The 287736-nt window shown below is 46.6% G+C and overlaps 4 protein-coding genes, 2 long non-coding RNA genes and 2 pseudogenes across 21 annotated transcripts; 5 read left to right on the top strand and 3 right to left on the bottom strand.

The window, feature by feature from the left end:
• Nucleotides 1–25784: 25784 nt before the first annotated feature.
• Nucleotides 25785–26863, bottom strand: LOC111176919 (large ribosomal subunit protein eL30 pseudogene; annotated as a pseudogene).
• A 36847-nt stretch (nucleotides 26864–63710) lies between these two features.
• Nucleotides 63711–142963, top strand: GGTA1 (glycoprotein alpha-galactosyltransferase 1 (inactive)). Of its 6 annotated transcripts, XR_016393633.1 has the most exons (12): nucleotides 63970–64101; nucleotides 97834–97949; nucleotides 106820–106908; nucleotides 113495–113530; nucleotides 115272–115337; nucleotides 116220–116321; nucleotides 122311–122448; nucleotides 126758–129094; nucleotides 129816–129901; nucleotides 131159–131191; nucleotides 141091–141149; nucleotides 142515–142963. XR_016393633.1 is itself a non-coding variant. In XM_022578843.3 (8 exons), exons 1-8 carry the CDS (start codon nucleotides 63726–63728, stop codon nucleotides 127449–127451), a joined length of 1617 nt encoding a protein of 538 aa, XP_022434551.2. In that variant the 5' UTR covers nucleotides 63711–63725; the 3' UTR covers nucleotides 127452–128648. The 6 variants fall into 6 exon arrangements, 4 of the variants coding, with proteins under 4 accessions (XP_022434551.2, XP_022434553.2, XP_089769816.1 ...); XR_016393632.1 differs by having other exon boundaries at nucleotides 129816–131191; XM_022578843.3 differs by lacking the exons at nucleotides 129816–129901; nucleotides 131159–131191; nucleotides 141091–141149; nucleotides 142515–142963 and having other exon boundaries at nucleotides 63711–64101; nucleotides 126758–128648.
• Nucleotides 141123–172833, top strand: LOC115802721 (N-acetyllactosaminide alpha-1,3-galactosyltransferase-like 1). The gene is given in 7 exon segments (XM_089913692.1): nucleotides 141123–141149; nucleotides 142515–142593; nucleotides 143615–143650; nucleotides 147198–147245; nucleotides 154517–154657; nucleotides 155102–155497; nucleotides 155499–172833. Coding segments are annotated over 6 exon segments (972 nt in total). The 5' UTR covers nucleotides 141123–141149; nucleotides 142515–142531; the 3' UTR covers nucleotides 155788–172833.
• LOC149749045 (kunitz-type protease inhibitor 2 pseudogene) lies at nucleotides 142516–181992 on the top strand (annotated as a pseudogene). Its single transcript, XR_016393634.1, has 3 exons — nucleotides 142516–142593; nucleotides 143615–143650; nucleotides 181160–181992. The product of XR_016393634.1 is annotated as a kunitz-type protease inhibitor 2 pseudogene (transcript).
• Nucleotides 163263–193253, bottom strand: LOC149749044 (uncharacterized). 7 transcript variants are annotated; one of them, XR_016393640.1, is made up of 5 exons: nucleotides 188938–191271; nucleotides 187180–188602; nucleotides 181068–182429; nucleotides 176497–176536; nucleotides 163263–174862 (listed from the first exon to the last, which is right to left on the bottom strand). It is a non-coding gene; the product is annotated as an uncharacterized LOC149749044 (long non-coding RNA). The 7 variants fall into 7 exon arrangements; XR_016393637.1 differs by adding an exon at nucleotides 191288–193253 and having other exon boundaries at nucleotides 163263–182429; nucleotides 188938–189047; XR_016393639.1 differs by adding an exon at nucleotides 192693–193253 and having other exon boundaries at nucleotides 163263–182429; nucleotides 188938–189047.
• On the top strand, nucleotides 191947–220075 carry STOM (stomatin). The gene is made up of 7 exons (XM_022578850.2): nucleotides 191947–192089; nucleotides 205050–205153; nucleotides 206082–206154; nucleotides 207181–207263; nucleotides 210461–210664; nucleotides 211641–211775; nucleotides 218030–220075. Exons 1-7 carry the CDS (start codon nucleotides 192029–192031, stop codon nucleotides 218222–218224), a joined length of 855 nt encoding a protein of 284 aa, XP_022434558.1. The 5' UTR covers nucleotides 191947–192028; the 3' UTR covers nucleotides 218225–220075.
• Nucleotides 192096–204708, top strand: LOC149749043 (uncharacterized). The gene is made up of 2 exons (XR_016393642.1): nucleotides 192096–194505; nucleotides 196850–204708. It is a non-coding gene; the product is annotated as an uncharacterized LOC149749043 (long non-coding RNA).
• A 6419-nt stretch (nucleotides 220076–226494) lies between the features above and the next one.
• On the bottom strand, nucleotides 226495–283065 carry GSN (gelsolin). 4 transcript variants are annotated; one of them, XM_022578854.2, is made up of 18 exons: nucleotides 282966–283065; nucleotides 271066–271154; nucleotides 252398–252602; nucleotides 251306–251460; nucleotides 245737–245898; nucleotides 243770–243919; nucleotides 242507–242596; nucleotides 239634–239766; nucleotides 239056–239144; nucleotides 238671–238886; nucleotides 236706–236839; nucleotides 233388–233478; nucleotides 231334–231504; nucleotides 230550–230724; nucleotides 229345–229469; nucleotides 229024–229101; nucleotides 227493–227553; nucleotides 226495–226902 (listed from the first exon to the last, which is right to left on the bottom strand). In XM_022578854.2, exons 3-18 carry the CDS (start codon nucleotides 252591–252593, stop codon nucleotides 226733–226735), a joined length of 2196 nt encoding a protein of 731 aa, XP_022434562.1. In that variant the 5' UTR covers nucleotides 252594–252602; nucleotides 271066–271154; nucleotides 282966–283065; the 3' UTR covers nucleotides 226495–226732. The 4 variants fall into 4 exon arrangements, with proteins under 4 accessions (XP_022434562.1, XP_022434559.1, XP_022434560.1 ...); XM_022578851.2 differs by lacking the exons at nucleotides 271066–271154; nucleotides 282966–283065 and adding an exon at nucleotides 254100–254254; XM_022578852.2 differs by lacking the exons at nucleotides 271066–271154; nucleotides 282966–283065 and adding an exon at nucleotides 253977–254015.
• Between the last annotated feature and the right edge of the window lie 4671 nt (nucleotides 283066–287736).

The raw sequence follows: 287736 nt of genomic DNA, 5'->3' as shown, positions 1-287736 counted from the left end.
TGCTTTCACGCAAGCTCAGTGCTGTACCCCCAGCACTCGTCGGAACGGTCCCCAACTGGTCCAACTGAAGCGGACCCCCAATAAACGCATGTGGAATGAAACCCCCAATAAACGCACGTGGAATGAAATATCTGTGGAAGGAGTAAGTGTTAGCCGTAGTTGTTACTTCCCCCTACTGCCTCTGCCTTGATACGTTGGCACAGCATCCAGGAGCTCTCACTGAGTTCCAGGGCCTCTCACGTCCAGACAGTCCTGCGTCTTCATGCTTATCCGCTTGGACTGGGTTCTCCTTTCTCATTAAGGACTGGACCCCCAGGGCCAGCTGGCAGGAGGGAAACCAGAGGGTCTTCAACTTGGGAGTGGGGTTGGGCTGTACTGTGAGCCTGGTACCCTGTCTGCTTCTCGCACCAACTTTCCCCAAAAGTTTTCTGAGTCCATTTCACAGACGGGAAAACTGAGAGGCTACACTGAACCCGTGAGAAATGGCAGAGCTGGGGTTTGAGACCTTGTCTGCCTGATGGGAAGGCCCTACTGGTGCCACCGTAGCACGCAGCAGGGCTTCCCAGCCAAAGAGGAAAGGAGCATGGCTGGGTAGAGGTGACAGGGAGGCTCGGAGGTGGGAGAGAACTGACAGACCAGCCTTGGGTCTGCTCCCCGGTGGTCCCACCTTACATCCTGGGCCCTTCCAAGCATCTGTCCTTCACCATCTCCTATGTTTAAGGAGAGGGTCGCTTGGCTTTTTTGGCTCAAAGGCCGCGAAACTGAGGGCTGATACCTTTCTATAAGTTCTGAGCTAGCCGGCAGGGGGCAAGGGCACATTACAGGCCGGCCCTGTCACTGGATCCACGGGGGAAGGAGGGTCTCCTTCTGATGACAGCAGCCCCCTCCCCACGCCCCACCTCCACGTGCGTTCCCGTGCCCTACCTCCCAGGGGATCCTAACTGCATCGTCCTGGGGGAAGCAGGACTCAGAGAAAGCAAACGCTCATAACCTCCCAGCCAGGAAGCGGCAGGAGCAAGGCCTAGACTGTGTGGCCCTGGCACCGCACTGCTGGGCCGGATTCGAAATTTGAGTCCTTCGTGGCGCTGCTGGGAAGGTTAAGTCACTTGCCCCCAGTGGTCACACAGTGGATTCCAAGGCCCGGACTCTCAACCACAATGCGCTGTGGGCTTCTCATCCTGCAAATGTGAAGCCGAATTATCATTAAAGAACCTCAGACCTTTCCAGGAAGAGAAGCAAGCTCTAAATAAATGCTGGCAGTTAGGGGATTTCCAGGGCCAAGGGGATGGCAGAGATGGTGGCCTGGGGTCCTCAAAGTTCCTGACATCATCGATTTTGTAATGAGCTATGGGGCTCCACGTGGGACATCCTGGCTGCTGGGTCCCAGGGCCCTGCCTTGGGTTCTGGGAGACCCTGGAGACACGGGCATGCCCTGCCTTCCAGCAGCAGGGATGAGGCAGGCTGGCATGATGTGAGGGGGCTCTTCAGCAGCTGGCAGGGATAATGCTCTCCATCTGCCTCCTCCCCTAGCCCCCAGAACTTGGCCTTGGCCTTGGTGGTGCCCAAGTGCCTGGTCATCGCCCCAAGAGAATCCCAGGCTTCCCAGAGCTCCAGGTTGGAGGCTCATCCAGCTCATCGCCCCCCAACCCCGCCCGCCCCAAACAGGGCAGGAATCTTCTCCATGACATCCTTGCTCCAAACTCTGCTTGCTTACCTCTCAGAACGGGGAACTCCCTCCTTCCCAGGAAGTCAGTTGCCTCTGATTCCAAGTAAGGTCCTTCCTCAGTGGAGGCATGCTGTGTCTTCCTGTGCTGCTCCTGGCTTTTTTCTCTGTGGCCACAGAGTGACTCTGCCTTGGGGGAAGCCCCTGGGACCATCAGAACCCCTCACATGAGCTCAGCCCTCTGCACTACACCTGATCTGCACCCCTCCTCATGCTTCCTGGCTAGTTTTCAGGTTTTGTTGTGAGTCAGGAAAAAACCCCAAAAGCCTGGAAGTGTTTTACCAACACAGCATGATGGTAGTCATGCAATTCAGCAAACTTTAGCCAGAGACTCTGCCAAACGCTGGAGACACAGAAATGAATCAGAGTCCCTGCCCGGGAGGGTCCACTAGGATGGGGGGAGGGAGGGCAGGGAGGGACGCCCAAGGCACCAGCCAGGAGGGGATGGGTCAGCCCCACTGGTCACATGGGGGGTTGGAAACCATCTTTTAGGATGGCTACTTTTCCAGCAGGTAGACAAGAGGAGGGACAGAGAGAGAGCATGTAGGGTAGAGGGACCTGAGAAAGCAAAGGCCAAGCAGTGGGACCCCATAACTGACTGATTTGCTTGGGATAGAAGGTACTATGTATCAGGAGTTAGCAAACTTTTTCTGTGAAGGACCAGATGGTCAATATTTTTGGCTTTGCAGGCCACATAGCCTCCGTTGTAACTACTCAGCCCTGCCACCATTGCAGCTCCGAAGCAGCCCTGGACAATACATCAATGAACGAGCGCGGCCATGTTCCAACCACAACTTTATTTGTTGACCCTGAAATTTGAATTTCATATGATTTTCTTGTGTCATGAAATAGTACCCTGCTTTTGATTATTTCCCAGCCATTTAAAAATGTAAAAAGCTTTCTTAGCCTGCAGGCTGTTCAAAAACAGATGATGGGCTGGATTTGGCCCACGGGCTGTAGTGTGTCAACCCCTGCTGTATGGGTTTGGGAAAGCTGGGAGACTGGGCTTGAAAGTTGGGTAGAGGGCCTTGAATGCCAGGGTGAGGCTCTTTTTTTTTGATTAGAGCCTGATTATAGATCCCACACCCACCACCCTGGCTGTTGAACTCACCACTAACCCGTCAACACCCCCTCCACCCAACCCAGCTGCCATCAGACCATCGCCTGCCATCAAGAAGCCAGAAAAACGCGTGTTTAGATCAAGTGCTAAAACATTCATAGGGTCAACTGTCCAGTTACACAGGAATACAAACTTATTGTTAAAAGTCGATACAGAAGTATATAGACTAATAAGGAAATTTCCCCTCCAATCCCACTCTGTACCCCACGGATGACCGTGGTGAGGAGATGGGTGAGTGTGAATCCAATCCCTTCCTATGCACGTGGACACACACACACACACAGAGTATATGCTTATTCACACCACGCATGGCTCATCCGATGATTGTTCTGTGACGTGCTCTTGTCACTTAGCAATTCAGTCCTGAATCGTCCCATCTCACCACATGGGTCCATCCTCTTTGATTTTTGTATTGGCCACGAATTCCTGTGTGATGTGCTGTGCTACCATCACCCAGCGGGCCTCTGCTGAGGGACGTCCAGGCTGGCCCCTGTCTTACATGATTACAAGCACACACATCTACTTCTGTGCACCAATGCTAGTACTTTTGTTGGAGACATTTTCAGAAGCAGAATTGCTGTGTCAAAAGCCATGAGAACAGACAGAGAAAGACAAATATCATATGATATCGCTTATATGTGGAACCTAAAAACAATGATACAAATGAACTTAAATACAAAATGGACCCACAGGCATGGAAAACAAACTTATGGTTACCAAAGCGGGAAGGGAGGGGGGATAACTTAGGAGTCTTGGATTAACATATACACACTGCTATACATAAAATAGATAAACAACAAGGACCTACTGTATAGCACATGGAACTACACTCAATATTTTTTAATAACCTATAATGGAAAAGAATCTGAAAAAGAAAAAAATATATATACATATATATATGTATAACTGAATCACTATGCCATACACCTGAAACTAACATAACATGGTAAATCAACTATACTTCAATAAAAAAAAATAATAAAATTTTATTTTATTTTATGAGCATGAGAACTTAAAATTTGGATGAGTGTGGCATACTGGAGCAGTTTCTCCTCACTGCTGGTAGTAAGCACTGCACATTCTCTGGGGCTTGGGGAAGTCCTACAGATGCCTGTCAAGATCTGGGACCTCGGCATCTCAGGTGCTCCAGAATGACTCTAGAGCTCAGATGTCTCCAGGTGGACAGACCTGCCTTCTGCAGAGTCAGACCCAGGACAATACTACATCAACATCTTGGTCCATCCCTCTATCCACCTATCCACATAGCCATCTACCCATTCATGCATCCATCCACCCATCCATCCATCCATCCATCCATCCCTCACCCATTCAGCCACCCATCCACCCATCTATCATTCACCCATCCATCCACCCACCTACCCATCCTCCATCCATCCATCCACCCATCCACCCATCCACCCATCCATCCATCCATCCATCCATCCCTTAATCACCCATCCATCCATCCATCCATCCATCCATCACTCACCCATCCATCCACCCACCTACCCATCCTCCATCCATCCACCCACCCACCCACCTATGCATCCACCCACCCATCCATCCATGCTTTCAGTATTTGTTGAACACTGATGATGGCTTGAGTGCTCTGGCATTGGTGGTGAATACAATCATATTCCTGCCTTCTTAGTCTTCACTGTCTGGTGAAAGAGGGTCTACCCATGCCAGATACTGAGAATACAGCAGGGAACACAAGAGGAAAAAAATCCCTGCTTTCCAGGATTTACGTTCTAGTGGAGGAGACAGATAATAAACACAGAAGCAGACAGGATAGGTGGGTGATGATAAGGGCTACTGAGGAAGATAAGGCAGAGTGAGGGGCTCTAGAGCAATGAGGGAGGGAGCTGTGCAGATATGGGGGGTAGGAGTGTCAAAGGCAGAGGGAGCCACCAGTGCAAAGGCTCCGAGGTGGGAATAGCCAGAGAGGCCAGCATTGGGGTCGTGGGAGAGCAGGTCAGCTCTGGGAGGTCTTGTAGGCAGGGGAAGGCGTGGCTGTTACTCTGAGTGAGGAGGGGCCTGTGGAAGGTCTGGGGCAGTGGGGCTGGCTGCTGGGTTGGGAATAGACTGAAAAGGCCCAGGGCTAAAGCATGGACCAGGGTCAGGAGGCCACCGAACTTGACCCCACAAGAGGTCTTGGACAAGGCAGTTGAGTGGAGGTGATGGCAGGGCTGGGGAGGGGTGTACTTGAAGGTAGCCGCGGGCTTGCCCCATGGATGGGATGTGGAATGATAAAAAGGAATGAAGGACGACACCGAGATTTTTGGCCTCATGAACCAGAAGAATGCGGACGATGGAAGAGGAGCAGGTGGAGGAAGGAGTCTGAACCAAGAACTTGATCTGAACGAGGTGAGTTGGAGGCGTGCCTTAGCCATCAGTGGAGAGGTGAGGGGCCGCTTACGGGGCGGAGCCTGGAGTCGGGGGCGGGTCCAGGCTGGAGACGGAAACACGGGGCTGGCAGTGTGCAGTGGGATTGAAAGCCTGATGCCAGCCCCAAGGAAGAGAGGATATGGATTAGAAAAGAGGTCTGGGGGCCCACTCCCAACATTAGAGGGCAGGGAGATGCGGAAGAACCTGTCAGGAGAACTGAGAAGCAGCGGCCAGCGATCAGAGAGGGGAGGAGGGCGGGGACCCGGGAGCCAAGGGGAGGAGGGCTTTGGGCCACAAGGGCCTGAGGTGATGCTGAACAGCGAGTGAGCTGGGGACACAGCACTACCGGCTTTGGCAACACGGTGCGACCTGGGCAGAAATGGGTTAGGGAGGGTGGGAGGGAGGGAGACGCAAGAGGCAGGAGATATGGGAACATATGTATATGTATAACTGATTCACTTTGTTATAAAGCAGAAACTAACACACCATTGTAAAGCAATTATACCCCAATAAAGATGTTAAAATAAATAAATAAATAAATAATAATAAAAAAAAGAAATGGGGGAAGCCCAGGTTACCGTGGGAGCCCCAAGGAAGGGCACTGGACCAGGGAGGGCTTCCTGGAGGAAGGAGTGTCTAAGCGGGAGCCTGAGGGACACATGACTCGTTCATCAGGTAGCAAGGCCAGGAGGAGAGAACAGTCACAGCTTGTTTGGGGAACTGAAAATAAGTCTGGCTGTAATATGGGGTGCGGGAGGGGTGGGGGCAGATGGTGAGGGGGTGTTATCCTCACAGGACCCTAGAGAGGTCGACAAGGCAGATGGTGGGGTCTTGATTACAGACCAGGCTTTGGTGATTAGAGAGTGGGTGGGAGAGGGAGGACGGTGGGTGGTAGCCTGGGGAATGGGGAAATAGGAGGAGAAGCAATTTGGGGAAGGATGATGAATTCAGAGAAGTTGAGGGTGCTGAGGACATTCAGCGAGATGTCCAACATCAGCGGGGCATGTGGGCTGGACACCGGGGTCTGGGAGGTGACCGCATGTGGAGGAAGGATGCTGCGCAGAGCTGGGTGGAACTGAGCCACACACCCACCTCTTTCCTGGTGCTACTTGAGGTCAGCGTGTGTCCCGGCGCCCTCTGTGTGCTGGGGAGGGGCCCCGGCAGCCTCCAGCTATCGCGGCTTATTTCCCCGGGCAGCAGGAGTCCAAGGGGAGCCCAGTGGTTCCTCTGGACGGACTGTTGTAACTGCCTTGTCCCTCCCACCTCCATCCCATCCACAGCCCACAAAGCACCTTTGCCATGCCCCCTTGGGACCTCAAAAAGAAGGGGCCCCCATCATTTGATGCACGCTCACACTGTTTCACGAAACCATAATTTATGGAGCAGGTGCCATCCTGGCCCTGGGAAAGCAACGATGACCCAGGCAGACAGGCCACAAGGGACCCACCATCCAGCGGGAGAGGCAAGCAATCAATATGTGATTAGAGTCAAGTGTGGTATTAGGAGAGGGCGGCCTGGTGGCCCGTAGGGGTCGGAGCGGCTTCTAGGAGGAGGCAACATTTAAACTATAGGTGTGAAGGATGCGACAGAGTTAGCCAAGAAAAAAGGGGTTGGAAAAGTGTTTGAGCGAATGGGAACAGCATGCAGAAGGCTCAGAGGTGAGAGAGTACATGGCGGGTGGGAGAGAAAGAAAGGATTCAGTGTGATGGAGCACGGAGGTAGTGGAGGTGGTGAGGAACCTCAGGAGGCAGGCTCAGGAGCGTGGACCTTCTCCTGAGGGCAACGGGGAGCCACGGCGTGTCTTAAGCAGGTGGTGACTTGCTCAGATTTACATGTGGGAGAATTTGGGGACAGAGACCAGAAACACCCAACCTCAGCCCAGAGAGACCCAGGGTCAATCGTCCAAGGCAAGACCCTCCTCCACCCTCTTGCAGCTCCCTTGATAGATGAGGTGCGTTAACATCGCTTGCACCCCTCCATGGACCTAGAACTCACTACCTCTGGAGACAAGTCCCAACGATGATTTACCGAGCCCTCTGAGAGCTCCACAGGCCCTGGGAATCCGGTCTGGTCACTGGGATACCCGAGGGCATTGAACTCAGCGCGGCCAGGTTGGCTGGGCGGCACCACAGCTTGGATAATGGCCCGGCGGCTGGCGCTGAGAGGCTCCAGAGCCACCTACGGGGCGATTGGTTCGTGGCGTGCGAGCGCTCCCGACGCCAGGTGGTAAGCCTGTCTCAGGATGCTGAAGAAATAAATCTGTTCACGAAGATGCGCCACTCCTTCCCCACCGCGACGGCAGCCCACTCCCTCCCACCATTACTCACGCCCCTTCCGGGAGCAGCTGAACCTGCCCCGCAGCGCCATCGTGTGGGCGACGCGGGTCAGGACATCGGGAGATCGGTCACTCAGCTCCAGGTGCGGAGCGCTGGGCAGAGGAAAGGAGCCCACATCTTAAACGGCCTTTCCAGGCTGTAAGGCATACCAGGTCCCATTCTCACTACGTTTAAAAAATTTATTTCTTCAGAATGGAAATATATTTGCGGCCTTTTTGTGATTGTAATTATTTGAATAATACATGCTTACTGAAAAAAAATGTGCAAACTCCATAGACTGCATACAAGGCAGAAATTGACAGTTCCTCCCCGCATTCATGCACCTCCTTGCTTGCAGACACCCACTGATTGCATTTTGGCAAATAAGCTTCTAGATTTTTTTCCTACAGAAAAAATATATGTATATATTTCTGTTTGTCTCACCTATTTTCTGTTTCTTTTTTTTTTTTTTTTTTTTTTTTTTTTTGCGGTACGCGGGCCTCTCACTGTTGTGGCGTCTCCCATTGCAGAGCACAGGCTCCGGACGCCCAGGCTCAGCGGCCATGGCTCACGGACCCAGCCGCTCCGCGGCATGTGGGATCTTCCCGGACCGGGGCATGAACCCGTGTCCCCCGCATCGGCAGGCGGACTCTCAACCACTGCGCCACCAGGGAAGCCCTCACCTTCATTTTTAAAGGGTATTTTTTCCCCGTGTATGTAACTTCAGGTTGGCAAGAGAGGGCAAGAAAGGAGAGAAAAGTAACGGAAAAAGTGGGACAAATAGAAAACAAAGAGTAAGATGGAAGACCTACAGCTGAATAGATCAGCAATTATATTAAATGTAAGCAGATTAAATACTCCCATTAAAAGTCAAACATTAACACATTGGATTAAAAAAACAAACAAAAAACCCAGTCATATGCTGCTTACAAGAGAAAGATGTCCAATATAAAGATACAGAAACGAGAAGAGTAAAAGGATGGATAGTTACGCCATGCAAATAGTAAACCTGTGTAGCTACGTTAATATCAGCAAAAGTAGAGTTCAAGGGGCAAAAAATGCTAAAGATAAAGAGAGTTGTTCACAGCAGAAAAAAAATGTTCAATATAGCAGGCAGATACAACGATTCTAAATTTGCATGTCACCCCAAAAGGTATAAAGCAAAACCCAAAAGAACTAAAAGGAGAAACAGACAAATTCACAATCCCTCTTTCATTAATTGATGGTACAAGCAGATAAAAAATTAGTTAAAACTTCAAATGTCTACGGGAACATCGCAGAAGTGACGAACGGATGCTTTGGCCTCGGGGCAGAGGCCAGGCAAAGGTACTCAAGGTAGTCAACCTGGGGCTGAGTACCTTGACCTTTTGTAGACAGTGCCTCCCTCCCCATCCCTGCCCCAGGTGGAAAGATTCAAACCTGGTAAAAGTCTGCTCCTCTCTGAGCTTCAGTCACCTCCAAAGAAGGCAACCAGAACTGCCTCCCAAAGTTGCTGGGGTAGCACTGGGCCAAGGGGGAATAGCACGCAGGCACTGGAGTGGACAAGGGTGGGGGTAGGTGGGGGTCCTGTGTGCGACAGGACACTCCCTGGGGTTGCGTTCTCCCAGACCTGGGGGCTCAGAGCCAGGAGTGGGGGAAGGGATGCAGAGTGGACACTGGAGACTGGCAGCTGGGGGAGCCTTGGTCATGGATGTGAAGGAGACTTGGAAGCAATCCTTGCTGCGTCTTTGGGGGATGAAAGCAAAGAGTTACCATGGAAACCATCTCACAACAACCCACTCCAGTTGGAACTCATGGAGGTTCCCTGAATAAGGATTCTCATCTCTTTAGAATGCAGTTTCTTAGCCACATCTACACCTCCAAAGGGTGTGTGTGTGTGTGTGAATAAGCCTGCCTCTCTCTTCTCCAGGCTTTTGCACATTGCCAGTTCCTCTGCCTGAACACCCTTTCCCTTCCCCACCTTCACTTTTGCCTGGCGCTCTCTTGCTGATTCACTAAGAGTAGGTAAAGGAGTCTTCTCCCCTGGGAAGCCTTCCCTGAACAGCCCCCCATGTCTGCTCAGGGACCCCTCTGGTCCCACAATGCCCCACGCTGGCTTCCCTCTGCCCCTGCACTGGTCCTGCTGGGCTGTAATCTCTGGGTCTTGCGTCCATGAGTTCCTCAAATGCAGGACTGGGTCTTGTCCATCTCCGCATCCCCAGCACAGGCAGGGACCTGGCACACAGAGAGACCCAGAAAATGCTTGTTGAATGAAAAGAATGAGGGACAGAACAGCCACTTCTGCGGAAGGGTTTGGAACCCTGCCAAGTCTTCCTTGCTCATCTCGCAAAACCAAACTGCTGTCAGAGTTGGCAGGTCTCTCAGAGGTACATCCAAGAACCGGCAGCGTGGGCACCACCGACCGGGGGAGTTTGTTAGACATGCAGCTTCCCAGGCCCCACGCCAGACCCACTGAGTCAGAATCTGCCTTGTAAAAAGATGCCCACGGGCTTCCCTGGTGGCGCAGTGGTTAAGAACCCGCCTGCCAATGCAAGAGACACGGGTTCACGCCCTGGCCCGGGAAGATCCCACATGCCACAGAGCAACTAAGCCCGTGCGCCACAACTACTGAGCCTGCGCTCTAGAGCCCGCGAGGCACAACTACTGAGCCCATGTGCCACAACTATTGAAGCCTGGGCGCCTAGAGCCCGTGCTCCACAACAAGAGAAGCCACCACAATGAGAAGCCCACGCACCGCAACAAAGAGTAGCCCCCGCTTGCCGCAACTAGAGAAAGCCTGTGCACAGCAACGAAGATCCAACGCAGCCAAAAATAAATAAATAAATAAATTTATATATATTAAAAAAAAAGATGCCCAGGTGATTCACACGCACATCACAGGGTGAGAAGCATGCTCTGTGGACTCCACCTCCCATTTTATAGACAGGGAAACAGCTGGCAGAGGGGAGGGCCTTGCAAGGCAGTGGCAGGGTTGGGACTTCAAGCCCAGTGACCTTCTCCCAAGTGCCATGCTCCTAGCCCCCGCCCCACCTTCATCCCACCCCTCCTGGCATGCACCACCTTTCTGGTTGACTTGGCCTCAGATGTTAGACCCTTCCTTTTTCACCTCGAGGTCTTTGCAAGGAGCTCATACTCCCCCTGGTGGAAGGAGAAAGGGATGGGCTGGCCTGAGTGACCTGGACATTTGTCTCTGGGTTTAACATTAAGGATTAGAGTTGGGGGGTTGGAGGGAGGGGGACACAGAGAGGGGGCAGCGTGAGGCAGAGGCTAAGAGTGTGAGGGCAGGGCTGGGCTAAGACATTTGCTTTGGAGAAGGCTGAGTTCACGCTGGCTTCGGCACGTCCTAGGTGTGCAGTCTGGGGCCATCTGATCATATTCTCTGAGCCTCCGTTTTCTCATCTGCAAAATGGGGAGAGTAAATAATGGTGCCCACCTCATGGGCCGTTGTGAGGATTCCAAGGGATGATGTTGGGAAAGCTCTTAGAACAGAGTTAGGGGACCAAGGTGGCAGGAGAGCCTGCCTGATGTAGACTCTTGTGAGCCCCTCCCTTTCTCCCTGCCCAGGGCCCAGCTAAGCCCTGCACCTCGCCCCTCTCACCCTCCCACCCCTGCAAGGAGGCTCTTAGAGACCACCCAGGCTACCCCTCCCTTCCCAGGGGGAGATGGAGGCCCAGTAAAAGGAGGCTATAGAAATATCCACTCCCAGATGGACCTGGAGATTATCATACTAAGTGAAGTAAGTCAGACAGAGAAAGACAATAACATATGATTTCACTTATGCGGAATCTTTAAAAAATGATACAAATGAACTCATTTACAAAACAGAAACAGGCTCACAGACTTGGAAAACAAACTTATGGTTACCAAAGGGGAAAGGGAGGGGGAAGGGATAAACTGGGAGTTTGGGATTGACATATACATACTATATTTAAAATAGATAACCAGCAAGGACCCACTGTATAGCACAGGGAACTCTGCTCAGTATTGTGTAAGAACATAAATGGGAAAAGAATTTGAAAAAGAAGACATACATGGATATGTATAACTGAATCACATTGCTGTATACCTGAAACTAACACAACTATACTCCAATATAAAATAATTTTTTTAAAAGTAAAATAAAAATAAAAACAAAAAACAAAGAAGAAATATCCATTCCCACTGGTCGGGGCCGGGGCTGTGGTGGAGAGGTGGTCCAGGCCCTGTCCCTGATGCCTGGAATCTGAAAGGTTGAATTCTGGAGGGGGAGTGACTTTGGGGGGACAGGAAGCCAGGAAAAACACATGCTTTGCAGTCAGACAGATCAGGTTCAAATCTGGCTCAGCCACAGACCAGCTGGATGAACCTGAGCAAGTGACTTTGCAGCTCTGGGCTTCAGTTTCCTCACCTGGGAACATCCTTCCAGGACCGTTGTGAGGTTTACAGGAGATGGTGTTAGGCACTCAACACCCACCCAGAAGGCCCCAGGGTCGCTGTTGAAACTGACGCGGAGCAGCTGGGAGGCCAAGGGAAGGAACCCAGTCATACCACAGCAGCTACCACCCCTGAGCACAGGGCGGTAGGGTCTCTGGGTCCTTCCTGGGCAAGGCTGTGGTATCAGGATGAGGGAGCGTGGTGGGCAAAGACCAGTAACCAGGTTGAAACATGGTCTTGGGTTAAGAAAGGGTACCCTGGGCTGGGGTCTGCTTTCAACAGTGCCAGCTTCCAAGACTGGTTGTCTGATGGTCAGGTTGGCACAGGTCAGGGGCTGTCAACCTCCCCAGGTGGGTCTTAACTGGGAACCATTCTGACGTCTGCCTCACCTACAGTCCCGTCAAAGGGAGGTCCCCCCAGGTGATCAAGGGTGAGCCCCGGCTCCAAGGAAATCCTCTGCGGGTTTGTTAGTGACCTGGCTTGAAAAGATGAGCTGGACCAAACCGACTGTCCCCCTGAGTTCTGGAACTGACCAACAAAGGGAAGAGGGAGTTAGCAGGTAAGGTGACCAACCCTTCTGACTTGCCAAGAACTTTCCTGATTTGGGCACCGAAAGTTCTGCATCCCAGGAAACAGACACTGCAGTGGGAGCAAATGCTAAAGAAACGTGAGCAATGCTATGAATATTGATCACAGCTACTGCTTCTTGAGCGTCTACTGTGTACCAGGTTCTGTGCTAAGAAGTTTTTCTTTTTAAGATTTTTAAAAAACTTTTCTAAACATCTATTTTTAATTTGCCATTTGAACCATTTTTAAGTGTAAATTCAGGGCCTTTAAGTACATTCACAGGGTTATGCAACTATAACCACTAACCACTTCCAGAATTTGTTATCATTCCAAGCAGCAACTCTATTCCCATTCAACAGTAACTCCTCATTTCTTCCGCCCCCTGACCCCTGATGACCTCTATTCTACTTTCTGTCTCTATTGCCTATTCTAGGTACCTCACTTAAGTGGAATCATACGATATTTGTCCTTTTGTGTCTGGCCTATTTCACTTAGCATAGTTTTTCCAAGGTTCATCCATGTTGTCATATGTCAGAATTCCAGCCCTTTTTAATTGAGGCCGAATAATATTCCATTGTATGGATATACCATGTTTTGTCTATCCATTTTTTGTTGGACTTGGGTTGTTTTCGCCTTTTTTTTTTTTTTTTTTTTGCTGTACGTGGGCCTCTCACCGCTGTGGCCTCTCCCGCTGTGGAGCACAGGCCCCGGACGCGCAGGCCCAGCGGCCACGGCCCACGGGCCCAGCTGCTCTGCGGCACGTGGGATCCTCCCGGACCAGGGCACGAACCCACGTCCCCTGCATCGGCAGGCGGACTCCCAACCACTGCGCCACCAGGGAAGCCCCTGTTTTCGCCTTTTGATTATTGTGAATGATGCTGCTATGAACGTTGGTGTACAAATATCTCTCCCTGATTTCAATTGTTTGGGGTATATCCCTAGGACTGTAACTGCTGGGTCATATGGTGATTCGATATTTGCCTTTTTAAGGGGCCACCAGCTGGTTTTCCACAGCAGCTTGTGCTAAGCATTCTTAGTGCCTTAGCTCTGGCAGCGCCACCCAAAAGGCTGGCCCTGCTATCGGCCCAGGTTCCTAGGGCAGGACATTGAGATTCAGACAGATGAAGTAAAGTGTCCCATGTCCCTCAGCTAAGAAGCAGAAAGCCAGGGTTCAAACTCACCCTGAATGACTCCCTGAGCCCATGTGGCCCAGCTCTGGGTTGGCCTGGGTCTCCAGATCATCAGCGGAGGGGCTGCCACAGAAAGGGGAGGGAAGATGCCCGCAGCTCTGCAGGGCCTGCCTCAGCCCTCACCAGCCCCCTGGCTCTAGCTCCTGGAAGGCCACTGATACGGCGCTTTCTGTATGGAACATGTCTGTCTTCGCCCAGCATTCTCTTTTTTGGCCATTAGACAACCCCATCTCCCCCATTTTCCTTAAGGAGCTCCTAAAATTTCAGTCGAAGTGATTGGATTGGTTAGAAGTAGGCAGGAGGCCCAGACCTAGCCAATCAGTATAATCCTTTCCTACTGGCCATGGTGATTGGTTCAGAGATGGTCATGTGACTTAACACTGGCCCAGTGAGACCTGAAGCTGTTCAGAACTATGGTTAGAGCTGATGGGAAGAGAGAAACTTTCTGTTCCCTGGGATGCCAGAGGGTGGCTTTGAGCCAGGCATGCTGCAGCCATCTTATTCCCTCAGGGGCCACCTTCCTGAGACCGGAGCCAGCCGGGAGGGAAGCAGATGGGGGTACAAGACTGAGTTTTAGTGCCAGTGTTTGAGTCTCTGGGTCCAGATGTACCTGATGTCAGTTCTGAACCAATTATCTCCTCCTCTTCCTTTTTTTTTTTTTTTTTGCTTGGGGTTTTTGTCATTTGCATCTCAAAGAGCCCTGATTTGGTTGATCTTGGGGTGTCAAGAGATTCTCAGCTCCCTGGCCACACCACCTGTGTTTGCGTCATAAACCTCCCTTTCTGTGAGCTGGTCTGGGGAGATATCTGTTTGTTTCAACCAATTCAGCCAGAGGGAAACAGAGGGGCCCTCCGCACAGCCTGGAAGGGACCCGGGACCCAAGAACCTGACTCAGTGGTTATAGGGCTGGGACCCTCGGTGGAGCCTGGCCCAGCATCCAGGGGGCAAGGCTACCTAGTCAGGGTCCCCAGAGGCATCCACTCCAGGGAGGAGCCCTGGAGCCAGGGATGCTGAAAGGCAGGGGAGCGGGACTCGGTTTCTCTCACAAGCTGAAGGGCTTAGGAGGGAGATTTAATCTCCTGGAGGAGAGACCAGGAACAAGGCTTCCACAGGGACCCCAAGCTCAAAGTACTCACAGCCTGCCTGTAATCAAACCCTACTGAGGGGAACTAACTTGCCTGACAGTTGAAACCTCTCCAGGGGCCAGGGCAGGTCAGTGTGGTCTTGGCGCCAGCGGAAGATCTGTCCTGTCTTCAGATCAGGCGTGATGCCCGGTGAAGTGGCTCATGGGGGAAGCCAGCACCAAGGACATCACTCATCTTCGCTCTGTCTTCTTCCCGTGGTACCCCTCACCCAGCCTGGGAGCAACTTATTCCTATCACAGTACCAAAGTCATTCTCCTCCTGAGAGACTGGTTCGTCTTCATTCCCAGACCGGGGATTGTGCAAGTGGCCACAGTTCCCTTTTTGTGACCTCCATAGCAAGTCTATAGTGATGAGGGAACCCAGCCCCTCACATCAACAGAACCCCGTGCCTCAGATCCCAAAAGTTAAAGCTCACCTAACAGAAATACCCTTAATGTTTACACCTTCTCAGTTACACTCCCTTTGTTTTTTTTGAAAGAAGACTGCCTTTTCAAAATGTATATCTGGATCTTTTTTCTTGTGAATAAATTACTCTGTTTACAGTGACTCTCCTTGTTTTCAAAATATATACCTTGAATACTTCTCAAATCCACATTATAAGGGTCTCCCCCTGCCCTGTGCATTCCAACATGATTTCTGGAAAGATGCAACGAGTGTGTGTGTGTGTGTTCCGTGCATGAAATCGTGGACTGTACCCATGTATAAAGAACCTGTAAAGCTGATGGGGTGAGAACTAAATGATTGATCACTCAGCCGTGGCTACAAGATGCTCCCCTCATTTCTTTGTGCCTTGAGTAGATGATAAAAGCCATCTACAAAATTTCCTGAGTCTCTGGTGTTATTCCGCAACAGTGAATCTTTATGGTCAGTATTTTAGCTTCATTTCTGCCTCCTTTGTGTTCCCATCTTTGTGTTTCTTTCTTCTTTTTCCACACTCTAATTTTCTGCTCTGGTTGTATATTATGCACCCTTGGAAGCTCCCCGAAATCCTTTCTGCAGCAAGGCAGGGAGCAAATCAACCAGCCAGCCCACCTACAACCAGACAGCTGGACTCCTGAACCTGTCCCTTTGTTCTTCCAGCATCAGCCAGCAGGTGGCAGTAAGGTGCTCCCAAACGTCATACCAGGGCTGGGGAGGGCATCCTCAGGTATTAAGTGGGCAGTGGCCGCAGATGGAGACCTTGGGGACTGTAGAGAGAAGGCGCTGAGGTAGAAGGCAGCTGAGAAACAACAGCATCTACTGCATTATCTCTTTTTTGTTTGTTTGTCTGTGCCGCACGGCTTTCAGGATCTTAGTTCCCCAAGCGGGGATCGAAGCCGTGCCCCCTGCAGTGGAAGCACGACGTCCTAACCACTGGACCGCCAGGGAATTTCCACATCTAATGCATTAATTAGCTCCAGGCTAGGATGATCCTCAGGCCTCCTGGGCTAATTAATGTCAGGTCAGTATTCTAGGTCAATGTCAGGAGTAGGGGAGAGACTAGATCGAATGTGCTCAGTGCTTGGTACGTAGTAGGTGCTCAGGAAATGTTGGGACCTTCCTTCCCCCTATTGTCCTAGAGGAGTGGGTGGCTTTGCTCCTTCATGGACCAGGGTCTGGGGCCCAACCTAGGACTATGCTCTCTCCACTGCATTTCTCCCACCATGTCATGAGCCCCTCTCTCTGCAGGACAGACCTCTGTCGGACAGGGCCAACCCTTCTGTTGTAGCTGCTCTCTCCGTGATGGGATTCCAGGGGTGGAAAGAGATGGTAGGAATGGATGCAGCTTGTCCCACTTCCCCTTGTCCTCTGGCTCTTCTTCTCCCAGACGGGGAAGCCAGTGGGAAGGGCACTTTGTCAGGAGCCTGCGCCACCCCAGCAGCGATGTTCAGTGGAAAGAACAACAGACAGAGCCTGAAAATCTGTGTTGGCAGCTCCTGCTCTGGTTAAGAGCCTGGACTTTGATGTCAGGCAGACCTCAGACCTGGCATCTAAACACTGCTGCTTACAGACTTTCTAACCTTGAGCAAATCACCTATCCTCTCCAAGCCTCAGTTTCCTCATCTGTAAAACGGGCAGGGTAATACCTACCTCATAGAATAGTTATGAGAATCCAATGAATTAATGCATGTAAGGTGCTCAGCCTGACATCTGGTTCTAGCCAATGCTGCCCATCACTATCGCTACCTTTTGTGAAGTCACCTGGGGCAAGCAACTTGGTCCCACCGAGCCTTGGTTTCCTTATTCACAAAATAGGGCTATGGATAACCTCCTCCCTGGGTTGTTGGGAGGATTAAGGGAGTCAGCAAGGGTATAGTCCCTTAGACAGTGACCAGCAGCCAGATGATGCCCTCTCGTTGTGTGCTGAATTGGAATTCTAAGACTCTGGGGCTGGAAGGAGCACTTATTTAATCCCTTTACAACATCCCCTCTACCTAGGTGCCTTATGTCTGCTTGAATGCTTCCAGTGATGGGGGACTCATCACCTCTGAGGAGCGTGCCCCTTCTTGCTCTGTTCAGCTCTGGCTATGACAATACCCTTCTTTATGTAGGGCTAAGATTCATCTCCCATTAGTTTTCCAGCCGAGAGTTGAACGTATTCCAAACCTTAATTTCCCATCACTAACCCTGGGGGCAGTCACTAACTCTTCACTTCCCTTCCCCATGACTTCTGCTAAATGGATTAGTCCTCTGGCCTCTGCAAAATTAGATTCTGCATCTGGCCAGCAGGGGAGGGCAGGAATGCAGGGGAGGGGGAGGGGTGCAGCTGAAGTTTTCCTGCCTTTTAGGAGGGCAGTTAACTGCTTCCATGCCAGGGCTAGGATTGTCATGCAAAGCTGGTGATCAGCATGAGAGGCTGCTTCTGCGGGGATGGGTGATGTCCACATTCGTGTTCTGTTCATCGAGCCACTGTACATGATGTGGCTGCCTGGCGTGGCTACTCTGTCATGGTCAGAGCAGCACCCACTGGCCGCAGATGGGGAAACTGAGGCTCAGAGGATAAGTGGCCAAATGGGGAGCTCTGCCTGTAGTTCATTCATTCATTCATTCAAATGTTCTTTGAGCCCTTACTGGGTACCAGGGCCTGTGCTGGGTGCTAGGGATACTGCAATGAATGAAACAAAGATAGGATTTTGCGCGAGGCTAGTGGTAAAGGTAAATAAAGAGGGAGACACAGAGGAGGAAATAATTTATTCTCCCAGCAAGCTGGAAGGATGGCTTGTTCATCCATCCATCTCTCCAACCATCCAGCCAGCCAGCCAGCCCACCAACATGTATTGAGGGTCTAAAATCAGGGGTCCCCAGAATCCAGAGGTGCCCAGCATCAGGACCCAGTGACAGATCTAGACATCAGTTACTTTTGCTGTGCAGCATCCTCTCTTTGCTTGGGGCAATAGTATCCTGATTTGGCTTTGGGGGACCTTGTGCCCCTACCCACGTGTTTCACAGTAGCAAACTCCATCTCCCGTCTTGGGGGTGAAACCCATCACCTACTCTAAGCCCAACAGTGCTTTCCATGATTCCTGCCATGTCGATCAGTTCAGGGATTGACCGTATGTCAGGCTCATCGGGACCACCAGATCTCAATCCCAGGGCTTTGATTTGAGATATAGAGGAAGAGCACTGTGCCTTCCATTGGACTTGGTGTTGAGGTAATGGGAGCTGCTGGGGGTCACGCCCAGGGAGCTGGAGAACGGAGCCAACCCAGGTGAGGCAGGCAGGGGCCAGCGACATAGTTTGAGTCCTGAATCCATTTATGCCTGAAGCCAGATCTATCCATGATGGAAGCCATTTTTTTCTTTAAGGTTGTCTGGGTTTTGTGTCATTTTCAACAGAAGAGGCCACCTGATTCCAGCACAGTCCCCGTCCTCCCAGCTGACCCTGGGCGGGCATCAGTCTTTGGTTTCTGTTGCCCACTGCCACACCCACAGTGCTGACTCTGACTCCCCACTCTCCAAGATGAAGGATGCCTCTCTCAGCCAGCCTCAGGGAGTCAGGCTTCTCAACCAAGTTCAGTTCATGGCAGCTTAGCTTCCTCCTCTGTTCTCCTCTCTGCCCCAGAACTTGCAACACACCCCCTGTCGCGGAAGTTCCCTTCCTTGGACTGTCCCCTGAGGATCCTGCTTACTGAAGATGCTCCCTGTGTTGGGAAATGGCCCCTCCATTCCCACAAGTCCCTCTCACGAGAAGTCAGCCCACCACCTCCTCCCCTCCCAAAGTTTGCCTCCTAAATACCTCCAGAATCCATCCCGCCTCTTCCCGCTGAGGATACCCTGGCCCAGGTCCCATCCCTTGTTGCCTGGACTGTTGCATCAACCTTCTCCTACTGCTGTCCTGGCCTCCAAGTCATCATCATAAGTGGAGGTCCATCATTCAGGACTTCATAGCTCCAGAGAAAATTCCTTCAGGTGCTTCTTGGGGGTAGGGCATGAAGGAATACTTCTGGCTATTGGCATTCTAGGAGCAGGACAGGGGAAGAGGGCTAGAAGTCCCATCACTCAGGATGCATATCCCTTAATCCCTGTCTCAGTCTTATTCTCTGCTGTGCCTGATATTTGCAAGCCTTTGCAGTTCCTCCACGAAGAAACTAATATTCTTATGCCTGTGGGTGAAGTCATCTTTACCTATAAGACCTGAGGGACACCTGTTCTGTGTCCAAGCTTCCCACCAGACCTGGTCCCTCCATGACCCGGGGCTCTGGGATGTTCAGGACCAACTGTCTGGTTCCCCCTCCTCTCCTCTGCGGGCACGTCAGGTTGTAGCCACGAATTTACATGCTACTTCTCTGTTAGCATCCCATCTTCCAAAGTTTTGTTGAAATCTTCTTTTCTGCTCATGCCTCCTCTCCCAGCTTCTTTGTCATCATGGGCTGGTATATACCTGCTTTTCCCCTTCACTGTCAGTTTGGTGGGGCCTGAGGAGGGACAGGACAGATGCTTGGGTCAATACCATGTCCAAGTGGCTCTCAGTCAAAGTCCTACCGCCCACTCTCTCCTCATCCCTTCCCACCTGGCTTCTGCCCCCAGCCCTCCCCTGAAACACCCCTCATCAGGTCTCTAGGACCAGATCCATAGGACCACTTTCTGTTCTCACATGACTTGATGTCTTGGTAATGTTTGGTACTTTCACATTTGTTCTCTTTCATCTCTGTCCTGCCTTAGCTTCCGGGGCGGGGGGACACGGTGTCACGAAGACACTTCCTGTGTTTCTCCAAACCTCTGTGCAGCCTCTGGATCTACTTTGCTGGCTTCTCTTCCTTCTGCTTCCTCTAAACAATTATTATGTCTCAGGGTTCCCTTCTCAGCCTCCTTTCCTTCTCACCCCATAGGCTTTCCCCGAGCACCTCTTCCATTCCCATGGTCCCAGTGGTTTTGCTCCAAAAGCCGCTCTCTTCCAAGTGCTGACTTCCAGCCCTGGCCTCTCACCTGGACTCCATCACCAGCCGTCTCCTGGACCTCTCTTCTTGGATGTCCTCATGTCGAAAGCTGGCCTTGGCTTCTCCCTCCTCCCAAACATGCCTCACTTCCTAGGAAAGGCCACCATCATCTGTTTAGTTGCCCAGAACTAAAGGTGTCGTCCTTGACTCTCCCGTTTTCTCAATTTGCACACTCGATTGCTCACCAAGGCCCACTGACTCTACCTCTTTAATAAATCCCTCTCTGCCCACCCACTCTTCATCCCTAAAGCTTCTCTTAACTGATCTCCCTGCCCCCTGCATTCCACCATCTCCTGTTAAAATGCAAATTTCACCACATCATCCCCCTTCTGAAAAGTTTCTAATGGCTCCCCACAACTTAGGTATTAAGTCCAAATAGCCCCCAAGGCTGGAGTTGCCAGATTCAGCATATAAAAATACAGGATGTCCAGTTAAATTTGAATTTCAGATAAACAATCTTTTTTTTTTTTTTTTCAAGTGTACGTATATCCCATATAACACCTGGCATCTGTACCCTTTCCACACCCCAACCTCAACCTCATTTCTCGCTATGCTGTATTTCACACCTGACATTCAGGACAGACTGAACTGTTTGACCTTGAACTGCCCAGCTGGGTCAGACATTTCCTCATCAAGAGGCTCTTCTTACCTGCTGCTCCCCCAACCAGAAAGGCCATGCTCATCACTGGGGTCCCCTCCCCCAAGAAGCCTCTCTTCTCCCTCCTAATGGATTGGGTTCCTTCCCTGGGTGACCAGAGGCCCCTGTTTCCCTGGATGTCAGCTGGTTTGTCCCATCAGTTTGCTCTTTTTCTCTCTCCCCTGCAGACAAAGAGCCACCGGCAACTCTGCCAATTTCCCCGCCCACATCTGGCCCAGCCCGCATGGCTCCACCCAGCTGGAGGCTCCCGTGGGCCTGGAGTGCTGGCCAAGACCCCAGCTTTCTTTCTGGTCTCTTGGCCTGGGTCCCAGTCTGATGGTTCACACTCTCTCCTTGCTTGAGTTCCCATGAAAAGTGGCCTCCACCCGTAGCCCCCTGCCCAGGGCCAGATTACAAGCTGCTGAGACAATGGAGGCTCCAAGCCAAGTTTCCGACGAGCCTGCCATGATATCCCCACAGCATCTGCCTGTGCATCTGGGGGCAGATGCCGGCAGCTGAGGCCACAGAGAGCAGGGCTCCTCTCACACTGGGCATGCCCAGCCCTGATGGGGGTGAAGGGGAGGGAGCTCAGACTTAAAGTTAGGACATTGGGTTTGAACCCCAGCCCTGTATCTTTCTGGCTGCCTGGAGATGGGCCAAATGAGCACACACACACACCCCCTCCCCGCACCTCATTTTCTTGTCTGTAAAGTGGGGATAAAAATGCTTATCTCACAAGATATGCTATCAAAGAAGAGTGCTTAACACACGCAAGAACACGCAGCAGCAAACAGGGTGCTGCTCTGACCTTCACCTGCCTTGCTCAAGGCTGGTGGTGGCAGAACCCCGGGGACCAGAGCTCTCCTGGCAGCTTTCTACTCCCAGCATCACTGACTGGGCATCACTAATTGGTCTCGAGAGGCTTTATTCAGAGAAGAGAGGAAGAGGGTAGTTAGACCCCACTCTCCACCCCCGCACTGGCTCCGCACGGAGGAGACAGCATCTCCACTGTGAATCAACAGCCCAGGTGAGCGCAGGACAGCTGAGGAAGCAAGCTGAAGGTGAGGATGACTAAATAAGGAGGTAGTAGGGCTTCCCTGGTGGCGCAGTGGTTAAGAATCCGCCTGCCGATGCAGGGGACACGGGTTCGAGCCCTGGTCCGGGAAGATCCCACATGCCGCGGAGCAACTAAGCCCGTGCACCACAACTACTGAGCCTGCGTGCTGCAACTACTGAAGCCCGCGTGCCTAGAGCCTGTGCTCCACAAGAGAAGACACCACAATGAGAAGCCCGCGCACTGCAACAAAGAGTAACCCCTGCTCGCCGCAACTAGAGAAAGCCCGCGTGCAGCAACGAAGACCCAGTGCAGCCAAAAATAAATAAATAAATTTATTAAAATAATAATAATAAGGAGGTAGTAAAGGACAGAGGACAAGGCACTGGGGAGGGAGAGCTGGAAAAGCCGGGGCCTCCTCCCTCCTCAAGTTTGTCCCCCTCTGTCCTTCCTCTCTGTCCCTCTTCTCTTCCCGAGCACGCTTCAGACCCCAGCTGCTTCCTCTAAACAATTATTGGGTCAATACCATAATGGGCTGCAGTGCTGGCTATGCTGACCTGGCTTCCGCCTCAATGGGGCAGGTTCCCCTGTAAACATTCTTGGGGCACTTCTCAGTGCTCCGCACTATTTATATCATTTATTTACTGATGTCATTATTTATGTCCCAAATTGAAAAAGCAAAGAGAGAAAAGAATGGGAAAAAGAAGGGAACAGAATATCCAAAAACTGTGGGACAATTACAAAAGGTGTAACACATGTGTAATGGAAATCCCTGAAGGAGGAGAAGAGATTTTGGAAGTAAGAATGGCTGAGAATTTTCCAAAATTAATGACAGACTCTCTCTGCCACCCCCTTCCAAACTGTGAGTGCCTCAAGGGCAGAAGTCTGTCAGTTTGCAAATAACAATAACCAAAACTGTTTAGGATGACATGTATGAAGTGTTTTGTAAAAATTACATATATACACACAGACGTTCAGTTCCAACTCCAATGTGTGGAGACCTCAGGAGAGGACTTCCCTGGTGGTCCAGTGCGGCTAAGACTCCGCGCTCCCAATGCAGGGGGCCCAGGTTCAATCCCTGTAGTCAGGGAACTAGATTCCGCGTGCCACAACTAAGAGTCTGCATGCCACAACTAAGAAGACCGCATGGAGCTTCCCTGGTGGCGCAGTGGTTGGAAATCCGCCTGCCAATGCAGGGGACACAGGTTCAAGCCCTGGTCTGGGAGGATCCCATATGCAGCGGAGCAACTAAGCCCGTGTGCCACAACTACTGAGCCTGTGCTCTAGAGCCCGCAAGCCACAGCTACTGGGCCTGCGTGCCACAACTGCTGAAGCCTGCGCGCCCTAGAGTCCATGCTCTGCAGCAGGAGAGGCCATCACAATGAGAGGCCTGTGCACCACAATCGCATCACTGCAACTAGAGAAAGCCTGCGCACAGCAACGAAGACCCAACGCAGCCAAAAATAAATAAAATTAATTAATTAACAAAAAATAGAAGAAGACCGCATGCCGCAACGAAGACTAGCGCAGCCAAATAAATAAATATTTTTAAAAGAAAAGAAAAAAAAAAAGACCTTAGGAGGCATCATTTCCATCCTTACAGGAAGACCAAGCTGGAGAAACTGCAAATCTTAGATCCATCAGAGAATTGAGTTCACAGGGCAAATCCCACCCCCAAAAACTGGAGAAAAAGGAGAAAAAACCAGAATCACAACATGATTAGCCTCCTGGGGGAGCCTCTGGAGCCATAATGGGCAGAAACTCTTCTGATAGTAATTGATGGATTGCTGGAGGCTCAGTGTGGACTGGGTTGAGAGTTTAAAACTCCTAGATAAAATGTGTGTGGGTTTTATCTCCAGGAGCCTACCGGGTCTCACCCTGAAGACGGGACAGAAATCTCCTCTTGCTTCCGGAGGGGGCAGAGGAAGGGTAACCATTTCCAAACACACCCAGATCTTTGTCTGTAACAAAGTTATGCCCCCAAGGAAAACTGCTTAACCATAGTATTATCTGATCTGGGTAGAGGGCAGATTTCTGTATCCCGTGGGGGTGGGGAGTTAAGAAGGTCACAGCGCAGGCACTCAGAACCACTACAAAAATGAAACAGTTGGGATTTAATCTTAAGACTATAGCATGCTTCCCCTCCCCAACTCCATAACACACGTCAACAGGTATAATAACTAGAGTTTATAGAGCTGCAAGACAAAGAAGTTATTTAAGAAAGAATTCTTAGGAAAACCCAAAGACAATAGGAGAAAAAACAGCCTGGAACTAGAAGAAACTGAAGCCTGTGGCACCTACAAGCTGCAGCAAACATTAACAGCCCAGCTCTTAGCCAGGTTAACATAAAACCTCACCCTAAGCCCGATTACCTCAGTTCCTAGTACCAGACACCTCATGGCCAGCTTTCAACAAAACATTACAAGCCCTGCTAAAAGACAAGAAAAAACATAGTATGATGAAACAAAGCAAGCATCTGAATAAGACTCAGATATGATACAGAGCTTGGGATTGTCAGATAAAGAATTTAAAACAACTCTGATTAATATGTTAAGGGGACTAATGGAAAAAGTAGACAACATGCCAGAACAGACAGATCATGTAAGCAGAGGTAGAGACTCTAAGAATCACAAGGAAATGCTAGAAATCAAAACCACTAACAAAAAAGAAGAATGTTTTTGATAGGTTCATTAGTAGACTAGACATAGCCAAAGAAAGAGGCAGTGAGCTTGAAAATATGTCAATAGAAACATCCCAAATTGAAATGCAAAGGGAAAAAACTCTTTGCCACTTTTATTCAACGTAGTGTTGGAAGTCCTAGCCACCACAATCAGACAAGAAAGAGAAATAAAAGGAATTCAAATTGGAAAGAAAGAAATAAAACTGTCACTATTTGCAGATGACATGATACTATACAAAGAAAATCCTAAAGATGCCACCAAAAGACCACTAGAACCACCAATGAATTCAATGAAGTTGCAGGATACAAAATTAATATACAGAAATCTGTTACATTTCTATGTACTAATAACAAACTATCAGAAATAGAAATTAAGAACACAATCCCATTTATAATTGCATCAGAAAGAGTAAAATACCTAGGAATAAATCTAACTAAGGAGATAAAGGACTTGTACTTGGAAAACTATAAGATGACACAAATACAGTAGACGGAAAGATAGATTGTGCTCGTGGATTGAAAGAATTAATATTGTTTAAATGACCAAACTACCGAAGGCAATCTACAGATTCAATGCAATCCCTATCAAAATGCCAAAGGCATTCTTCCACAGAACAAGAACAAATACTACATCAAACTAAAAAGCTTTTGTACATTGAAAGAAACTATCAACAAAACAAAAACAAAGCCTACTGAATGGGAGAAGATATTTGCAAATGATATATCTTATAAGGGTTTAATATCTAAAATATACAAAGAACTCATACAACTCAACATCAAAAAAAACAAACAACCTGGGACTTCCCTGGGGGTCCAGTGGTTAAGAATCTGCATCCCAATGCAGGGGATGTGGGTTCGATCCCTGGTCCGGGAACTAAGATCCCACGTGCCACGGGGCAACGAAGCCCGCGCGTCACAACTACTGAGCTCACGCGCTTCAACTAGAGCCCGTGTACCGCAACCTACAGAGCCCACGCGCCCTGGAGCCCACGTGCCACAACTAGAGAGAAGCCCGCGCATAGCAACGAAAGATCCCACGTGCTGCAACTAAGACCCAATGCAGCCAAATAAATACTAAAAAAAAAAAAAAAAAAAAAAAAATGGGTAGAGGATCTGAAAAGACATTTTTCCAAAAAAAGACATACAGATAGGCAACAGGCACATGAGAAGATGCTCGAGATCACTAATCATCAGGGAAATGAAAATCAAAACCACAATGAGATGTCACCTCACATCTGTCAGAATGGCTATTATCAAAAAAACAACAAAATAGAAGTGTTGGTGAGGGTGTAGAGAAAAGGGAACCCTTGTGCACTGTTGGTGGGAATGTAAATGTCTAGAGCCAGTCAAAACAATTGTTTCCTAAAGTTGCTTCAGGTTGCTGTTTTCTTCCCTATTGCTTTCAGTGTGGTGACGTTATTCATTTGTCATACTGTTGGGTTCATCTGTTACCGTTTGAATAACTTTGGGTGTTCCCCCTGCATCCTGGTTGCATCTATTTATTTAGTCACCTTTGGGGTATGTGAAATACTGTCATAGCTCTATGAGTCAGAGCTACACAAAAAGAGAAATTCCAATGGTCTTTCTCTTCTCCACCCTGTCTTCGTTTCCCTTTCTTTCTGCCTTGTTCACACCTACCCCCTGTAGATAACCAAGCCCGTTAGCTTCTGGTTTATTCTTACTGTATTCCTTCTGCTCAAATGAGTAGACACATGCGTATTTTATTATGTCCCTTTGAAAAACATCTTTATCTATCTTTTTTTAAAACAAGCTTCGGCCAGTTTTATTAAAGAAAAATTGTGCATGAGTTACTTTACACCAGCCTGTTCCGGCATGCTTCTAATGATATCAGAATCACCTGGATCAATGATAGCAAATGTCCATACTCTGTAGTACTTTCCACATGCTGTGCCCAATTCAATATTATTGCCACTGTAGTGATGGACACCAGTTTTGCCCAACATGGCATAATACTCTATTTCAGATTTCCTCAAGGCTGGGCAGTTGTTGGCAAGGATGACCAGTTTCGCTTTGCCGTGCCGGATTATTTTCAGAGTCCGCTTGTACCCCAGCACGTACTTTCCACTCTTCACAACCAGTTGGAGCCTAGAGTTGATCGACTCCAGTGACATTTTCATCTTCTTTGCGGCCACCATCTTCCTGCCTTAGGTGCGGGACACCCCCAGCCCACTGCAGCCACCAAGATGGCCGGAGAGCAAGAAAAGGCCATATTTATCTTGATAGACATTTCTCCCAAGAAGATACACAGATTGCCAACAAACACATGAAAGGATGCTCAACATCACTAATCATTAGAGAAATGCAAATCAAAACTACAATGAGGTATCACCTCACACCAGTCAGAATGGCCATCATCAAAAAATCTACAAACAATAAATGCTGGAGAGGGTGTGGAGAAAAGGGAACCCTCTTGCACTGCTGGTGGGAATGTAAATTGATACAGTCACTATGGAGAACAGTATGGAGGTTCCTCAAAATACTGAAAATAGAACTACCATATGACCCAGCAATCCCACTACTGGGCATATACCCTGAGAAAACCATAATTCAAAAAGAGTCATGTACCAAAATGTTCATTGCAGCTCTATTTACAATAGCCTGGAGATGGAAACAACCTAAGTGTCCATCATCGGATGAATGGATAAAGAAGATGTGGCACATATATACAATGGAATATTACTCAGCCATAAAAAGAAACGAAATTGAGTTATTTGTTGTGAGATGGATGGACCTAGAGACTGTCATACAGATTGAAGTAAGTCAGAAAGAGAAAAATAAATACTATATGCTAACACATATATATGGAATCAAAAAAAAAAAAAAGGTTCTGAAGAACCTAGGGGCGGGACAGGAATAAAGACACAGACATAGAGAATGGACTTGAGGACATGGGGAGGGGGAAGGGTAAGCTGGGATGAAATGAGAGAGTGGCATGGACTTACATATACTACCAAATGTAAAATAGATAGCTAGTGGGAAGCAGCCACATAGCACAGGGAGATCAGCTCGGTGCTTTGTGACCACCTAGAGGGGTGGGATAGGGAGGGTGGGAGGGAGACGCAAGAGGTCGGGGATATATGTATACATACAGCTGATTCACTTTGTTATACAGCAGCAACTAACTCACTATTGTAAAGCAATTATACTCCAATAAAGATGTTAAAAAAAGAAAAAAAACATATTTATCTTGAAAACATTTTGCAAATATTTCTATAAGGTAAATTGCAAGCCTGAGATTTCTGGTGTGTGTTGCATATGTTTCTTGAATTATGCAAATTGCCTCCGCATAGTGGAGTAGGTGCTCAGTGAATATTTGGGGAATGAATGATTTCTTGGCTTGACACTAACACACTGTATGATTTGGGGAAAGTCTCTTCGTGCTTCTGGACTTCAGTTATTACAACTTTGTAGGCAAGGGAAGGCTCTTCCAGCTCTGATGTTATAGCACACCGTGATGAAGGTAGCAAGATGTACAAGCACACCTCGTTTTATTGCGCTTTGCAGACTTTTCTTTTTTTAAAATTTTTTTTAACAAATTGAAGGTTTGTGGCAACCCTGCATCAAGTGTGTCTATCGGTGCCATTTTTCTAACAGCACTTGCTCATTTCGTGTCTTTGTGTCACATTTTGGTGATTCTCCCAAAGTTTCAAACTTCTTCATGATTTTTTTTTTAACATCTTTATTGGAGCATAATTGCTTTACAATGGTGTGTTAGTTTCTGCTTTATAACAAAGTGACTCAGTTATACATATACATATGTTCCCATATCCCCTCCCTCTTGCGTCTCCCTCCCTCCCACCCTCCCTATCCCACCCCTCCAGGCGGTCACCAAGCACCGAGTTGTGATCAGTGATCTCTGATGTTACTACCATGACTCTCTGAAGGCTCAGATGATGGTTAGCATTTTTAAGCAATAAGTTATTTTTTAACTAACGTACACATTTTTAAAGACATAATGCTATTGCACATGTAATAGACTATGGTATAGTGTAAACATAACTTTTATATGCGCTGGCAAAGCAAAAAATGTGTGTGACTCACTTTATTGCAACGTTGGCTTTATTTCGCGATACAGGCTTTGCTCCAATGTTCTGGAACCCAACCTGAAATATCTCCGAGGTCTGCCTGTGTCTTTGGCCTTTTCCCTCCCCGCCTTTCATGATTCCCCCCACTTCTTGCTACCCCTCTGTTCCATCTCCATAAACAATAACACAAAAACAATAACAACCACAGTAACGATGGCTACAGCTGTTCACTGAGCACTTGCCTCGTGCACTAATCTTCAATCCTCACAAAAACCACCTGTGAGAGGAGCTGTTATGATTCCTATTTTAGGGGTGAGGAATTTGAAGCCAGGGAGGTTTCAGTAACTTGCCTAAGGCTGCATCATTCTAAATTGGGGAGGAAGACTTGAACTCTTAGCTGTCTGACGTCTGAGTGCACGCGGTCGTGCACTTGGCACACGTTTCTCCCTGTCCCCGTGGTGCATTCCTGTAAGCCTGGTTCTTAACAGATCGTTGACCAAATCTCCCATGCGGGGCATTTCCTATTCCTGGTGAATATAAGTGGCTGCTCTACTCGCAGGCCAGTCAAAGCCTTTCTCCTTCATGGCTACTCAGGTCTGTACTGGGCTCTGTGATTTTCCACAGGGGATGTCGACTTGCCTGAACTTATGTTAGCACCCAACTGGTTTTGTTCTTGCAACATTCGTCACATCCCGTGTATTAATTCTTTGGGCCACAGCTTAAGTAGCATCACCCTTGGGTTTTCAGAGGCAATGTGCCCCAAGAGCGTCTTTCTTCTTAGGAACAAAGAGGCTCGCAGCCTGGAAAGCATCCGTGGACCAAAAGGTGGCTCTGACAATGAGGACTTCCAGCCCTGGAAGAGCTGTCAGGAGAGTAGGTCAGGGGAGCAGGACCTGCCTGGCCCCCTGTATGTAACACTCAGTCAATGTTGCTTCTGTGGCTGGTTCGAGAGGCAGACGATCCCCTTTCTGCATGGGGTGAGGGAGCTTGGTCTCAGCTGCATTTCCTGTGGCTCAAGAGGCCAAGTGCTAAATGGGGTTTCACTTGTACCTACTATTAGACAATGTCCCCTGGCAAGGCAGTACAGGAAATGCACAAAAGTCCCAGAGATAAGGGGGCTCTCTCAGGACACCTCTTTTTTTTTTTATTTAACATCCTTATTGGGGTATAATTGCTTTACAATGGTGTGTTAGTTTCTGCTTTGTAACAAAGTGAATCAGTTATACATATACATATGTTCCCATATCTCTTCCCTCTTGCGTCTCCCTCCCTCCCACCCTCCCTATCCCACCCCTCCAGGCGGTCACAAAGCACTGAGCTGATCTCCCTGTGCTATGCGGCTGCTTCCCACACCTCTTTTTGATGATAAATGCTGCCCAGGGCCGCTGCCTCACATAACTCCTGAGGCTCTGTTCATACAGAAGGAAGCAATTCGACTCCAATAAAGATTTGTTAAAAAAAAAAAAAGAAAAAAGATTGTACATGAAGTACTAAGAATGCTGCTCCGCTGGCCTCCATGCTGGTAGAGGCCCCGGAAATCCTGCTTCCATTTCCTGAGCCAAAACTGAAGGCTTAGTTTTGCTGAAAATGAGGAAAAGGGAGAATTTTAAGAAACGCTGTGGCCTCCAAATTCTTGCAATTCCTGCATTTTTCAAAAGGTCTTAATGAAAATTAGTACCAAAAAAATTATTTGGAAAAGAAACGAGAGAGAAATGCCCCGATCAGGTCTTTTCAGGAAATTCCAGATTAAATAAAATAGAACAGAGTCCTCTGCTACAGGACTTATCAGAGCCTTTCATATACTGAAGACTCTAAATCCAAGAGGAAGAGAGGGGCTATGTGCGCATCTGGAGCCTGTGCTCCTCAACGGAAGAGGCCGTGACAGTGAGAGGCCCGCGCACCGCGATGAAGAGTGGCCCCCGCTCGCCGCAACTGGAGAAAGCCCTCGCACAGAAACGAAGACCCAACACAGCCAAAATTAAAATAAATAAATAAATAAATTTATTTAAAAAAAAAAAAGAGAGAGGGGCTATGACATTTCTCAAACTTGTTTCACTATAGAATTTCCTTTTCCCTGTTTTTTGAAACTAACGTTTCAGGAAACACATTGGGAAACTCTGGTGTAGGAATGTGTTTTCCCCCCCAAAAGTCAACTTTCCTCAAGGATGTGCAGAAAGCATCATTGTCCCCCTCGCGTCCCTCTCAGCTTGAAGCACCATTCCGTCCCTGAGACGGCCCAGCCCACCAGACCACGGGTCCTGGAATAAACTGTAGTATTTGTTGAATTCCAGTATGAGTGGTTGCTCAGCTTGTCCAGTCTGTGTGGCTGAGATGCCTCAGTTCCCTGCTTAGTGCTGTAGCTCCCAGCCTGAATGGGGCTATCAGGAAACTGCTATAAAGGGTATGACTCCATACACTTCTGTTCTAAGTGGGGCTCTGCCCCTCCCCCCCATACCCTATGATCTACTGTACCTTTTTGCTCAAGCTTTGGCGTTAAACAGAAATGGGTTGTCATTTTGACTCTGCCACTCCCCAGCCATGCGAACTCGGGTGTTGTAAGACCCCTTCTGGGGTCTTAATTATGCCCACATTACCAGACTAGTACTAGATAAAGTATGTGATGAGCTTAGGCCAGTGCTAGGCACACAGTAGGTCTCATAAGTCCTCTTTGGTTGAGTGATCCCAGCTACGCTAATGACTGGCTGTGTGTCCTTGTGCAATGGACTTTTTTTTTTGACATTGAAAATAGAAATCTCACTTTTATTGACAAGATGGGGCCACGATGGGCAGCTCCATAGAACACAAATAAGCAGTCCCAAGACAAGAGTGTAAAATTACAGCAGACAGGTTAATATTCTTCACCCTCATCTTCTCCCTCAGCGCTATCGGCTCCAACCCCCTCATAATCCTTCTCAAGGGCAGCCATATCCCCACGGGCCTCAGAACACTCTCCTTCCTCCATGCCCTCACCCACGTACCAGTGAACAAAGGCACGCTTGGCATACATCAGGTCAAACTTGTGGTCCAGGCGAGCCCAGACCTCAGCGATGGCTGTGGTGTTGCTCGGCATGCACACGGCTCGCTGTACTTTGGCCAGGTCTCCACCAGGTACCACAGTGAGAGGCTAGTAATTAATGCCAACTTTGAAGCCAGTGGGGCACCAGTCCACAAACTGCATGGTATGCTTGGTCTTGATGGTGGTAACGGCAGCATTGACATCTTTGGGAAACATATCACCACTGTACAACAGGCAGCAAGCCAGTGCAATGGATTTCCTGACCCTGAACTTCAGTTTTCTAATTCCTAAGGTAAGAATGATCATGCATATTTCAGCAAGTCATTGGGAAGTTGAACAAGATAACGCGTGCAAATGCTCTTTGGAAGCTATGCAGTCCTGTATAGTTACAGTAACCATGGTAACAACAATGCACGAGTGAAATGGAAAGTTGCTGCACCACCAGGAACCCATTCTAAATCCCTGAGGAGTTCTGTGTGCTTGGCACTAATTCCTACGGATTGACAACTATTCCTCCCACAGATGCTGTGAGCTGCCAACTCTAGGCCAGATTTCAAGCTTAGGCTGGGGATGCCTATCAAGAACTGGGAAAAGTATGAGATTTTGCCCTACTTGTGAGCTAACTAGGGTGCCCGCAGAAAACACGAGAGCCTTGGGCCAGAGACAAAGATCTTCATTACTCACGGCATCGCAAATGGCATAAACATCAGCATATTTGCCCCAGTTCCTCTGGCCCCCGGGTCCCACGGCGGAAGGGCTGCCTGATTTAAAAAATAAACAGAGGGCACCTGGTTAAATTTGAATTTTAGATAAATGATAAATACCTTTTTTTAGTATGTCTCAAATATTGCATGGGACATACCTATACTAAAAAAGTAGTCATTGGGAATTCCCTGGTGGTCCAGTGGTTAGGACTACATGCTTTCACTGCCGAGGGCCTGAGTTTGATCCCTGGTCAGGGAACTAAGATCCCACAAGCCTCACAGCATGGCCAAGAAAAAAAAATTTTTTTTTTAATTAAAAAAAAAAAATGTAGTCATTGTTTATTTGAAACTCAAACTTACAAGGGTGTCCTATATTTTAATAGGCAAGTCTAGACAAGGATGACAGAGATGGGTCCAGCTGGATGCCTCACATGCAGTGGGCTGCAATACAAGAGATGAACAGCAAGCTTTTATAGTGGGCAGTAAGCATGCCTGCCCTTTGATTCAGAGAGAAATACTCTCCATCTTCCAAGGCTGTTTGCTATACAAACATTCTTGAAAAGATAGTCTAAGGCTTCCCTTGTGGCGCAGTGGTTAAGAATCTGCCTGCCAATGCAGGGGACATGGGTTTGAACCCTGGTCCAGGAAGATCCCACATGCTGTGGAGTGACTAAGCCCGAGCGCTGCAACTACTGAGCCTGCGCTCTAGAGCCCGCAAGCCACAACTAATGAAGCCCGTGCGCCTAGGGCCCGTGCTCTGCAACAAGAGAAGCCTCTGCAGTAAGCCTGCGCACCGCAATGAAGAGTAGCCCCTGCTCACTGCAACTAGAGAAAGCCCGTGTGCAGCAACAAAGACCCAACAGAGCCAAAAATAATAAATAAATTAAAAAAAAAAAAAAGATAGTCTAGAACAGTTGTCACTGTCTCTGCTTGCAAGATTTGAGAAACCCATGGAGATTCATCTCCTAAAATATCCCGGGTGAACAGGTGTGGGGAAGAGGGCATGGCTGTGGTTTCTGTTTCCTGGAGTCAGTATCCTGAGATAAATACTTGTCAGGGGGGCTTGGTTCCACCCATTTCTCTCCCTAACCTCCCTCCCCCACTCCCTGTTACAGTATGCCTCCTTTGCAGGAGCAAAGGGGGTTATACGGTAATTCAGGTGCAGTTCTAACAAAGTAAGAGATGGATGCAGGAATTCCCTGGCGGTCCAGCGGTTAGGACTCAACGCTTTCACTGCCGTGGCCCGGGTTCAATCCCTGGTTAGGGAACTAAGATCTCCACAAGCCACCTGGCACTGCTGGAAAAAGAAAAAAAAGAGAGAGAGAGAGAGAGATGGATGAGAATACACACCCTCCCCCTCTCCATTCATCCAGCAACTGTTTGTCCAGTGCCTACGGTGCATGGTTCAGGTGCCAGTCTGGGCACTGGGGCTGCAGCAGGGCAGGAGACTCACCTGGTCCTCGCCCTCACGGAGCTCACAGTCTGATGTGTTTGTGAAGGGGACCGAGAGAAAAAATGACTGCTTTCTGTAATGAAACAGCTCCACTGGTGAAGCCCCTGCTCAGCTCTCTGCCTGGGGCCCTCAGCTGCAGCCACATGGGTTTGTTCTCCGATCCCCCTCGTGTGTCTCCACTTCCCTGACTTTGCTTCCACTGCAGCCGCTACCTGGCAATGCCTCCCCTTCACCCCTTCCCTCCTGCTGATATCCCGCTTTGTTTGGGAAAATTTCCCCTCAAATCCCTCTGCCTCCAAGAGCCTTCCTCAGAATGATGCTTCCTTGCTCCACGCTCCCACTTATGTCTCAGCCTCCCTTTGAACACCGTTGATACATAGCCTGCTCTGAATCACAAGTACAGGGAGGGGCCCAGAGCCTGGACTCTGAGGTCAGACCACCTGGGTTCCAGGCCAGGCTCAGCCATCTTAAAGCTGAGCAACCCTGGGAAAATCACTCTGCCTCTCTGGGCTCTGCCTCTCTCATCTGTCGAGAGGGGTCATAGTGAGGACTGAATACGAAAAGTCAGGAAAAGGACCCAGCATCGAGCAAATGCTAACTCATTAAGTCACAGTGAGGATGATTGTGACAAATTGCTTTACATTTTATGTCTGTTGATTCCTCACCACAGCCCTAGCTAGCAAGTTTTATAATCCCCATTTCACAGATGGGGAAACTGAGGCTCAGAGACTTGAAGTGATTTGCTCAAGCAGTGCTAGCAAGTGCTAGAGCTGGGACTCAAACCCTGGCTGGCCTGACTCCAGCGTCTGTGTTCTTCCAGCGACAGAAAACCTATGGGGCCTGGGAGCGAAGGGCACTGAGAATACTGTCTGTGGTCTCTGGAAGGCAAGGAACTATGGCACCCAAAAGATGACGATTTTCCATTCTAAGCTTCTCCGTACAGAACTCTGGTTGTCTCCTCTAATATCTTTTCTTGCTGTTCTGAATCTCCAGCGTGGGAGAGATGGGCCACATCTGCAGGATGGATAGACTTGGCGGACAGTTGAACCTCTGGTTGTCTTGGCGATGCTGTTCCCAACCTCCCCGGCTCCACCTCCGCCAAGATATTCCCATAATAAGTCACTCTGAGCCTTCACAGAACGCAGGCAGCTCATTTCCTTCCACTCTTGCTCTGCCTCGCCATCCCGCTCCCTCTGTGTCTGAGCCCCAGGACACTGGTGTCGGAGCTGAGCCCTGCTCCAAGGCCTCCTGCTTGCCTGGAGCTGGTTTGCTCACTGGAGAGTCAGGGCTCTGAGTTTCCTGATGCCCCTGGATGCTGAGAGCCACACTTGGAGCAGAACTGGACAAAGGAAAGTGCTTGGCTTGGGCCGGTGGAGACAGCCTGCCCCGATCCCCCCAGGCACCCCCAGGGACCAGTACCCTCTCTCCTTCTAAGTTCTGGCAACAAACATGGACTCTTCCACTCTATCTGGCAGCAAATCCTATCCCATCTCCCTTCTTCAAATTTAGTGAAACCCAGCTGCACCCCCTCTTACCCTCCATTGACAGGAAGTCCTGTATCACACTCTGGAATTGCTGGGGAAGTCTGGGGATGCTTTGGATGGCTTGTCACTGCTGCCAACGCACTGCTGCGTGGCGCTGCTAGGGTGCTGGTCTCATGTCTGTCCACTCGGGCTGCCCCATGTTCCCCGGGCTTCTGGTTCAGGCCACCGTGAGCCTCCCAAAGTGGTGAGCTCAGCCACTGGCCCAAAGGCCTCTGGGCAGCCAGAGGGAGGCCCAAGCTTCCACACCTCTTGGTGCCCTGCCCCCCAGCCTCCTCCCCAGCCCCAGGAGCCCACCCGGAGGGAGGGTACCTTCCTTCTCACCCTCTAGAAAGATTAAGGGCATGTTCTGTCCCTTTCTCTGTTACAGGGCTTCAGGAGACTTATCAGGATGGCCAGGGACTTAAAAATGCACCAAACTTATGTACTCTCCCTACAGGGGAAGGTGTTCAGGCCTTGCTGAGGGTGTGGCCTCCTCTCACCCCTTCCTGAGCCAAATAATCTCTCCTCCCATCACACACAGCAGCTCGTCTCAGCTCTGCGAAGGAGACTTCTCTCCCCAGCCTGGCAAAAACAATGCTCAAGTTAAGGTCTTCCTATGGTCTTCATGCCAATGATGGCATCCACAGCCCGTGGCCAGTCCCCCCGCCCCCCCCGAGAGGTGGGCTTGATGAATCCACTTTAGAGATAGACCAGCTCTTCCATAACGGACTTCATCATGATCAGAAAGGCTGTCACTTGCCAAGTGCCCAAGAAACACCTCTCACGTGTGACCCACATCTCAGATGGCACTGCCCATCCTGGAGGTCTGTGAAAATGTGTCCAGCGCCCTCTACCCCAACTCTCCACCCCGATTCCGTAGTGCTTGGAGGTCTAAACCTCCTGCAAGCTTACTGTTTTGAGTAGGCTAAACTTCTTTAGCCATTAGACCCAGAACGTAGTGACCTAACACAATGGAAGTTTATTTTTTTCTCTCATGATAAGATCTAGGAGGTTTGTTTCCAGGTTGGTGGGATGGACATGGGGCCCAGGGTGATGATGGATCAGCCATTGTCAACACAGGGCCCCCAAGGTCATCCCACACACAGGAAGGGGATGAGCAGGGAGGGGCTGGGATGGGAGGTTTTCGGGGCCAGGCCTGGAAGTGGCACTCATCACATCCTACCGGCTCCAACGCCATCATTTGGCCAAACCTAACCTCGAGGAGGCTGGGGAATGTAGCGAGCTGTGAGCCCAGGAAAGGAGAGAGTGGATGTCCATGGACCCAGTGGCCTCTGCCAAGCCAAGCTTTCTCAGATCCTTAGCTTTTTCTTCCTTGCATATGATCTCCGTTTTGTACTGCCTTGCCTCAAACAGGAAACTTAGCTGTGTCTGAGTTACACACACACACACACACACACACACACACACACACTCTTTGTATCAAGCACTCCTCGGACTGGTAGATGTTACTGATTTGTAGGTAGAGAGGGGACGGTGTTACAAACCACTTCTGGGGAAGAGCGGAGAAGCATCATCAATTCTAAAGCTCTCCTTCGGCCACTCCTGTTTGCCTGGAAGTCTGGCTGGTCCCCCCTCCTTGCGGCTGGCTTTCTCCATCTTGCTGGGTCTTCTGTTTGCCCCTTCCTTTCCCTTCCCCCACCCCATCTCTTATTTTCCCTTTCAGGAACTCCCACCCCAAACAAAGCCTTTCTGTTGTGTCTTATCACACCCAGCCTCCTGAGTCTCTCCAAGATGGTTTTCAAGGTATTTTTCCCAAAGACAGTTCCCAGCTCTTAAGATAAGAGCTTTGTTCTCATTTCCAGTAACCCCTCATGAACTTGACGTCTGACACCAAGAGAAGGAAAGAACTTGCTTAATTAGAGAGCTGGTAAGTAATAGACTCCCCACTTGGCCAATAGACTTGACTCTAGGACTGCAGGCTGTGGGCTAGGTGTGGCTAAAGAAGGGCCCTGACATTTCTTAGGTGCTCTGCACAGTTCTAGGCCTTGATGTTTCTTATTTGACCTGGAAGTTCTCCCCATTTCACAGATAAAGAAAGTGAGCATCAGACACAGAGAAGCCACTTGCCTGAAGTCAGCGGTGGGCTGGGCCGCTCTCTCCTGCCCAGGTCCCCACCTGGGGGCAGAAGCCTAGAAACCTGGGTCTCAGCTCCAGCTCTTCTGTTTGCTCTGTGGCCTTGGCCGCATCCCTTCCCAGCGTTGAACCAGTCCGGTTGGACTGAGCAGTTCCTCCCAGCACTGGTGTTTCGGAGGCCAGGATTCTACCTCTATCGACTCTGCTGAGGCTTCTTTAGCCCAGAGACTCCCCCGCCTTTTGCAGGCTCTGTGGCTCCCAGTTTCGATCCCAGGTTGCAGGCTTGTGATGGACTTTGTAGGAAAGAAAACGGTATTCCCTGCCACCCCTGACCTCACACTTCCTCCTACCACCGTTCTATGTGCAACCAGCAACGCCTGAGCTCTGCTGGCCCCAAATTGCTTTCCAAATAACCCCGAGGGCTGAGTTTCTGAGGAAGGAAGAAATTAGACAAATAAAGCCAATCCAAAAACTTTCTTCTTATTCTGGTCTTGGGGAGTAGCATAAGTTCAGTGCTTCAGAATGTCCCCTCCCTGGCTTCCCAGGGCCTCTCCCACCTTTAAACAGACAGATCACTTTGCCAAAGGTAACCAAGGCATCCCAGTTTGCCTGGGACTTACCCCGGTTTTCAAACTGAAAAGCTAGCATCCCAAGAACCCCCGCTCAGTCCTAGGCAAACCGGGAGGTCGGTCACCCCACGGTCACCTTTAATATTTTCTACCTTAAGAATTGCTTAGTGATTAAGACTTCAGTCTCTGGAGTCAGATGGACCAGGATTGAGTCCTGCCTCTGCCCCTTATGAGCTGTGCATCACTGGGCAAGAGACAGCTCTTCCTGGAGTCTTAGTTTCCTCCATTATTGTAAAATAGAGACAATAAAAGCATTTTGCTTCAAAGGGTTGGTGTGAAGGTTGACCGAAGTGATGTTTAGTAGCATCTAGTCCCTTGGGTCACAGAGATGATACAGATCCAGCCTCACACGTGAGCATCGAATAGATGTGAGGTGTCTGATGGAGGCTGGTACTCAGCGTCGCTGGGGCACGAGGAGGGGTTGATGAAGTCGGCCCATGGGTGACAGGAGACACTTGAGGGATGGAGAGCCATTTGGGTGGGGCCTTGATAGATAAGTAGGAGTTACTCAGAAGGAGAATGCAGACGAACATTCTCAGCAGAGGAAACAGGCTGGGGAAGTGTGTGTCTGGTCAAATTCAGCTGAGATGGAACTACGTTTCTGGAATTACCTCTGGGTTGGGGTTGGCCATAAGAAAACTCCGCATGAGGCTTGGAAAGCGGAAGTGAGCGTTGGAAGTGGCCGTGGTGTTTATGGTCAGATGAGGACAGACACTGTTGCAGCTCATGCATGCTGGCATACCTCTACAGGGTCTCCTTCTCTCTCTTTTTTTTTTTGGTGTGATGTAGCAGCCAGGCCCGCACCTGCTTCAGCTCCCATTGGATTTTCTCCTTCAGTTTCTTCTTCTTGTTGTTTTTTGTTTTTGTTTTTTGGTTTGGTTTTTGGAGGGTTCTTATTTATTTTCTTAGGAGGTAATTGAAAGCAGGTTATCTCAGAGTCACTTTTGTGATTTAGCTAAGAAACTACTACCAGGACATAGAGTGAAAATTTTCTTCTTTTTTTTTTTTTTAAATTGAGGTATAGTTGATTTACAGTGTTGTGTTAATTACTGCTATACAGCAAAGTGATTCAGTTATACACATATATATACATCCTTTTTTAATATATTCTTTGCCATCATGGTTTATCATTGGATACAGTTGTCTGTGCTCTACAGTAGGACCTTGTTGTTTCCCTTCCATTTCTTCTTCATCTCTTGGATCAATTTCTTCAATGAAGGCTCCACTTCTGCCGGTCAGCCCTTTGATGGAAGCTACAGGTTTGGACACAAGTAGAGACAGCGTGGGTTCCAGTTCCTTCCCGTAAGCACCAGCTTGCCCTTGCTCTCCCCAACTCCTGGCGATTTTCCTTCTCTAGTGCCTGCTCTGCTGGCCTCTGATGCTGCGCTAGGTGCAGTAACCACAGCTATGCGTAAACAACTGATGCGCTGTTACACTCCCATAATCGCATCAACCGCTCCCTGTAAGATACCCCAACTCTCTCCCACGCCTAGTGGTTCTTCACCCAATGGACCCAGACTGATTCACTGAGTCCCGTGTGACTGGAAGCTGGAGAACCGGCAACACGGGGGCAGCAGGAGTGGTGGGAAATGAGGATAGAGAGGCGGGCTGGAGCCCCGGGAGCTGAAAGGCGTGAATGTCTGGGCAAGGGGCTTGCAATTTTTCCTGCCATTAATGAGGAGCCATGGGGGGGGGGGGGTTTGAGCAGGGAAGTGATGTGGCTGGATTCCAGGTGTTATTCCCCTCCCTCACATTCTTGATTCCTATGATTATATGTTTATGATGAGCCAAGCCCCAGGCTGGGTCCTGGGAGAGAAACAGAGAGGGTCAGACATGGGTCTTGCCCCCCAGGGGCTCATAGGCACATACGAGTTATTTCTCTCACTTGAAGAAGGACTTCAAGGCAAAGAGTGGTCAGAACAACAGGAGGAGATCTGGCAAGATAGTGCATTTCCTCCGCTAGAGTATGACTTTCTTAGACCGTGTTTCTTCTGTACTTCCCCTTCCAGGGTTGACTAAAGAGCAGTTGCTTCTTGGATTAACTTGAAAACTGCTGGTTCTTTCTTTATCAGAAGGAGACCAAAAAAAAAATCTTAGGGGTTTATACTTAACAAACAGAGGTTTCAAAAATTGTCTTTCTTTTCCTTGTCTTCATTTACCTAAAAGGGTGTGTGAATCTGGTTATTAACAGGGGATGGGACAGGGAGACCATCAACCCTATGTCCTGGGGGTCCTGACTGATCAGAGCTGGGATTCAGACACCTTAGTACGTGTGCCCACTTAGGCAACATCTTCCACCCAGCCCCATGCTGTTGTACCCACTGATTTACACGGGGTAGAGGGACAACCTGGGAGGGATATCTGTGTTCACAATCAAGGTTCAGACGTGTACGGGTATGTGTGGCAGAGCGGGGCGGAGGAGGGAGGGACCGGCTGGCAAGGCACTCAAGGGCAAGGGATCTGGTGTGGTGTAGCAGACTCAGCCCCAAGGCCAGGGAGGGGGACACAGGGGATTAGTGGCTGCTGTTGGAAACTGCCCTCATCCTAGTGGTCCTGGGGGGAATGTAGGAGCTGCCTCTCTAAACTCTGTAACACGTGAGGGCCCAAGCAGCCTTGCTGTGGGTCTCTGAGACAGTGCGCAGCCCAGAGAGGAAAGAGCCTTCTCCTTTACAGCCACGTGACAAGCTGTGGTGGCACTCTGAGGTCTGTGAGTGTGGGCGGCAGTGCTACAGGCTGAATCGTGGTGGCGGAGCCCTGGAGAGGACAGGGGTGGCTGTGTCAGATGATGTCTTCTGCTCAGTTAGTGGCATTAGTCACTTTCTACTTCCGAAAGCCTTGGCCATGGCGGTGACGTGGAGTGGCAGCCAGGACTAACTCTTTTTTTTAAAAAAAATTATTTATTTATTTATAGCTGCATTGGGTCTTCATTGCTGCACGTGGGCTTTCTCTAGCTGCGGTGACTGGGGGCTACTCCTAGTTGCAGTGCGCGGGCTTCTCATTGCGGTGGCTTCTCTTGTTGCAGAGTGCGGGCTCTAGGCGCGCAGGCTTCAGTAGTTGCAGCACGTGGGCTCAGTAGTTGTGGCACGTGGGCTCTAGAGCGCAGGCTCAGTAGTTGTGGCGCACGGGCTTAGTTGCTGCACGGCATGTGGGATCTTCCCGGACCAGGGCTAGAACCCGTGTTCCCTGCATTGGCAGGCACATTCTTAACCACTGCACCACCAGGGAAGCCCTACCAGGACTAACTCTTAAGTGACTGTATCACACTCCTTGGGACTGGAGTTCCTGTGTGAGCAGGTAGAAGGTTTCCAACTTGCAGAATTGAAGGTTAACTGTTAGTGGGACATTGCTCATATCCAGAGTTGGCCAGATCTGGGAACATTGGGTTACACTAAAATAAGGACAGAGGTGGTGAAAGGATAGCAATCAGATGGGGAGAGAACTGGAACTGACGTCTTGGATGCGGGAGGAAGAGGCAGGGTTTGGTGGAGCCTGGGGAGTGGGAGCAGATACATAGGTTGGGGTAGGGGTGGGGGAGAACCATCGCTCTCTTGGTATAGAAGGTGCAGACATTCAACAGCACCCAGGGGGTGGGGAGGAGTTGGAACCAATGAGAGAAAGCCAAGGGGAGGCAGATTCTCCTTCAACTCAAGGAAGAACTTTCGAGAGCCCAGATGCCTTCAGGTTACAGTGGGTACCTGGCCCCACAGGATTCTAGCAGAGGTGGGACGACTGAATGATGAGAATGCTGAGGACCCGCAGACCCAAGCTCCAGGTCTCATAAAATTTTAAATATTATTCTTGGTATCAACATAAGTTTAACACCAAACAAGGGAGGAAGAACATACACATAGGTTTTCCCAAGAGAAGATTTATCAATCATATACCAAGGAGGGAAAAAAACAATACGGAAGAAAACATAATTTATGTATCCAGTTTCTGTTCCCACAATGGACTATTATAAAGCAGTGAATATGAAGGAATTACAACTGGAAACAGCAGCATGGATGAGCCTTAGAAACATAATATCAAAGGGGAAAGAAGAATCACAGAAGACATACAACATGATACCATGTGTATAAAAGTTTCAATATGAAGCAAAACCAAAGAATATATTGTTTAGGGATGGACACATCTATGGGAAAGCTATTTTTGAAAAGCAAAGGTATCAGAAACACAACTTTAGGTAGTGGTTACAGGGGGGTGGGGAGGAAGCGGGGGCTGGGATGGGGGAGCACACAGGTGGCACCGACAGTATCAGCAGCTTCTAGGGTCTAATGCACGTGGTTGAAGGACAGACGTTTGCTTCGTTGCAATGCTTCATGACTTCATAATGTGACTTATGTTTTCGTCTGTGTAACATTTGCAATACAAATTAGAAAAAAAACAAAAACAAAGGATATATGCAGAATTACACAAAAATTAGTAAATGTATTATTAAACTTTTTTTTGGTACTTTCATGTTTGGTGGTTTTTTTGGTAGTAACGGTTTTAAAGAATTGTTTCAGACACAGAATTCTTTCCACTTGGGCATTGACATTGACAGTGGCATAGAAACAAAGCTTGAATGTCCAACTTGTTCTAGAACTTCTACTTTTGCCAGTCCTTTTCATCAATTCAGTGTCATGTGGGTATGCGGATGCCCTTTTGCTTACTTGTGCAAACGCAGGAAATTGAGGAACCATAGCTCTGGCTGGCAGAGCTGGCAGGAAGCGGGCCACAGGGCTGGCTGGGGACACTGTGCAAGGTGAGAATGTGAACCCAGCTTGAAACTTGGAAACCATGGTGGTGGAAAGGAAGAGAGCGGTGAGGAAGGGCCAAGGGGAGGGGATTGCTAAATGACCTTCAGGGAGGTGCTCTTAGACCTGGGGCAGAGTCCATACTGTGTGCTGGTCGTCCTCCAGCTGTGCCCTCTCTGTGGGGTGAGGAGTCTCTGAGGCCAAGAGGACTCACCCTCTCAGAGCTTGCATCGTCCTTTTCTTGGAACCATATCCTGGGTACCTGGAACCCTGGAATTCTCTGCCCAGTGGTCCCCCTGAGAGCAGAAGACACTAGCCCACGTGCCAGCGTGCACAGGCCTCGGCCCGTGGTGGCTGTGCAGGCAGCAGGTGTGGACACGGCTGAGACCAACTGAGGTTGCCCGTGCAGGTAGGCAAGGCCCCTGTCGTGGTAGGGATGGGGTCATAGGTAGGGAGAGGGGCAGGGGCGAGGGCTGGGGACCTTCACTGATATTCCTGGTCCAGCTCCACAACTCTTAGGAGTGGGCTTGTCCAAAACTGTCTCAATTTCTAATATTGTCCCCATGTCTGGGAGCCAGTCCCAATAGCTGAAGGCAGGAGGTTGGATTGAGAGATCGCTCAGGCCAACATGCCCATGTCAGAAGCTTCAGGGGGCACAGGTGGGGATGTTCCAGGTGCCTGTGTTAGCTCCCGTCCACAGGACAGGACAACTTAGGTATGAGCTGTTCTGTAGGTCCCAGCCAGACGTGGGTCAAGGGCCCTGAGCTCTGGGTTCTCCCTGACCCTGTCACCAACAAGCTTGGACATGTCAGTTGCCTTCTCTATACAATGAAGGTGTAAGATGGCAGGAGCCCCGGCGGGTGCCAGGGAAGCGTTTCAGTGGGGGAACTGCTGTCCACCCAAGCGTCACCCCTCTGCAGCCACCCGTCTCTCACTCGGGTCTGCCCTGTCCCCTTCCAAGATGGCTGCCCCCAGCAAGCTGAGCCCATTGCCCTCTTTACACCCCGTCTCAGCACCATCCCGAAGAACTATTTCAGCAGCAATTAGATGGCTGTAGCAGACAGCCTCTAAGATGACCCCCAAGAATTCCCACCTCTAGTATCCATTTCCTCATGTAATCCTCCCTCTGAGCGTGAACTGCACCTAGGAGCTCGCTTCTAGTGACCAGAATATGGAAAAAGTGATATATGTTCATCTGAGATTAGATTTCAAAACACCCGTGGCTTCCATCACTCTCCCAGTAGGGATGGCAGCCCCAGCCAACACCTCGATTCCAGCCTCCAGAGAGATCTGAGCCAGAGGCACCAGTTAAGCTGCTCCTGGCTTTCTGAGTCTAGAAACTGTGAGATAATTAATGTTTGTCATTTTAAGCCACTAAATGTTGGGATAATTTTTAAGCAACAATAGATAACCAATCCAATGGCTTTTTCTGTCCCTTTCCAGCACTGATGGCCCCTGGTCTTCTACTTTGCTTACCGTCATCAGATCAGTTCTCCGGCCATCTGTCCCTCTATTTTCTGGGCTCTTCTGGGTCAGGGTCAGAACCTGTCTATCCAACATGGTCTGTCTGTGCCAGCCTCTGACTCTGGGACATCCTACTTTGATGGAGGGTGGCAGCCCAGCCCAGAGTTGGGTGGTGGGATGGTGCTAATTCTGAAAACCTCTGCAGGTTTGCTGTGTAATGCTGGGCGCCCTCCGTCCAGACCCCTCCCTCTGGGTGGCGGGATCGCCTGACTGCTCTCTCGTCACCATTGTAGCAGAGAGCACAGGAGTGCCCACAGCTTCTCCCTGGTTCACTGGTCCCCCGGGCCACCTGCTTCCACTGTCGGCACGGAAAGCAAGGATTATCAAGGGAAGCTCAGGGAAGTAGCCAAGTTGTGGGGCGTGGGGATGATACGGCCAGAGGCCAGCCTCCTCTTTTTGACCTGCAAAGGTAAATGCCTTTTCCTCATTTCCTCAGAAATGCTCCTCTGAGACCACCTCCGCCTCATTTCTCTACCACCCTCTTCACTGTTCCTAGTGCAGGGTCTACCTCAGAGTAGAAGGACCTTTGGAAAGAACAGAGGGAAGATATTAGGAGGAAAGGACCCTGGATTTAGAGTCAGACCTGGGTTCAAATCCCAACTCTGCAATTCTCTAGCTGTGTGATACTGGGCAAGTCAATCAATCTCTTTGAGCCTCAGTTTCCTCATCTGTAAAATGGGGTGAATCGTCTCTGCTTTGGGTATTTAAATTTTTGTATTGTGGTAAAATATATGTAACACTAATTTACCATTTTAGCCTTTTTTTTTTCATTTTAGCCATTTTTAAGTGTACAATTCATTGACATTAGTACATTCACACTGTTGTACAACCATCTCCATCCTCTGTCTCTGGAACTTTTTCATCATCCCAAACTCTGTACCCATTAAATAATAATTCTCATTCCCCCTTCCTGTCACTGCCTGGTAACCACCATTCTACTTTCTCCCTCTGTGAATTTGACTCCTCTGGGTACTTTATATAAGTAGAATCATACAATATTTGTCCTCTGCATCTAGCTTATTTCACTTAACTCCTTTAGGGTGTTTTGAGGGATCATTGAAAACTATGTGTGTGGGACTTCACTGGTGGCACAGTGGTTAAGGCTCCACACTCCCAACGCAGGGGGCCTGGGTTCGATCCTTGGTCAGGGAACTAGATCCCACAGGCATGCCGCAACTAAGAGGTCGCATGCCGCAACTAAGAGCTTGCATGCCACAACTAAGACCCGGGGCAACCAGATAAATAAATAAATAAATAGATATTTAGGGGGAAAAAAAAGAATAAAACTGGCTAATTAGCTTTACAAGAAAAAAGAAAATGTGTATGTGACAACTCCGACTGGAGGTCAGCACATTATAAGTGCTTAGAGACATTTGTGGATGAATAACTGTTGGGACTGTCACATCTGTCTCCTGTGTCTCCAGGCAGAAGGAAGAGGACTGGAAGAGGGAGGAGCCTACCCTACATGTGGGGAATCCAAACCCCGAGAAGGGAAGTCCAGCTGCCCAGGGATGGTCCTGTCCCAAGGAGGCCACGTGGTTGATGACGAAACCAGGGAGGTCTCTCATGCATTCAGCTCCACTGCCTGATATTCTGCCGTTAGGACTTCATTGTTCTGGGTCTTAATGGGGTTTGATTCCCGGCTTGTTCACATCTCTTTCTCCTCCTGCCTAGAAGCTCTTCAAAAGCTGGGGCCCTCGCTTCTTCACCACCGTGTCTCTGAAATCTTCAGGGCAATGCCGTGAACAGTACCTACCAGGATTAACCGGTGTGGACATTGCCCTTATAGGATGCAAGTACTCCTGGGACAGGCCTATGTCCATTCGGGGCCCCTAGAGCAGTGACTCTTCAAAACCAGAGGCTTCTTTCACCAATCCTTCCCCTGCCTGGGCTGGAGAGGTGCATTCCTACAGCCAAGCTGGGCTGGGCACTGCACCAGTGTTATCAGGGCTCTTGTGGGTTTGTTTTCTACTGCTGCTGAAACAATTACCAAACACTGGCTTAAAACACACACATCTATTAGCCTATGGTCCTGATGTCCAATGTGTGATGCAGGTCTCACTGGGTTAAGATTAAGGCGTCGGCAAGACTGTGCTGCTTTCCAGAAGCTCTAGGGGACAATCTGTTTCCTTGTCTTTTCCAGTTCCAGAGGCTGCCGGCATCCCTTGACTTGTGGCCTCTTTCCACCCTCAGATCAGAGATGAGGGTTTGAATCCTTGCATCTCATCACCCCAATCTCTGCTTCCTCCTCAGCTGCTCTTCTGACGTTGTCTTCCACTTTTAAATATTCTTGTCTTGGGCTCACCCAGACAGTCCAGAATTTTTACATTTTATTTTTAAGGTCAGCCGATTAGCAACTCTAATTCCATTCACTACCTCCGTTCCCCCTTTTCTTTTCTTTTTTTTTTTGGTACGATAGAATTTTATCAAAATTTTGCTTGAGACAAATGGAATTACTCTGCTAGGAACCTAATTAGAAATAAACTTTGAGAAAGTCAAAGATTATAGATAGATTTATACTTTAAAAAATGCCCATCTCCCCAATTAAAATTATTACATTGTCTTACTAAGAAAATATAATCTTTATGTAAACCCTTATGTGACATTTCCCAGAAATCAGAAGGAAAAAAGTTGTTAAGCCACAAGAAGTGAGTTGAGAATTTGCTGTGAAAGTTGAAAATGAGACTGTAAAAATAAATGAAAATTTTCTATAAATCTAAAACTAGGTTGTAAAAGATCTTAAATGATAAAACCATGCAGATTGGCTTTCCTTTACCTTTACTCTTAGAGTTTTTGTTTGTTCTTTCTTTCTTTGTCAGGTATATTGCATGCATTTGGGGGGGGTCTGTTTCCATTTTATAGTGAGTTTATGATTTTCAAATTATTTTTGCCAAGTCTTTTTTTTTTTTTTTTTGCGGTACGCAGGCCTCTCACTCTTGTGGCCTCTCCGGTTGCGGAGCACAGGCTCCGGACGCGCAGGCTCAGCGGCCATGGCTCACGGGCCCAGCCGCTCCGCGGCGTGTGGGATCTTCCCGGACCGGGGCACGAACCCGCGTCCCCTGCATCGGCAGGCGGACTCTCAACCACTGCACCACCAGGGAAGCCCAGGAGTCTGTGTTTTACACCCAGGCAGTGGGAGAAAGCCGACCAGGTGGAGCTGATGTGGGGGGCTTCCTGGTTCCATTCGCCTCCAGTGGGCCTCCTTCCCCCGTCGCCTCGGCAGCCGTGTCCTCCTCCCCCCAGAGACGGCCAGGGCAGGCCACGTGGTGGGTCAGTGAAAACCCAGGCCTTCTGTGTGTCTATGTTTTCACATGGGAGGTGGGTCATGGAGAGACAGACAGGGCGCCCAAGAGGAGAACCCTCGGCTTCTCAGGCGGGTTCTTCTGACTCCCGGAAACTTGCTTTTGTGTTCCCAGGCCCCGCATCACCCTGGTCTCCTTCAGGCTGTTGAAGAGACCTTGGCTTTTGATGCAGCGTATGGCGGCAACAGTCATTTCTAGGTGTATCTCTCCGAGATCTCGAGATGCCTGTGCTCTGAGTCACGCAGCGGCAGTGAGGAGAGCCTGCAACGGGCCTGCCGGAGCAGGTGGAGGAATCCCGGTGGTAGAGGGGATGTCTCAACCAGGTGGAAAGGAGTCATTTTGTCATGAGAAGAACTGGAAGATGAGACTGATGATCTGAATGAGGAGGGCCCTGCCTAAAACCCTCAGGCCTCCTCTGCTCTCAGGGCCACACCCCACCCCCACCTTCCGACCCACCTCACTGTCTCCCTTCCAGGCCACTTGTGTGCCATTCTACTTTCCTGCCCACCACTGGCCTTTGCCTATGCTGCTCCCTCCTTCTTTAACACTGTTCCTTCTCTCATCCCCTTGTTACTTTCTACTCATCCTTCAGAAACCAGCTGGGTCATAACATCCTCAGGAAAGCATTCTCTGTCCTCCCAACGCACATCTGGATTTTCCCACTGTGAAGCCCTCAAGGGCACCCCGGACTCTCTCTCACACCCTGTACCTCTGTTCCCACACCTTGTAGGGTTGCAGTGTTTATCCCTGCAGTTGTTTCTCCTTGGTTTTCTCTCCCGCCAGTCCATAAGCTCCATGAGGACAGGAACGGAGCTGGCTTTAGCTCATCACTGCATCCTCGGTGCTTTGCATAGTGCCCGGCACACAGTAGGTGCTTAAAGAATATTTGCTGAGAGACTTCCTTGGTGTAGCAGTGGTTAAGACTCCATGCTCCCAATGCAGGGGGCCCGGGTTTGGCCCCTGGTCAGGGAACTAGATCTCACATGCATGCCACAACTAAGGAGCCAGTGAGCTGCAACTAAGGAGCCTGCCTGCCGCAACTAAGGAGTCCATGTGCCACAACTAGCCTGCTGCAACTAAGACCCGGCGCAACCAAATAAATGCTTTTTTTTAAACGAGTGTTTGCTGAATGAAGGAAAGGAGATGAATAGTTGCACCCTCTAAAAGCAGAAGATGCTTCTTTGGAGGGAGTGAGCTCCCCAACATCAGGAGCATTCAAATACAACTGGACGTTTGCCTGGAGAGAACATTTGTATAGAGAGGAGTCAAGCATGATATGCATGTCCCAGATGAGCTTTCAGGTCCCCTTTGATCCCAAGAAACTTGAGGGCTGGGGAACCTGCGATGGAGCAGCACACTGGCTGTTGTCTGAGAGGCCCGCGTTGACAACCGGCTCAAGAGACATTTGTGGATGTCACTCTAAGCGCTTTTCCCCTCCATTATTTCATTTTTTCTTCCATCAACGTTCATTTTCTCATCTTAAAAATAGGATGATACTAAGCATGCCCCAAACATTGGGGTGACTGTGTGTAAAAACGCTTTCATACTGTCCTCAGCTAGGTTTCCTAGAAGCAGAGCCTGGGAAGGGCTTCTGGTGAAAGTGATTTATTAGGGGCATGTTCTCAGGAAAAGGGGGTTGAAGGACACAGGTCGGGCAGAGAAAGAAAGTGATGGAAGAGTATGGTCTTGACTGGTGATTATCTTAACCTGTTCCTTTTGGGGACCTCTAGAGAGTGAATTGTATCATGGAGCTGGCTGCATCTTGAGACAAGAAGACTAACTTTCTGTAGCTCATAGGAGTCAGGAGTCATTGGGTGCTGGGTGCTCTGAGGGGCATGTGACCTCCCAGGCAAGCAGCTTGCATTTGGCTGAGGACAAGAAAAGGGCAGCTGAGACTTTAGAAGCCAGTACTCACAGAGGCTGGGGACAGGTGCACCAGAGGGTGTGATGGAGATCTGGGTGGGCTCCGGAAGCCTCCACTCTACATATTCATGGTCACTGGGACCAGAAGGGGTCAACCTTGATGTCAGGTGTCCCATTGTGCCACCAAGGAAGTGGAAGCTTGGAGACTTTCAGCGACTTGTCCAAAGCCTCCCAGTTCAGCCAAGGGTGGAAGCTGAACTTGAACTCAGGTTGTCTGCCTCCAAATCTCTTGCCCTGTTCAATCCTGCTCCGGATGCTGAGGCTCCCCTGGCGGGGGGAGGGACTGGTCAGCAGGGGGATCTGGGAGCACCACGGGATGGGGCACAACAGGGGCTCCCTCCTTGGGGCAAGAGCCATGGTGTTTCCTCCAGACCCTCAGCATCAGGGTGTCAACCAGCCTCAGTGGAGCTCTTGCAAGCTCAGCCCTTCTGGTTCCCACAAAGAAAGTCCAAATAGGCAGGTGAATGAGAGCTGCTAAGAGGCTACCCTGAGCCCCCATTGAAATGAAAAGGGAACAGACCGATGGTACAAACCACAGGCATTTCCTGACTGAGGGGGAGGGAAATCAAGCCCAGGGCTACCAGGGTCCCTGTACATGTGGGTGCCTAGGTGCACACCCCCTCAGAGCACACACGCATGCACATGCACGCACAGCCATACACCAAGACGCTTGCTTGGGCACCACCCTTGCAGGCAAGCTCACGACTGCACACAAGCACACACTCCCTGTCACTCAGCCCTGCAGCCGCACACACTGAAACACACACTCACCCTTCAAAGGCACCCACACACTTATGCGTGCAGACACACAGCTGCAACACACATCCAGACACCAATATGCATCCCTGCCTCACCTCCATCACAGGCACGAACAGGCACATTCAGAAGGACATACAGGAACGTACACGCAGCCACACATGCGCCTGACTATCAGAGCCACTCAAGGAGTCACACATGTACTCTCATGCATATTTGTTCAATGATCAGAACCAGAGAGCAGTTAACGTGTGCCCGGCGCTGTCTAGGCATGTGGAGACATGGACTCACAGACACACATTCAAATGTGTCCATGCACATACACATGCATACTCAAGCATACACACGGTCTCAAAGGCAGACACATATATGCACACTCACACACACGTAGACAACAAATACACACAACTGCTCTCCAGGCACACAGCCAGGTTTTTTTTTTTTTCTCCAGCTTTATTGAGATATAATTGGCCACACACAGTTTGATTTTTCAGTGAGTGAAAATAACAAGGGGTGTTGTTTCTTGAGATGTCTTGCCTTGGTGGCCTCTTCCTGCCGCCCCCTCCCTCATCCTTTCTCCCTTTCCTGCTCTCCCTTCCCCTTTCATCCCTCCTCTCCTTCTTTCTTCTCCCAAAGTCTGTCCTGTTTTACTCAGGAGATGGGTGGCTACAACCCTGTTACAGTTATAAGAAATTCAACCTGAAAGTCTGTGGACTTGGATTTCTTTCTTCTCTGGCGTTGCTCCAACACTTTTTCTTTCTTTTTTTTACTGAAGTATAGTTGATTTACAATATTGTGTTAGTTTCAGGTGTACAGCAAAGTGATTCAGTTATACATACATTTTTTTCAGATTCTTTTGCATTTTAGGTTATTACAAGATATTGAATATAGTTCCCTGTGCTATACAGTAGGTCCTAGTTGATTATCTATTTTATATATAGTAGTGTTTATATGTTAATCCTAAACTCCTAATCTATCTCTCCTTCTCCTCTCCCCTTTGGTAACTGTAAGTTTGTTTTCTATGTCTGTGAGTCTGTTTCTGTTCTGTAAATGAATTCATTTGTATCATTATTTAGAGCTCACGTATAAGTGATACCATATGATACTTGTCTTTCTCTGTCTGACCCACTTCACTCAGTATGACAATCTCTAGGTCCATCTATGCTGCTACAAATAACAATATTTCGTTCTTTTTTATGGCTGAGTAATATTCCATCACACACACACACACACACACACACACACACACACACACACACACACACTACATCTTCTTTATCCATTAGTCTGTTGGTAGACACTTCACCAAACCTTTTTTTGTTCAGATCAACCTGACTGTTTTAGCTGAGGGTAGGGCCAGATGCTGATGACATCCTGGAAAAAAAAAAAAAAGTAAAATCTGTCCTGGAAGCCAAAGTTTGAAGAATTTGGTTGTAAAACTAGAAGGACGAGAAAAGGATCTAATCTTTGGCCACAGGGTACACCTTTTGCCCCAACTGTCAGACCCAATCCCCTCACCTTAGGAAGAAAAGATTGAGGCTGTGGAAGATGCAGAAACTTTGCTTAAGCAAGGGCTTGTACCCAGGTGTCTCTGTATCCTGTTCTGAGCAATTTTCCTCACACCAGGCATACCAACCAACAGTCTAATGAGGCTGGATGATGAGGATGATGGTGGTGATGAGGATGGTGGTGATGGTGATGATGGTGATGTTGATGATGGTGATGATGGTGATGTTGATGATGGTGATGGTGATGATGATGGTGATGGTGATGTTGATGATGGTGATGATGATGTTGATGATGGTGATGGTGATGTTGATGATGGTGATGATGATGGTGATGGTGATGATGGTGGTGATGGTGATGATGGTGATGATGATGTTGATGATGGTGATGATGGTGGTGTTGATGATGGTGATGTTGATGATGGTGATGATGTTGATGATGGTGGTGATGGTGATGATGGTGATGTTGATGATGGTGATGATGGTGATGGTGATGATGGCGATGGCAGTGATGCTGGTGATAATGATGATGATGGTATTAGTGGTGGTGATGAGGGTACCAACTCACATATAGTATCTACTTCATGCCAGGCTCTCTTCTACACTCTTTAGTAAATTATTACCCACGTTTTCAGATGAGGCAGCTAAGGCACAGAGGTGACATCACTTGCTCAGGATCACATAACTAGTAATAATGGCTGGCAAATTCAGAGAAGGTATTGCCTTGACTCATAAATGCTCCGTAGGCAGGACGCTAGAGCGGAGAGGGCCTGGGGAGACCGCCCCACCCCATGGGGTCACTGTACAGATGGGGCGTCTGGAGTCCAGGGGAAGGGACTTCCTCAGGTCACCCAGTAAGGCAGCAGCAGAGTCTCTTTCAGGGAGAGTTCCAGTGCTGACACTCAACAAAGCCAGGACTCTTCAAGACGGAGAGTCCCACTTTACAGAAAGAAGAAAGCCATAGTTACAGTCAACTCCAGTCTGGACGAAAGCATTGACATCCTCTAAAAATGATCCATGGTCAAGGCAGCCGTTCAGTTTTGTCCAGGACCCCAGCAAGTGCAGTGTACAGCATGGGGAGAGACCAGTTGCCATAGTGAGCATTCAAAATGAGGGACTTCCCTGGCGGTCCAGGGGTTAAGACTCCACGCTTCACTGCAGGGGGCGCCGGTAGGATCCCATGTGCTGCAAAGCGCGGCCAGAAAAACAAATGGAGGTCATGCCCCCACCTTCTGTGCAAAAAGAGACACAGGACTGGATTCTTGGGTACCTTGGTTTTGCCTACGGTTATGGTTTGAGATGACCCAAGAATGCTCATCCACCCCCTGTATCTTCCCCTTCTAATTCCTGACATTCCACCATTTAAGGTTCATTCTTCTGTGTCCTGATAACCATCACCGCCATCATACACTGCCAGGTGCCTCACATACCTCATCTCATTGGATCCTGGGAGGGAGGATTCCTCATTACACAAATACAGAGACTGAGGCCCTGAAAAGGGCTGCATCTTGATCAAAGACCCCAGCTAGTAATGGTCAAGCCAAGATGGGTGCCCAGGTTTGTTAGAATTCAGGAGTTTCTCTCTTTACTGGGGCAGCCACTGGTAACTTGGGGTCCTCCTGGGTATGACTTCTGCCTCTAGAAGTAGGGTGGCATGGAACATTCATCTGGGATGCTTCCAGGTGTGTGTGAGTCTGGGGGCATGAAGAATGGTAAGATAGAAGGTGAAGCACTGGAGGAACTAGGAAGCTGCCTAATGGGGACACACAGAATCCCACACAGAGCCTCAGGGCAGGGACCTCCTGACAGGGTTACAAATCAGAAAAACAAACCAGGTTCCCAGTGCATCTTTCTTTGACAGCCATAGATCAAAAGCCAAGACCAATGGACACAGATTTTAATCAACTTTTTTAGCTAAAGATGGGTTTGTGTTTGGTTTTTAATTAAGAAAAATCTAAGGGCTTCCCTGGTGGCGCAGTGGTTGAGGGTCCGCCTGCCGATGCAGGGGACGCTGGTTCGTGCCCCGGTCCGGGAGGATCCCACATGCCGCGGAGTGGCTGGGCCCATGGGCCGTGGCCGCTGAGCCTGCGCGTCCGGAGCCTGTGCTCCGCTGTGGGAGAGGCCGCAACAGTGAGAGGCCCGTGTACCGCAAAAAAAAAAAAAATCTAAGAAATACATGCTTATAATAAGTAGTGAAGTGACTATGGGTCGGGGGAGCATCCCAGGCAGAGGGAACAGCAGGTGCAAAGGCCCAGGTTTGGATTGTACTTGACCTGTTTGAGGGACAGCACAGGGGAGAGTGTGGCTGGAGCCTAGGGGGCCCAAGAAGTGTGGTGGGAGGTGAGGGACCAGGTAGCCAGGTTGTGCCTGAGCTGAGATCTACAGGGTGAGGAGGGGTTAACAAGGTGCAGAGGGAATAGCATGACCGGGGGGTGGGGGGACCTCATTCCCACTGGGTTTAGTGATCCAAGAATTCAAAGAAGAACTTTATATAATTGATGATAGGAGCTCACATTTCTTTGGTGCCTTATTATATTTCAAACCTCTTTTGCAAGAGCACACTTTATCTCATTTTTTATCTTAACATACCCCTGGGAGGTAGAGATAATTACCCCATTTTATACATAAGATAACTGAGGCTCAGGAAGTTTAAGTGTTTTTTTTTTTTTCCCCTCAAGGTCACCTGGCTTGTGGAATTGCAGGAACAAAGCTTGAACCTGAGCTGATCCCAGGCTTGTTCTACTACAAATTTTATTTTTTAATTTATTTTGGCTGCCCTGGGTCTTAGTTGCAGCATGCGGGATCTAGTTCCCCGACCAGGGATCGAACCCAGGCCCCCTGCATTGAGAATATGGAGTCTTAGCCACTGGACCATCAGGGAAGTCCCTACAAATTTTATTTCTAATGCCCAGAAGATAACATTCAAACCCTTGAGAAGACCCAGGACATTAGCTTCTTTAAGTTGTGTTTTTATTATTTTTTTTATTTTATTTTATTTATTTTTTTTTAAGTTGTGTTTTTATTTTGTTTATGTGCTTAATTTTTAAAAATAGAGGAGAATTCCCTGGTAGTCCAGCGGTTAGGAATCTGTGCTCCCACTGCAGGGGGCAAGGGTTCTATCTTTGGTTGGGGAGCTAAGATCCTGCATGCCATGGTGTGCCAGAAAAATAAAAAAATTTAAAAAAATTTTTTTCTTAATAAAAAAAACTATTAAAAAATAAAAAAATAGATAAGACGTTCTCAGGGAATAACAATCCAGATGTATAAAAGGGTTTACAGTAAAAGTGTCCTCCCACCCCCTGCCCTTCGCTTAAGTGGATTATTTCTTTGATCTTTTTCGAAGGTTGAGAGGAACACACTTTTAACACTGGTGGAATGTAGCTTTATAAGTTTTGGTTGCAAAGGTAAAATTTTATTTCAACTGGTAGAATTCTTTGGCCCTGGAAGCACTAACTGTTTTCCAAAATGAACCCAAGAGCCTTAAAATATTTGGCTTTCTCCCTGTTTCTGCCTTTTGAAATTAGATGTATGTAAATGCCAGAGGTGGAATTTAATATCATTAGAAAACAAATGACTTCCAAGTACAAAACGAAGTAAAAAGGATATTTCCTCTCCTGGAGATGGTTTTTAATAGCATTTCCTTGGATCAATAAAGGATGGAGAAGCTGATGGGCCTGAAAGGAGCCAAGTCAGTCCCTGCTCTCCTGGGCTTGTCAATTCCTCCCATCTTATTTATTGTCAAACTGGAAGGAAAGCAATTATCTGTTGCCAGTCCCAAGTCAGAAAGCCTTTCTTTCCTTCCCTCGCTCCCTCCCTCCTTCCTCCTCCACCCCCTTCCTTCCCTCAGTAGGGGAGGAAAACACTTTTCCTTTACCCTCTTATGTGCTGCTTCTGCAGCCTGCAAATTAAACTGACAAAGACAGATTAACAGGAGAAAAACGCATATGTTCCTTCATTGATGCTAACATTTTTACATGTGTGGGGGCTTCACAGGAAAAAAAGTGAAAACCCAGAGAAGTGGTTAGACTTGGGGGGCTTATCCACCATTTTAACACAGGACAATAAATGGTGGTGAAGTGACTAGACAAAAGGGAAAGGAGTTGGGGCTACTAAGAGCGGTAAACTGCAGGAAGGTAAATATATCCAGGGTGGGGAAGCTAACGGAAGATAAGGGTAATTTCAATCAGGTTTGTTTATGCAGTCTCACCTTGATCTCTGCTGATAAAGGTTGTTCTCCTCTTCCTGGTATGAGTCGGAGGTGGGGAGGTGGGGTACCTCACAAGGAGAATTCATGTCACCTTTACGAAGGGAAATTTATGCCCTGCTTTTAGACAGAAAGATAAGGGGGGAGGTGGTGGCAGAGAGTTTTTCCTGTGTCTGCTGCTTCTCACTTGCCTTCAGCTCAAAATAATCTTTATGCCAAAGTGGCATTTTTTTTTTCTTTCTTTCTTTTTTTTTTTTTTTTTTGGCGGTACGTGGACCTCTCACTGTTGTGGCCTCTCCCTTGCGGAGCACAGGCTGCGGACGCGCAGGCTCAGCGGCCATGGCTCACGGGCCCAGCCGCTCCGCAGCATGTGGGATCTTCCCAGACCGGGGCATGAACCCGTGTCCCCTGCATCGGCAGGCGGACTCTCAACCACTGCGCCACCAGGGAAGCCCCAAAGTGGCATATTTTTGAGGGTGGCATATTCTGATTACCTTAACTAACTTCCTTCCTCCCTTCTTTCCTTCCTCCCTTCCTTCCTTCCTCCCTCCCTCCCTCCTTCCTTCCTTCCTTCCTTCCTTCCTTCCTTCCTTCCTTCCCTCTTTCCTTTCTGGCTCCTGCTTTCTCCTTCCTTCCCTTGTGACCTATTTTTCAGTGACTGTGACAGCACTGGTGGGACTATCCCTTCAGAGACAACCTCCATCATGCCACCCTCCCTTCCCAGGGATACTCCAGAGGCTCCCTTCTCAGGAAAGGGTAAAAGGCGAATCCCTGGTCTTCCCCTTCCAAGCTCCTCTGCTTCAGCCCCTCAGCCCCAGGCTGGTGGCCCCATGTCCCCCAGGGTGGACCTCGCCTGTCCCGTCCTCTGACCTTTGCACAAGCCGCTCTCCTCCCAGCTGCCGTCCCGCATCCCCGCTTCCTCCTCTGTGCTCAATCACCTACTTCTCCTGACTAGCTCAACCACTTCTGGAAACTGCTTTAAAACGTTTTCCCACTCTAGCCCTGGGAGTTTCCCCTCCTGTCTGGGGCTGGGCAGCATGTGAGAGAATTAGGAATGAAACCCAGCTCTGAAAAGTTCTACTTAGTGATTTTGAGGCAGCTGCTCCCGCATCTGAATCTCATTTCCTCATCTGTAAGCTGAGCGCTGTGACTGGCCATCTCCTGGGGCGCCAGGGCCCTGGGTGTCTCTGGATCTGAGGAAGCTTCGCATTTCCTGGAGCCGGGATTCCTGTGGGAAGGGCTCACCAGACTCTGCGGACCCTGGTCCTCCCCACCAGACCACCCTCGCTGATAGGCTCTTCCCCACAAAAACCTCAACGAGGCAATTTTCCTTCCACGGAGAAATTTCTGGATTCACATTCCAAACCCTGCCTGCCAGAGGTCACCTCACCTCAGTGTTTCTGACACGGAGAATCTGAGGGAGAAAGGGACCTTGGTGAGAGGGGAGGCCAGGATGACAGCGGGGAGGTTTGCTGACCGTGTGGATGAGGCAGCGTATGAAGACTCTAGCTAAGTGTTCTTCGTCTATCTGGGTACCCGTCTCTCCATTCAGTCAGCACGTGCCCATCACACATGTCTTGTGTGCCAGGTATGTGCTGGGGGTACAATGTCACAGGATAGATGTGGCCAGGGATGGATGCAGCCAAATGGAAAGTTCTGTCCATACAGTGATGTTAAGTGACACGAAGGGGACACCTGGGAACCCTGACCCAGTGGCATTTCACTCAGGACCTTAACCAGGTGTGAAAATTGAAGAAAAAGATGTGTCTTTTCCTGTTTATTTGCAGGGGTTCCTTGTAGACTCTGGATACCAATCCTTTTCTGTTTTCTACGTTGCAAACATCTTCTCCCAGTCTCTGGTTTGCCCATTAATTCATTGTGGCTTCTTTCCTGTATGTTTTATATTTTAATATAGTCATGTATCCATATTATTCTTTAAGGTCAGCACACTGTGTGTGTGTGTGTGTGTGTGTGTGTGTGTTAGGAATCTGATTTTATTTTACTTTTTGTATGGATAGACAGTTGCTCAGAAACACTTTTTAAAATTGTGATAAAATTTATATAACATAAAATTCACGTTTAAATGGGTAAGCCATGTTTACGTGCACAGGTCAGCGGTATTTAATGCATTCGCCGTGTTGTGCCAGCCTCACTACTATCTAGTTCCGGAGTCCGGGAGGAGACCATGTATCCATTCAGCAGTCATTCCCACTCTCCCTCCCCAGCTCCTGGCAACCGCTTATTTGCTTTCTGTCTCTGTGAGTTTGCCTCTTTTGGGTATTTCCTATAAACTGAGTCATACAATACATGGCCTTTTGTGTCTGACTTCTTTCACTCAGCATAATGTTTTCAAGGTTCATCCATGTGGTAGTGTGAATCAGTATTTCATTCCTTTTTATGCCGAATAATACTCCATTGCATGGATGTACCACGTTTTATTTATCCAGCCATTGCTTGAAGGACACTTGGGCTGCTTCCACTTTTCTGCTACTGTAAATAGCAATGCTATGAACATTCCTGTACAAATTTTTGTTTGCACACCTGTTTCCAATTCTTTTGGGTCCAGCAACACTTTCTGAAGTCTGTTCTTCCCCTGCTGATCTGCAGTCCCACTTCTGGTCGACACTGAGTTTCCACATGTGTGTGGGTCTCTTTCTATGCTCCTTATTCTGTCCCCGTGGTTCAATAATCCATCCTGGCACCAACCCTACACTGTTAGAGTGATGCTGAAGCTTTCCAGCACATACTTATGGCTCTTTATCCTCCCACCTAGAGACTTTTGCACATGGCTCTGCTTGGGTCACTCTCCCTCAAGTCTTCATCTAGCCAACTCCTCCTTCTCCTGGTCTCAGGGTCCTCTGCACCCTGTATTTATCCCTCAGAGTCCTGATCACAATGGTCCTGAAATCATTGATTGGGTGGGTCTTGGTTTAATGTCTTGGCTGCAGACTCCTCCAGGGCTATAATGCTGTCTCGCTTGTTTGCCTGGATGTCCTCAGCTTGAAGAACAGGGGCTGACAGATAGTAGGGTCCCAATAAGTATTTGTTAAAAGAATGAAGGAGGTAAGGGAGGAAGGTCTTCTGGCCCCAGAGCACTTTGGTCATACCTAGAGAGAAGGTTGAACAAAATTACTTAAATTGCCTGTGCCTCGGCTTTCTTCCCTGGAAAATGGGGATGTGATTAGGGTGTGCAGAGGATGAAGTGAGCTCAGGTGTGTTCGAGGCGCTTGGAGCAAAGCCTAGCAAGTGATCAGAGCTACCTGTGTTTACCTGCCCCGCACTTCCCCTCCGTGAACTCCTCGAACTCCTGTGCTGATCCTGTAGGCTCCAAAGCCTTTTCTCTAACAGTTATCCCATTTTGATTTTGCCCCTCCCATGAACTAGTCATCTTATTCCTTTCAGTATATGATGCAAAGGAGTCTCAGACGGGAAGAATGACTGATCTAAGGCCTTAAACCTAGAAGCCCTGATCCCAAAGCTAACGTATGTAATCTTGAAGCTGTATTTCCAGCTCAGCGACCCAGTCACTGGAATTGCCAGTTAGATTTTGAGAACTATATATAGCTCCTCCCAAAAACAAAACAAGACCAAACAACAACAACAGCAACAACAAAAAACCCTTCCAGATCCATAGTATTGACTTAAATTATTTTTATTTTATTGTTACTGAAATAGGTATAAACCTGAAATTAAGCAGGAAGTCCTCATGCTCAGAGCTCTATAAACAAACCATAAAACCAAAACAAAATTTCTACGTAGATACAAACACAACCTCAAAACCAATAAAATCCAAACTAACAGCATTAAATTAATGTGACTGATGATGTGTTGCTGAAATCAAATCTCCTGCATCAAGTTTAATGGTAGCAGAGTGATGTTTTTACATGTCTCATCTCCTGTGTCATCATCTTTTTTTTTTAACGTCTTCATTGGAGTATAAATGCTTTACAGTGTTGTGTTAGTTGCTGCTGTATAACAAAGTGAATCAGCTTTACGTATACATATATCCCCATATCCCCGCCCTCTTGCATCTCCCTCCCACCCTCCCTATCCCACACCTCTAGGTGGTCACAAAGCACCGAGCTGATCTCCCTGTGCTATGCGGCTGCTTCCCACTAGCTACCTATTTTACATTTGGTAGTGTATATATGTCCATGCCACTCTCTCACTTCGTCCCAGCTTACCCTTCCCCCTCCCCATGTCCTCAAGTCCATTCTCTATGTCCGCGTCTTTATTCCTGTCCTGCCCCTAGGTTCTTCAGAACAATTTTTTCTTTTTTTTTTAAGCAACAAGGATGTATTGTATAGCATGGGGAATTACAGCCTTTTTTTTTTTTTAACATCTTTATTGGAGTATAATTGCTTTACAATGGTGTGTTAGCTTCTGCTCTATAACAAAGTGAATCAGCTATACATATACATATATCCCCATATCCCCTCCCTCTTGCATCTCCCTCCCACCGTCCCTATCCCATCCCTCTAGGTGGTCACAAATCACCGAGCTGATCTCCCTGTGCTACACGGCTGCTTCCCACTAGCTATCTATTTTACATTTGGTAGTGTATGTATGTCCATGCCACTCTCTCACTTCGTCCCAGCTTACCCTTCCCCCTCCCCGTGTCCTCAAGTCCATTCTCTACATCTGCATCTTTATTCCTGTCCTAGGTTCTTCAGAACCTTTTTTTTTTTGATTCCATATATATGTGTTAGCATATGGTATTTGTTTTTCTCTTTCTGACTTACTTCACTCTGTATGACAGTCTCTAGGTCCATCCACCTCACTACAAATATCTCAATTTCATTTCTTTTTATGGCTGAGTAATATTCCATTGTATATATGTGCCACATCTTCTTTATTCATTCATCTGTCGATGGACACTTAGGTTGCTTCCATGTCCTGGCTATTGTAAATAGAGCTGCAATGAACATTGAGGTACATGATTCTTTTTGAATTATGGTTTTCTCAGGGTATATGCCCAATAGTGGGATTGCTGGGTCATATGGTAGTTCTATTGTTAGTTTTCTAAGGAACCTCAAACTGTTCTCCATAGTGGCTGTATCAATATACATTTCCACCAATAGTGCAAGAAGGTTCCCTTTTCTCCACACCATCTCCAGCATTTATAGTTTGCAGATTTTTTGATGATGGCCATTCAGACCAGTGTGAGGTGATACCTCATTGTAGTTTTGATTTGCGTTTCTCTAATGATCAGTGATGTTGAGCATCCTTTCATGTGTTTGTTGGCAACCTGTATATCGTCTTCGGAGAAATGTCTATTTACGTCTTCTGCCCATTTTTGGATTGGGTTGTTTGTTTTTTTGATACTGAGCTGCATGAGCTGCTTGTAAATTTTGGAGATTAAACCTTCGTCAGTTGCTTCGTTGGCAAATATTTTCTCCCAATCTGAGGGTTGTCTTTTTGTCTTGTTTATGGTGTCCTCTGCTGTGCAAAAGATTTTAAGTTTCATTAGGTCCCATTTGTTTATTTTTGTTTTTATTTCCATTCCTCTAGGAGGTGGGTCAAAAAGGATCTTGCTGTGATTTATGTCATAGAGTGTTCTGCCTAAGTTTTCCTCTAAGAGTCTTATAGTGTCTGGCCTTACATTTAGGTCTTTAATCCATTTTGAGTTTATTTTTGTGCATGGTGTTAGGGAGTGTTCTAATTTCATTCTTTTACATGTAGCTGTCCAGTTTTCCCAGCACTGCTTATTGAAGAGGCTGTCTTTTCTCCACTGTATATTCTTGCCTCCTTTATCAAAGATAAGTTGACCATATGTGCATAGTTTTATCTCTGGGCTTTCTATCCTGCTCCATTGATCTATATTTCTGTTTTTGTGTCAGTACCGTACTCTTTTGATTACTGTAGCTTTGTAGTATAGTGTGAAGTCAGGGAGCCTGATTCCTCCAGCTCCGTTTTTCTTTTTCAAGATTGCTTTGGCTATTCAGGGTCTTTTATGTTTCCATACAAATTGTGAAATTTTTTGTTCTAGTTCTGTGAAAAATGCCAGTGGTAGTTTGATAGGGATTGCATTGAATCTGTAGATTGCTTTGGGTAGTATAGTCATTTTCACAATGTTGATTCTTCCAATCCAAGAACATGGTATATCTCTCCATCTGTTTGTATCATCTTTAATTTCTTTCATCAGTGTCTTACAGTTTTCTGCATACAGGTCTTTTGTCTCCTTAGGTAGGTTTATTCCTAGGTATTTTATGCTTTTTGTTGCAGTGGTAAATGGGAGTGTTTCCTTAATTTCTCTTTCTGATCTTTCATCATTAGTGTATAGGAATGCAAGAGATGTCTGTGCATTAATTTTGTATCCTGCTACTTTACCAAATTCATTGATTAGCTCTAGTAGTTTTCTGGTAGCATCTTTAGGATTAGAATTACTGTCATAGTTTCCTTTAAAAAAAGAAACAAACAAACTCATTTATTATCCAGTTTGATGGGCTGAGCAATTTAAACAATGCATTCTCAAATGCAATAATGAAAATTGGGAAATAATACACTTGGTATGACATCACTCATTGTATATTTACAGTGATACTCACCACTAATGAACTCTTACAAGTGACTTCTCCAAAGACAATCATGGAGCATTTTATGCTTTTGCAAAGTATTTATTGTACTGATTGCCATGGAACTCCTCCTTCCTGAGCCACTGTGTGGGGTTGATGATTCAATTCTCCCACTGTTTACTCCACTGCCTCCATCAGGAAACTTTGTTCTCCCAAGCTCCAAGACCTCACCTGGCCCCCTGCAGCCTCTGTGTATCCTTCAAGTATTCAATCAGGCCTCTGTTCTTTTCTCATTAGCACAAAACAATTAAAATTATACACCACACCCAGGCTCTGTGCCATTTTCATGGTGTCAAATTATAGTTCCAATGCATTAAAATACTTGAGAAGCTAATTTCTTAGTCTCTGAAATTGAAGTTCAATGGCAGATGATCCTGGCAAAAGAAAATGTTGAGTTTTGCACCAGCAAAATAGATGGTCTGGGAGCCCAAGAAGTGAGGTGACCGTCGTGGTAGGACTAAATGAGCCGGATGTACCTGCATCAACTCACCAAAGTGAATGGTTGTCATACTGGCCCCAGAAGCACAAACTCTGAAATAGATTTTTTTTTTTCTTTAGTTCCCTTCTAAAATAATTCTAGTAGAGAACCCCAGGGCATGTATAGAGTTCTGTTTGAGAAACTCTGGGCCCAAAGACCAGTAAGTCTGCGAACAAACCCGGGCAGGGGCCGCGCTAGGTGCCCAGTGACCAGCCTCTCCAGTCGGGAGCTCAGGACTTGGAGGACTTGGGTCGGGGGGAGCTCAGAACTTGGCGGGGGGTTGGGGGGCTCCAGCGAGAGCAGCTCCAGCCCGCAGGCCTGTCGCTGTCTACCTCTGCGCCCTTCCTTCCCCAGGAAACAAATGGTGGATCAGACCTCCCAGGCTCTCCGCTCCCCCCGTGTTTGGCGGGGCGCCAGGGCACCGGGGCCCCTTCCTGCGGTAAGGGGAGACAGACCCCACCCCACCCTCCGATGCTCCGGGTCCCCGCCACCCGTCCCCCACCCCTCCCCCACCCCGTGCAGGCCCGGGAAGGCAAAGAGGCCCAGCCACCATCACCAGGGATTTTTTCTTTTTTTGCTGGTTTCAGGCTTTTTTCTGCCTGAGTGAAAATGAAACAAACACCCCCTGCGCCTCCCCGCCACCAGACACACACGCACACCGGCAGTCGTGCACTCGCGCGCCCGGCCTCCCAGCCGCCGTGTCCGGGGCGGGACCCTCTCTGCACAAACAGCCGCGGGCCGGGCCGAGCGGGGAGCGCGCCGCCCGCTGCCCAGCGCCCGCCCGCTTCTTCGCGCCCCTGCCTGCCGCGCGCTGCCCGCCGCCCCGGAAGAGCGCCCGGCGGCCGGCCGGCCCGAGCGCAGGCGGCACACCCCGCCCCGGCACGTCCCGCCGGGCTCGGGCAGAGGCAGCGCGCCCGAGGACGACGCCGGGGCCGGGAGCCGAGGCGCAGGTCAGCCCCGAGCGCGCCCAGCTTCTGCGGATCAGGTGGGTCACGCGGGGCGCCGCCCGAGCCCCCAGAGGCCGCGAGCCGAGCCCGGCCCGGCCCTGGGCGGCGGGCGCCGAGTGAGGGCGGCGCGGGGAGAGGACGGGCCACCGCGCTGGCCCTGCCCTGTTGCTGCCCTGCCTGTGTCCCCGCTTTTGTTCTTGTCGCTACCACTGCGCCCTACTCCGACCCCGTCTCTGTCCCCATCCTGTCCCTGCCTCTGCCCAGACTCGGGCCGGAAGGGCCGCGGGGTGGGCTTCCCACGGGGTTCGCGAGGTGCAGGCGGGAGAGGGCAGGCTCAGGGCGCGCGGAGCTGGACCACCGAGGAAGTCTCGAAAGGAGAGAGGGTTCTGCCCCCGTGTATGGAGCAGGGTGGGGGAAGGGCTCCATCGCCCAGGACCAGATGGGAAGAGGATGCCTCCGGGAAGGGGGAGCCTGGGAGGGTGAAGTGAGGGGCGCAGGAACCCCCGAGAGCCGGGGCACGGAGCGGGAGAGGTCGGGGAGCTCAGAGAGCCGAGGAGCAACCCAACACCCAGCACCGGGAAAGTTTCAAACGTTGTAACTTTGGCAGCTACCAGGCCTGCTGCATCGGGGTGATGGGAGGCGAAGCCCTTCAGGTCTTCAAACCACCACGTTCCCACTCAAAGGGACACCACTCCGCGTTTGAAAATGGCAGAAAAACAGCTAAACAGAATGATTGCACAAACTCTTGAAAGGCGTCCAAGAAACAGTAAAGTGGAAAAAAATGTCAGCGCGCGAAGAGAGAAAGCAGAGCGGCTTGAGATTCCCCAATCTTCCCGCGGGCCAGGGAGGGAGGGAGGGAGGCGCGGAGGCTGTCGGCGAGCTCGCTCCTCCCCCAGGAGAGACCCGAGACCCCGGCGGCTGCGTTTGTAGCTCTGCTTGTCGTTTGTGCTCCTTCTGGCCGCTGAGCAGGCCTTGCTGCCTCCTTCATTTACTTAGAAATAGGTGGGTCTCAGGGGGCAGGAAGTACGGGGTGAGGGTGGGGGGAGCCCTGGCCTCGCTGCCTTCTAGCTGGGAAACCCTTTCCCAGGGAGAGCCTCAGTTTCCATAACTACGAAATAGAGATACTGCAGTGAGTAAAGAAATGCCAGGTGCCAAGGGGCTGTGTATGTGCGTGTGTGTGGGCGCGCGTGTGTACGTAGAGGAAGGATGTGGATGGTCTGTTGTACTTCTGCGCTTCTTTGGCTACACTCAGCACTTTTTACCTTGCTCGGAGTTAATTCTGGGTGTACCTTGCCTCCCCTACCAGGCTGGGGGGCAGGTGCAGATTCCCAGTTCTTGTTACATGTAACAGGTACGCAATGACTGAATAAGACAGAGCTGAAAAAGTCCCTAGGGTTTACCTGGTCAGGGAGATTTCAAACTTTGCCCCTGAGAAGCCTAGGGTCCTCGCTCAAGGGGCACCATGGTGGGGGAGGGGAGCCTAGGCGGCAGGGCTCTGGTCCTTACCTTCTCTCTTTCAGGCAGAACCGGTTCAGTTCTGCCTTTGCCTCTTCTATATATTAGGAAACCCCAGAGGCTGTTTTTGGTATCAGATTCTTCAGATCCAGTCTGATCTGGCCATCTTTGGTGGAGAAACTAAATCTAGAGGTGTGCACAGTGATTTGGGCAAGATCCGCCAGTGGCCAAGCCTAGCCAGGAAACCTGTCTCCTTAGTCCTAGGTCAGCAATGCCTTTTCCTGGCCCTGGTGGCTCTGAGCCACCGGCTCACCTCTTAGCACCAACCAGCCTAGACCCTAACTCCAGGGCCCCGGGGCCCCCTCCCTACCCTTGAGGGAGAAGAAGCCCAGGAGTCTCATCCTCTGAGCTTTTCCAGGCCTTCAGTGGGCCTTTCACATGCAAGTTGGTTTCACAGGCTGAGGTCAAAAGAATTAGGTTCCCCAGAATCTAATCAGCACACTGCCCCTTTCTTAGCCCAGCCCAACAGGTATCATCGACCTCCTTTATAGTTGGGGAAATGAAGGTGCAGAGAGGTCAAGTAACTTGCTCGTGGGCGCTCAACTCCTAAATTGCAGCCGGGATTTGAAAGCAGCTCTGGCTCTAAGGCTTCTGCTCTTTGCATTACATCATCTCTCACGATGGCTAGAGAACAGCTAATGGACAGATGTCATTGAGATGGGGGCAAGGGTGAGGGGAGAATGGCCGAAAGGGGGGCTGGGTTAAGGGGGAGGCTGGACATTAATATAGGTGCATTCACAGCGTAAATATAATTATTGATATATTTGAACTGAATGTGTTTTCTGCCCTGTACATTGTCTTTATTTTAGCTTTTATTTTCTAGACACTTTAGAATTATTTTCTTTTCCTAATTTTTAACTGAAGTATAATTTCCATATGATAAAATCCACAGATGGTAAGTATTGGGTTCAACAAGTTTTGAAAGCTGTTTGCACCTATGTAACCACCACCCAAAATGAGATATGAAATATTTGCATCATCTTAGAAAGTTCCCATTTCCAGTGATTTTTCCTTCTGCCCTTCCAAGCAACCATTTTCTGATTTTCCTCACCATTGATTAATTTTGCCTGCTCCTGGACGTCACATAAATGGAATCATACTGTGTGTCTCTTTCACGTCTGGCTTATTTCACTCAACGTGATGTTTGTTAAATTCACCTGTGTTATTGTGTATATGAGTAGTTTGTTCCTTTTCAGTGCTGAGTCGTATTCCATTTTATGGATATATACCATCATTTGCATATTTATTCTCCTGTTGATGAATATTTGGGTTATCTCCAATCTGGGCTAGTCTTTCTTTCTTTCTTTTTTATTTTTGGCTGCATTGGGTCTTTGTTGCTGCGTGCAGGCTTTCTCTAGTTTTGCTGAGCAGGGACTACTCTTCATTAAGGTACACAGGCTTCTCACTGCAGTGTCTTCTCTTGTTGCGGAGCATGGGCTCTAGACACGCGGGCTCAGTAGTTGTAGCCCACAGGCTTAGTTGCTCCGCAGCATGTGGGATCTTCCTGGACCAGGGATCAAACCCGTGTCCCCTGCATTGGCAGGTGGATTCTTAACCACTGCGCCACCAGGGAAGTCCCTGGACTATTATTTCTGGTAGAAATCTTTTGTGGTCATTTGTTATCACTTAGAAGTGAAATTGTTGGGTCATAGAGTATACCATTTTACATCCCCACAGCGATGTATACGACATAATTATTCCACATCCTTGACAATATTTGGTATTGTCTGTCTTTTAAATTTTTTTTAACTTTTTTTTTTTTTTTTTTTTTTGCAGTACACGGGCCTCTCCCGTTGCGGAGCACAGGCTCCGGACGCACAGGCTCAGCGGCCATGGCTCACAGGCCCAGCCGCTCCGCGGCATGTGGGATCTTCCCAGACCGGGGCACGAACCCATGTTCCCTGCATCGGCAGGCAGACTCTCAACCACTGCGCCACCAGGGAAGCCCTGTCTTTTTTATTTTAGCCATTTTAGTGCCTGGATAATGGTGTCTTATACCTTCTGTTTTTTGGGTGTTTTTTTTTGCGGTACACTGGCCTCTCACTGTTGTGGTCTCTCCCGTTGTGGAGCACAGGCTCCGGACGCGCAGGCCCAGCGGCCATGGCTCACGGGCCCAGCCGCTCCGCGGCATGTGGGATCCTCCCAGACCGGGGCACGAATCCGTGTCCCCTGCATCGGCAGACGGACTCTCAACCACTGCACGACCAGGGAAGCCCCTATACCTTCTGTTTTTATGATGGAATTATAAGAGTTCTTGAGGAACACAACATGATCGGGGCAAAGAATATGAAACAAGATGGTGTTGTGGAGGCCACTGTGAGCCATGACTCCAGAGGGAAGGAACCAAATGGTGGCTGGAATTGTGACCTTAGGAATAGGAATTTACGAGCTTGGGAGAGCTCTCTATATATCAACTGAGATTTAAAGATCTGGTCCTTGTGCTCTATAAATACACAAGCTGGCTCATGCTCATGGCTTTAAATGCTACCTGTATAGCAATCATCTTTACCTCCAGTTCAGATCTCTGTTGTAGGCTCCCAAGTCACATGTTTTTCTTGTTTTTTGTGTTTTTTTTTTTTTTTGCGGTATGCGGGCCTCTCACTGTTGTGGTCTCTCCCGTTGCGGAGCACAGGCTCCGGACGCGCAGGCCCAGCGGCCATGGCTCACGGGCCCAGCCGCTCCACGGCATGTGGGATCTTCCCGGACCGGGGCACGAACCCGTGTCCCCTGCATCGGCAGGTGGACTTTCAACCACTGCGCCACCAGGGAAGCCCCCCAAGTCACGTGTTTAACTGCCCTTTGGGTATCTCTTCTTGGATGTCTCAAAGGCACTGCAGACTGGACAAATCCAGAACAGAATTCATTATCTCCTGTTGGCTTTTTGTCGTGGGTCATTGGATGGTGCCACTAGCTGAAAGAATGTGAAAAGAGGAATGCCTGAGGTTGGGCAGGGAGATACTGAATTTAGTTCCAAGCTAAATGGTGTGGAGCAATCAAGGAAGATAAAGGCTGGGTTGCACTGGGCAGTTAGGAGATTACTGAAATATACTGCGAGTGGTTTTGGTGGAGTGGAGGGCAGGCAAGCTAGATTGCTGGTAGGTGAGAGAGAAAGAACTGGAGATGGTGAGTAGAGTCAACTCTCTGAAGAAGTTTGTTTGAGAAAGTCAGAGGAGGGATTGAGCTATAGTTGGAGGAAGACAGGGTGAAGAAAAGGACTTTAGGATGGAAAAGATAAGTGAGATATAGGCTCAGGGGAAGGATTTAAGTCCGGGAGAGGGAAGGGATGGCCAATACAGCAAGGTGCTGGGAGGAGTAGGAGGGAGTGGGGAGGGTTGGCTTTGAAAAAAGATGGAGAAGCTTCATCAACTACAAAATTCTCTGTTGACTCTCCATGTGGACAACTCCTAATCATGACGTGTGAGGTTCTTCACCACCTGCTTCCGTCTCATCTCATATATATAGTGTATATCAGTTAGCTTTTGCTGCATAACAGACATCCCCCCCCAACGCGTAGTTTATGACCACAAAGGTTTATTTATTACTCACACTACACGTCAGCTGGAGGGCAGTTGCAACTGCATGGTTTTGTAGATCTGCTCTGGGTGCCAGCCAGACAGAATATCTGCTCCCTGTATCTTCTCCTCCCAGGACCCAGGCTGAAGCTGCTGCTTCTACCTGTTGTATGTTATTTTATGGTGAGAGCTGGAGGAAGAAAGAGATGATGTGATGCTTCTTAAAGTCTCTGAACTGGCTCATGATCACTTCTACCCATATTCCTTTGGTCAAAGCCAGTCATATGACCAAGTCCAAAGTCAATGGGACAGAGATATATGTCCTCTACCTATTGGCCTGGAATAGATACTTGGGAACAGCAATCCACATATATTTGTTAGAAACTCCTTCACACAGGTCCCCACCTATCTTTATCTCTCCAAACTAATCCCCATCACACTGCTCTTTGGTACCATTGTTCCCCTTTCCTGAAGCATGGCAATGGCCTTTCAAGTCTCTATATCCCTCTATCTAGGCATCATCCCCCCCCCACCCGCCCCTGACCCAGCTGCCCCTGCTGAGTTGGTGTGCAGCTCTTTCAACCTGGACCCTGCTGCTGTGTGCTCCCTGTTCTCTGCTCCAGACTCGCACCCTCCCGCACACCCTCTCCCTGCAGCCCAAGTCCTCTTTCTAGACACCAAATTGATTGGCATTTTCCATCTTTCCAAGGCTCCCCTCTGCTCTCAGGATAAAGCACATATCCCTTTAGGTGACATCCAAGGTCTTTGAAATTCTCATCCCTCACCACCCCACCCCTTGGAACTTCTGCTCCAGCCTGAGGGAATGACTGCAATTCCTGAAACCCGCTCTGGGCTTTTCCCCATGCTGCTCCCTCTGCTTAGAACACCCTCCCCGCCTCCCCTGCAAGCCCACTCACAGACTCCTACTCATCCTTCAAGAGCCCCACAAACCTACTCACAGAATCCCACTCATCCTTCAAGACGCAGCTTAACCATCACCCTCTCTGAGATGGCAGTCTCTTCATCCTGCCCCCCATGAATTAGGCATTCCCCTTCCTCCCGCCAGGTCTCTGGGCATCCTGCAGTACACACCCCAGATACATTCTGTCGCATGTCATCATTCCTCCCCTCCTCGACTGTAAGCTGCTGGAGCACACTGTGCACATGACCACAGTGCTCTTTACCTGACCCACGCTGCTGGCTAAGAGTGGCCTCTGGAGGCGCACTGCCTGAGTTTGCACCCTAATGCCTGTCAGACCTGGGGCAAAATACCTCCCCTGTCAGCCTGGGCTGAAAGGTCTGCTGATAAAAGCTTCACCCTCAGTCCTGCGAGAGGGAGGCCATGTAGGCCAGTCTGGGAAATCAAAAAGTAATGTACAGGGTTTCCCTGGTGGCGCAGTGGTTGAGAGTCCGCCTGCCGATGCAGGGGACATGGGTTCGTGCCCCAGTCCGGGAATATCCCACATGCCGCGGAGCGGCTGGGCCCGTGAGCCATGGCTGCTGAGCCTGCGCTTCTGGAGCCTGTGCTCGGCAACGGGAGAGGCCACAACAGTGAGAGGCCCGCATACCACAAAAAAAAAAAAAAAGTACATTTGGACTGTGGACTGAAGGCAAAGAGGTCATCATTTAGTATACTTAACTCAATTATTTATAAAAGTCCTTGCAGGAACTTCCCTGGCAGTCCAGTAGTTAAGACTTTGCCTTCCAATGCAGGGGGTGCAGGTTCAATCCCTGGCCGGGGAGCTAAGATTCCACATGCCTCACGGCCAAAAAACCAAAACATAAAACAGAAGCAATGAGAAGAAAAAAAAAAAGCAGCAATATTGTAACAGATTCAATAAAGACTTTGAAAATGGTCCACATCAAAAAAATCTAAATAAATAAAGTCCTTGCAGTTCTAAAAAGGGGAAGTAAAAATATGTCATCGAAATCTCCAGCCAAGGAACTAATCTGCTCACCTTGTCTCAACGCTGGCGTGGAGGCCACAGACCTCAGCTGCCTACGGTCAGGCTGTGGCTCTTGCCAGGACTTGGGCTCTGGCCTTATTGCCAAACAGAGTCTCTAAAGGAGAGGTGGCGAGGGCAGCAGGGTGGAGACCCGAGGCAGTGTGCTTACGTTTTGTGTCCCAGGGGAAACCGCACCCAGGCGTTCTCCAGGGAGCTGGTGTAGGGCCTGTCCTTCCTGCAGTGCCTGTCTCAGGCCGTGTGTGGTGGGCAGATGTGAAGGGCAGGAGAAAGCATGGAGCTGCTGCTTGGGCCAGGTCCTAACTGGAGAGTGAGTGATCTGAGACAGAAGGAGCACATCTGGGAAGGCAGAGGGAGAAAGGATTTCTAGAAGGATGTGGTCAAGAGGGTTGCATGGCTGAGAGGATGGATAGAGGATTGGGCCCTGGAAGAGGTCGGCTGGCTATGGGTTGATCGCAAGAGCCTGGAGGGAACGGAAAAATACTGTAGAGTTGCTCTTACTAGAGGTCCCTACACTAGTGGACACTTAGACAAGTGAGATCGTATATCCACCTTGCTTGAGGCTCACAGAAGCCCTGTGAAGTCGGCAAAGCAGGAATTATTCCCCCCATTTACATGTGGGGAAACTGAGGCTTAGAGTTTTGATCTTTTGGCCAAAGTCTCTCAAGAACGAAGTGGCAGAACTGAGGCATGAAAGCCCAGTCTTGACTCCACACCTAATTTGGCTTGGAGACTCTGGTGGGCTGCGGGCAAGGGGAATGAAGGTGATTCTGAAGGGGGGCCAGGGTGCTGGGGCACAGATCCATGCCCAGCCCAGCTGAGGGCTCCTGCCTGGCTCAGCCCAAAATTAGCCAGAGAGAGTGAAAAGTAGCAGCTGGAAGAGGTTGGAGAGAGAGAGGTAAGGCCTTGTAATTAGTTTTATTTATTTATTTATCTGGCTGTGCCGGGTTTTAGTTGTGGCATGCAGACTCTTAGTTGCGGCATGCGAACTCTTAGCTGCGTCATGTGTGTGGGATCTAGTTCCCCGACCAGGGATCGAACCCGGGCCCCCTCCATTGGGAGCGCGGAGTCTGGACCACCAGGGAAGTCCCTTATGATTAAGGGACTTATATTAAGTTCTTAATAAAAGTTTCAAACTCCTTCCCAGTCTGGGTGTTCTTATCTTCTGTAGACTTGCTTCACGTGCCCTGGACTTGGCCCCATATGGGGGGTGGGAGGGACACTAAAAAGAGCTTTGGGCTGAAGGTGAGCTTGTCTCGCCCCACTGAAGCTGGTGCTGCCAGCAGCAGGAGCTGTCGGAGCCTCAGTTTCTCTGTCAACAAAATGATACAAGGCTATGATCTGGCAGACTTCTCTCTGAGCAATATATCTGCTGTTCAACAAAACGCAGACAAGTGCAAACCAACAGGAAATGAACATTCAAACTAAAAATGTGCAAGGGAGAAACAGCTGCTTTGGGCAGAGGGATCAAGTTTTGAGCCCCCATTTGTGAGTTTGGGTACCAGGAACTGGTTCTAAAAGTTACACCTCTTGCCAAGACTCATGCTTTGAATCACATATTCATTCAACATTCATTGAGCTGTCAGAACTTCACTCACTCATTGTTAAAGCATCCAGAGTTTATTGAGCGTCTGCTACGTGCCCTGCTAGACACCTGAGATTAGCAGTGAAGAGAGAGGTACAATCCCTGCCCGTGCAGAGGTAGAATTTAGCTTGGGAGACAGCCATTCAACAGCCAAGTGCACAGAGAGAGCCAAGAAGGAGAAGTACAGGGTGGAGGGTCACAGGGGCCTGTAGCTGTCGGGGCAAGTAGTCAGGAAGGGCTTCCCTGAGGAAGTGACCTTCAAACTGCAGCCTGCAGGAGTTAGAGGCAGAAGAGGGAAGAGTATTCCAGGCACAGGGAGGAGGCTCTGAGAAGCAATCATCCTGATCTTCCCCATGGCCGTTCCAGAATCCAGATGGCCCTGGTGTCTGGAGCAACACCGAGGAGGGAGCAAGCCTGGGGCAATGGGTCAGCTGCCCAGCGGGGTGAGGTTGTGTTTGGTAGCATCTGCAGGCAGAAGCGCAGCTGTCCTTTCTCCTCCGTCAGGGAAACCATGAGTCCTCAAGCGGCCGGCCAGCTGTCTCCGAGAGGAACTTGCCTGGCATCTGTGGGGAACGACAAGACATTTTGCAAAATCAAGGGCGGGGTTTTCTCTAAGGGGAATATGGCTCCCGGAGAGCAGGGACTGGGTCTGGATTTGCTCTCGGTTGATCGATGGTTGTTTGTAGATTGGTATTTTTATTGCAAACTCTTATTTTCATATGTTAACCAGAGCTGTGCAGAGGAAGGGGGAATTAATATTCTCACGTGCAAATTGAGTGCTTAGGAATTCATTCCCTGGCATGAAAAGGCTTAGTAAATATTTGCGGCTGTTATATTAAGAAGCACCTGAGAAGAGGTACCGGCCAGGAGTCATGGCTGCAAGCAGCCGAGGGAGCTTATGGCTCACTGGGGCAGAGGAGGCACGCATTGGAAGAATTTTTTGTTGTTGCTCACAGTATCCCTGGGGAAGCTGGAAAAGCAAGTTGCGCAGAACCAGTAGAGGTTGGACAACAGACCACACAGTTAGGGTCTCCCAACAGGAGCTAATTGTAGCTTTTGCTGGCACTGGAGCTGCTGTAACATTTCGCTGGCATCTGAACCTTAGCGCTACTTCTTTATGACGCAAAGCTGACCAGGCCTGGGTCACTCTCCTGCATTCCAGGTGCAGATGAATGACCAGGGGGAGTGTTCGGTTCGTTCTGCTCTGGTGGTGGAAGAGGGTTCCTGACGCTAAGCTGAGAAGTCACAAAATCCTCCCAAGTCACCAGAGATAGGGGGTCCAGTAGTGTCACAGAATCCTACAGGTCTAAGGAGAGTCACAGGACCACAGCTATGGGAGGGAAAAGTGTTCTGGGGAACTTCCAGAGGGGCAGCCTGGCCTTAGTCAAGTTATTGAACCCCTGAACCTCAACATTCTCATGTGTAAATGGGTTGGTGTGGATTTAAGAGATAGCCTGTGTGTCTAGTGCCTGACATGGTGCTAGTAGATGGCAGCTACTGTTATCATTATTATTGGTAGAAGTAATAGTAACGTCACTCCGCCGTTATCAGAACAGTTATGTTCTCGAAGGAAGAAACCCAACGTACGAAAACCTAGAGGAATTCAGAAGTGACCGCACACTTTTACACAAACAGATTCTCTGCAGGGTGTTCCTTTAAATTTTTACCTCCCCAGTATACTTAGGATAGGATTTAACTTATCAAAAATAAACCAGAGGAATGAATGAATCACCATCTTACAGACCCTTGTTAAATACTGTTGAAGAGAGCAGTTCTTTTGCAGGAATTGACAGATCTGTTTAGACATCCCAGACTCGCTTCCTCGCTGTGGAAGCCTTAAAAAAGGAAGAGGGAAGTTCATGGTCACAGGACTGTAGCCACCACCCTCACACACAGCCCCAGGAGGGTTGGGCTGCACCACCATACACTCTCCCCAGAAAAACAGACTCCCACAAACACAGAAGGCCTGGATTAGAGCTGGAGGCCGTGGTATGCTGGTAAATGTTTCATGACCAGTTGAAAAATGAAAGCCCAGGGACTTCCCTGGTGGTGGAGTGGTTAGGACTCTACGCTTCCACTGCAGGGAGCACAGGTTTGATCCCTGATCAGGGAACTAAGATCCCTGCAAGCCGCACGGCCAGGCCAAAAAAAAAAAAAGAAAGCCCTGATACCTGGTATTTGCCAGTTCCCATAGTATAGATATTTCCACTGTGACCAGTTTCAAGCTACTACTGGAGGAGCCGGGAGCATGCTGCTGTAGAGCATTTTCCACTGTGTCTAGATACAGCAGACATAAATAACCTCAAGGGTATATATAGCATGTAGTAAAACAATTAGGAAGTGATGAGGTTTTTTATTGTTGTTTTTTTTACATCTTTATTGGAGTAGAATTGCTTTACAATGGTGTGTTAGTTTCTGCTTTACAACAAAATGAATCAGTTATACATATACATATGTTCCCATATCTCTTCCCTCTTGCGTCTCCCTCCCTCCCACCTTCCCTATCCCACCCCTCTAGGTGGTCACAAAGCACCGAGCTGATCTCCCTGTGCTATGCGGCTGCTTCCCACCAGCTATCTATTTTACGCTTGGTAGTGTATATATGTCCAGGCCACTCTCTCGCTTTGTCACAGCTTACCCTTCCCCCTCCCCATATCCTCAAGTCCATTCTCTAGTAGGTCTGTGTCTTTGTTCCTGTCTTACCCCTAGGTTCTTCATGACATTTTTTTTTCCCTTAGATTCCATATATGTGTTAGCATACGGTATTTGTCTTTCTCTTTCTGATTTAGGAAGTGATGAATTTTGATGATTACCTTTTTTTTTTTTTTTTTTTTGCGGTACGCGGGCCTCTCACTGTCGTGGCCTCTCCCATTGTGGAGGCTCCGGATGCGCAGGCTCAGCGGCCATGGCTCATGGGCCCAGCCGCTCCACGGCATGTGGGATCCTCCCGGACCAGGGCACGAGCCTGTGTCCCCTGCATCGGCAGGCGGACTCTCAACCACTGCGCCACCAGGGAAGCCCCTGCTGATTACCTTTGATCTTACTGTAATTCACTTAGTTGTGAGTTTATAGAATTTAATGTTTAATAATGGCTGTGTTTAACAACTTGCTCGCCAAGTTCCTGAAAATTTAACAGCTGGCTCTTGCAAGCCAGCATGAGCCAGCTCCAGGATGCTACTGGCTTGGGAGGTCCTTGGGGACTCCAGAGGACCCAGTGAAAATAGGCCATCCCCCCAAACAGCAGCTTCCCCTACCCTCAGGCAGTCTCTAACATGCCAGCCTTTTTATTGGCTTTATTACCCTTTTCCCCACCTGAAATTATGTCTTTAATGACTTGTTAATTATAATTATTGATTTTGTATATTTGTTTACCAACTAGAATGTGAGCTCTGTGAGAACAGAAGACTTTCCTGGGTGGTTCGTTGCCAAATCCCCAGTGCTTAGAACGCTGCGCGCATGTAGTTGACCCTCAATAACCATGGATCAACTGCACGAGCAGAGACAGGGCTAGGACCCTTCGAGGGTTCAAATCCTGCCTCTGCTATGAAGTGCATCTTTCTTTTTTTTTTAATTGAAGTATAGTTGATTTACAATTGTGTTAGTTTCAGGTGTACAGCAAAGTGATTCAGATATATATATATATATATATATATGTGTGTGTGTGTGTGTTCTTTTTCCTTATAAGTTGCTGAAAGATATCGCATATAGTTCCCTGTGCTATCCTGCAGGTCCTTGTCAGTTATCTGTTTTACATACAGCAGTGTGTATATGTTAATCCCAAAAGGGTGCATGTTTCCTTGAGCCTCTTCATCTGTAAAAGAAAAGAGTTTGAGCAGAGACCCCTAGGGTTCCCTTCAGGTATAAAAAGTCTCTGTACCTGACAAAGGCGTCCCTTCCCCACAGTGCAGCCAAACAGGGATTCTCAACTGAGCATCCTCAGGGATAAAAGCCAGTGCACTGGTTGTTAGGACCGTCGGTTTTATTCTTTTCCTCCGAGGACAGCTTTCAACACTGAGTGCAGCATGGCTTCCCTTGGGCTGCCATGACTGGCCCCGTCCAGCTGTGCGGAGGGAGCGCCAGGCCCGGCCTGACCAGGGGCAGTAGATATTTTGAGGCCTGTGGCATTTGCAGCTGGGTGAAATGCTCTAGGGTGAAGGAGAGAAGTCTGCCTGGGTGAGTCGTTCCAGCAGGATGGGCGCCCACAGCTCCACCTGGAACACAGAGCCCACTGGAGCCAAGTGGGGGCAGCCCTAGGAGGGAGGCAGAACAGGGACCCTACGTGTCTCCTGCATCATGCTTTACATCTTAGGACAGTGAGGTGAAAGACCGGTCCTTTCTTTCTTCCCTTATTTCTGGTCTCCCGTGAACCGGTCCTTTGGTAAAATACCGTAAACGTGAATTACTCTCAATTTCTGTCCCTCCTCGTGGAGGAACAAACAGCATCTGTCTGCAGCCCCACTTTGAGACTCACAGCAGCTGGTGGAAACAGGTGTTGGAGTCTCCTCCCTTTGCAGGTGAGGACACTGAGCCAGGCGGGGTTCAGGACCCTCCCTGGGTCCCTGAGGAGTGGAGGGAGATGGTGAGGCCCACACCTCCATGTCCCCAGGGGAGAGGCCACCAGCGCTGTCCGAGGGAGTCATCCTCATCCCTTCTCTGTTCCCTGTTCCCCTTGAGGCTGAGATGACTGAGTCCAGCCTCCTCTTCCCTGGGAGGTTCCGGGCAGAAGTAGGAACAGATAAACGCAATCCGCATCTTCTTCTGCGTCTCATTGCCCTCCTCCACAAGGTGGAGATGGTCCGGGACCCTCCCTCTACTACTGACTCAGTGCAGCTGGAGGCCTTCTCTGGTGCCCAGCAGCCCCAGGGAGCAGCCGATGCCCCCAGTCCATCTGCTTTGGGGCAGCATCATAGGTTTTTCTGCCTTTCCCTGCATAGTTCCCTTTTCCTACGGTGCATGGCCCACACTGAGATTCAGATTTGCTTTCCCTGAGGGATGGGGCTTGGACGTGGACTGCCACTGCCGGGCAAGTAGGGCTGTCTGGGTTCTGCCTGCCCTTTCTACAGTCAGCAAACTGGGAAGGGGAGCGATTCAGAAACCAGAGATATCATCATACAGGAACAACTCACGCTTACTGGGCACTTACTCCAGATGCTGTTCTAGTAGCTTTACAGGAGCCCTGCCTTTTCATCACCCAGAAACCTGTTTTTTATAAATGAGGCAAGGAAGCACAGAAAGGTTTAGCAATTTCCCAGGGCCACACGGTAGGGGAGAGATCTGGGGCTCAGATACGGGTGAGATGGTGGGACCCTTCATCAGGGCCGCATACTGCCTTCATAAAGATGATGTCAGAGCAAGCAGGGAGCTGGCGTAGCCCTCAATCCAACCCTCTCACTCCAATGGATGGGGAAACCCAGGCCCAGAGAGGGGTGGGGGCTTCCCTAAGGTCACACAGGGCCTGCGCTGGAGCCCAGGAGTCCTACACTCCACCTTCGGCTCTGTCCTGAGGTTTTACCACCTTGGGTCAAGCATCAGAGTAACAGTTACAAGGTAACATCGCCAAGAGGGCTCATCTGCTGGTTCTGTGCTGCGGGGGCCCCTGTGGTTACGTGGGGGTGGGAAGGGCATGGGAGGCCCAGCCAGACCCCAGCAGCGCCCTCTGCCTGCACTGCTTGAGAAAGGTCTTGGGCATGGAGTCCCGGCATTCGTTGGAAAAGTTCAGACTCTTTGCTCCCCTGCCAGCCCCCCATGCTGTAGAGAAACAAGCGGCCCATCCGCTCCTAGATGTCACATTTCCTGTTTGTGAGCCTGGATTGAGGTAGAGTCCATGGTGAAGGGCAAGGGGAGGGCGGGACCTTCCTTTCGGGAATTAGAATAGTTGGAGGTGGGAAGAGCTGGAAGATTTTGCCTAAATGCTTCATTTTGTAGATAGGGACACTGAGACCCCCCAGATGTAAGAACCTGGCCTAGGTCATAGAGGATGCTGGAATCACCCTGCCTTTTGCTTTTTGGTTTTTTGGGTTTGTTTTGTTTTTTCTTTTTGAGACAACGCAATCATAGAATGTGTGAGCTGAGCTGGCAGAGATCTGTTTAGTCGGTGCCCCAGTTCACCTCTCCAGGTTGCATAGGTGAGAACCTGCCTGAGACTGGGGTGGAGGTGGGCGGGGATGGAAGAGTACTTTCTTTTTTTTTTTTTTTTAGCTGTGTAATGCTTTATTGTACAAATGTTTTCATGATATATTTAATAATTACTTTATTGTTGAAAATTTGGGCCACTTAAGAAACTATTGGGTTGGCCAAAAGGTTCGTTTGGGTTTTTCCATAACATCTTACAGAAAAACACGAATGAACCTTTTGGGCAATCAAATATAATTTTTTAAATTAATTTTTATTGGATTATAGTTGATTTACAATGTTGTGTTTCTGCTGTACAGCAAAGTGGCTCAGTTATACATATATAATACATATGTCCCCTCTTTTTAGAGCACTTTCTTAAGATCCTAGAGCTGGCTGCTGGCAGAGCCCTGAGAACTCGTTTCTTGAATCAACATACAACAAATACCATTGAATGCCGCCTCTCAGCCTGATGCTGAGTAGCAAGGAACTTTCCATCTGGTGGAGAGGTGGATATTAATCAAATAATCATGCATATATGTCCAAAGACTGATCACTGCCCTCAAGGAAAAGAACAGGAAGCTACAAGGAGAATAAGACTCTTCCCTTAGGAAGTGATGTTGGAGCTGAGACCTAAAGGACACGGAGGGAGGGGGTAGACGGGTGTGAGGGGGGTGGGTGGGAAAAGGTGTCCCAGGCAGAGGGAAGAGCACGTGCAAAGGTCCCGAGGCAGGAAGTGCCTCATTTTATAAATGAAAACACCGAAGCCCAGAGATTGGAGACCCATCTAGCTTAGTGCCCCAGAGAATCTTTCTCTTCCCCCACCCCCAAGTTCTTTAAAACTTTTTTAAAGGAAAGAGACAGAAGATAAACAACTAACTAAACAAGTGAGTCAGTGGCAGAGCTGAAAGTACTGGGACCCACCCCCCTCTGCCTTCACGCCAAGGGAATTTTAGAAAACCCTCAGACTGGCTGTTTACGAACTGTGGGACCTTGACTAAGACAGTTAGCCTCTTTGAGCCCCTGTTTCTCCATTTGTAATATGGAGCCCACCTACCTGCTCTGTGGATCCCACACAGACTTCTTGTGAAAGGGCTCCGTGCTGGCCAGTCAGTGTGGGAGGGAGACCCAGGACAGCCGGACTGCTGGTTCCCCTCCCGTGTCTCCTCCAGGGCTGGCCCTGGGCCCCAGGTCTGAAGGAGCCTCTCTCCACCCCATCATTTGACTGTAATCCTATAATCCACCAGTCAGCATTAATCGCATATGGTATCAATGCCCCACCAAGACACATATGTGTGTTGGACAGTGAACTTATAGGAAATAAAGGAGGAAGCTTGGGAGCACCTGTTATGCATCCAGCATCTCAGTAGACACTCCACACAAGCAGCACTGTTTAACCCTCCCAGCAGCCCTGCAAGGTGGGTGCCCTTCTGCCCACTGGCTAGGGAAGGACACTGAATCTCTAAAGGACACTGCCTAAGGTCACATAGCCAGGGAAGGGCCACTCCAGGGGTAGCCCCAGCCTGCTCATCTTGGAGGCTACCTTCTGGTCTGTCTGCCCTTGAGCCAGCCCGGAGCAGAGGGCCCAGGCACCAGGAAGGTGGACCCGCACGACCTAGGGCAGAGGGCACCCTGGCCGGCAGACACGTTGGCTGCCCTTCAAACCAATAGTCTTTATATCTTTGTTCGACATTTATCTGGGGTGAGAGGTGCTGGAGGAAGTGGATTTGCAGTGAATGCAGGTGGTGAGCCTCTCCTGGATTCTGAATTCTTTCTACACCAGAACGTTTTCCAGAAGCAGAAGGGATAGAAATTCACTGACACAGTCACTTTCCCAGCTGCGGTGAGTTAATGTCCTAAAAAAACACCAGCTGTTCCCCATTTTTCTTTCTCTCTTCAGTTTGCCTTTGAGCTTTTCCAAGCCAGACAGCTTCTTGGGAGGCTCGTTAGAGGATTTGTTTTGGTTCCTTTTTTATTTGAAATTTATTTAAATATAGACAAGAACAACTAGCCTTAGAAAGGGGGACTGCTCTGCCTGTAGTTTATTTTGACTGAGCAGCTTGGTGTATTCTTTAGATGGCATCCTTGAACTTGGCTGCTTTTATTAAGTACAGAAAGTATTGCTTACATTTACATAAAAGACAACAATGCATCTTGGGAAAGTACCAGAGAACCACTAGTTTTATGTAATTAAATCGCTCTTCATCTGGCTTTGCTTTTTTTGTTTTTGGTTTTTTATGGGGGCCACACCGCTCGGCATGCAGGGTCTTAGTTCCCCGGGCAGGGTTCCGCCAGGGATCGAACCCGTCCCCCCTGCAGTGGAAGCGTGGAGTCTTAACCACTGGACTGTCAGGGAAGCTCCCGCTTTTTGTCTGGTTTTAAAAGTAACGTATTCTCATTGTAGAACATTTGAAAAATGCAGAAGTGGAAAGAATGAAGTGATCACTTTGCCACAATCTCATTGCGCAGAATTCACCGCTTTTACCACGTGAAGCTAGGATTTGTTTTCGTGGTAAAATAGAACATAAACCATTTTAACACTTTTTGAGTGTACAATTCAGTAGCACTAAGTACATTTACAAGTTGGACAACCATCACCAGTGTCCATCTCCAGAACTTTTCCATCATCTCAAACCAATTAAGCAAAAAATTTCCCAATTCCCACTCCGTGCAGCCCCTGGTAACCGCTATTCTACTTTCTGTCTCTATGAATTCAGCTACTCTAGGTACCTCATCTAAGTAAAATCATACAATATTTGTCCTTTTGTGTCTGGCTTATTTCACTTAGCATAATGTTTTCAAGTTTTGTCCATGTTGAAGCATGTGTCAGAATTTCATCCCTTTTTAAGGCCAAATAACATTCCACTGTGTGTCTAGACCACATTTGTTTATCCATTCACTCATGGATGAACATTTGAGTCGTTTCCATCCTTGTGGCTATTGTGAATAATGCTGCTTGAAATCGGTGTACAGGTATCTCTTTGAGTCCCTGCTTTCAGTTCTTTTGGGTATGTAACCAGAAGTAGGACTGCTGAGTCATATGGTAACTCTGTGTTTAATTTTTTGAGGAACTGCCCTACATGTCCAGTAATTCTGATGTATAAGATCCATAGTGTAAATCATAGTCTCTGTGCAATTTTGTATCTGACTTTCTTACTTCATTTTCCATTGTATCAACTATTCCTCAACAACGTTTTTTAAAGGTTGCATAATATTCCACTGTGTTGTCATACTACATTTCCTTTTTCTCCACTCATTGATTTCTGGGCAATACAATGATAAAATAGATAACTTGTTTCTGATAAACAGCCTTATGTTCTGTTCGTACTTGTTCAAGAAATACTCACCAAAGATAAGCTGCTGCCCTCAAGAAATTTTTTAATTTCTCCTTGGGGATTCTTGGGGATCATCCAATTCAGTGGTTTTAAAAGTTCTTTGAAGCCAAGGAACCTTTACTACAAACAAAACAGCAAAGAGATAAAAGGAGAGATGGTCTAGAGAAGGGTGGATGGGGCTCAGAGTCCTGTTCTCTCAGCCTCTCCAGCTCCTCTCTGTGTCTCTGAGGGACTTGGGGAGATTCTGGGGTTTTTTTGGAACACAGTTTGAAAACCACCAGGCTGATCCAGCAGCTTTATTTTAACAAAGGGTAGGCATCTTGAGAGAGGAAGGGACTTGGCTGAGGTCAAGTTCATTTTTTCATTCATTCATTCATTCATTCATTTCATTCATTCATATTTTCTCTCAACCCTTAACACCTGCTGCATGCATGTCAGTATCACTTAGGGAGCTTGTTAAAAATACAGGTTCTGGGGGCTTCCCTGGTGGCACAGTGGTTGAGAGTCCGCCTGCCGATGCAGGGGACGCGGGTTCGTGCCCCGGTCCGGGAAGATCCCACATGCCGCGGAGTGGCTGGGCCCGTGAGCCATGGCCGCTGAGCCTGCGCGTCTGGAGCCTGTGCTCCGCAACGGGAGAGGCCACAGCAGTGAGAGGCCCGCGTACCGCAAAAAACAAAACAAAACAAAACAAACAGGTTCCCAGGACTGTTCCTTCCAGACTCCAAAGCAGTAGATGTATGGAGAGACCAGGACTGGAAACCCAGCTCTACAGTCCACGCTGGGCTCCACTGGGGGTCTTCCCCTTCCAGCCCCTGCTTTTGCAGATGCTGGCTCTTCGACCCAAGTGCCCTTCCCCACCCACCAGACTCCTACTCACCCTCTGAGGCCCAGTTCAAATGTAGCCTCTTCTTCTTTGAAGCCTTGCTACACAGCCCGTACACCATGGCTTAGTCCTTCCTCTGTGGCCCCAGAACACAACACGGAGCCTCCATCCCCACTCAGCCACTCACACTTAAATCTTCCTGTCGTGCATAATAGTTAATTGCTTCCAGGCCTGACTCCCTGACTAGACTGTCAGCTCCTTAGGGAGTTTGTATAATCTCTGCATTCCCCACAGTACCAGGTATAGAGTGGGTGCTTTGTTATTGTTTATTGGCTGGACTTGGATCTAGTACAGCCCCATATTTGGAGGATAAGAAAACCGAGGCCCAGATACAGCCCGCAATTTATGGAAGGTCATACAGCCCATGGGGGCAGTGCCAGACTGCCACCCGGGTGTCCTGAGGCCCAGCACTCAGCCCTGGCCAGCTGGCCAGGAGGGCAACTAGCCGTCTGCTCTGGGCAGAGAGCACTGGCCCCACTACCTTATCCCTGACTCCTATAATAGCCCTGGTTTTCGGAAATCCAGAGAGCTCTGCCTTGCTTCTGAGTCAAGTGTACATGTTTGGATGCCTGGAATTAAGTAAATTCTACTTTCAAAAAGTTTTATAAAGTATAAAACTTCAACATATACTGTATGGGATATTATGTGAGTGCTGCTTGGACCAAGCCAGCGCTCAGAAGCTATGAAAGCAGATCTAATAGGGACTGTCTGGGGGTAGGGCCAGCCAGCGTTCTGTCCAGAGGTGGCTGCTACAAAGCCCTCCTGTTGTCCTAATTTGTGATCCACAACTGATGCTTTTCTAATTAGCACGTGGGATGCTAAAAATAGTTGTTTTTTTTTTTATTGGGGCAACAGGTGCCTTGTTTATTATGATGAATGTTGTACGCGGGCTCACACTGCTGAAATCAAAGTAGTTATGTTATTTATGTATTTCTGCCGTGGGGATGGGATAAAGCAACATTTATTCACTCCCCACTGTTGCCTGAAGATGGTATAGGGTTCCTTACCGCATCCCAGCCAGGAACTCTGGGTTCTATGGGACAATGCGGGACAGAACCCAGCCTCTGGAATCCTGGCATCTGCCCCTGCAGGGGTCCTTAACCTTTATTGTGCTCCTTTATGGACTCCTTTGGCATCTGGGGGAGCCTATAGACTCCTTCTGGGAATGTTTTAAATGTGAAAAATAAAATGAATAGGATTATAGAGAGAATGACTCAAATTGAACTATAGTTACTAAAATATTGGGTTGGCCAAAAAGTTTTTCCATACCATCTTACGGAAAACCCATACGAACTTTTTGGCCAACCCAATATTAATATTAGGGATTGAATTTCAGCTCAACCGAACTGAGATGCTCCCTCATCTGTAAAATGGGGATGATTCCGGTGCCTACCTCTCAGAGAGCTCAGTGAGAATTGAATAATGAGTGTAAAGTGCTTAGAACCCAGCTGAGCATTCAAGAAGTAGTAGCATATGCTGCTGTTCCTGCTTTGTTGCTGTTGTTATTATTATTATTATATAAGGTACCGATTCCTGCTCTTCAGGAACTCACAGTCTGGACTGGGATATATGTAATTATATGTAAGTAATTAAAGGTAGAAGTAAAGGTGCAGAAAAGAAGCCTGATAAGGGGCTAAGGGGAGCTCAGAGGGAGTGAAATGTCTTCCGGCTGAAAGAGCACTGGGTGGTGGCTAAGCTTTTGTGTCAGCCAGACTTGGATTAGTTCTGGCTCTGATCCTTAGCTTGAGCAAGAGATATCATCTTTCTGAGCCTTGGTTACCCTCCCTGTAAAATGGGAATACCAGTAGACTCTACAGGGATGCTGTGAGCGCCACCTCCTTCCCTCCCGTGATCAGCCAGTTAAAGCACACATCCTTCATTGCCTTGAACCACATCCCCTCCTTGTCTTTCTAGCCACCCTCACTGCCGCCTACCCCGGCCAGACAGTCCCTAACTGGGGAGGAATCCAGCCAGCTGCCATCCCTACCACTGTCCTTGGGCTGGCGTGGCTGGCTCGGTTACAGCCCCAGCAGGGTTGCAGAGCTGCTTGGCACCCTGTGTCCTCATTCCTGGTCAGTGTCCTCTCCCAGTGCCCAAGGCATCTGCTCCTAACCTGGGTGGCTGTCACGTTGCAAGCCTGCAAGACGTTCTCATGAGTGACCTAGCTTCCTATCTCATAGGAAAGGGAAGCCGCAGAAGATAACACGCTGAACTTCCTTCTCATTCCTTTCAAACGTAGCTGAATCTTCAGCCATCTTTGAAACCTAAGGAGGAAAAAATTTCTACAGGACACTGGAGAGATGCTCTTGCCTCCACTTCATTTTCCTTTGTTTATGCAAGGCTCTCATTGAAGAGGAGGGTAAAGATTTTTATAGGGAGGAGGGCAGATTAATATCTAGAGAATATTGTATTCTGTGTGAGGTGGGCAGTGTATTAGTCAGGATGGAGGATGGTATGCTGCAGTAACAAACAACCCTTGAATCTTAGGGGCCAAACCCATAAAGGTGGTTTGTCCTTTTTCTTTTGGCTGTGCCTCCCAGCTTGTGGGATCTTAGTTCCCCAACCAGAGATTGAACCTGGGCCCTCAGCAGTGAGAGCACAGAGTTCTAACCACAGGACCGCCAGGGAATTCCCTAAAGGTTTATTATTTCTTACTCTAGTTAATATGGGCATCTTGGGTCAGCCTGGGGCTGTGTTCCTCATTCAAGGAATCAGGCTGATGGAGCAGTTACCTCCTTGAATGTACTTCATGGCACTGAGAAAGAGAGCCCTAGAGGGTCTTCCCCCGGCAATTAAATGCTTGGGCCATCTCACATCTTATTGATCGGACTAGTCACGTGGCCCTACTCAACCACAAGGGGACCAGGAAATGAAAGCCTCCCATGAAGGTGGAGAGCAGGGACTATGTAGTAGAACAGCACTAACGAATACCCCAGGTGGGCCACTCCTTTTTTGTGTGCTAGGTCAACTCTGCAAGCTGAGATAACCAGGCACTAGCACAGACGGAGTGGGCTGTAGGCCCTCCTTTGTGAGTGCTAGGAAACAACACCCAGAGAGAAAAAACCCTAAAGGCACTTCTCAGCCCCAAGTGCTAAGCAGAACAGAAAGGCGCATGCAGCTGCCAGCCTCTCTGGGGGAATGAAAAGCAGAAGCTCGGTGAAGAAGGCAGCAGCCCTGACGAGGGCGGGTGATACCTGCTGGGAGCTCCAGGTGCTAAACGCACAGGGAAGGCAGAGGCAATGGTATTGAACTGGGGTTCGCAAGCCACATTCTTCGTCACAGACCCATATGACGTTTTGTAAGCGTGGCACATATTTAGGCGTTCTCCCTCCATTTCTGAGCTATTTGATGTTTATGAGAGGGATGTTCTTTCTGAATCGGATGCCTCACTCGTCTCCAGCCCACACACGATGCTCACCTTTTCCCAGTTGCATTTCTGTGTCCCATCGTGGCATCCAAAATCATTCAAGGGCAGTGAGGGTAGAAGGGGGAGGGAAGGACAGAGACATGGCCCTCCCTGGCAGAGGCTTTTGGGGTTTTCTTGGGCATAAATAAGGAAACTCTGGGAGAAGACCACCGACTGCAGCCCTCAGCCCCTTCCCTGAGTTCTTGATTTCTTATGCTGTAGTTAAGAGGCTCCTCGTCCTCGTCCTGGAGAGATGCCAGACACCTGGGTACTAGCCCCAGCCTCCTCACTTCATTGCTGAGTGGCCCTGGATAAGTTATTTCCCTGCCTTGGTGCCTCAGTTTTCTCATCTATAAAATGAAGCTGCTCAGAAGACTGAGGCCAGGCCTGAAAGGAGAGTGACCCTGGGTGGCGGGGGTGTTCCTGTAGCCACATGGGCGAAGAGGCAGGTGAGATTGCTCTCTGAGTCCGCCAGAAGTCCGTGGAGCCTGGAGTAAGGGGGTGACTCATTGCTGTCACAGGACACTCACCTCGGTTGCAGGATGTATGTGGTGGCATGAGAGTTGGATTCTGGGCTCCACTTCCCACTACACTGAGCTCCGTGAGAGGGAGGCCATATTGGCTAATCCTTGTCGACCTAGCAGCCTGGACAGTGCCTAGCACTTGGTAGGTGCCAATGTTGACATTAAATAAATATTTGCTTAATGAATGAATGAACAAACGAACACATCATTCCCTTCAACTCTGAATCAGTGATTTGCAGACTTCCTTTGGGACAGGAGGAGGTTGAAGAAATTCTGGTCTCTCCCAAACCCAGCTTCCCACCTTGGGCAAGTCACCAGACTCCCTCTGTATGCAGGGACCCATCCTGCCTCATGGGCTGTGTCAGAGGCTCCAGCAAGCAGGAGGCCTCCTGAACGCCCCGTGCAAAGGAAGAGCTGGTTGTTTTTAGGACGTGAGGACAAGTCGTTGTTTGACACAGAGCAGGTGGTGCTGGAGCCTGTGAGGCGCAGAGTTCTGGAATAATCATCATTAGGAATTGCGTAGCTACCGTCTATTGGGCACTTGCTCCAACATCAGGCCTTATGCCAAGCACTTGATGTGCACTATCTCATTTAAGATGGTCTAAGAGAGACATTGTTATTCTCATTTTACAGAGGAGAGAAATCAAGTCCCAGGAGGTCAAGTGACTCACCCAAGGCCACACACTTAGTCAATGCCCAGGCCGGGCTCACTCAAGTGCAGGCTCTAACCTCTATGCTGTACGGCCTCCTGCTGCTATGATGAGGTAGGGACAGTGCTTGTCTCTTAGGAACCAGTGATAATAATACAAGTTGCCTTTTCCTAAGTGCCTGTGAGGTACCAGGAACTTTACAGATGTTATTGTTCATCCTTTCAACAACTCAAGGAGTAAGGAATTATTATCCCTGTTTTACAGATGAGTAAACCAAGGCTCAGAATGTGAAATGACATTTCCAGGGCCACACAGCAAGAAAGTAGGGAGCGGGGCTGGAATTTGAACTCAGGACTGGCTCATCCCAAGAACGGGCAGAGAAAAAGTCATCGCCATTAAGAGGTTGTTTTTTGGTTTTGTAGCTGTTGTTGTTGTTTTTTAGCTTCCCACTTTAGGTTCCTAGAACGTCATCATTAGAGATTATTTCTTGGAAGGCCTTTTACGCTCAACTTATTACAAGAAAAAAATCTAGTGGAGGGGAAAAAAAAGAAGCCCGAGACAGAAACAACCTCAGGATTTTTCAGTAAATTCTTAGACTCTTAATACCTCCTAGCCTACACAGGGGAAGCAGGGTGAGCTGAGATGATCTCAGCCGCAGGCGCTAAGGGGGACAAGTTGGGGGTGGGGGCGGAGATGCGTCTGGAGGGACTGGGCTTGTACCACCTCTTGTACCACAAGTGGCCACAGAAAAGAGTCTGGCGGCTGAAGCCGGTATCCTGAGGCACCGGTTGGTAGTAAACACAAGCTCTGCATCCTAGAGGGTCCAAGGGGACTTCGTTGAACCCTCTTTATTTTATTGAACAGTTTTTACATAGAGTGACCCTATGATTTATCCCCCAGACCTACACACCTTTGAGAGTGAAAGGGGGCACTAAAACATTGACCTGAAAACTGATCCATGACAAGCATAAATCAGAAGTGTCCTAGGGAAAGCACCTTGATTTTACAGGCTCTGAGAAACTACCCACACCAGGAAGGGTTGCTGTGAAAAGGCAAAGCCCAGATGTCAAAAACAGGAGGATGGTAAAACAGAACAGAAGAACAAGACGAGGGGTAGAGAGGAGCAGTGACTTCCACCAGGGGACACCTATGCAGCCCTGGCTCTGTGCCAGCACCAGCCTGGTTAACACAATGGCAGTAGCTGAGGTCCGCAGAGAGCACTTGGCATTTGTGGGCACACGTGTCCCTCTCACCAGACTTGGGCTTGACAAGTGCAGGCAGTGGATGTGATTCATTCTGTGCGCACCCCAGTCCCAGCAGTCCCAGGACTGAGTAAATGTCCTCCAAGTGTTTACTGATGGAATAAATGCTTGTGGGCACGGCTTTCCTGAAGTGTGCCAGGGAAGGTGATGTTTTGCTTGGAGAGGAAAGAGTCAGGGGTCCTATCTCTGAGGAGCTGTTGGTTCTGCTATCTGCTGGTCTGTGTTACTCAACCTCTGAGCCTCAGATTCCCTGTCTGGTGAATGGAGGGCTCATTAGTGATTGTAGAAAGGATTAAATGAGATGGTGTATGTAAATGAAAGGCAGTCCTTATTATTAATAATAATATTCTGGGAAGCAGAGCTCAGTTCCACACTGAAAAGATGTGTCTTACAATCAGAAAAGTCCAGAGATGAACCAGACTACTCGGGTGGGTGGTGAGTTCCCCCTCACTGGAAGGCTTCAGGCAGAGGCTGTCCGGCATGGATGCTGTAAATGGTGTGGCCACCTTTAGGAGGGAGGCTGGGCTAGCAGGACACCGGGAGAGGAGAGCTGACAGATTGCCACTGGCGTAAAAGCCTGAGGGACTTGAACTCCTCTGGATGAGAGTGACTTGTTTATGTCACTGTTCATGTCACCTGGAAACTGTGCTGTCGGCCAGCCAGGGGAGCAAACGGGGTCAACAGGCTGCGACTGGGAGCTGGCCCCTTGAGAGGGGGGGATCTCCTTCTAGGAGGGAGAACAGGAAACAGGCAGAGGTCTCTGAAAACTTTCACTTCTTCCCACATGAAACGGCCCCTTGCTGGTTCCAGGGCCTCCCATCTTGGCTGAGGGGGAAGGAGTCTTCTTTAGACCGTGACTGCTCAGCTGTTCCGATGGGAACCAGGTAGAGCTTTGGATTCAGCATGGCTGTTGGCTCGGGCCACCGGCTCCCTCCCCAGAGTGCCCTCCCTCCACCCAAAGGCTGTGATCTCCCCTCTGACTCTGGTTTCTGGAGCCTCATCACATGCTCTGAACGCACCAACTGCTCCTCTGGGGGGGTTATTTGCTGAGAGCGTGTGGCTGGGCATGAGGGGTGCCGTGAGCCCCCAGAGCTGGCATGCGATGCAGAGTCCGAGACACCAGCCCCACCTTTTCATCTGATTGGGGAGGGGGTTGGGAAACAGCGAGGCACACGCAGGGAGTTGCTCAGAGTTGGAGGCACAGCGGGGGACAGGACCTCTGTCTGTTGCCACCCCTCGTTTGCCTGGCAATCCCACTCCTCGGGATTCTCAGGCAGCAGCACCCTTGCCCCCGGAACACGACCCTCCCTCCACAGCCTTCCCTCTTCCGGGGGCAAGTGAGGCCAGAGGCAGCCGGAGGAGGAGCGTCATCGGGCGGAGTTGAGCTGAGAATTCAGATGGGGCTAATCCCAGCATTCTTTTTTTTTTTTTTTTTTTTTTGCGGTACGCGGGCCTCTCACTGTCGTGGCCTCTCCCGTTGCGGAGCACAGGCTCCGGACGCGCAGGCTCAGCGGCCATGGCTCACGGGCCCAGCCGCTCCGCGGCATGTGGGATCTTCCCGGACCGGGGCACGAACCCGTGTCCCCTGCATCGGCAGGCGGACTCTCAACCACTGCGCCACCAGGGAAGTCCCCTGTCTCCTCACTTTTTGCACAAGGGGAAGCACCTTCTGCCTGTCTTGGTGGCATCCCCACCTCCATCCTCCCTGAAGGGATGCTCTTCAGCACCTGTCCTTTCCCTCCTCTGAACCTTCAGACCCTCCTCTCCATGGCTCTGTCTCATCAGGGGTTTCCCATCGTCAGCAGTGTACTCAGGAGTATTTCCCTTTTTCTCCATGGCTTCTCTAACTGGACCCTCTCTCCAACCCTTCCCAAGGCAAGTTGCTGGCAAGAGGTCCTTGCACTCACTGACGTCACTTCCTCGCCTGAGGTTCTTTCCTAGACACACTGCAATCTGGTACCCGGCTCCAAGCTTCCATGGGTTTTTGATGCCAGCTGCCCCCGGGGGCCCCCTCTTCTTTGACATCTTTCCCCTCCTAGGGTGATCTTATCCACTCACTTCTCTATGTTGCCCAGAGCTGAATATTGGCTGACCTGCAGCATCTCTACTGGGCATCCCACACAGCCTGTCTCAGGGAGGCATTTCTCTTCTTCCTATAATCCTGATCAGAGATGCTCTAAGGATTCCATCCACTTTCCTCTCTCTCAAGACCACCTCCACATCCCCACCTGCCTCCAGCCTTTTGCTTTCAGCTCTGTAATTGTATGCAGGTGGTTCTGCGAGTGTTTACAGGCTCCCAACCAATAGCTATTTGGATAACTGTCTCTAGTGGGTAGAATTGTGTCTACCAAAAAGATGTGTTCAAGTCCTAACTCCCAGTGCCTATGAATATGAGTTTTTTTGGAAATAGATTCTTTGCAGATGACTCAAGCTAAGATGAGGTCACACTGGATTTGGGTGGGCTCCAATCCAATGACTGGTGTCCTTATAAGAAGAGGGAAACTTCGACACAGACACACACACGGAGAACACTGTGTGGCGCTGTAGAGCGTTGGGTTATGCTGTCACAAGGAACACGCCAAGGGTTGCTGGCAACCACCAGAAGCTAGGAGAGAGGCATGTTGGGTTCTCTCTCATGACCTTCAGAGGGAACCAGCTCTGCCAACACCTTGACTTTGGACTTCTGGCCTCCAGAATTGTGAGAGAATAAACTTCTGTTGTGTTAAGCCACCCAGTTTGTGGTACTTTCTTACGGAAGCCCTAGCAAGCCAATATACCATCCATCTGTCCGTCCATCCACTGATCCTCAGGACCGCCTCTGTACTGGACCCTGTATGAGGACCACCAGGGACCTTGAGTTAAAGCAGAGCTCCCTGCTGCCCTTGAGAGCTTGCACGTGGAGGGCGAGATGGACACTTGCACAGCAACCTGTGCTCCAAGTAGGCTGCACAAGGGCAGTGGGAATTTGGGAGAGAGAATCAGCTCCAGCCGGGAAGCAGATCTCAGAGGAGGTGACGTTGAGCTCTGAAGGCTGCACATTCAGCCAGGTTTGCAGAGCAAGTGAGAACAGGCTCTTCACAGCCACCGAGCCCACGTGGGTCCCCTCCAAGGAGCCATAGGGATCCTGGGAAAGTGCTGCTTCAGCTTTGGTTAGCGCCCACATGGGGTGTAAGGCCCAGATGGGGAAAAGGATGTGCCTGGAGCCACATGGCCTGTGGAAGCAGGTCATTGGATTTAGAAAGCACTTTCTTGGGCTTTCTTTTATCTGGTTGTATTATTGGTCTTGACTTCAATTTTTAAAACGTTTTCTTCACTGCAATCCATCCCCTTCCACAGGCTCTTTGGAAAGAAATGCTTCTGGGCCTGTGCTGGGCTGGGCTGGGCTGAGTGGGGCAGGCCTGCCTATCCTCCTTATCTTCACGGTTGTGTGAGTCCTCACCCCGGCCTTGCAGTGAGCCAGGTTGGGAGAAAGTTCTCTGTGGCTCTGCCAGACTCGGAGTCCCCTTTCTCAAAAAGCTGGTTTCCCCTCTCTTTGCTTGGCTGAGTTTCTCTGTTTTGGGGCCAGAATTGTGCCCCATTTCCTCTTTTCTTTCACTGGTGTGTTTAGGGCCTCCTTTGGGAGGGTTCAGAAGGGCTCCTGAGTGGCCTGGAGGTTCTGTGGCATCCTGGCCCCTGCCTCCAAAAGCCAAAGCTGGTTCGTTCATAAGATGACCCCACAGGACCTCCTGGGGGGACCGGGCCTGAGCAGAAGAGGATTTACAAATCCTGAAGGGGGGGGCTGCCTGCCAGCCTGTCTTTAGTGAGAAGGAAGAGAGGGGTGAAGGCCTGTGCAGACAGACATGCCAGGTCGCTGGGAGGCAGGAGAAGCCCACCTGAAAAGGTCCAGTCACATCACCTCCTCCATGAAGGCTTCTGAGATTCCCCCGGTCAGATTTCTATAAGAGCCCGATTCACAGCTGTACCCCCAGATTCAGGCTCAGGCAGGGCAGAGTGGAATTGGGAGGGACCGTCCACTCCACAGATGAGAAAACAGAGGCACAGAGAAGGAAACTGGACATGGCTGCATCACACAGGCTGGTGATAACGGAGCAGGGGTTCAAATAGTACTTTTAGTTTCTGGTACAAAATGATTTCCCTTAAAAAAGGAGTCATCTGTGGCCAATATATCACATTCCGTAATCAGAGAAGTGCTGTTTAGGTGCAGTTATTTTTCTCTTATTATTATTATTTTTTTATTTTTGGCCGCACTGGGCAGCTTGCGGGATCTTAGTTCCCCGACCAGGGATCGAACGTGGGCCCCCTGTAGTGGAAGCACAGAGTTCTAACCACTGGACCACCGGGAATTCCCACTTTTTTTTTCTCTCTTTTGATTTCGATCTGATTTGGGCAGAAGTTCCCCAGTTTACCACAGACCCCATCACTCCCTATTGCATTATACCTGGTCAAATTCACACAATTCTGCTGCCCACCTGGCTCCTGGCTTTCACTCAGCATTCATTCAACATATATCTATTGAGCATCTAACAGGTGCCAGGTACTGTTCCAGGTACTGGGAAAACCCGGAAGTGACCAAGACGGAAGACAAGCACCCCCCGCCCCCCAATAGCTCTTGGGTTCCAGTGGCATCTGGTTCACAGCCCCTGCCTTCTTCTACATCCGTTAGCATCCCCAGTTTGGTCTGGCTTCACCACCATCGGGGGTATAAGAGGTTAAGGTGGGATAGAATCATGGAAAAACCCTAAACTTGTCTTCCATTCCAGGGTTAATGACTCAGACCATACACTTCTGTAAGGTTCTTACTTTATCCTCAGTTCCCTTCCTTATAACTTGGGACTGTACTCTTCACCTTACTTACCCTCCTAGGGTTGTGTAAAAGTATATGGGTCATTGTAGACAGCAGTGGGCTCTAAACAGGGCATGATTGTGACCTTGAGGGACGCTGAGCTTCTCACCTATTCAGGAAGTAGTTCTCCTCTGAGGCAGGGCACTGGCCTACTGGCTTCAAGCCTCTCTCCATTCAGGGAATGGTGAGAACTTCTAGGGGAGTCGAGGGCACCCCCTGGCACCCACCGCCCGATTGTGATAAGAACAACCAGGTGCCTCTTTTTCACCTCCATCTGGGGCCACCAGCCTGAGGAAGCGGTGAGAGGAACCAAGGGAGGGTAGAGGGGGAGGGGAGACTCCTCGGTTGGGGAAATCCAGCCACCTGGATTGGGGGCTCAAGCCCAGGCTGTCCTCAGAACCCAGTCCTTGCCCCTCGGTGGGAGCTCCTCGTACCTTCCAAGCTGTCAACAAAGCCAGCATCTTCCTTCTTCTCTCCTTCCTTCCTTCTCTAGAAAGAGTCTGACCTACAGCATGAAGAACCAAGGTTAGCCCCAGGGAGGGACCTCCTGGTACAAGGGGTGTGGCTGAGGCTCAGGATGGAAGCTTATGGAAGCAGGGGGAGCGCTCCAGCATGGCTTTGGTGGAGTCTGTCCTGGAGTTAGGTGGGATGGAGGCACATCTCAAGAAGGTTTGCTATGTGTTGCTTGGAAAGAGTCATCATGATTTCGTGTTTCCAGCTCTTCTCAAGGAAATAGACTTAGAGGTGCAAACTCTCCTGAGTGCAGTTATTTACTACATGGGCTTTCACCAAGATCATTTCAGCTCTGATGCTCACAGGTGTGTGGCAGTACTTAATGGTAATGGAAACATTGGCCGGAACCTCTCCTTCCCCACGTTTCCCCAACCTGGAGGAAAACATGATCAAAATTTTTATTTCATACACCAATGTAAAATCAAGGGAACGGCAACCTTGGATGAATTGAACATTAGAGACTATCAGTGATTGAGAACCTCAAGCACTTTTCAAGGAGTATCTCCTTAATTCTTGCAATAATGGGTAATATGTATCTCTATGTGCCAGCTACCATACAAGTACTATTATCCCCATTTTACAGCTGTAGAAACAGAGACACAGAGAAGTTAAGTAAGTTGCCCAGGATTGCACAGCATACGGGGCAGAGCCAGGACTCAAATCCAGGCAGCCTGGGCCCAGAGTCCAAATTCAGAACCACCATGCTCTAAGCTCCTGGCCTACCCTGAGAGGTGGGGATTATGATTATCCCCAACACAGAGAAGGGGAAACCAACCAAATTGCTCCAGCACTCACGAGCATCAGCAAGAATGTCTTTTATAGGGCTTCCCTGGTGGCGCAGTGGTTGAGAGTCCGCCTGCCGATGCAGGGGACGCGGGTTCGTGCCCCGGTCCGGGAAGATCCCATATGCCGCGGAGCGGCTGGGCCCGTGAGCCATGGCCGCCGAGCCTGCGCGTCCGGAGCCTGTGCTCCGCAACGGGAGAGGCCACGACAGTGAGAGGCCCGCGTACCGCACACACACACACACACACACACACAAAAGAATATCTTTTATAACTGCCCTGAACACATTCAGGATTCAACAAACAGTGACAGCCTGAAGCTTCTGTGTCTGTAGCATTCTTTGCCGAGAACACTTAATCCTCACACTTGCACAGAGGTAAGCAGGGTGGGGGTCTGATCCTTCGTGATTCCCAGCCGGAAGGGGTCTGGGATGTGAAGCCAGGGCATCTCCACACCTGGGCTGTAGCTCCCTTGGCTGCAGCTCTGAGGCTGTGTGATCCTCTAAGCCGGCGTGTGGCAGACAGACAGGCCCGTGGACTGTTGGGGCTGGAAGGGACCTTGGTGACCTTTCAGTGATGAGATTAGTCAGCCTGGCCGGGATGCCAGGCTCTTAACCTGGACAGCCTCTGGCCTCCTTTGATCAGCAGAGCAACATGGCCTGAGGCTCCCTTGCTCCAGTTCCCGCCTCTCAATTAAAAACCGACCACAAATATGTGCTCCCTTGTTTTGAGAGTCTGCTTCAGGGAAGGAGGAATTTCACGTTGGATCCTCTGGAAGTTGAATTTTCTGCCTTCCGGGTTTGCATGCTCTGTCGAGCTGTGGTTAACCAACCCGGAGCTTCTGATTCCACTGACCTGTAGAGTGTCCCCCGGGGGCAGCTCAGGAGGAAGGGCGGCATGAGACCCACCAGCTGGCGACCTCGAGCAAGTCGCAGAGGCTCTCAGAGCCTCCCTCCCTTCCCTGACCCCTGGGTGGGTGAGCCTGAGGACTCACTGAGATAAAGGCGAGAGGCTGCTTTGTAAACTATAAAACGGAAGACCCCTGTGATCACTGCTTGCTTGTAGAAAGGACCAGTTTATCTTAGCGCAGCTCCTTAGCCTCCAAATGCTGTCATCTTTCCCTTCCCTGTTGACCACAGTACAGATGCCTGGATCATTTAATGCAACAGATCTTCCCTGAGCCCGTAGTGAGGTGCTCCATGGTGCTCGGTATTGGGAGGTCCACCCCAAGAGAAGGAAAAAAGCAAGGTCTATCCGTGACCCTGTGTCCTGAGAACCAGAGTCAGGGAAAGACAGAATGCCCCAGAGAATGCAGTTTCCAGCAGGAGGGTTTCTGTTCACTTTTGCTCTTAACATACACACAGAGAAGGGACATTTGTGATGAATTTTCACAAAGTAGACACACCTGTGTAACCACTACCTGGCTCAAGAAACAACATGGAACTCCCCGGGGCCCCTTCCCAGTCTCTACCACCCCCCTCTCTGACTTCTAGCACCACAGGTTGGTTTTGCCTATTTCTGAACGCTCAATGAATGGAGTCACCCAGGCCTTCTTTCGCTCAGTGAGAAAGAAGTGTGTGTGAGATGCATCCTGCTGATGTCAGTGGCTGTAGCTGGTTACTTCTCGCTGATGTACGTGGACTCCCACGCTCGATCACACCCGATCTGTCTGACGGTGCGCCTTGGGGTCGTTGCCAGTTTTTGGTGCACTGTGAATGTTCCAGTCCGTGTCTCTGGGTGAGCTTATGTGTACTTTCTTTGAGGTATAGACCTGGGTGGAATAACTGGGTTGTAAGGTGTGGCTGGGTTAGCTGTAGTAGATGCCGGCAGGAAGGATTTAAGTCAGTAGTTAAGCAGTACTTCCAGACCCTGAAGACTGTGGTCGACGAGCTCATGCCCCCAGAGGAGGGGGCCGTGAAAGCTCTGGAGACCAAGAGGAAGAGGCTGGATTAGGCATCCCTTGGAGGCTGGGGGGCAGTCCTTGGCCCCTTTCCATCTGGTTTTGGTCCCGTCTCCTTGGTCTGTCTGGGGTTTCCAGTCTGTACTCCCAAGGAGGTGTCCAGGGCCACTTGGGAGAGATGGGTAGGGGGGCTTTAAGCTTCATTTCCCTGCATCAACCACAGCTCCCTGTGTCCTCTGTTTCACATAGGGGTTCTGAGGATGACTTCATGTGCTTTTTTTTTTTTAAAGCTTTCGCTGTTTCAACATTTGAAAATCCACCGCTGTGAGGTCCCTTCCAGCTGGGAAGTTCTATTTTGGGAGCTGGAGGTGGGTGTGGGAAGGGTTAAGCATTATTCAGCCAAAGAGCAGGATTGGGCCTCAGTGACCTTTTAAAGTTCTTATAGCTCGGCTTGCAATGCGGGCGATCTCAGAACATTCTATAAAAATAGCGCTCAAACAAAACAACTTCTGAAGCCTAAAGGATGTGGAAGAGAGGCTCGATGTGGAGGAACGTTTAGGTGGCAGTTCAACAGGAGTCTTGAGGACTCTCTCCTTCAAGCACCCCTCTCCATTTTTTTTCCCTTCCTTTTTAACTCTCTGTCAGCTGTTCCTGGTAGCTGTCACTTGGGGTTGTTTGGGTTCAGAACGGTTCTCATTTTCGCCCAGGAGCGGGTGACGCAGGTGGCCTGTACGTCTCTCCCAAGGGTGGTGGCCTTCCCTCCTCCAACACCAGCCCTAGTTTGGACCTGTAGTTTTGCTTGGTGAGGGAGGCCGGGCCGTTCCCGGGCCCAGAGAGGAACATCTCTGCCTTGGCATGCAGCTCTGAGTCAACAGGCCTGATAAACGGCCCACTTCCCAGGGCCAGCAAGGAACAAAGCCCTGACTGCTGCTGCGGGATCCGTCTGCCCCCCTCTTCCTGAAACAGCTGTTTATTCTTTTGACAGGAGTTGGAACGGAGCACCTTCCTTTCCTCCCAGCCCGACCTCCTTCTGCAGAACGGAGCTCAATAGAACTTTGTTGTTTTGCCTTTTACTCTGGGGGGAGAGAAGCAGACGATGAGGTACGTGACATGTTGAAGTGATTTACCTCTGCCTTGTCGGGGTCACTGGGGGTTTTGTGAGCCGGCTGCGGCGTGCATGCCCCTGGGGGAGGAACCCCGCTCTCCCCCTAACTGCTTGCTGGTCCCCTCGGTAGTTCTAGAAGAAGACAGAGTCCTCCTCTCCCTGGCGTCGGATCAAGAAGTGGGTGCTGGTGGGATGCTGGTCCAGTCCCTGTTAGTTTGCTGCCCCTGGCAGGACCTCACAGGGCGTGGCTGCAGCCTGGGGTTTTCTGTGCAGGACTCAAAAGTGCCATTGCAGGGGCAGGAGGGCGAGTCTTGGGGCCCAGGACCTGCGTTGCGGGTGGATGCAGAGCCCTCTCAGGGCAGTGCCGACCCTTCATTTTCCTCCCCTTCTTTCTCTTGGAAGAACTCTTGCACACTGATTTCTGGGCCAGGCAGCAAGGAAAAGCTGGCTGGATCCAGGCTTCAGATTTCCTGAAGGGGATTCAAGAAAGGGCACAACAAGACGTCCCTCCGAGAACAGGTTGTTCCATCTGTGATGGCTGGAGCGACAGCCAGTTGTATATTTAGTCTGAAACTTGTCTCTTGTTTTCCTCCGTCTGTGTTTACTTTGACCCTTGTAATGAAAAACATAACTGGAAACAGCCCTCCATGCACTTTTTTTCCCCACGAATTATAACATGTTTCTCCCAACAGGGAGCATTTCCCCGTAATGCCCACCAATTTAGAGAGGTTTTAGGATAAAGCAGCATTCTCCCTCCTCACCCTCAGCACCAACCCCCTGCCAAGAGCTGGGCCTGGGAGGCAGAGGGTCTGCTTTTCAAACACACCACCCACCTTGTGGGTGAGCCCAGTGATGTCAGCCTTTGCTAAAGCTCAGTTTCCTCAGCTAAAAGCCGCTGCGCTGACCAGGATGAGGGATGAACAGGATGGAGTGAGTGCGGAAGGCTCCCACACCAGGCACACAAGAGGCACCTGGAAATGGCAGAGGAGTTGAGCCAATGCTCACCAGCTGGTCCAAGGAGAAGCTAGCCCCTCAGTGAATCTAGCCTGTGATTAGCTGGCTTTGGGTCAATTGCTAAGTGGTAATCATGAAAGGCAAAATGAGAGGATGTTGCAAAGACACATGGGTGGTTAGTCCATGGATAAGCCTGCATGTTTACTGAGAACAAAAGAGTTAAAAGGGTGGGCACTAGAGGCCAACTCTCTGGACCTGAATCCTGGCTCCACCACTTTATGCTGTGTGGCATTGGGCAAGTCACTTAACCTTTCCGAGCCTCCATTTTCATATCTGTAAAATGAGCATGATACTAGAATGCTTTCACACGGTCGTTGTGAGGCTTACCTGAGAGATTACTGGTAAAGCATTTAGCCTGGGGCCTGGCCTGGTTCAGTTGGGGGGCATCCAAGTGTTGCAGGGCCAGAAGCTTATTCAATTTTCAGGGTCCGCTTTAAGAAAAAGAATGCAGAGTTGCAAGTATAATATTAGTGTGGAAGTGAATGCAGTCGTCCCTCGGTATCCACAGGGGATTGGTTCCAGGATCTCACAGATACCAAAATCTGAAGATGCTCAAGTCCCTTACATAAATGGCATAGTATTTGCATATAACCTACACACATCCTCCTGTTCACTTTAAGTCACCTGGAGATCACTTACAATACCGAGTATGATGTAAATGCTATGTAAATTGTTGCATGTACGCAGCAAATTCAAGTTTTGCTTTTTGGAACTTTCTGGAATTTTTTTTTTTTTAACATTTTTGATCCGTGGTTAGTTGAATCCGTGGATGTGAAACCCATGGTTATGGAAAACTATTTAGAATGTGAGGAGACATCCCAACAAATAACAAAAATTGACAAATACTCTACATAGGACAAAATCCAGAAAACATCCTAATAAAATGTGAAAGTAATATAAAAATGATCAGTATTACTCAGCTGTCTGATGCACCTGTCATATTTTGGCTGCATACTCCTGGATTGCCTCTTTGCTGATTTTGTAGTATCATTTTTAATAGAGACAAAGACAAATCAGTTTTGCCTCTAGCATGGTCAGTCAGTGGTTGCTTTTTATAACTGCGAGTTTAGAAGTTTCTTTCAGCTTTACAACTTGTTATCGGTGATGCCACGGCTGTGAATCTTTCGACACTTCCCTGCTCAGGTGGCTCCAGCCAGATCTCTGAAGAACTCAGCTCTTCAATCCTGGATGGCGGGAGGGGGGTGTGGGTACCAGGTGGCTGTGAGGTCTGGATCACTGGGACCCCTGAGCAGGGAGCAGAGTAGCAGCTAGTTCAGCTCCTTCTCTTGTGGATCAAAGTGGGGGGCTCCTGGGAGCTCAGCAAGGCCTAGCTGGGGCAGGTTGTTACTGGGACCCAGGTAGGTCTGCAGGGAGTGGGGTCAGTATTCAGGCCTCACCTGCAGCCCTGGGACAGGCACCCAGGCTGGAGTGATTCCCCCAGGCAGGAGCAGTGCCTCGCCTCGGGCCAGCGTTTGGGCTTTTCCCACTCTCCACCCCAGTGGGAGAGCAGGCCCAGTCTTGCCGGGGGTCCTGACTCAGAGGTTTCATAAGCTTCTGGATCAGTTGGCCTGTGGGCTCAACATGAGTTGGTTGGCCGTCCTCTCTCTTGATCATCACTTCCAGGAATCTGTGGGCCATTGCAGCAAGACGAGCTCCATGTGGCTGAGTGAACTTGTCCTCATAAAATGAGACTTCCAGCCCTGTGGCTGATTTCTCATCCAGGTCCTAGGTCAATCAGGAAAGCCTGTCATGGAAAGTTAAGTCCACAGGACTTGTTTCAAGGCTGGGGAGACTGAGGCCAGAGGAACCCGTGACCCTGGTTCCCAAAGCCGCTCTGTGTGGGAGCTGGCGTGACGTTTGAGCCGCCGCTTCCTTCCCTGCCCATGGTGAGCCACGGGGGCAAAGGCCATGCGCAGCGGGACCCCGAGCTGGGGGCGGTGGGGAGCCGAGCTGACTGTCACAGCAGTCACAGCGTGGCGTGGAGGGCTCTCCCTTGACTCTTCTGTGTGGTGCTGCCCTGGAGGGCCAAGTCTCCGCTCAGAGGGAACCACAGCTCTGCCCTCAGAGCCACGCATTTCTGAATCTCTCCCCTGAGAAAGCATCATCCTTGTTTCCACTGCCATCGGTGGAGCATTTACTGACCACCGGTCACAATGTGCTGTGCAAACATGTCTCCTTTTGTCCCTTCAAGAACCCTAGAGGAGGATGTTTGAAGCTCCATTTTGTCTATGTAAATAGAGGCTCAGAGCCAGAGAACTTGCCCCGGGTTGTGCATACAGGGCTGCACGTGCTTAGCGGGGTTTTGTGCAGGGTGACTCATACCCAGTCAGCTCCTGAGCCCTCTCCCCACCCCCTCAGCTGCTTTGTTTCGTTTGCAGCACTTGTGGGTTCCAGGGGCAGGGGGAAGAATCCCGGGGAGAGAGGAAGATTCTTCAGCCTGCAGGAAGGTTTGGTTTCCTCTGCCGCTGCTGTTCCCATTCTCTCCCAAGATAATGGCTTTTCCAGGGCTTCTGAGTGCTGTGATTCAGCTGAGATGCTCACCTTTTCCCGACATGGGATGGAGAAAACAAGGGCCACGAGAATTCCTTTCAGAGAGGAATTCTATCTGGAAGGAATACCTTGACTTAGATCAGTTGGGGTGAAACTAGGAGATTCTCTGAAGTCGTGGGTGTGTGTATCATTCTGTGTGGAAGAATTAATTTATGGGCCACATGGAAACGTCTGACACTCCAGGCAAACAGGAGTGGGAGAGGAGGCGGGGGGAGGGGGCGAGGACGGCGGAGGAACGACGGGCTTACAGTGTGGCCCTGCCTTGCGAAATGCACCCAGGCTTTTAGCACAGTGTGCACCTGTTCCAGGAGTGGGGACGGTTTCCTGTGGAAACCGTTGCAGGGACTGAGTTCTGGGAGTGGCCCAGGAGCAGCCCGTGCCGGTGGTGGGATGGATTCAGAGGGAAATCGCAAGCACCATGACAAGAGGGCCTGGGAGATGCTGGGAGGGCTCAGGTGGAACTGCGCCTGGCTGGGCTCACATGATCCTCTGAGGGGTGGGGTCCAGGTGACTCAGCTAGTTATACTCTCCCATATAAGGCAGGGTGCTAGTACTCTGTAGGTCCTAATTCTGTGCTCAACCCCTTAAATGGGACATTTGGAAGCAACCCCAACTTTCCTACTTGGTGGGTAAGAGAGTCAACCACGAATCTTCAGAATGACACAGTTTTGAAAATTCTGAGAGACAAACACATCAGCGAAGGGCTTTTAGGCCGCATTGGCTGCCAAATGCCTCATTTTATCCAGAGAGAAAAATTAAAATGTTTTAAAAGACCCGCTGGCCACCCTGCCAACCCTTCTGTCCCCAGACACTGGGGTTCCAGATTCCAGTAAGCGTGTATACACCCATTTCCAGTGCTTTGCTAAAGGATGTGAGATCGGCTCATTTGCACAGCTTTCAACTGTAAGTTTCCAACAAGAGTGATGCCTGGCCACAGCAAAAAGTAAGCAGATTCAAGTCATTTATAGAGTCCGGAAAGAAATGGGCTTCAAGAGTTGCCTCTGAGGCTAATTTCTGAAATTAAAAAATCAAACAGCTGCATTTGGAGAGGGGATTAGAGGGTGTGTCTGATTTTATATCAGGCTCTCCCTGATGTAAGCGTCAGTGTTCTCTACCATGAGAGCTTGTGCGTTTCTCTATTTAATGTTTCTTACACCGGGAGAAAATTTGCGTTTGATCCTCAGCAGGTGGGGTTGATAAAGCTTCGGATGGCCTGGGCTTGATCAAAGAAAATCAGAGTTGCCTGGCATCGCCAAGGGGCTCTTAATCAGGCTGCAGTACAGAGCAGCTGGATAAACCTTTAGAGTCCCGAATTTGCATCAGTTTGCACTTTATTGTTTAACATGTTCTTATTCCAAAACCCTTATTCTTTTCTCTCAAATATGCTTTGAGCTCTTGCTAACTACCGGGCACTGTGCTGTCTTCATTGGATCCTCCCAACAGCCTGTTTTATGGATACCACTAGAAGAACTAGCTTTTTTTTTTTTTTGTGGTACGCGGGCCTCTCACTGTTGTGGCCTCTTCCGTTGCGGAGAACAGGCTCCGGACACGCAGGCTCAGCGGCCATGGCTCACGGGCCCAGCCGCTCCACGGCATGTGGGATCCTCCCGGACCGGGGCACGAACCCGTGTCCCCTGCATCGGGAGGCGGACTCTCAACCACTGCGCCACCAGGGAAGCCCGAACTAGCATTTTTTGAGCATTTATGTGGTGCCAGGCACAATGCTAAATATTTTATGGATGCCAACTCTTACAGTCATCACCATTTTTAACCCCATTTTAGAGACGAGGAAACCCACCTAAACGTGATCCATTACAGGTCCACCATCCCTTTTCTGAATCCCTAGGGCCAGATATGTCGGAACTCAGAATTTTTTAGATGCCGAGTGTTTATCATATTATGTAACGCACCCAGTGCAGCAGCAGCAAGCACGTAACAAAATACATCAATATTTATGCAAAGAAACATTTAAACAGTCTCACTAAGTGGGATAAAGTTTATAAATAGCCTCATGTCAGTTGGGGCCTGGATGCCAATTGAATTATAAACAGGCTTTTGGTTTTCAGAGCTTGGAGTTGGGTGAGGGTCTGAAAAGATGCTTACATGTTCGGAGTTACCCATTTTCATGTGTCTCAAATCCCCGCCTCATTCCCAAGCTCCTGTGTTCTATCACCATCCACACTTCTCTGGGGGTGAAGACAGTGGCAGAGAGAGATGGCCACAGTCTCAATCCAGATCTGTTTGCTTCCACACCAGGCCTTTCCTTGCACTCAGTGCTAATGCTGTTGACATAGAAATCAAGTGGCTTCTTCCAGCAGCGGGGCCGAGTTGCATGCAGCCCTCTGCATTTTGTAACTTTGCTGTGGGCCCCAGGCTGTCTGTGCCAGCTCACGAGGTATTCACAGGGAAGAAGCTTGAGACCGAGGTTTCCCTGTGGCCCAGAAGGCTCATCTTCTCACGGTCTCTGGAACACCACCGATCACAGTTGTATCTGAAAGCTGGAGGTTGAGTTATGACCTTGAGTTCAGCCCTGGCTTTTCCATTTCCAAACAGAACGCACCTTCTAAGCAAGAAGGAATAGAGGGCTTCCCTGGTGGCACAGTGGTTGAGAGTCCGCCTGCCGATGCAGGGGACGTGGGTTCGTGCCCCGGTCCTGGACGATCCCACATGCCGCAGAGCGGCTGGGCCTGTGAGCCATGGCCACTGAGCTTGTGCGTCTGGAGCCTGTGCTCCGCAGTGGGAGGGGCCATGGTGAGAGGCCCGCGTACCGCCAAAAAAAAAAAAAGGAATAGAGTGTCATGGCTGATCCCATACCTTTTCTTCTTTAACTGGATTTAATAATAAAGGTGATGGAGCATGTGAGATCCAAGCCGGGAATCATCTCAGAACGCTCTTTGAAAAGAATTGGAGAATAACCTGTCCCCTGAAAGGACACATCTCAGTGCCATTCTCATTTTATCTCATGCGCTCACCAGACATTTATTGACAGCCCCGTCTGCTGTCTGTGGGGCACTGGGGATTCAGGGTTGAATAAGAAGACATCCTCCCTGGGACTTGCCTGGTAGTCCAGTGTTTAAGATTCCATGCTTCCAGTGCAGGGGACATGGGTTCCATCCCCGGTCAGGGAACTAAGATCCCACATGCCACGTGGTGTGGCCAAAAAAAAAAGAAGAAGAAGAAGAAGACATCCTTTCGGCCCTCAGGAAGCTCAAACGAATGATTAGGAGAGACAGAGCCAAAATGTGGACGTTACCACATGAGCCGCCTCCCAAGGTGATGTGCACAGCAACGTAAATAAAGTGATGAGGGAGCTGGAGGAGAGAAAGGGGGCTTCGCTGGTGGTCAGGGGTGGAGGTGGGAAGTGGCTTCACCAAGGCGATGACATTGGCTCCCACTCTTGTGTTTTCTCCACCTCTGGTCCTCTCCTTCTCGCCCCCTCCTCTATCCTACCTCTAAGTGTCGGCATCTTCAAGCTTCAGCCCAGGGCCCTCCTTCCTTTTTTTCTCTCTACATTCTCTCCTTGGTAATCGAATTCATTCCCTTCACGTTAAATACTGTCCTGGGTCCGTGGACAGCTCCTCCAACTGCACAGCCCGCCCACATCTCTCCCATGAACTTCAGGCTCGGAAGTCCACTTGCCTACTCGTCTCCATTCAGGTGTTCACACACTCCTTGAAATATACACATCCAAAAGGCAATTCATGGTCATTATCCTTCAAGCCTGCTCCTCCTCCAACCCATTTGAGGAATGGGTTGTAGGAATGCTACAGCCCACCTGCTTAAGCAGAAACCTTGTTTCTTCCCTCATCCCTGATGACTAAATTACCAGCCAAATCCTATCAGTTCTGTCTCCAAAGTATATTTTGAATGAAGCCACCCTTTGAGGCAGGCCGCCTCCTCTTTGTGACCATTAAAATAGTCTGCCCTTGTCCTTTTATCCGTTCTGCATACCCAGCGCCCAGATGGGTCTCTCTGAACGAAGTTGGATGAAGTGATTCTTCAGCTTCAGATGTTTTGGTGGGTCCCCACCCACTTTCCATGCCTTTCCAGGCTCTGACTGCCCCTGCCCACCCTCTGACTGCCTCCTACCACCACCCCGCCCTCGTTCCAGCCGCTCAGGTGGGACAACTTCGCTATTTTCTTCTTGTCCAGGTTTTTTGCTTTTGTTTTATTCCAAACACAAGAAGCTTTTTCTCGGTCAGCCTGGTATAGATGCTGTTGCCGAAATATTCTCACCCTTTCTCATGGCACTTTTCATCCTTTTCCATCCTATCTTCATCCCGTGGGAAGCTTTAAAATCACCTCCCCAGTGAGGGCTTCCCCGACTACCCAAATTGAGGTACTTCCCAAACCATTATTCCATACCCATCACCCCTTCCCCCTTCAATCACAATTTCATGCGGCAATCAAGAAATAGTTATATACCTACTGTGTGTCGATTGTGTGAGTGTGGAGAAGAAAAGCTGGCTGGGAAGTAGTTGAGTCTAGATTGTAAAGGACCAGGGAGTTTTCCCCTCTGAGGACGGGCATATAGGCAGTATATCAAGGGCAGCAGAGCTCAGGAATGGATGGTTCCCCAAAATCACATGCCAAGAGGTGGGGCGATCTGAGTCAGAGGCAGCTGGTGTCCATGGGAAACATTAGCTAGACCCTCACTCTAGAAAAATGGTACAGATGAACTTATTTGCAAAGCAGAAATAGAGTCACAGATGTAGGGAATAAATTTATGGTTACCAAGGGGGGAAGGGGGGATGGGATGAAGTGGGAGATTGGGATTGACATATATACACTACTATGTATAAAATAGATAACTAATGAGAACCTACTATATAGCACAGGGAACTCTACTCAATGCTCTGTGGTGACCTAAATGGGAAGGAAATCCAAAAAAGAGAGGATATATGTACACATATAACTGATTCCCTTTGCTGTACAGCAGAAACTAACACATCATTGTAAAGCAACTATACTCCAATAAAAATAAGTAAGTAAATAAATAAACAAACAACCCCCCACTCTCCCATGTCCATGGTGAACCTTGTGATCAATCAGGGTACTTTCCCTCTGAGCCTCAAAGTGGCCTTAGCGTCCTTCCCAACCCAAGCAGCCCCGTCAATTCATTGAACTGGCTAATTTGCCATCACGGGCCTATGCAGTTTAAGGCAGAACATGCTCCTTAGCTCTCGTTAAATATTCATCAACTTTTCCTTTTAGAAAGGATATGGGTAGAAGCATTTCTTAAAAACCATATCCCATTCTCAACATTTAATCTATTTTTCCCCCTCTTCTTTTCTTTTCCCAGGAGAAAATAATGAATGTCAAAGGAAAAGTGATTCTGTCAATGCTGGTTGTCTCAACTGTAATTGTTGTGTTTTGGGAATATATCAACAGGTAATTATGAAACATGATAAAGCGATGTTAATGAAAGTCTCCTCTAATCTCCAGGTATCAGCCAAGTCAGCAGGTTGAATTAAAATTAGGATTAACTGACACCATAAAGAAGGGATTTCATCCTTCCTGTATCCCTGAGCCCTAGACTGTCTTTAAAATCATTAGATCTTTTTTTTTCTTTTTTAAAAGATTTATTTATTTTATTTTTGGCTGCGTTGGGTCTTCGTTGCTGTGCACAGGCTTTCTCTAGTTGCGGCCAGCAGGGGCTACTCTTCGTTGTGGTGCGTGGGCTTCTCATTGCGGTGGCTTCCCTTGTTGAGGAGCATGGGCTCTAGGCGCGCGGGCTTCAGCAGTTGTGGCACGTGAGCTTAGTTGCTATGCAGTATGTGGGATCTTCCCCGACCAGGGCTTGAACCCATGTCCCCTGCATTGGCAGGCGGATTCCTAACCACTGCGCCACCAGGGAAGCCCAAAATCATTAGATCTTCATGCACCTTCTAAGTAATTAATTATCTTCCTTCTGCCATGTTCCTAATGTCTTGATTTTTATACCTTTGCGGTTCTGGGTAGGCTAGAGCCAGAAACAGTAAGGTCATATTAAGACCAAAATGTCATATTAAATTATTTATATGACCAGATATGGAAATTACCTTAAGAAATTTCAGACAGGAATTCCATGAGAAATCCACCCTGATTTTTGCAGTCCTAAAATACTTGCAAAGTTTAAAGGAACAATTCAAGGTTGTTGACTTTGGTGCAAAAATACACTCTGAATTGCTGGTGATTCATTTGTGCCTGGCAAAACTTTGGGGTATTTTGTCTTTCTTTTAACCCTGGAAAGCAAGATGAATTAAATATTTCTGAGTTTTCAAGTTCATCAGTGGATTCACCCCAAATATTTGAGCTGCTTCTGTGTTTTTGGAAACTACCAATGCCTCGGAGATTCCAGCTGCAGAGCCTCTGACAGAAAGGAGTCTCCGCAAGTGGCTACAAAAATGCATGATGATTTTGACTTAAGAGGCATTGGTACAGCTCAGCCTTTCTTTCAAAAAGGTCACCTTAGGGCTTCCCTGGTGGCACAGTGGTGGAGAATCTGCCTGCCAGTGCAGGGACACGGGTTCGGGCCCTGGTCTAGGAATATCCCACATGCCGCGGAACAACTAAGCGCGTGAGCCACAACTCCTGAGCCTGTGCGTCTGGAGCTTGTGCTCTGAGACAAGAGAGGCCGTGACAGTGAGAGGCCCATGCACCGCGATGAAGAGTGGCCCTCGCTCGCCACAACTAGAGAAAGCCCTCGCACAGAAACGAAGACCCAACACAGCCAAAAATAAAATAAATTAAAAAAAAAAAAAAAAAGGCCACCTTCCAATTCTGGGCCAGGAGAGCTGTCTCGTCACCATTGTTTTTTTTTGTTTTTTTGTTTTTTTGTTTTTTTGCGGTACGCAGGCCTCTCACTGTTGTGGCCTCTCCCGTTGCGGAGCACAGGCTCCGGACGCGCAGGCTCAGCGGCCATGGCCCAGGGGCCCAGCCGCTCCGCAGCATGTGGGATCTTCCCAGACCGGGGCATGAACCCGTGTTCCCTGCATCGGCAGGCGGACTCTCAACCACTGCGCCACCAGGGAAGCACCACTGATATTTTCATGGTGAAGTGTCTTAGAAGCCTCCCAAGTTCAAGATGATGGCCTGGATGAACATTAGAATGTCTCTTTCAATTATTAAATTCTAAGATTTGATGAGCCAGCAGGACAATCTTGGCCACTTATAAAGGAACTGCACTTTCAGGTACGTCAGTAGAAGGAGGATTCTCTAGACTCCAGAGCTGTTATTCCCTGGGGTGCTGCATAGATCTCACCACTTCTGGAGTGTTATCCTGTTTCATTCTGAACAACTCATTTTAAGAAAAACAAGACAAGCTAGAGAGTGACCCTGTTGAAGTGGTCTATAAACCAGGTCTTTTGAATTGAAACTGTGGGTACTTAGTCCAAAGAAAAGATGACTCAGTGTTGGATGCAGGGAGTTCCTGGGGCTTCCTTAGATACTTGAGGGCTGAGGAATTATCCTCGCTGAAGTCTGGAGCTAGGCTGCCTGGGGCTGGTCCTGTGCTACCACTTACCTCCTCTGTGACTTTGGGCAAGTTATTCAGCCACACTGTTCCTCAGTTTCCCTATCTTTAAAAATGGGAGAACAAACTTATGGTTACCGGCGGGGGGGGGGAAGCGGGGGGAGGGATAGTTAGGGAGTTTGGGATTGACGTGTACACACTGCTGTATTTAAAATGGATAACCAGGGCTTCCCTGGTGGCGCGGTGGTTGAGAGTCCGCCTGCCGATGCAGGGGAAACGGGTTCGTGCCCCGGTCTGGGAAGATCCCACATGCCGCGGAGCGGCTGGGCCCGTGAGCCATGGCCGCTGAGCCTGCGCGTCCAGAGCCTGTGCTCCGCAGCGGGAGGGGCCACAGCGGTGAGAGGCCCGCGTACCGCAAAAAAAAAAAAAAAAAAAAAAAGGATAACCAACAAGGACCTACTGTATAGCACAGGGAACTCCGCTCAATATTATGTAACAACCTAAATGGAAAACGAATTTGTAAAAGAATAGATACACGTATATGTATAACTGAATCACTGTGCTGTACACCTGAAACTAACACAACATTGTAAATCGTCTCTACCCCAATATAAAATAGTAGGTTAAAAAAATAAAGAAATGACTGATGAATGGGGGCTGTTCTCCCTGTCTTAGTGAGTGTATTTGTGGAACAGACCAGTTTGTATACCTGTAAAAGCTTTAGTAAACCTGGATTATTTTTTCTTTTAAATGGGCATAACAGTAGTACCTGCCTCATAGGGTTGGTGGATTCAATAAGTTACTGTGTATAAAGCACTTAGGGCAACACACTCAGTAAATGCTAGCTGCTCTCACCGTTATCCTCACCATCATTACCGCCACCCTCATCACCTGCTCAGAGGGCAGAATAGGACAGGGGACTTTAGCCAATAATAGAAGGAAGAGCTCTAGCAGTTGGAAGGTTCCAACAGAAGAGCAAGCGCCCTTCGGGTTCCTCCCCTGAATTGAGTTTCTTGTGTAGGTAACCTTCAAGCTCTGAACGCTTGCTTGGATAACCTTGGTGTTTTGAATTGCAGCCAGAGTCATACTTCCATATTTGGGGTACTTCACAAAATTAAATTATGGGAGCCAAAGGCCCAAATGTGCATCTTGGCACTAGCCTCCCATAAAGAGGGTTATTTCTCAGTGCTGGGCACACTCTTCTCTGCACAGTAACTGGAGCAGGTTCTGGCCGCTCTTCAGGGCCATAGTCTGGCACCCAGACTGCTTCAATGTGAGGAATCTATTTGAATGTCTGCAAGAGGTTTAAAAGGCAGCAGATTCTTTGCCACCCTGTGAATTGACCATGTGATGATCTGAGGTGAGCTGAGGGCACTAACCTTAGACAGGTGGGCAGCACTGTAGCTAAAAAGGGTTGTAAAATAACTCAGTCGAACACATCAACTGATTCGGAAAGAGAACTGTTGTCAGTAGAGCATCCTGAAAGAATGTTTGATTTGAGGCTGGATAAGAAAAAATTCGTAGAATCTTAGAGGTGGAGGAAACCTTAAAGGTTATAATAAAGTAGTGACAGTGAGGGTGATTTTGATGATGGCAGCTACTAGTTATTGAGCATTTGCCAGGAGCTGCAACATGCATTCCCTCCCGTTCTTAACATAGGCCTGCGAGTAAGTATTAGTCAGCATTTCCAGATGAGGAACACTGAGTCTCCACAATGTTAAAGGTGAATTTTCAAAGTCACATTTTCAGGAAGATTTAGGTCCGGGGCTGTCTGATTGCAGCCCATTCTCGACCCACGATTACAACCCTTCCTTTAGCTGAGAGTTCCCATTTTTCAAGTGACAAAATGGAGACCAAATAGGTGAAATGACTTAACAGTGAATTTATGTCCAAGTTCTAACTAGAACTCAGATCTGATTCATCGTCTGGGGCTCCTTCTTGAGCTGGTTGTTCATGCCGAGTGCTGTGAGGGATACAGTGTGAGCCAAGGAGAATTCCTATCCTCAAGGGGTTATGCTTTGGATGGAGCAAGCAGACGTACACACCAATAAACCAAAAATGCAGGACTTCCCTGGTGGTACAGTGGTTAAGAATCCACCTGCAAATGCAGGGGACATGGGTTCGATCCCTCGTCCGGGAAGATCCCACATGCCATGGAGCAACTAAGCCTGCGCACCACAACTACTGAGCCTGTGCTCCAGAGCCCGTGAGCCACAACTACTGAGCCCGCGTGCAACAACTACTGAAGCCCATGCGCCGAGAGCCCGTGCTCCACAGCAAGAGAAGCCACCGCGATGAGAAGCCCATGCAATGCGACGAAGAGTAGCCCCTTCTCGATGCAACTAGAGAAAGCCCGTGCGCAGCAACAAAGACCCAACACAACGATAAATAAATAAATAAATAAATTTTTAAAGTTAAATTTAGAAAATCAAACCAAAAACCTAGATAAAGTTAAATTAAAAAAAAAAAACCAACAATGCGAGTGGAGGAAGGACATCAGAGGGAGAGAAAAGGGGCCATGAGAGTTCAAGAAGGCAAAGATTATGTTTGGCTTAGAGAGGGATCTATTTTTTTTGCCTTCATTTACAAATATTTATTGAGCACTTACTGTGTGCCAGGCACTGTGCTAGGATCGTCCAAGGAAGGCACAGAAGAGGTGGCATTTGAGCTGTGCCTTGAAGGATGAATATGTGTCAAATGCCATACACTGCAGCGTGGGTGTTGCTGTGACCTGAGATGTCGAAGGCTTCTGGGAGAGGAGGGTGCAAAGGGCAAGATGGCAGATTAAAAAGTTGGGACAAGGTGGCGAATCTGAATCTGCAGATGGACGCCCTGAGTGCCTGGTGGGGGTCTGAGTGCTGAGTTGCAGCGGGCCCGCCCCCTCCTCTCCCCTCTCCCTTCCTCCTCTTGTAGGGCGTGGAGTCAGATTCCCCAGGTTCAAATACTGTTTCTTCTCCTAGCAGTACGACCTTGAACAAAACCACTTAATGTGTCGGTGCCCCTGAGGAAGAATAGAACCTCCTTCACTGATTGTTGTGAGGATTTAATGAGCTAATACATGTCAATCTCTTAGAACAGTCCCTGGCCAATTATTAGCTATTATGAATATTGTCGGATCAATAAACAGATTTAGAAACAAGGGACGTTAGAGCTTGGTCCACAAGTATTGAGCTCAGAGGGGAAACCACAGGTGGAAAGAGGGCATGCATTTTACTCCTACCAGGAGATGTGGACTCCCAGCAGGGGCAGAAGGCAAAGTCTGAAACAAATATTAGCCATTTATTTTTTTCAGAGATGAGGGCAGCTGGGGCCAGAAAGGCGCTGAGCCAGGGCAGGTACCTGAGCCCAGGTCCAGAACTGTTTCTACCAAGCTCTCTCCTTTATATTCACAGGGAGGAGAAGTGAGCAAGTAAGGTTTAGCCATTGGGCACAGCTTCCATGCACAAAACAATGGAGGAATCTAGTACTATAAGTCCTGTCCCTTTGCCCCCCAAATGTCTCGCAAGTCAGTGCACTCCTCTCCCTCCATCTCCCTGGCTCCCTTGACCTGGGCCTGGACCACTGCCAGCCTCATGACTAGTCACCCATATCTACTCTCACAAGGCCTACAGATAGGACCCTATTCGTCTCCTGCCTAAAACTCTTCAAGGGCAAAATCCCCAGCAGGCCCCAGCGAGGGGACCTCTGGCTACTTCTCTGTTTAGTTCCTTGCACATTTAAGTGCCTCCTTCCTTTCTCAGGGCCTTTGCATTTTTTTGTCTCTGTTAGGGACATTCTTCCCAGTTCCTCTTCCCCTGGACTCCTATTTATCCTTCAGAACTCAGCTAAAACATTATCCCCTCCTCTGGGAAGCCTTCCAGGTCTTCCTGTTAAGTGCTCCTGGTTACTTATGCTTTTTTTTTTTTCTGCTGTCCCCAGTAGCTTGTCTGCATCACAAGGACGCATAGGGACTGTGTCTGTCTCAGTCAATGCCATATCCCCAGCACTTGGCATGTAACACACTGTCAGCAAGTATTTGTTGAATGAAGGGAGGTGGTCCCCTAGAGGAGTCATACAGTCGCTGGTCCAGTCTTGTAGGTGCCTTCAGATGGTCTCACTGCCTTCGTTAGCTAAAGAAATGCCCTTTGAGGCTGCTCTGTAGAAGGCTCTGAGCTGGTGGTATGCTGGCTCTGCAGTCGTTGGTTTTAAGATAATCCTGGGTGATTCCTGAGCAGGTGGCAGGAGGGGACCTGTCTGTGGAGCCTCTCCCTCAGCAAGGCCACCCTGGACAATGGAGAGCTGCCATCTTTTTTTTTGTTTTTAACTGAGATTTGAGATTCTCCAGAGACCTTCTTCCCACCCCTTGTTCGGAGTAATCCAGAAGTGACTGAAGTCCCTTGATATCATTGGTTCTATCTCAAAGGAAGGTGGAAACCTGGGAGTAGACAAAACCCAAGCTCTCAACTCAGCCCAGGACTTCAATGATAATGGTTTTCTCCAAATTAAAAGTAACATGATATGTTTTTATTTCTCATTTGCTTTTAGCCCAGAAGCCTCTTTGTTCTGGATAAACCAGTCAAAGTAAGTGCTTTGAATTCTAGATATCTATGGGATGCCTCCCATGTCCACTCTGGCACCCCTACAGTCCATTCTTAACATGGCAGGTGGTGATGCAGCTCTGGTCACAGGTGGAGGGGAGGGGTCCCAGGGGTCTGGCCTGTACTCCTCCAGCCCCCTAGTCTTGCCTTTATAGAGCCGTGACTCTTGTTTTGTCCGTGCTTCTCATCAACTATCTGTCTCTTTAAGTAGTGTTGTCTGGAGAACATTCCTGCCTTACTCATAAAAATAATCAGGGTAGATATTGTCCATTATGCAGCCCACTACATGTTGTATAAAGACCCCTGCAAGAAATTTTGTTGAGACAAAGGATCAGGAAAAAAGTTTGGGTTTCCCAGTGAACTAGTGTGTGGAGGAGGAGGAGGAGGAGGAGGAGGAGGAGGAGGAGGATTGGCAGTTAGGACTCTGTAAGCCTTCATTTTTCTGTCTTTGTCTTGGTTGCCAAGAAGCTCAGAGCAAAGTGTTGTGCTTAACTTGTACTTTCCTCAGGCTTCATTTCTGATATAATTTCTCCCCTGGTGTTAAATCCTGGCTTTTGTGCTTACATGCTATGGGATCTTGGCAATTTGCTCAAACCCACTCAACCAATATCTCAGCCATAAAATAAAAATAAAGGTAAAACTTTTATTCTCACAGAGTGGCTGAGATGACCCAAGTCATGTGAAAACACCTACCTGAGTGACTAAAATGTTCCTCTATTTCCTTTTGTTTTTGTTTGGTTTGTTTAGTTTTGTCTTTATTCTTGTATTGTTTCCCTATTTATTGTAACCATACCTTCTTTTTTTTTTAATTTTGGAAAATTTATTCATTTTATGCAAGTGGGAAAAAGAAAAGTAACCATACCTTCTTAATCATAAACCATCTCAAGCACTTCTTGAAAGTAGATGGGCTTTAAAATAGGTTTCTTATTATTTATACCCATTCATGCCTCACCACCTTATTTGTCCAACCGAAGGGCATTGTATCCCCTGGCTTCCCCCTCTTTTCCCGCCTCCGGAAGGTGCCCACCTTGGAGAGACTCTCACAGTGAATGTGGACACTTCAGCATGTGCGTGGTGAAAGTGGTTCTGATTACAGATTGCTGAGCTTCTTTCTGGTTTAGAGACCCTCAGATTCCCTGAGTCTGTCACTGCTGACCTTTGTAGCAACTCAAATTCTCCTCGTTTAGCAAAAGAGATCATTGTTGGAAACGTGCACTGTTTTCTTGAAAGACGCCGACTTGCTACAGTCATTTTCAACTTAGAAAGCTCTTTTACATATGCTACTTTGTTTAGTCTTCAAAGCCACCTTCATGGTAGATTTATTATTGTTGTTGTTATTATTAGCATCTAACTTTTCAGAGGAGAAAATCAAGCTTCAGAGAGGGAAAATGTCCGATCACAGTCACACAACTAGTAAGTGGCAGATCCAGGACCCAGAGTTATGTATTAGTTACCTCCACATCTTGTCATTCTTCTCTCCTTCTCTCCCTGCTAGGGCTCCCTGGATGAGCTGAGCGCCAGGGGACGCCCAAGGGAGGGGAGATCCAGGGAGTGTCAGGTCCATCTCTCATTCAGCTAGAGTGGTGTCGCTTCGGCTCATTTTATGAATTAGTGATTTAAAAAAAATTTTTTTTAAGTGACCTGCCATGAAAAGAGTTTGGAAACCCCCCAGTTTGGGACTGCCTCTTTTTCTAAAAATGTTTGTCATCTTTTTCATTTCTTAGAAACCCAGAAGTTGGTGACAGCAGCATTCAGAAGGGCTGGTGGTTTCCAAGCTGGTTTAACAATGGGTAAGGCGGTCAGACGATGGTCTGTTTATCCACCCGACGCTATAGAGTCCAAATAAAATGGTTTCATATGGGGATATTTATATATGTAGAGCTGATTCACTTTGTCATACAGCAGAAACTAACACACCATTGTAAAGCATTTACACTCCAATAAAGATGTTAAAAAAAATTAAAGACTAAAAAAAAAAAAAAAAGTGGTTTCACAGCCATAAACTCAGTCACTTGTCTTTCTGGCCCATTGGAAGCACACAGGGACTCTATCTCATGGTTGGGACTGGGACATTAAGTTTGGTTTTCATGTTTTTGTTTTTTCCCATTTAACTTGAGGATGAGTGAAATTCAGGCTAAAGTTGGGATTGCAGGAAAGACTGTCATACGCTAAAACGTTTTCATGAGGACGGTTTTATGAAGTTTCCCTCCCCCTGAAATAACCTGATGGTTGTTGGGTCATTAAATTGCTAACTGTGCTGACCTGGGAGGATAATAAGAAAGGTGAGTACTGCACCTTTGCATCAAAAGTACGTCTTTATGAATAAACGTATAGTATCATGAACCTTTCTCCAGACATTCACTTAGTGCACATGTTCTCTGCCTTGGCACCCGTTTTTTTTTTTTTTTTGCGGTACACGGGCCTCTCACTGTTGTGGCCTCTCCCGTTGCGGAGCACAGGCTCCGGACGCGCAGGCTCAGCGGCCATGGCTCACGGGACCCGCCGCTCCGCGGCATGTGGGATCTTCCCGGACCGGGGCACGAACCCGTGTCCCCTGCATCGGCAGGCGGACTCTCAACCACTGCGCCACCAGGGAAGCCCTTGGCACCCGTTTTTGCGGGATCCTCACTCATCTCCCTGCCTTCCTCAGCTTGTTTTCCCTTTGTATGTAGGACCCACAGTTACCACGAAGAAGAAGAAGACATAGACAAAGCAAAGGAACAAAGAAAGGAGGACGAAGAAGAGCTTCAGCTCTTGGACTGGTTTAATCCACAGTAAGAAAAGCAGCATTGCCCCAAGTTCAGTAAATCCATAGCTCAGCAGTGGTGGGGGGCTGCATAGGCAACAGTGCCGTGGAGAGCGTTCCTGACTGAGGAGACAGAGTCTTAGCATCTATTAGACTTTGAAAACAGATTAGATGAGAAACTGAGAGGCTGCATATTTTGACTTAAATGCTTGAGCAACAACTACAGTGATTCTGACAGCAGTTAGCCAGCGGCAGCAAATGAATCACAAAATACTGGGGCTGGAAATGTTCTTATAGGCCACGGGGTGTTGTGGAAAGCCACAGAATCTAGAGTCAGAGCAAGAAAATTCTGTGATTCGGTTAACTCATCTGTAAAATGGCGGTGATGATCCAGAATCTCATAGGGCCATGTACGCATTCTTTAACATACAACAAATGTTTATCAAACGCCTATGATATGCTAGCTGGTGTTTTTCAAACTACCGGTCACTGCCCATTAATGTGTTCAGAAATTAGCTGAATGGGTTAAAAACAGCTTTTTAAAAAGTTGAAATCAAATAGAAAATCAGAAGGTATCACATGAAGTAAGGATAGGTGTTGTTTAGTGGAATTTTTGCTTCCGTATATATGTGTATGTGCATATGTGTTTGTGACAGAAGATGTATTTCTCACTATGAGTCATGGTCAAAAATTCTATACTAGACATTGTGTTAGGCACAGGAGACAGTAGAAATCAATCAGTATGGTTATATTCAAGAAGTTCACAGTCCTGTAGGGGCACTAGGTGTGCAACTAGTGTTCGCCATGATTAGTAAGGAGGTGTGACCAACCTGACTTAGAAGGATGCGGTTTGGGGGTTAGGAGGTAAGAGCTGTCCGGGATGACCCTGAGGCCTGAGAGACTGGTGGTTGGTGATGCCATTGACCAGGAAAGGGTCTGTTAGTGGTGGTGGGGGCGTGAGGGACGATGATCTCGACTGGGGATGTATGTGGATTCAGGTGCTTGTAGGGTATCTGGACAGAGATTCACAGGGTGCCTGTCTTTGTCATTCAGGCTGCTATAACAAGATACCATAGACTGGATGGCTTATAAACAACAAAAATATATTTTGTACAGTTCTGGAGGCTGGGAAGTCCAAGATCAAGGCCTCAGAAGATGTGGTGTCTGATGAGGACCCACTTCCTAATGTATACACGGTCATCTTCTCACTGTTTTCTCACGTGGTAGAAGGGAAGAGGGAACTCTCTGGGGTCTCTTTTCCAAGGGCACTAATTCCATTCATGAGGGTTCCACCCTCATGACCTAATCACCTCCCTAAGGCCCCACCCACTAATACCATCATGTATGGGATTAGGTTTCAACACATGAATTTTGGGGGGACACAATAGTCTATAGCAGTGCCCGTAAGTGTGGCAGAAGATACGTAGTAGAGATGTAGGAAGAGGAGCCATCAGAGTACAGGTGGCAATGGGATCTACAGGCCAGGTGGATGTCTGACATCAGCCTTTACAGGGTGGAGGAAGAAAAGTCTGAAGAGGAGCAGGAGTGGCTGTAGAGGTAGGAGGATCAGGGGAGAGTAGTATCTATTCCAGCATGAGGGGGCTTGGGCTCTGGAAAGACTGAACATGTTCTGGCAAGTTGTCTTACTGTTTTGGGATAAGGGAACCATGTCAGTGTGAAAAGATGGGGAATTTTGGCCTCCCATGTGTCATTTGAAGAGCTAGACAATGACATAGGGTAGCCATCTATGAGATGCTAAACCATTCCTGGAAATGTAAGAATATGGTGGCGCTGTAGCTTTGACAAGCTCCTTAGATGTGTGTGTGGGGGGGCGGTGAGACACCCCCGCCCCCGTGCCCCACGCCAAGGGCCAGCTAGATGAGCTAGAGATGGTCGCCAAGCTACCTTCAAAGGAGGGCGGCACACTTTTACTGTGGTATTTGTGCTTTGCGGAGTGAGACTTGGAAGGCGGGGCCGGGGCTGAATTACTGGGGTCAGAGAAGAGGAACAGCTCACAGCCACCAGCGGTCACTCTCTCCACTCTCCCCCACGCACGGCTCAGTTTCTCCTCAAACAACCGGCGGTGACACCAAATCTAAGCCTTCTCAGGAACTAAAGTATGTTTCTTGCATAACTGAATGAAAGATGAACAATTGAATTAACAAATATATTTATAGAAATGTATCCTTTTCTGTAAACTTAAGATGTCTGAAACATCTTAAGTATATTGTGTATGCATTTTTACATCAATATCACTTACTCTCTGTATCATCACATCCTCTTAATTTTCCTCCTGCTTCTCCCATCTCCCTTCTCAGTCTCCTTAATTGGGGCCTCTCCCTCTTCCCAGCCATTAAATATTAGTTTCTGGAGGTTGAGTCCAGTATCCTTATCTCTTTTCTTTATACCATCTTCCAATGTGCTCTCACCCATTTCCATGGCATTAGACACCATCCATGGGAGAATGACACCCACATTTATATCTTTAGTCCAAAGGTTTTCCCTGATCCCCTGCTTGTGTCTGACTGCCTGCCTGACACCTCTGTGTGTCTCACGTGACCCAGATGGAGTTCTTGATTCTACACCACCCTCATTCTTCTCATTCCCCATCTCAAGCCAGAGTCCAGGAGACCTCTCTGATTCCTCCTTCAGCCTTTCCTTCATCCATCCCACAGTCTAATTCATTTACATGTTCTGTTAACTCTTCTCCCCAAATTTTTCCCACATCATCTCCTTCTCGCCCTCCCACAGCCACCACCCTTGTTCATGTCACCATCAGCTCTTGTCTACGTGCTGCTGCCTGGAAGGAGTCCAGTAAATAACACGTTGTATGCATTCCACACCTGTTTTGAACTGCTGCGTGATTCATAGAACTTTAACACTTCCTCTTCCCCATCCTTGGGGACCACAGTGTACCCATAAATAAGTACACAGAATGTAAAAGCTACCAATTACCTAGCTAGGTGTGTGTTTGGGTTATGGAGGCCCTTTTATCTTGAGGGAAACCTTTAGCCTGTACTGGTGGAACCCCACAAGCTGAAGTAACACAGTGGGTGCCCTGCTTGGAAAGAAGGCATTTGGGCAGTTTCCCATCTTTCCTGGTACTTTTTCCTCGTACTTTTTCCTCCTTTTAGAGCCCCATCTTGGTAACCTTGGACATCTTTTGCTCTTACACATGTGTGGTTTGCCTGCTGTCACTTGTCTTTTTTTTTTTTTTCAGGGTGGGGTGGGGTGGGGTCTGAGCAGAGGTTCATCCAGGAAGCTGATCTCGATCATCTTCCCACCCCATCTTCCTCCCCACGGCCTGCATTTTCAGCCTGTCATCTGGCTTCCTAGTCAGGGTCGCTGACACGTTGGAAATGCCAGTGGAATTTAATAATTAACAGCTGGGAAATAGAACATTTTAATTTTTAATGAAACGTTAATTTTAATATTACTGCTTTTTTTTTTTTTTTTTCCCTTCTCAAAGGACTCTTCCCAGCCAAGTAAACAAACTGGACACTGGTGTCCTGACTCAGTCTTTCTAGAAGGTGTAGACTGAGTGGTCGTGCAGTGGAGGAGCATGTGGTAGACCACCTGTCAGGACTGTGAGACTCTCAAGGGGTAGGACAGGTCTCATTCCTCTGATCTCCATGCTCAGCTCTGGGCCTGGCACAGAGCAGAGACTTAGCAGATGTGCGTGGTGGGGCTGAGGGCCCTGGTCTGGCCCCTCCTGTTGATTAAATGGCGAAAGATGTAGTTCCCTTCTCCTTCTCGCCTACCCCTGCTTTCTTTATTTGTGAAACGGGTGAGGACAGCACCCGCCCTAGAAGGTAGTTGTGAGGATTCAATGAGAGAATGAAAGTCAAGGACAGCCCCTGTACCCAGAAGTATTAAATAAGAATACCGTCCTTTCCTCCTTTTTCTCTTCCTTTTCTTAAAAATAATATTACCGGCTTGCCAAATGTTCAGCTCACGCGTGGCTGCATGGCTTAGCTGATGGGCTGGGACAGAGCTGCTAAGAGATCCTTGACAGGCAATGGATGAGGTGACAATGCATGGGAGGGTTTATGTTCAGAAACATTGGTTATAGAATGATAAGCCGTGTGTGTGTGTGTGCGTGTGTTGGTTTGAAATCCAGTCATTCAACAAAGCTGGGAGTTTTATGTGACTAAAAGCATCACATAAGCTTCTAAAAACAAAACAAAAAAACCTCATCATTTCTCATTCTGCACTGATAAAAAATGCTGAAGTAGTAAGTTGAGTGGAAATGACTGACAAACCTGTGTTTTAACCCCATTTCATCAGCCTAGCAAATAAATATGCAATATAAGAAGCAACAGAAATAGTGGTTCAGAGCACACACTACAGAGTCAGGTTATCTGGGTTCAAATCCCAGCTTGGCTTCTTACTAGCTGTGTGACCTCAGACAAGTTGTTTGACTGCTCCGTGCTGCAGTTTCCTCATTGATAAAATGGGACTCAACATAGCACCTACCTCTGAAGGGTGAAGCCCTTGGTGCTGTGCCTGGTTCCATAGGAAGTGTCCAGTGTGTGTTAGTTACATCATTAGCTGTTTGGCCTTGGACATGTTAACAAGCCTTTCTGAGCCTTGGTTTTCTTATCTGTACAATGAACATAATACACGGCAGGGCTTTTGCAGGGACTACATGAGAAAGTGTATGTGAAAGTATCTCACAGGTTGGTGCAGAGTCCAAAATAGCTTCTTTCATGATGGAAGGAAACCAAGAGCAGCTCTCCCTGTGCAGCCATGCAGCCATGCAGCTGTCTTACCCGGGGTGGGAGGGCAGAGCTGGGGTGGGGTTTGAGACCCCAGGCAAGATGGGGGCGGCTGCGAGAGCAGCCTGGCAGTGTCCCTCCCCGTCTCTGGAGGAGATTCACTGTGTGGGGAAGAAGGAAGCAGCCCTGAAGCAGGGCACAGGGCAGGGGTGGGAGGGCTGAGTCAGCTCCAGAATAGGAGTGCAGAGCTTGGGGACAGAGGGACAGGAGGCATGAGTGAGACTCTACTGGGGGCTGGGGTTAGCAGGGCGTGACCCAGCCTTGCCCAGCCTCACTGGAAAAACTCAGCTTCGTCCATGGGGGTTGAGTCTAAATGACTGTCTACTTCCCAACAGGCAAGTGCAGTCACTTCCAGAGCAAATGGGGGTCAGAGCTGAGTCTCCGCCATCCCACTCCCATCCCCCCACCCCGCCTCAGACTGGGCCCCAGCTGCTACTCAGCCTTTCTGCATTTACTCTTCACAGTTTGGTGTTTTGTCGTTGCTCTTACGTTGCTTCCTGTGTTTGTGTTGGCTTTGCCAAGTCCCTTTCAAGTGTTCTGAGTGCAGAGAACATCCTCCCCTCCCACCTCCCCCAGCTTTGTGCCTTTAGTAGAGAGGCCACGTGGTCTGAGAGAGGTCGGAGCAAGAACCCCAGCCTGCAGGGTCCCTTCTTTCCTGGGTGACTGTCTCCTTGTTTGTCAAATGAACGATAAACACCAGAACCCCCTTAGTCTGGGGCCCTTTTTGCCCTATAACCAGGTTCCAACCCAGGGATCCCCTTCTAGCAAAATGCAAATTGAAACAGCGGCTTCTTCCTCTTTCAGCTCTCGTGGCACTCTCTGGTCCCCCTGCATCAAGCACTAGGGCTTTCTCAGGGTCAGATGGCACCCACAGGGATGAAGAACACCCAGAGATGCCACTGGAAGCTTAGGAAGGGGCTGGGGAGACCGCAGGAGAGATTTAGAAGGAAGACGAGGACAAGGAAAGCAGGAAGGCGGGGGGACGGAGGGTTTGAGTTGTACAGGTAAGATCCCCACAGGCTCCCCCAACACAGCCCTCAGAGACACCTGGGCCAGGGTCTCCTGTCCCTCACCCAGAAGATGATGCAAATGTCATACCACCAGCCGACTGTCTGAGGTTAAACTATAGTCGGGATTCAAGGACAGTCACCATAAGCCGTGGCTGACCCGTTTTCCCTCAGACCGTCTCTGCCCTACCTTAAAAGCCATCCTGATTCATGGACTCTGTTTTGTCACCAGTAAACGCCCAGAGGTTGTGACCATGACCGGATGGAAGGCGCCAGTGGTGTGGGAAGGCACCTACAGCAGAGCTATCCTAGAAAATTATTATGCCAAACAGAAAATTACCGTGGGCTTGACGGTTTTTGCTGTCGGAAGGTAGGTGTTGCCAATTAAACTGACTTTACTTTTTTTTGTTCCACTGTCAGAAGGTTGGTGAGGGGTCCCCTGGGCGTATGGAGGCTGTTCGTGACGTGTATGAATTGTTAGACAGGAGAATGGAGTAAGAGGACCATTTCAGGCTCATTTCTGCTGAGGCCCCAAAAGGCTGAGAACAAGACAGTGATCGGGGAGTCGACAACTTCCCACCTCATTGAGGGCCTCGGTTGCAGGTAAGAATGTCTGCTGCACCCACTGAGCCCGGAGTCTACAGCACGCCCACAGCCGCCTCTGCCCTGACCTCCAAAGCTCTCTGGAAATTCCAAAAATGCCAGCTGTTAGACAGCCCGAATGGGCGTCATTGTTTCTCCTACGCTCTCAAGACCCCGGAACAAGGACCAGGGAGAGAAGTGACCTAAGTGCGGTGGTTTTCCACATCAGCATGGCTGACCACTCCTCCATGGGTTCTTGGGCTGCTTCCTGCCCCATTCATCCTGGAGGCTTTGGCCCCAGGAGATTTGGCTGGTCAGAACTTCCTCTTCCAGAGGTTGGATAGGTTCCTGTTTCAGCTTCCATTTCCTTGTTTAGAACATTGCTCCCCAAACTGCAATCATTCTTACTTAAAAGTAGTAGCTGTAATCTTAGTTTAAAATACAATATAACCCATTTTGTTCTTTTGGGTTATACTGAAGATTTTTTTTTTCCAAAACAAAATTAAAAGTTCACTTTTCCTATTAGCCTCCTCCCTCCTCCCCGCCCCCGCCGCCCCGCCATGGGCCTTCCCACCTGTACCTTTTCCAAAAGCCACATGGAAAATTGACCTCTCGCCTGTACAAAGAGGGGTGAAGGCCCAGGATGACCTGAGTGAAGATCTGAGCGTTCTCCCGAGACCTCTGACCCAGAGCCCAGAAGCCATTGCCATCACCGTACTGATCAAGTCCTAATGTCACTAAATGTGCTGATCCCAGGGGCCTAGGCGGCATCTCTAATTGAGAAGGGTGACTGGAGTTTTGACATTTTTACTAGAAGAATCTGTACTGTTATGAGTCGGGAGCAGATGCTCAGCTCACCTTATCCTTTGGTACGAGAGGGGACAAGCCAGCCACACTGCTGACTGATTTAATCCTGATGTTTCCAAAAAGAACAGAACGTTGCCGGCGGCTCCACAATGGTTTCTGCCATCTCCTTGCAGCTTCTCAGAACTAAACTGTAAATCACATATCCTGGTGAAATCCATGTGCTCTCCGCTCGGGGGCATGAGAGGACTGTTTGTACCCGGCAGCAATAAATCCTCCCAAGAGTGGATTTGGACTTTTAGGAGGTATGATGTTTGGTTTGTTTTCAAATAACAATGCACAGAGCCAACGGCAGTGCTTTAATCTCTAAACAATGTTAAACCTCACAAAGGCCCCCTCCCTTCCCCTGGGATTATCTCCCAGCCTTCAGGGTGCAATAGATTGTTCTTAAAGTTCCAGAGTATGGAAGAATTTCCTGGCCACCAGCCCCAGAGCCATGTTGAAGTCCCTCTTAATATTGCTCCGATATATTCTCTCCATTTAAAGAATCAATACTGTCAACGCTGGGGTTTCCAGAGACCAATATTAAAAACACAGTTTGTTTTTGTAGTAACGAAAGGGAATCCAAGCAGCAACCAAAAAGCAAAAAGAAGTGCCACTTATTATTACTCACAAAACACCATAATTGGCTGTTAGTGTGATCAGCAAATTACACTTATTCCACCTTCACTGAGCATGAGTCTGGGGGTGGCATGAGTTGTGTTAAGCCAATCAACTACTCTTTCTTCCCCTTTTCTGTCATCCCCATGGCTTCACAAGATAGCGTGTAGCTTGGCTTACAGAAGACACGAACATGATGTTCTGTTTTGTTTTGTTTTAATTTATTTATTTAATTTTATTTTTGGCTGCGCTGGGTCTTCGGTGCTGCGTGAGGCCTTCCTCTAGTTGTGGCGAGCGGGGGCTACTCTTTGTTGTGCGCAGGCTTCTCATTGCGGTGGCTTCTCGTTGCGGAGCACGGGCTCTAGGCGCACGGGCTTCAGTAGTTGTGGCGCGCAGGCTCAGTAGTTGTGGCGCACGGGCTTAGTTGCCCCACGGCATGTGGGATCTTCCCAGACCAGGGATCAAACCTGTGTCTCCTGCATTGGCAGGCGGATTCTCAACCACTGCACCACCAGGGAAGTCCCAAACATGATGTTTTCTGAATGAATAAGTAAATAGCTAAAATACCACTGCACATCTATTAGAATGACCCAAATCCAAACCACTGACACCACCAACTGCTGGCGAAAATGTGGAGCGGGAGGTACTCTCGCTCACTGCTGGCGGGATGCAAAATGGTGCAGCCACTTTGGAAGACGCTTCGCCGGATTCTCACAAAACCGAACATGCTTTTATCATCCGGTCCAGCAGCTGCACTCCTTGGCGTTTACCCAAAAAAGCTGAAACTTTATGTCCACACAGAAACTTGCATACAGATGTTTATAGCAGCTTTATTCATAACTGCCCAAACTTGGACGTAACTAAGATGTCCTTTAGTAGGTGAATGGATCAATAAACTGTGGCACATCCAGATGGTGGAATATTATCAGTGCAAAAAAAAAAACTATCAAGGCTTGAGAAGACATGGAGGAACCTTAAATGCACATTACTAAGTAAAAGAAACCAATCTGAAAAGACTACATACTGTACAATTTCAACTATATGACATTCTGGAAAAGGCAAAACTATGGAGAAAGTAAAAAGATCAGTAGTTACCGGGGGTTGGAGTAGGGAAATGGTTGAATAGGCATAACACAGAATTTTTAGGGCAGTGAAAATACTCTGTATAATACCATACATAATGAAAGATACCTGTCGTTATATATTTGTCCAAACCCATAGAATGTAAACTGTGGACTTAGCCTGATAACGATGTGTCAAGGTGGGTTCATCGACTGCAATGCGTGTGCCACCCTGGTGCTGGACGTTGATACTGGGGAAGCTGTGGGAGGGACAGGGGAGCGGGGGGGCATATGGGAACCCTCTGCAATTTCAGCTCAATTTTGCTGTGAGCCTAAACATGCTCTAAAAAATAAAATCTATTTTTAAAAAAGGAAATGAGATAGTTAAAATAACGTTAAATCAGAGCTTGTTTGCTCTGGTATTGGGATGGGTCTTATAATGGCAGTATCTGGTTAATGGACTGGTGTTTGGGGTGACCAGAGGGAAATTCACAGGCGAATGTGTAATATGGAAGGATATCCATGTCCCATAACCCATTCTCTGGGTCCCAGAGAAGGATAAGAGAGTGGCGATGGTTAGACTTAATGCATCCCCAAATGACCCAAGGGTCACGTCACCCTTGCATCTGGTAGGGCAATAGCAACATTGGAGTATAGGTTGGGGTTTTCAAGGGAGGCCTGAGAACTAGTGCCCCCTGATGTTGATTGAAGGGTACATACCTGCAGTTATCAGATGAATAAGTTCTGGGGATCTAACACACAGCATGGTGATTATCGTTAATAATGTTGTATTGTAGACTTGAAAACTGTTCAGAGAATAAATCTCAAATCTTCTTGCCACAAAAAAGAAATGATAATTATGTGATGTGATGAAGGTGTTAACTAATGCTACAGTGGTAATCACTTTGTAAGATATGTGCACCAAATCAACACTTGGCACACGTTAAACTTACACAACGATATATGTCAATTATATCTCAATAAAGCAGGAACAAAAAAGAACTAGTACCCCCTCTGCCTGCCCAAAGTCTGAATCAACTGATAAGTAAGACAAGGAGCTAAGTAAGGCAGGTGGTAGTGAATATCACCTTCATTACAGTTAAAGCTGATACTGGAGAACGTGGCTTATATCTGAAGGCCCTGGGCCTCCTAATGTTGAACCACAGAATTAGAAAGACTTGGGCATCCAGGCACCTACAGCACAAGAAACTGCAAGCCTCTGGTTGTGGGAGCAGGGCCTGTACCACTAAGCTACCAGTACAAGGCCCAGAGCAGTTGAGAGCACATGTTCTTTCCACCTGGCCGGCTTCCAAGAGTGAGAGAGGAGGGGGTGGGGCTGGGCATGCCCAGTCACCCTTCTAGAAGCATCAGTCAGGTAAGTCACTCCACCTCCCCGAATGAGTGACTGAATGGTGGAGAGTGGCCAGGAGCGTCCCTCTGTGAAAGCACTTGTCTGGGATGGGAAATAATTCCTTTCGTAAACTGCAAAATACAGACAAGATGATGAGAATAGCATGTCGCCTCCTGCAGAAATCCTAGAGGTTACATTTATCCCATCCTTCTTTGTTTCAGATACATTGAGCATTACTTGGAGGAGTTCTTAACATCTGCTAATAAGTACTTCATGGCTGGCCACAGAGTCATATTTTACATCATGGTGGATGATGTCTCCAGGATGCCTTTGATAGAGCTGGGTCCTCTGCGTTCCTTCAAAGTGTTTGAGATCAGGCCTGAGAAGAGGTGGCAGGACATCAGCATGATGCGCATGAAGACCATCGGGGAGCACATTGTGGCCCACATCCAGCATGAGGTCGACTTCCTCTTCTGCATGGACGTGGACCAGGTCTTCCAAGACACCTTTGGGCTGGAGACCCTGGGCCAGTCGGTGGCTCAGCTGCAGGCCTGGTGGTACAAGGCAGATCCTGACGAGTTCACCTACGAGAGGCGGAAAGAGTCCGCAGCATACATTCCGTTTGGCCAGGGGGATTTTTATTACCATGCGGCCATTTTTGGGGGAACACCCATTCAGGTCCTAAACATCACCGAGGAGTGCTTCAGGGGAATCCTCCAGGACAAGAAAAATGACATAGAAGCCGAGTGGCATGATGAAAGCCATCTAAACAAGTATTTCCTTCTCAACAAACCCACTAAAATCTTATCCCCAGAATACTGCTGGGATTATCATATAGGCCTGCCTTCAGATATTAAGCTTGTCAAGATATCTTGGCAGACAAAAGAATATAATTTGGTTAGAAATAACGTCTGACTTTAAATTGTGCCGGTAGGTTTCTGAATTTGAGAGAGTATTATTCTGGCTACTTCTTCGGAAAAGTAACACTTAATTTTAACTTAAAAAAAAAATACTAACAAAACACCAACACAGCAAGTACATATTACTCCTCCTTGCAACTTCAAGCCTTGTAATATGGGAGAATGAACCTATGGTAATCAGATGTAAATTCCTAGTGATTTCTTACCTTTTCTGGGTTGGGGGGGATACACTACCAGCTAAACAAAAAAAAAGAAAAAATTGTCATGGGCAAAGAAAAAGCCAGAAACACTCTACATGCGTCAGTTGACCTACCAGAGAAAAGTATGCATAGGGAAATGTTTGGCAACAAGATACGATTGTGAGCGGTTGTCCTCTTGATTTCAGTGTCTTCCTGTCTCTGCTAGCAGAGTTGTTCTGCAAACAGGAGAACTCTTAGTAGGACACGGTTAACCTTGGCAACCCTCAAGTGGTTTCAACAGCAGAGTACTGCAGGCCATTTGTAGTCCACGTCCTTTTCTTATCAGGATGTTGTTTGGCTTCCGTGCAAAGACTGGTCAAGACTCCCAGTGGATATCATAGTGACGAATGTTGCGAGTCACAGGGCATCTGATGAGCCAGTGGGTGCTCAGCATGAAATGAAAACAAGCCTCAAAGTAAGTTTGCCATGAAATAACAGAGAGTAGAGAGACGGGGCTGATCACTGTGGGGGCAGTGCCACCTCTGAGGGGAACAGGGCATGGGGTTGGCACATAAATACAGCAGCATGGATGCCGGCACTGAATGGGAGGCAATGTGGGTGGTCTCCAGGCTCCTCAACCGTTATGACACCAAGAGAAGTGTTGTCTTAGAAGATGCTTCTTGTTTTGGCCAAGTCATATTCGGTCCACCGTGCTCTGGAACTTGAGTCTTCAAATCCTTGGCCAGAGGAAGCGGGTGGTGTCAGAGTAGACAAAGACCTGCAGGGGATTGAAGAGGCTTGCAAGGGGTTACGTTTCCCAGACCTGGGCTTCGTTTCAGGACAGTCGGTCATCAGCAGATCCTGCCACCACCTGTTCTAACCCTCAGCCCGTCATGCCCCAACTTGGAGGGCTGACATCAAGGAACCTCTTGTTTTCCCCTGCCCCATCTGCACTACTGAAGTGTAACAATCAGATGTGTATAATAAAACAGTTCATTGATTTTATATCAAAAGTAGAGGGCATGGCAATGGGAGACCCAGTCTTCGTGACTGAACAGCTTAACCTTCAATTCCTTTCTCTAAGAGAAGCTATGGGCTTCCCTGGTGGCGCAGTGGTTGAGAGTCCGCCTGCCGATACAGGGGACATGGGTTCGTGCCCCAGTCCGGGAAGATCCCACATGCCGCGGAGCGGCTGGGCCCGTGAGCCATGGCCGCTGAGCCTGCGCGTCCAGAGCCTGTGCTCTGCAACGGGAGAGGCCACAGCGGTGAGAGGCCCGCGTACCGAACAAATACTAGGTTATCTGATTCACGATTTTTCAAAGGTCTCAAAATGTCCTGCTTGAAAACCGTCTACCCTCTTAGGATTCTCTACATGAATTCCCAACCCATTATACCATAAATGTTAAATCTCCAAGAAGAAGCTGTATAAAATTACTATGTGATCTTTGTAAAACGAAAGGTAAGAGTTTGTCCTTAAGTTCAACCATCAAGCCATATCTAATTCCTTTCTGCACACAGAGAATTTCATATTCCATAGATTACGTATCACAAAGGAATTCTGTAAACTTGATGGCTCAAATTCCAAGGCCAATGCACAAATAATCTAAAAATTATAGTTTAGCCTCCAGCCAGTGGTCTGAATCAATTTTGTATTCAAATACTTTTGAGAAGGGGCACATATTTTATGCTGTTAGCAGTCCTATCACCTTTCTTAGAATGATCTTCATAATATTGTTTAATTAAAAATAATAACTTCCTTCATAACTATACAACTCTTTAGAGTCCAAGTAAGTATTTTCATAATGATCTCTTTCTCTGACACCCACCCTGTGAGCTAGGGTGGCTTGGAAGTGGCATTTATACTTTTCTTTTCTGTAGGAAAAGCCCTTTGTGCTTTAGAAAAAGACAAATAAAGGTTGTAAGAGCTCTTGTATCAGGTCAGCTTATGCCAGCTAATGTCCTAAGTCTTTGGGCAGCTAGCTCAAATAAACAGTGTTTCTACTGACTTAACTCTATTTTCGTATAGACAGATATCCAAGGAGCAGAGGTGCCTTACATCCCAGCCAATATCTATTACCTCATCTAGTTTAAGTCATGGAGAGGTAGGATTCAACACAGCATACTCTGTGTACATTGTGCTTTATTTAATCTAGTTTTATCCGTTTTTTTTATCGTTCCAGGAAAGAATGAGATACCAAAGGAAAATAATTCAATTGTTATTAATCTTATTGTTTCTGTGGGCCTTGCATAGAGCGTATCATTTCAGGTAACTTTAAAAAATTAATGATATTTTATTCTGGTGTTGGTAAGGATCTGGCATGTCAGAAAGGTGATAGGTTTTCCCCCTGAATGGATCAGCATCTAAATATATTGATCCTAATATACCCAATTATATCCAAATAATATCCAAGTATATCAGCATAAACATAGCCTTGGCAAAAAGTTCTTTGTTTCTAATGTAATCAGAGCTAAATGTAAATTTTATAGGCCCATGTGTGTGAGAAGAAGCAATGTTAAGCCATCAAGACAGTTACCATGTAATTATGGCAGTGTAATGTTAGTACATGTTATAGAGAAACTGCTGTTTTTAAATAGGTGGCATTTTTTAAAAAAAGAAATGTCCCTAATATTGTTGACTTCAGACACTAAGTGTGGTATTTGCCCTCCACATATTTGAGCAAGAAGAAAGTCTTCATTGGCAATTAGCAAATTTCACTGGGTTTTTTTTTGTTGGTTGGTTGGATTTTTTGGCCTCGCCATGCAGCTTGCAGGATCTTAGTTCCCCTACCAGGGATTGAACCCAGGCCCTCTGCAGTGAAAGTGCTGAGTCTTAACCACTGGACCACCAGGGAGTTCCCACAAACTTTGTTGTTTAAATGTTATTAAGTTTCTCTGTCATTTGTATCTCAAATAATTACTTTATTTTTTCAGATATAGCATATGAGGTCATAACTACAGTGATTTTTATCATGTTTATTACTGTATCTCTATAACCAGCAATGTATTTGGCACATAGTGTATGTCTTAGTCTATTCAAGGTGCTATAACAAAATACCATAGACTGGTTGGCTTATGAACAACAGAAATTTCTCACAGTTCTGGAGGTTGGGAAGTCCAAGATCAAGGCACCAGCAGATTTGGTGTATGCTGAGGACCTACTTTCTAGTTCATACACAGCCATCTTTTCAATGTGTCCTTCCATGGCAGAAGAATCTCTGCCATGGGATCTCTTTCCTAACGGCACCAATCCCATTCACGAGGGCTCCATCCTCATGACCTACTCACCTCCCAAAGGCCCCACCTCCTAATACCATCACACTGGGGGTTGGAACTTCAACATATAAATTTGAGAGGGACACAAATATTCCATGCATAACATTATATGTTCATTAAATATTTGGTAATATTAAGTAGTAAAATTAGGTAATAAAATTAATGGATTTATAGGGGTATAACTCTAGTCATCTTAAATGTGGAAGCCCATTATTTTAAAATTAATACAATGCTTTTCATTTATCCTAAGCACAAAGAAACTACAAAGGATATATCAGTGCTGGTAAGTCTTTATCTACAGATATGCTATGACCTCTTTTTTGAAGATGAAATCAATTGGAGGGCAATGGACTACATGCAAGTCCTTGGTTCCGATGGACAGGATAAACCAAAGCAATTGTACAAATGGGCATTGGAGATATTTGTTTAAGGTCAGAGTACTAGGAGTCAAAGAAAGAGCAGACTGGCAGAGCGCCACCTCTGATTAGAGGAATGAGACCTGGATAGAGGAAATGTGTTACAGAAGCCAGAACCGTGCCTCCAGGAACCTTGGGTCCTTTAAAGGACCCAAGCTTTAAAGCTCTGGGAAAACATGCAGGAGCCCAGTGTTGGCTAACAGACTCTCAGGTATTAACCACATACCACCTACAAAATCATGCCATCAGAATGTGTGCAGAGAGGAAATTCCCCAAAGATTGTCCAAGATTCAGTATCATAAGATGTTTCTCAACTTCTCCCTACAGTCATGGGAACAAACATAGTGAAGTGAAAGCAACTTTCCTTTCTGTTGCTCGTTGTGTCCAGGGACTTGTCTCTCTGAGGGTTCCATGATTTTTAACACCCCCACTAAGACCAAGACTCCATACTTGGGTGAGCGGTGCTCTGCATGAAAGTAATAAAGAAGGTTTTCATGTACCAGGCAGAGTATGTTTCCCCTATATACAGCCATGGCTAGCAGGGCACTGGAACTTTCAACCACCTGAAAAAAGCAGGAAAATCCTAGGCAAAGGTGGGAACATTCAAGGAAAGTCTGCTACAGCAGACACTGATAGAAAGAATGGATTAAAATGTTTTCTGCCAAAATGTATTTAATGCAATACAACCTAACAATCATTCTCTCTATTATTAATGTTAGCTCTCCTTAGCATCAGGATTCTATAGCCCTAGCATAGTAATACTCATCATCCAAGGCATCGCTATCAGTGGAAGCTGGTGGCTGGTAGAATGTCATGTCTCAGCCACACTCTGCCATAGCAGTTACTCCCATCTGTGTACACAGGCACAAAGACAGTCTCATGACATACGACTCAGCTCCATAGCTGCCTCATCCCCTCGTTAACTCAGCCCAGGATCAGCTCTCTAAGGGTGTCCTAGCCAGGGTGCTATTAGAGTATTTAGGAAAGAGGAAGAGTAAGGACTCAGGCATGATTGCTTGTCTTTTCACCTACTGTGCAACTATGGACAAGATAATAAAAGCTCTCTCAGTTTATCTCATAGTGGTGGATTAAATTTGATAATATAAGTATTCAATAAGTATTAGCGATTAATGAAGGGAATCTAAGCTCATCTGGCAGATTAGGGAATATTCCCCTTAGGAAGGGATATTTAAATGAGACCTAAAGGCTATGTGGGAATTAGCTGGTACAGCTGATACTACAACTGAGTATTCAGCCAGCCATTTCATAAAGTTAGCTGCTTCTGGATCATGAGTCACATGGTAAAACCAGTGAACCCCATGGACATGAGCCTATTGTAGCACTTACTTGACAATAAAATCTATCTCCCCATCAGAGGCAATGGATAAAGCTTTCTATTAGTCCACAAGTGGTGGTGCTGACAAAAGCACTGTGGGAGGATTTCCCTGGTGGCGCAGTGGTTAAGAATCCACCTGCCAATGCAGGGGACACAGGTTCGAGCCCTTGTCCGGGAAGATCCCACATGTCGCAGAGCAACGAAGCCCGTGCGCCACAACTACTGAAGGCTGTGCTCTAGAGCCCGCGAGCCACAACTACTGAAACCCGCACGCCTAGAGCCTGTGCTCTGCAACAAGAGAAGCCACTGCAATGAGAAGCCCGTGCACCACAACAAAGACCCAAGGCAGCCAAAAATAAATAAATAAATTTTAAAAAAGAAGCACTGTGGGGAAGAAAGGCAATCTGTATTCAGAATATATTTGTTTGAGGACAAATTTCTTTCCCTTCCCTGATGGAAAAGATCCAAGGTAACCAATAAGCCACTGGTGGCCAGCTGGTCCCTCAGAAGAAAGGCGCCATATGAAGTACTCTGGGTGGCCTCTGCTGTTGGATGGCTGGGCATTTAGCAGTGGAGCAGAGGCCAGGTCATCAGTGATGAAAGTGATACCAAGCAGGGCCCTGTGGGGCTCCTGGACACAAAAGCCTTTCTGTGTCCCCCATTTCTTTGATTACAGGAAATAGGCTTCATTCCAATGGGCAGATTCAAGCAGTTGTTAATTAGGGAAGGGAGGGGATGCAAGACAAGGGAGAAACACACAGTCAAGAGAAACAATATTGCAGCCTTTGGGCAGGTCCTGGTTCCCCATCAGGGGATACACACAGTATCTTTGAGCTGTTTTGCAGATACAGAAACCCCCACTAGGTGGAAGGAGTTAATTGTTAACGATGGTATGCTGCCCACAAGCACGTAGACCCCAGACCAGTTGGAACCTGAGAGTTGATGTTGCTGACTCCTACTTGCCTCACCACCAACCAGTTAGAAGAATGTCCACGAGCTGATCACACCCTCTTTGAACAATTACCGTAAAGCTCCTCACTACTCTCTCCAAGTGGGGACACACAGGACACACAGTTTTGAGGGCATTAGCCTGCTGTGGCTCCCTTTGCCTGGCAAAGCAATAAAGCTATTCTTTTCCACTTCACCCAAAACTCTGTCTCTGATATTTAATTCAGTGTCAGGGTGCAGAGGCCAGATTAGGCTTCAAATGGAAGTCTGTTTTACTAAGCCCGTGGAGAGCCTCCATCCCTGCCACTAAAGCCATTTCGTACACGGGCCCCTCCAGCAAGCACTGGGGTGACTACAGAAAGAGGCTGACCAACATCACAGAACAAATGATCTTCTCTATTTGATTACTCTACTGAGAGCACTCATTGGGGAGCATTTTCATGGGATACACATAATCCTTACACTCTGTGCCTATTTCAGCCCCTACAGGACCTCCGACCTTCTTACCAATGTTCCAATCTGCCAAGGTCCAGTCTCCTAGAAATGACTTCCATTTGATAATGGACTGTAGCTGCGTATAGCTAAGCTTTTAGTTTGTTGGATCAGATAACATTAAGTTCATGGTGGGTAGGAAAGGTCATAACTCAAATTTAGAATCCCATGTGTCCAGCGTTCATCAGCTACCTGAGCTATGCAAAATGTTCCATACAGTGTATTTTCCACGTGAATCTGCTAAGGGTCACAGAAGCTTCCTCTGCAGATTCTACCGTATAGAGAGCCTTCTCTCGCCCTGGGCATCACTCAAAATTGTCAGGGTTAGCAATTTCTCGATAAATAGGTCAGAGCAGTGCACTCAAATACAATATATGTTTCCTCCAATATCCAAACAGTCCCACTGAGCTTGATGCCCCTGGTTTGGTGGTAAGTGGTGCAATGAGCAGGAACTTGTTTAGAGCAGATACACCCTGCATGCTTCTCAGAAACATCAGTGGTGTGGCAAGCCACTGAACTTTGATGGGGTTTTTCTTCCACCTTCTGGTATACATTTGTATTAGCATGACATCTGGGATTCTTGCTCTTTTCTGCTCAAAATATTCAGCATGATGCTAACAATGATATCCTGTGAGCTGCCCAGGTGACCAAGGACACTGTGGATTATGTTATGACAATGCAGGAGAATTCACATAGCTCTAAGGTTTATCGATGTCTCTGCCAGGTAAAAGCAAGCTGCTTTTGATAATCCATATAACTGATATAAGGAAAAACATCTGTCAGCTACAGACCAAATACCAGGGACCATGTTCATTCGCTCCAGGAAAAAGATGCAACACCTGGAAAAGTAGCTGTAATTGGAGTCACCACTTAATTAACTTTATAATGATCCACAGGCATTCTCCAAATTCATCTGGCTTTTATACTGGCCAAACAAGCAAGTTAAACAAGGATGTGATAAGGATGAACAGCCTGTAATGTTCAAGTCCTTAATCATTGCACTAATCTTTACAGACTCCACCTGATTTATTATTTAGTAGGAGAGCCTTTTACGTTGGCTTCCGTTTGACCCTGCTCACCACAGTAGCCCTTACACCATGGGTCAGAGACTGATGTAAATATTCTACCAGTTGCTAAATACCAGTATTTTAACCGTGAATTTGATAGGGACACACAATTAGATTTTGAGCCTTATCCTCAGCTCATGATCCATATCCTCATGATGACCACTTACATGCACACATGCGCACACACAAAATGACACCATAAGAGTGATCTTATTCTATGCCCATGCCTTGAACTGAGAGCTTAAATTTCTAGACGTATTATTTTATTTCTCTAAGCTCTCATCCCACAGACCTTGTCCTCATTATAACCATGAGGGCTAGTACAGCAGCTACATAATGTCTTCCCTTTTTTTTTTTTTTTTTTTTGCGGTACGTGGGCCTCTCACTGTTGTGGCCTCTCCCGTTGCGGAGCACAGGCTCTGGACGCACAGGCTCAGCGGCCATGGCTCGCGGGCCCAGCTGCTCCGCGGCATGTGGGATCTTTCCGGACCGGGGCACGAAGCCGTGTCCCCTGCATCGGCAGGCGGACTCTCAAGCACTGCACCACCAGGGAAGCCCGTCTTCCCTTTGATTGACACTTCCTACCAAGCAATAATAGGTTATAATTTAAATAATTGTGATGCCACTATATACCACAGATTTCTAGTAACCCACAAGTAGAACAGGGTTTTGATAGGGACAGAGTAAAGGGACAAAGTAGATAATTAAATACTTAATCCCACTAGGGGATTGTAAGTAAAGAAAAAGTATGGGAGAACCATGTAAGTTAATGATCACTCCAGAAAGCACGTTTGCTTAACCACAAAACCAAGCAGGCTTGCTTAGCAACAAAACCATGCAAGAGAAGCATGAGACATGCCCCAAAACAATAAAACAATGGTGGCATGAGACCCACATCTTGCCCAGTGAGCTCAGTAAGTTAATGACCCATAGGACATGCTCTCTGCACACATAAAAAACAATAATTTGTGGAAAGGTGACATTTCAAAGTGAAAGACCCTCATTGTACTGAGACGTGAAATAATTTTTCCATAGTGCCATGACAGTCCTAGCTTGACTGCGCAGGGACAAGAAAACGCCCCTGCCCAACCTGGAGAAGGAGCTGGTGATGGAAGTGTGATATCTACTCAAGAATGAGGAAGGAAGTGGTCTTTTCTCCCTCCCCCCTTTTCCTTTGACTATAAAACTATAGCCCACTAAGTTCTCGGGGCATGGCACCCTCTCACCTGCCCGATTGTAAGCCTCACATGTGTCCTATTCTAATAAAATGCTTCTTATCTATCACTTTGCCTCTCACTGAATTCTTTCTGCACTGAGACATAAAGAACCAGGGCTCCTTGGAGCCCCCTGAAATGCCACCTAGTGGTTTCAGTTTCATGGTAGTCAAATAGGTGAGCAACCCAATATCAGAATCCCATTTTGAGAGACAATTGCTTAGGGTCTTTGGTGGATAGTTTGCAAAATTGACATTATTACCCCCTCTCTGTATCCGTGGCCTTTCTGCATTGCCCTAGCTAATGTAGTGAACAGCCAGATACGTGAATATAGACCAGCAATCCCCAAACTAACCGACCAGAGTATTGTAGATACACGAGTGCTTTCCCAGCTGAGATCAGCTGAACCTGGCCCAGATCAGCAAAAATGATGCATGGCCTCATGAGCAAAAATCAAGCATTGTTGCTTTAAGCCATTAAGGTTTGGGGTGGGTTTTTATACAGCAAAAGCTATTTGACACCAGAGTACCCCAAGTATATACTAGGAACTATATCAATCAGGGTCTAGTCAGAAAAATCTGGGTTTTTAAAACAAGGGATTTTAATTCAAGAATTGGTTACACAGGTGAAGGAATTGCTAGGGAGCTCAGTGGGACAGTGAGGTGACTGAGAAGCTGTGACCAACCCAAGAACCAGAAGGAGGTGGTCTTACTAAAGGCCCAAAATCAGGGCCATCAGGAGAGTTGGAACCCCTTACAACTATGAAGGGCACAGCTATCTGATGGAAGGTGGAATCACAAAGGAGATTTTAACTCCAGCTTTGTGATTTTTCTTTAAGCCTTTAAAGTGCCTTTAGATACAGCCATTTAACCTGCCAGTTGGTCCTCGATCTCTTTATGTCCTTCGTTTCATTATGTGTTAATATATGTACGTAGCGTAGTGCCTGGCCCATAAGTCAGTGTTACACCAGTCATCATCATCATCACATTTTTATGGCAGGAACTGTTGTTCCCCAAGGCCTTTGTCACCAATGAGCACCTCATTCATGGGAGTCCAGGGATAATTTAATTAGCTGTTTAATGCCATATTTCATAGCCTGCCACATACCTCTCTCTGAACACTAATGTGATTTCTCAGTTGCCTTTAAGCCCCAAGCAAGGCCTAATAACCAATTCTAGAGTCCCCCAGTTTCCCCAAGTTTATGTTGCCTACAACCCCTCTTTCTTGTACCAGTACCTGAATTTGTCAGGACATTGAAAATGATTCTGATTCATCTAAACAGAGAAAAAAATTATGGAATGGCATGTTGGGTAGGAAAGTTGAACCCTCAAATCTTAGTGACCTTAACACACACAAAAAACCTTCCTTATTCACCATACATTACCAGTGAGGGTTGGAGCCAAGCAATCTGCTCCATATTGTCACTTGGGGACCCAGAATGGTAGTGGGTCTACTATTTGTGATATTGCTAGTCACAATGTCAGTGGAAGAGAGACTTTTCAGTGCCTCAGCCTGGACTTATCGCATGCCCCTGCCAAGTGCAAAAGGGCTAAGAAGTGCTATATGCCATCTGCCTGGGAAGGAAGAGGGAACTAGATCGTAGTGAGTAATAGCAATGTTTACTACAGAACGGTAGGAAGCAGTTCACAGTACTTAGCAATCAGCAGCTGAAGAAGTATAAAGGGACTTAGGAAGGAAATGCACAGATAAGATTATGCCATAGATATAAATCTCTTTGAGCACCAACCCTGACTGCATCACTTATTATCTCCCTGCTGACCTCCAAACCCTTGGAAACATCTGCCATAATGTTAGTCCTTGACTGTATTACAAATAATCTCAAAATGAATTCCCTTAAGTCTCAAAGTTCCAGGTAGCAGAATCTGATTAGCATGTGAGGCAGTCTAGATCATGTGCCCATGTTTTAGCTGCAACTGGCAGGGAAAGGAAATTTCTGCCTATTTCAGTTTCCATACTGGACAGAAGGATGCTTTTGTTTCTTGAATTTAGGATTCCCTCTAAATGAAGGGTGTTCAGGTTTTGGGCAGCCAAAATATAAAAATGTGCATTGTATAGTTTGAATGTTTTGCATATTTAAGGATATTATACAAGTAGAATCACACAATATATGTTCTTTTCTGTCTGGCTTCTTCCACGGTATAACTATTTTGAGGTCCATTCATGTTGTTGCATACATCAATACTTTGTTCTTTTTTTTATTGCTGAATACTATTCCATTCTATGGACATTCCATGCCACAGTTTGTTTATACATTCACTTGTTGTTGAACATTTGGGGTGTTTCCACCTTTTGGCTACTACCAAGAAAGCTACTGTGAACAGTCATGAACAGGTCTTTACATGGCCATATGCCTCTGTTTCTCTTGGGTAAATATCTAGGAGAGGAACTGCCAGATTGAATGGTAAGTGCTTGTTTAAATTACTAAGGAACTGCCAGACTCTTCCAGAGTAGTACCATTTTACTTTCCCCCCAACAGCGTATGAGAGTTCCAGTTCTTGGAACCTCACCAACACTAGGGGTGATCAGTTTTCTTAAATTCTAGCCATTCTAATAGGTATGTGGTGGTAAATACTGTGATTTTAATTTGCATTTGCCTAAAGACTAATGACGATAAAGACTAACATGTTTTTTTCATATACTTATTTGCCTTCTGTGTGTGTTTTGTTTTATTTTGTGGTGAAATGTCTGGTCAAATATTTTGCCCATTTTTAATTGTATTTCTCCCAATCTCCAGTTTCCTTTTCATTGTCTTAACTGTTTTTTCTCCTATATATTTTATTGTTTTAAATTTTACATTTAGGTCAGTAATCCATTTTGAGTTAATTTTTCTTGTATGGTGCAAAGTGCTGATCAAAGTTCTTCTCTCTTTTTTTTTTTTTTCTTTTGGGATATGGATATCCAATTGTTTTAGAGCCATTTTTTTAAAAAAGACTATCCTTTCTCCAATGAATTGCTTTTTCCTATTTGTCAAAATCACTTGTACATATAGGTGTAGATCTATTTCTGGACTCTTGATCCTGTCCCATTAATCTTTTTGTCTATCTTAAAACCATATGGTCTTAATTACCTTTAAATCTAAAATTATGTCTAAATAAAAAAAATTATTTAAAAATATAAAAATTCAGGGCTTCCCCGGTGGCGCAGTGGTTGGGAGTCCGCCTGCCGATGCAGGGGACGCGGGTTCGTGCCCCGGTCCGAGAAGATCCCACATGCCGCGGAGCGGCTGGGTCCGTGAGCCATGGCTGCTGAGCCTGTGCGTCCGGAGCCTATGCTCCACAGTACCACAAAAATAAATAAATAAATAATAAAAATATAAAAATTCAGAGACCTAATAGAAAATGAACAAAGGTATGGACAGTTTACAGAGAAGGAATTACAATGGCTTTTAAACATGCAAAAAGATGCTCAACATCAACCATAATAAAATAAATGCAAATTAAAACTCCACTGAGATACAATTCCCACATTTCAGACTGTCAAATACTAAAAATTATAACAACACACTATATTGATGAGGGTGCAAGGAACTGATTACTTTTATCCACTGATGGTACAAAGTTAAACTGGAACAATCTCTATGAAAAACAATTCAGTAACATTTATTTAAATTTTAAATGGGTTTAACTTTTGACCCAACAATTCCATTTCTAGGAATTTATCCTGCAGTATAGTTCAACATGTGCTCATAGAGCATGTTCAAGTATTTTCACTGTGGCATTTCTTAGAATAGCAAAGACAATAAATAACAAAAATCTCTAGCAATAGAAAACTGGTAAAATAAATTATGATATAGTCATATAACAAAATACAGTTTACCAGAAAAAGAATGAGTCAGATGTATGAGATGTACTGGTATGATCTTCAAAATATACTGATGAGTGATAGTTTGAAAGTACTGAAGAGTGTTTTTAGTATGCTCACATTTGTGTGAAAAGGGGAACTGTATACTTAAAAATGTACATATGCTTTCAGGGCACAGAATAGTTATGGAATAAAACCCAAGAAACTATGAATAGTGGCTGCCACTGGGGATGGGATAATAGGAAAAATCAGATGCTGAGGTAGAAGAAGAGTTAGTGTACATTATATAACTTTTTTTTCTGTTAGAATGTGTCTTTCTCTTTCAATAAGAAAAACTATAAAGAAGGCAAAATAAAGGTGCATGCTTATCTCAAACGAAGAGTGAATATCTCAGAAAGTGTGACATGATTTGATCGTTTTCTTCTTTGTGCTCTTTTGCACTTGAAAAATTTTATAACATGAAAACGTGTTACTTCCATAATCAGAAAAATAAGTACTTTTAAGATATTCTTAGAAAGCATAAGAAAAAATTAGCTTTACCTGAGATAATTAGACAATGCCTAAAAGAAGATGCTGCACTTGTTCTGTCATTCATATACACACACCACTCAAAATCTACTTCCATAAGCAAAAGTCATCGAAAAAAATGTAAGGAAGTACAACAAAGGAAAGTAAAAGCAAACCATTCTTTAAGTCCTTTAGTTTTTCAAATAAGACAAAGTTGTACCATCTGGTAGCCTGAGAAAAACTTCCCACCAAATGTATCATTATGACAGTATCGTTATGACTTTCTTATGTTCCCATCATCTAAAAGAGTGGCGACATCACCATTAGTATAAGACTCAAACACCAGGAAAGTATTAAACAATATCTGATTCTTTTTACAGAGACCCCAAAATATAATGCTTGGGAAACATCCTAGGACTTTATATCACCAAAACTAAAGGTAAGGCTCTTAGGAAGGAGCTGTGTGAAAGTTTGGATGATCTGGCAAAATCACAGATAAGGATCATCCCCAAACCTCGGCCTTAAAAATATATTGTACAAAATAGGCGACACATCAACATACTCCTGACCTTTAAAAATAATGTCATTGAGGGCAGATTGTCAGAAAATAATTTGGCTAAGTGGAATCTTACCACATACATAGGGCATTTCTAGTGGTCTTGAATTTAAAAGGTGGTCATTTCGCATTGCAAGGACACTAAAATTGTGTCCAGTTAAAGCCTTCCCAGTGTGGTATTGTCTATAGAATAACTGTAAGATAGAAATATAATGCAAGCCACGTTTGTAACTTTAAATATTCCAGGAGCTACACTGCGAAAATGTAAAAGAAATACGAAATTCATTTTAATAATATATTTAATTTAACCCACTATATCCAAAATTTCATTTCAACATGTATTGAATATAAACAATTATTAATGAGATATCTCACATTATTTTTTTCATAGTGAGTCTTCAAAGTCCACTGTTGGACTAGCAACATTTCAAGTATTCACTAGTCACTTGTTGCTAGTGGCCACCATATTGGAAGGTACAGATCTAAAACATCTTGGTCATTAAGTGAGGGCTCAAAAAGTAAATATCAGAGACGTCCATTTTACTCCAACATATAATCTAAAAGCAGGACCTGTTTTTGGATGATGCCTACTGAAAACCAGTTTATGCTTGTAAATGAAAATCCTGCCTAATGCCTTCAACACAAGCTTGGTCATTGGCTGAAGCCAAATATTCCATTTTAGAGCTTAATGCCTTTAATTTATATTTTAATCACTGTTTACTAGGATATACCTTTGAAAGAGCTCATATATTTTTAGGTTTCTGGTCCTATAGACTTTGAATAAATTATCAGTCTTAATATCTTTGTGAGGAAAATACATAGATAGATAGGGATACATAAATCAACTTTGGGGGCAGAATATATCCTAATGCATAATGATGTCTCCCTTAGTACTCCATTTTATTGTCACAGAAGCCCAAGTGAAATAGAATGAGTTTTATTGAATTTCTTTTACACAAACAGGGTGGAAATTTGATAAAGGAATACAAAAAGAATATCACAGACACTTTGCACCTAATCTAAAATGGATCCCTCCTAAAGGGCCCACCCTGAGGGAGATTTCTGCAGCACTTCAAACAGAATAGGTGGTTCTCCTGACTCAAGTCTGCCTTCTTCCTAAGGCTGAGCATTCTGGAATCAGACACTTGGATTGATGGCCAAGCTTCCACAAATTAGTCTGTTATTAGAAGGTGGCAAGAAGGTTGTTTTCTACTTCCCCCCAAAACTTTTTATCCTCTTTTTTTCTAGGAGGGAATGAATACCAAATGGAGAAAGCTGTTATTGATGGCATTTGCTTTATCCTTGATGTGATGAAGCATCATTTTCGGTAAATACAAAAGACTGATGAGTTATCTTTAATGATTGGCAGAGTTGATCTAAAATGCTAAGTGTTGCCCCAAAATATTAATAAATATTCCCTAAATTAATCAGAAATTAATTCCCCTTTGGGGAACAAATCGAATCATAAATATATTAATTCTTTCATTTTTCAACATTCAACAAATATTTATTGAGCACCTTCTTGGTGCCCTATTCTAAGTGCTGGGAAAACAGGAATAACACAAAGTGACTGCTCTTATGAAGCTTTACATTCTAGGTGGAGAAGATGGACAATATGCAAAGAAATATTCAATATAATGTCAGGAGCATTGTATTTTATGTAATAATACTATGAAGAAAGAAATTAGACAAGATAAGAGGATATAGAGCGTTGGGGGCTATTTCAGATACATTTTAAACTACATCAAAGTTCCATCTAATAGGAATAAGATTCAAAGTAACCTGCTACAGAAACACAACTATACTGGGAAACAAATTTTTTAACCTGCTAAAATTCTCTCATAGAAAAACTCAAAGTCTTCCCACCTCCATGCCTTCCTTTTTTATCTTTTTAAAATAAGCAATGCAATGCTACTGCTGCTATTTGAAAGTCAGCTATTTGTGGGAGCTAATGTCTTTTAAAATTAACCCTATTGCTTTGGTATCATGTTCTCCATGTTATTTGCCCTCCTGACGTGTTGCGCCTTAATAGAAAGGACTTGTGGTCACTTGTAACAGTATCAATATCATCTTTTTGAAGATAATGTGCTATCTTAGTCGAAAAAGAAATAATAGATCGTAAGCTCATTGCAGGCCTGGATTCCAGAACTGGAATGTCACATCAGAACTAGATGCCACGTAGTCCAGAACAGGAGTATTGTGCCCGGCACATAGTAGTTTTGTAGTAATTATCTGGCTAACAAGTGAGTGAATGAATGGATCTGAATTCTAGATTTTTTTGTTATTCAATTGCAATAGGCATTTGTTCAAATTTAACACTAAAATGCCTTTTTTTCTTGTATCTAAAGAATAAAGAAGAACCTAGAGGAGATCAATCTCTGCTGGTAAGAATCTTTGTTCTGTAAGTACTTTACAAACTGTATTGAGGGCAAACTGGCTGGAGTCAGGTGGATTCTAATGGCAATGGCAGTCAGAAAGAACAGAAAACTAGACTGAATTTCCTAGAGGCAACCACTGACAAATTTCTTGGGTTATCAGTTCAGACACAAAGTGACTGCTCACTTTGAGTTTATATGGACATCTCCCAATTTTGCTCACTTGACATACTCATTTGCTTATACCAGACAAGTTTTTGACATTTTCTATAGTTTAAGTATCTCTGTCCAGGTTGATATTTTTCTTTAGATTGATAGCCTTCCTTAGTCAACCATGTTTTCTACCACTGACCATTGTGTAGAACCCAAGAATTAGTGAAACCAACCTTAAAAAAAACTTTTTTTTAAGTTCTCCATTTGTCATTGTATATATATATATATATATATATATTTTTTTTTTTTTTTTTCCGTACGCGGGACTCTCACTGTTGTGGCCTCTCCTGTTGCGGAGCACAGGCTCCGGACGCGCAGGCTCAGCGGCCATGGCTCACGGGCCTAGCCGCTCCGCGGCATGTGGGATCTTCCCGGACCGGGGCACAAACCCATCAGCAGGCTCTCAACCACTGCGCCACCAGGGAAGCCCTGTCATTGTATATTTTTAATAAAGTTGGGTGATTTGGATTTTGAAAGAGCACAAATATTGAGCAATCCTATAATGAAATGTCTTTGGCTAAAAACATCTATGAAATGTCAAAAAGGATACACTTTTAAAGGTTTTACGTTTAATATTTGATTTTGAAATAATTATAGATTCACAGGAAGTTGCAAAGGTAGTACAAAGAAGTCACATGTACCTTTCACCAAATTTCCCTCAGTGTTACATCTTTCATAATGGTAATCTAATAACAGGAAATCAATGTTGGGACAATGTATGTGTATAATTATTTGACATTTTATCACACGTGTAGATTCCTGTAACCACCACAGCAATCAAGATACAAAACTATTCCATCACCATAAAGATCTCCTCTGAGCTACCATTTGTAGACCCACCCAGTTCCTCTCCCTGACTCTCCCTAAACCCTAGGACCACTAATCTATTTTTATCTCTATAATTTTGTCTCTTTGAGAATGTTTTATGAATGGAATCATATAGTATATGACCTATTGAGATGAGACTTTTTCACTCAGCATAATGCCTTGAGATTCAGCCAGGTTGTTTTTTATATTAGTGGGTCATTCCTTTTTCATGCTGTGTAGTATTCCACGAAGGGATGTACCAAAGTTTGTTTAAGCATTCACCTATTGAGGGACATTTTGATTGATAGTTCTTACTGCACGTGAAAAATACTGTTCTACTTCCTTTTGGGTCCAGGGTTTCGAAGAAGAAATCCACTTTCATTCAAATTATTTTCCCCTTATAGGTGAATCATTTCTGACTGCTTTTAAGATTTTTTCATCTTCAGTTTTCAGAAATTTGACTATTATGTGCCTTGGCATGTATTTCTTTAGGTTTATCCTGTTTGGGATTCACTCAGCTTCTTGAATCTGTATGTTTGTTTCCTTTGCCAAATGTTAGAAAGTGTTCATCCATTTAAAAAATAATTTTCAGCCCCAGCTCTTTCTTCCCTCTGGGACTCCAATTAAATGAATATTATTTTTTTTGTTATAGTCTCACTTGTCTCTGAGATGCTGTTCTTTTTTTTTTTTTTTTCATTTTTTTCTCTCTGTTGTTCAGCTTGAGTCATTTCTATTATTCTGTCTTCAAGTTCACTGACTCTTTCCTCCATCCTCTTCATTCTACTGTTAAGCCTATCCATTGAGTTTTTATTTCAGGAATTGTATTTTTAAGTTCTAAAATTTATTTGGTTTTTTATATCTTCTATATCTTTGATTTTCTATATCTTTGACTTTCAAATTCTTTGCTGTGACTTTCAACTTCTTTGCTGTGACTTTCTATTTCTTCATGTTTCAAGTATTTGTAATTGCCCACTGAGGGCTTTTTTTACAATGGCTGCTCTACAATCCTTGTCAGATAAAACTAATATCTGTGTTATCAAGGCATCTGCATATTGTCCTTTCTCACTCAAGTTGAGGTCTTCCTGATTCTTGGAATGATGAGTGATTAGTTATTGAAACCTGGATATTTTGGGTATTATGAGACTCTGGATCTTATTTAAATCTTGCGTTTTCACAGGCATCCTCTGATACTGCTCCAGCTGGAAAATGGGTTGGCACCTCCCTACTACTGTCAGTTGAGAGGTGAAATTTCAGGTTCTCAACTCTGCCTCTATTGGAACTTAGTGGGGAGGGGCTCCTTGTTACCAATGAGGGGGGATGAGAGTTTAGGCTCCCCACATGGTCTCCACTGACACTGACCACAGAGAGATGGCCACAGATGCTGAGCAGTGGTGAAGGTTCTAACCCCCACTGACCTCCTCCAACTCCACACCAGTGAGGAGGGTCGGGGGGGCCTCATTACAGGCTGGTGAGGGTGGAAGTTTCAGTTCTCCACTTGGTCTTTGCTGGAGGCATGGATATGGGGTCACAGTTTTTCTGTGGTATTGGGCTGGAGTAGAGTGAGTAGTGCCTAAAAGTTTTCTGCCTTGCTAGGCTGCCCTTTTCCTAGTCCTTTAGTTGTAAAGAGCAGGTTTTTCTCAGGGTTCTTTTTGTGTCTATATCCATTGGCATTTCATCTGGGATACATGTGGCAGAAAACCCAAGGAACTCACTGCCATGTCAATCCATGAGTTCTGAGGTGCCTACCTGAACTGGCTTCTTTGCTTTCCGAGTGTTCTTTTGTTTGCTCTCTATATAATGTCCAGGGATTGTAGCTATATTTAGGGGTAGGAATAGGAAAAATTAGGACTATTCCATTTTTCTGGAAGCACAAGTCACTTAAAAGTTATTCTTATTTTACAAAAATCCTCAGTGTATGAAAGGGAAGTTCTCTCATAACCTTGTCAATTATGTAATTAACTTAAAAGTACAACAAAACCTTAGGTGCATCCTATCTTTAAGTGGAAATCAAAGGTGAACATCTGGACCCCTACTCCAACCCCTTTATTTCAATATATAAGAGTATTTATCACATAATAAGCTACTAATGTTTGATAAATTAAATCTGTATTTTCTATGAATATACATTATTTTCTGGCTCTGTTAATTTTTAAAATATATCACCCCCCGCAAAAGAAACCATACTGTCCCTTGCCTTCCTGCCCTTGATCATAACCTCTTCACCCTAACGTAGCCCTTATTGTTCCAGACTCAGTTTCTATTTCTTCTCCAAGTGGTTTCCCTTAACCCCAAATTTAGGTTGGATGCCCCATTTATATGCTCTGTTTTCCCTATTAGCACTTATCACTCTGTACTGTAATTATCTATTTAATATCATCTTTCCTGCTCATCTATCAGCTTCCTGAGGACAGGAGACTATCTGAATGTTCATAGTTATAGAACCAGCACCAAACAGTGCCTGTCATATTATAGGGGTGCAACATATATTTGTTGAATGAGCAGATTACTCTTAACATGATTTTCATTTTGTACCCAGGGATCAAGAAGCAGGAGAACCTCAGCTCTCAGACTGGTTTAATCCCAAGTAAGAACCAAAAATTCTGCTCATGAAGTAATAATAATAATAATATAACTCTATTTGAATGGGGAAGTTTTTTTTCATCATCAAATTTTAGCTAACCTGGGAGGTTTCCAGGACTTGGAATTTTTACTTTTAAGGCTTTTATATACAATCCTAGGACCTATTTATCAAGAATTAGGCAATTAAGGGTCATAATGAGAAAGATGTTTTCTGGTTTAACATTCCTGGTTTTATTAGGAGAAAGAAAAAACCTCTTTAGTAACAGCCTGAAAAATGTCATTAATGACTCCTCTTGATTTTGGCATTAACATTCGGGGGAGAATTTCATTCTTTATAATGGCTGTATACCATAATTTAAGTATTAGCCATTCACTGTTGGTTTTGTATTGTTTGCAGTTTGGGGGCTATTGTAAGTAATATTTCAACAAATAGCCTTACACATATGTTTTGTAAACTGCTGTGTGAATTTATCTGTAATATAAATTCCCATTATGGCATCATTGGTTTAAGAGGTTGTGAACATTTTAAATATTGCTTCAGGCTGCTAAATTGCCCTTTAACAATTATACTATTTATTTTCTAATCTACAGAGGATAAATGTTAATAATTTTTATTTTATATATCTACATTTTATTCTAGTAGTATCAAACATTTTATTACTTGAAAAACTTAGTTGAAATATCTCAATTCAATCTGTATTTCTGTAATTATTATTGAATTTGAGCATCCTCTATGTTTACTATTTATTTGTATTTCATCTTATCGGAATTCTTTTTTATATTTATATTTTTAATGGACTGCCGGTGCAGAGAATTAGAGGAATAATAATCCTTGCTTCATGACTTACTCTCATCATTATTTCATGCAAAATCCACTTATTTTATTTATTTGTGTGCTTTCTTGCTTATTTTTAATGAAGCAAAAATTACAACCTTCTATAACGTCAACGTCTAGCTTTGTGTCCTTTTCAATTCCCCCACTCTGTTTCCTTGCCCTAGTCCCTGAAATAACCACAGTCCTGAATCCTGGTTCATCATCCCCTTGCTTTCTTTTTTATTTTTATTTATTTATTTATTATTTTTTTAAACATCTGTATTGGAGTATAATTGCTCTACAATGATGTGTTAATTTCTGCTTTATAACAAAGTAAATCAGCTATACATATACATACATCCCCGTATCTCCTCCCTCTTGCATCTCCCTCCCTCCCACCCTCCCTATCCCACCCCTCTAGGTGGTCACAAAGCACCGAGCTGATCTCCCTGTGTTCTGCGGCTGCTTCCCACTAGCTATCTATTTTACATTTTTTTTAACATCTTTATTGGGGTATAATTGCTTTACAATGGTGTGTTAGTTTCTGCTTTCTAACAAAGTGAATCAGTTATACATATACATATGTTCCCATATCTCTTCCCTCTTGCGTCTCCCTCCCTCCCACCCTCCCTATCCCACCCCTCCAGGCGGTCACAAAGCACCGAGCCGATAACCCTGTGCATTTGGTAGCGTATATATATCCATGCCACTCTCTCACTTTGTCCCAGCTTACCCTTCCCCCTCCCCGTGTCCTCAAGTCCATTCTCTAGTAGGTCTGCATCTTTATTCCCATCCTGCCTCTAGGTTCTTCATGACCATTTTTTTTTTTTTAGATTCCATATATATGTGTTAGCATACGGTATTTTTTAAAGTATAAACTTATATCCTCCATGTGTATTCTGGAAAAGTCTATTTTAAAATTTTAGTTGTTTATATCAGTAACTTTATAAAGAGGATATCATGATGTATGTAATCTTCAGGGATTTATTTTTTCCCTTAATGTTAGATTGCTAAAATTCATCTCCAAATTGCGTATCACTGACATTCTTTTTTTTTGTTTTTTTTTGTTTTTTTTTTTTGCTGTACGCGGGCCTCTCATGTTGTGGCCTCTCCCGCCGCGGAGCACAGGCTCCCGACGCGCAGGCTCAGCGGCCATGGCTCACGGGCCCAGCCGCTCCGCGGCATGTGGGATCTTCCCGGACCGGGGCACGAACCCGTGTCCCCTGCATCGGCAGGCGGACCCTCAACCACTGCGCCACCAGGGAAGCCCTGACATTCATTTTGATGGCTGCATAATTGACTGTGGAAATATACCACAGTTTGTTCATCTACTGCTTCATTAAAGGGCACTTGAACTGTTTCTAGGTTTTTGCTGCTACTAACATTAAGAACTAATGCTCTTTTAAGATGCCTTTCCAGAGAGTTCAAAGAGTTTAAAAGGTGAAAAAAAATTATAGATAAAATAGCTGCCCAACATCTTCAACATTTGTCTTCCTCATTCCACTCCAATCGTACTGGCTTCCTTGATATTCCTCAGATACACCAAGCATGCTCTCACCTTAGGGCCTTTGCACCTTCTGTTTTCCTGCATGAACCATGCATCTTCTGTATAGTCAAATGGCTCATTCTCTCACTTCCATCAAGACTCCACACAAATGTTATTTTATCAGTGAAGCCTTCTCCAACCACCCATAAAAAATGGCCCCTCCCATTCCCTTTTTCCCTCACCCAGTTTTATTTTTCTCCATTGCATTCATCAACATCTGGTATACTACTTATTTGCTTGTTTATTCATTTATTATCTGCCTCTCCCAATAGAAAGTGCCTAGAAAAGAATCCTAGACATAGCAGAGGCTCAATATTTGTGGATTAAATAAATACATGAAACCTTTTGACTAATCGAAATGTCAGCATTTTCATAACATACCATTACATAATAGTGGTAGAAGGCATTCTTTCATTAGAGGGCTTGTGCTTTACTATTAAGCATCATGGATTTTAGTTTAAAATGAAATGACCAGGAATTCCCTGGCAGTCAGTGGTTAAGACTCAGCACTTTCACTGCCATGGGCCGGGGTTCAATCCCTGGTCGGAGAACTAAGATCCCACAAGCTATGCAGTGCAGCCAAAAAAAAAAAAAAAAAAAAACTTAAAAAAAAAAAGTAATTGATTAACATCTATTAAAAATGAACATACATAAAAGGAATCCTACTTCTAGGACTAGCTGATAAATATAACAGCAACAGTACACAAAGACATAAGATTAAGAAAGTTTATTGTATCATTTTTCATAGTGAGAAAAATTTCAAAAATAAAATGAATACCTATTCGTGAGGAAGTGGCTAAACTCCACACTGTGGAATATTATGCAGCCATTTTAAAAAATGAATAAGAGGGCTTCCCTGGTGGCGCAGTCGTTGAGAGTCTGCCTGCCGATGCAGGAGACACAGGTTCGCGCCCCGGTCCGGGAAGATCCCACATGCCGCAGAGCGGCTGGGCCCGTGAGCCATGGCTGCTGAGCCTGCGCGTCCGAAGCCTGTGCTCCGCAACGGGAGAGGCCACAACAGTGAGAGGCCCGTGTACCGCAAAAAAAAAAGAATTAGTCCAGATAACCTGGAAGGATTTTCACAAGGTTGTATTGAGTAAGAAAAACAAGATGCATAAAGGTGTGCATTATTTCATTATTGTAAAACAAACAAGATTTTAAAAGCCTGGATACATATATCTATGTATATGTGTATATTATACACATATTATCTATAGAATTAAGTGAATAGGGAGGGAAAAAGAAAAGAACACAAACTAGGCTGCTAATATGGTGATCCAGCCAGGAGATGGAGAAATTGTATACTGATAGAGCAGGAGTAGAGGTGGAAATTCTCTAGTACTATTCTATCATGATTCTATCCATTCATAGTAAATTTATTTCCAATATATCACTTCTGATTCTTACTCCTTTTAGACTTATACTTAGTTTCCTAGAACTAGATATAGGTCAATATAGCCTTGACTTATACAAAGGGTCCCCACCTTCTCTCTCCAGATACACTTTTTGAACAAATTATTCCCTCCCATATTATTATCATGATTCACATCTCATCAAATTTTAGTGACACATTCTAGCATCAAAATCATTTTAATACCTATTCTCTCTTTTCTAAGAATGTAAATATCTTAGGCCACATATATTATTTCCCTCCCTCATCATTGTGCTTCTTTCTATGTCACACCTATGATAGTCTATAGTACCATGAGACCAGAATTTTATCTGTGTATCTTCTTTCTGGAAATTTTCGTTGTAAACAATATACTTCATGAGCAGGTCACTTTGTGTCCTGCTGAATACTCAGGCCTCATGAGGTGTTGTCTAAGCTTCTCAGATACTGAATATATCACGGTATGAAAGAAGCAACTCAAGTGACATGAAGAAACTTTAATGAAGAGATTGTTAGCAGAGATTTGGGACCCAGCAAAGGAAATGGAGGCACACAGGGGCTTGCAAGAGCAGGAAGCTGTGACCACCCTAAGCCTAAAGGGACAAGGGAAGGAATGATGCTCCTGGAGACCAGGGATTCCTGAAACCATGAAAGAGTCAACCAATAGAAGTTGCAGCTGTATATGGATACAGCCACTGTCAAGATCTCAACAAAGCTGGAAGAAAGAGAGGAGAATAGGTAACCTCTCTTCCTGCCTGCTGATCTTGTGTTGGGGCCTCCCATTAGAAGAACCGGTTGGAAGCCACAGAGCAGGGGACTGGATGACCAGTCTGCTTCCAGGACATAACACCAGGCAGAGAAGGTCTAAGAATAAATAAGGAGAAGGTAAATAACTAGCACAATCCCCCCTTTTGCCTCTTAGCATCAATTCTCAACCTTCACTTAGATGAAGAAGCTCATGTTCCCCAAACAGGAGAAACACAGTCCCATCAGCTACAAGGTGTTGTCAAGAGATGAGGTAATGGCAATTCAGCCATATTCCCACCTGGAACCTAAAATGTAACAGCCATCTCCAGTGGTCTTCTTATAAAGTGGCAGAGAAAGGGGAAAAATATAATTAACAAAATAAATCATGGCTACAATCCCACCTCTGTAACTGTTCAGGATGTTGGTAATCTATGGTATCCTTATCCTCTGCCAACCCCCGGGTCAGCCAGAGTTCTTATCTGTTAGGGTGACCCAAACCTCCATGCCTGAAGATTCTGAGTCCTTTAGTGGTACCAACTTATTGAGATGCCACAATTTCCTATTGACAATTATTACTAGAAATGGGAGTACTATTGGGCACCCCAGAGAATCTCTTGGGTTCTATATGCAGCCCTCCTTGCCATCATTGTGTAACTACATCTTAATATCCTCTCGGTGATGAAGATCAGCCACCCCAGCCAGTGAAGTAATGCCATTTTCTGCCTCTTAGCTAAGCATCATGAAGAACCCCAAGTGACCTGCTATCAGGTTCATAGAACCATGACTTATTTCCTAGAGGAAGAACCCCTCCCTTGGGATCTAGGAGATCTAAACTCACTGAACCCATTGATTCAAAACATGAATGGTATACAATAGGATAGTACCTCAAACTTTCAGGGAATTATCTCCAAACTGTCACTGAAATTGAGACTTTCCCTGGCCATTCCACTTTCTACTAGGCCAGCTGCCTCTAGAGAGTGAGGCACATAGTCAGACAAGAGAACTTCATGGAATTGAGCCAAATGTCATTTCACCCTGAGATGTATACCTTAGGCGGAGGCAATGTTATGTGTGATATAATGGCAATGAATAAGGTATCTGCAAGTCAACAAAGCTGACAGATTTGTAGGCTGGGAAAGCAAATCCCTATCCTGAACATGAAACATTTCCTGAGGGAAAGCTGCTGTCCCTTTCATCATGGAGTCTAATATAATCAAGCAGCCATCAGTTGGCTGCTGGTCCCTGAAAAATGGTGTCATATAGTGGGCTCAGAGTTGGCCCCTGCTGTTGGCAGGTTGGGCACTCATCACTGGGAGATATCCATGTCATTGAGCTCATCATCATCTCCACCGGAGTCCAAGTACCTGGCGCCTCTTTGTATACAGACACTAAGCCCACCACAAGGGAGGCTAAGCAAGGCATCTTGCTAACATCCAGAGGGTAGATCATCTTGTCGACCTGACTACTGAAAGCCACCTTTGCAGAGGATATCCTCTGGTCAGATTTACCTCCCAGGCGAAGAGTTTCATACCTAGAGTATAAATCTAATGACTCTAAGTCTCTGCTCTTACTGCTTCCTCTTCTGTTTTATCAAACAATTTCTAAACACAGGTTCTTAATTGCTTTCTGCTTTCAGAGACTCTTTTTCTTTCATTCTGGCAGCAAATCTTTAATCAGATCTAATGAGGAAAGAGATAATCTTCAAACCCTTTCATTGTCTTAAATAGATATTGATTTGCATCTGTAGCATGCCTAATTACTAAGTATCATCACTGTGACAAGGATACATCTGGCCAGTTTTAAGGTAGAGTTTGAGACTTACAGTCAAATAGAAGTGCATGACTATTAATTCTAAGAACAGAGAGGGTTTAAAAATAAATGTATAAAAAAATAAATGTATAAGCTAAAACAGTAAAAGGGTCACTTTAGAAGAATTTGTTATATTATTATTAATATACTATTAAGTGTTGCCAAATCCTACACTTGTCTGGGTCTGGATTTGTGATTAAAACCTGCGATCATTAATAGCAAAATGGCTTCTCACTTTGTATTCAATTCCTTCCAAAATGAAGGTCTTGATTGACTTTAATAGTTTAACGCCCTGCCTCCAGCCAAACTATTTATTATTACGAATACTGCTACTTCTGCTGTCATTTTGTTATTATTAGAAGCAAATCTAATGTCATTCTTCCTTTATGGACTAATCACGTTTTCTTCCAGGTTGTAGTGATGGGCCTAAAGCATTAAGGAGAAGGTGAAAAGAGAATACTCTGGATCTTCTAGGAAAAGAGGAGGGAGAAAGAGGAAAAGAAGAAGTTGCGGGGAGGGAGAAAGGAAGATATAAGGAGACAGTGGTGCTGCCTGCTTTAGGCAACAATCAGAGAAATATTCAGACACCAGGCTATTTCAGTTTAAGCTCCAGTCAGAGCTCAAATAAAAAATCCTTGGGCTCAAAAGGCAGTATGTCATAATGACTAAAGTATAGATTCTGAAGCCCACTGGCTGATCTTGAACCCTGACTCTGCCATTTATTAGCTGTGTGATAGTAAGCAATTTACTCAACCAATCTGTGACCTAAATTTCCTCATATGAAAAACGGGGATAATAATAGTACTTACAGGACATTGCAAGGATTAAATGAGTAATGGAAGGCACTTAATCACCATGCCAGGCACATAGTAAGTATTTGATAATCATTAGCTATTATCACTTAGACAACAACTTTTCCTGTCATAATAAAGTGGTAGCTGCTTAACTTGTTTCTTGTCTGTTCAACAGAAAACGTCCTGATGTAATAACAACAACTGACTGGCTTGCTCCAGTCATATGAGACGGAACTTACAGTAGACAGGTCCTGGAAAAATATTACAAAAGGCTGGACATTACCATAGGCTTGGCTGTAATACGTGCTCCCAGAAAGTAGGTGCTACTAATAGTCATCCTTTTATTTATTTTGGAAAAATGTGGATGAGTACCCATAGACTTTCTACATTCAAAGAGCTATTCATATTTAACTCTAACCATTATATCTGGCTGACTATATAATTATTTTTAGTGATTATTTTCTTCAGCTGTGTCTGAGTCCTTAAACTATTTGGGAATCTTTTCATTAGTATCCAGTTAGCTTTCGCAACAAACTCTATGGCTCTTCTCAGGCTCCCAAGCTCACACTACATTCTCTTTCACTAACCAATACCATTAAGTTCTAGACCCAACTGCTCTACTCTTACATGTCGATAGTTCTTAAGCAACAATGACACGTGTTAGACATCATGTTTAAATGACAGGTAATCTCCTGATGATTTTTAGCAAAACAAGTCTTTTCCGTTGTGTATTAGTTTGTTTGTTTTTCATGTTCCACAGGTCTTCTGCTCGGAACTTGCAAGAGTTCATCCAATCTGCTAATAAGTACCTTTTGGTTGGCTACAATGTTATCTTTTACATCTTGCTGGATAGCTTCTCCAAGCTGCCTCCCATAGTGTTAGGTCCCCTTCGAACATTTAAAGTATTTTTGGTGATCAAAGAGAATATATGGAAAAAAAAAGATAATATATGGGAAGACTTACATTTCATATACATGAAGAACTTACTTGACTACATCATAACACACATCCAGCATGAAGTCAACTTTCTCTTCATTATGACTGCAAACCAGATCTTCAAGGATGACTTTGGAGTGGAAACCCTGGGGAAATCTGTAGCTCAACTTAGTGCATGGTGGTATTTTAAAAATGGTAAAACTTTCCCCTATGAGAGAACGTAAATCTGCAGCTTTCATCCCTTTTGAAGAGGGAGATTTCTATTACCATAGTGCAATTTTTGGTGACACAGTCCAGGAGGTTTTAAACCTCCTTAAAGTATATCAGAAAGGAGCTATTCAAGACACTGAAAATAGACTTACCAGCACATATGAACATCACCTAAACAAATATATTTTTATTAAGAAACCCACTAAATTATTATCACCAGAATACAATTGGGATCCAAGTTTTAGAACTCCTCCACAAATTAAATCTGTTAAGATACCATGGCAGTTAAAAAGTGTTTGATGGTATTATTATTAGATTTATGGATTAACAAGTTCACTACAATAATTCCTCAAATATAAAACTCATTAAAGTTTTCAGTGTTTTAGAAACTTACAAAAATATGCAATCTTCCTAAAGAAATTGTTTTTCTCCTTCCAATTTTGAAATATCTAAATCTACCTATGCTGGATTAAGAATAAATGGTTATTAATTTAATGTTAATGCACAGTGATGTTATTATATATAAAATATAGATATATATTATAAATAATGTAAAAATGCTTTTGAAGGCATAAAATGAATGTTTCATGAAGAAACACATCCAGACTGTAGTTCAAAAAATAATAATAGATGGATAGATAAATAGGTACATAGGTAGACAGAGAGACAGATAGACAGATAGATATACACACAAATAATCAAAGGGATATGTGTAAGGGAAAAATATTCATCAACTCACTCATCAAATATTTACTCAGTTTTTTTAGTGTTGGGATATATATTGCTTGTGATTAATCTCCACAATTAGTATTCATTCTATCTAGTGCCTGATTGAATTTAAGTGAACTAAAGACATTCTATGAAATACGTATCTTACTTTTATTGTTACAAAGATATTGAGTTCATTTTCTTTTTAATGCTACAAGAATTTTATTTTAAAAAATTAGATATCTACTGAATTCCACGGTAGGTATATGAGATGCAGTCAGGGATAGAAAAAATGTTTCAAAAATATATCATGTGCCCTCAAGCAGCCTATAGTCTAGCAAGGGAGATAAAACTAATCATAAATATCTCTTTTACGAGTTTAAAAGTGCCAAAAGCTCATAAGGAAGACACGGCTAAAACGCATGTGGTTCAGGAAAGGGAGCAATCATCTTCATAAGAACCTTTATGTAGTCACATCCACTATGTTTCCGTAAACTAGTGAGGTATTACAGCATAGTTACAAGAGCTAGAGGTTCTAAAGTCAAAATAGGTTATTATTTTAATCCTCTTTTTTGGGAGAAAAACTGAGTCTTAGTAAGTAGTCTATAAAAGATAAGGATTATTGGCTATTGAAAACACTAAAATTAAGGAATATTGATGATGACTGTGGCAGGAAGACCTTATGATGGTCCCCGATGATCCCCATACCCTGGTATTCATGTCCTTGTGTAGTCCCCCCCACCTGTCCAGCTGCATTGTGAGCTGAATGTAGTGACTTCCTTCCAATCTATAGAATATAACAAAGATGTTGGGATGTCCCTTTCATGATTAGGTTACATATGATTGTGATTTCCATCTTACTAGCAGACTCTCTTTCTTGCTGTCTTTGATGAAGCAAGTTGAAATGTTGGAGAGGCCCTCATAGCAAGGAACTGAGGGCAGTCATCAGCCAACAGCTAGAAAGGAACTGAGGCCTTCAGTCCAACAACCCTCAAGGAACTGAATTCTGCCAACAACCATGTAAGTGAGTTTAGAAGCAGATCTTTCCCCAGTTGAGTCTTCACATGAGACCTCATCTCCAGCCAACACCTTGATTGCAGCCTTGTGAGAGACCCAGAAGTAGAAGGTCCAGCTAAACCATGCCCAGATTGTTGTTTTTTTTTTAAAATAGATTAATTTAATTTATTTATTTATTGGCTGCGTTGCGTCTTCTGTGGCTGTGCACGGGCTTTCTCTAGTTGCCGAGGGCTTCTCATTGCGGTGGCTTCTCTTGTTGCAGAGCACAGGCTCCAGGCACGCAGGCTCAGTAGTGGCACACGGGCTTAGTTGCTCCACGGCATGTGGGATCTTCCTGAACCAGGGCTGGAACCCGTGTCCCCTGCATTGGCAGGCGGATGCTTAACCACTGCGCCACCAGGGAAGTCCCATGCCCAGATTCTTGAACCACAGAAACTGTGAGATAATAAAGATGTGCTGCTTTAAGACATTAAGTTTTGGGGTAATTTGTTACACAGCAATAGATAACTAATACAGATACCGTACCTGAAAGTGGTGTGATGCCATGAAAAATACTAAAATTGTGGGAGCGGTTTTGGAACTGGGCAGTAGATGGAACCTGGAAAGATTTTCCAGCTCATGATAGAGTGAGCCTAAATTTTTTTGAATGGACTGTTAGTAGAAATCTGAACTTTGAGGGTGCTGTCGGTGAGAGCTCAAAAGCAAGTGAGGAAGATATTATTGGAAAGTGTAGGAAGGGGGATCTTTGTTATGTAGTGACAGAAAGCATGACAACATTGCCCCCTTCAGATATGTGGAAAACGGAACATGTACCTAATGAGCTTGGTTTTGTAGATAAGGAGATTTCTAAGCTTCCTTCTTGCTGTTTATAATAAAATGTTAGGAAATGAACTATAAAATAAAATAGCCTACTTTCTTTGCAACTTCTGGTCCTACACAAGATGACAAAGACGCACTTTCCCTTTTACTTCCCTCAAAATAAAATAAAATCCTGGAAATAATTACAGACAACCATAAAAGGACTCGGAAAAGTGGAAAGAGGAAGCAGGCTGGCTAGGGACCTTAGGACTTGAGGAACAACATGATGGTGAGTCCCTGAGATTTCTTTTTGTCTCCCATATATCCCAGACTGGGCACTGAAGAAGGCCCACAACTCAAACCACCAAAAGGTGTAGATTTTTAAAAGTTCTAGGAAAAGCCAGCTCTCTCTGGCTGAAGACCCAGAAAAGAGGCAGCACAGCTGAGACCTGGTGGGGAACCCCATCTTCACTCTGTACCTGGCTGGCCTGCTCTGCCTGCACCAGCAGCACCTGCAAGAGTAGGCAGCTGACTCTACCAGAAGTATCAATAGGCCCAGTGTCTCCTGGCCCTCCACTCAGCAGCAGAGGGAGACCTATATCCAAAATCTCCTGGCCTCCATTCAGTGGCAAAGGACTCCCAGCACTACCACCAGAGGCAGAAGGAGGCCCAGGCAGATGTTTCCCTCCCTCAGTGGCACTGGCACAGATGGAATAAGAAGCCTGTTGGCACAAGGTAACATAGAGAGAAGCTAGAGAGAAGAAGATAGAGACAGAAGATAAAGAGAAGTTCCTGGGAAACTCTGTCCCCCACAGACTCAGCTTCCTCCATCCACCACCTAGCAGCATTGGGGACCCCAGAAAAGCGCCTTCCACACCCCTGAGGCAACACCATCAGTGATTAGGCAGGCATTGGGTGGTAGCCTTGAGAACAGGCTCAGGGAAACATTCACTACCCCATGGCCCAGCATCTCCCATGCTCCCCCTAGCAGGATCTGCCTGGGAAACCACACTCGGCCCCTGCAGGCAGCATCTGCAGGATCAAACAGGAGCCCCGGTGGTGCCAGGGGAAAGAAGCGGACCAGAAAATCGCTGTATAGGCTCTGAAACCTATATTGTCACAGCTGAAAAAAGTAAGCAAGGGACTATGCACTAAACATAAACAGGGTGACTGCCTGCTGAAAGAAAAGACTTAAATAGGATTCAGGGTCTCATAACTTAATTCTCAAAATGTTCAGATACAAAAAATCACTCGTCATACCAAGAACCAGAAAAGTCACAACCTGAATGAGAAAAGGCAATCAACTGATATCAATATAGAGATAACCAAGTGTTAGAATTATCTGACAAGGATTTTAGAGCAGCTATCATAAAAAATGCTTCAGGGGCAAGGGATAATTTGGAAGATTGGTATTGACATATATACATTACTATATATAAAATAGATAACTAATAAGAACCTACTATATAGCACAGGGAACTCTACTCAATACTCTGTAATGACCTATATAGGAAAAGAATCTAAAAAAGAGTGGATATATGTATATGTATAACTGATTCACTTTGCTGTACAGCAGAAACTAACACAACATTGTAAATCAACTATACTCCAATAAAAAATTAATTTAAATAAATAAATAAAAATCCAACTCTTGATTTTGCTGAAAAAAAAAAAGCTTTAACAAGCAATTCCAACTTATCTCAAAACATGAAAAAATAGAAAACTTCAGCAGAAACATTTCTATCGGTAGAAGGACACATACCATATCCTATCATTTATATATTACTTTATAAAATGCAATGTAACACTACATACTATTTAGGGATATACACATATAGGTAAAAATATAAGGATACAAATTGCAAGAATGATCAGCAAATTTGTGATTGTGGTTACCTTTGTGATAGGAAGGAAATGCAATTAGAAAGGGATACACGGTATGTTTCATCTAGATGTGAAATGTTTTGTTTCTTAAGCTTCATTGTTGGTACATGTTCATCATAATAGTCTTTACATTTCTATGTCTGAAATATTTCATAATAAAAATGACTATTGAAAAACTCTACTAAGTGATGTCTATCTCTTATCGTTTGAAACTTTTCACTTAGTACCTTAAACAAAGCATTAGAGCTTAATGTGGTTAATTTTTGCTTTAACTTTTTTTTTTTTTTTTTTGCGGTACGCAGGCCTCTCACTGTTGTTGCCTCTCCCGTTGCGGAGCACAGGCTCCGGACGCGCAGGCTCAGCGGCCATGGCTCACGGGCCCAGCCGCTCCGCGGCATGTGGGATATTCCCGGACCAGGGCACGAACCCGTGTTCCCTGCACTGGCAGGTGGACTCTCAACCACTACGCCACCAGGGAAGCCCTGCTTTAACTTTTAAAGTTTTTAAATAAAAATATTAAAGAAGAAATAGAAAATTAGAATATCTTAAAGAAACTGAGTCAGAGGGGAAAAAATCTTTTCACAAAAATAACTCTAGGCCATTTACAAAAATTAACTCAAAATTGATCAAAAATCTAAATGTGTGCTCCCACGTCTTGGCTATTGTAAATAGTGCTGCTATGAACTTTGGGGTGCGTGTATCTTTTCGAACTAGAGTTTTCTCCCTATATATGCCCAGGGGTAGGATTGCAGAATCATATGGTAACTCTATTTTTAGTTTTTTAAGGAACCTCCATACAGTTCTCCATAGTGGCTGCAGTAATTTACATTCCCATCAACAGTGTAGGAGGGTTCCTTTTTCTCCACATCCTCTCCAGCATTTATTATTTGTAGATTTTTTAATGATGGCCATTCTGACTGGTATAAGTTGATAACTCATTGTAGTTTTGGTTTGCATTTCTCTAATAATTAGCGATATTGAGCATCTTTTCATGTGCCTGTTGCCCATCTGTATGTCTTCTTTGGAGAAACGTCTATTTAGGTCTTCTGCCCTTTTTTTGATTGGGTTGTTTGGTTTCTTTTTATATTAAGCTGTACGAGCTGTTTGTATATTTTGGAAATTAATCCCTTGTTTGTAGCATCATTTGTAAAAATTTTCTCCCAGTCTTTAGGTTGTTTTTTCATCGTTTATGGTTTCCTTTGCTGTGCAAAAACTTTTAAGTTTAACTAGGTCCCATTTGTTTATTTTTATTTCCATTACTCTAGGAGATGGAACCAAAAATATATTGCTGCAATTTATGTCAAAGAGTATTCTGCCTATGTTTTCCTCTAGGAGTTTTATAGTATCCAGTCTTACTTTAGGTCTTTAATCCATTTTGAGTTTATTTTTGTATATGGTGTTAGAGAATCGTCTAATTTCATTCTTTTATATGTAGCTGTCAAGTTTTCCCAGCACCACTTATTGAAGAGACTGTCTTTTCTCCATTGTATATTCTTGCCGCCTTTGTCATAGATTAATTGACTGTAAGTGTGTGGTTTTATTTCTGTGCTTTCTATCCTTTTCCATTGATCGCTATGTCTGGTTTTGTGCCAGTACCATACACACTGGCACAAAACCAGTTTCGATAACTGTAGCTTTGTACTATAGCCTGAAGTCAGGGAGTGTGATTCCTGAGCTCCGTTCTTCTTTCTCAAGATTGTTTTAGCTATTTGGAGTGTTTTGTGTTTCCATACAAATTAAAAAATTTTTTATTCTGGTTCTGTGAAAAATGTCATTGGTAATTTGGTAGGGATTGCATTGAATCTGTAGATTGCGTTGGGGACTATGATCATTTTAACAATATTGATTCTTCCACTCCAAGAACACGGTTTATTTGTCCATCTGTTTGTGTTGTCTTCAATTTCTTTCATCAGCATCTTATAGTTTTCAGAATACAGGTCTTTTGTCTCCTTAGATAGGTTTATTCCTAGGCATTTTATTCTTTTTGATGTGATGGTAAACAGGATTGTTTCCTTAAATTCCGTTTCTGATTTCTCTTTCTGTTAGTGTCTATAAATGCAACAGATTTCTGTATATTAATTTTGTATCCAGCAACTCTACCACATTCATCGATGAGCTCTCGTAGTTTTCTGGTAGTGTCTCTAGGATTTTCTATGTATGGTATCATGTCATTTGCAAACAGTGACCATCTTACGTCTTCTTTTCCAACTTGGATTCCTTTTATTTCTTTTTCTTCTCTGATTACTGTGGCCAAGACTTCCAAAACTATGTTGAATAAAAGTGGTGAGAGTGGACACCCTTGCCTTGTTCCTGATCTTAGAGGAAATGCTTTAGCTTTTCACCATTGAGTATGATGTTAGCCCTGAGTTTGTCATATATGGCCTCTATTATGTTGAGATATGTTCCCTCTATGCCTACTTCCTAAAGAGTTTTTATCATAAATGGATGTTGAATTGTATCAAAAGCTTTTCCTGCATCGATTGAGATGATCGCATGGTTTTTATTCTTCAATTTGTTAATGTGGTGTATCAAATTGACTGATTGGCGGATATTGAAAAATCCTTGCATCCCTGGGATAAATCCCACTTGATCATAGTGTATGATCCTTTTAATGTATTGTTGCATTCAGTTTACTAGTATTTTGTTAAGGATTTCTGCATCTACGTTCATCATTTCATTGGCATGCAATTTCTTTTTCTGTGATACTTTGTCTGGTTTTGGTATCAGGGTGATGATGACCTCATAGAATGAATTCAAAAGTGTTCCTTCCTCTGCAATTTTTTGGAATAGTTTCAGAAGGTTAGGTGTTAACTATTCTCTAAATGTTAGTAGAATTCACCTGTGAAGCCATCTGGTCCTGGACTTTTGCTTATTGGAGTTTTTAAATTACTGATTCAATTTCAGTACTGGTAATTGGTCTGTTCATATTTTCTATTGCTTCCTGGTTCAGTCTTGGGAGATTATACCATTCTAAGAATTTTATCATTTCTTCTAGGTTGTCTATTTTATTGGCATATAGTTGCTTGTAGTAGTCTCTTATGATCCTTTGTATTTCTGTGCCGTCAGCTGTAAATTCTTCTTTTTCATATCTGATTTTATTGATTTGGACCCTCTATCCTTTTTTCTTTTTCTTTTTTAAAAAAATAAATTTATTTATTTATTTATTATTTTTTTTTGGCTGCATTAGGTCTTTGTTGCTGTGTGTGGCTTTCTCTAGTCGCGGCACGAGCGGGGTCTACTCTTCGCTGTGGTGCGCAGGCTTCTCATTGTGGTGGCTTCTCTTGTTGTGGAGCTTGGGCTCTAGGCACGTGGGCTTCAGTAGTTGTGGCTCGCAGGCTCTAGAGCGCAGGCTCAGTAGTAGTGGCACATGGGCTTAGCTGCTCCGCGACATGTGGGATTGTCCTGGACCAGGGCTCAAACCCGTGTTCCCTGCATTGGCAGGTAGATTCTTAACCACTGTGCCACCAGGGAAGCCCTATCCTTTTTTCTTGATGAATCTGGTTAAAAGTTTATCAATCTTGTCTATCTTTTCAAAGAACCAGCTTTTAGTTTCATTGATCTTTTCTATTGCTTTTTAGTCTCTATTTATTTCTGCTCTGATCTTTATGATTTCTTTCCTTCTACTAAATTTGGGGTTTGTTTGTTCTTTCTCTAGTGGCTTTAGGCATAAGGTTAGGTTGCTTATTTGAGAGTTTTCTTGTTTCCTGAGGTAAACTTGTATCGCTATAAACTTCCCTCTTAGAACTCCTTTTGCTGCATCCCATAGGTTTTGGATCATCGTGTTTTCATTTTCAATTGTCTCTAGGTATTTTTTTATTTACTCTTTGATTTCCTCAGTGATCCATTGGTTGTTTAGTAGCATATTGTTTAGTCTCCATGTGTTTGTGTTTTTTGTAGTTTTTTTTTTTGTGTGTGTGTGTGTGTGGTTGATTTCTAGCCTCATAGCATTGTGGTTGGAAAAGATGCTTGATATGATTTCAGTTTTCCTAAATTTATTGAGGCTTTGTTTATGGCCCAGCATGTGATCTATCCTGGAGAATGTTCCATGCGCACTTGAAAAGAATGTGTATTCTGCTGCTTTCAGGTGAAATGCTCTATAAATATCAATTAAGCCCATCTGGTCTTATGTGTCATTTAAGGTCTGTGTTTCCTTATTGATTTTCTGTCTGGATGATCTGTCTATTGATGTAAGTGGGGTGTTAAAGTCCCCCACTATTATTGGGTTACTGTCAATTTCTCCTTTTTTTTTTTTAATACTTATTTGGCTGCACTGGATCTTAGTTGAACCACGCAGGATCTTCGCGGTGGCCTGCAGGATCTTTAGTTGCAGTGTGCAAACTCTTAGTTGCAGCATATGGGATCTAGTTCCCTGAGCAGGGATCAAACCCAGGCCCCCTGCATTGGGAGTGCAGAGTCCTAGCCACTGGAATACCGAGGAAGTCCCCAGTTTCTCCTTTTACGTCTGTTAACATTTGCCTTATATATTGAGGTGTTCCTATGTTGGGTGCATATATATATTTACAATTGTTATATCTTCTTCTTGGATTGATCCTTTGATCTTTATGTAGCGTCGTTCTTTGTCTCTTGTGACCGTCTTTACTTTAAAGTCTCCTTTGTCTGATATAAGTGTTACTTACTCCAGCTTTCTTTTGATTTCCATTTGTGTGGAATACCTTTTTCCATCTCCTCACTTTCAGTCTGTATTTGTCTCTAGATCTGAAGTGATTCTCTTGTAGGTAGCATATATATGGGTCCTGTTTTTGTATCCATTCAGCCAGTCTATGTCTTTTGGTTGGAGCATTTAGTTCATTTGTATTTAAGGTAATTATTGATATGTATGTTCCTATTGTAACTTTGTTAATTGTTTTGGATTTGTTTTTGTAGGTCTTTCTTCTTTTGTTCTCTCCTCTTGTGATTTGATGACTATCTTTGGTGTTGTTTGAATTCATTTTTCTTTTTTGTGTGTATAACTATTGTAGATTTTTGTTTTGCCATTACCATGAGGTTTTTGTATAGCAGCCTGTATATATGTATGTATTTATGTATATATATATATATACACACACACACGTGTGTGTGTGCGTGTGCACTTGTTTTAAGTTGCTGATCTCTTAATTTCAAATACATTTTAGATACCCTGCATTTGTCCTCTCTTCCCCTCATGATTACTGTTTTTGATATTATATTTTACATCTACTTGTTTTGTATATCCCTTAACTGCAGATGGATACAGACGATTTTACTACTTTTGTCTAGTAACCTCTCTACTAGCTTTGTGTGTGGGTGATTTCCTACCTTTATTGTATGTTTGCCTTTACCCATGAGCTTTTCCATTTCATAATTTTGTTTCTAGTTGTGGCCTTTTCTTTTCTGCCTAGAGAGGTTCCTTTAGCATTTGTTGTAAAGCTGGTTTGGTGGTGCTGAATTCTTTTAGTTTTTGCTTGTCTGTAAAGCTTTTGATTGCTCCATCAAATCTGAATGAGAGGGCTTCCCTGGTGGCGCAGTGGTTAAGAATCTGCCTGCCAATGTAGGGGGCACGGGTTCGAGCTCTGGCCCAGGAAGATCCCACATGCTGCGGAGAAACTGGGCCTGTGGACCACAACTACTGAGCCTGAGCTCTAGAGCCTGCAAGCCACAACTACTGAGCCCGCATGCCACAACTACTGAGGCCTGCACACCTAGAGCCTGTGCTCCACAACAAGAGAGGCCACGACAATGAGAGGCCTGCGCACTGCCACAAAGAGTAGCCCCCACTCACCGCAACTAGAGAAAGCCCGCGCACAGCACCGAAGACCTAACACAGCCAAAATTAAAGAAAGAAAGAAATTTATTAAAAAAAAAAAAATCTGAATGAGAGCCTTGCTGGGTAAAGTATTCTTGGTTGTAGGTTTTCCTCTTTTATCACTTTAAGTATATTGTGCCACTACCTTCTGGTCTGCAGAGTTTCTGCTGAAAAATCAGCTGACAGCCTTATGGGAGTTCTCTTGTATATTGTTTGTTGATTTTCCCTTGTTGCTTTTAATATTCTCTCTTTATCTTTAATTTTTGTCACTTTGATTACAATGAGTCTCAGTGTGTGCCTCTGTGAGTTAATCCTGTATGGGATTCTCTGCACTTCCTGGATTGGGTGACTGTTTCCTTTCCCGGGTTAGGGAAGTTTTCGGCTATTATCTCTTCAAATATTTTCTCAGGCCCTTTCTCTCTCTCTCCTCCTTCTGGGATCCCTATGATGTGAATATTAGCATGCTTGATGTTGTCACATAGGTCTCTTAAACTGTCTTCATTTCTTTTCATTCCTTTTTCTTTTTTCTGTTCAGCAACAGTGATTTCCACTCCTCTGTCTTCCAGCTCACTGATACGTTCTTCTGTCTCATTTAGTCTACTACTGATTCTTTCTAGCATATTTTTCATTTCAGTTATTGTATTCTTGAATTCTGTTTTTTGTTCTTTATTTTTTCTAATTCTTTGTTAAAAACTTCTAATTTCTTACTCTGTGCCTCCATTCTCCTCCTGAGTTCCTTGATCATCTTTACAATCATTACTCTGAACGCTTTCTCAGATAGATTGCCTATCCCCATGTCACTTAGTTCTTCTTCTAGGGTTTTATCTTGTTCCTTCATCTGAAACATATTCCTCTGTTGCCTCACTGTGTCTAAATTGCTACTTGTATTTTTATGTATGTGGTAGGTTAGTTAGGTTTCTCAACCTTGGAGAAGTGGCCCTCTGAAGGAGATGTCCTATGCATCCCAGGAGTGCACTCCCCTCTCATCACCCAAGGGCCAGGGGCCAACTGGTCCCAGAGTAGTGTCTGGCCTGCATTTGGATTTGGTCTGCAGGCTGCCAGACTGTAATTTTCTTGCTTCTGGTGTCTGCCCCCTGGTGGGTGAGGCTGGTCTAGAGGTTTGTGCAGGCTTCCTGGCAGGAAGGGTCAGTGCCTACCCCCTGGTGGGTAGAGCTGGGCGTTGGCCCTCTGGTGGGCAGGGCCATTCTAGGGGCATGTCTAGACGCAGCTGTGAGCTCAGGAAGTCTTTAGGCAGCTTGTCTGCTTAGGGGTGGGGAATGTGTCCCCACCCAGTTAGTTGTTTGGCCCAAGGTGTCCCAGCACCAGAGCCTACAGGCTACTGGGTTGGGCCAAGTCTTGGTGCTATGACCCAAACAAGATGTCAGCCTTCAGGAGAGTTCATGCAGATGAATGCTCCCTGATACATCCACCTCCATTGTCTATGCTCCCAGGGTGAGCCACAACTGCACCCTACCTCTGCAGGATGCCCTCCAAGACCAGAAGGTAGATCTGGCCCAGGCTTCTATGAAATTACTGCTTTTGCCCTTGGTCCTGGTGCATGTGAGATTTTGTGTGCTCCCTTTAAGAGTAAAGTCTCTATTTCCCCAGTCCTGTGGAGCTTTTGCAATCAAGGCACACAGGCCTTCACACCAAATGCTCTGATGGCTCCCCTTCCCAGTGCTGGACTCTCAGGCTGGGGGCCCTGACATGGTTCTCCCACAGGAGAACCTCTGTAATATAATTTTTCTCCAGTTTGTGGGTTGCCCACCTGTGGGGTATGAAATTTTATTATATCACATATCCGTTCCTCCTACTGGTCTCATTGTGGTTCCTTCTTTTATGTCTTTAGTTGTAGAAAACCTTTTCTGGCAGGTTTCAGACTTTTTCAACCATGGTTATTCTACAGATGGTTGTGATTTTGGTGTGTTAGTGAGAGGAGGTGAGCTCAGGGTCTTTCTACTCCGTCATCTTGATCACTCTCCTCTGCCCTTGCCTCCTTTCAGTCTGTTCTCAACACAGCAGCCAGGGCGATAATATTAAATTGTACATAAGACCATGCCCCTGCTCAAAGCTTTGATTTCCCATCTTATTCAGAATAAATGTGATCGTCCTTGCTGTGATCCCGAAGGCCCTCATCTCCTAATACTGTCCCCCTAGTTCAGTCTACTCCTCCCCACTGTTCCTTGAACTCACCAGACATGCTTCTACCTCAGGGCCTTTGCACCATTCCCTCTGCCTGGAATACTCCCTCACTATCTCTGTTTTTTACTCACATGTCATCTTCTCAGTCAGGCCTCCCTGGTCACTTGGTCTAAAATTACAGAGTCCCCTCGCTCCAAAATTTTAAACTTAATTCTTCCTTCCTTATTTTTTCTCTTTACCATTTATAACTATATAGCATACTATATATTGTATTTACTTATTTATCTTATTTATTGTCTTTCTCCCCACAAAAATGTAAGCTTCCATGAGTTCAGGGTTTTTGTCCATTTTGTTCACAGCTCTAATCTCAATGCCTAGAAAAGTAACTGGCATATAGAAAGTATTCAATCAGTATTTGTCAAATAAACAAAAGAACTGATGGACATGAAATAAACATGACTGATGACTTTGGAAACTCTCTTAATTCATTTGCTTCTTTTTAAGCATCTAACTAGGACAAAGGAGTACATGAAAATTAACACTAGATGGCACAATATTACAAAGAAAGTAACCTAATCCTTTCCTCTGGACTGGAATTGCTTCAAGAAAAGCCTAAGTGTTGCCAAGTTTCCTCTGGCCTCCCCACACCCCAGCCTGCAGATGTTATGTTTTGCTGTAATAACTCAAATTTCACTGATTTATACCCCACCGGCATAAATGTTATTCTGCCCTGTTGAGGATTTCAGTGCTTCCATGTGCCAGCCCATGTTACCAAGTTCCTCCTCCCCAACCCTTGTAACCTCCCAACCCACCTGCAACTGAAGTCATTAATGCACTAGAGCCTTCAAATTTCCAGAGCTGTGGGTGGTCTGTGGTGAGAAAGAATCTGTCCCCTCTGGGTCACACTCTGTTGTGGGGGTAGGTGTCACAGATTTTTACCCCCAACCTCCTCTCTCCCCAGAACTCACATTGGATCCATGGGTTCCAAGGGTTGGGGATGGATCTGAATGACAGCTACCATGGAGTCTTAAGAATCACCATTTCCCTGCACCAGTTAAAGGCTCTCTTACTGGGACAACTTTAGCACATCTTGACTACTCACTCCCTAAAGACTGGTTATCCCAGAAGGTGACTCAGTGCTCATGCCAAGAAGCTACTGTCACTAATCAGTCTTTGCCAGTTCATACTAGGTTGTGGTGACCAACTCATTCCGGTTTTCCAGGGACTTTCCCTGTTTTAATGCAGGAAGTTTCACGTTCTAGGAAATCCCTGACTCTGGGGCAAACCAGGGCAGTTGATAACCCTACATTAATCCCAGATCTCACTCCACTCAAACTCAAACCAGAACTGTGTCACATCTGTGTAAAATTTTTAATGCATATATTTTGTTCTCTCCTCCCACCCACGTCATCAGTCACCACATCGGTCAATTCTATCTCCCTTTTGTCACCTATATTCAATTTCTCCTTTATATTCTCACTGCAAAAGTTAGTGGGAAACTACAGTAACCAAGACAAGACAGGACCACTGAAGATCCAGTGCCTTCAGGAATGAAGCTTTGGATCACACCACCTGGTACAGGTGCTGGCTCAGAGTAAAGGAAATATAGAATGAGTAGGGGAAGAAGGAAGTTACAAGTATCAACTACAAGCTCATGACCAGAGAGAAGAAAGGATTAATATCTAAACGTTAGTTTCTTTTTTGCTCACTGTATGTCTGTATATGTGTGTGTTTATGTATTTGTGTATATACAAACTAATTTTTTCTTCCTTCGCAATGTAAGAATTAATGGCAGTGGTTAACTTTACAGTTTCATCTTTAGTGTACAGGATAATCAAGAGGGACTCTAACTGAACTTGAGGAGTAACTGACATCATTCAAAGATCAATAAAATGACATTTGCGACCTTTTCTTTTTGTGGAAAAGGTGAGAGTGCCTATTTCTACAAAGGACAGCTGTGTCTTGTTAAAGAAAAGTTGAAATTTGTTATTGCAGTACAGGAAGTTGAAATACATGTAGAAAGTTGTGTATGGATATTGAATAGGTAAAGTGATGAGCTGTCCCAGTTATTACACCATTGTCTCTCAGTTCAAACCCACACTTTTATACTCTGCTTTGTGATGCTAGGTTGGGACTATGAGAACTATATTTCTACTTTGCCACTTGACTTCCTGCAAGGAAGAGGAGGGAGAAAGGATGCACTCCTTTCCTGACAAGTGGTTATCAATTACAGTATTCAGCTTGGGGGGGGCACTCCTAGAACCAGCCTCACATGTCTAATCAAAGATGTCAGCAACAGTCAGCTATTCAGACCACCTCGGAGGTCTCAGGATCCTCTCTTTCAAGCTTCCTTTTGTCCCCCCAACCCCAGGAGTGACAGCTTCATCATACAGTTCCTATCTCTGGGTTAGCTCAGTAGCCCCTTTTTTGCCTTTTCAGTTCTCCAAAACTGCTTAGCTAATTCCTTGTATTAAATTCTCTCTGTTGAAATGCCAAGTGTGTTTTCTGTTGTTGTGACTATATCCTGACTGATACAGTCACCTGCCAAGTAAAGAACACAACCACCTGAAGTGCTAGCTAAAAACAAAGGAAATATGGAATAAGAAGTAAAAGAGGGAAGTGATAAATATCAACTATGACCTTGTGACTTTATACAAGGATGATAGCACTAATGCATATTTTTGTTATGTACCTACTAACCAATGATTTCTACTTTTCCCCCTTCCCCTTCTCCTGCAGTTTTGTATGGAGTGTTGGTGGAACTTAATTTACAATCTAGTTCATAGGTCACCAGGTCACAAAAAGTCACATCTGGAGCTGCTGGAGAGGAGTGAGGCTCACCAGTAGATCCTGAACATGAAAAGGAGACAAGGACTAATGGGACTTTGAGTCTCTCTTCTCGTCTGGGGAGAAAGGGAGAGTGTCACTGTATGACAGGCAGAAGTATGAAGGTATTAAACATGGGCAGAAGGGTGAACTTAAATGCTAAGTAGCAAAAGAGCTGGCTATTTAGATTCTGAACCTGCTTGTCCTCAAATCCATTCTTTGCCCTTCTGCTGCACTGCTCTGGACTGCAGGGGGCTGACCTCTGTTAACTGTGATACCCAAACTCACTATGAGCTGATTTCTGAAAGACTGGAAGACAGGGAGGGAAGGAATACGCCAGGACATTTCTCTCCTCTCTCTTCTAACTCAGGCACTTCTTTGGCAGGGACTGCACCTCCTTAGTAGACCCAGCTCCCACTAGACAGATCCTTAGAGGTCCTGGTCTCCAACAGATGACACGCAGCTCTGGGATTCAGTAACACAGTTTTTCATTTATGTCTCTCCATGCTACAAGCTGTGGCTCTTCTGCTTAACTTTCTCAGTTAGGCTCTCAGCTCTTCTATCACCTGGTAACCACTTCCCTGCATTACATTTTCTCTGTTGTAAATACTAGAAGTGGGTGCTATTTTTCTGGTTGTCCCTGTCCCTGACAGCTAATCCCACTCCAGATCCACCGTAATACTAAGTCAATATTCTGCAATGCTCCAACTTCTGGGTATTTAGGTACAAATATACCTACCCACTTACAAAATTAGGGGTTTTTTTTTGTTGTTGTTGTTTGTAGTTGTTGTTGTTTTTTATAAATTTATTTACTTTTGGCTGCACTGGGTCTTCATTGCAGTATGTGGGCTTCTCATTGCGTTGGCTTCTCTTGTTGCAGAGCACGGACTCTAGGCGGGTGGACTTCAGTAGTTGTGGCACGCGGGCTCAGTAGTTGTGGCTCACGGGCTCTAGAGCGCAGGCTCAGTAGTTGTGGCGGACGGGCTTAGTTGCTCCGCAGCATGTGGGATCTTCCTGGACCAGGGCTCGAACCCGTGTCCCCGGAGTTGGCAGGCGGATTCTTAACCACTGCGCCACCAGGGAAGTCCCACAAAATGAGGTTTGTAGTAGGTTATTTATTGCAGTGTTGTTTGCAATGCCAAAAAGGAGAAACAAACCCCATTTCCTATAGGGAACTGGTTAAACAAACATTGGGACAACCACAGAGCTGTAAATATACCAATGCATATTATTCAGTGAAGAAAGCAGAGCACAGAACAGTTTAAATAGTATGTTATCTTTTGTGTAAGAAGGAGAAGAATAAGAATATGTTTGTACTTACATAAAGAAACCCCAAAAAATACACACAAGAAAAATAATAAAACCAGTTACTAATGGGGGTGGGGCAAGGAAGAACAAGGCAGACAGAGACAGGAGGGAGAATTTTCAATATATACTCTTTATGTTGTTTTAGTTTTTGAGCCACAAAGATGCATTACCTATTGAAAAAGTAATAAAAATTATTAAAATGCATAAAAAGGAAAAAACTGCAACCTAGTCACTAAATGATAAACATAACCAATATCAAAACACTTTATATAAAATTATAGGAAAATGAAAGATGAGAAAAGACTACATATTGTATAATTTCAACTACTTTGCATTCTGGAAAAAGGCAAAACTATGGAGACAAGAAAAAGATCAGTGGTTGTCAGGGTCTGGGAGGGAGGGATGAATAGGTGGAGCCCAGAGGATGTTTAGGGCAGTGAAAATACTCTGGATGATATAATAATGATGGATACATGTCATTATACATTTGTCCAAACCCACAGAATGTACACCAAGAGTGAAGACTGAGGTAATCTATGGACTTTGGGGGATTATGATGTGTCAGTGTAGGTTTATCCTTGATAACAAAGGTACCATTCTGGTGAGTGATGTTGATCATGGTGGAAGCTGTGCATATGTTGGGGTAGGGAGTACAGGCACACCTCAGAGATGTTGTGGGTTCAGATCCAGACCACTGCAATAAAGCAAATATCGCAATGAAGCAAATCACATGAATTTTTTTATTTTCCCATTGCATAGAAAAGTCATGTTTACTCTGTACTGTAGTCTATTAAGTGTGCGATAGCATTATGTCTAAAAAAACAATGTACATACCTTGATTTAAAAATACATTATTGAGGGCTTCCCTGGTGGCGCAGTGGTTGAGAGTCCGCCTGCCGATGCAGGGGACACGGGTTCGTGTCCTGGTCCGGGAGGATCCCACATGCCGTGGAGCGGCTGGGCCCGTAAGCCATGGCCGCTGAGCCTGCGCGTCCGGAGCCTGTGCTCCGCAACGGGAGAGGCCACAACAGTGAGAGGCCCGCATACCGCAAAAAAATAATAAAAATACATTATTGCTAAAGAAAAATTGCTAACCATCATCTGAGCCTTCAGCGAGTCGTAATCTTTTTGCTGGTGGAGGGTCTTGCCTCAGTGTTGATGGCTGCTGACTGATCGAGGTGATGGTTGCTGAAGGTTGGGGTGGCAATTTCTTAAAATAAGACAACAGTGACGTTTGTCACATCAATTGACTTTTCCTTTGATGAACAATTTCTCTATAGGCTGCAATGCTGTTTGATAGCATTTTACCCACAGTAGAACTTCTTTCAAAATTGGAGCCAATTCTCTCAAACCATGCTGCTGTCAATTAAGCTTATGTAATATTCTAAATCCTTTGTTGTCTTTCAACCATCATCACAACATCATTACCAGAAGTAGATTCCATCTCAAGAAGCCAATTTCTTTGCTCATCCATAAGAAGCAACTCCTCATCCATTAAAGTTTTATCATGAGATTGCAGCAATTCAGTCACATCCTCAGGCTGCACTTCTACTTCCAGTTCTCTTGCTATTTCCACCACCTCTGCAGTTTCTTCCTCCACTGAAGTCTTGAACCCCTCAAAATCATCCATGAGTGTTGGAATCAACTTCTTCCAGACTCCTGTTCATGTTGATATTTTGACTGGTTCCCGTGAATCATGAATGTTTTTAATGGCATCTGGAACGGTGAATCCTTTCAAGAAGGTTTTCAATTTACTTTTCTAGATCCATCAGAGGAATATCCATCTATGGCAGCTACAGCCTTATGAAATGTATTTCTTAAATAACAAGACTTAAAAGTTGAAATTACTCTTTAACCATGGGCTGCAGAGTGGAAGTTGTGTTAGCAGGCATGAAAACAACATTAATCTCATTGTACATCTCCATCAGAGCTCTTGGGTGACCAGGTGCACTGCCAATGAGCAGTAATATTTTTAAAGGAATCCTTTTTTCTGAGCAGTAGGTCTCAACCATGGGGTTAAAATATTTAGTAACCCATGTTGTAAACAGATGTGCTGTCATCTGGTATTTGTTGTTTCATTTATACAGCACAGGCAGAGTAGATCTAGCAGAATTCCGGGAGGCCCTATGATTTTCAAAATGGTAAATGAGCACTGGCTTCAACTTCAAGTCACCAGCTGCAGTAGCCCCTAACATGAGAGTCAGTCTGTCCTTTGAAGCTTTGAAGCCAGGCATTGACTTCTCCACTCTAGCTATTAAAGTCCTAGATGGCATCTTCTTCCAATATAAGGCTGTTTTGTTGACACTGAAAATCTGTTGTTTAGTGTAGCCACGTTCATTAATTACCTTAGCTAGATCTTCTGAAAACTTGCTGCATGCAGCTTCTATGTCAACACTTGCTGCTTCACCTTGTACTTTTATGTTATAGTGATGGCTTCTTTCCTTAAATCTCATGAACCGCCCTCTGCTAGCTTCAAACTTTTCTTCTGTAGCTTCCTCACCTCTCAGCCTTCATTGAATTGAAAAGTTAGGGCCTTACTCTGGATTAGGCTTTGGCTTAAGGGAATGTTATGGCTGGTTCAATCTTCTATCCAGACCACTAAAACTTTCTCCACATCAACAATAAGGCTGTTTCACTTTCTTAGCATTTGTGTGTTCACTGGAATAGCACTTTTAATTTCCTTCAAGAACACTTCCTTTGCATTCACAACTTGGCCAACTGGTGCAGAAGGCCTAGCTTTTGGCCCATCTTGGTTTCAATGTGCCTTCCTCACTAAGCTTAATCATTTCTTGTTTTTGATTTAAAGTAAGAGGTGTGCAACCCTTCCTTTTACTTGAACACTTAGAGACCACTGTGAAGTTATTAACTGGCCGAATTTCAATATTGTTGTGTCTCAGGGAACAGGGAGGCCTGAGGAGAGGGAGAGAGATGGGGGAACAGCCAGTCGGCGGAGCAGTCAGAATACACACAGCATTTATCAATTAAGTTCACCATCGTATATGGGCATGGTTAATGGCTCTCCCAAATAAATATTACACAATACTAACATCAAGGATCACTGATCACAGATCACCACAACAAATGTAATAATAATGAAAAAGTTTGAAATATTGCGAAAATTACCAAAATTGACACAGAGATATTAGGTGAACAAATGCTGTTGGAAAAAATGGCACCAAAAGACTTGCTTGATGCAGGGTTGCCACAGACCTTCAACTGTAAAAGAACACAGTATCTGCAAGCACTATAAAGCAAAGCACAATAAAACAAGGTATGCCTGTATAGGGGAACTCTCTGTACCTTCTTCTTAATTTTATCATAAACCTAAAACTGCTCTTTAAAATTCTTTAAAAAAATTAGAGGAAAGGTGAAACCCAAGGGAGGGAGAGAGAAAGAGAGCAAATACATGGAGAGCTACAGTCCTCATTTACACAAATGGTAAAGAAGGCATAGTGGATATGTTAACTCCCTTCCTCCATCAATTCAAGCTTTGGTTGCCTTTGGCTAGTGTAAGTCAGTTAAAGTTCTTTGCCTAGTCAACTGACCCTTAGACACCTTTGATTCCTGAGGTGTCTAAGCCTGTCTTGCTTTTGTTGAACTTAATAACTGGGCATGTAAAAGAAAGCATCCAGACGCCGCTAGCTTTATAACAGTAACCCTAATACTATAACCCTAATACAGTAACCCTTTGATAATCAGGGCCAATCACACCAACCAATACTAGAAGCCTTACTTCTCTAGCTGTGAACTGAGTTTCTTGACTGATCACAATGTTTTATGAAACACAACAATGGTACCAAAAAAAAGCATTCAGTGATTCCATGGATTATATCAATGGTAGAATTATGACAAACAGAAATGGCAAATAACACAGATTAAGTGTCAATATTGATGATTAAAAAATGTTTCCCCCAAGGCTTCCAGATAAAGATGGCAGATTGAGTATAATAATTCAATTTCACTTCCTCTGAAACTCCACTGAAAGTACGGTAAAGGGATTTTTTTTTTTAACTCATAAACCTATAAATCCAGAGAGAAGAGGAGACAATAGCAACAAAATATTAAGGCTGGAATGTGGAAAAGTGACTTAGGATATAGTGGGGAAAGCCAAGAACTAAATTGATGTATATCACAGAATCTTCCAAAGGCTCAGGAACTAAGTGGACTTTTGGAAGTGGGGGGAGGGGGGCAGGGTAAGAAGGGATATTAAATAAGGACTGATAGAATGCAGTTTTAAAATACATTCCCAATCTCCCAATTCCTCCCACCCCCCCTTCCCCCTTGGTATCCGTACATTTGTTCTCTACGTCTGTGTCTCTATTTCTGCTTTGCAAATAAGATCATCTATAACATTTTTCTAGATTCCACATATATGCGTTAATATACGATATTTGTTTTTCTCTTTCTGACTTACTTCACTCTGTATGACACTCTCTAGGTCCATCCACGTCTATACAAATGACCCAATTTCGTTCCCTTTTATGGCTGACATACATATACACTATTGATACTATGTATAAAATAGGTAATTAATGAGAACATACTGTATAGCACTGGGAACTCTTCTTAATGCACTGTGGTGACCTAAATGGGAAGGAAATCCAAAAAAGAGGGGATATATTTATATGTATAGCTGATTCATTTTGCTGTACAATAGAAACTAACACAACATTGTAAAGCAACTACACTCCAATAAAAATTAATTAAAAAAAATAAAGTACATTCCCCACCCCTTGAGTGTGGGCTGAGCTTAGCGACTTTCTTCTAAAGACTAGGGTATGGGAAGAGAGACACAGGTAACGAGAGAACCCAGAGACACCACCTTAGCCACGTGAGCACTCAAGTTTAAGATCACCAGTCACAAGTCATGTTGGTGTCATGTTCTCCTGATACGATGCAGTGAAAAGGGCAGTTCATCTGTGGCATTCTTCCCCCAAATCCATATTCCTGATGTAATCATGACAAACCCAAACATCAGGCAAACCCAAATAGAGGGGCAGCCTACAACACCTGACCTGTACTCTTCAAAACTGCCAAGGTCACAAAAGACAAGGAAAGACCAAAACATTGTCACAGCTTGGAGACTAAGAGATCATGATGATTGAATGCAGTGTAATATCCTGAAACAGAGAAGGGCATCAGTGAAAAAACTGGTAAACTCCAAATAAAGTCTGTGGTTTTGTCAACAGTATTGTACTCATGTTAATTTCTTAGTTTTGGTAAATGCAGCTTGATTATGGAAGATGTTACCTTTTGGGGAAGCTTGGGGAAGTGTGTACAGGTACTCCGTACTATCTTTGCAACTTTTTTGTAAATCTAAAATTTCAAAATAAAAAGATATAAAAATATAAAATGGAGAAAAGGAGATAGAGCTCTACTTCCCCTCCCTCATGGCATTAACTCTTCCTGCAGAAGACTGGAACTGGTAAATGCAGAATGACTGAACAGCTGTGGTGCAGGTACCCTACTGGGAATCAGGAGCAGGACCTAAACTGTGCACACTGAATGATAAGACCCAACGCCAGCCTTAGAACTGAGTGCCTGGGCCCCACTTGTTAGAGAGCCCTATGAATCAGAGAGATGGAGAGAATAAATTCATGAAAGAACACATGGGTATCGTTATCAATCAAGGTCCAGCACCCAGTGCTGGCACAGTGCAATCTATAACCTTAAGTATGTCCCTTTTGTGACACTAACTTCATTTGAAGATGCTTCTCCCCATCGCTTGCTCCTGTCCTCCTTTCTCCTCTAAATAAAAGGTGACTGTCCCTGAATGCTGTATAGGAGTGTGGGTTGTGCTTCTGCTGTCAAATGCAGACTTTGCTACAGAAGGAATATGAACAGCAGAAGCACTTCGGTAAGAGAAAATACAAATTAATTAGTTTGACAATCTTTCTGAGAGCACGGATGAAATAGATACTTGCATATTAAAGTCTCAAGAGTGTCGGATGTCCATCTTTTTTAATTTCACTTCAAATTCTAGCTGGAGTATCCAGTGATATGCACTAATTAGCATACTATTCAATACCATTATACACAGCAACTGAGAAACACTTTGTAATATTAAATAATTCATATTACTCTTAAGTCTGTGTGTATATATGTCTAGATATAACAAGTGTGAAGCAAGCTATGTATTTCACACTGACGGATGGATACTAATTCTAGAATTGTAATTTGTTTTAGTTTTATAAAATGGTTAATATGATTTAAACAAAACATTAAGTTTGAATTACCAGATAAGCAATAATGAGAGATGGAGCATGAGACGACTTCTCAGTTTTCTCTCTCAATGAGTCATGGTTTCCTTAGGCAAGGTTTGCACAACAGGTAACACTTATCCAATGCTTCTCACCCAGAGGCAATTTCCTCCCTTGCCTCACCTGGGGGGCAGGCATTTGGCAATATCTGGAGACATTTTTCATCGCCATGACTCAGGGCTGGGGTGCTACTGGCATCTGAGATAGAGGCCAGGGATGCTACTAAACATCTTACAATGCACAGGGCAGCCCCCCAGAGCAAAATAATCCATTCCAAAATGTTAATAGTGCCACAGCTGAGAAGTCTGTTTTAGATAAATCTAGGAGCTTGGGGTTCTCTAAGCTTTGATGTCTCTCATATACTACTATTCCACTTGTCAAGACCCTACTCTTCCCTAATTTAGCTTAACCTGACATTCATATAAAATGCTTGGCAAAGTATGTGGATTCACATACTAATATAATTTACCAAATCACAGAATCAGTCTCTGAATTTGGTTTTCAGTTATCTCAGCCCTATGACTACAAGCAACAAGAGATTTTTACAACACTATCCCATAAAGGCTTTTGAGTTTTATTCTATTAAGGCAACACTTTTGCAATTTGAGTATGTCACCTGCTTGCTTTAAATTACCCCATGCGATTAAAGGCACCCATCATGGTTTAATCACACCTGTTCCCCTTTAAATTGAACTATGGCAACAGCTATCTGATTCCCCAGAGCTTCCTCCTCAGTGCGTACATAGTTCCATATAATCATACAAAATAACTTGATTGGCTATTTTTCCATTGCATACGGAATGCCACTTTACCATCATGGAATATGAAAGAAAGTCTCTGCATTTTGTCTGACCTCTATGTAATAACCATTTCCCTGAGGACATGTTGCCTGCAGCCCACTGTCTGGAACCACTAGATAGTAAGCTCCATGGAGCCAGGGACCAAGCCTATCTTATAAATCACTGTGTTCCCAGCACCCAGGCTGTACTTGGCACATAGCAGGCACCTAGTTAATATCTGTTGAATTAATTAGTAAAGTCAAATGTCAATTTCTCTAAGAAACTTTTTTATTAAAGTGCTTATTACATATGTTTCTTCATCTGCTTTTCCTCCTCAACTAAGTCTCTCAAGACAGAGACCTAATAACAAAGATACTTAGTAACCTAGTTACCAAAGTACAGGAAAGACCTTTCAAACAACTCATACAATAAAACCAACATCCCTGCTACCATCGTCAAAAGAGACAGTGTGAAAGAACTGAGAGCTTAAGAGCTTATAGGCTCTTCACATAGGGAAGTAAAACTGTGGAAAGGCTGAATAGCTTACGTTTCTAAGTACACGCAGTACTGGTCTCCAAGAGATAACCAAACTGCTTTCACTCCTATCCTCCCCAAAAATGCCCTCTTGAAACGGCCTGAATTTTTTTTTTACATCCTAATAATGAAAGAAACTCTTTCCAATTTAAATTCATTTGAACAGGCATTCTTCTTTAAAATAACAATTATATCTGAAAATGTTAAGAGGTTGGCTATTAATAATCCATGTACTCATTAGGGCAAATCACTACAGTAAAGTTACTTTTTTTCTAATATCAGAGACTCTCCAAAACAGGAATGTAGGTAATTTTGGTGCAAAGAGAGCTTTGACAGGAGAAGATAGGCTTGAATGGACTGGGGCAACGTGGTAGTTAGCACCAAGCTAACCAAGTTAGCACCAAGTAGGGTAGTTAGCACCAAGCACTATGAAGTAGAAGAGAAGCAGATAAGAGAAGTGAAAGGATGCTGAAGACAATATACACCAATTTACAAACTGCCTAAGATCACTTCAAGACTTAGGGAACATAGGTCTTCCCTGGTGGCGCAGTGGTTAAGAATCCGCCTGCCAATGCAGGGGACACGGATTTGAGCCCTGATCTGGGACGATCCCACATGCTGTGGGGCAACTGAGCCCGTGCGCCACAACTACTGAGCCTGCGAGCCACAACTACTGAAGCCCAGGCGCCTAGAGCCCATGCTCCACAACAAAGAGAAGCCACTGCAATAAGAAGCCCGCGCACCACAACAAAGAGTAGCCTCCGCTCACCGCAACTAGAGAAAAAGCCCGTGCACAGCAACGAAGACCCAACGCAGCCAAAAATAAATAAATAAATAAATTTATTTTTTTAAAAAAGACTTAGAGAACATCTTCGGCTCTTGTTTCTGCACTTCACTTGCTCTCTGGTTAGTACTGTGGTTCACCTGCTTCGAAATTAAGGATTATATGATGGATTCTGGGAGGAGGCTTCTTCTGAACATGAAGTCCACTAAATACTACCACTGTGCTGCTCACTTTCCTTGCAGCCACAAAATTGTGCATGCCCAATGCCCCTGTTAGTACTGTTGAGGCAACAATTAACTTTCTGCCACTTTGGAAGGTCTAGAGCTCTCAAAAAAGTCTTGTGATGATTTCATCACCTGACTAAATTACCTGACACAGAGCTAAGAATGATTCAATGACTGCTTACAGAGTATAAAAACTGATTAATTCCACTCAAGGGGAAAAAATCACTGACAAAACCAAACACTTTTACTAATTACTGTACTGCCATTCCATAAACACATGGTAGCTTTTATAGTAAAAAAAGATAGTTCCACTATGCTGAATTACAATCACTTAGTTGAATCCTAAGCATAATTTAATTAATTTTGAGGGGATTTGTATAAAACCACTCCTTAATTTTATGAAATGCAGATTACAATACAGACTGTTTGCCATGATTTAATGCATAGCTTGTTTTTTTTATTTTCCTTTCAGTCTATGTATATTTGATTAATAAATAATAAAAATAGAACCAAACACAGCAGTTCTCAGCTTACCTTCTTCCAGTAGAAAAAGTTTCCATTTCTCCATGGATAAACCAATGTTTACGGGAAATGTGACAAAAAGTCACTTTGTTTTTATATTTCAGAAAGAAAATCCTAGGGGTGGAGCCCCTCATGGCGCAGCTGTGTGGGCTGAGGCGGTACTGGGCACTCCTCACCCTGCTGGCATCGCTGCTCCTCTCCCGCTGAGGCAGCCGACAGAGAATGTGGCGTCCATGGAAGCAAGGGCATCTACTAAGATTGAGGTGTTTCTCCAGCCACACACAGCTGCACAGACTTTTGCCGAGTTTCGAAGAGTGTGGGGAAATGCCGGGCCTCCATCCCTAAGTGGTGGTACAATGTCACTGACGGATCCTGCCAGCAGTTTGTGTACGGAGGCTGTGGAGGGAATGACAATAATTCCATGACCAAGGAGGAGTGTCTTGCAAAGTGTGCTGGTGTCACAGTAAACACCATCGATGACCTGTCCAGGAATGGAGCAGATTCCTCTGTCCCAAGTGTTCCCGGAAGGCAGGATTCTGATGACCTGTCCAGTGATATGTTAAACTATGAAGAATACTGCACTGCCAAGGCCGTTCCTGGGGCTTGCCGCGCACCCTTCCCACGCTGGTACTTTAACGCCGAGAAGAACTCTTGTGATAACTTCACCTACGGCGGATGCCGGGGCAATAAAAACAGCTACCCCTCCAAGGAGGAGTGCGTGCAGCGCCGCTTCGGCAAGCAGTTGTGTCCTGCCCTGGCCCGCACTAAAGCGGTGGTCCTGGCAGGGCTGTTCGTGATGGTCCTGACGCTCTTGCTGGGAGCCTCCGTGGTCTGCCTGATCAGGGTGGCGCGGAGGAACCAGGTGCGCGCCCCCCGCACTGTGCGGAGCTCTGGGGACGACAAAGAGCAGCTGGTGAAGAACACTTAGGTCCTGTGAATGCCCTGTCGCCAAGGGGCTGCCCTCCTCAATCCCCCGTTAATGAAGAGAATCTGGGAAGGGAGGGGAGACAAGTGTTGAACGCATCTGTGCTTTTTCAAACAGAGTGATTGGTGTGTATTTGCGCGATCATTAGGGCTTTTGGTCTGTTTGTTAATCCAGAAGGTAAGAGGGCTGCTCCCTGGTCTCCCGGGATGGGTTTGCTTTGGAAATTCTCTTAGTGAAGGGCTGTGCACGTTGCAAACGGTCTTAGCCCTAGATCGGAGTCGGTTCCTCTTCGATTTATTTCTTTGCTCCACGTATAGTTTTCTTAGCTTACGTTGAATCCTATTGTCTCCTTTCCGATCACAAAAGTAATGTTTAATAGTTTCCTTTGTTTGTTTTCTGTTTTGTTTTGTTTTTTAAAGTAAGCAGAAACATGTTTTTTAATTAGGATTCTGAAAGGAAGAAGTAAAATGTACAAGTTTAATAAAAACGGCCTTCCCTTAAAAAAAAAAAATCCTAAAAGTGGAAGGAAAAAGCAATCATTAGTTTACTTCCTATATATGGTTTGACTAACTTTTAGTAACCACAACCCCTATGTTCAGTACAGATTAGAAGAAACCTTATATTCAGACCATTTTAACTCTTCAGGGTATGTGGATTCTATCAGGAATAAACTTTTAATTTTTCTTTAATTGAAACTGTTTACTACTAAAAAATCACATGGCACTGAGAAGCAGAAAAGAAGATTTGAATAAATGGAGAGAGATATACTTGTGGATCAGAAAACTGGCCCTTCAGCCATCCATGCACTACGGACTTCTGCCAGGTGGTTAGCTTCCCTAAGCCTGTCATGAAATACCGACGGATTTCCTGCTTCCCTCAACTAGTCAACTGGTATCTTTGGATTTTCTCTTTCAATCTAATCCACCTGCCATCATCTCCCTGCCTTTTGAATTGTATACATCACTTTATCCCTTGAGTTTCCTTTGCCTAAAAAGAACCGTTTCTTCACCATTTTCTGTTCTTGGTAAGATGCAGCACTTTTTTTCCCAGATCACACCAGCCCAAGAGTAAAGTATTAAGTCTCCCAAATCCATATGTCTCTGACTCCGATTCGGACTCTACCAGCACTTCAAGAGCTCCAGTTTCCCTGCAACAGCTTTGGGTGCCCCAACGGCTGCCTCATGGATGCTCTACAGAAAAATCCTCTGATTACCCACTTGGTTGGCGCCATTTGCTCTTCTGCTGCTGCTGTTTCCTGGCGTTGCTAATGAACAAAACAGCAGCCATGCTGCCGTGGCCACCGACGGTACTATAGCTAGCTACTGGGACCCACCAACAGGTACCAGTCCTGATGGAACCTGCCGATGTCTGTGCCATGGGTCCTGTCCTCTGACACTTCCCAAGCCTTGCAACTGATGCTACTGACACTTTCTGTTCTCAGTGTTACAGCCACTATAATTCCTACACCATTTTCCACTTTAGCTACCATGCTCTATCATTCTGAGTCTGAGAGTTGGGCTGTAGAGCTAAATGCATAAGCCTCTGCTATACTCAGATCATCTGTCCACTACAATGCTGGCCAAATGTCCTTCAATCAAACATAGGCTCCTGAAAAATCTTCCCTAGTTTAAAAAATTAAGCATTTATTTATTCTGCCTTTTTAGGAAAAACTTAATTCATCTCCAGTTGATAAAGGAAAGCTCCTCTTTATTGAAGAATGCTAGATAGTGATAATAAATGTAGAAAGAATGGGAGAATCAGAAAATCACCATTTGGCACCCCCTGCCCCTCAATGAAATAATTGATTCAAGCAACAACCATCAGTGGATGTCAAAAAAGATAAATAAATAAAACAAATATGGCAAAATGCTAGCACTTACTGAATTAAGTGGTGGGTAAATTCTTTTAATCTTCTGAAAAAAATTTTTTCAATAAAAAGTTGGGGCAGGGTCAAGTCTCCCTTAACTTAAGGTGAGGTCTTTCTCATGAGGATTGGTGTTCCTTTATGTAAATGGAACCCTGGAGTCATCTACCCATGCCAGAAGCCAGATATACTGACTTGTGAGGTGAGCACAGCTTCAGCCTGAGCTGAGAACCCTGCTACACTTGAGTCATAGTGCCTTCCTGATGCCTTCCTCTTTCTGAACCTTTCAGCTCTGTTTCCTCCCATCTGTCTTAAGGACAACCCTTGAAAACAAATATGAGTTTACAATTGCATAGTCACAACAGGGAGCAAACCAGAACCATCTGGGGAGCTTTTTCAAAAGATACACACCCAGAGCCTGACCTATAGATATTTCCATTCTTGGGTGGGCCTTGGGCACATGATCTTGAAAAAGTCTCCAGATAACTCTGATATACCTCTCTGAAAGAGAAGTGTTTCTCTGAAACTATACTTAGGCTTTTTCCTGAAGAATCTATACAAACATCCCTGACTTACAATGGTTCAACTTAACGATTTTTTGACTTTACAATGGCATGAAAATATGCATTTAGAAGAAACTGTACTTTGAATTGCGAATTTTGATCTTTTCCCAGGCTAGTGACGACACTCTCTCTTGATGCTGGGCAGCCACAGCCCCCAGTCAGCCACACAATCACAAGGGTAAACAATTGATACACTTAAAACCATTCTGTACCCAGACAACCATACTGTTTTTCACTGTCAGTACAGTGTTCAATAGATCGCGTGAGACAGTCAACACTGTATTATAAAATAGCTTTGTGTGAGATGATTTAGCCCAACTGTAGGCTAATGTAAGCACGTTTAAGGTAGGCTGGGCTAGGCTATGGTGTTCAGTAGGATAGATGTACTAAACGCATTTTCAACTTACAGTATTTTCAACTTATGATTTCAACTTAGGTTTATTGGAACATAACCCCATCATAAGTTGAGGAAGATCTGTATACATAAGAAAGGATGGGGGCAGATTTAGAAATTGAAAAGATAAATATCAACTTAGGAAACTGAAAAAAATTCAGATTGTTGGTATGGTAGTTATTAATGCTGCTCACTGATGTCTAATTCTCTCTTTCCTAAACCCAGAAAACTGCACTTTCCCCTGCTCGTTTGAAGTTGGACCTAGCTGTGTTACTGGCTTTGGCCAATGAAATATAAGCATCAGTGCATGTGTCACTTCCAAGCAGAAGACTTCAAGAGACAGTGCACAAGTCACCATATCCCCTTTTCCCTCCCTTGGTGACGGTGGAAGCACATGTTAAGATGTGCTGAGATCCCTGGGTGACTATGATGAAAAAGCCTCTGTCATCCCAGGACATGAAATGGGAGTAAGAAATAAAGATTTTTGTGGAAAATCATGGAAATATGGAAGTTGTTCATTAATGCAGCATAATCTACTCTATCTGGACTGATAAACTGGCAAACCTTCTTTCACGGAGCCAAAGCAATTTAAAGAGAATCAGTTCTGTCTTCATCAATGAGTAAAAATTTACAGAGACGGTGTTGATAGAGGGAAACGGGGGAGCTTTAGGGTCAGAGCTACCTAAGTTTAAATCCATGGTGTCATTGTTTGTTGTAATAATAAAAATAGTATATAATGTCTGTGTAATATACAACTACTTTTAGTAACCACTAACACTTATGAAGTGCTCACTATGTGCCAGGCACTGTGCTGAGCACTTTACATGGATTATTTCACTTATTCTTCCATAACTTGCCCAAGGTCAGAGAGCTAGGAAATGGTGGAACAAGGATTCTAACACAGGCAATGGAGGCACAGAGCCTGTGATCTTAACCACACCTCTATTTGCCTCACTCATTTGCCTCTTCTATAAATGGAGATTAGGCAATATGCAAAAAGGTAACATGAGTGATTACTAATCATGACCTACGGGAATGCAGTACTGTAAAAAGACGGGAGCACAGGCACGATAATCAAATGCTACATTACTATGCTTGCATTACTTAATGGCTAGTATCGAAATGATCACTGTTAACTTCTTTAAAGAAAGGTTTTTTAAAGTAAAGATACAGTGTACAAACAAATAGCACCTATAAAATGCCCAATGATGTAGTAACTGTATCCAGTAGCTCCAAACCATTATGTCTTAAAGTCCAAGAAAAAAGTTTTCAATAGCGAGAAGATATTTTACGCTCAGCTAGCCACAAATAATATACTGGGATCATTCATTTTAATAACCCTACGTTCATATATCAATTGTTAACTACATAAGAAAACACCATTATTAAATGTGAAGCCATTTGTTCTGGGCACTTTCTTCGTTTAACTTCCTCCTTTCTTTTGCTTCCTTATACAATACTGTAAGAGTACAAGTACAGACTTTCTACATAGACCGTCATGTCTTCTGCAAACAAAGACAGTTTCATTTTCTCCCTTCCCAATCTGTATACCTTTTACTTCCATTTCCTGTCTTATTCATTAGCAAGGACTTCCAATATGATGTTGAAGAGGAGTTGCCTTGTTCCTGATCCTAGTGGGAAAGCTTCTAGTGTCTCACCATTAAGCATGATGTTCACTGTAGGTTTTTCGTACATGTTCTTTACCAAGTTGAGGAAGTCCTCTCTATTCCTACCTTACTCAGTTTTTATGATTAATGACTATTGGATTTTGTCAAATGCTTTTTCTGCATCTATTGATAGGATCATGTGACTTTTCTTCTTTAGCCTGTTGATGTGATGGATTACACTGACTGATTTTCAAATGTTACACCATTTTATATGTAACTGTATATAATTCTTTTATACACTGTTGGATTCCATTTGCTAATATTTTGTTGAGAACTTTTGCACCTATGTTCATGAGAGATATTGATCTGTAGTTTTCTTTTATGTAATGTCATTGTCTGATTTTGATATTAGAGTAATCCTGGCCTCACAGAATGAGTTAGGAAGTACTCCTTCTGCTTCTATCTTATTGAAGAGACTGTAGAGAATTGGTATAATTTCTTTCTTAAATGTTTGGTAGAAATCACCAGTGACCCCGTCTGGGCCTGGACTTTCTATTTTAGAAGATTATGACTTATTCAATTTCTTTAATAGATAAAGACCTATTCAGATTGTCTATTACATGATCTTTTGATAAGAAGGGTTCATTCCACCTCTCTTGCTAAGATCTTCCATAACTTATGGCTTCATAATTTCCTTCTCAGTTTAGCATATGCCTTTTAGTCCATTGTCATCTCTTATCACTCCCACTCCCTGCATATCTGACTACTTACATTTCTCCCAAAATGTCAAACTCTGTCATACTCCCATGCAGTTATAAGGGCTTCTCTGTATTCCTAAGGCATCCTTTTCTAACTTGTATTTATCCTACTGAACTCAGCTTTCTGCAGAAGCGTTTCCTGATGTTTCCAGGCAAGTTAGCTGCCGCATTCAACCTGTATAATAGAGAAACAAAAATTATTCTTTAAAATTACCAAAAAAGTCCAAACTTTTTAATAGTTATTTTAAATGTTTGACGTAATTCAAGGTATGAAATAAATACTGACCTGGTTGTTGATTGTGTCCTTTATAAATTCATTATCTAAGACAGACAGACACACTTTGACACAGCACATCAACAACGATACAAACACTGAACAATAAAGTATCATTTCAAGATAAAGGTTAAGTATATATCAAGATTGAAGACAAACGTGAGTACTCATTTAGGTGTATGCTTAGATGTGTCACTTATTAGGAATGCATTACAAAATGTTTGAGTCTTTTTGTTTCTTTTTATTTATCCTGAATGATTAAGCGCTTACACTCTGAAGTCATATAGACTTCAAACAAACACTACTTATAATCTGTGAGATCTTGGACAAGGGAGTAAACCAAGCCTCAGTTTCCTCATGGAGATAAAAAATAAACAGTAACTGGTAGTGATAGTAAATGATGGTACTGATATTACTTGAATTATTAAAAACAGTGTCATTATGTAGACCTCTCTTTCATTCCACATACAGTGATGGATAAAATATTTTTTATCATGGATCCTTAGTGCCCTGTGAATAATAGCCTGTTGAAAAGAGAACCCTTTCTCCAACATAGTGCCCCTTTATTCATTTTTATAACTTTGACAGAAGTAGTTGAATTCAGCGGCCACTAGATGGAGCAACATTCCTAGCAGAGTAATCCTTCCTAACCAAGAACTTTCAGTATTTATTAAAAATAAATCATGTCTAGAAAAATAATCACTCATAATTATAGGTTACCTGGATACATTTTACAGGGAAACATACATGACTTTGAATACCTCAGAGATATTAATATGAGAAAACAAGCAGGACAAAGATTTGAATACACCATAATCATATGTGGTATTACGGGCTGAACTGTGTTCCCCCAAAATTCACATGTTGAAATCCTAAACCCTGGGACCTTAGAATGTGACTGTATTTGGAGGTAGGGTCTTTAAAGAGGTAATTAAGTTAAAATGAGGTCATTAGGGTGGGCCCTAATCCAATACGACTGGTGTCCTTATAAGAAGAGGAAATTTGGACACAGAAGTGTACAAAGAGAAGACGATGTGAAAACACAGGAAGAAGACAGTTATCTACAAGTCAAAGAGAGAGACCTGGAACAGATGCTTCCCTCAGGCCAGTTAGAAGAAACCAACTCTGCTGAACCTTGATCTTGGACTTCTCACTTCCAGAACTGTAAGAAAAATATACTTCTGATGTTTAAGCTGCCCAGTCTGTGGTACTTTGTTATGTAAACCCTAGCAAACTAATACATGTGGAAAGGAATACCAGAAAGAAAACTCCATGAGGGCAAGAATTTTTGTCTTTTTTGTTCATTGTTTTATCCTAGGCACCTACAACGATGCCTGGCACATAATAGGTATTCAACAAATATTTGCTTTGTGAACTGATAAATAAAGCAGATTAATAAAATTCTTGCCATAGATGACTCTATTAAATACCACCAATGTTTCAGTAATGCTTTTTATTTTCATAAGACCTGAGGACACAAACACCCAGTGCTCTTACCAAGTGCTGTGGTGTAATTGGTCTGCTGCCACAGCTCAAATGTACAAAATCCACTGGTGAAACTCCTGTTATGATTCAGTTCCGGAGTAATTTCCTGAAGAACAGAAGAGCTAAGAAGACAAAAATGCTGCTGTAATACAATAAAAGTGAATTAGTCCACACAGAGAAACAGATCAACCTAGTTAGACCCATCCTGGTGAAAATGCCACATACAGACATAGCTTGCTGGTACTGCTGTTCCCTCAAAAGCATTTGGTTAGCTGATTTCACTGCAGTCGCTGTGAACAGCCTGGAATCATAATTTAAAGGAAAAGAAAATAAATAAGGACTTTTCTCTGTTGTTCTTAAAGCATTTCTTACGTGGACACAGGAAAAAGACTAATTAAATTTCCTTCTGACTTATTCAATTATAAATTCATGGTGCATGTTTGTCTCAAACCCATCTCCATGTCTTAATGTCATCGCTGTCACCATCAATCAATACTTAATTTGGTACCCTGAATATGCTAGGGAAATAACAGCAAAATAAAACATGAAAGAAATATGGAATAAATACTCTGATTTTAACTTATATGCAAATACTTTAAATAACAGCTAGAGGAAAAATTCACCAAAATGATAATAGTTCTGTTAGAGGCAATAATAGGAGAAGTAATTCTTTCTTTCTTCAAATTATTTGTAATTTCATATAATAAGTCTCAGTTTTTAAAGCATAAAGTTCTCAAAAAACATTCTAACTTCTAATCACTACTGGAAGAAATTTTAGGACTAGAAATTCCCCCAAAGAGAGAGGGTGATACAATAATATTTATTTTTAAAGTACATTTAATCAATACATTTATGCATAATATGCATAAGAAAGCCAGAATACAACAGTTTCAGGGGCAAGTGAAATTCAGCGTTTTAAAATCTAAATCTGTAAATTCCGATCTATTCTGAAAGTAATCTAAAAATCAAGTCAAGTCTTGTTCTCAGCTTGGGGCCTGGAATTAGCTGCCGAACTGATGCAACCTGAAACCAGGGCCAACAAGTGTTTACCAAATTCTTCGTCCCAAAGGGTGAAGCCTCTTTTCTAATTCTCCAGAAGTGATGCTGTTGGAATTGCCTTGAGAATTGAATCAACGCAGCAGGCAGGAGTACAAACATTAAATTCATTCTGAAATATTTTCCTTTCCAGCAAAAAGGCAAGCTAAATACTTTTTCACAAATTGATTATGCAATGTGTAATCAAACCCTCCTTTATTAAAAGTTTTAATTAGCCGCCTGTGCATTTGCTCCTCATTCCTGGGAACTGCGGCATAAACAGGAAGTTCATGCCTCTGGGGCTTATTCGTTATGGAATGGAAAAAATGAAGCTGTGGACTTTCTCCAGGATAATTTAGAGGGAAAGGATCATTAAATAACTGTACTCCCCTCCTTATCTGCTCCAGAAGGCTTATAAACCAAGTGACTGCACAAGCTGTACTCCACCCCCAGGAATATAAGCAGTTCTTTCCCACATGTGACTGGAGATCAACTTGAGAGCTCTGCATTAGCCGTGAACCACACACTAGTGTCTGTACCCCAAAGCAACGATGATCAGCCACTCTCTTAACACCTGTTAACAATCGTGTGTGCTCCACTTTCTACCCTGACCACCACAAGGCTCCAGACCTAAAACTAGAGAGAAAGTCTACCATTTCAATTACCCAAACACCACAAAGTGTTAGATATTACAAGGCCAAAGGGAGAACTTTGTGGTGATGGAATAGCTCTGTATTTGACTGTAGTGGTAGTTATACAAATCTATGCTTGAGACAAAATGGCATAGAACTATATATACGTTTGCGCCACTGTCAATTTCCTGGCTTTGATACTACAGATAAGTAAGACGTAACTATTGGGGGAAACTGGGTAGAGGATACCTATAACCTCTCTGCATTGCCTTTGCAACTTCCTGAGAATCTGTATTTATTTCTGCATGAAATGTTTTTAAAAGTGCACCTGCTTGTGTGCATCACCATACTTTGAACGGTTTGCATTCGGACAAGTTTTATCGAGAATTAAACACAGCCTGGTTTTCAAAGGCGAGGTTTCAGCCACCACCCAGCACAAAGCGTGAGGTGCGTAATACTCTTGCCTGGGCTTTTCCCTCCGCCTGGGATTCCTTTTCCGACCTCCCACCCCGCCAGTCCCCCTTCCCAAGGGTGGCTCCTTCTCATCTTTCAGGTCACACCTCAATGCCACCTCCTTACAGCGGACTTCCCTTGTCCCCTTAACTAGAGTAGCTGCCCTCGGCTATCCTCTGAGTCCCCCGTGCCCTTCGTCGCGCTCTTCCCCCCGTATAATGACTTGTTTACTTGCTTGTTACCTGTGTCAACTCCACGAGGGCGGGCCCCGTGTCTGCTCCTTGCCCGCTCCGCCCCTAGCAAAGAGCACGCTGCTTGGCGACGGCAAGGGCTCGGAAAGGATTTTACTTGAATAAAGGGCACCACACTCGAATTCACTCCCTTGGGCTCGAGGGTGGTCGCGCTGCTTTCTTCCCCTCACACGATGGGTGCTCCCAGTCTAGGGCTGGGCGCGGCGCCCTCACTCTGGCCACACAACACAGGTGCCTCTCTGCCTCCTCCCTTCACTCGGACCCTACCCCGCCCAAGGAAGGCACCATTTTCTTCTAATTCTTTTGCCCAGAAGGGGCGCCTTTTTCTTCTTCGTAGCCTTTTCTCAGGTCATCCTCTCTACCCCCTCCCCTGTCTCTTCTGCCGCAATTCCTTGCCCTGTGGCCTCCGCCCCTCCCTTCCGGCACCGCCCCACCCTTCCGGTGCTGCCCCCGGCCCGGACCCCCGCCTCAGGGGTCCTTCGCCCCTCAGGCCACGCCCCTCAGCCCTTGGATAGCGGGAAGCTCCCCAGAAGCTGCCGCGCGGGAGGGGAGGGCGGTGGAGGGTGGGGGCGTGTCCTCCTCGGTCCTGGGCGTCGATTGGCCGGGCCGCGGGCAGTGGGCGGGGCTGCTGGCTGGGTCGCGGGCTCCTGGGTCGCCTCCGGGCATTCCTCGCCGCTCCCGCTCCGGCCCTGGCTACAGCGACTTGAGAGTAGCGACTCCTGTTCGGGCATCATGTCTGACAAGCGGCCATCAGCGGAAGCCCAAGCCCGGCGACTTCCCGACTCCTTCGCGGGTGAGCCCTGTGCCCCTGGCGAGGCCCTTGGGGTCACCCGCCGCCCTTTAACCTTTTCGAGAACGAACCTTAGCCCAAAGGTCCCAGAAGGTCTCGGATGTTTCTTAGCCGAGCAACCGCTGCTCAAAACCGCGGTTTCCCCACTTGTACGCTGAGAATGACGAGCCCTACTTCGCGGGCTGGGGGTCAGGTTTAGGGATGTTAGGGTGCTGAGTGCAAGCCCAGTGCCCGGCACACTATGGACACTGCAACAGAGGGCGCGTCTCCAGTGCCCACAGCCAGAGCAGGGGCTCGCGTTATCCAGCGGCTGCCAGATGCCAGGCCTTGTGCCAGCGCTTTCCGCTCATTATCTCGTGGCATGCACGCAGACGAGGACGTGCCTGAGTGACTGGCGGCCAGCGAGTGGTGGAGCCGTGCCCAGACCTGCACGCCACACCCGGGAGCCTGCGTCTTCGCCCCACTCCCCCTTCCTTCCCTCCCCATCGGAGGCCAGCTCCTTTACCCAAACCTCGCCCACCCCCAGAGTGCGCCGCCGTCCTCCCGAACTAAAAAGAACTCCTACCCCCCACCCCTGCCAATTTCCTATTAAGCCACAAGACCGACCTGTGTAGTTTCGCCACATGTTCCCGACACATTTGCGGAAGAAAAGAAGGAAGTCTCTTGTTAGCATCCTTCCTGCATCTCTTTCCAGCTTCACTTTCTGCCCCATTCTGCCCCCTCCACTTAACTTCCTTTGTTCTAGAAACCTCGCCTTCCGGACTTTTGTCCCTCACAAGGAACTGTAAGTTCCCCACCCTACCAGGGCCTTCCCAGTCTTGAGGCAGAAATTGTGTGAGTGACTCAATTTGTTGCCCTGTGACTAGTACCCTTGAGAGGGCTATCACCTAGAACCTTTATTGTCTATCCTTGCGGGGGAGGAGGGATTCATAAAGACAAGCAATAAACCACCTGGAGTACTGGTTGCCTCCCCGGGGCTCTTAGTGATCCAAAGGAATTATTTCTAAGGGTGGAATTTCAGACAGAATGACATAGTGAAAGAAGTTTAGGAGACTGGGTGGGCTTTTCCATCACCCCACAAAGAACACTATACTGGACTCATTTATCCTGATTATTTGTAATGCCAGCCTTGTCCACCGATCCCATATGTCCCCATTTCCTTTCCCCAGCAACCTTTGTCTTTAGTTCCTCCCCAGGAACATCAAAAGAATTACAGAAATCTTATTTCTTTCCTCTTTTCTGTACCTTGGACAGTTATTTTCCCAAATCAGGAGTGTGACAGAGAGGATGTACTTGAAGAAACTGATACTCAGAGAAGTTAAATTACTTTAAAATCACACAGTTTATAAGTAATGGAGTCATATTTGAAGTACGGGTTTGACTGATTCTAAAACCTGCCCGTATAAAAATTGTGCAGTCCGGCCTCTTTGATAGTCAGTTGTCTCTTCCTAGAAAGGAAGGTAGGTGGGATCCTTTCATCTGTACCCTGATGTCCTGGTGGGAATCTAAAGGACTGTGAGGACAATGTTAGAAGTTTGGTGAAACTGCAGTGGGAAATCTGTAGAAGTTCTTCGGGAATAAACATGATCTTTGTACTTAATGTTAGTTGTCTTTCATGGTCACAGAACAGCTTTCACTCCTAAACTCTTTTTGTTGGTTCTACACTACTTTTTAGACAGAAGTCTTTTAAATCTATTGAAAACTGTGCACCCTTTCCTCTGAAAATCATATATACAAACAAAATTTTGCTTGGTCGCTGTCACCTTTTTTTTTTTTTTTTTTTAATTTATTTTTGGCTGTGTTGGGTCTTCGTTGCTGCACGCGAGCTTTCTCTAGTTGCGGCGAGCAGGGGCTACTCTTCATTGCAGTGGCTTCTCCTGTTGCGGAGCACGGGCTCGTGGCATGCGCGCTCAGTAGTTGTGGCTCGCGGGCTCTAGAGCTCAGACTCAGTAGTTGTGGCTCACTGGCTTAGCTGCTCCGCAGCATGTGGGATCTTCCTGGACCAGGACTCGAACCCATGTCCCCTGCATTGGCAGGCGGATTCTTAACCACTGTGCCACCAGGGAAGTCCCGCTGTCACCTTTCTAAAAATGTACGCCTTAGAGACCTGACACTGGTAGGAAAACCACTACTAGAATTTATTAAATAGAATTTATCGAGTGCTTGCCATATGCCAAATACAGCCTAAATGCTTTGAAAGCATTATCGAATGCAATCCTCTAGCAGTTCCACAAGGAGAGTGTCATTATCTACCACTTTACAGCAAGAAAACGGAGGCTCAGAGTGGAAAAATCACCCACACCTGTGAACGAGGTTCAAACTTGGGCTGATTTTCCAAATCATTTTACCTATCCTAGAGCTGCTTCCAAATTGCATACCCAAAAGGAGGAACTTGTCAAACATCAGTACATCACTGAAGGTGAGAGACCGTAAATAAAGCCCAAAGGAACCTGGCTTCAATCAAGGCCCCCTGGCTAGACAGCTCCAGAGGGCTGCTTCTGAGAGAAGCAATGGAATATAAAAGCCCAAACTGCCCCTTTATGATTTTGCTGATAATTAGTCTTAGGAACATAAATATGACCAAACCTAGGGCAAGACTAGTTTTTCTTAAAGCCAGTGCATTCGCTTTCTAATGAAATAATGCAGGTGGATTGCAAAGAAATGTATGGTTATAATTAAGAGCCATGTCAACAGAATAAATCCCTTCGGAAGAACGCCTGAAAATGAGCAGAATCAAGGGACTGATTTGTTTATTTCAGTTGTTACAGCCGACCAGATTGGGGAGAACTTTGTAATTTATTTAATAATTAATCTGAGTTAAACCATCAATGGTCATAGATTAACTCAAATGACAACCAAGTCTACAAAAGTTGGCATTTATATAATTTTTTATAATTAAATAGGTCATTGTTTCCACCTGATGGTGTAACTTGTACACTGTAAAAGACAGAGTCACTGATCACCTGGTCAGCTTTGAAGAAAAAAATTTTTAATGTTGATAAAGTGATAAAGATTGGATTCAAAGTCTGTTTCTTAAGAAGATGTGGGAAAACGTTTTCCTGAAAATTACTGTAACCAGAAAAAATGAGCACCTCTCCTCTGTGTCTGCCTGGCATCTTGTGCCTACCTCTGTCATAATGCTTATTGCACAGTATTATAAATATCAATTATAATCACCTTTGTTAGACCAGGAGAGCTTCTGAAAGCAGAGATTGTGTCCTTCATCACTGTAATAAGTTCAGGGTCAAGTGCATAGTAGATTTGCAAAAATATTTGTTGAAAGTAAAAGGAAGCAGGGAGATAAAAAACACCCATAGAATAGATCAAGTTGTTAAATGTTTGGCTTACGTTGGTGGAGATGTTTTTCTGTTTACAGTTTATTTTTATTAAGTTTGTTACAACCCAAACTTGATTTTAGGGTGTGGACATGTTCCTCATACAGATAGACTGTCTGGGTTTATATTATCAATAAAGGGATTATAATTGTTACGATAATATACTGTACTTAAGGAATCTCCTCTTATGAAAGTGTGGAAAGAGCAGTTAGAGGTCACAGTAGAAAGAAGGAAGTGTGTGTCAGTTGCCTGTTGACACACAAATCGTTCCTCCATTCTTTTTGAACCTTTGTCTATACTCTGAGCCTCTATACTCTAGATTAATCTAGCCTTGAAGATACGAGCAATAATGTGTCTGTCCTAAAATATCAGACAATGAAAATTAGATACCAGCCTTACCTAGTTGTAGATATGCACTGATGGTAGGATGGTATAGGATAGCGAAATGAGAGTGGAATCTCCAATTTGAAGATCTGAATTGAGACCTTAGTAGCATCCCTTACTACCTACGTCACTTTGGGAAGTCTCAGTCTCCAGAGTCAATTCCTCGTCTTCATGTTGGGCTTAATCTTACTGTGGTATCTAGCTCCCAAGGTTTTAAGTATCAAATGAGAAAATTTATATGAATGTACTTTTGAAACTTTAAAATGTAAATTATTAAGATATTATTTAATGGGGAAAACAAAGAATAAAAAGGTTAACAATGACTATTCGGGAAGCCTAGTAATTATACAGGAAATTAAAATTTATGCACAAAAAGTTGTATAAAAGACGGTCCAGGAAACTTCAGGACTCCAACTTACCTCCCCAAATGTGGTCTGTTTCTCCTCCAAAGACAGAGTCCCCAAGCAGGTTGTTAGTCGATATTTTCTCTATGGTGTTCAGGTCCCAGAAGGCAATTCACTTAATACAAAGTTTATTTCTATAAACTGTATCAGTAATGACCTTAAGGTTCTGATAATAATAATGGCTACTATTTATTGAACGCTTCCTAAGTGTCAAGCATTTTACATATTTTCTCCTGTAAGATAATGACTGTTCTTGTCCCTCATTTTACTAATGAGAATATTTAGTGGTAGAATGGAAATCTGGCACCAAAACTCCAAGCTCTTAGCCACTGTTTAGCTACTCAGCCTCAGTTGAAGAATTGGAAACCTCATGATCTAGTTTCCTTATGCTTCTGTTTCCCATTATTTAATGAAAATGATGTTGCCCTCCAAAGACTTTTATGAGAAAAACCTAATTATAGTTACTTTTAAGATATCCAAGTAAAAGAGCTGGAAAAAAAAAAACAAAACTGAAGAAGTAGAGGGAGTTTTGTTCTGTTTAGTATATTTCAGGCCTAGTCTAAATTTAATTAACTTAATAACATTATGAAATTGTTTTTCTCTCCAGTTTTTCTGAACATAACTATTTTTATCTTTCCAGACATGGGTCATATTCAGCCCATCCTTCTACCTTCCTGAATTCTCTCACCTCACAGGTGAAAAGGGCTGATTTTAAAAAGAGAAAAGGAAAGAAAACATTTGGGGAAAGCATTATGACCACTGCTTTGGGACAGAGGACGATTCTGAACTGTATTTTTTTTTTTTTTTTTTAAGTAACATTGGTTTATAAGTTTCATGAATACAACATTGTATTTCTGTTTCTATCTACCTACCATACAGCATGCTCACCACCAAAAATTGATGAACTGTATTCTGGGATCCTGTATGCAGACATGTAATTTCCATTTATCTTCTGTAATACTCAGCCTTTTCTTCCCCTCCCCAGAAAACAGCAGTATCTGGGAATTCCCTGGTGGTCCATTGGTTGGGACTCTGCGCTTTCACTGCCAAAGGCCCAGGTTCAATCCCTGGTCAGGGAACTAGGATCCCACAAGCCGCATGGCACGGCCAAAAACAAAACAAAACAAACAAACAAAAACCAGCAGAATCACTCAGTTCATTCAACAGCTGTTTACTTAACAAATGTTGTTCAAGCATCTGTTATGCACTGGGTGTCTTCCATGATAGCTCACTGACTCTTCACACTGACCCTTGAGGGGGTACTCTTATTAGCCCTCTTCTTAGATGGTTAGAGTGAAGCACAGAGAGCTAAGACACTTGCCAAAGATCACACAGCTAATAAGTGGCAGAGCCAACTCTGAAGCCTTATGCTGTACTACTTTAACAAGACCAAAATCTCATGAAGAAGACACTGAATAAGAATTACAAGTATGATAAGTAGTGTTTAGAGAGGGTGAAGTGCTATAGGTTAGGAGAGGGGACCCTATTAAAGACTCAGGGGTTCAAATTTAAAATCATTGATGATAGTCTCACCTATTTTTTCCTTCTGTTTTATGTCTAGAAATATTTGAATGAAGGAAAGCTACAGAAAATCCTCAAGATGCTTGGGAAATAAAATATTTATATTTATTTAATTTCCTGATTCTTCTTTTTTAAAAAAAATAAATTTATTTATTTATTTTTGGCGGCATTGGGTCTTCGTTGCTGCACGTGGGCTTTCTCTAGTTGTGGCGAGCGGGGGCTGCTCTTTGTTGTGGTGCGCAGGCTTCTCATTGCGGTGGCTTCTCTTGTTGCAGAGCACAGGCTCTAGGCGCGTGGGCTTCAGTAGTTGTGGCACGCTGGCTCAGCAGTTGTGGCTCGCAGGCTTAGTTGCTCCGCAGCATGTGGGATCTTCCCAGACCAGGGCTCGAACCCGTGTCCCCTGCATTGGCAGGTGGTATCTTAACCACTGTGCCACCAGAGAAGCCCTCCTGATTCTTCTTGAGCTAAGCACAGCATTCCCTTTATTTCAACTTTTATTGAAAATCTTTCTTAAAAGGACTACTCCATTTCCTCTCCTTACTATCTCATGGTAAACACATTTTGAGTTTTGTAATTCAAGTCACATAATGCTTCATCAGTACTAGTTCTTTTAATCTAGTATCTACAGGTTTATAATAGGGCGGAAAAGTTAGGGTCTTCAGTCATGGTTCTTAACTTGATACCATCTGGCCTGTAGCCACTCCAGTCCAGAGCATAATTTCTTCCCTAGAGGTTTAAGGATAAGGGCATTCGAAGAACTGTAAACCATGCCTAATTAAAATAGTCTTTTGAAAGATGGGTTATAGTGTGTGCTTGTTTGCTTTCAAAGCCTCTGCCCAATGAACTGCAAGTTGCGGTCGCCAAGTAAACGGCATCATTTTTTCAACATCTGTTTATTGACACCCTACTATGTGCTAAACTCTCCTTTTCTCCCCTCTACCTGTTTGAATCTTTCTCTCTACAGGATGCTGCCTTCACTTTTGTTGTCTCTCTTCTCTTAACTCCTTTTTTCCATTTCTCTTATTTGCCTTTTCTTCTATCGTTTCCTTCCCTTCTCTTTCTCCTAAAATCCCAGTCATTTGAAAAACTCAGTTATAGTAAAATTTTGATTAATTGAAGATGTATTTATATTCAAATAAAATACTTTATCTGCCCTTTTGCCTGTTTCCGCCTTGAATTCTTATTTACCATGTCTTTTAAGGACCTTGTTTCAAAACAATTAAAGGGAAGAGAAACTAGGAATCTGGGAACTGTACCCTTAGTTGAAATGCCAGAAGAAAGATCAGATGTCTTCTTTAACTCACAATGTCCTCCTCCTCAAATAGATGACTATATGACATAGAACTGGAATGAGTCGTATGGCCTGTGGACCAAATCTGGCCGACTGCTTGCTTTGTATGCCGCACAAGCTAAGAATAGTTTTTATTATATTTATACATTTTTTTAAAAAAGAGGAAGATTTGAAACTTATATGGAACTCAGATTTTAGTGTTCATAAATTACGTTTTCCTGGAACACAGCTGTGTTCATTCATATATGTATAGTCTGTGACTGCTTTTGCAGAGTATTCAGTGGTTGAGACCGACTTTCTGGCCTGTAAAGCCTTAAGTGTTTATTCTGTGGCCTTTTACAGGAAAAGTTTACCACACCTTGACATGGAATCTCCAATGAGCAGTAGTTGTGGCCAAAAAGAACACTTGTATGCTGAATATATATGCTTTTAAGAAAAACTCAAAAAATGCAAAGACCTTTCGTTTCGACCTACTATTGCCCCTTAAAAGTTGCTATTAGAACCAGATAACGTGTTTTTGAGACTAAATTCCTAGCCATGCTATCTTTCCCCACCCAAACAACAACGTTTTTGGCAATTTACAACATGAAGCATTTCACCTGTATACTGGGAAAGAGGAAGGAAAAGATTGTGCTTTAAATGTTGGTATTTCAATAATTCTTTGGCTTACCTTTTCTTTGTGTAGTAATGTGTATGACTCAGTCAGATTTTCACATACTGCGTGAAGGTATGTTTCTGGCCTTTGCTGGAAGAAGAAATCCCGTATCTTTTGAACTTTAGAATAGAGTCCCAATGGTAAATGGAATTTATTATTTCACATGATTTCTAGTAGTGCCAAATTCAATCAACCGTAAAGGAAATCGGCTGATATGGGATCATTAACAATATGCAGTACTCTGAAATTATGCCTGTTATAACCTTGAAAAGAATATTTTACTGCCTGTCTGGAAGGCAACCCAACAAAAATTACTGTACAACTTGGTTTTGTTTTTTGTTTTTTCCATTTGTTTCATGGTTTTGTTTTATTTTCTTTTGTCTCTTCCCAGAAATTCTTTTGCTTTAGTACTTTGGGACTCTGGAAGGAATATTTTATACCTACTTTACAGATTTTTGTAAACATGAGAAATAATGTATATATGGAGTTAGCTTGTGGCTGACGTGTGATAGGCATTTAATAAATGGTTATTATTAGTGTTAATAAAATATACCTCCAGAATAAGAGAAATTTAAGAATTGTGTAATTTCATCTTTTCAGCAAAATTAGTTTACACAATAAGGATGTATGGAAACTTTGCTGAAAGTATATTCAAAGCAAAAGAGTTTCTAATTGAGAAAACTGGACACAACCTAAATGTTCATCATATGGAACGATAGAATATTATTCAAACTTTAATAATAAAGAGTATTTCCTGACATGAAAAAATGTCCACAATATAGGGGGGAAAACAGATTTAAAATTATTATGTATACCATTATTTCATTTTTGAAAAAAAAGGACACATATTGTGTGTCCAATAGCAAGGCAGAAAATAATCACCATCCAGAGATATAAAAGTATAGATTATTTTTCTTCCTCTATTCTAAACTATATTTTTAAATGTTATAGTGACAGTATTTTACTTTTAAAATAAGAAAAAAAGTAATATTTTTAAAAATTTACATTAGTTTCCTGGAGGTAAGCCCAATTTGAATGCTCAATTAAAAAATGTTAATGTATGGGCTTATATCCATTTTCAATACCATGCTTTGGTTAAAATTTTATTCTACCACAGTTTTCAGGAAAGGGTTTGGTAGTAAAAGAAAAAAAAATACTGTAAACCATGGCAAAGTAGTATTTACGACCAAGTATCATGGGATCCCTAATCTTTAAGATTGTTCCTACCCAGCAAATATCAACAAGTATATCAACCAAAATGTCTCAGAAATACCTATTGTTCATTATTTGTCTTTTACCTCATAAAGGTAGGAGGGAGGATTCAGTCCTCAGGGTAATAAGTGGGAATCTTGAAGGAAATGAATTTCATAAAATTTGGGGGAGTAACTGAGATTTCTTTTCCTCTTTGGGCTGTAGTGACCGGAAATGACTAAGGGTTTGTTTACAGCCTGGTGGAGTTTAAGCCTCACCTCTCTGAGGAATGTGATTTATGCACCTTTTTAAGCTATAACCAGGTGGGGAAGAGTTTCAGGGTTGAGAATGGGATCGTTTCATTTTAAAGGCACTAGAATATTATGAAATAGCACCATTTCTCCGGTGTGTATGCTCGGATTATTTCTAGCTGAGCATTTGAAAAGTGAAAGACAGGGCTTCCCTGGTGGCGCAGTGGTTGAGAGTCCGCCTGCCGATGCAGGGGACATGGGTTCGTGCCCCGGTCCGGGAAGATCCCACATGCCGCGAAACGGCTGGGCCCGTGAGCCATGGCCGCTGAGCCTGCGCGTCCGGAGCCTGTGCGCCGCAACGGGAGAGGCCACAACAGTGAGAGGCCCGCGTACCACAAAAAAACACCAAGTCCAGTTTTCAGAAAATCCGCTTAATTTCTTCTTCCTATTGATTTGCATTCAAATCCCGTATACTCATCTGGGGTTTTTGACAACATAGTGGAAATTGAGCACAAAAAACCTGGGCTGTACTTTCCCGTTTGTCCTTATGTAGATAATAATTCAATAACTTAATAATTTGATTCACTAATCAGCTTCTTGAAGGTCTTTGAATGTCCAGGCCTAGCCTGGCAGGAGGGAGGCACGAAGTGAGGGAAAAATTAAGGAGTTTCAGAGGCTTTTATCAAGAAGGGTAAAAGCCACCTATTTTCCCATTTTTCATCATGGAAATTGAACACTTGAGTGAAATAGGAGAATGACAGAAAACTGTCATCTGTGTTTACTGAGCACTGCCTCAGTCCTGCAAGGCCAGTCTGATTATTTCAAGTAAGGACACAAAGGTTCAGAGAGGTAAAGATCGCACAACTAAGAAGTCACAGAAAGTTGAAACTTAAACATTCCCTATTCTCAGGAAATTCATCTAATAAGGGATATAAATGCACAAGAAATTACATATCTAGTTGGAAAGCTGGCTAAGTATTTTATATCCACTCTCTGCAAGGTACTGTGCTAGACATTGAGAATATAAAAATAAAAAAGAAACATCCCTGCCCTCAGGGAGTTTATCATCTATTACAGTTCAGGACACAGAGCTTTGCCTGGAATATGGGAGACTTGGGGCAGTATTTTAGAAAGCACCAAATGCTGTCAGATAAGTATTTGTGGCCCATCTCTTCCTTGTTTGGAATTCCTTTCATTTTGGAAACCTAGACCTGAGCCTGGCAATGAGCCTTGAGACTGTCTCTTGCTATAAATAGGCACAGCTGGAATTAAGGGGGCTTCCTCTGTAAGAATATCAGATTCATTCTTGGAACTCCTACCATGCTTTCCCAGCTTGGATTCTGTCTTGAGGAAGTGCTCCAAACACAACAACTTCTTTAATAAGGATTTTTTTTTTTTTTTTTAATTCAGAGGCAAAGGGTCAAAGAGTGAATTGATTTAGAAACATGGCCTTTGGAGTGAGAAGACCTGTGTTTGAATCCCAAGTCCTCCATTTTGTGACCTTGGGAAAGATGTTGCTTCAGTTACTTCATTTGTACAGTGGAATTAAAAACACCTAACTTCCCAGGGCTTTGTAAGGAGTAAATGAGATACGTGTCTAAAGTAATTTATTACAGTGCATGAAGTATAACAAACTGGAAAGGCTGCTATGATTCATATCCGTTATGACAGCACCTGATAGGGCTTCTCCACCTGTGGAGAAGTGGCGTTGCTTGGAGTATTCTCTCACTGAACATGTCCGTACCCCTCAAAATGACAACTTAGAAGCCTCCAGGATTAACTTAGTTCACTTTTACTTAAGTACGCATTAGGATGTTAACCTGACACTATGACACAGGATCGGAAAACTACAAAGTCGTGTATAACCAAAGTACTCATGTGTATTTCTGGTTTTTCATCTTATGTTTTAGAGCACTTGACCTGGATACCCACGTGTGTTTTTTCTTCGTGCTCCCAGCCATCACTGCTTCTTTCCTGGCCTCCTATTTATTCAAAGCCCCATCTTGCTGCTGTCTTCGCCCCTCCTGATCTGAGTAGTAACCCATGCCTGGCCTACCTCTTCCCCTCTGACCACCTCCCTCCCTCCCATTATTAAAACAGCTTCTGGAAAGACAGCAGACGCCTTCTGTGGTTGATAAGAAAAGCGATCTATCCCTCGGCCTATTCAGTCCCTCTGTCCCCCACAGAAAGGAAAAACAAACTAAAAACGAGGAAGACATCGGACACAGAGAGTGGGAAACACAACTTAGGAAGGGAAGGCAGTTTCCCAGGATGACAGTGAAAGGCGATCAGAGGGATGGTTGCTGCACCAGGAACATGAATAGGTCCAGACACGACTCCAGGACTCTTCTTTGGAAGGTGAAATTGGTAGAATACCTGAGCCTGCTGAAAGGAGGTGTAGACGATTGATGAAACGTTTGGGGTTGAATCAATAAGTATATTGAAAACTAAGCAAAGGGGAAAAAGACAGACATTGACTCCAGAAAAAAAAAAAAGTTGTACAGGAAAAGAAAATGAATTATGCTTCACTACGTGGCTTAGCTCTGAATGGCATTTGCATATTCATGAAATATAAAATTTGATATTGATCTAACCAAAATTATGATGCAATTCAAAGGATGGGTATATTTTGTGTGTGGGAGGGGTAGAAAGTCAACAGATAAAGCTCAAAACTGAAAAAAACAACAAATAACCAAACCAGTGTATTATTTAGAAACAGGGGGGTTAAATACTCAGCCGAAAGAGCAGTTGCCTTGAGTAGAAGAAATTGGAAGAGGTGAGCAGGGAACCGCCCTCTTGTACTCGTGGAACTATTTGACTTTCTTAACTTTATGCAAGTTTAACTGATAAAAAATTAAAACTAAAACAGAAAAAGCACAAATGCATAGCGACAGGCTAAAAAAGAAGGTGAAAGAACAATATCTAGAGGGGAGAAACATAGGTGACAAATTTTATTTATGTACTTAGAAAAATGTGCATGCACATAGAAAGAGTTTGGAAGAATATTTACTATCTCTGAATTGAATGATTTTTCCCTTCTTATACTTTTCTAAATTTTTTTGCAGTGGGGCATGTATTATCTTTGTGATTAGACGAAAGCTATTTCAGGGAATTCCCTGGCGGTTCAGTGGTTAGGACTCCATGCTTTCATTGCCAAGTGTGCGGGTTCAATCCCTGGTCGGGGCACTAAGATCCCACAAGCCTCATGGCGCAGCCAAAAAAAAAAAAGAAGGAAAAAAACTATTCCATGTTACAGAAAAGGGGAACTATTAGAAATGTGAGAGGGAAGCTATGCACAAAGATGTTCATTATAGCATTGTTCATAATAGTAAGAAATCAGAACCAATATGGATGATACATTGTGCATATACCCAGTGAGATATTTTACAGGTGGCCTTTTTAAAAAGAGGACCTAAATGAGCTTATATGCGTGTATCATATGATTTTCACCTTTAATTGTGCTGTACCCTCGGCTTAAATTCACTTTGCCCTCCTTCCCCTTTTCATTGGTATTTTCCTTAACCATTACATCCTGCAAGAAGCCCCTCTGACAACCATCACCACTGCCTACCCACCCCACCCCACCCTACTTTCACCTCCATCCCAACGGTGTGGTGTGAGTTACCCCTATTCTGTGTTTTCAAAATATGCTGAACGGACACTATATCTGCACTTAGTATTATAATGATCTGTTTGTCTATCTTGCCCGCTAAACTGTAACCTTCTTGGTAGTTGGGATTGGCTCTTACTTTTATCACTTCACTGCATAATAAAAATTAGGGAAAGTAGCACCTGCACTTCAAGGTTTTTATGAGGATTTGATGGGAAAATACATGTAAACAGCTGGTGTTCAGTGAATAGCAAGGATGAAGGTGATGGGGGGACCATGCTAAGAACAGTGATAAGAGCTGTATGTTTTTGGTTTTCACAGATAGCCCCAGTGCAGGCCTGGGACCTTGTGGATGGATTTTGGTGACTATATCATTCTTGTTCACAGTTTTAACTTTCCCGTTGTCAGTATGGATGTGCATAAAGGTAAAGAATATTTCATCAACATCTGGAAAGGGGTCAACTCCTAAGTACATAAGCCCACTGTGTGTGTGTGTGTGTGTGTGTGTGTGTGTGTAAGAGAGACAGAGAGAGACCATACTGGCCTATAATTCTTAACTATAGTCACCAATTATCATGGAATCTTAAGACTTCTTTTCAGCCACTGCCCAGTCAGCCCCTCCTGACGATTAAAGTAGGGATCACCATCTAAAATTTTCTGGAGTCAGGGATGTGGGGTGGTCCTGTGAGAACAAGTCCTCCAGAGTCAGGATGCTGAGGTGTGACTGCTGGTGCCATTATTTACTGTGTGACCTTTGCCATGTATAATGTGAGGAAATAGCAACACCTGCCTTATAGGGCTGTTGTGAGGATTAAATGAATTACGTACTTATCACAACACCTGGCATGTGTTAGTAATACATTATTAACGTTAATAATGTCTATAAAGTTATTAATACTGTGATAAATGACTATCATTTTCATATTCCTAAAAAGAGAAAATATGCTCTAAGAATTTTCAGATTATGTTACTATTACAATTTAAGGAATCAGGAGACAAACTATGAGGACTTTAGCGCTTTTTTTCCTGTGTTGACAATGCATGAGTAACTGGATAATAACGTTAACAGCTGAGGAGTGTGGATTTGCTTCTGTATACTCTTCTATGCTTTCCAGATTTTATACAAGGAGTATCTGTTGCTTTTATGATCCATAATAAAAGTAAATAACTTGGTTATTTTGGCAGGGATGATTAAACATTAACCATGTTACCTATAGCTATTATCTGGATTATAGAGAAGAAAAGAAACTAGAGGCATCTCACTTGTTTAGAGCAGAAATATGTATTTTAAAAGCTATGCATATAAATACTTGTACTCCTCACGTTAAATTGTTATTTGTGCTTTTAATCTAGATCATAAAAGAATATGAAAGAGCCATCATCTTTAGGCTGGGTCGCATCTTACAAGGAGGCGCCAAAGGACCTGGTCAGTACTAGGGTTCTGAACTGTGTGCCTGGAGGACGAGATTCGTCCTTTTACTGATGTGATTTCCCTTATGAGGGTCTCTGTTGACTCAGAAGAGAGTTCTCATAGCAGAAGTTGTGCAACAATAGCAGTGCTGCCTACCAGAAATTACCCTTTCCTTCCTGCCTTTCCCCTCCCTTTCCTACTTGAGTTGATAAGTTTATCTTAGGCCAAGAATAGCCACAGCTATCGAAATTAGAGCGTGAGAGTCCCTACTGAAATAAATGCTTTCAGTCATTATTTTTGGCAAACTTCGATTAAGCTCCCACTGAGTTCCAGGCTCTGGGAATTCAAGGGAGATGAAAACACAGTCCCTGCCCTCAAGGATCTTACTGCCTGGAGGTGGGACACCAACAAGGAAACAGGTAGTTACAATCCCACGTGATAAGTATTATGGTCAAACAGTCACAGATGGCTGTGGAAACCCAGAGAAGAGTGATGACCCCAACTAGTGGATGCTTTCTGGAGGTGACATCTTGCCAGGAAAGGGTGTGAGGCAGGGGAGAGGTATTCCCAGCACAGAATATGTGCAGAGCAATGCAGAGGAGAGCATTGTAGGCTCAGGGAACTGCAGGCGGCCCAGCCAGAGTGCAGGACGGGAGGAGAGGGTAGCGGGTGAAGAGGTAAGCGGGGTCAAGGTCGTGCAGGACCTTGTACGCCTTGTTCAGGGGTTTGTGTTGGTTCATAGGAGAGAAACTAGAAGGATTAGAAAGATGACTTGGGAAGTGATTGCGTTGGTCTAAGGGAAAACAAATGGGTGACAGTAACAGTGAAGTAAGGAGATGCAATCCACAGGTCTTGTGGGGACAGTTAGATGTGGGAAGAAAGCAGCGGGCGTCAAGGATGACATTCCTGGCTTCTGGCTCATTCACTGAGATGAACTGCTTTCTTTCGGTTTATCAGGTTGATTCTGTTAGAACTGAATGGTGCGGTGAGCTGGTCAGGTGCTGGTGTCTCTTTCTAATCTCGTGTATGTCTCTGTTGCAGGTTTGTTTTTTATTCTGCCGTGCACTGACAGCTTCATCAAAGTGGACATGAGAACTATTTCATTTGATATTCCTCCTCAGGAGGTAAGGTTGTCTTTTGCTGTGAGTAACTGAGCTATCACCGGGGAAGAGGCCTGGCGTTGAGAGGCAGCAGGGGACAGTAGTCAGAGCACAGCTTTAGAGGCTGTCTGCCCTCACCATTTTCTGGCTGTGTGACCTTGAGCAAGTTCTTTAACTTCTCTGTGCCTCCGTTTCCTCATCTATAAAATAGAGGTTATAATAACAGGACCTACTTTATATGGTTCTTTTGAGGACTAAATGAGATACTCTATGTAAAGTGCTTGGAGCAGAGGCTGATAGGTAGTAAGTGCTATGAAAGTGCTTGTCGTTACTATTATTACAAAACGTACTGTCACGTTAATGTAAGTATAATATTACTGTCATCACCGTTGTCATCATTTTTACTACCACACTTCTCTCTGGGTTTCTGATACGATATTCTTCTTACGGTTCTTGACTGTATTCTAAATAAATTGGTTAGAAGCCAAAGAATTAGAAACTGCCCCTTTGGTACTTTAGATAAGCATATAATGTTTTATGTTAGTAATTATTTCAGGCTTTTTCAAATTGCTCCACAAATCACCATTGAAACGCACAGCAGAACCCAGAAAGTAGATGGTTGCAGTGAGACAGAGGAATTCCTCCATACTACAGTGGTGGAGCCAGGACTCAAAGCCAGCCCTTCGGATTCCCTGTGCAGTGCTTTCCCCACAGCTCCATGCTAAGTGCATCCTACAGCAGCTCCGTCCTGGCCCTTGACGCAGTGATGGCCATCCTGGCGCTCAGGTCTAGGGAGTTGTAATAACCGTCGCAGATAGAAAGCCTAAAAACATGATGATGGGAGGGACAGAAGAAAACGGCCGGTGTTTTCTGGCCACAGGCCAGGTACTCAGCAGAGTGGTGGAGCCTTGTCACAAAATCCAGAAACCAGCTCAGGCACTTCCCTGCTGGCACTGAGCCAAGTAGTTAGGGCGGTCAGACTTCATAATCCACACATACCAGGTGAAACCGGAAATCATTTTCATCCACAAGAACAAGACTGAGAGCATTGCTGTATTCTCTGCGTGGAAGATTGACCCTTAGGAGCCCCATTCAGGGTAGCGGGGAATTCTCCTGGCACTTCCCTCTGTAAACATGGCAGGCGTCTGGCAGGGTCACTGTGAGCTTCTGCCTTCCAGCTGCTCTCTAAACACAGAGCGGATTGGAACTTGGCAAGCAGTCCTTTTTCTGATCCCCTGTGAACTTACCGCGAAGGGAGATAAACACTCTGCCTACAATCATCAGTAGATGGCGAGGATGCAGCTTTACAAAGCTCCAGCTGCGGCAGAGTCACGGCGGCAAGAACTCATTTAGAAACGATACACATTTTCCCATCACATCGTAGGAACAGATTAATCTTCACACAAGATGGTAATACACTGTGTATCTATTTACAAATCCCCCACTTCTCTTCCAGGTTAGAAGTATTTTTAGGTTACTAAAAAAAAGAGGATTACTGCTTTGATGCCTTGCAGAACTAAACTGCTATGTATTATCATTGTTTTTATTACTTTCCACGTACATAGCTCTTTACACTCGCAAAAGGGCTTCGTTTCCAAACATCTTCTTCTTTGACCTTCAGAGAAATTTGCATAGACTTGGGCCGTATTATTAGCCCCATCTCACAAATGAGGAATCGCTAAGTCAGTCTAAAGGCCTTGCTGGAGGTCACCGAGGGAGGTGCCGGCAGAGCTGAAACTATAGTTGGGGTCTCCTGACTCTCTCACTCCCACTCTTCATCCCTCACTGTATTCCTGGGACCACGTTTCAGTCCCGTTCATCTCTTGTCTACTGACTACCTGCTGTGTGTCAAGCTCTCTGCCAGTGCTAGAGATACAAAGACAAACTGCCCTCAGGAAATTCATAGTCTAACAGAGAAGTGATGATGTAGATAACTCATGTCACTGCAGTGAAGGGGCAAAGGAAAGAGTGTTTAACTCTGCCGAGTGAATCAGGGAAGTTCCATAGAGAAGAGGACACTTGAGCTGTGTCTTAAATGATGGGTGAGGACACTCCAGCCCGAAGCCGTGGGGGAGAGAGAAGGGAGGACATGCAAGGAGAGGGCCATCTGCAGAAAGGCCTGGGGCATGGAACATGGTGCACGTGGGGACCTGCACGTCATCTAGCATAGAGTGTATGCAGGAGTGGGGAGGAATGAAGCCAGAGGGCAGATGTCACAGGGCTTTACACCAAACCAAGGACTTTGCCCTTGAATGTGATAGGAAGCACTGATTCACTGTGTCCTGTTGAGCATTTTCACGTAGCCTGCTGTAAATATACTTCCACCTTGACCTCACCCTACGAAAACAGTTCCGTTCACTTTTCGTTCTGGTAACACTCTGCTACTTACAGTTCATCAAACCTCGGCTCCCTGGTACCTCTGTTCCTTTCACACATTATTCTCTCTGCCCTGAATACTCGTTCACTCTATCCTCAGAAAATGTTTATTTCCTTTTTCAAGACTCAGTTCATGTATCACCTCTGCCACCTAAAACTGTCCATCCTTAGTCCCTTAGAGCTCCCCTTGATTCCTCAACCTCTTTGAAAGTGGGAACCAAGTTTTTTCATACCTTTATCCCTGGAACATAGCACAGTGCCTGCTGCTAACTGCTACTAAGTCTCAGTATTTGTTAAGTGATCGAATGAAGGAATGGAATTAATAAATAAATGAATGTACTTTGTTAAAATTTTATAGACATAGTTAACATTCTAATGCTTTGCTCTCTTAGTCCCTTTGGGCTGCTGTAACAAACCACCATAGACTATGTGGCTTATAAACAACAGAAGTGTATTGCTCACAGTTCTGGAGTCTGAGAAGTCCGAGATCAAGGCACCAGCAGATTCGGTGTCTGATGAGGGCCTGCTTCCACTGTCTTTTCATTGTGTCCTCACATGGTAGAAGGGGGGAGGGATCTCTCTGGGGCCTCTTTTCTAAGGGCACTAATCCCATTCACGAGGGGTTCACTCTCATGACCTAATCACCTCCCAAAGGCCCACCTCCACACACCAACACACTGGGGATTGGGTTTCAACATGGATTTTGGGGGAACACATTTAGTCAACAGCACTTACTAAAGACAATCAGCTAGTGTTTTAAGGTGTTCTGTCACATAACATTCCTTACAGTTTTATTAAAGAAAGAGGTGGTTGACAGATGTAAAATTGCTTCCTTTGTGTTGTAGATCCTCACTAAGGATTCAGTGACAATTAGTGTGGACGGCGTGGTCTACTACCGTGTTCAGAACGCTACCCTAGCTGTGGCGAACATCACCAACGCTGACTCAGCAACCCGTCTTTTGGCACAGACGACTCTGAGGAATGTCCTGGGCACCAAGAACCTTTCCCAGATCCTCTCCGACAGGGAAGAAATTGCACACAACATGCAGGTGAGGAGTGCACCCGTGCTGCAACTCACAGAAGTTGGAAAATAAAGCAAAGGGTCAGTGGGTATTTGAGAACTTTTCAGCAAGTCAAGTTGGGGAATCACCGGCCTTTTTTTCTTTGTAGAAAAGTTTTCCCAAACTTGATGGAAGGGGATTTTTTTCACATAATTAGCTCATGGGTTAATAACACTCCGATGTGTGCATTGTTTTTTAATTCCCTCCAGTGTGTATTTTTTTCTCCCAGAATTAGTGTTAACCTTTTTCTTTAGCATAAGAGTGCAGAGGCCGTTCTGCAAGATAGCGCAGGTGTAGTTAAAGCCATATTCTGTGCGAGTCCCGTGACTGCCTTTGCAACTCTTACGCTTTCCAGTCTTGCTTACGTAACAGATGACGAATCAAACCTGACTTGTTCAAAAAAGATCAAGTACTATAAACCTGAACTGTTATTATTTGTATAGACTTCACTGTGTGTGAAATCTCTGGTCTTACTTGATGCCCACAACAGCCATATGAAATAGAATAGAATGATTTCATTCCTACCGTTGTAAAGGGAGGATACTGAAGCACAAAGAAATAACGTGGCTCACACAGAGTCACATGGGCTCAGGAGTCTGCTGGCCACCTGTTTTTATAAGTGAAGTTTTATTGGAATACAGCCACACCCATTGATTAATGTACTACCCATGGCTGCTTTTGACCTGCACAGGTAGGGTTAGTTGCAACAGAGACTGAAAATAAACAATCACTGTCTGACCCTTTTAGAAAAAGTTTGCCAGCCCACGTTAGCTTACTAGTAACAATCAGGATCCGCTCCCCAGTAACCCAGCCTCCCACCTCAGCCTCCCTGCCTGCATGGATAACTGATCTCTCTGCAACCCTCCACCAGTGCCTTTCCCGCTCCAAATCCCAGTGAACAGAGCTACCTTAGGCCACTGGGCGGGGGCTGAACATTTCTAGCTTCCTTCTCTCTTCCTCACAGACCACTCTGGATGATGCCACTGATGACTGGGGAATAAAGGTGGAGCGTGTGGAGATTAAGGATGTGAAGCTCCCTGTGCAGCTGCAGAGAGCCATGGCTGCTGAAGCAGAGGCATCCCGGGAGGCCCGGGCCAAGGTAACCTTTTTTTTTTCTTTGTAGCCTGTTTGTTTTTCCTGTTGAGTTTTCTTTTTTAATTACACAAAGTAAAACGTGTTTGTTGTAAAACATTGAAACGATCCTGAAGTAGTGAAGATGAAGGCTCTCCCCGTCACTTTACATTTCCCCCAGAGGCCAGCACTCTGAACAGCTTAGTGTACATACTGGAAGATTTCCATTTGGGGTTTATTTGACTAGGTTGTTAGTCTACTGGCTTGTTTGGTTTACAAAAGTGGGATCATACAATACATAACTGTTCTTCACCTTGCTTTTCTCACTCAACAGTATCTCCTGGGAATAGCAGTACACAGAGATCTACCTCGTTCTAACTGCACATCCCATACATTATTCTCCCAGTCCCCTATTAAGGACACATTAACAGTTCTGACTTCAGAGCAGATGGGCAATCACATCAGTTTGCTTACCATTCATTCCTTCCCTGTTTTTGTCTTCTGTTTCATTCTCTGTCTTTTCCCAGGTTCTTCTTTCTTCTTACTGTTTGCTCTTCCTTTCTCTCCTCTTCTCTTTTTTTCACTTCTCTTTCTTTGATGTCTGCATGTTTCCCCCCCTCTTTTTTTTAATCATTATCCCTGCCTATGTCTTAACCCTACATGGGTACATGACCCCCATGGGAGGTGCTGAGGGAATATTTGTGAACCTGGAAAAGAGGATCTATTGAGATGATAGTGCATAAGGGATATCTCACCACACCCAAGGGTAGGAAGTAGAGTCAAGCCTCACCAGAATTGGAGCCAGAGACCAGAAAGCAGCCTCAGGGGAGGCAGGCATTCCATATCCTGGGCCACGTCTCGCTGCAGACAGCTGGAGGGGGAGAATGTCTGACTCCCAAGTGCACGTCTCCCCAGTTGAACGCTGAAGGAGACACACCAGCCCCGATTCCAAATTCACAGCAGAGTGATTCTTTTCAGTCCAGCTTCACTCAAAGATCCTAATAAGGTCCCACAGCCCCTTACCTATGAATGGGTGGAGGAAGAGGGATAGTTTTCATAGGAGTGGTTGCTGTGGATGTGACAGATCTCCCAGGATACCAGGAGCGAACCAATTTGTTGCCATTAGAAAACAGTAGTAACTGGTGATAATTGGCTAACCACAGAACCCTGCCCTTCTGTTAGGATGCCCTGTAAGCCACGGATTGGTCACTGTAATTTTTTAGCCAGCACCAAATAGAATAGTAGTTCATTTGACACACTGCATCCAGAATTTTCTACTAACCAGGATTTTTAGATTTGCCTGATGTGTTCATTGATGCTTGTGATAACACTACAACACCCTCAAGTACTTTCTCTCCAAACCATCATATTTTATTTAGAAGATTAAATTACATTTGTGTTAATGATATTAAATATGCCCCACTATAATTTAGTTATTTGGAAGATTAGGAATCGCTTTTACCTAGAATATGTCATTAACCAAAAGCCCCATTTCCAAACCATATTGAATAATAGAATTTATCATACATAGAATACGTAGAGTTTCGGAGCCTGAAGGGTCCTTAGGGATTATCTTCTGAAGGTGACAAATACCTGGCCCAGAGGCTGCCACTCCACCCTCAGGCTCCCAGGCCAGTAATTAACCACAGCACCGTTTTCCCCTGAGCTTGACTTGACCTTAGAACCGTGCTGAAACACTCCAGGTGACAACCTGCAACTGCTTGGAATTGGCCCTAAACATGAAACTTATTTGCCATCTCACTCTTTAGATGAAAACGTCAAAGCCCAGAAAAGTTATGTGTTTCCCTGAAAAGCACACAGTTGATTAGTGACCATGGAGATTAGAATTTCTTCTGCTCCCCACTGCCTCCTCTGGGACTTTCCAGGATGGACCGAGTCTCTTCTACCAGCATTCTCACCAGTTAAGAAAGAGAGCTCCTGACTTCCCTTTCTAACAATAAGAAGAGATAAAGGAAGCTGGTTAGAATTCTGAATTACTGTGCTCTCACTTGGGTGAGGCTGTCTTTAAGGGTGCGGTTAACACGCAGAATCACAAGGAGTCTCATCCTTCCATGAGGTACAGTAGCCCCGCAACAGCCATAAGGCCCTGTACTCAAGTTCTCAGGGAAATAGGGGTCACCATTTCTTCAACAAATAAATTGCAGAGGAAAAGGGTGGGAGAGTCTATAGATGAAGAGACTTCAGAGAAAAATTCCTCAAGTTAATTGGCCCTCAGGGAAATGCAAATGCAAGTCACAAGCAGATGCCACGCTAACCATCCACCAGAATGGCTTAAAAAAAGAAAAAAGGAAGCAAAAGATGCAAGTGTGGGCGAGGGAGGAGGTTTTGTTGGTGAGAATATAGCTCGGTACAGCCGCTCTGGAAAACTGTCTGTCTGTATCTGCGAGGAATGCACATATTTGTTTACCAAAGGGCACATGCTGGAGTGTTCACTCCAGTACTCCAGCAGCACTTTGTAATTACCCCCGACTGGCAACTACCCACATATCCATTGCTGGCTGGATGGATAAATAAACATGGTTGATTCATACGAAGGTGTACTGCACAGCGAAGAGAATGAACATTTAAGTGCTCACAAGCGTAATTGTGAGAGGAAAGGCCACAAAAGAGGACAGATTATCCTGAACGTGTTATGATACGTTAGGGGGACCTCTTTTTAAAGTTTTCGGTCCAACTCTTAATGACTGGAAATGGAATGTCTTCCGTGCTTGCAAATTCTCCCTTATTTCCTTTTTCACGGTTCTCAGAAAAGTGCCTGGCATGTGCTTTCGGGCTCCTATCTCTGGGGCTACTCATCTAATAATTGAGAGGGTGGGGTGCAAGAATGCAGGTCACCTTTCTTGGCGCTTCCCTCAGAGCAGCCCCCCTAGGCCACAGGAGACAGCAGGACGGCCCACGTACCTGAAAGTGCCAGCTTTCGACACGACGGTCTGTAAAGATGAAGTGCCGATTGACAGGGGACTACTGCACTTTTTGCAGAAGGCGCACACACCCATGGGTAGCTTGCGTTGCTTCCTAACATCCTACCCACAGTGCCCGCTTGGCCTGTATTAGACACGGCCTGTGGTATTGTGTTCACCTCTTGGGCAGCTCACTCAGAGCAGCTTTTCTATTAACAAAATGTGAGACAGCCGGGTGGGTCTGGCTTCCCAGCCAAGAGATGGTATATTGATTGGTAGTGGGAGATGAGCTATCTTTGCAGTTGGTCCATGTCCAGACAGAAAAAAGGACCTAACTGGGCATCTGAGATGACATGGAAAGAAAATCAGAGCCTGCCATTCTCGTGGCAGGGTCGGCTTGTGCGTTCTCTCCAGTGTTTGCCTGGGAGGACAGTTCCCGGAGTCCCTTTCAGTATGGCTGGCACTGGCCCCTTCTCACACATCTAGTAGGGCATAATGGTTTGCCTTGATAAATTTAGGTTTTTATCCTCTAATCTGGGTTCCATCTCCCAGTAAGTATCCCCTGTCTCACCGAATGCACCGCAATCCGGGAACCTGGACTCAGCCTCTGTGCCCCTCTGGTCCCGTCCCAGTCTGCCCCACACTGTTGAGTCTCCCTCCTGAGCAGCGCCCCAGTCTGTTTCCTCCTCCATCCCCACTGCCGGTGACTGGCACCAAATCACTCTGAAAGCTCTCCCTCTCGGTCTTTTCTCTTACTGATTCTCAGACATCTGTCGGAGTGTTTGCTCAAACTACATCTGATGAGGGTTCCCATCGCCTCCGGGATGAAGACGAACACCCGAGCTTGTGCTGCCCTTCCTACCCCGCCCCATTCCCCCCCCCCCGCCCACCTTCCCAGCTTGTCCCATTCGTCTCCCACCTTCCCTTCTGCCCCGTTCACCCCCCACCTTCCCACCTTGTCCCATTCGTCTCCCACCTTCCCCTCTGCCCCGTTCACCCCCCACCTTCCCACCTTGCCTGATTCACCCCCTACCTTCCCTTCTTCCCCACAGTGCTCATCCCCTTACAGGGTCCTGGAATACACCAGCTCTTTTGCACCTCAGTACCTTTTCATGTGTTCTGCCTGCAATATTCTTTCTCATCTTAATCCAGACAGCAAGGCTTACGTCCTGTAATGTTCAGCTTCTTCTGTAACCTCACCACTTCACCTTCTGCAAAAATTGCTTTCCTCTCTGTGCAGGCATTTGTACATGTCTCTGTCAGCATTTGTCACACTGGAATGAAATGATCTGCTTCCAGTCTGTCTCCCCTACTTGGCCAGGAGCTGAGGGAGGCGGGGGAGTCCCCCTCTATCCCTAGCCCCTCACAGGGCTTGACACCTGGGAGGCCCCCAACGTTTACTGTATACGTGAATGAAATTGTACTGGTCGTAAGACCATTGCTTTCAATTCTGATATTCACAGCAGTGTTAAGAACCATTAATATTTTGAGATCCCTGTGAGAACAACCTAACTACCCTTTTAGTCTTGAGGATTATGGTATGTTTACACCTCTTCTCCTAGGATTACGAATTAGAAGTAACTGCCTTGATTTGGCTTCTGAATCTTTTAGGAATTAGGGTATAAGTGGATCCAAAAATTAGGTCTTGACTTGGCGCTTGCCCTTCCTACATAATTAGCCTCCGTTTATACACTCAACATATAATAGACTTTCTCTGTCTTCCTCACAATGGTCCCATGAGGTAGGTGCTATCCCATTTTAAGAATAAGAAACTGAGGCTCAGAATGTTAAATACAGTAAGTCCCCTACATGCGAACCTTCAAGTTACGTACCTTCCAGTTGCAAACTTTCAAAGATGCAAACGTGCGTTAGTGCGTGTCCAGCCACATAAGTTAGTTCACGTGTCTGGGTTACGTTGTCGTGTGCGTGCATCCTCTACAAGTGGTTGTGCTTCTGTGTACTTTACAGGACTGTATAGAGTACAGGAGTACAGTATCTTTATTTCAAGCCCAGGATGTCTGGAAGCAAGTGTAGAAGCAGCGGTATATAGCCAATTGTGTTAGTTGGGTACCTAGGCTAACTTTGTTGGACTTACGAACAAATTGGACTTACGAACGTGCTCTCAGAGCGGAACTCGTTCGTTTGTGGGGGACTTACTGTAACCTTTCTGAGGACATTCAGCTAGGAAGGGTTAGGTTTGCAATTTGAGCTTAAGACCATCCAGACTCCAACGCCCCTGCCGTCCCCACCACTCCAGTGATCTTCAAACTTTTTGCTCGTGTAACCCCTCAAAGAATTTAGAAAAACTCTACGTCCCATCTCACATTTTAAATAGACATGTACAATTTTTCATTTTGAATGTATATACTTGTCAAGCATAAAGTCCTGGCATGTTTTAAAAATTGACATTTTGAAATGAAACTGTTAACATCATTCTTTTAAATGTATCCAGTGAAATTTCGATAACGTAATGATTTCATCCTCTGTTTTATAGAATGATGAAAGAATAAGTTCTTTTAGCAATTAGGAATTTTTCATTTTTTCTTTTTCTCCTTGAACTTTTATTTCCATTCCACCTCCCCCACAGAGTCTTTTCCTAATATAATGTATTTTGTCATGAATTATTTTCTCACCCTTCTGGAACACATTTAGTATATAAGTTAAAATATTTTTAAAATTTCTCTGACTACAAGCAAGGGTCTCAATGAGATGAATGAGGAATGAATCCATGTCTTTGTAGATGGTTGTTACTTATTGCAAGAATAAGACAATATTCAGCATCAATTCTACTTTTCATTTTTATAGGTATAAGGAGTAAGAAACCTTATTTATATAAATAAGTAGATGGAATTGGAAGTTTTTTTTTAAGTAACTTTATACAATTCTTAGCACTCCCTCTGAATTTACGTGCTAAAAAATCCTACAGTGATCTTTCATCAAAAAATACTTTTAATTATCCATCCGCTTGCAGTACAATAAGGTCCTCTTCCCTTTCTTTGAAATCAAAGAATTGGAAATCCATCTGACTTGCAAAAGGCTTTGTATACAGTCACTGGGGTCATTCACTTTCTCAGCCCCTACACAGTATTCTGAATTGTCCCCTTGTTTGGTGCCCTAGAAATGGGAGAAAGGCAATAAATAGTAAAAGAGAATGTCTTGCCCTCAGGCACATATTCAGGCAAATCAGTTACAGGAAAAAGAACATACAGGAACTGAGTCTGGAAATTGATTTCCTTAGAATTATTCTGGCTGACTCTCAGGAAGGCTTTGTGTACCACCTGAGCTAGACGTACCCCGGTTTGAACTGCTCAACACCCGCCCGTGTTCTCTGGTTTGACTTCTCCTTGCCACTGTTCTGTAGGTCATTGCAGCTGAGGGAGAAATGAATGCATCCAGGGCTCTGAAAGAAGCCTCCATGGTCATCACCGAATCTCCTGCTGCCCTTCAGCTCCGGTACCTTCAGACACTGACCACCATTGCTGCTGAGAAAAACTCGACAATCGTCTTCCCTCTGCCCATAGATATGCTGCAAGGCATCATGGGGGCAAAACAGTGAGCCATGTAGGCCGATGCAGAGATGAGCTCTTCCCTCCTAAGGATGAAGTGGGGACCAAACCAGCCTCTAACCCATAAGGAGGGAATAGGGTGGGAACCTTGACTTTCCTCCCTCCGTTCCTTTTTCCATATGTTGAGTGTGATGTTCTTAGAACGTGTAGTGCTCCTAGCCACAGACGAAGGTTGTTAGCTTGTAAATAGTACGTGAGAGTGATGATTTATGTAAGATAATCTCTCACTCTAAAATACTTCAGAGTTCGTATTTTTAGATTGTTATGCGATAGGTTACGTCCATCTTCTTTCGCATCTCATTGAGTCATTCTGTGCCCTCTGTCGGCAGCCGGGCCAAAGGAGGGAGGCAGGCTATCACCCCAGCCCGACACCCTGGCCGGACAAATGTTTTGCATTTGTGACCTCGGGCTACAACCAGCTTCTCTGGGCCACATGTGCCTTACTTCCGGGGAGTCTCAGCTAAGGAAATTTCCCTAACATCAGTTTACCTTCTAAACTCAAACTGCCCCACCCACACCCCCGATGCTGCAAAATACTCCTTACTTAAGGGTAGACATGTCCTTGCCAGTACCTGTTAGCACTGGAGAAAAAGGGGAAGACCAAGGAAAATGATGACCCTAACCCTTGAAAGACTTCTAAATCCATTGCTGTAGACGTCCTTTGAAAATAACGTGGGTGGTTTGTTTTTTTAACTTCTTTGAGCCCCTTTATGAGTAAATGATTCCTCTGTGGTCTTTCAAACCAGCTAAATACTTGTCACAAAAGTGCTTTTTTTTTCTCACTTTTGCCTATTTTTGTATATCAGGTTCTAAATAGTTTTGATTTTTTTAAATAAAATTTTCTCTAAGTTCTATAAGCCATTGTTTATATACCCATTTGAATAGCTTAAGGGACTAATACTTTAAAAAATATATCTTCAGAAAACCATTATATTTTACTGTCTGCATGCTATCGACTCGTGTACACTGTGAGCTATCTTGGCTACCATTCATTAAGTAGTAGAAGGAATTCATAGTCTCTCGGGCACACAATATCCAAGGAGCTTGGGAAGATGCTCTCAAGCTTAGCATATCTATATAGGTATAGGTCCTTTTTATTTCCCTGGTGATTTTTCTTTTCTGTCGTATGTGGTGATGCTGAAGGAGGAAGTGGTCAGCCCTTCTGAACCACCACTGCTGTAATATTAAGAAGCATCTTCCATTTCACAAATGCCTGTGAAGCCAAGTAGCCTGGAAAGCTGCCTGGTGACATTTGTACCACTTCCTCTTTGAAGTTCTGAGTTCACCTAGAAAAGTCTAAGAATAGCAGCTTCCTTACCCAAAGCTGCCCTTCATATCTGTCCTTAGCTAGGTCACTCTGTCAAATCCCAGCCTACGAGAGTCCCCTCCCGACAGCCCATTTCTAAGGTTATTTTACAAAACCTTGAACCACCGTGGATCCAGGTGCCTGGTTGAGTTCATTAGATATACAATATACAGAGCATTCTGGCTCGGAACTCAAGCTGCATTTATATTTTGAATTTTTAAATAATGATTTTGTCTCTTTTGTGAGGTGGCTCACCCTCGACCACTGAGGACCAGGAGACAACCACATATCCTGGCTGAAAATCTCTTGTCAGACTTAGAGGTTCAGTGCTTTCCGTTCCTTGAGTCTATCTCCAGATACCAAACAACCTTCGCTCTTCTGCCTTGTGGATTCATAGTCCAAAAGGTTGGAATTAAATTGCCTGGGAGGGAGGAGGCATAGAAGGAGCTCTAGGATGACAGTGTTAGTACGAGAGTTTTTTCCAGGTGGCCTCCCTTTCCAATGCTGTACATAATAAACTGTGCACTTTTACTAATTTTCTTTGGGTGAGAGTTTTCTTTGAGTCTGGTTCTGCCTGCGTTTCGTGTATGTGGATTTCATTTTTCAGAAGCGGCACATCAGTTCCTCCAGTCCTGGACTAGCCGCTTTGGCTTCCGTGTGCTTTTCCTGGGCCAGAGGAGGAGGAGAGGCCGTGGTCCATCTGCCGTCTCTCATGTCTTGGCTCCCTCTGGTGTACCTGCCTGCAGTTTCCCTGGGGAGTTTGAGATCGCTGAATCCTTGGCTGGGCTCATTTCCCTTTGCCTTAATCCAAACAGGACAGGACCTCACTTCTTACCGTCACCCAGCTAATCACACTGGCATACCCCCTACTTAAAAAGAGAAATAGGGCTTCCCTGGTGGCGCAGTGGTTGAGAGTCAGCCTGCCGATGCGGGGGACACGGGTTCGTGGCCCGGTCCGGGAGGATGCCACGTGCCGCGGAGCAGCTGGGCCCGTGAGCCATGGCCGCTGCGCCTGCGCGTCCGGAGCCTGTGCTCCGCAACGGGAGGGGCCCCAGCAGTGAGAGGCCCGCGTACCGCAAAAAATAAATAAATAAAAGAGAAATAAATGATATAAAACTAATGGGTGTTACCTGCCACATCCAACCTTCAAAGAACCATCTTGAACTAATGGCTACCGCTTGTGGAGTACTAGGTACCTGGCCCTGTGCTTGAATACGTATACATACATTCTATCATTTCATCTTCAAAACAACTTGATGAGGGACTTCCCTGGCGGTCCAGTGATTAAGGCTTTGTCTTCCAATGCAAGGGGTGCAGATTCATTCCCTGGTCAGGGAGCTAAGAGCACATACCTTGGGGCCAAAAACCAAAACGTAAAACAGAAGCAATATTGTAACAAATTCAATAAAGACTTTAAAAATGGTCCACATCAAAAAAAAACTTTAAAAAAAAAAAAAAGGACTTCCCGGGTAGCACAGTGGTTAAGAATCCACCTGCCAATGCCAGGGACACGGGTTCGAGCCCTGGTCCGGGAAGACCCCACATGCCGCGGAGAAACTAAGCCCGTGCGCCACAGCTACTGAGCCTGTGCTCTAGAGGCCACGAGCCACAACTACTGAGCCCACATGCCACAACTACTGAAGCCCACGCGCCTAGAGCCTGTCCTCCGCAACAAGAGAAACCATCGTGATGAGAAGCCCGCACACCGCAACAAAGAGTAGCCCCCGCTCGCCACAACTAGAGAAAGCCCACGCGCAGCAACAAAGACCCAATGCAGCCAAATAAATAAATAAAAATGTTTATAAAAGAAAAAAACAGCTTGATGAGACATATTTTTAGCCATTTTATCGATGAGGACCCTGGGGCTCAAAGGTTAAAAGTTACCCAAAGTCACATGGGTAGTGAGGAGCTGACTCGGTATTTGAACGTGGATCTAACTCCAAAGACTCCTAAGTTGTCTGAATGTATCCTGGTGAGGCAGTGCCTGCCTCCTCCACTTTCATATACACACCACCACCCACAGCCTTTTTATATGTAGATCACTTTTCAAGACTGTCAAGGTTCATTTGACTCGTGAAACTTTGCATTCATACCCAAGCAGGCCTTAAACTCTAGTTTTGGACCATCAGATCTAGGCTTCGGTCCAAATGAAGTAAGTAGATCGGGTGTTGGCAACCACAACATTGTTAGAACACACTGGCCTGAGTGGGAGGAAACCAGGGTTCCATGGATCTTTGAAGTTTCCTGACCTTTTAAACTTTATTATCTCTGTGAGCTTCACCACGCTGGGCTTCACAAGGTTACTAGCTAGTAAATGGTGAACCACCTGTTTCCAAACTTCTTTTTAGCAGCAACCCCCTTTTTTCTTTTTCCAAAGGAAACTATAAAGTAAAAGATTTAAAATGCCTCTTATCAGGATAAATTCTTAAGTTCACATTTATAACATTTACTTAATGTCAATCGATGAGGCTGTTTTGAAAAAAATTAATATTAATCAGAGTTACAAAAGGCAATTACAGCCTTAAATTAGGCTCTACATTCAATTTCAAGTGTCTGTGATATTTGTTACCACTTTAAAAACGGAATTTGAATCAAACATTTGTAAAATCACTGAAGCACCTCATAGAATTCTACAGATCCCAGTTTTTTGTTTTTGTTTTTTTAAAATAAATTTATTTATTTATTTTTGGCTGTGTTGGGTCTTTGTTTCTGTGTGAGGGCTTTCTCTAGTTGCGGCGAGCAGGGGCCACTCTTCATCGCGGTGCGCGGGCCTCTCACTGTCGCGGCCTCTCTTGTTGCGGAGCACAGGCTCCAGACACGCAGGCTCAGTAGTTGTGGCTCACGGGCCTAGTTGCTCCACGGCATGTGGGATCTTCCCAGACCAGGGCTCGAACCCGCGTCCCCTGCATTGGCAGGCAGACGCTCAACCACTGCACCACCAGATCCCAATTTAAAAAAATCACTGCTCTTAATGCTTTTCCCACTACACCCTTGGACGTGTAAGGTGACCTCAGGTCATGCTCCTTTCTGAGCCTCATTTTCCTCACCTGTAAAATAAGAAGTTGAGTTCCACCTGTTTGGGTCTCAGACCTTTAGAGAAACTGTTGGAAGTATAAGCACAAATTTGTGCACAACTTTAAGAGATGCACTGACCCCACCACCATGGCTGTCCAAAGACTCGAGAACCTTTGGACTAGATAGATGATCTTTAAGATCTTTCCTAATTTCAGCAGCTCTGGGCTCAGATCAGGCTGAGATTTGCCTAAAGGAGTCACACTTGCGAATAGGATGCAGCCCTTTTCAATCCACCCTATAGCCAGAGTTCGTTGACAAAGGAAATTGAAACAACTAACAGATTTCAGGAAGCTCTAGAAACTTAGTAACCATAATGGAGGCTGGGAATCTTCCCACAAAGATTCTGAAAACAAAAAACAAAACAAAACAAAAAAACAGGCTGGAAATTAAGCCCTCTGAAAATTACTAGACGTCATGAAACTGTGAGGAACCATTACCGTTCATTATTATTTTTAGCATCTGACTCCAAAAAAGTCTCCCACAAAATGGCTGTCTACCCAGTGTCCATTTACCCCCTTCCTCCTTCCTAGGAACCATGACTTTAGGTTTCTCCCCGTTAGAGCTCTTATCTCAGGGGAAGAGGAATCCAATCCCAGCTCCTGTCATGAATTTAACTGGCCTATTATTGATAATTCTATCCCCCAGCCCATGATTTGGTCAGGAATGGTCATGTAACCCCATAGGGGCTCTTGAGATCTGAGGAGAGGTTCTCTATGGACTGCGGGATAGTTCCGCCTCCCTTTTCTGGGAGAACTTCTCGAAACAATCCTTTATCTTTTCCTTTGGGCGTTGCCATGCACGGGTGTGACAGACAGGACGCCTACAGGTATTTCACTACCAGATCGGGAGGGGCGGAGCCAAGAGAATCAACAAGAAACCCAGACAGACCCAATGGGTTTAGTCAACCAAGATGGCCCCCGAAACTCTGCACTACCATTTATGAGAGCATATAAGTGTGCTTATGGTTTAATTTGATTTGAGTTGGTTTTCCACTTCTTACAGCCAAAAATATCCTATCTGATCCACAGTGTAGTGGGTCTTTACCTCCATGGTTATGTACTAAGTCCTGCTGTGGACTAGGCTCTTTGGTTTTACCAAATAATAACATTTTTACCATTTTTGAGCATTTACTATGTGCCAGGCATTGTATTAAGCATAATCTCATAAAAGTCTCCGTTGGGTAGGCTCTGTTCTTATTCCCATTTTGCAGCTAAGGAAGCTACAAAGAATTGAAGTAAGATTACACTGCTGGTTAGTGGTGTAGCTAGAATTTGAACCCAGGTCTGACTTCAAAGCCCCACTTTCAGCCCCTATATTGTACCACCTCCAGTTAGGTACTATATGAATACAATATTACCATTTTGCAGGTGGGGAAGCTGAGGCTCACAGAAATTTTCTGTCCTATCCCTAGTGCCTTGCACACGGCCTGGCATAAATATATATCTGTTGAACTGAATTGCCCAAGATAGGATTCAGGATCCAAGCCCAGACCAACCTCTTTCCAAGAGACGCCCCCTGGGCACCTGTCATGGCATTTCACAATGACTTCTCCATTGTAGACGATGGAATCCAACGTCTCTCAAAAACCGTTAGGAAGAGAAAAATATATGGTTGAAGTGATAGTGTTCCTGACTCATTATTTTGTCTTTGAGAGAAAAAAATATGGAGTCCAAGCAACTCCATTGCCTCAGACAACTTCCTTTCTCAGAGTAGGCAGACCTCTCTCTCTGAAGCTACAGACACCAATAAACCGAAATTGGCCAATAAACTGCCTTGAATGCCAATAACTGGAAATGAAGAATGCATGGCAGGTTCACCTGCCTTTGACCTTCCACAGCGAGCTGGCTCTGTCTAGACAAGCCTCCACCTTCCTCTAGTGAAGGCCCTACAAGCTCTAGGTGGTAAAGGCTGCCTTTGTTCCAGAACTTTGCGTTTGTCAAGTTGATAGCTTTGACCATGAAAGTGGCCCTTTGGAGTAGAGGTAGGCATTACAAGATCTAGTTCAAACCCCTCAGCGTGGCATTTGAGGCCCTCTGTGAACTCTCTGCTTTCCCACCTTCTGCTCCAGCCCCCTGGGCTGCAGTCTGTCCCTGAGTACAACATTCTCCCTCAGAGCTCCATCTTTGTATAGCTCCATACCCTGCCTGAGATGACCTGACTCCCGACCATTCCATGTTTCACCTGGAAAATTCCTTCCCCACTACTCCCGTCACTTCTGCGATGAATCAGACTCTATTGAGGTAGGGCCCCTAGGGAATTTACGGTTTTAAAAACTCCCTGGGCAATTAGGGTGATCAGCCAGCTTTGGAAACAGCAGTGTAAACACACACACACCCATCCCACCACATAAACCCTCACACTGGTTTCTGTTCTTCCACGGTCCTATGAACGAGTTTTCCCTCTGTAAGTTGATGGGGATGGGTGGGGGAGAGGCATAGAACAAAAAAGGGGAAAACGCGGAGGGAAAAGATCAGAGGATAGAGGGGAGGGAAGGGGATCTGTCTCCCAGCAGTTTCTTGGACTGGTTTGGGATCTCCATGGAGAAAAGGTTTAGAGACATAAGTTCATGGAGACATCTAAGAGGAACTTCGTGACAAACGGAGCATCAGCGAAGAGTCAGGGTCTGGGGGACCAAGTGGGGCACAGAGGAAGTCCCTCTTCCACACCCCAAAGGCTGCAAATTTCAGGAGCATCCAGGAGCACCTCGTGTCAGCAGAAACACTCGTGGGAACCAGAGGAAGCGAGGAAGATGCAGGCAGATGTTACAGGGTGTGGTACCTTGCCCACGTTCTCCTACAGGGAATGTAAGTGACTCAGGGGTCCAGCTGCTGGCTTTGAACTCCTACTGACAGTGTTCCAAGGCCAGGCCTCCCAATGACTGAGTGTAGTGAGGAGATAAGACACATCCCACCCCTGGGAGACCTTCACATCCTTCGTTGGCTGATTTGACTTGGGCTCCAGAACATTTTAAATCAAACAAATATTTGTACACCAAGGTTCACAGCAGCATTATTCACAATAGCCAAAAGGTGGAAATGACCTGAGTGTCCATCCATGGATGAATGGATAAATAAAATGTGGCATATACACACAATGGAATATTATTCAGCCACAAAAAGGAATGTAATTTTTACACGTGCTGTAAAATGTATGAATTTTGAAAACATTATGCTCAGTGAAATAAGGCAGACAGAGGACAAATGCATGATTCCACTTATACGAGGTACCTAGAATAGGCAAATTCATGAAGACAGAAAGTGGAATAAAGGTTGCCAGGGGCAGAGGGGAGGGAGGAATAGGAGTTATTGTTTAATGGGCACAGAGTTTATGTTGGAGATTATGAAAAAGGTTTGGATATAGACAGTGGGGACGGCTACATAACATTGTAAATGTACTTAGTGCCACTGAATTGTACATTTGCAAATGGTCAAAGTGATAAAATACTATGTTATGTATAGTTTACTGCAATAAAAAATAATAACAAAAATGGGACCCTACATTAAATTTTTTTTTTTTTTTACTTTGGCTCAAGGACTCCCCAAAAGCTTTGCTGAAGCTTGCTGGACTGCACGGCCATCTAAGATGCATCCACCCAACCCCTCTTCCTCCCTCCTTCACTTGGGGTCAGACTTGCATCTCAGTCTGATGGCTCTCCAGCCTCCTGGTTCCCTCCCAATTTCCTTCCACATAAGCATTTTACCCCTAGTACAATCTATACCCCTTTCACCTCACTGCTTCTCAGCGCACCATGATTCACACACGAGGTGAATGAAACTCACTCACTGGTTCACAGGTACAAGCCATGCCTCCCCCTTCCCCTTCCCCGACTCGGGCCCTTCTCAGAACAATGACTAGGACAAATGAGCCACAGCAGGGTAACACACTTCAAAAAGCTTTTTATTGAATTCAATTATTTCCAAAAGCACAAATACTTGAGACAATTTTGCAAGCACCCTGAATTTTTGCAGGGCTGTTTTTGGCTACTGTAAAAAAGCAAACAAACAAACAAAACAACCACCACACACACACACACCAGAGTGGCCCTGCTCGCTGTAAGGTCTCCTTGCGGGATGGACAGTTCTGAAAGGCACTGACCAGTAACAGGGTGGGGCCTTCCTCAGGCAGCCAGCTCAGCTAGGACCCTGTCCAAGGGATCCATAGACCAATAGTTGTCATCCCAGCCAAGGAACCAGCCCACGAAGGAGGGAGGCTCAAAGCCTTGCTTCACCATGGTGATAGGGGTCCGCCTATCACGATTAGCTGGGTCTGTCTCGATGTACCGCTTAGCTGCAGACACATAGGCAGGAGAAGAATCCTTAGGGTCTCCCTCGCCAAGGAGACATGGTTCCCTGCCTAAGATGGTTTTTGGTCCCACTGTCCCCAAGGCCCAACCCCGCACTGGACACCACCATCCCTTAAAGGCAATGACACCCACATGACTCCTCCACCGCCCTGCCCAGGAACATGGGAAGGAACGGGGGTCACAGTTTAACCTCCAGCTTCACGAAGCTTATGTCATTTTTCTCTAGCCATTCCCTACTGGAAGATATCAAAGAACCAGCTTTTGGGTTTCCAGCTCCCAAATCAGATCTGCTCAGCTACCAGGGACCTGCTTTCCCACATCTAAATCCTGACAAGTTTGGTCCTTGGGCATTCTGGGAATCTGAAGCAGCTCCTAGCTGCTGCTTCCTTTTGGTGGGACCTAAGGCTTCTGCAGAAAGTGAGCTGTTCTTTCACCACCCCAGGGAGGGCTCACCGGGGGCTGACCACGGATGCGAAAGTCCCCGCCTCCACTGTCACAAACGCCCAGACCCGCAGAGGAAGCTGCTTCCACCCCACCGCATGACACAGACCCACAGGCACCCTTGGGTCCTCACCAGAGGTCAAGGCTTCTGTCTTTTCCTCTTCTTGAGAATCCTTTCCAACCCAGACAAAGACCTGGAAGAGAGGCGCGAGATGAAATGGCGTGAGACGTGCTGACTCTACGCGCTCCTGGGGGAAGCGCGGCAGGTTCCAGGTGTGGACCGGACACCCCCTCCGCTGACAGAGCCCGCGGACCGGGATTCCAAGGATTTGGAACAGAGACGGCAAACTGGTGACCTCCAACCTGCTCTGTAGGCCCACCACTCTCCGGGGGGTGGTCTGCTTTTAGACAAACTGAGTGACTAGCGGATTACATTCAATCCAGACTTCCAACTTCCCTTCCAAACGGGGAGGATCTGGCAGCCTCACCCGCACGTGAATGACGAAGCTGAGTAGCAGCTGCCCCTCTCAATGGGAAGTTCCAGTTTGCCTCAGACTCCACCATGCCTTCGTGTCTCCCCAGCTCAGCCTGCTTCACTCACTAACAGGTACCGTCAGCCACTGAGGTTGAGACCCCTCTCTAGCAGTTCAGGAATGATCCCCTTCCGGGCATTTACTCGTTCAACAAATGAGCAGCCTAACATATGCTCACTGGTTTCTTCACCCAACGAATATGCATTAAGAGTCTGCTATGTGCCAGTCTCCGTGTGTCTGAGCCAACATGGTCTAAGGCTTGGAATAAAAACAACTCACCACCACTACCACCATCTTGAATCCTATGACAAGCTTGTTACACCAAAAAACCTATCCAGCTGATTTTTATGTATCATTTATTTTGATGTGTATCTAAAATATAGAGCATGTCATTGATAAGATGGTATCAGACAATAAAATGCCAGACTTCCTTGCCCTCACTTATTTACAAATGTGTTCCCTACTGCAATACATCGGCCCCTCAACACCAGGTATTGTGACTGTACCGCTCATCACAGGACTCCCAGCATCACAGCATTTTGCCTGGAAGACAGTGGTGCTTCATAAATGTTGGCTGAGTGAGTGAATAAACAGATGAACGTACATATTAAGTAGTAAATGGAACAAAGTTGCCAGCAGCTGAACGGCTAAACTGCAAACCTTTTGGTACTGATCTTCCAACTGGGGAGCCCAAGAAACAGCCCTGCGGGTCGAGGGGAGTCTTACACCTGCATGGCTGCTATCTCTAACCCTGACAACTCTGGGAGAAGCCAGCTTGATAGGAGGGGTTATGGACTGCCACCCCCCAAGAGAATGCAAGCCCTGTGGGGACAGGGAAATGTTTACTTCTAGGTGACACCCCGGACAGTTTATGCCTGCATGTGACATGCTGCAAAGTTCAACTTTCTTTACCAACAGATTTAAAGGAAGAGTTCAGGCTCCCCTAAGGCCTTGGAAATAACTCTGGTCGTCTGATTTGCATTTACATGGTGCTTTGCAGTTGGCAAGGAGATTTTATCTACCTCTCATCTGTTTGGATTATGCAAGGTAGGTACCACCATGCCCATTCTGCAGATGAGAAAATGGAGGCTCAGAAAGGGAAAGTGACTTGCAGCACCGTGCTTCACCCACCTGGTCCCAGATGTCCAGAAGCATGACGTCGTCGGTGGCCAGGTCTTCCTGCATGAGCTCGCCAGGGACCTCTTCGATCTAGGAAGGAATGGAAGAGGTTAATAACAGCACACCAGCAAGCCGCTTTCCCCCCCGGTAGGCCTGCTCTATCTGCCCCCTTGAGTGAGATGCAGAGCTGGCTCCAATCTGCATGGGTCTATGCTGGTCTGTCAGAAGGGTACACTCCCTGCCCCTGCTGTGGCTGCAACAGCTCCGCTCCCTGGAACACACCTCCCAAGGGGCAAGCAGAGGGAGCGCCCTCCGCCCTCCGCTGGGACTCACCACAAAACGTCCGATCTTGTTGGAGCAGGCGAAGAGGCGAGGAGGGTGGGCATCCATCTTCTTGTCCTTCAGCCGTGGGGACGTGCGGTAGGCGGCCTTCCCACCCAGGGCCTCCCAGAAGCTGTCTGTGAGGGGAGGCCACACCAGTTACCAACTGACCCCACCATCCCCCCTCCAGCACTTCTCTTTAGACCCTGGGACAAACCCTGCCCTAGCACAACCAACTGCTCTCAATCCCCAGCCTGCATCTTAAAATCCCAGGGCGCCAAAGAAGGAAGGGGCCTGAGGGATTCGACGGTGATGAAACGGAGGCCCAGAGAGGGAAGACTTGGCAGTGGACACACAGCCAGGACTACTTCTTGTTTGAGACTGACGACAGCACCGCGGGATGGGGATAATTATCCCCGCTCAACATATGAGGCAGCTGAGGCTCAGAGAGGTTAAGCAACTCACCCAACATCACACAGCTAGTATGCTGTAAAGCCACCTTACCTGACGCCACGTATCATTTCCACTATACCTGCTCTGTCCACATGTGCTATTTAAATTTAATTGCATTTTCCCACCAGTCACATTTAAATATTCATTAGCCTAAACATGTGACTAGTGGCCACCAAATTGGACCTGGCAGACATAGAGCATGTCCATTCTCTCAGAAGGTTCCAGTGGACTGTACGGCTCTAGACAGAGCTACTCTTCCCCATTTCTGCTAAGCATCAAGCAGGAGGGATTGGGCTGAAAAGTAAGAACGGAAAGACCTAGGGTTGGCATAACAAAGGTGTTCCTGACCCATGCTCTGGAAACAGAGCAGGCTTGTGGCATTGTGACCCCTTTTCCAGCTGACTTCCCCACCTGCCCCAGCCCACACTGAGCTCTCCTTTCTCTAACTCCTGGATGCCTCCCTCTCACTGACCATAGCCCTCATTTTCATCTAACTCACTTTTTTTTTTTTTTGGCAGCGCTGTGGCATGCAGGATCTTAGTTCCCCGACCAGGAATTGAACCCGTGCCCCTGTGGCGAAAGCGCAGAGTCCTAACCACTGGACCGCCAGGGAATTCCCTAACTCACTTTTATTAACGCACATTAGGGGACAGGTGCTCAGGAGAGGGGGGAGGATATAGAAACCCCCAAGCAGACAGAAGGGAGGGAAACGTAACAGCTGCATCCCCAGAAGCAGCAGAGGCCCCTCCGCCCGTTGCTCCTACCTGGCTCGCTGCCTTCTGCCACTTGCACAGGTTGGGCCCGAAGCACCTGGAGCAGCTCCTGGGCCCCGGTCTTCTCTGCCTCGCTAGCTCCTGTACCCACCCACAGGTAGGCGGCTGAGGGGGTTTTCAGGACAAAGGCATCGTTGGAGTTCAGCACGCCAGCCTTGGGGATCACCTGGGAGGGCAGTCCTCGATTAATCAGGAACCAGATAAAATGTCCTCAGCCCCCTCCTCGTAGCCCAGGAGACACTGCAGCAGGACCAGCTCTCAGGTGAGGGCTTGGAAGAGCACACGCCCCATCAGAGCTGAGGACACAGACTTTGGGCACTGAGGGCCTTAGCTGACTCCCATGAGTCATTAGTGCACTGTGGCTAGCCAAGGAGATTCTAGAAATCTGGGCTGCATTAACAGAAGTTGGGCACCCAGAACAAAGAAGGTGATGGTCCCATTCTCTAGGCTGCTCAATAGATATGCACCTTCCACCATGAGAGGGAGAGCAGCCAACTGGAATGTAATGAAGAACAATGTCCAGATTGTGAAGAATGGACTGCCTGTGAGGTAGTGAGCTGCCCGTTATGGAAGGTATGCAAGGGGCAATGGGCATTTCTTGAAACAAGGGGAAATCTAAGACATACAATCTTGCTGCCAGGGCAGGAAGGTACAAAAAGCTGCTTCTTAACCCCTCAGCCAAACCCACCCAATCCCGTGCCCGGAGATCTCCCTATCAAGCCTGGGAGGTTTCAGAGAGGCCAATCCTGCCTGGGGTCCAGGGCCTGGGTATTACCTCAACAGCTCGGGTGGCTCCAGAACTGCTGGCCCGGACCTGGAAGAGGCGGGTACTGGCAGGAGCTGTCTGTCCACCCTCGCGGGAGGTGCCACCCCTGTAGATGATCATGGGTTTCCCGCCAAACAGGCTCATGAGGTGAGCAGGCTCCTTGCCTTGGACCACACGGCTCTGGGAGGGAGACAGGAGAGCAAGTCAGGGAAGGGGGTGGGAACGTCAGTCCTGTACGACACCAGGCTCACCGCCACCCCCTGCAGCCAGCACAGCCTGGGCTCACCCCTCAAATAAGGCCGTCACACTTGGGTCTGTGCACGGGTGGTGCGTGACCCTACAGCACACAGGGGCTGGCAGGGGAACAGGAGTTCCAGGAAGGCCGGACACAGCACTATTGCCTGAGGCCCCCGGGCACTGCCTCGGCCACTCCCCTCCCACGAGGCCCTGCCTTGTTGAGCCTGAGTCTAGTCCAAGAACCAAGAGAGCCCACGTTTGCAAATACTCCCTTAAACGGAAGCACAGGGACTGTTCGTGCACTTTCTTCCAGGATGGTGATGTCAGCCTCAGGCATGAAAGCTGGCAGAGTGGTGAGAATAGAGCCTTCCAGATCTGGAGAGACCCCTCCTGCACAGCCAGTGCACCCCACACGCAGACTGCAGTCAAGGGCTCAGTGGTGGGAGGGAGAGGGCAAGGAGGTCTAAGATATATCACATCTGCTTCTGCCCTGTGTGCCCATTTCATTTCGGATCCCAGTTGTGACCCTGGCTAGCTAAATCTAGAAGACAATCGCACGTGTGGGTCGGGGGTATTGTAGTCACTTCCCAACGTGGGCCACCACTGCTGGGTCAGAGCTCAGATCCAAGCTCCGCCCTGACAGCGAGAATTCAGGCACGGGCCTCAACCTCTCAGTTTCTTCCTCTGTGAAATGGGCCCAAGAATGCTACTCCTAAGGCTGATGCTGGGATGAGCTGAGGCAGTAATCATCCCACTGAGCGCCCGGCACCCAGCCTCCAGGACCCAGAGGATCCCACTGTCGTGGTCAAAGTTCAGGGCACCAACCCCGAATCTGAATCCAGAGCCCTGCTCACTCCAAGGGTAGGATAGAGAAAGGAGGATTCTGTCTCCTTCTCCCATGTCTCCCCCACCTGCTGCCCTCCAGGGCCCAACACTGTAGCCAGAGCAACCTTTTAAACCCATGAATCCCTTCACATTACATTTACCATGTTAGCAATGTCCCCTTGTTCTCAGGGTCAAGGTCAACATCCTCACAGTGGCTTCTGGGTGGTCTGGTCCCTCTGATCATCTCCCCAGGCTCCTATCGTGGCACCCTCCCCTCGCTTTAATAACCAGTGCCCCCTCCCACCTCAGGACCTTTACATGTACCCTTCCCCCTACCTGGAATATGCCTGGCTAACTCCTACTCAACCATTGGGTCCCAGCTGAAAAATCCCTCCCTGGATGGGGGCCCTGTCTAATCCAATTAGCTCCTACTTGGGATGTATGTGTCCTTACACTTAACACACCTGTATAAGGGGTCTATTATGGTCCAAGCATGGCTCTAAATGCTTTACAAATGTTAACTCTTCATCCTCACAGCAATCCTGTGAGATAGGTACTGTTATTAACCCCAGTTTGAGAACACAGAGGCATAGAGAGGCTAAGTGACCTGTCCAAGGCTGCCCAGAGGTGAAGACTAGATTTAAACCCAAGCAGGCTAGCTCCATGTCCATCCTCTGAACTAAACCACCACACTGCCTCTCCTGCTCCTCTGGTGTCTTATCGTTTTCACTCACTGCACACGTCGTTATGTGTGATTGTCCAACCTTTGCCTGCATGTCTGCTGAACATCTTTCTCCCCCCTAGACTGTAAACCACATCACAGCAGCTCAGGGCAGGGCAGGGATGGGATCTGTGTGTTCATGGCTGCAGACGCAGTGTCAGACCCCTGCATAAATGTTCGCTGAAAGGATGGATGGATGAATGGAATGATGGACAGTCAGATAGATGAGTGAACAGATGGACAGGGCCCAGGGTGTGGCCCCGAGGGACAATGGGCTCACCTGGACAGGGGTACCTCCCAGTTCCTCATCCAGCTGGGCAGTCAGGATGGCAGATGCGGCGACCTCATCCTGGGTGGACTGGGCACCCTGCCTGGAAGGGAAGTGATACTCAGCACTGAGGATTGCAAAGAGCCCCGAGTCTCTCCTTTACCCTGGGCCTGAGAAACCCACAAATCCCCAGATTACAGGTAATGAAACTGAGACACAGAGAGGAAAAGGGGTTCTCTCAAAAGCAACCAGTGCCAGGAACCAGACCAACATGCCACATCCCCCAGCTCAGCATCTCACCTCTTAGAGAGATCTGACCACAACCGACAGACTTCCTCATCCTAAATCTGCCCTGCAGGGATACTTACAGTGGGTGGCTTCTGCCCCACCTCTTCCTATTACTGTCTAAATTTCTCACAACCAACACGTGTCATCTGTATAAGCAAACAATCTGACAAATCAACGCGCTGATGCAGCTATTAAGAAAAAAAAAAAAAAAAGGCTTCTCGTGAATTTTGTACCGTGTGTGTATTACCTTGTCCAAAAAAATTTCTTTCAAGCTGCCTTTAAAAGTCTGAGGTTGTCATCGTTAATCATTAGAGAAATGCAAATCAAAACTACAATGAGATATCATCTCACACCAGTCAGAATGGCCAACATCAAAAAATCCACAAACAATAAATGCTGGAGAGGGTGTGGAGAAAAGGGAACCCTCTTGCACTGTTGGTGGGAATGTAAATTGATACAGCCACTATGGAGAACAGTATGGACGTTCCTTAGAAAACTAAAAATAGAACTACCATACGACCCAGCAATCCCACTACTGGGCATATACCCAGAGAAAACCATAATTCAAAAAGAGTCATGTACCACAATGTTCACTGCAGCTCTGTTTACAATAGCCAGGACACGGAAGCAACCTAAGTGTCCCTCATCGGATGAATGGATAAAGAAGATGTGGCACATATACACAATGGAATCAGCCATAAAAAGAAATGAAATTGAGATATTTGTAATGAGGTGGATGGACCTAGAGTCTGTCATACAGAGTGAAGTAAGTCAGAAAGAGAAAAACAAATACCGTATGCTAACACATATATATGGAATCTAAGAAAAAGAAAAAAAAAGGTCATGAAGAACCTAGGGGTAAGATGGGAATAAAGACACAGACCTACTAGAGAATGGACTTGAGGATATGGGGAGGGGGGAGGGTAAGCTGTGACAAAGCGAGAGAGTGGCATGGACATATATACACCACCAAACGTAAGGTAGATAGCTAGTGGGAAGCAGCCGCATAGCACAGGGAGATCAGCTCGGTGCTTTGTGACCGCCTGGAGGGGTGGGATAGGGAGGGTGGGAGGGAGGGAGACGCAAGAGGGAAGAGATATGGGAACATATGTATATGTATAACTGATTCATTTTGTTATAAAGCAGAGACTAACACACCATTGTAAAGCAATTATACTGCAATAAAGATGTTAAAAAAAAAATCTGAGGTTGTCAAATTGAGAGGCATTCTACAGAATAAGACTAGTGCTCTTCCAAAGTATCAAGGTTGTGAAAGAAGAGTAAAGCCTGAGGGCTTCCCTGGTGGCGCAGTGGTTAAGAATCCGCCTGCCAATGCAGGGGACACGGGTTCGAGCCCTGGTCCAGGAAGATCCCACATGCCGCGGAGTAACTAAGCCCGTGCGCCACAACTACTGAAGCCCGCGTGCCACAGCTACTGAAGCCCATGCGCCTAGAGCCCGTGCTCCGCAACAAGAGAAGCCACTGCAACGAGAAGCCCGTGTACCGCAATGAAGAGTAGCCCCCGCTTGTCACAACTAGCGAAAGCCTGCGTGCAGTAACGAAGACCCAATGCAGCCAAAAATAAATAAATAAAATAAATAAATTTATTTAAAAAAAAAAAAGAGTAAAGACTGAGGAACTGTCACAGATTAAAGACATGATTAAATGTCACTAAGGAGACGTGATGACTAAATGGCATGTGAGATCCTGGGTTAGATCTTAGACCAGAAAAAGGATATTAGTGGGAGAATTGGTGAGATTCAAGTAAGGTCTATAGATTAGTAAATAGTATTGCAACAATGTTAATTTCCCGGTTTTGAAACTTGAACTATGGTTAAGACATGATCATAGAGGGAGCTGTGTAATAGGTATATGGGAACTGTCTGTAGTATTTTTGCAACTTTTCAGCAAGTCATTTCAAAATAAAAAGTTTTAAAAAAAAGAAACCCAACCGTCAATCTTCAAAAAGTTTGAGACTGCATATAAGAGAAACGAAATGAAAAAAGAAAAATACTATACTGAGATACCATTTCATAAACTATAAGGTTGACAAACAGCAAAAGTTTGATAACACAGTCCACTGGTGAGGCCATGGGGAAACAGACACTCTCATTTGTTGCGGGTGAGAATGCAAATACTACAAACTCCATCTACGGAAACTGGGTGCTGTCTATCAAAATGACAAGTGCATTTACTGTTTGACCCAGCAATCCCACTTCTGGGAACTTGCTGCAAAGATTTTTCTCTACACATTCAAACTGATGTTTGTTTAAGGTTACTAATCACAGCAATGCTTCTAATAGCAAAAGTCTGGAATCAATCCAAGTACGCAACAGCAGGGAATTTGTTAAATAAACTACAGGATAGCCACGTGATGGAATATTATGCAGCTGTAAAAAGGAGCGAGGAAGTTCTTTATGTACTGACAGAGACTAAGCTCCAGGAAGTATTAAGTGAAAAAAAGCAAAGTGCAGGATAAAATACATAGTTTGCTAGCTTTTGTAAGGAAGGAAAAGAACTAGGAATATAGGGTGAGATTTTCTTATATTTGCATCAAAAATTACTGGAAGAGTATACAAGAAACTAAAGAAAGTGGGCATCCATGGAGGGGTGGGGGTCATAGAGCAAGGTGGGGAGGGACAGAATGGGGACAAGCTTTCTCAATACATGCGTTTTTATTCTGTTTCGATCCTTGACTTGTGAATGTATTATCTATTTTTAAAGAATTAAAAATAATTTTTAATTAGAAAAGGTGGGAGGATGAACAGTACTTAGAGTGGGATTGTGGGAGAGATTTTCTGTTTGTTTGTTTCTCCCTAGTCCCCATGTCTCCTACAATGGACATGTAATGCTTTTATGAGAATAGTTTAAAATTTGTTTAGAGAAAAAAGACAAGAGGTGTTGCCCTGTGGACGAGAGCCTTTCCCAGTGGATGGTGGCTGCCCCGGCTCAGGTCCACACACTCGCAGGCTTCCCTCAGCCCTGTTCACATCCCTCCTTGCTGCCATGCTCGCCCCACAGCACAGGGCCCCAGACCCTCACCAGTTGTAGATGATCTGTCCCTGACGGCCGCCATGACGGTAGTTGTACAGAATGATGTAGCTGTCACCACCGTAGAACTGTCCATACGTGGCGGGGTCCACGGGCACTTTGTTGGAGCCTTCAATTCTCCAGATCTACCAGAGCAAAGCTGGGCTCAGACACAGTGCAGCACCCCCAGTCCCCAACTCAGACCAGTTGAGAAACCACACAGTGGTGGGTAGTGGTTACAAAACACGACCGCACTCGGACTCAGACTAAAGTTAAATAATCTGCCCAAATCACAGAGCCACTAGGATTCAAACCCATGTTTCCTGCTCCGGATCCTTATACTGCACCCCTGCCCCACCCTGTACTTCCTCCTTGTAGAAATCAGCACAGGGACTGGTAGCCGCATGATAGTATACTGGACCTGCATGATAGTATTTGGAAAATGGGTTTAGTGCGTGTTACACAGTGTAACACAGGCTAAGGGTGCAAATCGACGAATGACCTGGATCCAAATCAGGATCCACCCCCTTAGAGGTTGTGCAGCCTTGGACAGCTTGCTTACTGTCTATGAGCCTCAGTATGAGACTAATAAAGGATGTTGGTCTATTCATGAAAGTCTAGCACAGGGCTTGGCACAGGGTAATGGCTCTACAGGTGGCAGCTACTCTTAATTATTAGAACTATTATTATTTTATTATTAATGTTGCCCATCTGTATCATTATTAAGTTGTCTGAATTTTATAGATCACCTGCAGAGGCAGGGCCATCACTAAGTGACCTCAGAATGACACCTGCTGGCAGATCTCTTTGCAGAGCTCTGGTAACACGGTGTCCAAGTGGTCACAAAGCCCTGCAGCGCCACCTGGTGGTGCTGCAAGTCCCGGGAAACAATCTCCAGGCTTTGAAAATTCTCGAAGGTGATGGAGTGGGCTAAGCCTCATTTTACAGGTGAGGAAAGTGAGGTTCAAAAAGGTTAAGTAACTTGCCTGAGGTCACACAGCTGAGCTGCCAGGGCTCTTTCCACACTGCCCTATCCTGATCATTTTCATTGCATCCTCCCCTCCCACTGAAGTAATGAATGAGTGATGAATGAAAAATAATAACACCAATGACAAAAACAATAATAAATAAAAATTAACACTTTTGCTATTTCTATTATGTAGGATGGAATCAGTGTTTGCCTGAAGCAGATTCTACTTCATAAACATCTCTGAATTCCACCCCCCCACACTTCTCCATCTTCACTGTGACCTTCCTGGTCTCAAGGTCATTATCTCTTCCCTAGACTATTATAACCTCCTCATGAGGTCTCTACCGTCATTATCCTGTCTCTAAATTCATTTTCACAGTGAGTTTAGGAAGCACAGAACTGAGCCTGTCACATTTCTGCCTTTAAGAAAAAGAAAAAAAAACGCTCACTAGCACCTAATGGTTACAGGATCAAGTCCACACCCCTGGACATGGAACTCAAGGCCCCTCCTTGAGGATGCCATCAGCACCAGGCTCCCAGGACAGCTCCCTGCCTGGAATACCTGCTCTTCTTCTCTGGCAGCAAACTCCTACTCATACTCTGAGGCCCAACCAAAAGGTCCCCGCCTCTGTGAAGACTGCCCCAACCACCCACCTTCACTTCCCTTCCTGTGTTCCCATAATCCCTGTGCACCTCCCATCTCCCACTGACCACACAGGTCTGAGCAACCAGCTGTGGCTGTGGTCACCTCCCCTCCCAGACCAGGCACTCTTCATGGGCAGGGTGGGGTCTCAGACACTTGGCATGGAGCCTGGAAGACAGTAGGTGCTTAGGGTATGTTGGTTGCAATAATCCAGCAAGACAAAATAATTCCATCCACCAAAAACTGTGGTCAAAATCTCTTAGAGAAACATCTTCAGAGAAGCAGGAGGCAGTGGGTGGGCCAGAGGTGCCAGGGAGGGAGCAAGGAAGGGGCCTGGACACACCCCCCCCAGCCCCCCAGGTACCTGTTTCTGGCCTGTGCCATTGTCATCCATGCCGTGCTGGGCGGCCATTGCAGTGGAGGTGTGCAGGGTGGCGGCGTCGAAGGGCACGCGCTCTATGTTGGCGATGTGGCTGGAGAGATAGGTCAGGCCCAGGCCATCCGTCTGGTCTAGGTCGCGCCAGTTCTTGAAGAACTGTTTGAACAGTGGGGTCTCGCCACCCTCAGGAAGGACGGAGACCTGGAAGGGGAGGGGGGAGAGCAGGACATGCTGGCTTGGGGTCCCCCTGAGGACAGGGGCCACCCAGCAGGGGTCCTCAAGGGAGCCTCAGACACCCAGTCCACACTGAGGTGGGATACCCACCCAAAATGGACCCATTCTCACTGTCCTACCTGGCTCCAAGACTCACCTGGGTCTGCTTGGGGTAGTCCATCTTGGAGATGAAGTCGGAGGCCGTTTTGAGGGCAGCCTTCCTCTCCTCCGTGTTGGCCTGCCTGCCTGTCCGCAAAGGGAGGGTAAGGGGCCGGGGGTCAGTGCTGCGCCCCCGCATCCAATGGTCCAGGGAAAGCAGAAGGCCAACCTCCCTCCCTCCTCTTCCTAGACTGTGGACAGCCAAGGCCAGAGAACTCAGAGCTGATCACACCATGAGCTCTCGGGGGGCCAGCTGGGGGTCCTGCCTGATGATGGCAAGCACACCGACTACTGTGGCCCATTTACTGAGCTCAGAACTATACAAAAATGATGGCATTTAATCCACACAACAACCTTATGTGATAAAGATCATTATCTTGTCCTCGTTTACATATAAGGAAACCAGGGTCTTAGAGAGGTGAAGCGACTTGACCAAGGCCGCTCAGCCAGTAGGAAAGTTGCAACTCAGACCCTCAGGCCCCCCTCCTCTTCCCTAGACTCATGAGCCAAATTCCTGCAAGGCTGCTGGAGCTCCCACTCGAGGTCCTGTTCAAGCCCTTCCCCTGTCCCCAATACCTTTCCAGACAAAGATTTTCCCATCTTTGCCATGGTCCAGGATGAAGCAGTCCTCGGACTTCAAGGCCCCCTGGGCGAAGGGGTTCTCATCAGCCACGAGGGAGACCGACATGGTGCCTGCGCCATTGGAGACCTGGGAGGACAAGGGAAAGGCAGCCCAGCCCATCAGTGACCTCCACCACTTCAGCCTAACCATGGGCGCCCCCAAGACCACACGTGGGGAGACCCTCGTCTCACCCCCACCCCCAAACGACACTGCAGGGTAACATGAGGACTTGTGCCCTCAAGCCCTGAGGCTCATTCAGGATTTCTTTGTCTTTTTCCACTATGTCACAACCACATCTGCGACCTACACACAGGTGTAGCATGGAAACTGCACACGGAAAGGGAAGGGGGAGGATCCAATGCAGGAATGCAGGTGGCATAGGAAAAGAACTGTATAGTTGGTGAAAAGATATTCAACCTCATCAGTTAAAAAAAAAAAAGGAAATAAAGAAGAAAAAGAAAAAGATCTAAATGCAGTGTAGGATTCTGGATTGGAACCTGGAATGAAAAATTGGGGAAAACTGAATAAAGTCTGCAGTTTAGTTAGTAGTATTGAACTGATGTTTCTTAGTTTTGACAAATGCACCTAGTTATGTTAAGATGTTCAGGAGAAGCTGGGTGAAGGGTATATGGGAACCCTCTGTACTATCTTTGCAATATTTCTGTAAACCTAAAAATTATTCTCAAATAAAAGTTCATTGAACTTTTTTTTAAGTGTACCATACTCGTCAAAATTCAAAAGATTGACAATACCCACGGGCTTCCGTGGTGGCGCAGTGGTTGAGAGTCCGCCTGCCGATGCAGGGGACACGGGTTCGTGCCCCGGTCCGGGAAGATCCCACGTGCCGCGGAGCGGCTGGGCCCGTGAGCCATGGCCGCTGAGCCTGCGCGTCCGGAGCCTGTGCTCCGCAACGGGAGAGGCCACAACAGTGAGAGGCCCGCGTACCGCAAAAAAAAAAAAAGATCGACAATACCCAGCGTTGAAAAGGCTCTGGGTGAACAGGCACTTTCAAACCCGTGAGGAAGGTAACTAGGGAGCCCTTCTAGAATGCATTTTAGTAATACATATCAGAACTCTAAAAAATAAGTGCTCCACATTTATTGAAAACTTACTATGTGCCAGGCACTGTTCTAAGCAATTTATGTAATTTATATAATTTAATCACTTCTACAATTATACAACTCCTTTAATCCTTAAAACAACCCTGTGGTAGTCCTAGTAGTATCCCCATTTTTTTTTTTTTTTTTTAGTATCCCCATTTTATTCACAAGGAAGCCAAGGCACAGAGAGATTAAGTAACCTGCACAGCTAGAAAGTACCAGACCTGGGATTCGAACCCAGGTAGTCTGACTCCAGAACCGGTAATTTTTTTTTTTTTTTTTGGCCACATCCTGAGGCTTGCAGCATCTCAGTTCCCGGACCCGGGATTGAACCACAGCAGTGAGAGCCCAGAATCCTAACAACTAGGCCACCAGAGGACTCCCAAGAACCAGTATTTTCAATCACTGACTCTTTATTCAGTCTATGACCCAGCAATCCATGTCTGGGAAACTCCCCTAATGCCACACTTCGCCCAAGTGCACAAAGAGGGACTGTCTGCAATCAGAAAAGGTGGAAACATTCTAATGTCCATCAATTAGGGATCTGCTAAGATTCCTACATTCCTAAAATAGAATACTACACAGCCGTTATAAAGGACCATGTGGATCTCTATTACAGACAGATATTCCTGACCACGTCAAGTGGAAAAAAGAAGGCCACAGAAAAACATGAATCGTTTGGATCCATGAATATCAAACAGAGATGGAAAAATATATGTAACTAGACACAGAAAGCTGTATCTGGAGATTCCTTTACCAAAAGGGTAACCATGTAACCATGGTAACCCATGGAGAGGAGAGGAGAGGAGGCGAGGTTGACTTTTGTTTTTGAGTGTCGTTACTTTTGTAATTAAAACCCATTTTTAAAACAGTACTGGCTACCTTAAACTAGTGAAATTGCACTGACTCGTATTTTCTTCTTATGTTCCTGAGACCTGCTCAGTACTGTTATTTACGTGTATGTGTTACTTTAGTATCAGAGTAAATGTCAATAATGTGGTTTTTCTGTGGTGGTGATGAGAATCTTCACCTCATGTTGTTGTTATTTTACCACAAACAAGCCTAGGGCACAACATGGGTGTCACAGGCCCAGAGGCCAGAGTTCCCTGGCTCAGGATCAGCCTCAATTCACTTTTTTAAATCACAAGAAGGCAAATTCCCTGGTGGTCCAGTGGTTAGGACTCCGTGCTTTCACTGCCGAGGGCGTGGGTTAAAGGGAACTAAGATCCCACAAGCCGCACAGCGCGACCAAAATAAATAAATAATAAAATCACAAGAAGAAATTATAAATAAAGTCATTAACCATAACCTGCCCCTCAACACACACACACACACACCCCCCACACACACTTTTGTACTATTTCCCTGTATTTTCCTACAACACTCCCATCAGTTTCCTCTGTGGACCCCCGGAAATCCTGAAAAGTTGACTCTACTGCCCTTCTCCCCACTTTACAGACTGGGAAACTGAGACCCAGCAGAGAACCTGTGCTGCCCAAGACCCCACAGATGAATGTGACGCAGATGTGTCTGCAGTCGCTCGCACGCCCTTACTCCCGGGGCAGGAAGGCAAAGGCAGCAGGTGGGCGTCTACTGGAGGCGTGTGGAAGCCGAGTCCCCCCCACCCCACCCCCATGCATACTTTGCTCAAGGCCCCGTGGCAGCGGAGCTCAGGAAGACCAGGTCTCCTGACCCAAGACCCAGGGGCCAGCGCAGCTGAGGCTCACCTTGTAGAGCTTGGCCAGCTTGCGGTTGGCTGCATCCTCCTTGGCTGTGTCCTCGGCACCCTCGGGCAGAGCCGGCTTGGGACCCAGCACCTGCAGGAGAGGGAGACACGGAAGAAAGGGTGGCGGTGAGCTCCTGGCAGCCTCCTCCCCCAGGGAGGGGACTGAATTCCTGAGAGAGCTCCCTCCCCAGGCAGGTAAGGACCACGTGGGCATCCATCCACAGCGACCTTCCACTTAGGGTAAGGTCCCCTCCAGAGACATCCTGCATCTCTTGACGTGTCTCCTGTGTGCAGAGCTCAACCAGGGCTGCCTGTCGAGTCCTTCCCTCCTTGTTCCTTGTCTCCAGGAGCTCCGCGCTCCTCTGCCTCCTGGACAGTCCTTCAGGTATTTATTCTACCATTTCCTCCTAGCCTTCTAAGAATGATAAATAGAGCTATGAACATCTTCTACCACATGCCTTTAACAGACCTCATTTCATCTTCGCACCCATGCTGAGAGGCACAGATTATCACTCTCGTTTCACAGGAGAGGAAACTGAAGTCTAGAGAGAAGAAGTACCTTAAGTACCTTGTCCACACAGCTATAAGGTGGCTAAGTTGGAATTTGTACCCGTATCCCTGTGATTTTAGAGCCTATTTTCACACCTCCATTCTGAGCTACCTCCAGCCTCAATGGCCCCAGCTACTGCCCCTCTCAAGCCATGTTTGGTGTCCAGGCTCCTCCCCATAATAATCACCTTCTGCTCTTCCTAAAAACCAGAACTCAACAGCCCCAGACAAGCAGGAGACAAGTGGCACGGAGCAGAGCCCGTGGTCTCCTCCTTTTCCTGGTGACCTCTGCCTCTGTTGATATGTCCTCAAAGCACAACGGCTGGCAATGCCATCATGCAATTTGATGAAATGGGCTATAAACTACTAGGAATGGTCAGAAGAGGAAAGAGGGGATTGGGTCTCCATTGTCTTTCTGACCTGGCTCCAGCACCAGGCTCACCCTCGGAAGACGCCAAGACCCTCCTTCTCAGCTCCTTTGGAGGATCTAGCCCTCCCAGTGGGAGGGTGTGGCTCACAACCCCGGGATGTACCAGGTCCTGGGATTCCAGCCCCACTTCTCAGGGGAGTCTGGGAGTTGTCGGGGAAGCTGCTCTTCCAGCTTGGTGGAAAAACAAATTCACCTCAAAACTGCCTGTTGGATGGAGGAAAGAAATGAGCCTCCTGTCCCTATTCTCAGCCCCACCCTGCACTCCTGGGATGTGGCCGTGGGTACCTGGAGCATTGCCTCTGGCTCGGAGCCCTCCTCGGACACGTGCACATGGGCCCGGCCACTCCGCTCGTTGTCTCGGATGCCCTTGGACACCTGTGTGGCCTTCAGTCTCTCAAGACGGTTGCTCTTGGAGCCGCACCACTGATAGATGTCCTGTAAGACAAGGACCCCACATAAGGCAGTGCCCCATATAAGCCCTGCCCAGCGACATGGCAAGGAGGGAACTATGGGGGCGGGCGGTGAGCTCACCTTGTTCTCTGCTTGCCCAGGTGACAGCCGGTGGAGCACACACATGCCCACATCCAAGCACAACAGGTGTGATCTGTGTGCACCAGGGTATGTGAGTGCATGATTTTGGATATGTGTTTTTTCACGGGTACCCCTACACATAGAATGTGTATAGAAATGTTTGCCTGCTGGTGGGAGCAGAAATTAGTACAACCACTTTGGAAACCCATTTGGCTGTACCTTCTACAGCTCTGTATACCGGTATCCTATGACTCAGCAATCCCTCTCCTGGGAATACACCCAACAGAAGTGCATGCATACATCCACCAAAAGACCCGTGCAAGGATGTTCAGAGCAGCACCACCTGGAATAGCCCCAAACTATCCCAAGTGTCCATCAACAACAGAATGGATCAATGAACTGTGGCATATCTGCCCAATCAATTCTTATATAACAAGGAGAAGGAACAATTTACAACTAAAGGCAACAATACGGATGGATCTCAGAAAGAAAATGTTGGGCAAAAAAAGTCAGAGATCAAAAGCAAAGATTCCACGTACATGAAGTTCAGAAACAGGTGGAACCAGTCTATGCTGTTGGTTGAGAGAGTCTGGGATGACGGTTATCCTTGGGGGTGAAAGGATGAGAAGAGGACAGACGGGGAATTCCCTGGTGGTCCAGTGGTTGGGACTCTGTGGGGCCCACTGCAGGGGGCACGGGTTCCATCCCTGGTCAGGGAACTAAGATCCTACAAGCCACGCGGCCAAAAAAAAAAAAGAAAAAAAATCTAAGAAGAGGACAGATGGGGCCTTCTGGGGGCTGGTGACGTTCTGTTTCTTGATCTGGGTGTTAATTACACGGGTGTGTTCACTCTGAAATCTATAGAGATGCACACTCAGGATTCACACACTCTTCTGTGTACCTGCTACACTCTAATAACAAGCTTACACTCAGTGTGTGCCTCCGTTTGCATGGACGTTACACCATGTGTATATATGAGGTTGGGTGCAGAACATCCGGCCATGTCCTTCTGCAGGTATGAATATACGTGGATTTGGGAAGAATGTGTACAAAGCATCACACATCAATCAGTAAGGTGGGCCTGGGTAAGTGCAGCCCACACACATTGCCACATACAAGTGGGCATGTGCAACTACACGTATGACGTGCGAATTGTGGGTCCCTGAACAACATGCCCAAGTCTCCATGTGTAGGCATTCATCGTGGTGCCATGTCCACGCCTGCTGGGCAAGAGCTTATAGTTTTTTTTTTAATTGAGATATAGTTGACTTACAGTACTACGTAAGTTTCACGTGTACAACATAGTGACTCAATTTTTAAAGACTATGCACCATTTGTAGTTGTTATAAAACATTGGCTAAATTCCAAAAGCCTATAGTCGCTGCACACGGGCGCCATGTATTTGCAAGTGAATGACTATGTGTAAAAAGGTACACGAGATGTGCACATGAACATGCCAGGGAGTCTGTACGTCAACTGAAGCCAGAGTGCGCTGTGCGTGAGGTCTGTGTGCGGGCATGTGATGAGTCCGAGTCTACACGCCAGGCACGTCTGTACCCAAATCTCTGCAGATATGTCTGACTGCTACACAGAGCATGTGTGTGCATGGGGGCTGCTGTCTCTGTGGCTTGCCCTACTTGTTCGCGTGGATGCGCCCACCTCCCCAGAGTCAGGCCTGGAGCACCTCAGTGGCCCCTGGGAAAGGGGAGGGCACGACTTACATTGCCCAGGTCCAGGATGAAGCAGTCGCCATTGTTGAAGCTCTCCCAGGACACAGGCACCTCGGTGGCGCGGACCACACGCCGCCCTTTGACCTGGAAGAGTCTCTGCACCACCACCTCATTGGGTACCACGTGCCTGAATCCTGATGCCACGCCTCCTTTCTGTTGGGTCAAGGAGACAGCGTTAGTCCACGGGAGAGTGTCTGGGGAAGGGATAGGGATGAGTTGAAGGAAATTCTGGCCTATGCACCACTGGACTTCTAGCAGATTCCCTACCCACTGCACATTGCTGCCACCCCTTTGAATCTCATACTCCACTAACAAAGACCCCTGGGCCCACTTTCCTGGATCAAAAAGCTTCAAACATTCCTTTCTCAAAAGCTGCATTTTCCAAGGGATGTTCTAAGGAACTCTAATCCCCCAAATAGTCTGCAAGGAAAGGATTCCATGATCAAATAAGCACAAGGAATGCTCCTTACTTGCTCCCTGACTGTTACATAATGTACATCCACATAATAAAGGCTCTGGGAAGTCCTCTGGTAAATAAACCTGCTTGCCTTTTGTTTTAGAGAATATTTCCCTGCCTTATTGAATCAAGAACTGCTTTTCTCCTCCTCATCCTGCCTGCAGCTCGAGTGTTCTGCAAAACCCACTTTGAGAAGCACTCACCCGAAGCTTTCCCATCCTTCAAGGCTCTCTCGGTCTCCAGCCGAGACCATTCCCCTCCCTCCTCTGATGCTGCTGCAGCAAGTCCCACCCAGCTGTGCCTTCAGAGGCAGCTGTGGGTAAACGACAGAGCACCGACCTCAGGTTCAAGTCCCTGCCCTGCCACTACAGTGCTGGGTGACTTTGGGTAAGTCTCTTTCCCTCTCTGAGCCTCAGGCCTCTCCCTTTTGAAATGGTGACAAAAGCCCCTGCTGTGCCACCTTCTGCAGTCATCACCAAGTTCCAGGGAACTTCAGGAAGGATTCCTGGCAGCGGTCAAAACTGCCCTTGGCTCAGTAGAAAGCCAAATAAAGTGGGCTGGGCGTCCTCATTAACAGTTCCCAGCCCCAGGTGCTCATCGACCCCAAGCCCCAGGGATGTCAAGTTAGAGCTGCAAAGGTCCTTATGAGCTTCCCGTTTTACGCATGAGGAAACTGAAGCCCAGAGAAGTGAAGTGACTTACTCAAGGGCACTCAAAAAGCACGCGGCAAAGCTAAGGAGTAAAACCTTGCCTCCTGTTCCCAATCTGGCACTCACCTCCCTGCTCCACACGTCAAGGGCCACTAAGGCCAGAAATGTGGCCATCCCCTCCAGGCCCCTTGCTGACACCTCAGTTTGCAGAGCAAAGTCAAGTCTGACTTGCCACACAGAGTCCGTGAGGGCAAGGGATAAAGGGAGTGAGTATAATTGGGTTCCTATTACATCTACACACAGTAAGCAATATAGAAGTGGTTGTGAAATGATAACGCCCACTCTGCCGGGCATTTTGTATGTGTCATCTATGAGGGAGGTGTCATAATCCCCAACTTACAGATGAGAAATGCAGACGCCAGAAGTGCAGAGACTTGCCTAAGAGCTCAAAGCTAGTAAATGGTGGAGCTAGGATGCAAACCCAGGTGTAACTAAATTTGTAAGGGCCACATTTTCCCCCAACATCAGGTTTTCTTAGAGCAAAGGTCACTAGGGTCACCCAGGATGGGAGGCAGGAACAAACCACTGTTCAGAGGAAGGTTCTTCAAGTTGAAATGTTTTCCCTGTTGTGAGTGGAGCGCCCCCTGGTGTCCTTTCTTAGTACTAGCATGAGGCCTTTCGAGAGCATCCCCTTGGGCCCAGCAGTGTGGCCAAGGTATTCGCAGAGCCTTTCTTCCCACCTGGCTTCAGGGACCCTCCTGCTGGGGAGCAGGTAAGGAAAGGCAGCTGGGGAAGAAGATGCAATGCCCCGTGCTCACCTGGTAATGACCGCAGAGGCTGCCACCTACTAGGCCTGTGACAGAGGCTGAGGCACCTGCTTTATGGCCATGCAGTGTGGTCCCCACAAGCCCCTGAGGTAGCAACTCTCATTACCCCACTTCACAGGCATGGAAACTGAGGTGAAAAGAGGTTCAGCCCCGTGCCCAGGGTCCCAGATAATTGGTGGAAGTTTTACCCCCAAGTTCGCCCTTCTAGGGACCAGCCTTGCCCAAGTCTGCCAGCCCAGGAACTCCTGAGTGTCTGTGGGCACCACTGACCCCGGAACCTCATTCATCTGGAGGTAAAGAGACCGTGGATCTGAAAAGCTTTTCCAAAAGGTGCTGAACGGACACATGGACCATTTTCATGGATTCCTCAGAGAGGAAGAAATGGGGAAATGAGGGAAGAGAAAGACCCTTAAGTTTTAGAAATACATCTCTAAAATATTTTACTTGTACAAGTGTGCCTTTTATTTTTTATCAAAAAAATAGAAACTTTCTTTTAAAAAAGGAAAAGTGTTGCTCAATGTCATAAATCTTGGTTCCAATAAATTCTCTGTATATGAATTTATAAATTAAAAGAATACTTGATTTCTAATGAGTATGGACAGGCATTTCCTGATTAATTAACTCCTCTAATCTTACTGATCTGGGAAATTAGACTTAGAAAGATTAGTTAACAAAAAAATAAAAGTAAGCTCTTAGGAGACATTAGTGGATCTCCAAGTATAAGGGGCAGGACTTTTTGGAAAGTTTTACTATTTTTCACTATTTTTACTTTAATCTTTAGGATTGATTGTTGCTTTCTATGGTCTAATCATTAGGTGGGCAGAGATTGGCATCAAATTATTTAAACAAAATTTAATAGGATATTGTTTTAAAAGCCACTTTCCAAATTAAAGTGATGATATATCTATATATACATATATATGTATAGATTCTATATCTATATATAATATACACATCTATACGTTCATATAGGGACTTCCCTGGCAGTCCGGTGGTTAAGACCCTGCACTTCCACTGCAGGGGGCATGGGTTCGATCCCTGGTCATGGGGAAGATTCCACATGCCACGCGGTGCGGCTAAAAAAATAAATAAATAACATATATGTTCATGTATATATAGAGAAAAATTATGTACCATTTGGTGTATATCTCCACGAGTAGAATCATGGGGAACTTTTACTTCCTAGAAGCCATATTTCTACGTTTGACATTTTACAATAAGCTTGTATCACACTTGTAGTCTGAAGAAGGCTAAAAGCTATAAAGATCTACATTTTAAAATATGTTATAAAACAAAGAAAAACCTACTGATTGGGGCTGGTCCCCTCCACCCTCTAAACTCAGGGTTCCTCATCTAAGAAACAGGAGGGAGGACAGGAAGGGTTCAAGTGATTCTGTGAGTTCCCATTGCGTTCCGGGAGCTTCTAGGACTCAGGCCACCCCCAGACTCTGCTTGAACCAAGGTTTTCAAATAACGCAGCCCCGTGGGGTCTTTAGGGTTCTGTCTGGGAGTCAGGAGGAGGAGGAGGGATCAAATGCAATGACTTGAAAGATGTAGAGGTCACAGAACAGGACAGCACAGGCCCCGTGAAAGCCCTTTCCAGCGGCTCTCGTCCCCTCCCTGCCCCTTCTCACACCCCGAGGACGGAACTGGCTCCAGGAGCAGGCTTTCACAGAAACAAGTCTTGCGTAACAAGCTCTGCTCCTTGGAAATCTATAATTGATGAGGGCGCCAGGCCGAGAACCTTGAACTGGGCCTGCCAAGTGCAGGGGCGGCGGGAGGACTTGCAGAAGGTGGAAAACAGGACTGGCTTTGGACCTCACATTTCCACCGAAAGCCAGGGCCTCTCAGGACTGAAGTCCCAAATCCAGGCTTGGGCTGGGAACCCATCCCCTGGAGCATTCCTCACAGTATGGTCCAAGAACATCTTGGAAAAATCACCGGAGGGTGAAGGAGGCTTGCTAACATGCAGATTCCTAGGCTCCATCTGAGCTAAGATCAGAGACCAGGGAGTCTTCAAATGTCCACTCTGAACTCGTTCTGTGCGAGGCCCTTCACACCTGGGTTTAAATCCCAGCTCTGTCACTTACCAGCTCTGTAAGCTGCTTAACTTGTCCACAAGTTAAGTCACTGCTGTCCAGAGAGCAACAACAAAAAGCAGGCACTGTTGCTCAAGGGGCTTGATAACTATTTGCTGAATGAATGACAAATATGTGAGAGCGCCCACCAGGAGGCACAAGCAGGGAGAGGGGTGGGCTTGGGACCTGAACCAATCTCTCTGACTCCTGATCGAGTGTCCTTTCCGCTTTCTGCTCCAGGAGCTGCAAAAAGGCCTGGTCCTTCTCCAAGTCCAGGGACTGGGTCCCAAGCTTCTCACCCCTCCCTCCGTCGGTACCAGGGCCCCAGAAGAGGCTGTAGAAAGAAGGTAGAACTGGACAGCTCCGCAGGAGGCACTGTGGGCGTGGATGTGGCTGACAGGGGTGCTGGTAGGCTCCAGGGAATCCAACCCTGCTCCACCCAGTGCAGGGCTGAGGCCCTGTTCCCACAACACACCCTGCCCTCTGCTATCTCAGTCTCATGAGAGCTTTTCCATCACCTAATCCCTGATGTGTCAGCTGAGCAGACAGCGTGGCCACCCTGCTAACACAGACAACCCGGAGGCCCAGAGATGGATGATGACTTCTCTAAGGTCACACAGCACATCGGCAGCACAGATGGGGCTTAATACCTATCCTAGAACCCTGCTCATGAGAAGCAGGTTGGTGTAGTGGGAAAAAGCTGGGAGTCAGGAGATCTGGGTTCTGGTCCTGGCTCTGGGACTGACTTGCTGTGTGACCCTGGACCAGTTGCTTAACCTCTCTATGCCTCAGTTGCCCCTCCCTCTCTTAAAATAAGAGATTTGAACTCTGACATTAAGACCATCAAAGCTTATGATCCCCTCCTTATCCTGACCAAAGAGAACCCCAGCTTCGTAAAACTACAGCTTTCCAGGAGCCCTTCCAAGGTGCCAAGCTCTGTGCAAGGCATTTCCCAGCTATGCCTTCACCAAATCCTCTCCCCAGGCCCAAAGGGCAGGTACAACTGGTTCTCATGTAACAGAAGAGGAAAGGGAGGCTCAGGGAGGCCAAGTGGTTTCCCAGACGTCATACACAATATACGGCACAGCCTCTTGGGGCTTCCAGCTTGGTTTTGCTCAGCCCTACCTGGCTTGGGGCTGGGACTCAGACTCTTCAGAGTTCAAGTTCAAGGGGGATTCTAACAAGCAGAAGGAGAAATGTGATCAAATGTGTTTCAAATACCTAACATAGGCCCCTCTGTTGGCAGGCTCAAGCCCCGGGAAAGCAAGGTTCCCACCCATGGCCCACCCCTTACAGCTGGGGCTAGGAAGACCACCCTGTGAAGTGATGGAGAATTTTCTTCTCTCAATTTAATAAGAAACCAGAGGCTCAGAGAGAGAGAGTGTGATTTGTCCAAGGTCACACAACTAGGAAGGACCCAGAGCTAACCAACTCCAAAGGCTGAGCTCTGACCCATCTGCCCACATCACCAAACAAGACTGAAAGATGATGGATGGACCTGAGTGAGCCCTGCCATTGGTGCATCTGTCCCTGCTGCCCGGCACCCACCTTGTACTTGAGGCCGTGCTTGAAGTAACCAAGGAAGGTGGCAGACTCGAAGCCCTGGACCTCACGGTGCTGCACAGCCCGACCGTTCAGGTAGTCATCCAGCTGCACGGTGAAGATGGCAGCCGCCCCGCTCTCATCCTGGCTGCATTCATTGCCTGGGGGACATCAGAGCAGCATGAGCCGGGCTTCTGTAAAGTGGCCCCAGCCTCCCACGGAGGGGGAGTCTGGAGCCCCCAGCAGTGCCCTGGCCCGGCTGTAGAAGCTGGGCAAGCCCCTGCCTCCTATGAGCTTCGGTTAATCTACCTGTATAATGGGGGAGGTGGGAGGCTGGCTCCAGGTCTCTAAGAGTCCTCCCAGCTCTGACGCCTCCCCCTGCACTCACTCTCAACCTTCCTGAGCACGAAGTCAGGCCAGGGCGCATCAGAAATCCAGGGCACAGGCCTCCCCTGGTGGCGCAGTGGTTGGGAGTCCGCCTGCCGACGCAGGGGACGCGGGTTCGTGCCCCGGTCCGGGAGGATCCCACGTGCCGCGGGGCGGCTGGGCCCGTGAGCCGTGGCCGCTGAGCCTGCGCGTCCGGAGCCTGTGCTCCGCAACGGGAGAGGCCACAACAGTGAGAGGCCCGCGTACCGCAAAACAAAACAAAACAAAAACAACAGAAAACCAAGGCACAGTGAGGGGGCAGGACTCACAGAGTCACACAGCAGAGCTGTGGCAGGGCTCCAGGCTCCGACTCTGAAGGGCAAACTGGAGTGTGACTGGAGCTGTGCAGGGGGTCCAGGGTCCCCAAGTCACCTCCAGTCTGTGTGCCATAGTGGCTTGTTTAACCCTCACAACAGTCGTATGAGGTAGTCTAGCGCAATCATCAGGTCTACGTCACAGAGACACTGAATATCTTGCCAAAGGGCAGAGCCGGGGTCTGAACTCGGGCAGGTGGGCTCTAGAGTCTTGGGAACATGTAACCAAGGGTCTGGCACACACTTGATGCTCAATAGTCACTTAATTCCCTTGGGCACTTCCTGGCGACCATGCCTCAAAGGTCTGTGCTTTACAGCAGAGGGGTTGGGATGGGGGCTCGGGCGGGGCCAGGCTCACCCAGCCAGTAGTGGAGGTCGTACTGCAGGTTCCCACTCCTCAGCTTCACCGTCTTCAGGATGACATAGGCGTCGCCTGTGAAGAAGTCTCCGTAAAGGTTGCGGGGCACGGGAACCAGGTCGAACTTCTCCACACGCCAGATCTGCAGGCCGGGCTCCTTCCCCGCCTTGAGGAACTCAGGGTGTTCCACCACCATGCTGCCGGGCTGCAAGAGACGGGGAGGAGCCTGAGCGAGGGCAGGAGCCTCGGCGGGGAGAGACCCCACCCCGGGGCACGAGGGAGGGTGGTTTCCAGCACCAAGAGCATCTCACTTGAGCCGCTGACTCTCCCCACCCCGTTCTATGACCCCTGCTCGACGAGTGAGCAAACAGGGCAGAGTTTAGGCTCCAAACCCTGTCCGTGGCCAGCATCTGTCTCCCCTCCTCAGCTCCCTGGTGATGGGGGGACAGAAGGCTCTCTCTCCCTTCTCTCTTCCTTTCTTAGTGCCAATTAGATGCAACAGCCGAGGCGCAGAGAGGTGAAGACGGGGACCCCCAGCTAGGAAATGACAGAGCAGGAATTGGCCCATGCTCTAAGAGCATGAGTTTTGGGACCGTGGGGAGACCCCTCAGATGGCAATGGTAAATCTGGGGGTCGCCAGGGGCTCAGCTTTTTCCCTTCCAGCATCCTCAGTGGTCCTCAGAACTAGAAGGGTCCTCGGAGAGTTCATTATCCAACTCCATCCTGCAGACAGGAAAATTGAGGCCCCAAGAGGGGAAGGGGACTAGCCTAAGGTCACACAGCCTGTCTGCTTTTGCTCTTTGGAAGTGGGAAGATTTCCCATGGCCCAACCATGTCCATGTCCACACCTCCAAGAAGGGCCTAGATGACTGAGCCCAAGTGGCCTCCTGCGCTGTCTGCCTCCTCCCTCCTGCCCCCAAAACCCCACCCCCCCAAATTCCATTTCTTGGAAAAGGCGAGAGGATGCAGCCGGGGTCTGCAGGAGCCTGTTGGAGATGAGGTGGTCAAGGATGGGGGAAGGCCGTCAGACATGCACTGGGGCTAGACATGGAGCAGAGTGGGATGGTTAGCTTGGAGTCAGAGGGTGGAAATCAGCAGGCGCAGGTCACCTCGGGCCGGATCTGGTGGAAGAAGTCAAAAAAACAGATGGGAGAACTCAGGCAGAGGGACGGAGAACACAAAAGGACAGCAGGAGTGAGGAGAAACCAGACAGGGCAGAGGAGGTACCAGAGAGGCGAGAATAAATAACAGGAAGGACGGTAAGCAGGCGGAGGTGAGATCGTACAGGGAAGAGGGGGAAAATATTGAAGAGGCAGAGAGAAATTAGATGAGAAAGAGGAATCTGAAATGGAAGAAGAAATCAGAAGAGGGAAGGAGAGAAATGAGGCAGAGGGAAGGAGAAATCAGGCAAGGAAGAGGAGAAATCTGGGGGCAGAGATGGGTACGAAATCAGAAGGTAGCACCGAGGGAAAAAGAAATCCGGCCAAGGTGAGGTTAGCCTCTAGGGAGGGAAACAGCCAGGGCCCTGAGGCTCCCACCCCCATCCACCGGAGCCCCGGAAGCAGCAAGAGATACTTACAAAGCAACAAAACAGTTTTTCCATTCTAGACCTGAAATACTCCCCTTTTCCTAGCGCTGTATCTGCAAGAACTTACAATAGAGAGTTACTCCGGGAGCCCCCCGGGGCCCCCCGGGCACTCACCCGCGCCTGGGTCACCCCCCGCGACGCGGTGGCGGCGCGGGCCGGCGGCGACAGCGCGCACAGCGCCAGGACCAGCGCGCCCAGTAGCGCGGAGCGGTGCGGAGCCATGGCAGCGACGGCGGCAGAAGACCTGGGCGGCAGCCTCTGCCTCCCCAGTCGCAGACCTTAAGTAGCCGCCCGCCCATCCCGCCCAAGCTGGGGACCGCCCCGTAGGGAGGGCGTGCGGCAGGGCTGGGCCCCCGCGGGCCTGGGAAGGGCGGGGATCTGGCCTGGATTTTAGAGACCTCGGGGTTCCCACCCGGACAGATCCAACTGGGCGTGGCCACCCCTTCACCGCAGGTCAGGGGTGGAGACCAAGCAGCAGGCACTAACTCAGTGCACACTAAATGGGCACACGTAAGAATGGCAGGGAGTTCACCCATCTTAGCCTCCTGTGTGATCCATGCAAGAACCCTCCCCTCTCCACCCCTAACGTCTCCAGCAACAAATACCATGAACTAATATTTATTGAAGGTTTTCCACTTCATATGAAAACTGACACATCCTAACATCCTTTACAGACTGGGTACCATCGACAGCCCCATTTTAAAGAGGGGAAAACTGAGTGCAGAAAGGTCAAGCAATTTGCACACTACTAGGAAATGAAAGCCAAGATTTCACTCCAGGTGCTCTGAGTGGACGACCCACTTAGGCGGCATGTGGCTGTCACCAGCTGAGGACACAGTCCAGGGGGCTGACCTTCACTGGACCCCTGAACAAGCCAGACAGAGAAGGGCAGGCAGATCTCTCAACTTCTTGGATTGCAGGTTCTATTTTACTCAAGACTGCCCGTCTTTCCTTCCTTTTAAAAAAGTTTTTACTTTGTAAAAGGTTGTTTTGATAAAAACTTAAAGTCACGTTATTTATGCAAAGTTTTGCCTCTCAACCCCACTTACACCTTGGGGCAACCAACCACTTCTATCTTCCTCCTTCAGCTGATTTCAGTGTTTGGCTTCATGTCTTAAATAACAAGCCCTTGTTGTTTGGGTTTTTTTCTTTTTTGGGGGGGGGTGTTAGTTTTGGTTTTATTCTTGTTTTTTTCAGTTTTAGGTCCTATTGGCTCTCCCTGGGGAAGTCAAGGATTCAAGCCTCTTGCCCTTCTCCCAGGCTCCCTTCCCATCTCTCACTCTCCCACTGGAGGCTTACAGTCAGTCACTGGGTTAGAAGTGCTATTCGAATTCACCCAGGCCTGCTTCCCACCTTCTCCAGCCCCTCTCTTCTCCCTCTCACTACTCTGCTGGACCCAGCTTCTCTATTTCCAAGTTCCCTTTGCATCCCAAATCTCCTCCTTTCCCAATAACAGGGAATGCAATGACAGGGAAGAGAATGCAGAAGCTGGAGGCCTGGGTTTGATTCCCACCTCCACTGTGTGTAAGTTACTTTCTTCTTCTCTGCCTCAGTCTTCTCATCTAGTAAATGGGTATAAAGTGGTTGCTGAGAATTAAACCAGTCTCTCTGTGTGAAAATGGCCTGGTCTGACAATTAGTAAATGGGAGTTCCCATCCCCCTTCCCCACGAGCTTTAGTCATCCGCACCAGCTCCTCCTGGAGCCCAGTTTCTATCTAATCAGGCTGAAGTTTGCCTTCCATCACACACAACTTCCTCCCATTTAAGATGGACTGTGGGTCAGATAAAGGGCTAAATGAACACACACACGGAGAAGACAAATCAGACTGCAGGGATTAGAAGAAAGCTTCATGGACAAAGGGACTTGTGACCTGGGCCTTGAAGGACAGGGAGGAGGGAGGTTGAGAAGAAGAGGCATTCTGAGGAGGGAACAGCATGGGCAAAGGGCAAATACAGGCCACATGCAGTGACTAAGGAGGGGTCCTGTCTCAAACACAGGAGCAAGAAGAGATGAGGCTGGAGAGGGTGGCGGGGGTCACAGGGGCCTGTGTGTCACACTGAAGAGTCTGAATTTTATCCCAGTGTCTGTGGGGAACCACAGAGAGATGCCCGAGTTCTTGAAGCCCTATGTCTAGTCCTGGGCCTGTAGAGCCTGCAGTGGATCAGCTCTGGCCTAAATTCAGAGAGCTCTTCCCTCTCCTTAGGCATTTCGAGGGTTATAAAAACCCCACAGTTCTCATATGTTCTTGATGGAAGTATAAACCAGTCTCCCCTCTCTAGAGGGCAATTTATGACCACAAATTCGAAACACGTAATGCAACAACAGTGCCATTTCCTTCAGTATCACTTGCAGAGGAACGTGGAAATATACATGCAAGGATGTTCACTGAAGCATTGTTTGAAGAAAACTGGAAAGGACCCAAGTGTCCCGGTTAAACAAATTATGGAGCCGCCATACAATAGACCACTCTGCAGCTGTGAAAAAAGAATAAGCTAGTGCGGACCGTCCCTGGCACATAGTAGGTGCTCAATAAGCACGGAGAGATCTCCAAGTGCAAAAAGCAAATTGTACAATAACTATAATGTGACTCCTCTCCTCTGTTTTATAAGGGTGTCTGTTTTTCTATACATCCTTAAAAAAATCGAGGAGGGTAAACACCAAACTGTCAAGCCAGTTTGTTTGAAAGGGATAAGAGGTTGGGGTTAAGCACCCACGTCGTTGCAATTGGCACAAGGGAACATTTTAGGGCGATGAAAACATTCTAACTCTGGATTATGGTGGTGATTACACAACTGAAAAATGTACTAAAAATCACAGTCCCGTCTGCTTACAATGGGTGAATTGTTACGGTATCTAAATTATACCTCAATATACTCGTGTGAAAAATTTTTTTTATGTGCTATAGGGATTGAAACTATTTACAAGTATTTATCCAATGAAGCTTTTTTTGGTTTTTTGGGTTTTTTTTTTTTATAAAAGACTGATCTACGGGGGCTTCCCCAGTAGTCCAGTGGTTAAGACTCTGCGCTTCCACTGCAGGGGGCACGGATTCCATCCCTGGTCAGGGAACCAAGATCCTGTATGTGGCATGGCTGAGAAAAAAGAAAAAAAAAGACTGATCTAGAAATAATACCTTTAAAATAGAGAATGATACCTGCTCATTAGACAATTTGGAAAATCCAAACAAGCAGGAAGAAGAAATTTCCTTGTCATCCCTGTCCCCCGAATGAACCTGAGTCGGCATCTGGCCCAGCTGAGCAGTCCTTTCTGCTCAGTTGGTGATTAACAGAGGGCTGCTGTGGCTTGGCCTTAGTGCCAGGGGTCACTGACCACTAGCCCAGGGTCACTGGCCCCTGGTTAATGATCACAAAGGCCCTGCAGCTTTGCCTGTCACATAGCTCTGGAGCCTGGGTCCTCAGCGCTAGAGACCTGGTGAACAGGCCCTGGCTCCTGCCCTCGGGGAGCCCATGGCCTAGAAACTCTCACTACAGGGCAGTGATGTGTGGAGACTGTGATGGGGACATGGTCTTATGCTGCTCCCTGCCTGGAAGAGGATGAGTTCAGGGCGAGGGTGGGGGCAGGGGCCAGTGGGGGGACTTAAATGCAAAAGAAAAACTTCTAGGTAGAAAGGAAGAGTCCCCACCCAGTGCTAGGCTTCCCTCTGCCACTGACTTCCTGGGTGACTTTGGGCAAATCACTGTCCCTATCTGGGCCTCAAGGTCCAGATACCCAAAAGATGGGGTAGGCCCTGATGCTCTGACTCTAAGCCTCATTCCTAGCCCAGCACTCCCAGATACTGGCTCTACAACCATATCCAGAACCGACACGTCTCTAAGCCTCAGGGTTTCCATCTGTAAAATGGGAGCACTGGTCCAGGTTGCCTCTACAGGTCCTTCTGAATGAGACGGTGAAGGGCCCCTGAACTACACAAGGGGGCACGGTGGTCACCGATGGCAGCATGCCACCTCACCTCTGGATCCAGACATCTCTGGGAGAAGAGAGGGAGGAAGGGATGGGCGGTGTCTGATACTGAGTCTCCTCACAGCAACCAGGGGAAAGAGGTATTAAATTTCTCATTTTATAGACCAGGAAACAGAGATTCAGGGAGTTTCAGTCACTTGCTTGGGGTCATTCAGCTAGAAGGAGGCACTGCTGAGATTCAAACACAAGACTGGCTGGCTCCAGTGCCCAAGCTCTATCTGGGGATCAAGCAGGGCCTCCCAGCACCATCCCACCTGGGCAGGAAGGGAGAAACAGTACTGTTTACAGGTAAAGGGTTGCAGGCACTGACTCAGTCAAGCCCAAGCCAAGCCTGGCAGCCCAAACTCCATGGGGTGGCCGTCCCTACCACGCGTCCCAGGCTGAAGAGGTCGCAGCCCTCCAGCCCTGCACCTGCACCTGTGAGCACCCAGGACAGAGGCTTGTCCTAGGAAGGTCCCCAGGCTGCAGCCACTGGGTGGAAGATGGACTGTGGTACCTACAGTCTGTGCCACTCATGGGCACACAGGTCAGGCACGGTCTCCTGTACTTGAGAGGCAGCCCGGCTCTGCCACCACTCACTATGTGAGTACGCCCTAGTCCCTGCCCTTCTCTGGACCTCAGAGATCCCCTTGACCTCTGATCTTAGGTGTTCCAGGCTCCCGCCTAGTGCTACACACTGTAGGTGGTTTTCAGCATCAGCCCACATCTCTCCCCTGTAGTTGGATCCAGGACCTCCATCACCAGCTCCGGCCCTGCTCCTCTGTGACCTTAGGCTAGCCTCCGTGTCTCCCTGGACCTCCCAAGGCAGCTACCAGAGATGGGAGCAGGCAGCCTCACCCTCCGCCCCCGGCCTCGATGTACAAAAGGCCTTGGCTGGCCCTGGAAGACACCACCCTGTTCTTTTTTCTTCACCCCAAACACTGTTGTTCTCGATTCCCAGGCAGCCGGCTACTCATGGAAAGTCCTCTCTCAGAGATTGCTTGCTTTCTGGGTCACTGCTGGGCTCTGGGTCCTCCTGGGAATACCCACCCCTCTGGTTTTGCTAAATGGGACAACAGGCAGTAAACAGAGAAGGCAGTTATGAAACCCAGTGAAAGCGGACAGGGCCTCTGTGAGGTCTGGGGAGTCCTGGGGACTTGAAAGAACACGTTTTAGAATCTGGGAGACTCAGCTCCTGTGATCAGGGCCTCAGTTTCCTTATCTATAAAATGGGGAGAATGATACCCAGCTCACAGAGCAGTGAGGAGGCCCAGGGCCCGACACACAGTAGAAGCTTCCCAAAAGTTAGTGCCCATTTTTTGAACTCGTTTCTTTGCACAGAGGCCTCTGTTCAGCACGGGCCACGTGAGAGCAGTGTGGTGGTGCTGGAGAAAGGTTACAGACTTCACAGAAGATTCTTGAGTTCAGGTCTGGGCTGTGGAACCTGGAGCAAGTTGCTTTCCCTCTCTGAGCGTTGGGTCACTCATCTGTAAAAAGGGATAGTAGTGCCCAGTTGCAGGACAGTTGGGAGCTCAGGAGCGAGACTGTTGGAGTGCATTGCACAGAGTAGGACTTATCTGTAGCAACGCTCACTAGTCCATCCTCTCTTTGTAGACTATGACACGAAGAACAAGAGTGTAACTTCTGAGAATCACATAGCAAGTACCTGGCAGAGCAGACCTAGAACCCAGGTCTCCATTCCTGGGCCAGAGGTAAGGCCTGAGCCCATGACATGACAAGGCGCCCTGTAAGGGCCAGCTGGACCTCTGCCGTGGCCCAGTCTACCCTGGGTGTGGACAGCTGGCGGGGAGATGACCAGTGGGACTCCAAGAGGCTGACTATCCCTGGGACCAAAGCCACTGGCTCTTTCCCAGCTTCGGAGGCAACCCCACCTAGTGCTGAGAGCCAGGGCCGGACATTCAGAGAGGGACTAACCCCGCCACTTCCTGAGCCTGTGCCCTGGAAGCAGCCAGATCTGGCCATGGGTGTGAGTCAGTGCCCTCCCTGCCAGGGTCCACTTTAAAGTCGGTGTCCCCTTCTCTGGGGAGGCAGTGGCCCTGGGAGGCTTGGCAGGCCAGCAGCTGGAGCTGCAAACAGCTGTATCCTAGCCCCTCTGGCACCCCACAGCCCACCGATAGGGGAGTCCAGGCACAAACACAAATCAGCAGCAGGACAGTGAGGCCCAACTACGGGCACTGCGGTGCAGGACCAGTAGAAGATGGGAACACAGTCTCCGCCCGCCAGCCTCCTGGGGCAGCAGGGCCTACGGGGCCCAAACAAGAGCCAGAAGCAACAAAGGCCACAGGAGGCAGCTCCCTGCTCCACAGAGGAAAGGCTTTCCAACAGAGAGAAAAACAATGTGCATGATTGTGGAAAGAGCTCCCAACAGGAAAAGCTGTGTATAAATCCCGACCTACCACTTTTCGCTCTGTGGCTTCTGCTCTCTGAGCCTCAATTTCCTCATCTGTAAAATGGGGATTAGAACTGCTTCTTCCCAGAGTTGCTGTGAGAATGTTGTAAGGTAAAAACACGTTTGGGGCTTAGCACTGTGCTTGGCCTAGCGTACGCACACATAGAGGAAGCTGTGGTGGTCGTTTGCTGGGGGCTAGGAAGCATCTCTCTCTCTCTCTCTCTCTCTCTCTCTCTCCCAATCTCTCTCTCACTCTCTCTGACACTCAAGTTCCTTATGTATAAAATCGGGGTTAAAATGTTTTTCTCAAAGGTGAGTGGAGAGCACTGAATGAGACCATAAATGTGGACGATCCTAGGACCATGCCTGGCATAAGACAGTTCAAAAATGCCGGTTTCCTTCCCCCTCTTCCAGAGAGATAATGAGTGGCCCAGTGGTGACCCAGCCAAGGGGACTCAGATGATGAGCAAACCAGCCCATTTCTAAGGACACTTCAGGCCCTGGGACTTTAAGATTCTGAAAGAAACAGCAAAAGGCAAACAATGTTTGAGCATCTGGTCAAGGTCCCCCACTGTCTGTCTGGGAATCAAGTTCATCCTTCAGCAGGACCCAGCTCCCTAGGCCAATAATCACCATGATGGGAGCAATAATGACAGGACCTCAGAAGACGGTGACATATCCCTCCTGCTGCAGGCTCCAAGTGAAGCCTTTCTCTGTCCCCAAGCTTTGCACAGCCAGTGACAGCCAAGACCTCCTGTAAACAGGAGCCCATCTTCTGGGTGTCAGTTTTTACCTTGCAGGCAGAACTTCCAAGAAACACAAAGGGGGCAGGTTCAGGACAGAGGAGAGAACAGGAGCAGAATCCAGGAGCAGAGCTTAGGTGAGCTCGGGATACCAAGAATGACCAGTAGGGTGAGGGGTACACAACCTTCCATCCAAGGGAAGACAAGATAATATCCAGGCTGAGTTTGGACAGAGCCCAGATCCCTACCTCGAGGGGGACTTGGGCCAATGGCCCTTCTGCAGTGTTCCAAAGGCAAGCCCCCGGCATGTGTCCAGGCCCCAGAAACGAACAGTCCACTGGCCCCCATACCCACCCTTGACTTCTATCTCTGCATCCTTGCATCCAAAGCAGGGTAGAACTGAAGGGTCCCAGCCAAGGCCCAGAGACCTAGAGGGATGGCTGGTGCCAAGGATAGGAAGGCTTCTTAGGAGGGGGCCTCAAGCCAGCACTTCAAGAGCCCCCCTTGCCTCCCACCCCATCCACAAACCTCGTTATGATGCCCTCCCCTCTCCTCTGGTCTCCTCCCACCCCAAGGCACAAGGGCTCTGGAGTCACTGCCCGATCCCAGCCCTGTCTCTTACTACCTAGGTGACCCTGCAAGTGACTCAACCTCTCTGAACCTGTGTCCCTGGGTATAGAAAAGCCAGACTATCTCACAGGCTTGCTGGAACTTGACACTAGTAAAAATCAGTTATGGAAAAACTCCAAATGCTATAGCATGATTAGAAATTCTCTGCAATTTATCTCAAACTTTTAACTACAATAGAACTACCAGAGATTCAAAGATATTTTTTATCCTTACTAATCCCTTTAATTTTAATAAGGCTTTTTAAAACGTACTTTCCCCTCTTAAACACAGACAGAGGTATAGTACTGGAACCCTTTTGTTCCTTTCCCAGCTCACTGAATAATTGTAACCAGCTGGAAGAAATCAATGAGATCCAGTCCACAAAGCACAGTGCCTAGCACATGATAGGGCTCCGGAACGGGTGCTGTCTCCTTTCCCCAGGTGTTCTCCCAGCCTCACCTCCATCCAGGCACCTGCCCAATGACCCGCTTCATCAAGCCCTCTGAGGGCTTCCAGAACCCTCTGGGACACTCCAGAGTCATCCCACCAGGCCATACACAAGGGCTGAGGCCAGAGCAGAGACGCTCAACCCCACATACGCCTCATTTACACTCACTTCCCTCTCCCGCATCCCAGACACTGTCCTGGTTCAGGGTTCCCATCTTTTCTCTGGAACCACTGCACCAGCTTCCTCGGTGCCTTCGACTCTCCCTTTATCCACAGGGGTCACATCATTCCCTGCTTAAGACCCTTCTACGGACCCCAGTGCAAACTGAAAGAAGTCAGGACTCCTCAGCTTGGCTTTTAAGGTCCTCTGGGATCTGGTACCTACACGCTCTTGCAGCCTCATCACCCACTGACAACCCCCTCCACCTTCCCCCCGACACCCTCTGCGACACCTCTTGCTCTATACTTCCTGCCTCCCGGAGAGCGGGTGGGGGGGGGTCTAGCCTCAGCTGTGGCTCTGACTGCATGACCTCAGGCAAGCTCTTTGCCTCTCTGAGCTTCAGTCTTCTCATCAGGCTATTGGAGACCTTGTGCAGATGAGACAAGGTAAGGGAGTGAGCGTCAGGTGCCAGGAGGGCTTGGGCAATGCTAGCGCGGGAGCCACAGCCTCCCCGCTGCACATGCACCTCCGTTTCCCCCACTCTGACAGCAGCTGGTGGGGATGGGCTCCTCTGCCCCAGCAGCCGTAGGGGCTCTCTCTCCCTTAAGCCCTGCAACTAAGACGCGCTCACAGCCGCAGTGGCAGCCAGGGAGGGAAGCAGGAGGGAGGACTGCTTAGAGGAAAATTACCCGGCTCCGGCCCAGCCAACAGGGGCTCACAGCTGCTTCTGACAGAGGGGACTTGGGGGCCTGGCAGGCTCTTCCTGAGCCATGAACTTGGCCCCAAGCCTTGACCCCTGTCTGAGCTGGTGGGGGGGTACTCTGGGCTCCAGTCCTCTGGGACACTCCCACTCTTTGGCATCCAAAGAGGCAGAGAGGAGGAGACAAACCAGACAGGCCTTTGTGAGAGGAGAAAATTGGCCCCTGCTGCCACATGCTGGGGCCACAGGCACTGACATGAAAAAAGGACCCTCTGTGCCCCGTGGCCGTACATCAAACCCTATACCCTGGGGACCTTGTTCTTGCGTCATATACTTTGAACCACGCCCAGCGTCCCATACACCGTGTTCTCTGTGTCCCATACCAGACCCTGTGTTCCTCATACCTTGTCCTGCCTGTGTACCCTGGTGCACAGTCCACGTGCTGCGTCCCATGTCACTTACACCTTGGATCACACACCATGCACCATGTCACTTCTGCTGTGTGATGTACTCTGTATAGACGGCCCCGACTTGTGATGGTCCAACTTAGGATTTGGGGACTTTACGACTGTGCAAAAGCAATACACATTCCCTAGAAACCTGGTAGGGGGGCTAAGATCCCACATGCCTCGTGGCCAAAAAACCAAAACATAAAACAGAAGCAATATTGTAACAAATTCAATAAAGACTTAAAAAAAAAAGTGCTTTCAATTTTGAATTTTGATCTTTCCTGGGCTAGCGATATGCTGTGCTATTCTCTGTTGTGATGCTGGGCTGCGGCCGCTCCCAGACAGCCACGCGATCACCAGAGGAAACAACCGGTACACTCATAACGATTCTGCACCCAGACAACCATTCTGTTTTTTCACCGTCAGTACAGTATTCAACAAATTACATGAGATAATCAACATTTTATTATAAAGTAGGCTTTGTGTTAGATTTTGCCCAAGTGTAGGCTAATGCAAGTGTTCTGAGCACGTTTAAGGTAGGCTAGGCTAAGCTATGACATGTGAAGGCAAGGTAGGTTAGGTGTATTAAATGCATTTTGACTTAAGATATTTTCAACTTATTGGGACGTAACCCCATTTTAAGTTAAGGAAGATCTGTGCTATCCATCATCTTTTGAATCCCACGTCCACTGTCGCAGGCCCTGTCCCTTGGAAGTGTGTGCCATAAACCTTGCCCTGGGTTCACACACTGTGTCCCTTGCTCCATGATTCCCATCTGTTGTGTGAAGGTCAAGGAGGAAAGGCTCTGGGACAGACTCCTAGTACTATCAACCGTTACCTACACGACCTTGCAAAAGTTACTCCCCTTCTCAGTGCCTCAGTTTCTTTGGCTATAAAATGGAAATGCTATTGACATTTACCTAAGAAGCCTTGTCGTGGGGATTGAAGGAGATATAGCAATTACAGGGCTTAGCCCAGTGCCTGACACAGTGAGTCTACCAGATGTTTGCTGTATTGTTACCACTGTGCCCGCGTACCTGTGCCACATCCTGTGTGCTGCCTACCAGGCTCCCTCGGCCCCAGCCCCTACTGTGCATCAGACACTCTGTCGCGTTTAGTCCAATTCAACCAAAGAGCTACAAGGAGGCTCTGCCTCCTCCCCTACGGGAGAGAAACCCAAGGCTCAGGGAGGGGCGCTAACCTGCAGGAGGTCACACAGCCAGAAAGGGTGAAGCTGGGAGTTGCACACAGGTCTGGGCATCCAGAGAGACAGTAAGTAGATTAGGGGTGGGCTAGGAGGTGGGTGTGCAGATTGCTGGCCAGCGGGCACAGGCACCTTGTAGGGGTGATGAGGGGTGATAAAAATGTTCTCAAACTGGAGTGTGGTGACACTGGCATCCCTCGTGTAAGTTTACTAAAAATTACTGAATTAATTAAAGCCAGTGAAGTATATGTATGTAAATTATATGTAAACTTACTCCAGCAATTTATGTAAGTTATACTGCAATAAAGCTGGTTTGGGTTTTGGTTTTTTAAAGCCCATGCGCTTCCCGGGCACCATTCCGCCAAGGCATTCAGCAAGAAAAGTGCTCTCCGTGAGTTAGTGCTGACAGTCAAGCAGAGGCTGAGCAGCCCCTCTGAGGCCCAGGGGAAAGCAGCCATGAGCCGCATGGTTCCCAAACACCTCTGCAGACCAGGTGTGCAGCAGAGTTACCTGGGGAGCTCCTGAAAACCCCACGCCCAGCGTCTGTCTATAGCTCGGGGTGGGGCCTGGGAACTTGGGGTTATGAGGCTCAACCTGGACTGGGAAACGCTCATCAAAGCCCAACATCTCTCGCACTTGGGGAAACTGAGGCCAGGCAGCACTGGGGACTTGCCAGATCTAGTCCATCAAGCAGAAGGAGGGCCTGGGCTGGAATTGGGGCCGCTTCCTGGTTCCTTCTCTCCTTCACTCCTCCTCCCACCCCACTCCTCCCTGGCCCTCAGCCTCCTGGTGACTCAGGGCTCTGAGTCATCCAGGGGCACCAGAGAAGAAACTTCTTAGGAAAAACAATCCCCAAACAAAGCTTCCCCTGATCTGGGGAACAGAATAGGCCCAGGGGGTTAAAAGAGGAAGGGGAGGAGAATACAGGGTGGAGTTGGAAGCTGGGACCCCAAGACTTGGTCTTTCCTCTCCACCACTGAGCCCTAGAGAAGGCGCTTCCCTGCTCCGACCTCAGTTTCCCCTGAGTAAATAACACCTGCTACTGCACATAGAAGCTCAATGTGGGCCAGGCACATGAAAAGTCCTTCTCAGTTTTGTCTTGCTGACAATGCTTCCCCAAAACTCACGGCTAGCATCATGCCCATTTTACAGATGGGGAAACTGAGACCCAGAAAGGTTCAGCCCAAAGTTACACAGTTAGGAAATACAGAGCAGAGTCCAAACCCAGGGCTATCTGACTCCAAAGTGCTACTCTCACTTCTTTTAAAAATACCTACTGCGTAGCGTGGCATGCTGATCTTGTCTCATAAACCGTGTAAGGTCAATGGCCCAGTAGGGGCTCAACCACACATGCTTTTCTCCTTTCTTCCCTGTGTCAGGTCCTGCCTCAGGACTCCCCGGCCCAGTGGGGCACACACATGAACTTGGGTATTCACCCAAATGGCTCTAGGCAGCAGGAACACAAGGCAGGAAGCACCCAGGGCCTGATGAACCACAAAGGAGCACTTGAGCAGGGCCTTGAAGGATGAATGGAGGTTTGTCTTTGGGGAACAGGGAAACAGCATGCCAGGCGGAGGGAACAGCAAAAGCAAAAGCTCGGAGGTGTACCCCCACTGGAAAATGACACTGAAGAGGCATGCCTGGGGTTAAGACCTGGTGGGTAAACACCGGAGTGGCCTGACTGCTAGGGGTCCTGGCATGATCTGAGGCAGTGGAGGATTTTTTAAGCCCGGAGAGAATAGGCTCGGAGCTGGTTTCATCTCTGCAGAGGGCCTGGCTGGCGGATGAACTGGGAGTCAGGGCTGGGGCTTCCCCTGAGGCCTCCCTGGAGCTCCTCTTCCAAGCAGGCCTTGGGGACGACCCTAGATCCCCTGCTACTCACCCATGGGTCAGAGTCGCCCCTGAGGGCCTCTTCCTCCACCATAGCTGTGCTGGGCAGAGGACAGGCGGGCCTCTCCTGACCACATCAATCTAATCACATCGGCCTATAAATAGGGCCCTGTGGCTTAGTCTGAAATAGCTGTGCCAGGCCCAACTCCACAGGCACACAGTTCCAGAAATGCTCCTTCGCCTTGACACAGTTAAAACCCAAAACTTCCTCAGGACACTACTGTTCATGCTCTAATTCACTTTCTTAAACACGAGGCAGTGGGCTGGGGGGAAGAGCCCACCCACCTACTGCAGGCTATTGGAAGTGGGCCTTGTGGCTGCTTCTCTGCTTTCCGCTCTCTGGGGACCCTGAGCAAGTCACTACCTCTCCCTGGGCCTCAGTCTCCCCAAATGTAAACTGGGAGGTTGCACTTCATATCTTTGGGGCCCTTCTAGCCAGGATGCTCCCCAGAATTGTCTAGGGGACACTGTTACCCCTTTCCCAGTCTACTTGGGAACTTTGAAATTGTCAGTATTTTTTTTTTTTTAATGTTGAGCCTTCTTTTAATTAATTTTTTTTTTTATTTTTGGCTGTGTTGGGTCTTCGTTTCTGTGCGAGGGCTTTTTCTAGTTGTGGCAAGCGGGGGCCACTCTTCATCGCGGTGCGCGGGCCTCTCACTGTCGTGGCCTCTCTTGTTGCGGAGCACAGGCTCCAGATGCGCAGGCTCAGTAGTTGTGGCTCACGGGCCTAGTTGCTCCGCGGAATGTGGGATATTCCCAGACCAGGGCTCGAACCCGTGTCCCCTGCATTAGCAGGCAGATTCTCAACCACTGCGCCACCAGGGAAGTCCTGTCAGTATTTTAAAAATTAGAATTGCAATAAATACTTGAGACAGGCCCAAGCCCTGCCGCTGAAGGGCTGGGTGACCTTGGAGGAGTCATTATCCCTCTCTGGGCCCCAGATTCCTCAGTCATAAGATGAAGGTGCTGGTAGATTGATGCCTGAGGTCTACGACTTTTTTTTCATTAAAATTTTTTTTTTTGTTGTTTAGTATTTATGAGAACCATGATAGGCCAGTCTTGTGCTGAGTGCTGGTGCTAAAAGACAGCTAAGACCTGGTCCAGCTCTTGGAGCCCAGCCCTGTGCCACACCCCCGTGGGGGAAGTGTAAAGGCATTTCCAAACCACTCGGCATCCCACTATAGGCTCCCTTCAGGGCTTCTGGGGACACCTTGTTTCCAGTTCACATTACAGATTTATGGCCACAGAGGAGGCCTCCCAAAGGGGCAGATCATGACAAGGACTGAGCCATCACCAACCAACAGGGAAATAAAGATAACCAAGCCACCACTAGGTACCAGGCATATGCTTAGGACTTTACTTCCCCATCATTAATCCTCAACAACCCTAATATCACCCCCATTTCACAGATGAGGAAACTGAGGCTGAAAGGGGTTAAAGGACATGTCAAGGGGCACATAGCAAGTCAGAGCCAGAGTGATGCTCAGACCTGCTTGCCTCTGGAGCCCAGGGTGTAACCAAACCCCAGCTCAGGAGGGCCAGCCAATGGGGGAATGACCCAACAGGACACAGAACAGAAAGAGGCACAGAGCATTTTACTGTGTGTGTGTAGGTGGGTGGGACTGACAAGGCTTCACCCAGTGATACTCATTCTCTCCAACCAGTTCACAGTGTTGCCTCTTCAATCCGCCCTCCCCTCTGCCTCCCACCAACAACTGATTGTTCTCAGATCCCATTGCTCAAGCCACTCCTCAGCTCAAGACCTGCCACGGCTCCCTGACACCCAGAGGATCAGGACCCTGCGTTCAAAGCCTCTCCCATGCGCGCTCTCCCAGTCTCCCCACCTCAACCCCACCCTCCTGCTTTAGCCACTCTGCTCACTAGTCCCCAAGCACAGAGGTTCCACCAGGGGGCCAAGCCTTTGCACGGGCACCTCCCTTGCCCGGAATGCCCATCCTCTCAGCCTAGCGCCTGACTCAGGGGGAAACCCTCTGTGGCTCCCAGGGCCCCAGGCGTCAGCCACCGCAAGTCTGGATCTCCCAGGGCAGGACAGGGTCTGATTCACCTCCTCTCCCCAGTGCAGAACTTCAGCAATGAAAAAAACTGCAAGGAGCCCAGAGAATGCTGCACAGTACAAATTTCAGGGCTACCCAACACCAAGCCTTCTACTGAGGAACAGCGTCAGGATGCCACAGTGTGGAAGAGCCAGAAATTACAGCCTCGGGGCTCATCAGGGTGGGGCTTGTGACTCTCTTTCAAGCGTTCTAATAACGAAATCGGGGCAAACCTCTCCCCTACTTTAAAACTTCCAGTGGTTCCCCAGGGGTCTAGGAAAAAGTCCAAACCCTAACCAAGGTCCCCAAGGGTCCACACGACCAAGGTGTTGCCTGGTCTCCAGGCCCTTCTCTCGTCGTGCTCCCTTCTTTCAGTTCCTCAAGGCCACACTCATGCTGTTCCCTCTGCCTGGGGCTCTGTCCCTACCCACTCAGCCACCTTCTACTTCTTCTTCAGGTCTGAGGGTTTTCAGGAAGGCCTCCCTCATCTGTCCAGACAAGATCCCATCACACCCACCCAATCCCATATGCTCCCATAACGCTGGTCCTTTCCTTCATAGCTGAGGAAAGAATGAATTTGTTATGTGTAGAACAATGTATGTAAGACCCAAGACGGTAAGACCATGAGGGTTGGAAAAATCTCGTTCGTTGCTGATTCTCCATCACCCAGTCCAGGGCCCAAATATCTGTCAGGTGAAAGCAGGCGTGAATGAACGAGTGAATGAACTATGTTACTATAGTATTGTATATATAGTAACTACGTTATTATACGTGTAACTCGAGAAAGAAGTAGTCCGAATCCTGCTGAATGTTTGAGGAAAAAACCAGGGCCCTGATTAGGAAGGTCAGAGAAGTAGGAGATATAGTGAATGGTGCAGCCCACCAGAAGCAAAAAAAAGAGAGAGCTTCTAGAAGGAGGAGGTATCCGAGGCTCCAGAGAGGTAGGACATGGAGAGCAGAGGAAACACCACTGGATTTTGACAAGGAGGAGGTCACCGGTGGGGTCCCATCAGAGGTGGGCGTGAGGTAGGGTACAGCACAGGGATGGAGGAGGGAAGGGGTGAACACGTAAAGCCCTCAGCTGACAGGTACTCACTCGGTGGGTGCTCACTTCTGCAGAAGTGGGAAAGCAGAAGATGGTCCCTGTGTCATTGTCGCCAAAAGCATTAACACAGCATAACTCTCTTTTTGGTGACAGATCACTCTGAGGCACTTCGGCTCTGGGAGTTGTCAGGGCTCAGTCTCAAAATCAGGAGCATCAGAACCAAGACGGCCCCCATCCCTCCTATCTGGGCAGCATCAGGGATGCCCCTTTATCTAGAACCCTCAGGATGCGGCTACAATTGGACAAGTCCCCCTCTCCAGACCCAGCAGGCCTTGTAGGAATCCCCAGCTTTGAGGATACAACATTCTGGAGACCGTCGGAAGACCCTTTCATCTAAGCTTGGGGAAAGAGGAACAGCTCCAACTGCAGTTGGCTTGTCGTGTCACTCCCCACCCCCCCCACGCCCACCCCCGGAAGCCAGCTCAGCTGCAAGGATGAGGAAGCCCTGAGGCATTCAGCCCCTTCTCCTTTTGGCAGCTAAGGGTGATGTCATGACCTGGAGGGGTGTTTTCCAGGCTCTCCGCATGGTTGCTATCACAAACTCACTTCTTTCTGTTCCGACACTGGAAGCTGGGTTATTCCCCTAGGGCTGATAGTTCCCCTTTCCACAGCTCACAAAGCCCTTCAGCATCTATGAGCTTGTGCAGTACTCACGACAACCTCGTTAGGTGAGTGGGGGAGACCAATGCACCCATTTTATAGGCAGAGAAACCGAGACCCGAGCTGGCACCTGAACCAGGTCTCCTGCTTCCAGCCGAGGACTCTGCACTCCACCCCCTGCCTCTCAGCCTCCTTCAGCGGGTCACCTGTGAACCTGATAGTCAGGCGGGCCCTGCCCTGCCAGCCATCCCAGGTGGGTATGACTCATCCACTTTCCCCATGACTCACACTTCTCACTCCTCCTATGGTCAACAAGCCTGGAGCCTCCTTGGCAGCCATACCCCAGCTTTTCTCACCTCTCCAAAGAATTCCTACACCTCCTCCTCACGGGACTCCACCCTCTTACAGAAGCGCTAACAGAGGCCTTGAGAGGGAAAGCGCTTTCCCACAGTCACCCAGCACGCAAGCAGCACAGCCAGGCTCGGGGCCCAGGAGCCCTGGCACCCAGCCCAGTTCTTGCCTCTTCCCCACGGGATCACCCTTGTCTGGCCTCCCTCTCAAGGGACCGTGAGGGGTAAATGAAGGAATGAGCAGAAACATTCGCTGAGCCTTACTAGAAAAGCCTCGGCGACTGCCTTTGAATCCACTTGTGGCGACCAGCAGCTGCTTCCACGGTCCCCTCTAGACGCCCCTGGGCAGCCAGGGCTAGGTTTAGAAGGACGCCAGGTGTCTGCACTGCTCTACCTACCTTGCAGGCTGTTGGGTGAAGACGGTTGCTCCTGTTGGGAGGTGTCAGGACCAAGGCAGAAGCACGGTACAGGGCGTTATCAGCACCACCTGTAAAGAAAGGGCCAAGACTCCCAGGGTCAGGGGCTCAAGGTCATCTGGTCAAAGCCCCATTTGATACTTCCACTCATCCCCGATCCCCACCCCCCCTCCACACCAAGGTCACATAGCCCCTACTTGCACACCTCCAGCCATGGGGCACTCACTTCCTGCCAAGGCTGCAAGACCTTCTGTTGGAGAGTCTGGCTGGTTAAAAGGCTTGTCACAAGGATGTGCTAAAATCTCTCTTCCTATGCCTCATACACACTAGTCCTAACTCTACCCTCTGGGGTCACCCAGAACAGGTCTGCCACCTTGTTTCCCAATGTCTCCATAGAGACTTGAAGACAATGACCCTGGGCCCCTCAAGTCTTCTGCAAGTTGTACACCCCCCTTCCTCCAGCTCTTCCTGAGATCAAGGTGTCTGGTTCCCTCCCCCTGCTTCCCTGATCTACTTCAAATGAACCCTGTCCCTACTGACAGACAGCACAAGCCTCAGAATTCAACATTTAGCCGAGCTCTATCCAGGGCAGGGCAAGCAGAACTCTCACCTCTGTCATTCTAGATATCATGCCTCTATTAATCCAGCCTAAAGTCCCACGAGCATTGAAGGTAACCTCATTGCATGACTGAATTTAGCTTATGGTCAACTTCAGAGCTGTGGTTCAAGATCCTGGAGTTAGACAAAAATGGCCCCTCATTTAACTAATATGTAACTTAACCAAGTTCCTTCATCTTTCTGAGTCTCAGTTTTCTTCTCTGTAAAAGAGGGATTATGTTAGAACCTATCCCATAGGCTCATTATGAGGATTAAATGAGATAAAATATGTCTAGGGTTTTGAACAGTGTATGTGCTTACTCTGATTATTAATCTCTAGGCCTTTTGCTAAAAATTATATCTTTCTCATCCTGTACTGGTGCAGATTGGGGACCCCAGCTGTTTACATGCCGTGTCCCCACCTCTATGCTTAGCATTGCTCTATTATTGTAAGACTGTATTATCACTACCTGGTGACGGGTCTTTCTCTCCCATCAGACTGTGAGCTCCATTAGACTGTTTTGCCTTTGAAACTCCAGCGCTGGCACGTGACCTAGCAAACAGCAGGACCCGTGGGTATGTGCTGGATGACTAAACGAAGGGCCAGCCTTTCAGCTCCCACACTTTCAGGGACAACCTGGATCGTCACCCTACCTCACTCCCAGACTCATTCAGAGCTCATCCACATTCAGGGAGCAGCTGCGCACACTCGCTCCTGCCTGAACTGGTAAACTTCTCTGCACACACCTCCTTCTCCAAGCCAAGGGGAGACAGTCCAAGATTCCAAATTCAGTGGAGCCCTGCAGGCTCCTGGGATTAAGACACAAATGAGCCCTATTCTTAGCTGACAGTAAATGGCCCAGACATTCCTGCGGATTTCTGCATTGTGAGTGGTACCAGTGCATAGCAAGGGATCTGGAAAGAGGTTGGGCGCTTATCTGGGCCCCATGACCTAGATGCCCCTAAATGCCACCTCCGTGGGCCCTCTTCAAAGAGTTCCACAGAAACTTCCCAGTTCCACGGGATAGATCAAAGTAGAGCTGGATTCCTGCAAATGACTAATGATGTCCCACTTTCTGTTAACTCCCTGAGGACAAACCTTTCAAATCCAGCCCCCTTCTCTTTGACACACCTCGAAATCTCACGCTCATCCTCACCGGCAGTGCTGCATTTGCTCCCAAGTGCCACCTGTTTCACCCTCAATGCTCTCCATCTCAGCATCAGCACCGTCACCCACCACGTACACCCGGGGCCAGGCCAGACACCGGGGCACCAACCTCTTCAGCCTTCCCTGCTCTGTCAATCTCAGCTGCAAAACTGCCTGCTGGTTCTACCCTAATGCATCCACTTCTCCCCACCCCCACTGCCAACATTTTGGTCCAGGCACCATTGCCTCTCACCTGGGATACTGCGGTGCTTCCTACCTGGTCCTCCTGCTTCCTCTCTCCTCGCCTGCAAAGCAAGCCCAGACCACCTTACTCCTCTGCTCAGACTCGACCATGGCTCCCCGACAGCCCCCAGGTAAAACACAAGATCCTCAGCGAACCTTTCAAAGCCTTTTACGACCTGCCCCCATCAGCGCCTTGAGCCTCAGCTCTCATCAGTTCCTGTCCTCCACCCACACCCCTCCAAGCTCCAGCCAGAGGCGGCTGCACTCCGTTCCTTGAATCTTCCTGTAATCTTTGCACAGACTGTTTCCTCTGTCCCCAAACTCTCTTCCATCCCTCCTGTTCTTTTCTCCCGCTCATGATCAAGCCCAGCTTTCCTCCAAGAACTCTTCTCTAACCTCCCCTTCCCCCGTGAGGCTGAGCTCCTCTGAGCCACCACCCATCTCCCCTGTCACACTGTTAATGGTCTGTTTCCAAGTCAGCCTCCCCCATCAGACCAAGACCTGCTCCTGGCTATCCCAGCGCCTAGTCTAGGGCCGCCACAGCTCAAGATTCATCGAAGGAAAAAACTGGTAAATCACATGCATGCACACATGTGTGTACATGTGTGTGCACACGTGCATAAACACTCATGCGCACACGCGTTCACAGAGATGGCAAAGGGTACAGGTGCTGCCATCTATGGGCAAAAAGAGCATTACACTCTTTTCCAGGCTCTGGACACCGGGAGCCCTAGAGTTTCAAACTCAACTGGGTTTAGAATTAGCTCCAGCTAACTCCAAGTTGGTCTGTTTTCCATTTTGGACCTTAAGGCTGCCACAACTTAGAAACAAGGTCCATAAACCACTAGCTCTAGTCTACCACCCACATGTTGGATGGAGCCATAAAGAGGAGGTGTCCTTCCAGTACTCACCATCCCAGTCTGGGGCTCGCGTGGTGCCTGTTTGCTGAATTATATCTTAGAGAGGGAGAGAAGCACTTTCTAATAGTCAGAGCTGCCCACAAGTGGAAAGAGTGAGCAGAGAGCTTGCCGTTAGTGAAAGTGTACAAGCACCAGGAACCCCATCTGTCTGGGTGGCTGAAGAGGAGCTTTCTGCCCTGGAGTGGGGTGGTGGTTGGGGGAGGCTGGAACAGAGGTGTTCTATCCTAAAAGACTGCTCCCAGCTCACTGGGAGGACCCTCAGATTTGGTGGGGGCAACGTGTTATCTGTCCAGTAACGCCAGAAGGATTCAAATGGCCGCCCCAATGACAACAGCTGTCATTTTTTGAGCACCTACCAAGTGTTAAATTCCTTACATACACCACGTCTCATCCTCACAATAACTCAGCCAGCAGATGTCACAGTCCCTATTTTGTGAAGGAAGAGCAGAAGTTCAGAGAGGTGAAGCAATGTGCTCAGGGTCACACAGCTAAGATGTCGGGCCAGCTCCCATCAAGTCAGGCTGCCTCCCCGATATCTTGGCCTCACTAAATTTCAAGCTATAAGGCTGGGCCTCTCGCTCACTAGAGAAAAATATAAAGCTCCACTTACTCTAGACCGGGGTTAGCAAACTTTGACAGTAAAGAGCCAGAGAGTGAGTATTTTAGGCTTTGCAGGCACATACCCTCTCCGTTGCATATTCTTCCTTGTTTAGTTTTGGATTTTCTTTTTTACATTTTTACATCTAAAAAACTGTAAAAACCATTCTTAGCTTAGAGACATACAAAAACAGGCCGGGGCTTCCCCGGGGCTGTAGTTTGCAGCCTACAGCTACAAAAGAATAATATTTATAATCTTGAGTATAAAAACTTCTGGTGGAAATGTTTATGCCAAATGCTAGGTCCTTCAGCTGTATTTCTCCCCCTTCAGATGGCTTCCTACTGAGTCACTCTCTCCTGAAGAAGAGCCCTACCTCGCTCTGCAATTAGGTAGCAAAATATTTCAAGGGCTGTTCAGATTCTAGAAACTCATAACTGTGGACCAACTACAGTTCAACTCAGTGTTGTGAAGAGAGGAGGGAGGCAGATACGATGGGTAGAAAGAACCTCAAAGAGAAGACATCAAGAGATGTGGGCTCTAGTCTGGGCCCTTACCAAAGGCTTTAGAACCTTACTGTGCAAAGTGTGGTCCCTGACCCAGCAACATCTGCACACCTGCAAGCCTGTTAGAAATGCAGAGTGTCAGGCCCCACTCCAGACCTATGGAACCAGAATCGTATTTTCACAAAATCCCCAGGTGATTTGTGTGCAAGATAAGCTCGAGATGCTCTAGAACATCCCTTACATCCAACTGCAACATTGTTAACAAAACCCTTCCCCCGAGGAGAGAAAGGGTCCAAAGGCATCTTTTTTTATGCTGTAATATCAAGTCTCTGCCCTTAAGTGACCCAAAAAGCTTGAGGTCACCCGCTTCAGGATGCACAATCAAGAGACCGAGACCTGCCGCTGGATCTTGTAATTAAGCCTTTGACTGGTGGAAAAGTAGACCCAGGCAGACCAAAGAAGGTGCCCATCCCCATTTCACAGTGGCGGAAACCGGCTAGAGAGGAAAATGACTTTCGCAGGACGACACTGCCAGGACAGACTCGGGGTCTGACCATGACCAAGTTCCTTTCTTCCCAGGTCTTGGGTTTAATAATAACTGAAATCCTTTTGGTTTAGACCAGAACTTTTGAAATCTCACAAGTGGTGGAGCAGAAATCAGAGAACTTGCTTTGTGCTTTAGGAAATTCACTTGCTCTCTCTGGGCATTAGCATCCCTGGCCATGAAGTGAGGAGGTGGGACCAAGCAACTCCCGAGGTCCAGCTGTTATGGTCGGAATCGGGAAACGGTTTCAAGGCGAGGAGGCAGTCAGGAGAGAAGCCTTCAGCAGAGGGTGACCACAATCACAACAAAGTCTCCGCACTGGAAACAAAAAGGCAAGTCCATCTGTCCTAAGCATGGAGGCAGAGCAGTGACCGGGCACAAGCTCAAGGTCTTATGGCAAGTGCCAAGCAGAAACTGGAGTGAGAACCAGATTCTCTCTGCCTCTTCAGCCTGGGATCTTAATCGTTATCCCTTACTGATGCTGAACTGTGCAGATCTACAGGCATACCTCGTTATATTGCACTTCTGTTTATTGTGTTTCATAGATACTGTGTTTTTCACAAATTGAAGGTGTGTGGCACCCTTCGAGCAAATGGCCTTGTGGCATCATTCTCCCAACAACATTTGCTCACTATGTGTCTCTGTGTCACATTTTGGTAAGTCTCGCCATATTTCAGACTTTTTCATGATTATTATGTTTGTGATGGTGACCTGTCATCAATGATCTACTACATCGGTTACTACTGCGACTCGCTGAAGTCTCAGATGATGGGTAGCATTTTTTAGCAATAAAGCATTTTTGAATTAAGGTATGTACTTTTTTTTTTTAGACAGAATGCTATTGCACACTTAATAGACTACAGTATAGTGTAAACATAACTTTCACATGAGCTAGGAAACCAAAAACCTTGTGTGACGTGCTTTATTGCGATATTCACTTTATTGTAGTGATCTGGAATCGAACCCACAATATCTCCAAGTTATGCCTGTATTTGCTAAATGAAGAAATGAAGTAGATGCTTCAGGAAAATGGTCCCTGAGCCTTCTAACAAGACAGCTTGGCTTTTGATAACCAGCTTCCAATGCTCCTTAAAGAATGCTGCCACCCTTGTGAATGGCTGGTGGAAATAAAGAACTGCTACAACCTTTCAAGGGTGGCAATTTGGCAAAATGTAGCAAAAGCTGTAAATACATCATTTTTGACCCAACAAGTTCATTTCTTGGGCTCTCTTGTAGAAAATAATGAAAGAGGAATAATTTATGCACTAGAATGTTCATTGCAGGATTGTTAATAAACAGCCTGGATGCCTAATAATACAGGATCAGTTAAGTGAACAATTCACACCATAGATACAATAATAGAGAATAATAAAAAATCAGGTCAGCAGTTATCATTTTAATAATAAAAACGTAAAACTTGTTTTTTACAAATAAAATGCATTATTTCACTTCTTTAAATCCCCCAGACTATTGGAATGAAAGATTTTAAATAAACATGCATTTATCTACTTAGGTAGAATATACTTTTGTTTTCTAATCATTTTTTATTTTTTAACATCTTTATTGGAGTATAATTGCTTTACAATGGTGTATTAGTTTCTGCTTTATAACAAAGTGAATCAGCTATACATAATACATACATCCCCATATCTCCTCCCTCTTGCGTCTCCCTCTCACCCTCCCTATCCCACCCCTCTAGGTGGTCACAAAGCACCGAGCTGATCTCCCTGTGCTATGCGGCTGCTTCCCACTAGCTATCTATTTTACATTTGGTAGTGTATATATGTCCATGCCACTCTCTCACTTTGTCCCAGCTTACCCTTCCCCCTCCTCGTGTCCTCAGGTCCATTCTCTAGTAGGTCTGCATCTTTATTCCCGTCCTGCCCCTAGGTTCTTCATGACCATTTTTTTTTTGATTCCATACATATGTGTTAGCATACGGTATTTGTTTTTCTCTTCCTGACTTACTTCACTCTGTATGACAGTCTCTAGGTCCATCCACCTCACTACAAATAACTCAATTTCGTTTCTTTTTATGGCTGGGTAAGTATACTTTTAAAACTCTTTTAAAAATTAAATTTAGAGTACTAATAACATGAAAAAATATTTATGTTATAACGTTGGAAAAAAACTGAAAAGAATAGAAGATTACAAACGTGGTATGACCACAATTATATGGGGGTAAAAAAAAAAAAAAAAAGTGCTGAAAATATCAGGAAGGAAATGCACCCAAATGTTAGCGGCGATTATCTCATGTTGGCAGAATTATGGACAGTTCTTATTTTTTTATGCTATTTTTACTTTCTAGATTTTCTATCATAAAGAGTTATATTTAGAACAAGAAAAAAAGTCATTGGAGGAGGCGGGGAAAAGTACCCATATCCCACGGGTATCCCACCCATACCACTTTGCCACTCCCCCAAAATTAACTAGTATTTACTGAGTACCCACCAAGGGCCCAGCACAGCCACAGCCACTATAAAAGGAAAATTAAGGGCCAAGCCCCACCCTGAAGGCTCACATATACCGGATATATATTCTTTCTCTGGCAAATAAGCGGAGCCCAGATGATATCCTTGCTGAAGCTGGAAAGAAATAAGGTTGTTTGCTTAACCAGTTCAGCAGAATAAATAAATCTACTCCCACTGGTGTGGTGGCGCCTTCATCCGAGTTCCCTGAGAAGCTCTGCGGCTCTAACTGCTGCTGGAGCCCCCTTGGGAAGAGCATGTTTCAGGGATACATTACAGCCCAGGAAGAAAACTGTTATCCCTGAGTCCAAGCATTGAATGTAAAAGGTTTTGAGGCAGAACCAGCAAGGTATTGGAAGGAGTAGGATGGGGGGCCTGGGAAGGAACCTAACTGGCCATGTGGTCCCTGGGGACCCCTGGGCATGAGAGCTCACATCTCCAGGCTTCAGTTTCCTCATCTGTGAAGTGGGACCCATAACAACCTCAGGGCTACCGTGAGGCTCAAAAAAGAGAAAGTAAGGCATTTCAGCTCTCTAGGCTGAACATCAATTTCCTTATCTGTAAAACGGAGTCAATATCTCCTCCCTAGTAGAGCTGTTAAAAGATTAAACAAGGCAGTGAAGACAAAAAGTGAACACAGACAGTAAGAATACTACAGACAGGGGCCCTCATCCTTATTGCTTATAGAACAGGGACTAGGATACATGAACGAATCCTAGGCCTCAACTTCCTTATCTGTAAAATGGGCAACCAATTCAACACACAAAGACCAAATTTATGAACAGTAGCTGAATCTCCAGCTGGCACTGGTGCAAGTCACTTAAACAAAAATGATTGCTGTGGGCTCACTTTATGCTTACAGACGTGCGGGTCCCATGTTCCTGCACTGAGCACAAAGCCCTGACCCGGAGGCCACCAGAGCTGGGAAAGCCTGACGTTATTCTATCCACCCCCCTAGTGCCAGGAGGACACCGGGGCCCAGAGGAAGGCAAGGATTAGCTCAAGTCACCCAGTATTTTGTCAGTGGCAAAACCAGGACCCAAGCCCAGGCCTTCTGCTGTCCAGCCTTGCCCACCACGCCTACTGCTGTCCGCTGCCCTGCCCTTAAATTGTTGATGTGGTCCCAGGCAGGGCAGGGGAGAGCAGTCAGTCTACAGCCGGGGGTGGAGAGTGGGGGAGAAAAACCAGAGAGCAGCAGGAACCCAGCCTGCCTGTGGTCTCCAAACTCTCAAACCACACCAGGCTGAAATATGACACAGGCTCACTCAGTTGAAAGGGAGGAGATATTTTTACTTAACATCCCCCAGCTGCCTGAACACTGGTCTCTTTCTTTCCCTCCCCCCCAAAATGCATAGCTCCTGGGACCTGGTTTTCCCTACTTCTGCCAGCATTTTCTCAGGAAATAACCGTGGGGCAAGAGGGGTGCCCACTCTTCCTGGCTTCCTCAGAAAGCTTTCCAGAGCATGGGCTCAAATGGTGAAAGGAGGGAGACTGGGCCTGGCTGGGCCCCCTGCTAACTCTCTGAGTGACCCTGGGCAAGTCTGTGTCCTCTCAGAGCCTGAATTCCCTAAAACGGAGGGGAGATGGACCTACACTCTGGAGTCCTGTAGACAGTACAGAAAAGCATGAGTTTACGCACAGTCCCAAGAGGCCCCTCCAGGCCTGTGTGCTGCAGAGCTGAGCTCCCCAAGCCACACACACTGATTTGCATCCCTCGTCACAGCCACAGCAAAACTCCCCCTCAGTTCTCATCATGTCAGGACTAAACAGAACCTCCGGGAGAACATTTAGTGCAGTGATTAAGAGCTACAGCTCTACAGTCAGACCTCCAGAATCCTGTCACCTTCACCTAACAGCCTCACAACCCGAGGCACGTTATTTAGCCTCTCTGAGCCTCAGTTTCCTCCTCTATAAAAGCGGATAATAGTAGCTACCTTAGAGGAACGGTTGTGAGGAACCAACAAAGTAATTAATGTTCCAGCGCTTGTTTTACTAAAAGGTAGCTTTTTATTATTATCACGGAGACCAACATCTCCATTTTACAGATGAGGTCACTGAGGCCCAACAAACTGGGACTTGTCCAAGGTCACTCAGAAGAACTCAGACTACAGCTCCACTCCTAGGTCAGTGTGTCTAACTTCTCTTAGTCCTACAATCTCTAATAACCAAATATACATGCTCAGAGACTAGATACAGGCTGTAAAGTTTTCTTGAAGAAAACCAGAGACCAGTGCCTCAGCAAAGGATGACAGACCATGCAGAAATCATCTCCATGACCTGACAACTTCTCATGAGAGACCCAAACTGCCCACATGGAGTGGGGAGAAGTGACCCTCTGGCACTGGATGGCTAAGAAGTGTGAAGGCATCCAGTCTACAGCTCTTGCTTGTGCCAGCTTGGCAGAAGTGCACACAAGGCTGTCAACAGGGGCCACCTCTTTGGAAAGAAGCGGGTTAGAGGGATGAAGCCCACTCTATACTCTTCTTTACGTTTGAATCTTTAACAATATTTTTTTGCTTTAAAAGTAAAACCCAACACTGAACAACTCAGAATAACAGCAACCTTATCCAATAGCTACAAGCCTATTGTCTGCTTTCAGATGAAATTTACTGCAGGTTCTGACAGGTTCTTCAGCTGGGCTTCCAGAATCTGCCACTCTAGTCCATTCCGTGGTCACTGCTCTGGTTCAGACCTGCACTCTCTTGACCATCCAACAGCCTCCTCGGGATCTCCCTGCCTCCAGTTAGCCCCATCCAATGCATCTGCTACATCGGCCACAAGATTAATGAGCGTTTTGATCACTGCCTTCAGGATAAAGTAATTCCAAGCCCTTAGTTTACAATCTAGTTCCATTTTGATTTACGGTCTCAACTCCCACCACTCCACCTTTTGCTCATCTGCCATTCTAGCCATGTTGATTGTTCAGAAAACCTCAGTGCCTTTGCATGAGCTGTTCCAGCTTCTTAGAAAATGCCTTTTCCCCAATCACTTTATGCCGTAGAAAACTATTACTCATCTCCAAGGCCTGGGTCGGCCAGACAGACTTAATCACCCCTTTAGGCTGAAGTAGCTCTCAGTATTGCATGTTTGTTCCAACCACTATAGATGAGAAGCATCTTGAGGACAAATAGCTTTGTCCTCCTCAAGGCTCTGGAGCCCCTCACAGGGTAAGACACAGAACATGGACCCAGAAGAGCGCTAAATCCAGGAAGGAGGGAAGGAAGGAAATGCCATGAGAGGCAACCCCTACAGCCTCCTCCTGGGAGCCGCTTGCTTTTCCAGATTCATGTCAGTCCACAATAAAAAAGACTATGGAAAATTCTGGAGTAAAGTTCCTTTCCCTGATTCACACGGAAACATTTGCTACTGTGAAACTCACCCGTGTGCCAATCCAATCCAAGCTCCCCCGGCTGTTTACAATTTCCCTGGCATTTATAAATAGTGAGGCCCCAAAGAGGAAAATGGAGTTTCAAGGGAGCTGGATGCCAACTGTCCCCACTCCCAGCCCACCTCCTTTGTTCCAATGCCTTTACCCTTTAATTAACATCCCCAAGAAACACCAGCCAGCACCCCAACATGTGGGTGTGTGTTGGTGCAGGGGTGTTGCTGCAGTGCTCAGTTTCTTCGTGAAGGGAACTCGAGACTCAAGAAAGAGTCTACAGCCCCACCAGCTAGAAGGAGTCAGCTAAGTGAGGCCTGGAACTGGGTCCCAGCCCTGCCCCTTCCTCATTGTGTGACTATCAGCTAGTCACAAGCTCTCAGGGCCCTTCAGTTTTCTCAACTGTGGAATGAACAGGGCTGCGGGGAGACTCCAACAAGCTATAGTCACTGTAAAGTAAAGTGCGGCAAGAGTTCACAGTGCCCTGGTCAGAAACATGGTCCTGGGAGAACAGGACCTGCAGGATTAAGCCTCAGAAAAGCCTCCAAAGGCCCTGCCTTCCACAAAAAGCAGTTACCCCCAGGGCAGCCCTGAATGTCCTTGGCTCTACAGAGTTCTGGGTGTTGTAAAGATGTCCTCTCTGCTCTGAGGAAGATGTGAAAGCAGGATAAGGAGTGGATGTCTGGGCAGATGAGGGGCTGCAGAATAAGCCAATGTCCCCTGCATCCCCCACAGTCTTCAAGGACCCAGGCTTCCTTCTGGCCACTGTCCAGAGCAGCCGGCCTGCACTGAGCCAGGAAACACTGCTGTAATCACGATCTGGGGCGTTTGGACCCAAGAAGAGATGGGGGCCTAGAGGGAAAGGGAGATTCCCATCACTGTCTTCAACTCTCAAAGAAGTTTCCGTGTGCGTCAGGGAAGAGAACATACTCTGCAGGGCGGGGGAAGATACAGTACCGACAGGTAGCAAGTGCAAGCGGATTCCGGAGTAGGAGGAAGCACTTTCTAACAGTCCTGGGCCCTGAAAGAGGAAGGAGGTCGAGGGCTCCTCAGCGTCGGGGGAGCGCGGGCAAAGGCGTTAACCCTGGAGTCCAGGATCCGCGGAGCAGACCCGCCCAGCGGAGCCACCGCCCAGCCCGCGGGCTGGAGACCGCCGGCAAGCGAGTGCAGGGGTGACCCCGGGCCCACTTAACCCCAACCGCGCGAACTGGGTCAAAGTTAGTTCAGGTGCTTGCAGCAAACGGGGCCAGTGGGTGGAGGCCTGAACCTCCTCCTCCCCTGCCCTAAGCCCCCAATCCAACTCTCCTTGGTCCCCTGGAAGACCAGCAAGGTGAGGGAGGAAGCTCTTCTCCAGCGATGCCCCGGCTGCCGGGCCGAGATCCAGGCGCGGGCAACCTCGGACCGGACCGCGAGAGGAGGGAGAAGGACCCAGAGGCCCGGGATCCCCAGATGCCCCAGGGTCGTGGTCTTTCCCCTCCCCTACCTGCTGCTGCGGCGCTGGCGACGGCGGCTGCTGGGTCCAGCTGTGCTCAGCTGGTTCCTGGCTGCGGGGCAGGGGCGCTGAGGTCGCCGGGCTGGGATGGGCAGGGCGCGGGCGGGAGCCGCCCTCAGGGCGGGGCCGCCGTGCGGTCGGGGGGGAGAGGGGAGGAGCGACGGCCCCTCCCATTGGCGGCGGGGAGGATGGCGACTCTGGCTCCGGGCTGGCGTTCGTGGAGTGCCCTGCATGTGACTTTGCCCCAGACCCCTCGCTACTTGCCCAAGGAAAGCATCAAGCTCCCTGCTTTACACGGGAGGAAACTGAGGCCCGGAGGCGGAGGGAGATCTGCAGGAACCTGGCGGGCAGGGGAGGAGACCCGGGGAGTGCTTGAGCTGGGCTGGGGCCAAAGAGCTCAGTTGGAATGGGCAGCGTGCAGAGGCGGATTCAGCTCCGGGGGAGGTCAGGCTTCAGGAGGCAAAACCACTGAAACCTGGGCAACCCACAAAACCGGGGAGGCGTATAAGCAGCAGCTAGACCCACTGAAGGGAACAAAGGAGCAGAATGATTCCCAACTGCATTCAGAAACAAGAAATATAAGAAATGCCAAAGCGCATCCTTGTCTTTAAAATATTAAGCGGCGGCTTTGGAGTCAGACCGCCTGGGGTGGACCCCCCTGACACTTACTAGTCCTGTAACTTCGGGCAAGTGACTTAACGTATCAAAGTTTCAATTTCCTCATCTGTAAAATGGACATCATAGTTTCCTCTTCACGGGGCTGTTGGGAAGACTCAGTGAGAGAAAGACTCTTAACACAATGGCTGGTACCGTGGGTTCTCTATAAATGGACGTTCTTATTAGTGTGACGGCGGATATTACTTTAGATGATAGAGCAAATCCACCTTGTCAAAAAGATGAATGCCACGTCACTTTTAAACAAATGTAATATTTTATTTATAGCAATAGCATCTCACATGCATGTGACAGAGAGCCATTTACGATGGAGGAGGGCATAGGACAGCCTCCCAACAGTCCTGTGCAAATGTGATATCCTGGCCTCTTGCAGCTGCTCTGTGACTCCGAGTTGGGCGGATTCACACTGCAGGAGACTAGAGCAGATGACTGCGAGGTCCATTCTCAGCTTAGGTGCTGGCAGCAGTCCCATGTTCAGCTGGGTAAACCTCCCTCCAACAGGAGGTAAAATGTACCAAGTCAATAATTGCCGAGTGCTGGGAATAGAGACAGAAAAGCTTGTGTTGTCAAAGTAGCAGAGAAGCTAAGGGCACACACTCACTTCCTGGTTTTTCCTAGTGTTTCCACTGAGTAGCAGTCAGGGAAGCCACAGGGCCTGGGGAAATCCCAGCCTGGCTCTTCGTCCTGCCCCCAATCCCTTTCTACAACTCTAGTAATTACAAGAACCATTTCTTGAACACCTTGTGCCATGCTCGGGGCTTCCCACATGCTACCGACGTTCATCCTCACCTTACCCGTTCCCTGCTCCCCCAAGGTAAGCGTTACCATGTGCAGTTTTCAGATGAGGAGACCCAGGCACAGAGAGGGTTAAGTAGCTCTCCCAAGTTCACACAAGTGACACTGTGCATGTCTGAGTCCTTGGCCCCCTCTTCTTTGCTCAATGTCCTCTGTCATACTCTGCCACTCTTCCTGGCTTGGCAAACTCTGTCCAGTTCCACTTTCTCTGAGAACTGAAGCAGGATGCCTCACCCCCAGGAGGCTCCCACCCTCACCCCCGGAGGCTCCCACCCTCTCTCTGCCACTCCCTGCTTTTTCCCAGAGGCTGCCTGTGGCCCACTGCGGGACAGGTGGGGAGGAAGGCATAAACACAGACTATTTGGTTCTAGGGTCTTTGATTACAGTCCCTGGTATACACATGACCTCGAATTATCTAACTTATCATTTCCAACCCCAGCAACTTCTCTCAGGCAAAGAGAGGGAAACCTCTGAATCTGTGTCTTCAGATAACTGGAGGATATGATATTGGCATGGAGGAAACACTGGAGAACATCTAATCCAACCCCTCATTTTAGAAATGGGGAAACTGAGGCCAAGAGAGCAGAGAGGCTTGCCCACAGAACACTCTGACAGCTCCATTTGGTCCTGGAGAAGCCCATAAGTCTAGACTGTCACGAGAAATAATTTTTAAAAATGATTATGACAACAATAGTGACATCCAATAAGACATCGGAGGGCCAAGCAAATTCCTAGCGCTTTGCTCTATATACGTCAACAGGACAATGTGTGTCTCACAGCTAATCAGGATATATCTTGGCCTGACCCTTCAGTCAGGGTCAAGTCTGCCTTGCATGGATGCGCAGAGGTCTCCTCTGCCTTGGTGTCTTATTCTCATTTCTTTCTAGACTCCTTTTTGTACTCCTCTCCCCATTGGTCTAGGGATCAGTAAGGACTGTTTGCCCTGTAGCTCACCTTCAGAGTGAATGTCTTCTTGTTATTGCTGATATGGATCTCCTCTCATGGAAGAACTTTGACGTCTTTTGCCAGAAGACCACCTCTTTCCCAGGAGTGAGGATGGAGGAAACAAAGGCCATACCCAGGCCATGCAGTAGACAATTTGGGGGTACCCGCTCCCTCTTCTGAGACTGCCTTTCCCCATCCACAGTGGTGGCCCTCACTTGGTACCCAAGTTGGTACTATAACTCTCACCCCACCACAAACACAGTTGACACCATCTGGAGTGGACACCACAACCAAACTGCACTATCAGAGTTTGGAATTAGAATTTGGGACATAACAGTGGTGATTGATTAACTGGGCATGTGAGGACTGGTCATCTCTGAAGGCCAGTGCCACCATTGTAAGGCAGCTGTCTTCCACAGAGAAAGCCAATGAGTCTCTCATTAAATGACTAGATGGGTGTGAAGAAACTCAGGGAGGAAAAGGCTGGGTTGACCAGGGAAGACTTCTGGATCTGTGGCCTGTTTTGGACGCAGACCCCTCCTGGAGCTAGCTTCAGAAAAATAAGTTATAAGGACAGGTGTCTTTTGAGCAGTGAATGCCTTATAGAAGCAGAGCCCAAGTGGAGATGTTATGCAAAGGAGTAATTGAAGAAGTGCTCTCAGGAGATACCTTGGAATTATCTCAAGGAGCCCTAGGGCAGGGATGCAGCTGGGCCTCAGAGTCAGACTAGAAGCAGGGCCTGAGTACTAAGGAAACCCAGGAAGTACTCTCACTCCATCGTTCATCTCTGCCCGTCTGCTTCATTGCTCTGGCTCACATGAGAAAAGCATCTCTGCTTTCCACAAAATGCCTTTTACCAGCAGTGAGCTGGGCTCATTGTCTGTGACCCACATGCTAACTTAGGCAGATGCCTACCCTTTATCCGACTGACTGGAGCCGGAGTGGAGGTGGGTTTCCCCCATTCAGGTCTCTGCATTGAGATCACCTGTTTGGGTACTCAGTAGAAGGAGGAAGTGTGTTTGCTTGGTTTTCCAATATATCCCCAGTGTCAAATAGTGCCTGGCACAGAGTCAGTGCTTAGCAAATTTTTACTGAATTAATTGATCAGTAAGTGAGGGAAACAAGAGATAAGTTTGGCCGGACAGAGTGAGTTGCGATGCCCCAGAAGGACTCAGGAGAGGGCTGCACTTTGAATTTCAAGAGCTGCCAATCCTAGCGTCTTCTGAACGCCCCGGGCAGGAACGTGAGTGTCACGCTATTTTAATAAGAACTTAGAAGCATGGGTGTCAGCTCGGTCCTGACGCATAGTTTCTCTATTTCCACATCGTTTGAATTCCTAGAAGGCCTGAGTCTATAATTGTGCCCCACACATGCCAATAAAATGCTGAGGGGCATGAGCTTTGGAGAGGGTCCTGGTGCTGATTTCCCCTCCGTCCAGCCTCCCAGGTTAGATTTTCAAGGAGACTGTAGAAGCACCCAGACACCCTTCTTCCTTCTGCCATGCCTGTCCCTGCTGTCCACAGCTACACATAGCTGGCCCTATGACAGTGGCACTTTAAATAATAAAAACTAAAATTGTAATCATAGCTACCACTTTGGGGATGCTTATTGGCCACTTTATTATTTCAGTTAAGTCTTACAACTACCTCCAAGTTAGGTATAATCTTCAATTTCACAAATAAATAAACAGTCTCAGAAAAGGTAAGTAACCTGATTAAGGTGTCACAGCTGGGTGAGTGGTAGCCTGGGATTTGAACCCAGGTCTGTCTCCAAAGTCCAGGCTCTTTCTACAGTCAAAGTGAAAGTCAAGGGGAAGATAAAGGCTTTTCCATACCTTCTGTTCACGATCAGGAATTATTTCTCTTCATCTTGACAATGTTAGGGCCTAAAGTTGGGCCCTTCCCTGGACATTTCATATAATGTTTTATGAAAACTCAGTATTTCTTTATGTGGAAAGTATCTGGAGTTGTTTAAGAAATGTAAGCCTGTTTTAAGAAAGGTTGTACACTGCTGTGCTTTACAAATAAAAAGTAATTCATAAAACCCCTTAAACACACACACACCAAAAAGCCTTTGATGCAGTGCTATTTTTGTATCCTTTTATTCTGTATCCACATAGGAAGTTCATGTTTTTTGTTTTTTCCTTATTTATTATTTACTTACTGCTTTTCTGAGTACAAGCCCTGTGCCTGGTGTGAAGGGCATAGAAGTGAATCAGTCATAGACTCAATCTTTGCAGGGTCTGTGGCTAAGGAAACAAGACAGTTACAATAGGGTGTTATAGGAACTAAGAAAGAGGAAGCTCAGCGTGGGGACGGGAGGAGAAGCTGGGGAGCAGACTCCAAGA

Source organism: Delphinapterus leucas, chromosome 6, assembly GCF_059928025.1.
Source record: "Delphinapterus leucas isolate spDelLeu-1000000601 "Yukka" chromosome 6, BTC_Dleu_Yukka2, whole genome shotgun sequence".
NCBI lineage: Eukaryota > Metazoa > Chordata > Mammalia > Artiodactyla > Monodontidae > Delphinapterus > Delphinapterus leucas.
The sequence above is the reverse complement of the archived record's forward strand: the minus strand, read 5'-3'. Positions and strand labels throughout refer to the sequence as shown.

Coding starts and splice junctions, on each gene's coding strand:
- GSN (XM_022578851.2), bottom strand. CDS start 254,207: ATGGCTCCGCACCGCTCCGCGCTACTGGGCGCGCTGGTCCTGGCGCTG. Junction 239,767..242,506: donor AGCTGGCCAAGCTCTACAAG/GTGAGCCTCAGC, acceptor TTGTCCTCCCAG/GTCTCCAATGGCGCAGGCAC. Junction 239,145..239,633: donor GAAAATCTTTGTCTGGAAAG/GTATTGGGGACA, acceptor CTTTGCGGACAG/GCAGGCAGGCCAACACGGAG.
- GGTA1 (XM_022578843.3), top strand. CDS start 63,726: ATGAAACAAACACCCCCTGCGCCTCCCCGCCACCAGACACACACGCAC. Junction 64,102..97,833: donor GCCCAGCTTCTGCGGATCAG/GTGGGTCACGCG, acceptor TTCTTTTGACAG/GAGTTGGAACGGAGCACCTT. Junction 113,531..115,271: donor TTCTGGATAAACCAGTCAAA/GTAAGTGCTTTG, acceptor TTCATTTCTTAG/AAACCCAGAAGTTGGTGACA.
- STOM (XM_022578850.2), top strand. CDS start 192,029: ATGTCTGACAAGCGGCCATCAGCGGAAGCCCAAGCCCGGCGACTTCCC. Junction 192,090..205,049: donor ACTTCCCGACTCCTTCGCGG/GTGAGCCCTGTG, acceptor TGGTTTTCACAG/ATAGCCCCAGTGCAGGCCTG. Junction 206,155..207,180: donor AGGAGGCGCCAAAGGACCTG/GTCAGTACTAGG, acceptor TCTCTGTTGCAG/GTTTGTTTTTTATTCTGCCG.